The sequence below is a fragment of the Vanacampus margaritifer genome, chromosome 5 (genome assembly GCF_051991255.1).
Source record: "Vanacampus margaritifer isolate UIUO_Vmar chromosome 5, RoL_Vmar_1.0, whole genome shotgun sequence".
Classification (NCBI taxonomy): domain Eukaryota; kingdom Metazoa; phylum Chordata; class Actinopteri; order Syngnathiformes; family Syngnathidae; genus Vanacampus; species Vanacampus margaritifer.
Window position 1 is genome coordinate 7,316,740 of NC_135436.1, and position 241,494 is coordinate 7,558,233.

Consider the following 241,494-nt stretch of genomic DNA (forward strand, 5'->3'; position numbering starts at 1 on the left):
GGTTGGGTTTTCAAATATGGAGATAGTAATTGATTTAGCAGAGCTCAATCATATGATGTTACACATTCGCTCTTTGAAGCGTTGGGTACGGCCAGCGACAAAAGACGCCTCACTTTGCGAAGATCCACACCCTGAGGATCAAGCATTTAAGTTCATTTCTTAAAATGTATATCAACTGGTATATTTAGGTTTCCAGAATTATTATTTATACTTTTTTTTTTTTTTTTTGGTACAAGTAGCTAAGTTGATGTGTCGAATCTGCTGCTCTCCGTCATTCACTTGCATTTACCTAAAGTATGCTAGCTTCTAGTGATGGGTCGTTAGCGAACTGTTGGAAGTGAAAGATGAGAGCCGGCTCCCTCCTCCTGTCATTTTCTCTCTCTCTCACGTGTCTGAAGCAAGGTTTGGCTGCGCTGCTCACAGAGGGAGAGACGGGAAGAGAAAGGGGAGGGGCAAGGGCATGCAGTGAGTGTACTGCACACGAGCACTGCTCGTGTCTTCCCCAGTCAGAGAGAGAGGCGGAGAAAACAAACAGAAGAAGAGAGTTGAAGTATTTAGTTTTTCTGAATGCCAATTTGAAATAAAATAAGGTATTTTATCCTGGACCTGGTGAATAGTTTATAATGTTTGTTTTGTTCGCTGCTGCTGTTGCACTTAAATTACTAGTCACTATTTTTGTTATTTTGATTGTTGTTGGTTGAAGTTTTAATTTTGTTGCTTATTTATTGTTCGTAGCCTTTTTTAAGTTTAAATAAAATAAACGAAAAACATTTTCTTTTCTTTATAATTGTTGCTATTTACAGTCAGTAGAGTGAAACACTTAGTTCACCAAGTAATTTTTCAAAATGTATGTTAAATTTGTCGGGAATATTTTATAGAAAAGCTAAAGTTAAAAGAGCCGTTTTGAGAGCCACTCCAAATGAACCGGATCATCCAAAAGAGCCAAAATTCCCATCACTACTCGCTTCTAATTGGTTAGTGTTAGTCGGCTGATAGGGAATCAGAAGGCCTAGCTGCCGTGTATGACGAGTAAAGTTTAAATTAGTCAATCAGAATCAGTCTTCATCCTGCCTTTTCATTTTATAAACAGTGTCCCATTAACCACCAATGAATCCTCTCATTAGACTATAGATACTATCCATCCATCCATTTGCTACCGCTTATCCGGGGTCGGTTTGCGGGGGCAGCAGCTTTAGGAGGGAAGCCCAGTCTTTCCTCTCCCCAGCCACCAGCTCTACCGACGGGATCCCAAGGCGTTCCCAGGCCAGCCGGAAGACATACCAGCGTGTCCTGGGTCGTTCCCGGGGCCTCCTGCCGGTGGGACATGCCCGGAACACATCTCCAAGGAGGCGTCCAGGAGGCATCCGAACCAGTGAGCCACAATTACAAAATCACACAATTACATGTATGAAAGCATCAGCATCTGCTATGATGTAGAACATACTTTATGGACAATGTCCTTTTTCAACACATCAGAGCATGAGAATTCAGTCTTGACTGTGAAACTGCACAACACTGTACTGCCTTTATATTAGTATTGTCCTGGCTATTGTAATGCGGGGTGGCTGATCGGCCATGGACGGGGCAGTGGGACAGCAAAAACGGGAAAGCAAATGGAAGTCCACAGCTTCACTTTTATAAATAAAACAACAACAAAACCCAGTAGGCTAGAAGTGGGCTACGCACCACCGCGTGTTACAATAATTGTGCCTCCCCTGCGTCAAAAACATGAAAAAAATTAAAAAGAACATACCCAGAAAAACAAAGAGGCGCCATCCTGTGGTGCGGTGCCACACTGCCGATTGTTACACTATGTTACAGCTCTGATATTAACTACCAAGACAGAATATTGGCAAAGTGATTTAGTCCACCTATTTCGTCGGATGACTAATCATGGAATAAATACTGTAGGTTGCTGTAGAAGTAATATGTGATAATATGTGGATTGTAAGCATTATGTACATGTAAAGATGGCCTGTACTACCTGTTCATAAATAAATACATAAATAGAACTCTGCCTTCATTTATTTTATTAAACACACTTTTGCCCATTAAATAATTATAAAAATAATAATAATTCTGACTTTGATCAGTACCATTTTTTCCTTTCCCAGTGTAATCTGGATACCAAATGTAATGCAATTTTAAAAGTAAAATTTAGATTGAAGACTGTCTGACTTATTGGTCGAAAGGGATCCCGCAAGGCTTGTCCTTGGGACCACTTCTCTTCTATCTGTATTAATGAGCTTACAAGAAGAGATTTCAACTGTCAGCTGTATTTGTGTGCAAACATACTGGATTTGCATACATCCAGTCGTGGTGTGTTTGAAATTGGAAGACCCCTTCAGCACAATCTTTTTTCTGTGCAGAAGTGGCTATCTACTAAGAACCTTCTCTTGAACAAAAGAAAACCATGCTGCGTGCTAGTGGAAAACTTACAAGTTGATTCCACCAATCTGAATATATTGTTCAATAATGACTACTGCTTGAACTGCTACTTCATAAAGTTAATTTATATACTTTAAATTTGGGCTTGATGCTAAAATATCCTGGAGAAACATACTCCCATATTTAAAAAAATAAATAAAATTTGATAGCTGGACAGGGGGGCCCTGTGCTTGCCTTGTCGGGCCTGGGTCGATGGCTCCCTGTCATGTTTATTTTCAGTCTTGTTTACTCCCTGTCATGTTTAGCTTCTGTTTTCCTTGTGTTTTCCCCTTGTCTTGTCATTTCCTGTTTTATTGTGAAAAGTCTGACTCCTCTCATTTCTGGTCACTTGCCCTTCCTCGTGTGGTGTGTGTCAACCCTGACTCCTGATTGTTTCCACCTGTGTCCCCATAACCCTCATGTATCATCCAATGCCCTCAGCCAGGTGTGTCTTATGTCATTAGTGTTGGTGTATTTAGTCGGTTGTCTCCCCCCTGTCTGTGTCGGTTCATTTTTGCTGTTGCCACTGTCGTAAGTCTTTCGCCACGTCACGCTGACCTTTGTGCCTTATCAGGATCCATGTCATGTTGTTAGTTTTGCCTAAGTTGTTTTGTCATGTTTAGCTTCATGTTTTGTTAGTTCAGTTTATTTTGTTCTTTTCGATTAGAAATTAAAACCTCTTTTTGGACTGCACCTCTGCCTTCCCGCATCTGGGTCCTAAAGCCCCCACCTTATTGACACTCCCCCCCCCCTTTGGTGGAGGTTCACATGCATGCCAGATCCACCACACCAGCATCTACTGAATTTCAAACAAAATTTGCTTCTCCTACTGGTCGCTGAATCAGTGAGGGCTGGTGTTTGCGGATCTCACTCTGCTTCATCTATCCTTCCTTCCTTTAGTCTTTCCTCTGGTCTCTCTAATTTGTTGGAATTTAGATGTTTCTAGAGTTGGTGAAAGACTCTGGTTTTGAAAATGTTGGCCCAACTATGTAAAAAAGAACACACACATACCTGTTTATATGGTATAGGCTGACAAATTTCAGAAACAGGCCTGGTGGTGGTTTAGGTTGACACACCTTTTAAAAGGGTTTAGAATGAAGGGAGATGGCTAAATCACTTCAAAAAAAATTGAGAAAAAATTAGCACACTTCAGATCTTAGAAAATAGGTTTACAACCTGAGATATCAGACCTGACAAAATGGTGGTTTTGGACGACACTTGAATTGCGGTTTACAAGGACAAAACAGGATTAAGGTGACTTTAAATGGACAAGGAAGTCACGCCCCCCACAACCCAAAATTAACATAAATACACCACCTGAGACCACTATGCATTAGGTGAACAGAACCAAAAGAGAGCATTTGGATATAGATGGATGATGAATTCACCCCTGTAAGTGTTTCTTCATGACTAATGCAAAAATACGACAGTAATGAGCATCAACATTATTGAGACTTTAAAAAGGCAATTACCTCACTCATTTGCAGCCACCCAAATTAAGACGCAACTGCACAAGGAATGTAGAAAAGTGTCTATTTAATGACACAGGCTCATTTAAACCTCAGAAATTAGCAACCCCACACTTACCAAGTTGTAATATCACAAAAGTAAAAACATACAAACGCAATCTAAATTAAAGTAAACACAGATGTTTTATTAACAAGTATGACTGGTCTAGACACTGTACACTGTTTTCTGCAAAGTCCTTTCTAATCAAGGTGTTCCGAGCCACTACGCACTACGTGTTGGTGTGCCATCTTTATCCTACTGAAAATCCAGAGCCTTGTAGCTTAATATTCCAATATAGTGTTTATAGTAGTAGTGATAGACAGTGCCGACACGATACTGATTATTTGTAGTCAAAGAGGCCAATAACCACATTTGGAGCTGATATTCATTTGTAGCAAAAGAAAAAAATGGCGTCAAAATGAATAAAAAAAAAATGTTGAAATGCCATGTTTATAACTTTCACATTTGTTAAAGGCTTTTAGTTTAATTTTAAACATTGAATTTTAAAACAAATCTGTCTATTTGCTAACAAAAAGGGCTGGGTGCTTCCAGGGTCATTAGCTTGTGTTAAGATAAATTGAAAATTAGGCAAGTAAATGGGGTATATGCCACGGGGGAAGCGGGACTTCCAACTTCCGTAAGTCACACACATACGCTGATACCGGTTATTGTAGCGCCATTTAGGCCGTGCCCCATACTCACACTTCCATCCTTATGCTGCAACAGTAACCAGAAACAGCGTATGTGTGTGACCTACAGAAGTCGGACGTCCCACCTCCTTTGTGGCATATACTTCATATCTCCCTAAAGATTTTTGTTTTAATTTCTAAGATAAAAAGTACAGGGAGTTCTTAGTGTCTGAAGCATTAAGTGAAAATATAATTAAATACATAAATAAAAAGTCCCCTGAATTTAGTTTTAAATGAAACTCTTATGCTGGTATCTCACAGTGATGAATGCTTGGGAAAATAGCAAATTTGGGTTTTTTGTCACGGTTCATAAAAGGTTTCAGAAGATGCTTGCAGAAAGTGAAAAACTGTCTGAACATGTTAAAAAAAAACTTTTCGACAGGAAAAACTGACAAGTGAAAACTGAACATTTCTGCAATCTTTTATGAATCCCGGCAAAACCCCCAAATTCTCTATGTTCGCAAAAGCATTCGTTGCTCAGTGAGATACCAGCAAATGGGTTTACCGTCTCTTCTGGGCCTGCCTTTTGGCTGTGGTTATTCGGTTTCTCACAAAGTCTCTAATATTCTGTACAGTCCGTTGTAACAGCACAGGGTCTTCTGCCCGCTTACACTGGCTGCATTCAACTTTGGAGGCAAGTTTTCCTTTTTTAATGTGGCTTCCAAAATGTCGCATCACTGCAGCGACCTCGGCTTTGGTCCACATTTTCTTTGGCTGTCTCCTTGCCTCACTTTCTTGATCAGCATCGTCTTTTCCTGAGAGGACTGTAAATAAACAAAAAAAAAACAAAATATATATATATATATATTTACAGATACTTGAACAATCAGAAGGTAAGTCTTAACTAATGTCACAGATTATTTGTCAATTACAGTGGCCGCAACACAAAAACAGAAAGTAGATAGTACTCTCCACAGCCATTATTTATGGACTAATGCAGGATATTGTGTGGCTGCAATATGGCAAAAGAAAAGACCATTAACGACTGCATCTAGTCTTAAGCAGTTACGTGACTTTATTTTATGTTGTTTCTTTAGCTCATTTCATTGCTCTGGAGGCCTTACATCATTGCATATTTTCATAACATATTCCAAAGACCCTAAAGCTTGTCTTACTGTCAGTTGAAGCGACTGTGTCTCCTACTGTAGACGTCACATGTGACAGTTTATCTGGTAAAAACAAAAACGACGTGTGAAAATTGTCTCATCAACAGATACTGTCCCTGCCGGCCTTTGTTGCCCCATCTGCTGAGAAAAAAATTGTAAAGTAGACAGAGAACCTACTTTGGCCACCAGAGTTCTGTTCCTGCTCAAGGACCGTAGAGTCTGAGGCTGGATCCAGGTCTTTGCCATCTTCACAAAGTGGTCCTCCGACCTCTGTACCGCTGCCCTCTGAGTCACTGCCATCATTATTTTCACTCTCACTGAATGATAAGTTATCTAGAAAAAGATAGTCATAAGAAAAGATCAGTGAGGCATCAGACCCCCAAGGCCTCAAGTTTTAGAATTGTTCTACTAATTTAATAATGTACACACAATCTCTTAAACTCCTCCACCAAATACTGAGGAATTTTGTATCCACACTGATGATAATCTAACATTACTCCAAACTATACTGCAGGGAGTTAGGGAGGCATACAGAACTTTTTTTTTTAATTTTTTTAAGTTTTCTAGACATAAATTTGCATATGGCAAACATTTCCTCACATTTCAGCATAGGTGACCTTGTTGACTGATTAAACACCAACATTATGTCGTACTGTGTACAAGTTTTAAGCAGGTAATGTGATGCTATTTAGATAAATACATTGCATTTGCTACAGAAAAACAGGTCTGAAGTACAGAAGTAAGCTGTAACAGATGCAAGATGGAAAGGATGGCACTCCTAGTAGTAGGGGTGAGAACGATAATAGATTTTTTTTATGCATCAATCGTTGCATTAAAAAGATTCTGCTTCGATTCAGAGGTACCGTTATTAAAAATAGATTTTTAAAGTTTACATAAACAATTCAAAAAAGCCACTGTTGTCTTCTGCATATTGCACTGGGAGAAGTTAAACATTTGTTACAGATTACCATTGGCACTTTTTGAAATGTGTGTTGACACACTATTGTAAACCAGGTTGCCTTGTCACTTTAATAAAAGTCAGTGTGAAATATAAATCTTTGCTCTTCCTTGAGTTCTGCAATTGTTTTAAAAATGTACCAGTGGTTTACATTAGCTTTGAAATGTAAGCAAATGTACTAGTGATGCATCGGAAGCGAATTGAATCTTGAGGTATCAATACATTCCCACCCCTACTAAACAGGACATCATCTGACATTCTGAACACTCACCTTCAATTTCAATTTCATCCAGAGATTTGCCCTGCAGAGCAGAAAGCTCTCCTTTTTCTATGGATAAGAGCAGTTTTGAGATCTTGGCCAACTGCGTGGTTGGGACCGGCAACCTATAGAAATCCCTATGGACTCTGATATCATGCCCCAGTAAATCTGCAACCTGGCCAAGTTCATTTTTTTTCAAATTCAGGATCTGTGTGAGTGTGGCGACATGTTTTCTAAGTTGTGTAGATCTGAGGAGCTCTGGCTGTTTAGCTCCACACAGGCTTGCATAAATACACAAGCAATCATGTCCTCTGTAGTATGTTGAAGTTTTGGGTCTACCAAATAGAAAAATATTCTCATCTGGGACACCACACTCCTTCCTTTGATTGGTTAGAAGTGACAGCGCTTCTACGGTAGATGGTGCAATAAGAACCACCACCTTTCACACCTTTTCCCAACAAGTTCTACTCTGGTGAAATAGTTGCACAACGTTTGCTTGAGCTGAGAAAGCTTCAAGGCAACATCTTTGTGCAGCTTTGTGCTGTCCCTCTCATTAAAACCTTTGCTGAGCATTTTTTAAACTTCTCCAGCGCGTCTCCGATTAAACACAATTATTTGTGCTAAAGTAAGTTTCGCAAGCTCAGCATAGTTTTTCGGTGTTGCTTCCTCCATCAAGTTGCTAACAGCACTGTCAGCAGTCTTCTGAAGGTACTGGTGAAGTACCTGGACATCCTCTGTAAAGGGCAGTGTTGTTGGCTTATTATACTTGGCACTGCTCAGTGTGCTCAGAGCTTTGTTGGAAATCAACTCACACCACTTGGAGGTATATAGTTCCCTAAATGTTTCAGTTGCCTTCACCAGTGCTACATCTTCTGCCATTAGTGCACGACAATGAATGATGTCGCAGATTTTGTTTAGTGTGTGGCCCAATTTCAAAGCCAGGCTTGGTGGTCAGGGTCTTGGTATGGTAGGAGAGGCTTTCTTCATCAAATACAGCAACTTGCTTCACTGCTTGAACAACTGTTTGAAATTTTGAGGGCTTTATGGCTTCCTCCAGGCTGTGTACAGAGAAGTTTGCTCGCAGACATACCAGCAGTCGTCCCACTTCTCGGAGCTTTTGTCGAATATGTTCGTACTTTGTGGGATCTTGACCATGTTTATTGTACTGGGACTGGGCCAAATAAACAATAGATAGGTCATTTCGTACAAGGCCAATCTCATCCATCTTCATTGTGCTAAGAACCTTCCACATTCCAGTCGAGAAGTGTTGACTGAATACGGTATCTTGGGCTGTAGCTAAACACAGAACTCTGGATCTTCCAGCTTGTTTATCCAGATTGCGATTTTCTGGCCTTAAGGGACATCTTCGGACATGTCTCCACAGTTCTTTGCGTACGTATAAGCCCTGGCAGTGCGTACAATGCACAGTTTCCAGCCACTGCAGTAGATTTTGGCCTCCTTTTCACTTTTAATTGTCCTTTTTCACCTTGGAGTATGGCAGTGTTATGTTGAAAGTTTCCTCTGTTTCGCATTTTTTCAAACAAAGTCTTGCGCTCCTGTGAGTGATCAGGGAGGTAAAATGCATAGGAAACTTCTGGGTGAGACGTGTACTTTCAGGTGGCGAGTCAGTCTGCTTTGTGGCTTACCACAAACAAAACAGTAATTTCTATTGGTCAAATTGAGATGTTCTAGAGATTTTTTATCTTTGTTCTTCACATGCTTATTTGATGAGTCTTTGCTAGAAATTTCTGAATCTGACGTTTCGCCAGCAATGACATCTGTGGGCAAACATTTTGATGTGCCAGCTTTATTTGGAAAATGTGTGTCCAAACTATTAAGAGTTGTTAGTGGGTAAGGCTGGTATTCCTTCCCTCTGTCGCACTTTAGACTGAGGCACCAAAGCCATGCTTGAATCTAAATCATCATCTGAATCAGGGACATATTCACTTCCAGAGTTCTGCTCCTCATCCGTGTCTAATATTTCATCCTCAGCTTTCTTCCGTCTGTAGCAGGACAGATGCCAGACTCTTGAACATGCTGTGAACAGAGTAAGAAAATGTTGGGTGAAACAAACAGTGCCAGTTACAGTTACAACATAACTTTAAACTACTTTCTTCTCTGTACCAATCAGTGCTGTATTTTATATTGTGTAAGAAGAGTTGCCAGTAATTAAATAGTTACATCATGTGCACAATGCAGACAACTGTTCGGTGGCCATTTGCATAATTTGTTTGGTTTCTGGCTGTATCGACTCAATTTGGACTCAAAGCAATGCTATCAATATATGGTTTACCTTTGCATCTGGATCCAGTCCATCTCAAAGAAGATATAGGTCTCAAGCATAGAACACAGTTGTCAAAGGCTGACAGTGTTGAGACCTCAAGAAGGTGTTTACAACAGTCCTGGGGGCGTGAGGGGGAATTTATTTAGAAAGTGTTGGCAAAATATTTAAAAAGCATGCGGGATTGCTCTCAAAAAAAAAAAAAGTTAAAACGAAAAAATATGTACAAACTCTGACTTCAATAATCAAGCATCCAATAAAGTTTCTAAGAGCACAAAAATATTGCTGATGACTTGACATGCACAGGAAACAATTGTTGAACGTTAACTGTAATTCGACTTTAAATGAGACTCATTAGAGATAAAGTAATTTACCTTTGGAGAACTGGTCTGTGGCTCAAGTGCTAGACTCAGGTCACCATGGCACAAGGTCAATGTGGAGTCACTTGTTTCCATTATGCACTGAAACAACAATAAAAATACGGAGACAATACACACAGGTGTAATCAGACTGTTTGATTACAAATTCACTGAAGTTGCAGAAATATGCATGAGCGCCAAACTTTGAGTTTTTAATTGCCAGATTGTTGAAATCCATTTAACAACCACATACCTGTTCAATATTTTCAACTTCTGAGGGTTGGGCTGACCTCTCTGTGTCAGAATGCTGCAAAAGAGACAGGAAGGAAACATTAAACATAGACATACCTTCATAGAGACAACACTTTTACATCACATGGCTGAATCAGAGTGATGCAGGATCAAGAAACACAGAGTTTATGTTAGGTAATTTCAAAAACAGCCTACCAAGTATATTGACCTACTGTATGTATAGTGATTCTAATCCACAAATAGGTGACAGTGGGTGACTGTGAGACTTAAAGATACAATGAGGTTAAATGTCCCTCTAAACCATATAATTATGTGAACACACACACGTAAGTAGGTGAGTGTGACTCAACTTCTACAGCAAATGCTTTCTCGGTGAAAGTCAGTGTATGCCAGTGTCAGTCTATGCCATACTTGGACACACAACGCACACACACACATTCAAACCTATAGATGAGGTTGTGATTTAAACCCTTAAAATACTATCACGAAATGTGTCAGTCCAATACACAATAAATCCAGGTGATAACACACACACACTCGATCTATTCAAAATATTATCAAGCCTTCAATAAGTTTCTCTGTACACCAAAATATTACTGGTAACTTGATAGCACTGCAAACAATTATTGTAGTTGAATGCTAAATTACACTCATTAGAGAAAAAGTAATTTACCTTTTGAGAACTGGTCTGTGGCTCAAATGCTGAACTCAGGTCACTCTGGCTCAAACTCATTGAGGAGTGCCTTGTCTCCATCATGCACTCAAAGAGAAAAATAGAAAGACAATACACACAGGTGCCATCAGACTGTTTGTTTACAAATTTGTTTCAAGTAGCAGAAATATGCATGAGCGGTAAACTTTGACCGTTTTTAATATTATAAAGATGGCATTGATATCCATTTAACAACCACATGTACCTGTTCAATATCTTCAACATCTGAGGGTTGGGCTGACCTCTCTGTGTCAAAATGCTGCAAAAGAGACAGGAAGGAAACATTAAACATACCTTCATTGAGACAACGCTTTACATTACGTTGCTGTTTCAGAGTGATGCAAGATCAAGAAACACAGAGTTTATGTTAGGTCATTTAAAAAACAACAGCCTACCAAGTATATTGACATACTGTATGTATAGTGATTCTAATCCACAGATAGGTGACATTGGGTGACTGTGAGACTTAAAGATAAAACAAGGTTAAATGTCCCTCTAAACCAGAGGTGGGCATCGAGGGCCAGAGTCTTGCAGGTTTTGCATGTTGCCCTTCTCCAACACAGCTGATATATGATCAGCTCATCAGCAAGCTCTGCATAAGCCTGATAACGATCCTGTTGATTGGAATCAGCTTGTGTTGGAAGTGAGAAACCTCCAAAACCTGCAGGACTCTGGCCCTCGAGGACCGAGATTGCCCACCTCTGCTCTAAACCATGAGATTATTTGAACACACACACTCAAGTAGGTGAGTGTGACTCAACTTCTACAGCAAATGCTTTCTCGGCAAAAGTCAGTGTATGCCAGTGTCAGTCTATGCCATACTTGGACACAACACACATTCAAACCTATGGATGAGGTTGTGATTTAAACCCTTAAAATACTATCACGAAATGTGTCAGTCCAATACACAATAAATCCAGGTGATAACACACATACACACACACACTCGGTCTATTCAAAATATTATCAAGCCTTCAATAAGTTTCTCTATACACTAAAATATTACTGGTGACTTGATTGAGCACTGCAAACAATTATTGTAGTTTGATGCTAATTGACACTCATTAGTGATAAAGTAATTTACCTTTGATATACTGTATACATTGTGATTCAACTCCACGGATAGGTGACATTGGGTGACTGTGAGACTTAAAGATACAACGAGGTTAAATGTCCCTCTAAACCATGAGATTATGTAAACACACAATAAGGTGAGTGTGACTCAACTTCTACAGCAAAATGCTTTCTCTGCAAAAGTCAGTGTATGCCAGTGTCAGTCTATGCCATACTTGGACACACAACACACACACACACATTCAAACCTATGGATGAGGTTGTGACTTAAAACTAAAATACTATCACGAAATGTGTCAGTCCAATACACAATAAATCTAGGTGATAGCACACACACACTCGGCCTATTCAAAATATTATCAAGCCTTCAATAAGTTTTTCTGTACACTAAAATATTACTGGTGACTTGATCGAGCACTGCAAACAATTATTGTAGTTGGATGCTAAATGACACTCATTAGTGATAAAGTAATTTACCTTTTGAGAACTATTGTGTCGTGGACTCAGGTCACCCTGGCTCAAACTCATTGAGAGGTGCCTTGTCTCCATCATGCACTGAAAGAGAAAAATACACACAAAAATTATGTTTGATTACAAATTCACTGAAGATGCAGAAATATGCATCGTTTTTAACTGCCAGATGACGTTGAAACCTATTAAACAAACATATGTACCTGTTCAATGTGATCAACTCCGGAGGGTTGGGGAGACCTCTCTGCGTCAGAATGCTGCAGAAGAGACAGGAAGGAAACATTAAACACAGACATGGATGAGTGGCAAACTGTCTGTTTTTGAAGGCGTTAAAATCCATTTAACAATCACGTTGTACACTTTTATTAGGGTTGTCAAAAGTATCGATACTTTTCAAACACGTCATATCCGGATACGATATCACTTTGTCATGGTATCAATACTATCGATACATGGTAGCGTCAGTCCCGCACACTCCACTAGCATCGCTGCTTCGCCAGACAGGCTCCCGCACTCAGGAGAGCCCACACTGCAACCTTGCTTGTTCAACTACGTTTCACAGCTGCTTAGTATGGCCAGTGTGGTGGCAGGAGGGCTAAACGTGCCAGTTTTGGTGGACAAGAAAAAGCCAGATGCCTTGTTGTTTTGTTATTAGCCGTTAGCTGGCTACCGCGGTTAGACATATGCTCAGTAAGTGACTGTTGTTTTATTATTAGCCATTAGCCGCGGCCTCACGGTTAGCTTAGTGTGCTTGTGCATTGCTGCTTCAAGTTGTGCCTCATTTTTAGTAACTTCAGGGCTCATTTGCGAGCCAAGAAGAGCACAGGGGCATGATTGTCTTAAAAAGAAAAACAACTTCCAACCACAAAGAAAATTCAGACCAGTGATACTACAGGCTCAGACAGTCATTCATAGAATAAAGTGGCATTTTTTAATATGGCGTATTTTTTCATTTGTTTAAATTATTTATTTGCATGTGAAAAAGTGATTGTCTTATTTATTTTTGTTATTTTAGGATTATTAATAATTGTATTTAACTGATTATTGATTTGCGGTTATGTTAATAAAGTATTTTTCTATGCATTTTAAAAGTATATCTTTTGGTATGGTATTGAGTATCAAGTATTTTCCTGGGTATCGATATCGAGTTTGAAATTTTAGTATCGTGACAACCCTAACCTGGAAATAGTGTATGGACTGTAAAAGAGCACTAAGAGAGTGTACATGGTTTACCTCTTGAAAAGATTTCAGAGCATCTGTGGGCGCTGTAGATGTAGTTTCCTCCATGGTGAGCTTAGATGTGGACGTGTTTTGTTGGCCAGATTCCTGAGGTTTAAATGACAAACATCATGAGTTTAATTCAGTCAATACTGATTTTCAGATCACTAACCACTCATCACATTCTGATATGATTACCTTGCTTCTCCATGGCCAGTCAGAGTCACCATAATTATATGTAATCTCCTATCCTGGGTCAATGTCCCGTGTCGCAAATAAACACAGATGGGGCTTTCCTTGCACATTTAAATACTTCATTGTGGAATTTGGGTTGATGTGGTCATCATTGACCAGTCTTCCTAGTGACCCATCCTCTGTTGCTGCATCAACACTTCAAATAGAAAACCAATTATCAATATTATATAGTTAGAACTTGGTAGTGTTGATTTTCCTGATTTAAGATCCCATTCGGGTTTTGACTCAAGGCTAATGAGTCTAAACTAATTATGGACTTTTAATATGGACTAATTAAACGGAGCATGGACTTAATACGCACCACCAAGTTCTTCCGTCAAAGCGAAACTCAAACATGAATGCTTTCATTTTGTCATGGTACAATCTCTGTCTCCTCTCACATTCTTGTTTGCTTAGAAGCGCACCACGGTATTCTAGCAGGAAGTCTCCTTTTTCAAAAGAAGCACAAGCAAAGACCCCTCTCCCTAGTAATGACAAAAATAATAATGAAGTCAGGTGGAAGATTCACTTTTTAGTTAACTGTTATTGTGAGATGTATCTTACCTTTGAATTCACTGATGTATTTTACATCAAGTCCATGTTTGTCTCTTCCGGTATCGACATAAAGCATTGCTTCTTTTTTTGGATTCAAACACCTTCACTTTGGCATGTTTTTCTTTTTAAATCAAGAGCCTCTGTACCCAAAGAAAAAGTAAAGATTCTAAAAGTTAAATGATTGTTATCAACAATAATATAAACATCTCATATTTTAAAATCCTCACAAATCAAACTACAACGATCCAAAGTCCAATGCTTTTCAATGAGAGGCAATGACGTCACTTCGGAATTGTCAATACGTGAAAATGCTCAAGCTCGCTCATTAATTAAGTAACAGATGGCTAAAGATAAATACAAACGTTAGAGAAAAGGTAGTGGACATTTTCCTGCTAGCGCCTTTTTGCCGGCGCAGAATTCATAGGCCTACTTGTAGTTCTTGCGCGACTCACGGCAAGATAGCGGTTAAAGGCGAGACTGACAACTCTTCTGCGGGCGCTATTTTGCCGGCACATAATTCATACTTGTAGTTCTCTCGCGTTTCACGGCAAAATATAGTGCTGAGAGGCGAGAGGCGACCGGCAACTCTCCTGCTAGCGCTATTTTGCCGACACAGAATTCAAACTTGTATAGTTCTCGCGCGGTTCACGGCAAAATAGCGCTAAGTGAGTTTTTAAAACACGGCAAAATATCCGCTTCGTAGAGAAAATTAATCCATCCATCCTTCATCCCAACCGCCTATCCTAATATGTGATAATTATTATGGTGGAGCAACCGTCACGTACGTGTTTAAATTAGATATCTGAATAACCAGCAACAACCGAACGAGGCATCTGCTAAACGAATAAAAAAGTTTCCATTTTCTATCATGAAACCTTTCTGAAACAGCGTAAAAAGTTGCCCTGCCTTGATGAAATTACTTCACCGCAACAAAAATAACCGTGTTCTCTTTAAATTGGGCTTATTTACAATGAATATATGCTTTTTACTTACCGTTCTGCGTTGTGTTTGTCTGCATCCCACGTTGGCGCGTGCCGCTTTCGCGCGAGATCCTGTTTACCTCACGCCCACATTACACGTCATGCCACCACCCCCTTTGCGTGTACGTTTGTGTGTGTATGTGTGTGAAAGTGTAATAACAAAAAACGGCCAGTAGGATGTCATACACACACACACAAAATCTCAGGCGAGGAGATTACACTGACAGATCAGAAAAATCATATTTATAAGTATTTAGAAATGAATTCATGCATAATTATTGTCCTAGCTGAGTAGTAGGCCCATATTTTTCTCTTTTTACAGATTTTTTTTTTTTTATAGATCCTAAAAAATAAAAAAAACAAGTCTTGAATTAGGCCGATACTGTCTGTGTCGCTCTAAACACAAGTGTCAACTTTTCCCAGGTGAAATGTCAGGTCATTTGTCTAAGCCACATAAACCAACACACACACACACACACACACGCACACACACGCACACACACACACACACACACACACACACACACACACACACACACACTTGTCTTTGTAACGTCGTGGGGACATCTCATTGACTTGATGCATTTCCTAGCCCTTTCCCTAATTCCAACCATCAAAAATGATCGCCTAGCCCTATTTCTTACCTTAACCTCAACCATAACTCAGTTCAAACCTAAACTCTAAAACTAAGTCTTGACCCTCAAAAAGAGGTCTGAACTTGTGGGGACCACCAAAATGTCCCCACAATTTCAAGTTGGTACCCACAATGGTGGTTAAACCTGGAAAAACGTGTGTATGGGCCCCACAATGTAGCAAAGACAAAACCACACACACACACACACAAAAAAGAAAAAAAAGAGGGAAATGATCACATGTTGACACTGCCAAATGAACAATGCTGAGCTCTCGCTCTCAAAAAAAAAACAACCTGTTAAATATCAGTCAAAAAAAAGGCTTTATTTCCTAGACCAGTAGTTCTCAACCGCAGTCCTCAAGAACCAGATCCAATCCTCAAGATCCAGCCTGTTTTCCATGTCTCCCTCAGCCAACACAGCTGAGGATCGTTATCAGGGTTCATGCAGAGCTTTCTAATTAGCTGATGTTTGAAATACCTGTGTTGGCTGTGGGAGACAAGGAAAACAGGCTGGATAGGGGTTCTTGAGGACCGCGGTTGAGAAACACGCTCCTAGACCATGAATATAATTACAAGGGGCCACAATTTTTGCTAAGTACTACCAGTGGGCCTCATAAGACCAGACGTATGACAAAAATGCCAGTTTTAATATGGGCAAAAATGTGTGCATAATTATAATTTTTTTTTATTGTAATATATCGACCACTGGTGTATGAAAGTGTGTGTGAATGGTTGATTTGTTTGTAAAGCGCTAAATAAAAAGCAGTCCATTAACCATTTATATTTCATACTCAAAAAACGAATTAACCACATACTGATTTTTTTTTTCTATCCACGGTAATGAGCTGTTGTGCATAAAAATTTATATTCAAGGTAGGGACAAAACGACTAAAAAAACAAACGAACATTCAGTGCCAGAACTCATTTTGCGCATTTAGTTGTATTTATTTATTTATTTTTACAAAATTCCACTCAAACATTTTAATATTACGGTATGTTATGTTTGTCCTGCATGTCATTCAAGATTCCCGAATGAATAGGGAGCCTCACTAACTTACAGTATATGATACAGTGCAGTATTGGGCAGTTAACTCTGCTTTGTAAAAGCAAAAGCGTCTCTCCTGCATGTGCTTCCGCCAGCAGTCACAAGAGCCACTTGTTCAAGTCACCATACATTTGCAATGCTATGAAGCATGTTTAATGTGTCTATGTTTTTGGAGGACGCATTGGGTAAACAGACTGTCAACACATCTTCACATCCCATCATGCACTGCAGCATCCAATACTTTTTTTCCGTAGTAAGGACGTTAATGATTATTATTTAAATGTGTTTATGTTAAGCATATCGAATGAGTGTCTTAACTGTTGGCTTAAATTTGCATTGCAATCTATCAATACCACGCAGTTGTCCGTGGCGTAATAAAATGTATTTAATAGTAAAATACTATTTGGCTCAAAGGGAGCTGCAGTTAGGGAATGGAACAATTTGATTTCTGCCATCCAGTAATGAGCAGCAGCATTACAGCACAGAATTCAAATGATAGATAATGTATACTAGCTCAAGGGTTAAAGCAAAAACATTTCATTTGACTGAAATTTTTGTTTATGTTTAAATTGACTGCGGTCAATTAACACTAATTTCGCAGGGCAGTAGGGTCCACACTGATTATTTTTAAATAATAATATTTAGGCATTAATCAGGGATGAAAAATGTGCTAAGTATATGACCGCTCTAGGAGGGTAATTGGGAATGAAAGAAAAAAAACTAACTTAATATATACTTAAAAACATCCATTTGATGCATTTTGAGAGATAAAAATCAAGCAGACTCAAAAGACAGTATCAATGTATAATGAAATATCTATCTATACATGGTCATGTTATGCTATATAAGCAGGGTTGGGAGGCTTACTTTTAAATTGTATTCTTCTGATACAGTTTCTCATTACTTGTTAAAAATAAATGTAGTTATTGACATAATCCGACCACCATACTATTAAAATAATGTAACTTGGACAGCAACAGTGGACCCCAACTATTTGCAGGGGTAGAGACAGATAGATAGATAGATAGATAGATAGATAGATAGATAGATAGAGGATTTGGGTGGTGAGCTGTTCCTCCTCATGAGGGAAGTAGATTTGCTTTCTCCATAACAGTTGTTACAATCATAATGTGTGAAAATGGGGAAAAGGCGGACAAATAACACTTATGAAGGCAACATTTACAGATTCACACCCAAATAACCTTGCCTTCAATCTCTCAGAAAGACGCATGCGCGCGTAGCATATAGCGGGTTAGCAATTAGCTCCTCCGTAGCAGGACGCCGCAGCATGCTGACAGTTCAAAGTTTTTCCTTTTCTTCAGTGAGTAAGTTCCAAGCAGTGAATAGCGATTAAAACATCCTCTTTCCCCTCCTACATTGAAATTGGCCGCGTAGTGTGTGGAGGACTCGACTCTTGACATGTCGCGTCCGCAATGCCACCCTGCACTCTAGGGGACAGACTGTTCCGCCAACTTCTCCTAATATGACTTGCTGCTTCTCCACGGAGAAGGTACACACAGCATGAAATTTAAGACCTCACCCAGATATTAAAATTCAATACTTTTTCAAGAATTTTTAAGGTGGTGTTAATAAATTATATGCGTGAAAGCAATGTCACTTTAGCGATGGGATCTTAAACAACAAACGTGCAGTCCCCATGGGGACTTGTTTATGGGGTGCACCCCTGTCTCATTTTCAAAATGACGGAAATCCGTCCCCACGACGGAGAACTTTAACCCCTGTACTAGCTTAAACTAAATCGTAAAAACTAAATCAGATGTGGAGGCTGCCAGCTGCCCATTCCTGTTTCACAATATGTAGACATCATTTATCAAAACACTTGGATTTTGGACAATTTAAAGCTGCCTGACACCATAAGAACAATGATCACTTTTGGTCTATTTTAAAAAGGCTCTGCTGCCTCGACTTAAAACTTTATTTCAATACTTGTATTTATTTTTAAATTTTTTTAAAAAACTTTTTCCTCTGGATCTTTCCCCATACAATGTAAAAAAATATAAATTAAAAATAAAAACGAATATAATGTAATATAACAGAACTTTACTTTTTGTTTTACATTTTTTTCCTGTATTTTAAAAATATAATTTAATTAAAAAATAATAATTTTACATGTCAATTGTAAAATAACATGAAATCACTGTAAAACAAAATATTTCTGTTCTTTTACAAAAAAACTCCATTAGAAATTGTAGCGGTTATTTGGGTTGCCGTAATGGCTTATGAGCAATTTAGACGGTACTGAGGGGAGTTGTAATTTCCTCAGCAACCTCTGGGGCACCACGTTGACTTGGAGCAAAATAAACGATAAAAATCCTATTATCAAGTATTCATAATCTGAAGTTGCTACTTTAGTTAATCATGGAGTTCTTTGCTTTCATAAGAGAATTACTAATCCATTTAGTAAACACAAATGATTCGGCAGAAATTTAATTTCTCGACAGCAAATTTATTTAGCAAACACACACATATCAGTCACAGCCTAACCAATTAATGAAACGGAATAAAAATGCGAATGAAAGATAAAAAGAAAACTTGCAACCTAACTAACTCAGAAAAAAAAAAGATAGATAAAAAAGGTAGATGGGGGATGAAGATGGAAGCATTTGCTCTGTCAATTCTTTTATGTTTGAATAAAAGCGTTGCACCAGTAGTGTATGGTCAGATTGCAATGACAGCGCACTCAGTCGCACGGGAGAGAGAGAGAGAGACTCGAGCGTCGATCCTCGGTTGAATGCTGGAATGCTGCACCAGGTCTCCGGTTGGTGGTATATGTATGTGTGTGTGTGTGTGTATGTGTTACAGCTAAGGTATTATGTCGTGTTGCTCAAAAATCCATATTGTGTCTGTGTTGTACCTATTCCAATGATGTTATGCTGTACATAATTCAACCGTGGTTGTAAATTAAGATCTGTATGGTAGATGGAGTTTGGGGGTTTTAAGATGATGTTTTTGTAAGAGTTTTTCTGCACAGTATATCAGTTCTGTTGTCATGACTGTATACCATGTTGAGCGCGTTTTAAGTCGGACATCCTTGAAAATGAGACGGCTGCTCATTCCAAGCGGCAAGCCATGAATACATTTTGATTAGAATGTGGAACATTGTCGTATGGGTAATAGAATCACAGTTGCAGATTGTATGCCTAGCTTTATCAAACATTTCTGACTGTGACCCAGTGAGCAGAATTTTAATGAAGCACAACTGATTAATGAGCTGAAACATTTATGCTCATATGTCATAAGAAAAAAAAGACCTTCTTTCTTCTTTTGTTTCCATGGAGGCAGTGCAGCAAAGCTAGGACTGAAAACAAGATGAAGAGAAATATGATCCTTTGTCTTGTTAAAACTTGACTTAAGCAGCAGCAGCAGCATTCTGGACCATCTGGAGAGCCCATTGAGACGCGTTACTGTAGTCTGACAAAAGACAATTAGCTTAGAGGTCACAGAAGCATCAACTAGTTACAGACAATACATTTCGCATTTCTGCACTGTTAAGTGATGGGTGAAAAAAAAGTATTGTCCTTTGCTGCACCTGGGAGCTTGAAGGATGATTGTGTTAACTCCAATATCCCTCAAATGTTCAGAGAAAAGTCATCACTTAACGTTCTATATATACAATAAGTTCAATTAAAAAGCCAAGTATGTAATTACTATCTCAAAGTTTGGTTAACAAGATTTTCAGACATTTCAATGATAAACGAAGTTGCGTGTGATCTCATGCTGAGTCAGAAGCTGCTGGTCAGTGTGTTTGTGCACTGCAAAAATCAGCTATCTAACCTAGACTTCAACTCTTATATCAAGCCATAAAGTCATTGATCTTGTTTTGAGAATTATATACTATGCAAGAACATAATTTCTAAGATTATTATTATTGTTTTAAGATTATTTGTCTTTTATTTCTTACTTAGTTTGTAAATCTTAAAATGTGTTAATTTTCATGCACAATAATTTAAAATGCCTTAAGAGTCTCTGTTCACTGCGAAAACTGAATTCTTAAGTAAGATATAATTTCTTAAATTTAACCTAAATTTACTTATTTTGCTTTGACAAGTTATTTTTATGGAAAATAAAATTGTCAGACAAGATTGTTCTGCTTATTTTAAGATACTTATTACTTAATTATCTTATTTGATCAAGCAGTCTTGGCATTGAGTGTTAACATCCAGTTTTAAGTACTGTGAGACTTAAAACAGACATTTTCCAAATTTTAAGATGACTAACCAACATCAAAGGCTCTGAACTGGGGTTTCATAAATTGAATTTTCTTATTTTAAGATTTTGCATAATCTAGTAATAAGATAAATGGAGAAAATACAAGTGTGAAAACAATCAGACAAAAGTGCAGTATAGCTCTTTATTGTAAGCATTTCTTTTTGTGTGTGTAAAAATCCGTTTGTGGGGCGTTTCGTTATTTACCTTTTTAATTTTTATTTAAATTTTTTTTAATTTAATTTAATTTAATTTTTTTCTTAAGGAGAGCTCAGTATTGCTCATTCGATTTGACATGTCATCATTGCTCTCCTTTTTTATTATTTTATATATATATATATATATATATTTTTAAATTTATTTATTTATTTTTTGTATGTGGGTGAGTATGTGTATGTGTGTGCGTGCGTGCGTGCGAGCGTGCGAGCGTGTGTGTATTCATCAGTTCACCTAAAACCTATTAAAAAAAATCCCATACTAATAATATAATATAATAATAAATTGCCAAATGCAGAAACATCAATGTAAGTTATCACGATGTGGTGGCTCTTGCTAACAGGCAGAATTAAGTAACCAGAATTAGGTTAAAAATTTCTATACAGTATCTACGTAGACCATGTTTCTATAAATTTTGATATTTGGTTTTTATTTGAGGCAGATATTTTTTCCATTAAAATGTGATTTATGAGGAGGTTAGACCATTGATCTGATTTTCAGAGTTTGTTTATTTTTCCAGTTAACAAGAATTGGTTTTTTTGCGATAGTAAGGGCTACAAGTGTAGATTGAAATTGTTTATGTGGTAAGTCAGTTGTTGTTAGGTCACCTAGCAAACACAAGTTTGGAGGTATCCTACAGTCCAAAATAGTGGAAAGTTTTTCTAAGACTTTAGTCCAGAAATACATAACCGGAGTACATAACCATAAAGCATGAACATAAGTGTCTGTAGTGTTTTGTAAACATTGGAGACAAATGTCGGAGTCTGAGAGTCCCATTTTCTTCATCATATATTGAGTAATGTATGTTCTGTGAATAATTTTATATTGGATAAGTTGTAAATTTGTGTGTTTTGTCATTTTAAATGCGTTTTCACAAACTTGAATCCAAAAGTCAGATTCCGGTGCTATAGACAAGTCTGTCTCCCATTTCGAGATGGCTAAAGACATTTTATCAGTATATGAAAGTAACTTATATATTTTTGAAAGTTTTTTTGTTGTTGTCGGAGAAAGCTTGTTAATATCTTTAGCTAAAACAGGCGGTTGGAGCGTACCCCGAAGTGTTGGAATTTTTTTCTTTATCATATTTTTAACTTGTAGATAATTTAAAAAATTTCCGTTTTTTATATTGTATTTTTGGAGCAAGGATGTATATGATATAAACATATTATCTGAGAAGAGATGGTGGAGATGTGTAATTCCTTTCTGCTCCCACACACCTAAATAAAGCCGTTGGTTGTTAAGTTGAAAGTCGGGGTTATGCCATAGGGGAGAAAGCCCACAGGGCTCCACTTGGGCTTTTGTCAATTCTAGTGCCTTCCACCAGGCAGTCAGGGTGGCGGAAATCATTGGGTTTTTAAAACAATTATGTCGCTTAATCGATGTTGTAATAAAGAGTAAATCTCGAAGTCTGAGGTTATTACAATCCTTCTGTTCTAGTTCCAGCCAACAGTTAGTGTCTCTGTTGGGTTGTGCCCATAGAACGATATATTGTAGCTGGTTAGCTATATAGTAGTACATAAAATTTGGTGCCTCTAGACCACTTTTGGATTTACTTTTCTGAAGAGTAGATAGACTAATCTTTGCTTTTTTTTTTATTCCAGTAAAATTTTGTAACGGCTGAGTCCAACAACTGGAACCATTTAGCCGTAGGTTTAAATGGAATCAATGAGAAAAAATCGTTTATTTTGGGTAAAACTTTCATTTTAATGGTGGCTATTCGTCCTATTAGAGAAATAGGAAGATTATTCCAGCGCTCCAAGTCACTATAAATGTTATCCAGAAGTGGAGAAAAGTTTAAATGAATTAAATCAGTTAATTTAGGTGAGATTTTTATGCCTAAGTATTTTAAATTACCTATAGGAAATGAGTAGTGTGGGTCCTGGCTTGCAGGGTTCCATGAATTTTCTGTAATAGGTAGAAGTGTTGATTTTGTCCAGTTAATAGAATAATCTGATAACTGTGAGAATTTAGTTATTAAGTTAAATACTTCCCCTAACGAAGTAGCCGGCTTTTCTAAATAAAGTAAGATATCATCGGCATACAGATTAATTTTATGTTCTGTTACCCCAGAGTGAATTCCTTGAATCCTTCTTTCCTGGCGTATGGCTAATGCAAGTGGCTCAATAAATATTGCAAATAATAATAAGGGGGATAGTGGGCATCCCTGTCTTGTGCCTCTCTGTAAAGTAAAGCTCTGAGATATAATCCCATTAGTAGTAACTGTAGCTTTAGGAGAATCATACAATACTGATACCCAGTGGATAAATGATTTCCCAAAGCCAAATTTATTTAAAACAGCAAAGAGGAAGGACCAGTTAACTTTGTCGAAAGCTTTTTCTGCATCCAGCGTTTCGTTATTTACTAAGCTAATGTTTCCTCTAAAAGCACAGGTTGTGGGTTCAAACCCTGGCTGGGTCAAAGGCAATGAAAATGGGACCTGTCACCACCCTGCTTGACACTCATGCTGATTTGGCCAACCCTAAATAAATGTGTATGTATTTTAAGAAAATATTCAATATTACTTGATTTTAGTCTAAAAATACTATTTTCAAAACCGCTGTGGTTGATATGGGTCAGGTATTATTTTCTTATGTTTCAAAATCTTACAGGTAAATTTAAATAAAATCTTCTTGTTCTGTTGGCAGATAATTTTGCCTATTCGAAGTAATACTTTTCTTATTTGACTATATGTTTTTCTTAAAATTTCTACTGTCCTTTTTGCATTGCATTCATTTACGACACATTTTCCTGCTTCCGGTTTTACAAGCCATTGTAAAGCACTCCGAGCATTCTTTAGTGACTGTAAAAGCACTGGAGCATTCTTTAGTGGTGGTCGCACATGTGCCGAACCAGTCGGGCAGCTGAAACGGGTGGGGTAATGTCCGGAAATGCTTCCCTCTTGTGAGTTAATGCGAAACTGCATTCAACATTAATTTTTTTACACTGCTTAAACAGGCCAGATACTATGATATATGTCATTTTATGACAGATGCTGTGGGCTGAATAAAATTTGACCATGGGCCACATTTGGCCCGCGTGCTGGACTTCGGACATGACTGCTCCAAAGTGATTTTAAATTAATTAATATATCATGTGTAATGATTGAATTTAACTAAGGATGGGCCAACAGCAAATTTTGTGATCGGAAATGGGATCCTAACCAATACAAGGATGCTAATCTATAAGGAAAAAAAACTGTCATGCAGTAATATTCTCAGAAGTATAAGCAGATCATGTCATGAGCAAGAACCTTTTTTATTTTTTTGCACTGAATAAAAAATAAGAAATAAAAAAGGAATTACTTTGTACAGTTAATGCAGATAACATCCATATTTTGATAGTGCCTTGAAACAACTCACAAATCACAAATGAAATTCAGTCAAATGACTGAAATGCAAAAGATCTTCATCTGTTATGATACATTGTGTGGAGTGAACACTATTCATCTGTAATATTACATTGATGTGGAATTAATTCAATACAAGTCTGGTAGTGAAGAAATGAAAACAACTGATATTAATCTCTCTTTCCCCACATTCTCATAAAAAACAAGGGTTGCAATTCCATTCCTATAAAATCTGCATTATAACAACATCGCTATGTACACTGTACAAAGATTTGAACACAAACATACATCTTTTACACCAAAAAATTATGCTTGATTTGATCAGCCAATACCTGGACCTCAATTCACTTTTGTTTGTGGGGATGTGAAGATGCAACAACTGAGAATGCTGAAAGGCAGTGAAGCCAGTATGTGGAACACGCTTCACACAACTCACATCAAAACAGAATGTAACAACTGTTGCTGTCCTTTTTTTTGTTGGTTTAAGAATGAAAAAAATGATATCAATTCTGTGAGGGCGGATTCATGAATGTGGCACAACATCCATGTACATTTTGACAAAGCAACATCACGTCACTTACGTACCATAACGTAAACCACTTCAAGAAACTGAATGACTGAAGCTTGAGTGCTGCTGGTTGCTAACATACATGGAATTTAATTGAACATTTTCACTCTCGTTACGAGATCATAAACTTCTTTTAGTCATTTTTCATCTATCTGAAATATTTAATTTTTTCAATACTCTGCAGTGCTTCTCCAGCAGTGGGTGAATGATTCCATAATGTAAGTGAATATGAAATTGCATTCACGGGATAGAATACACGACACTATTATACGTTAGTTCAAATATTATTGCTAACAACTGTTGCCATAGTAACCGCAGCATACTTTATGTATAATTCTTTCTACTTCTGACTGGCTCAATATATTAAAAAATAAATGCAAGCATTTCTGTTGGTTTATTAGCCTCTGTGTCCATCAGCAGTATCACAGGAACACTACCCAGTTTCATTTTCACCAATTTAATGTTGGGGTGTATTGTTGGGACAGAAATAATCAATTTGTGTAGAGAGAAGAGATAACTACAATGTCAAACGTAGCCGGTATGGTCTTGTTATACAAAAAGCTACACTGACTCAAAATGTTTTCCCCCTCCCACCTTCCTCATCTTTCCTTTTTTCCTTTTAAGAAATTCGGGGCGCGAAGTAGCGAATCGCCAGGCTTCACGGCCATCGTTATTTATCGTGTTTCTCGGACCGTTTTGACTGAAACCCTTGTGTGTTTTTACATACTTATTCCAGTCCCAACGCAGAAGACACGTCCGCATCAAGATTTAGCAGTAATAAAATGAATAATAATGCATATATTTGTGGAGACTGAGGTCAAGTTTTGTTTTACAATTTGAAAAATGTACAGATAAGATAGTTCTTAATATGAAAAGAAAAATGCACTGAGCAGTCACCAACGCCTTACATATGTAATTATGCCATCTTGTGGCAGAAAAATGACCTCAACACAAATCAATATTACACAAAATTTTATGAATTATTATGAAATTACTGTATCAATGACCAAAAGATGCAGCCACATTTCTATTAGTTTAACCATTTTTTGTTCAATGAATCAGATTCTGATGTTATTGTTCATTAGGCTTTACACGATCAGGATTTTTTTCAGCCGATAATTGATCAATGGCTTTGAGAAAACCGATAACTGATTCAATCAGGTTTGAAATTCATGGGAAAAAGAAAAAAGAAATCCCAAAAATTATTCACAAACCACTGATAAACATTAAATATAATAGGTAATGTCTTATTTCACAGAGTCGATCAATGACGTCATTGACCGATCGGGTAAATGAAGACATTACAGCTGATCACCGATTTTGCATAAACATCATCCGATCTCGATCCAGCCGACTAAATCGGTGTAAAGTCTATTGTTTATAAATGATGACGCTGACTTTTAGAAGAGACTCTCGAGTTGTGAGTCCGAAACAACAACTGAAAGTATATTAGCAACAACAGCAGCCCTTAGCTTTCATACAAAACTAGTCATGGTTTAAGGGGGCACATTCCACACCAAATAAAATACATTTATTTTAGGAAAAGCCCCCCACACACACATACACCTCATTACGAGTCAGGTTATTGTATTATTCATAGTCTGTACAAGCACTTCAAATTGTGTAAGAAGGGAAAAAACAGGAAGGCAGTCATAGGGGAGGATGTGTGTGTGTCAAGAAAGTACTCCTTTTGGCATCTGTCAGTCAGCAGGAAATCAAACAATCCTTTCACTTACATTATTGTCCCTTCTGTGTTTCTCCATAACATGTCTAAATATAAATCACTTGTGAATTTGTCTTTCGCAATCACATTCTCGAGCCTGTTCGTCTGCCATTACATACGACTTCCTGTTGAATCAGAAAGGGCATTTCTTCTCTGCAAACCACGAAAAGGAATAACTTCTTTTTTTTTTCAATGACTGTGCTACAATGCAGAAAAGCCATAGATGATGATTTTAATAATGTTATTGTTTTCATATTTTCATTGTTTAACTCATTCACTCCCAGCCATTTTCACTGAAGCAACCCCCTTTGGTCCCAGCTCTTTTACTGGATTTTGACAGATTTTGCAAGGCCCACAGTATATTCTGTTCTATAGCTATAAAAACATGGAACCTACCAAAGATTAGAGTCTCTTCCTTCATCAGGAAGAAAAGTATATTTGTATCTGTCTTTATTTTGCAGCAAATTAGCATTAGAATATAGCTAAGTTTCATCATTATTCACAAAACTGTTGCAAACACTTTGAAAAAGAGCTTGTTGCAACCAAGGTTTTTTTAGTTAACGAAAACTAACGAAAAAACTAAAACTAAAATTCAAAAAACAATTTCGTTAACGAAATAAAATTAAAACGAAAATGCTTTGTAAAAAACGAAAACTAACTGAAACGACATTTTATATTCACAAAACTAACTACAACTACCTATAATTATAGCGAAAATGTGCTTCGTTTTAGTCTTTAGAAATGAATTTAATACATAAGCCTTTGGGGATAATTTTAAATGTGATTTATTTAGATATTAACCGAAATAAAGACATTTGAAAGTGTGTCACACAGAAGTGACGTCATCTAGCAGCAGTCAATAGAAAAGCATCTTCAGATGACGTCGCTCCTTGGCGACAAATTTGCCTGCTTGACTTTTGGCTCTAATGGCTCGGCTCGCCTGCTTTTTCATTTAAAGCAGCCAAAATGCAACACTAGGTAAAAAAATTGTTACTTTCTTCATTTTCATTAAACGTTGCGTGCAATTATTACTCAAAACAAAATAAAAACTAACAAAAATGAAAATTCCAAAACTATAATAATAACCCTGGTTGCAACATGGCCCTGGCTGAGCTCTTATTCTCTGCTGCCACCTGCTAATCATTTTTTTGTAATAACTACCGTTGCTTTAAACCACCTCTTCATGTCAGAAACTGTATCAAAACCTTCTGTATGCTCTAGCATAAAAAAACAACTTAAGAAACATAAAAAATGTATAAATACGTCGTTGGGAGTGAATGACATACTATTAAAAAACTTATTGATAGGTTTTTGGGTTTGAATGAGTGAATCATCCAATGCAACTTGTTCAAAATGGACATGTGTTTTCCTCTATATCCTTCCAGTAAGTTGTCACTGTACAATCAATCACACCTCAGTTTGTTGCTGCGACTCAGTGATGATGGTCACCCCCCGACGCAGCTCGTCCATACTGTCAAAATTGCTGCCATGTTCAGAGTCATCCAGCCCGCAAGGGGCCGACACGTCCGACGCTGACGACGCTCCGATCGACAGTCGCAAAATTAGAGACGCGGCGTCACCGTTGTCCCCAGTTTTTGAGGTAACCCCACTCGGTAAGTCCCCGTGCGCTGCCTCCCCCGTTGGAATCTGATGGGGAGGCAGGTATTGACTGGGGTGGAAATGAGGCCTGCCGTGCTGATTTGCAGTGTCAGCGGAAGTCAAGGTGCTCTCCTTGGAAAGCGGCAGGTTGGCAGGTAGCACCGCACGGGGCTCCGTGTAGTCCTCTCCAACGGGCAACGGAGGAGGTAACTGGTCTTGGGTAAAGAATTCTTCCTCATGGGGAGGGGGGTAGTCGCTGTCAACGTCGTAACCCCCCAGATAGTAGTCGGACTCCAACTCACTTCCTGCCGTGCCCGCTGCAAGTCCTCCAGGAGGAGCCTCGTGTCCTTGCGCCTCGTCGATGTCTGACAGTTTGCTGTTTGGCATCCAGTCTGACGTGTCCCAGTGATATGCTGGACAGTAGAAGAGGACATAGTTAGTGACAAGCTGCAAAGTGAAGGTTCCGCATGGAATAGTCACCACTGCCAACATCTTCCGCTCCACAACGTGAAGATTTGCACCACACATGCCTTTGGTATGCATGAGGTGTAGCACACAAGCAGTTGCAGTAACAATACACAATAGCGCTGAAGGTCAAGCACTTGCAAAAAAAAGACTGGGTTTCGTCACATGCACAAGAAGCCGTTACGAGGCATGACCACAGCATGCTCAGATTCACAGGAATTGCAGGATGCAAGCAATGTTCACAAGCATGAAACCTTTTGACATGTTAGAAAAAGCTTCAAAAATGTCCTTTTGATTGATGAGGCAGTCCTATAATCACACATTTGTTGACAACAGGATGTCCTGTTGAATTGCTTTGGCGTGCCTTATGAATACATTTATTGAGCCTGGAGTAAAAAAATTAAAATACTGCACATCTTTATGGTTATACTAGGTTTGTAAAAATTAGTGCGTTCATTTTGAGTTAATTTAAAGTTCCTGAATGGAGGATTCCAGTCGCAACGCAGCAGACACGTCCACGTCAAAATTTAGCAGTAATACATTTAATAATAATGCATATATTTGTGGCGACTGGAGTCAAGTTGTATTTTACAATTTTAAAAATTTGCAGAAGTTTCTTCGTGTTAAAATTTAGATAGCTCTTAATAGGAAAAGAAAAATGCACTGAGCTGTCACCAACGTCTTACAAATATAATTATGTCATCTAGTGGCAGAAAAATGATCTCAACACAAACGAATATCACACTCGTTTTTTACAGTACAGTACATCTTTTAATTTTAATTCAATTTAATGAATTACTATGAAATTATTGTACCAATGACTAAAAAATGCAGCCATATTTTTATTAGTTTAACCTTTTTTCCCCATTTTTATGTTAACAAGCGTATGCAAAATTAGAAAAAAATATTTTACTGTACATTTTATTGTACATTTAGAACAAATGTAAAATTTGAGATTAATCGTGAGTTAACAATTGAAGTCATGCTGTTAATTACGATTGCTTGATAATATTCATAAAGCTTGATAATATTCATAAAGCTTGAAGTTTTGAGCAAAGTGAAATATTTACTGTTAGAATAAATGTACATAAGTTATCCCATATTTATTCTTAAAGCATTTATTCAGCAGCATAAACTTGTTTGAATCATGTAAGTTAGGGCTGCTCAATTATGGAAATAAATAATAATCACGATTATTTTGGCAATTATTGAAATCATGATTATTCAAAAGACTATTTTTTTGGTACAGAACAAGAACATGTTTGAGCATTTAAAAATATAAAGACCAATTTAAAAAAAAAAGAAAAAGAAATACTATAATTATGCTAGTTCCTTTTGGATTAAACTAAACTTATAATAATATATATTTATAATAATATTTATTTATTTATGTTGGCAAAAACTTGAAGTTGGAGTGCAGCTTGTGCACTGTACAGTAGGACGATCATTTATTTTTTGTTACAAAACAAGAAAATGTTTAAACATAACAGACAAAAAAGTATTAAGACATAAAATTCTTTGAAACACTATAATTTATGCAAGTTCCTTTTTGGATGAAACAAAATGTATTAGTTATATTGCAATTTAAAAAAGGTGCAAATGTATAAATAAATTTTAAAAAAGTATTATCTTTTCTTTTTTTTACGATTATGCTGATTTTGCGATTGTAGAGTGTAATAGTGAAATTTTAATTGAATTTTGATTAATAGTTTATGTTGTCTGTGAAGAGAGGTGCTGTGTATTCCCCCAAGCTTTAGAGCAGCAACGGCTGTGAAACTAGGGACCACCCTAAGGAAATGAAAAGAGAGGGCTCGGCAGTGTGCTTCAGAGCGGGTAGAAGATTGTAGCTGTGCACATCTCTGTCCGTTCTCTTCATGGGCAAAAAGAATCAAAGTCTCTTGTCTTCCTTCTTTGTCTGTTGTTTATTAAATGTTCTAGGTTGACTGAACCTGACATTTACTATATTTGCTGAATGGGCGTTCTTAATGGCACATGAAAGTGAACCCCCCCTGTAATTAAAAACTTTAATTAAAAAAACTAAAACATATCCATTACATTTGACCTTTTGTCAAAAAAGTTCCATGTTCCAAATAATAATTCTCAATACAAGCAATTTTATGTGTTTTATTTTAACAATTATATGTTCTATGTGCCCCCATCCATCTCAGGGGGCAGCCATTTTGCCACTTGCTGTCAACTGAAAATGGCATCATAGTTGCTCAAGTAACAACCAATCACGGCTCAGCTTCAGAAAACAGGTGATTGGTTGTTACTATGAGCCCTGAGCAACTGTGATGTCATTTTCAGTCGACAGCAAGTGGCGAAATGGCTGCCTCTTGAGAGGAAAAATGGGTGGATTTTGCTGCTTAATTAACTCATATTCCACAAATGTAACACGATATTAATCAGAATGCTGTGTTTAGCGTAATTGGGCTGAACATTTTTGGGCTGACTTACTAACAAACAATTTAAAAGCTAGCAACATATTGACGATTTTGAAAGTAACTAATGACTTTTGAGCACTACATGATTGATAAGATGGAATCCTATTCCATGTATTTGCTTGATTCCCAAGACTAATCCATCCAGCCTGGCTGGATGCCCAGACACGCAATTGATGGGGCTCTTTTCAAGGTCTTGATTGACAATCTCACACAGACTCTGGTGAAGTCTGGCCTAAATGATACTCCTGCTTCTGAATGCTAATGTTGACTCCTGAAAGAGTTTTATATGCTGGCTTTATTACATTATGTTTCCATAGTGGCTTTTCCGTGAACACATTTCATTGGCAGCAGATGTGAAGAATTATCAGCGTTATTTAAATTAGGACAGTGCTTGAGTCCATGTGTTTGAGTTCAAAGATATACGTAAGCCATCATTCGACTTCATCAGACACTCTCAGAGGAGTAAAAATTATGCTTGAAACATTGGTATATACGACAGCGTATTAGGGCCATGTATAAATATATTTTTTAGAGGGTGGGGGCAATATTCAGAAAAAAAAACCTCACAAATTTGCTACATTATAAAGTGGCAAATTTGCAAATTTGTCTAATATGGATTTGTTGGTGGTTAATTGGACACTGTTTATGAAATAAAAAGGCAGGATGGAGACATATTCATTCTTAATTTAAACTTTACTCTTCATACATGGCAGTTAGAGCACTTCCTGATCCCCTATCAGCTGAACAACACTAACTAATCAGAAGCTAGCATACTTTAGGTAAATGCAAGTGAATGATGGAGAGCAGCAAATTCGACACATCAACTTAGCTATTTGTACAAAAAAAATACCAAAATGTATGAATGTTTCATAATAATTCTGGAAACATAAATGTACAAGTAAATATTTATTTTAACAAAATAACTTCAGTCCTCAGGATGTGGACCATTGCAAAGCAAGGCGTCTTTGTCGCTGGCCGTACCCAATGCTTCAAAGTGGAATGCTTAACATGATATGGTTAAAGCAATTACTATCTCCTTATTTGAAAACCCGACCAAAAGTATCGGCACAAACATCCGAGTAGTATGCTACATGTATTTCTCGTAAGTTCCTGAGTTTTTTTCTCGCAAATCTGCCACTTTATAAAGTCGCAAATTTGTCACTTTATAAACTCACAAATTCGCAACTTGCAAATTTGCCACTGAAAAACTCTTAATATTTTCCACTCCCTCTAAAAGAATATATTTATACATGGCCCTAATACGCCATCGTAGTATTATTTTATATTCAGACTCAAGTGTAGGTTTATATCCTGTATTTAATATTAAGTCAAAGCCAAAAGTGGGTTGCAATTTTGTGTGGGTCACGGACAGCTAGTTAGAAATGATTTATGTATTTCTACTCTACTCTTTCTAGTCCAGTTTAGAGGCATAAGAAGTTCCCACATGGAACATATTAGGTAAGCATTTATGTGTCAAGCTCTAGCCACTACTTACTCTGTAAACAAATACAGTGTTAACCATAGCTAGCAATATGCTTTTGTCAAAATGTCAAAATCATTTGAAACAGTGGCTCAAAATGCACAAGTTTTTTTTAAGGTTATTTTTACGTAAAATATTTTCTGTGTTGTTTTGAACATGTAAGTAGGATGCGACTTTGCAACAATAAGAAAATGCAGGTCACAGGGTGACAACAGTTGAGAAACACTGATTTACCGTCCTACACCATGATGCACATTGTTCAAATGAAAGCGTTTAGGCTACTGTACTATAGAGCACATTAAAATAAGCTTTAGCTAGTAGCTGAGGTGATCAAAATTAAGGTATTCATATGTCTTGTTTTAATTTCCAAATAATGATTTTCACGTATCTGTGATGAAATGCTGGAGTGAATATGATAATAATGACATGTTTCTTATTCCTGCTTTGTGAAGCAACTAAGGTAAGAATGAAAAAAGACTGCACAGTCTGTATTGCATACTGAAGCCAAAGCATAACTGTCAGAATATTTCAACAAAGAATTCTCTCAAAAGGAGAACCTACCATGGATTGATGTAATTGAACAATTACATCGCAAGTCGTGATGGAAAGTGGGAAGAAAAACAACAATGAAAAACAAAAACATGCATCAAATCAGAATCAAAGTTGCACAATCACTGGTATGGAGGAACAGCTCCAAACAGGATGACAGTAGATATAGTAGGGGAAGTAAGAGGACACGCAAGAAGGGCGTTAGATAGGAAGAAGGATGACAAATGAGTGATTGTTCTTTGCTGCCATTCCAATAAGCTGTGGTAGGTGGGGATAGAGCTCAGGGGAGCCACATGGATTTATCAATGACAAAAGACCATCTGGGCATTAAGAGATAAAAAGATACAAGGAGTAGACTCATTTAAAACAGTCACTGCCTGGCTATGCGAGTTGCAGGTGCTCCGCCAGTCAGGGTTGATTTGATCTTATCTTTTGCTTCTTGCTGGCTGCTTGCTTTCAGGACTAAGATTGAGCACTTTGAGGTGTTGCAGCACTTAATTGGTTCCACTACACCAAGTCAAGCTGCAGGGCCTGGTCACACCAAAGTCACAAAACTGCATCCTAACTACTTCTGTCTGTTTGATACTGGCAAGGATTAAAGAAGCGATTGCAGAGGATTGTACTTTAGTCAAATGAAAATGTTGGATGCTAGTCCTGCGGAAAAGGTCACATGCTTGCAACAAACTTTGAGGAAAGTAGGTCATCGTTTTTTTTGTTGTTGCCCCAAACAAAATGTTGCCACGGTTGGAGAGATAGCACGCCATTAAAATATCAATCTATTTTGTCAGTAGTCATCATTTGGCCAAGTTGAAGTCTACTCCTTGCATAGATAGATAGATAGATAGATAGATAGATAGATAGATAGATAGATAGATAGATAGATAGATAGATAGATAGATTTTCACCTCTGTTGTAGTTTTGACTTTGGTCCATGACTGACACTGTCAGATGGAAGAATAACATGAGAGGTTTGAAACAAATGTACGTACAATAGATTGTTGCATGATACAGTGCAAAAATCATAGGCCACCATTAGCGTTGCTGTTTGAATTATATATTTCATAGGAGTACAATTAATACAAGGGTCATTCAATAAATAAGATGAATTTTTCTGTATAAGCACTTCTAATAGAGATTAGAAGCTTACTTTTATAATCGCTCTCTCTCTCACTATATATATATATATTTATATATATAAATATATATAGAGAGATATAGATGTATATATATTTATATATAAAATATAAATACATATAAATATATTTCTGTTTTACTTCTTTTTCACATGGATTTAATTTATTTTGCAGATTAAAGAAAAGCTTTGAGAGTTTTGGTGATTAACAAAGATGGCAAGAAGCATGCTCCAGGATTGAACAGCAGTCAGTTATCAGGTTTTTGGTTGCTGAAGGGTGCAAACCAGTTGAAATTAATAGGAGAATGTCAACTGTGTATGGTGCCACATGTTTCAGCCGAACAAGTGGGCTAAATTGTTTAAAGAAGTTTGAAAGTGACGATGAAGTCAAAAGTGTTGTGAGCGACTGGCTGAGACATCACTCCAAAGATTTTTACGCTGAGGGAATACGGAAGCTTGTGCACAGATGGGAAATGTGTGTGACAGTGCTGGGAGACAACGTTGGAAAAAGAAAAAGTAAGCTTCTATCTGTATTACAAGTCCTTCTTTCACCTTATTTATTGAATGACCCTCATAGATAAAAATACAAATAATACGCCAATTCCCGTGTTTTTCCCACTGTTGATAACAGTTTGGCCTTTGAGGAGGTCTGAGTGATATTTTTGTTGGATATACTATATTAAACTGGGGATCAAATTTTTTGATGAATTGGGTTGGCAGCTGTTTTAACTCATTCTTGGGTGCGGAATCCAAATTGTTCTAGTTTTTTTTCTATCACGTCAAGTTTTTGAGCAAAGGATCCCAATTTTCTTTAAAAAATATTGAATAAATGTGCATGTATAGGAAAAAACCACTAGGATCAAATAGTTATAAGCTTTGAAAACTAAATAAACAGCATAAAATAAAATGGAACTAAAAAGGGTTTACGGTTTGTCCATGGTTAAAAGGCTAAGAGAAAAGCCAGCAGGAATTATCTTAATTCTTTCTATGCTAGCTTTCTGTTTGCAGATATTGACAGTACTAACCTATTGGGAGTTGTACACACCTTTACCACACCGTCTCAATTGTGACTGTAGATGAGTCCAATTGTATTCAGCTTTTCTGATTACAGTGAAATTTTGCTTATCTGGAGGGTAAGCTGTGCAGAAAAAACGTTGACAAAAACTTGGAATCGACATGCCAATTTCAGTCTTAATCAGCAGAAAAATCTAACTGATCCTTTTTTTGTTTTTCAAATTGTTCCCCAGTGCCATAGAACTAATAAAACTACAACTCTAATGGTGCCTTAAACCTTTGCATTGTACCATAAACACAGTATAGTCTTACATGAATGTGTATTTAAGTCATGTTTAGGTTAATTGCCTGGTCTTTATTTAATTATTTATTTATTTATTTAAATTGTATATCACTAATTACAAATGCAAATAATGCCAATGATATTTTCCACACAGCATCCGTCATTTGAACTCACATTATTGTCATATTCAGCTGACCTTTCGATCCCTTGAACACAAAACCACAGAATGTGAGGCTCGAGCTGAACTCCAAAGCCTTGTCAATTGTAGTGCAGACAGTAGCAGTTGCAAATATCAGCAGTTTTCCGTCTGCATACTTCATTCTGGTAGAATAAATCCTCAGCTTTTACAAATAAAAATCTATAATACAGTCTCAAACAAATCAATTTCCCTGCAGAAAAAGCCACAAAGTCAAGTTGTCAATGAAACTGCAGAATATTCCATCAAATAAATGTTTCTTTAGACGTATTCGTAAGTCAATATTTGAGTCAGCATTTGGGATTTGCAAGTATGCTAGTCTCCAAGACTTTTGGTGATTATTGGGCTTAACTTGTGGTGACAAAGATAAGGCATTGTTCTGCTACTTCCCCGAAGGCCTGGCTCCTAGCCAATATCTTAAAGGGACTTATAACGAGAGTTCAACTCATGGATGCTGTGCCGTATTGGTCAGTTCAAACTGCAGAAGAAAAGAAAGAAAGACAAATGTGAGAAAGTGAACGAGTCAGAGATGAGATGCAAAGTGGATGTGACATGGTACCTTCACTTTCGATTGTGTCGACAGCGTCATTGACCAGTCGAATGACGGTCACTATGGAGGCTTTTGGAAGGAGAAAGGAGATATGTTTTGAAAGACAATCATTCAGGCCGATGGATTAGGACATCCACTCAAAACCCCATCAGTTGCCATCCCCGCCTGAAGACAAGACTTCCTTTAAGACCTTTAACCTCAAGAGTTCTCTCACACTTTTGCTCTTGCAAAATGAACATTTCAAACAAGCATGCAAATGGGTAAACATTTCAAATGAAAAACAAAGCCTGGGGGATCAAAGCACATACTAAGATGGAGTGGGGAGTGTAAAACAATACACCTGGAAAATCATATTAGCTTGAAATGTCAAAAAAATAATTGTGCCAAATGCATGCCTTTCATTAACGATGTTGACATTTTTGAATCCCAACTGATGAGGGAACTGTGGTGGGCGCTCCAGGAAGTGATGTCATGAAAACACGGCAACGCAATCAAAACATGAAAGCCATGTGCAAAGCTTCAAACAAAGGCTGCACTACATACAAGACGTTGCGAAAGATTAAAAAGCCTCATCCGAAAGAAGTGCGGCTGGCTGTCACAACAATAGAATATGCTTTGGAAAAGAGCCAAAAAGTCAGTGGAAACCATTTCAGGATGTTTATTATACTCTTAATTTTAATGTCACAATAATCTGTGTGGGAAGCTCTCCACAGTATCCTATAGATACACAAGTAGATATATAGGTCGTAGTATCTAATATCAGCTGTAGGAGGTACTGTTTATGTTGGGACATTGCTGTTTTGTGTCTACATGCATTCATCAGTCCGACAATGAAAAATAACTGTAAAATCCTGTGAATAACACCGTTTTTTGGGGGGTTTTGTTTTTAAGAAAAAAAAACCCAAATCAAGTAAATGAAGCATTTTGACATTGTTTAGACATTTACCAGTACCTAGGGATTGTAAAATAAAAAAAATAAAAAAATACTGATTTATAGCGCATTTCATACACAATGTAACTTACATCATTCAAACCCAAAAACGTATAAAAATGTTTTGTTTTTTTTAATGCTAGAGCATACAGCTTGATACAGCTTCTGACATGAAGAAGTCGCTTAAAGCAATGGTAATTATTACAAAAACGGCCATCAAGTGGCAGCAGAGCAAAATAGATCAACCAGGGCCATGTTGGAAAAAATGCTATTTTACTCACATTTCTAAATAGATTTGTGAATAATGATGAAACTTAGTTATGTTCTAATGCTAATTGCTGCAAAATGGAAACAGATACAAATATGTATTTTTCCTGACGAAAGAAGAGAGTCTAATCTTTCTTTTGGTAGGTTCCATGCTTTTATAGCAAAAGAACACAAATTTCTGTGGACCTTTCAAAATCAGTCAAAATCCAGTTACTGCAGTGAAAATGGCTGTGAGTGAATGAGTTAACAAAGTATATCATTTTAATACAGTTAAAGAGGGGGGGGGGGGTGTTATTGTAGACGGGTACGTATTATTCACGGGATTTTACAGTAACAAATTTTGACAATTTTTACTGTATAACCGTTATGGCTTGTGGCAGCTCTAAGTAGCGATACACTAAATGGAAGAGGGACCTGTCATTTGACAAATATATTACAGTAAAATGGACCCTCTTACTATTGCATTCTAGTCGCTATATGAATAGAAAATGAACAATTACACAACTGTTTCATCATTCAAAACAAAACTTCCTTGTTTACAATTCTGATCGACATGCTTGGTATCAACCATTTTGTTTATGACAAAAAAGAAAACCGGTTGCTATGCTTGAGTCAATAAAGCTAAAAGGAGCATGCCTTGGGAAAACTCATTGGGCGGAAGTGCGCTTGATGAAGCAGGTGTTTTATGTGAGCTGCAGTTCCGCAAAATAATGTATGAGGCACAGTTGGCTGTGGAAGTAACACAAGGGAAGCCAGCTTCTGTTGGAGTAAATGTTTCCATTCCTCCTCTTCTCATTGATAATTCACCCGTATTGTCTTGTCCCCTCCATTCTTTCATCCTCATTCTCCTCATGCACACGCTCAAGACACCAGGTCTTTGTATTGTGTTCTATTGTATGCCAAACGTTTCACCAATGTATGAAATCCATGTTTATGGAAAACATTTGTATTTGCATTTCAATGTGGAGACACAGGCCCAGTTTTAGCAAACAAGCAAAGATATTTTAGAAGACCAGCTGCAACTCGAGGGATTTGTGAGATTCCGAGTGGATTACTGACAGCACGGTACACAAGGAAAGAGGGTGCCTCTTACCATTGTCATCACACGAGTCGGACTGAAAGGAGCTCAGCGACTGGACCTCGGAATTACTGCCCTTGTTGCTCCCTGAGAGACAAGTTACTTCCTCGGCCATATCAACCATTTTACCTGCAAAGAGAGCATAGAGGATCAGGACACACTACAAATCAAGTATGACATATATTTTAGGGCTGGGTATATTATCGATTAAATTTTCCTCAATTGATTAGATTTTGATTCACAAGAGTTCAGTTGGATTCAATTTCAATTTTTTTCCTATTCAAATTGATTCACTTAGTTCAATCCGATATTGATTAATTATGGAACATCAATTCTTCTTAAATAACAAGCATTAAGTTCCAAATAAAATTGGTGCGCCTAATAACGAGGTACGCCTTGTGTGTTGACCAAAGTCCAAAATCTGACTGTGTGAAAAGACTTCCCACACACATTGCTTACTGAGGACAGACGTGAGAGCACGGACGAGTCAACTTGGTGGCAGTTCTCCAACCCCTCTTCTTCCTCGGAGCGACATCATCTGCTTTTCTATTGGCTGCTGCTAGATGACGTCACTTCTTCCGGTTAATATTGAAATAAATATACTTAAATCACATTTTTTAAATTAACCCAAAGACTCATGTATTAAATTAATTAACAAAGATGACTATAATTATAGTTAGTTTTAGTTAGTTTTGTAAATGTAAAATGTAGTTTCAGTTAGTTAGTTTTCGTTTTATTTTATTTCGTTAATGAAAATATTTTAGTGTTAGTTATTGAGTTAGTTTTAGTTAACTGAAATAACCTTGCTGTAGCCTTTAAAAAAAATCTTTCTGGCAAACGTTCTCACCGTCATCGCTGTCCCACGGACTCTTTTGTATGGAGTCGCAGTCGGATCGACAAGGGGAAACTGGGGGCAGGTTTGGGGCTACGCTGCAAACCACAACCCCCCTCCTGGTGGAGCCTGACAAAATCCTGGGCGACTCCGGGTGAAAGGTGCTCATCTCTGTATGCTCCACAGTGCGCCCATCCACCATCTTCTCCAGTGTGGACCGTGGATCACCCTGGAAACAAGGCGTGTACGCCATAGGCCTGACGGGCACCTGCGGCGGTCCCATCATCCCACCCGCTCCCACCACGGTGGGCCCCAGGCCGGTCTCTGAGTAAAGATTGATGGGGTCTCCCGCTGTGCAGTGCAGGGTCTTAAACTGAACGCCGTTGGCTTTGTTGAGAAGGGCTGCTGTGGCCGGGTCCTGGATCAGTGACAGGTTGTTTCGTGAGTAGCTCTTTTGGAAGACCTTCTTGCGGAAAGCGATGAAGAGGATGACTAGGGTGGTGATGACAAACAGCACCACGGCGATGCCGATCAACTCCTCCTTCCCCACTACGGCGTGTCCGGCTTGCATGTCGGGGACCACGACGGGCCGCAGGCTGCAACGCTGGCCCACAAAGCCCGCAGTGCAGTTACAGTAGAACGAACCGTGAGTGTTGACACAGATGCCGCCGTTCTCACACTCGCCCTCGGGATTGCTGCGGTCACATTCATTCACGTCTTTCTCGCAGCTGCGCCGTGGTGGAAAGAAGAAGGAGAAGAATGCATGAATAGCAATGGCTGCACAAAGGATCCGCTATCTGTGAGATGAAAAAATAATACATTTTTCTTTAATTCTTGTTTTGTTTACCCAATATAAAATGGAAATTCAATTATAAATGTGCTCGTTACAATATTAAGAACCTGGGTTCGATCAAACCTCAGGGGTTCGAGATACACACCCAACTAATATGATTCGTGATGATCCCCCCCACTCCCGCTTGACCCATCTGTGCTGCAGGGAATTCGATGTGCTCAGTAGTTAACTTGTGACTCTTGTGATGGTACGTCGTGTGATTTCTTCATTATTGTAATTCCTTCATACTAATTATGTTGAGCAAATGAATAAATAAAAAGAAACTGGTCAGACGAATATGTGCAATATGAATTCACATGTAAAACAGAACTTTTGGTGTTCCACAGGGTTCAGTTCTGGGACCTCTGCTGTTTGCATCTGCTGCCCCTTGGTTCCATCTTAAGAAAACAGAGATGGTTGTTTGAAAGTGCACAGTAAATTCTGTAGTGTAGATTTGACTCTATTTAGAGTAAATTTGACTCGATTTAGAGTGGGACCAATTAGACTCAGTTTTACAGTAGGCTAAGATTTACACTAGGAAGAGAGTAAAATAAAGAATTGGAAAAAATAAATAAATAAAAGTCCCTCAAGGGTTGAGGAACGAACTCACGTCCTTCAGCTTCGGAGACTGCCACACTACCACCTGAGCTTGCCCCTCCTACTGTTTTCTTAAATCCAAGAGACCAAAGACATCGTTTTTGGTCTCTTGGAGTTGGAAAGATTCCAGCTGACATGAGCGATATACTAACACACAGCAGGAGCTGCGTGGCTCAGGGAGTAGATTGTCTCCCAAGATGAAGGACGCGAGTTCGTTCCTCCTCCTTGGAGTCTCTTTTATTTTTTCCAATTCTTTATTTTACTATCTTCCAATTAGAAATATTACTCTAAAACTGAGTCAAATTTACAAAATTTTACAAAATTTACTGTGTGCTTTATAAATAGAGAGTAGAGTTGAGTGATTGGAGTCAGCGTCCTAACTGCATGATTTGCAATGCCAACTTGGGCAATTCTAGTCTAGCACAACTAGCTTCAAGTATCTAGTAAAGCTCAAAGAGCACTTCCTTAAGCTGCATGGAGATGGAGAATACAAAAACACAACGCGTGCTGAATTAAAGATGAAGAGAGCCAGAATGAATGAAAAGGCTACCCGCTATGTTCACCAGTAAACCCAATACCCTTGAATTTGACAAAATTCATCCATCCATCCATCCATCCATTTTCTTGGCCGCTTTTCCTCACTAGGGTCACGGGGGTGCTGGAGCCTATCCCAGCTGGCTTCGGGCAGTAGGCGGGGTACACCCTGAACTGGTTGCCAGCCAATCGCAGGGCACACAGAGACGAACAACCACACTCACATTCACACCTAGGGACAATTTGGAGAGTTCAATTAACCTGCCATGCATGTTTTTGGAATGTGGGAGGAAACCGGAGTACCCGGTGAAAACCCACGCAAGCATGGGGAGAACATGCAAACTCCACCCAGGAAGGCCGAAGCCCGGACTCGATCTCACGTCCTCTGCACTGGGAGGCGGACGTGCTAACCAGTCAGCCACCGTGCTGCCACGACAAAATTCATATTATTATTATTAGATCAGGGTTAGGGGAATGTGGGATTCATTTCCTCCAACAAGGTTAAGAACCACTGTTGTAATTCCTGAACTAGAATCACTTTTATTCTATTCTAAAAATAATCTATCTATTCTATTAAAAAATCGATCTATTCTATTCTAAACTAATATTGCATTTAGAAATAACTGTAGATTTATCACTGCTTCCATCTATTATGATTGTCTCCAATTCCTTCAGCAGGTTAGAGGTTGCAGGGTAAATGAAAAACATGCAGCACAAGTACATGTAGCATTAATAAATTCTGGACTTAGTGGTATTTAATTCAATTTTGAATGAGGTCAGCGTAGTTTAACTCTTTTACTGCCAAAAACGTTAAATGACGTTTAGTAAAAACCTACGGAGGAGCGCCAAAGACGTTAAAAGACGTTCACCAAGTTTTTTTGGGAAACGGGTGGAGGAAAGCCTTGGCCAGCTGTGCTGAAAGTATCAAGCAGATCTAGTTAGTATAATGCCTATTTTTGGCCCCTAGATGGCAGCGATGACTCTCTTTGGACAAGATTGGGTAGGCGTCAGTAGAAGACGTGAGGCGGAGCTAGAGTGTTGAGGGGACAATGGCTGAGGAAGCCATAATGGCGACCGGTTGCAAGCAGCTCACGCTTGAGCATTTTTTTCAAAGACGAAAAGCATTGACCAATGCTAAAGAGCACATTGATGACGACGATGATGATGATGGTGACTCCGAGGTTGACGCGGCGGCTATGATCACGTCATAAAGCCACACCGGCTAGCGATGCTAACGCCGGAAAACGCGAAGCACAACCGAGCACGCTCAGGCGGACGTTCAATCGGACGACGAAGAGTGCCCCGAGTCCAATGCATATTCGTCGGAGGAGTGGGTACAGTCTGATCACGGAGAAGACACTGGTTATGGACTACGATGCCACCATGAATGGAGCGGATAAGATGGATCAACCACCCGGTATAGGAACTGAAGGACATGAGGAAGCCAGACGTAACACCACCCGTAAGTCACCGTATCATGATCCTGAGAGTAGACTTGATGGGAACATGGCCAAACACACATTCCCCGGAAAAAAAAGCCAGCAAAAAAGTGTAGCGTCTGCAGTCGCAGTGAAACTAATCTGTTGTGCAAATCCTGCTGCGTCTCCTTGCACGCAGGGGAGTGTTACAAAAAGAAAAACTGTATTTGAAACATCCCCACAATTGTAAATAGTACCACGGTTGCACACATTTGTAAATAGTTTTGTCAAATTGTTACACTGTTGAATGTAAATAAACGTATTTTGCTATCAAAAAACACTTTTTCATTGTTGGTGGTAGTGTTTTACAGAAGTAAAGCACTGTTTAGGTGTTTGTGGCATCATTCATGGGAGAAAAAATTCACTAGAGTGCATGAAATAATATCGTTTCACAAAAAGCTTGATTTCTCCATTTTTTTGTTTAAAAACAGAGTATTTGGGTGAAACTAACCATTTTCTATTGTTGATTACTGAAAAACGGAATAAGGTAGAAACAAACTTTTTTTTCTGATGAAAGATGAGAGTCCAATCTTTCATTTGGTAGTATGTGTGTTTCCATAGTCCAAACTATGCAACATACATTATTGCTTAATATTATTTTTTCAAATAAAGACTTTTCGCCTTGCACCCAGCCACCATTTGCAGAAATAGGATGGTTAGGAACAAAAATTTGTTTATAACTATGCATTGTTCTCATCCCTCTACAGTAATTATATTCACTATCGCTTTCTATCGTTTGGAGGACCAAAACTACCCAAATTAAAAATGAATAAGTGACTAAATTAAATAAATAAATAAAAAACAGATATAAAAAATATAATAAAAATAAATAAATACAAAAAAATAAATATCAATGAAAATAACAAAAACAAAAAATATACCCATAAATAAATAAATTAAAAAAGTAAACATTTATATAAAAAAAACAAGATGAAAAAAAATACATACATACATACAAAAATAAATATATAAAAATAATTAAATATTAATATATATATTTTCTATTATTTTGTATATATATTCAGCGATAGTGAATATAATTACTGCAGAGGGATGAGAACAATGCATAGTTATAAACTCATTTTTGAATTATATTTTTAGATCTGTTTTTATTTTTACTTTTATTCATTTAGTCATTTATATATTTCTAATTTGGGCAGTTTTGGTCCTCCATATATCGCACCTCAATTTCCACCCAGCGAAAGGAGGCAGATGGTCTGCTGCGGGTTCTGTTCAAAGATTTCCAATAAAAATAAGGGTTTCGTTGAGTTTCTTCAAAGCTGCATTAAAGCAAGTTTAAATGTCAGAATTACAGATTTTTACAACTGCGTCGATAAGCCTACCAGTCTCTTCTAAATAGAGGCATTCGGGGCGAATACGCTAAGAGTGTGACGTCATGTGCGCTCTTGGGTAGAGTTTCCAATTCATTTTTTTTCCTTTTTTACTTCTGCCTCGTTGTTTTAATTTATTTGTCTGCGTGATTTGAATGTATTGCTGGAATGCTCAAAAAATAAAATAAAATAAAAATAAAAGTTTCCACCATAACGCGTAAAAAAAGTGCTCACCCCGAGACAACACGACTGCAAGCTTTTACATTGATGAGTATGGAATCTGCCAAGAGTAAGAAAAGGACGCGTTCGAGCACAGCTGGAACTCCGCAAAAAAAAAAAAACAACAAGTCTTATCCAGCGCGACGAAACAAGCAAAAATATAGTCTGATAGGCACAGACAGAGGACTCGTGCAAGCATCGGAGCAGTGACAGTTGGCTTCCTTTCTACTGAGAAGGTAAGATATGATAGCAACTATATGTCAAAATAAGATATAAACAATAATGATGACAAATGAAGGTGGAAATCCAGAACTAATATTGCTTATGAGCTTTGTAAATGTGATCTATTCTAGAGGACATGATCCGTGTATGGTTGATACATAAGTGTTCCTGTGTTTATGGTAAGCCCTTTGAGCATTTATTCCATATCCTTGATAGCAGACAGTAGTGTTTCCTAACTAGTGCAGCCTTCGTCAGACATTCAGCCATACTAGTTCTGCGCTTTGTCGTACTACTTGTACAAAAACTGACATGTCACCCATTTTCTGCAACTTGTGCCACTTTAATCCAACTAGTGCTGACACAAGTCTAACTAGTGACACATACAAGCATGCATGTAGTGCCAAACTCGCAGCTAGTCAGCTTTTTATGCACTAGTTGCCCACTGGACCAAACAAGTAATGTTCAAAGTCTTACTAGTTAACTAATAAGGCACAAAAGCTCTAACATGTTTACTAGTTGACGGTTACCTCTGATTTCCTGCACTAGCTTACTAGTGAGAGCTGAAATACCTACTTGTTAACTAGTGAATGACAAAACACTGACTAGCTCTTTCACTTAACTAGTGAAAGCCTCTTAAAGTCTACATGTTGAACTAGTGACACTCAAACGTTTTTACTAGTTAACTAGTGATGCCCAAAATTTCCACTAGTTACACTACAGTAGTGAGACATTTTGACTGAACTAGTTCAACTAGTGAGGTCTAAAATGTTCACTAGTAGAACTAGTGGATGCTAACATGCTCACTAGTCAGATAGTTTTACAGTCTTTTGAATTTGCTAGGTAGCTATGATTCCCAAATGTTCACTAGTAGAACAAGTGAAAACCAAATTGCTCATGAAGACATTTAACATTTTCAATTTGATGTTTTACTGTTTTTGAATTTACTTATAGGCAAATCAATGAGATATAATCATGAGTGTTTAAAAGAATACAGTGGGATGGTGATTTTGTGAACTTTATTTGATCTTTGTACCCTCAAATGCTGTTGGAGGGGCAATGTGCATGATGTTGTCAGAGTCTCTTGTCACTTAGGGACTGAAGGTCTGGGGTCAGATTTTGATTACTTCTGTTCCCCCAATCAAGAAGGGGAACTGTATAAAGATGTCTGTTTACCATCAACCTTACACCTTTGTTCAATCTAGGAGATGACATGTCTGCCCTTTGTTCAATCAAGAGCCGGGAGGAGGAACCTTTTATCTTTTGAGTATAAATGAGTCGATGTTCTGTAAATTGTCACACTCTTGGGGGGTCTACGTCGCATTCAGACGTGGATGTCCTAACGGTGTCTTTAGAAGCTTCTAAATAAATTCTTGCAAGAAAACTTCTTCATCAGATCCTGAATACAATTATTTGGACACGCAAAGATTACACTTAATATAGTAATCAAATATTCCTTCACTCAATAGTGGCACTAGTTTACTAGTTGTAAGCTTACATTGAGCTTTCATGTTTACAAGTAAGCTTACATTAAGTGTACAAGTAAGCTTTTACTGAGCATACATGTTAACAAGTAAGGAATAAATGCTCAAAGGGCTTTCCATATGTGTTGCACATTCTGTTGTCTGCATTCGCAGGGGAGGAGGGACTCATAGCTTCGTGTTGTTGTTAGCTCGTGTGCTAATTCGGCTCGCTAGTTTCTTGTTTCCGGCGTTGGCTGCGGCCAACAGTAGCTACTAGCCGATTGTGTGAAGACAAATAAAAAGGTGAGATTCCAAGCCACGTTTGCTGGCAACATTCATGTGAGGAGTTATTATTATTATTACTATTATTATTATCGTATTTATTATTATGATTATTCGCAACGTCAGCGTCTTTCCAGTCAACAGTTTATATAAACAGAACACAGACACACGTTTCCAATGTGTGCAAGAATACGTTTCATTTTTAGTTGCTTGATTTGAAGTATTATGAGGAACAAATGAATTTGAGCATTATTATGTATTTGAACTACAGTATCATGGCCTAAAATATTACTAGATAATAAATTCCTTGAAACTATATCACGGTATAAAATTAGATTATCTGTGCAAGCAATTTATTCACAATTGCTCTATCATTGTCTTATCTTTCTCTTTCTCTCACTCTATCAGTGGAAGTCATCTTTGCTAGTCTGTAAATAGTGGCCTCTTGCCAGAGGAGTTTCTGTTTGATAGTGCTCGTACAGTGCTGCGCGGCTCATGCACGAGCATTATGGAAGCTGTATTTACACTTTAGTCCAGAGGGAGCAGTCATGTGTAAAAAAGTTTCAACCTTATTAAGGCAGCTTTAAAATACGGTGAACGAGTTTTAAATTTTAACTTTAAAGAAACTCAAATTAAGCTTTTTTTTTTTTCAAAATCATTGAAGAGAACCTGCAGCTGCATACATTTAAAACTGAATTAATTAAAAAAACATTTTTTTACTATATACTTTACTTTTATCCTATGTCTTACAATTATTAACAATCTAACAATCATTATTTTTTATGTTCGTCGTATCTTCTTCTACTGTATAATCTCTCTTTTAATCATGTTTGTCTGAATTTGTAATCAAATAAATCAAGGTATACAACATTAACCTCTTTTCACATTCAGAACTTGATTGGAATGATACTCACGTCAGACCCATGAAGCCTCTTCTACAGCTGCAGAGGAATGCGTTGCCAATAGCCTTACACATTCCACCGTTCTTGCATGGATTGGGCACACATGCCGTTATCTCGATCTCACAGCGCCCTCCAGTGTACAAGAGGTTACAGCTGCATGAGAATCCTGGAAGACAGCAGAGGGGAAAAAAAGAGGAAATACTCAATTAAGAATTGAGAGGTTGCACAATTTGACTAGATTGACTACTTACTGATAATGTCATTGAACTTTTAAGGTAAAAAAAAAAAAGACTAACAAATAATTCCACACTCTCCTACCATTTTAATAGTCCGGGCCATAAAATTGTTCAAAATCCATTTCAAGCTTGACTGGTTCTCCCTCATTTACCAAAGCTGCCCATTTATAGAAGACAGTTTAAATCAATTTATGGAGGACCAAAACTGCCAAAATAAAAAATAAATGAATGACTAAATAAATAAATAAATGAATAAAACTGATAATAAAAACAGATACAAAAAATCGAATAACAAAAATTAAACACAAAAAAATAAATATAAATGGTAAAAAAACAACAACGATATATATATATATATATATATATATATATATATATATATATATATATATATATATATATATATATATAGAGTGCTGCTCAAAAGTTTGTGAACCTGCAGGCATGGTCAGATTTTTTGTTTAAAATATTAAAAAAAGACGTATTAAATGTTGATATTAAAATAACCTTATTAAATGTTTAGTCATACCCCAATCTAATATGCTGACATTGAAAATAATGCACTTGAACATAAAGAATGATAATATTGTCATTCATTCTTGAGCAAAAGAATGAAGAACCTCAAATTTCATGGGTGCAAAAGTATGTGAACCTCTCACTTAATCGGACATTGCACCTCCTTTTGCAATGAAAACTTAATCCAAACACTTTCTTTAGTGACTTATCAGTCTTTCACATCTACTTTGGAGGAATTTTTGCCACCCTTCCTTGCAAAACGCAGCCGGTTGAGAGAGATTGGATGGGCCTCTAGCATAAACTGCCCGCTTCAGGTTCCGCCTCAGTATTTTAAAAGAATTAAAGACAAGATTTTAACTGGGCACATCCAGAACATGAATCTTGTTGTTCTTCAGACATTTCTTGGTTGTATTGCTGGAATGCTTTGGATTATTGTCATGTTGCATGATCCATTGTCTACCAGGCTGTAATTTTACAAAGGACGGCTTCAGGTTATGATTGAGGATTTCACAATATTCCTCTGAATTCATGATTCCCTGGACAATAGGAGTAGTCCAGGTCCTGAGGATGAAAAGCCAGCCCAGAACTTAACATTCTCACCACTTTGCTGCACTCTAGGGTGAAGGTTCTTTTGCTGGTATGCAGTGTTGACTTTTCACCAAACATGACTGTTTTAGTTGTGACCAAATAGCTCCATTTTGGACTTGTCTGTCCACAGAAGGGATTTTCAAAAAGCTTTAGGTTTGTCCAGGTACTCTCTGGCAAAGTTGAGATGGGCAGCTTTGATCTTTTTTGTGAGCAGAGGCTTCTACCTCGCAAGCCTTCCATGAAAGCCTTGTTGATTGACTTTTCTTCTGATTGTTGAAGCATGCACGTGTCTCTCAGCATGACTGACCTGTATGGGTTCACCTGGGTAAGACTAAAGTGATGTGGTTTTGTCGCCGTTTTAGTCAGTGATGCACAATTTCTTTGCTAAACCTCTCATTTCATTGGTCCATTTCAGTGGTTAGTTTAGCTACCAATTTGTCCTATCTGATCCTACTTGACTGCTTGTTTTAAGTAATGCAGCTCAGGGTTCACTTACTTTTGCACCTGCATGAATTGACCGAAAACTCTTTTTAATTAAGTTTTGACAACACAATTGCAAAAAAAAGAACAACGCATTGAATTGATAAACCCACAACTGTTATTTCATATCAAATGTAATGATTCAGGTTGAACAACAAAATCAGGTTGAAACGATTGCAAAGTCCAAATTGCTCAAGAGGTTCACAAAATGTTGAGCAGCACTGTATGTGTGTTTGAAAAAATAAAATTCATTCATTCATTTATTCAAAAATGTTTTTTTGTTCATAGTACTCTTAATTTTAATGATGATGATACGAGGCTGAGAAATCAATTTTGACCGGGCGGCTCTGGAACGCATTGCTGCCTGGTGGCCGGCGCTGGTCGACAGTCGATCTGCAGCGCATACGCATCTGATGTAATATGAACAAGCTGGAAATGGAAACAAATTGGCGGAGCGGATCCGCAATGCACACGCATGCAATGTAATCTAGGGGTGAGCCATGGGGCAGTGGCGGACGCACGCTGGAGCGTTCCAGGGCATGAAATTGGGAAACTGTCGGAAGGCGACAGGCCATACACTGTTGGAAAGGTCTTGTCGAGGCGAATCCGAGGATGCCCGTATGTCCCCGGTAGGACGTAGGGCTGGGGACCTACAGGACACCGAGGATTTTCCAAAAGTTATCCCGCTGGCCCACCAAAAATCCGGCGTTTGTTGGTCCTTTATGTCCGAGCCGCCCAAAGACCTCCAGGACAATGAGGATTTTCAAACGGCCCACAACTGGTTCGGGACAGACAATCTCATTTTTAATGATGAAGATACGAGGCAGGACAAGCAAACCCATTTTGACCGGGACCGCATTGCCGCGGTGCCCCCAAAACTCCACTCGAGTGTTGTGGCCGCGCAGGCCTGCGAGAACCCTGGGGCGGGCGGCAGGCGGTGCACTGAGCCTTCTGATGGCGGCGATGAACGGCGCGTACATACACTGTAAAAAACCCCCAAACAAACCAAAATGCACGCTGTAAAATAAAAAGCACGCTGTAAAAAATGCACGAAACAGCGAGGCCGCGAAAAATTAATCTGCGACAAAGGAGTGAACACTGTACATGCAAATGCATGAAAACAAAGTACAGTACCGCCCTTAAAATAATACATTCACAAAGGAAATCTAAACCTTTCATTTTGTGTTTCCAATACAACAGAGGCAGTAAATTTTCACAGTGTTAATTTGTATTGCAGAAAACAACAATTACCACTAATGTTTGCTCATGCGGTATAAATAAAGAAATTGGAAGTCCAACAGAAGCAAGCAGTTGCTAGAAGTCTTATAGTTCTGTTGTTTTTAAATCTGCTTCAAATCCGCATAAATGGGCCATTAAGAGTGTCTAATTAACTTAACTCTTTTCAGAAAGTCTGTTCTTGGAACTCTCAAAGTCACCTATTCACAGATATTTTTGGTAACATTATCCTACCTCGGTTATTCGCTGAAAAATTCACAGATTCAAAGTTTTTTGAAAGCTCTAAGTTACCAGAAGATGGCACCAGAGCCCTTTCTAACAGAAACACACTTCCCTATATTGACAGTATTGCACACTGCTTATTACTAGTGGTGTTCCGTTTTTTGGTCCCCGATACGATTCTGATTACCAGTTTTGCAGTATCGGCAGATGGCAATACCATACTGATACCTAGTTGGGGGGTTTTCTCAACATGAAAAGGCTGCCCTGCCTGGTTCAGAGCATTCAAGGGCCAATAGGATATGTTGGCTCAGCATGCAGTGAACACGTCACACATCAGTGAATGTCGTGCATGAGCAAGACACAAAATGCTGCATCCAAAGTCCTATATTAGCGTCGGAAATAATTAGGGATGTTACGATATCCAAACATTACGATAAAATATTATCACGACATTAAGGTCACAATATGATAATTATCACGATATTGTGAGGAGGTTGGCAATATAAAAAAGGGTCACAATATTGTAAAAAACACACACACAATGTTGTGCTTGTTCATATAAACAACCTACAACCTTTAATAACATTTAACTCATTCACTCCCAGCCATTTTCACTAAAGCAACCTCCTTCGCTCCCGGCTGTTTTACTGGATTTTGATTGATATTGCAAGGCCCACATAATATTGTGTTCTATTGCTATAAAAACATGGAACCTAGATATATATATATATATATATATATATATATATATATATATATATATATATATATATATATATATATATATATATATATATATATATATATCATTATTTTAGATTTTGTTCATTTTGCCTCTTTGTTCATTGCTACTGAGAAAATGATGCTTAAATTCGGGTGATCTGAGTTCGTAGTTTTTGTCTAGATCACAAACAAAGGTGCTATTCAATGAGCATCAATTATATAATTCAATTTGACCTCATAACGGCTAAAAACCTGCATAGATATTAAATTGATCTGTCATGGAGCGTATTATTGTATATTGTATATGAGAGGTAGGTCTTATGATGCAGTGAGTGAATGCCAATCAAATATTGAGGCCAGCCAAAAGAAATCCTTGATTAATTGTATCCTGTTTGCGCAACTTGTGATTTTGGTTTGTAACAGTTGCAGTTGATGTCACTCACCACCAGAGTGCAGGCTGACACAGCTTCCCCCATTGCGACATGGCTGCTGCAGACAGGCATCAGGAAAGAGAATGCAACCCAACTTGAGCTCTGTCAGTCCCACCACCTCCGCGTAGTGTGACCGCTTGTTCTGCAGAGGCAGCTCATTGTTGTTGAGCATGACCGAGTCCAGGCAACCTTGGAAGCCCTCGAGCACTTTTGGGTCCTTTTGGGAGTCAATGAGGCTGCGTGAAGTGGGATGCTGCACCTGAGGCCATTGGGGGCAAGGGTTAGGACAGTAACGCAAGATAAGACATAACATATGCCCCATTAGGTCCATTGACATAAATCCTTCTCTTTCTGCAACACATGAAACTAGAATGGTTCAGACAATCAAAGTGAGTTCCCACTAAACATTTTTTTCTCCTCATTGTATAGTTACCAATTAAGAAGATATCGTTACGACTGTGTTTTGGGTTGGGTCATGGGGTCATTGTGTTGTTATGGCTCTGTATTTATTCCTTGTGATGATGATGTCAGTTTTTATGCAGATGGTATGTCTCTTAAAATGATAATGATGATAGTTGCTATGCAGTTGCTACGTGCCTTATGTGGATGATGTTTTCAGTTGCTACGCAGTTATGTGCCTTCTGATGATATTGTCAGTCGCTATGCAGTTATTATCATTCTTTTGATATTGTCAGTTGCAAGGCAGTTTCTATATCCCTTATGATGATGTTGTTGTCAGTTGCTATGCAGTTGCTATGCCCCTCATGATGATGGTGATGATGATGTCAGTTGCTATGCAGTTGTTATGTGCCTTCTGATGATTATATCAGTTGCAACACAGTTTCTGTCTCTTATGATGATGTTGTCAGTTGCTATGCAGCTGCTATGTCTGTCATGAGAATGTACTCAGTTGCTATGCAGTTGGTATGCCCCTCGTGATGATGGTGATGTCAGTTGCTATGCAGTTGTTCTGTGCCTTCTGATGATGATATCAGTTGCAACGCAGTTTCTGTCTCTTATGATGATATTGTCAGTTCCAATGCAGTTTCTATGTCCCTTATGATGTTATTGCTGTCAGTTGCTATGCAGCTGTGATGTCCGTTATGGGAATGTACTCAGTTGCTTTGCAGTTGCTATGTCCCTTATGATGATGATGAAGATCAGTTACTATGCAGTTGTTATGTGCATTCTGTCCCTTATGATGATGAGGATGTTGTCCGTTATGAGAATGTACTCAGTTGCTATGCAGTTGCTATGTCCCTTATCATAGTGATGTCAGTCACATGATGATGATTTCATCAGTTGCTATTCAGTTGCTATGTCCTTTATGATGATGATGATGATGCTTATTTTGTCTAGGCACTCTTATTTTATGCCTTTATTCTGTCAGAATTGTGTGTGCTGGGTTATTAATTTGTGAGACAATCTATTTTCAAACTACTATGTTTTGTTGGTATTTGGGTCCTAACTACGCACCACACATAATAGATATAATCAAGGACAGTGTGGATGTTGCGTAGGTGTACAATAATAACACTAATTAAGAAATCAAAAACAATTCACTGACCAGTGCACCAAAGTAGATGGTTCTGTCGAGAGCAAGAGGTTGCACGTAGGCATGTCCATGGCGCCTTTCAACATAGCTGTCATCCAGAGAGAGACTGCTAAAGTTGCGGTTAAGCTGCACTGCCACCGTGTGCCAGCTGCCATCGTTGATGCGCTGGCCAGAGATCCCCAACATGTCGGGACTGTCACCACCTCCGCTGCCAGGTGCGCAGCTCAGCTGGAACCACAGTTTTCCCTCGTCCAGCTGCTCACACAAGCAGAGAAACATATTGTCTGTGACGGTAACTAGGACTTGTCCTGTGGATGGATGAATGCACCTGAAATAATCCTGGACTCTGCAAGAGTTATTTTGCTTCAACAAAAAATACTTTTGAGGGTGAAAGAGTTTTTAAAATGGATCAGAGAGAGAGAAAGAGGGAGAGAGAGTGATGGTGATCAGAACATACATACCTTAAGCATGGCGCAAGGCTCACTATGAGTGTACATGATGATTCCTCTAGTCTGCAACGTTCTGATCCTCAGACTGAGCTTCAACTCTGTTTGGAGCCGTTCTGACAGCTGGTATTTTATGTAGCTGTTACCTGAGAAACTCAAAGATGAATGTCCTACACCCACACGCGCACACACACACGCACACATACACATATGGGCGGAAATACCCCAAAATGCAATATTACGCTATGAAAAGAAATACAACATGTCAAAAGCAATGTTTTTGACACACACCTGCACACACTCCAAGTTTGCCCAGTGGACATTGACATGCATAGCGCCCTCTGATGACGTCCACTGAAACGCACTGCATGTCTGCTGGACACGGCTGGTCGTCACATTGTTCTGATGATGTGGCACAATTGACATCTAACAACAGAATCAATCAATCAATCAATTTATGCCCGGAGGGCAATAGGGAAACAGAAAGAAAAGAGTCTTAAGGGAAAGCCAAAATTTAGTCAACATTCAATTCATTCATCTATTGTGCATTTTTAGACTTTGCACATATTATCATAAAGCCAAGGCAAAATTCCCCAAAACAAAAAAAAAAATGTGAAAAATGTATAATACTTTCTACTTTGTATATAATAATCAAGTATTATTTTTATTTTATATATGTTTAAAAAAAAAATCATTTTCTTCCAAAAATGTTTTGCATATATTTAGATTAAATGTGATACTACACGCTCAAATACTATGCCTGGACAATTTAGAAAAATAATATCTTTTTTTTTCCCGTCAGTAATGCAATTGCGATTTAACGTGTTTATTTTGTCAAGGTTCTTTTTCCTTTTTTTTTAAACAAACAAAAGCAATAAATTATTCTGTAATATAATAAATAATATCAGATTTATTATACAAAATTGTTTTAGTCATATAGGTTTGGTCTTATAGGTTAAAATCAAGAAAAATAAACCATGATATTGTTGTTATGAATTAATATGTGGACAGTTGATTGGTGTTTTAAAACTGACTAAACACTTTAACTTGCAGTCTTTTAAATGTTGCACACAATAACTTCACAAAAGTCTACCAAACAAGTGTGGCATAACAACATTCAGTAAGTCATGAGGTAGATTGCAAACAATGCAAACAACTCTGTAGCTTTTTCACTTCAACTTTTCATGAAACGATAATATGTAAATAAGTAAACTGCACTTCTTAAACACTGGACATATTTAGACACTATAATATATAAATAAATACATATACTATATACATATATATATATATATTCATACATACATACATACATACATACATACAAAAAATAAAGCCTAATGATCGACAAAAATGAAAGTTTTTGCAATTTGACAATTGCATTCTACTCAATATGAATTTAATTAACTCATTCAAACCCAAAATACGTTTTTTAATACTTTGTCCTGTACCCGCAAAAACGTATTTATATATATATATATTTTTTATGTTTTTTATGCAAGAGCATACAGAAGACTTTGATGCAGATTCTGACCTGAAGAGATTGCGTAAAGCAATGGTTGTTATTACAAAAAACGTCCAGAAGGTGGCAGCAGAGTACAAGCGATCAGCCAGGGCCATGTTGCAACAAGGTCTTTTCCCCAGTGTTTTCAAAAGAGGTTTGTGAATAATGATGAAACTTAGCTATGGTCTAATGCTAATTGCTGCAAAACGGAAACGGATAGAAATATATTGATGAAAGAAGACACTCTAATCCTTCTTCTGGTAGGTTCTATGTATTTATTATATGTATTTATAGCAATAGAACACAATATTCTATAGGCCTCAGTCAAAATTCAGTAAAACAGTCGGGAGGGGGGTTTGATTCAGTGAAAATGGCTGGGAATGAATGAGTTAATTGTTCTGTTTTATCTAATACAAAAGTGGACATGGCTTACCAGTGCATGTGCAGCGTGACATCCGATGGAAGCGCGGTGAGACAAAGCTGACTCGCGGGGTGCTGTATGTTGCCAAATTGTGTGAATCCAAGATGATACTTTCTTCACACTGAGCCCCACGACAATCCAGCCCTGAGCAGTTTTTATCCAAGATGGCCGAGACTTTAAGGACTTCCTCAAGTTGCCGACGCGAAGTGCTAAGTTTCTGAGTGAGGTAAGCTGCCTTGTAGTAGCCGCCCTCTGCTGTTTCCACAGCGACAAGCATGTCCAGCTGTTTGGTCCCACCGACTGGCTGCAGACTGAGCAGGTGCAGAGCGTCCCGTTGCTGAGAGGTGGCCGCTTGCTGCAACACCTTCAGCACACTCTTCAGGTGCGAGGCGACAAAGTCTTGTGGCACTACGCTCTCAAATCGAACAGTCACAGCCTCGCGCAACATCTCTGGGGTGGCCTGCTCAACATGCACGCTGACGGGCACGGGGACAGCAAAGCGGCCATCACTAACACTGGCGTTAAGGGAGTATCTGCCAGCATCCAAACCTCCCAGGGCGATGATCTTTCCGTCACGAGGGCTAATCTTGAAGAGACTGCGATGGGCTGGTGGAGCGTGGCCAAAGGTCAATGCATCGTAGGGGTCAGCATCTGTGGCATGCAGCTTTCCAATGACACCACCGGGAAACTCGTCCTCCATGGTGACAATATGAACCTCGAGGGGCAGGGCAACAGGCCTGTGTAGGCTCTCCTCAATCACCCTGACTGTCAGCATGGAGGATGAGGACAAGCGAGGTCTCCCAGAGTCGGTCACCTGCAAAGAAAAAGAAAAGGGGGAAAAGATCAGATGTATGTACAGTACGCCTTTATTTGCAGACGTACCCTTGTACACGTATCACCTGTATGCTTTCTCGGGTCAGGAGGTATTTTTGCTAGCCATGATCGGTATGGTTGGATATTTATTAGCAAACACTTATGGTGCACATGCCTTTTATTAAAAGGAGGGATAGGCTCCAAGCAACCCTATAAGATCAAACAGGATAACTTTTTAACTCATTCAAACCCAAAATGCATGAATAAGTTTTTTCCCCAAAACGTATTTATATGTGATTTTTAAAAAGTTTTTTTTATGCTAGAGCAGACAGAAGGCTTTGATGCAGCATCTGAGCTAAAGAGAATGCTTTAAGAATTGGTAGTTAGTTATTACATAAAACGGCCAGCAGGTGGCAGCAGAGTATAAGAGATCAACCAGGGCCATGTTATAACAAGCTCTTTTTGCCAGTGTTTTCAACAGGTTTGTGAATAATGAAATTTAGCTATATTTTAATGCTAAATTCTGCAAAATAGAAACAGATACAAATATGCTTTTTTTCCTGATGAAATAAGAGACTATAAGCTTTCTTTTGGTAGGTTCCGTGGCGGGTGGGGGGTGGTTGGGTGTGGATTGCTTCCGTGAAAATAGCTGGAAGTGAATGAGTTAAGAAAATGGATGCTATTAAATTTTGTATTAGACAAAACCTTGATTACCCGTTAAAACCGATTGACCATGAAATTTTATTGTGGCCTAAAAATACTCAATACGGCACAAAATGTTGTACTTTTTTGTGGCGTAAAATGCCTACTACAGCACAAGATGTGCCTATGTGTTTGTAAATGAATGTAAAAAAAAAAAAAGCTTGAAAGTGTTTGAAATGATTTTTAAGTTTCCCAGAAGAACCAGAAGGTAAGCCTACAATCACCGACCAAAATTCGTAACCACAGAGCAGCCGGCCTTCTTGGGACAGGGCTGCTCGATTACTCATAACATTATAGTCAATGAAGCACGGGCCTTTAGCTGTTGATAAAAAAAAAGCTGTAGATTGCTCAACTCTCCCAAACTCTTAACACATTTTTATTTTTTTTGCTGTTAGATATGTCACAAGAGATTACACAAACAACTACGCCATCCTTAAATTAAAAAAAAAAAGCGGTAATTTATAAATTCAGCCTGTATCATAGTTCAAATCTGTATCAAATTATCCAACTTACCGGTGACTACGGCACAGCGAACCATAGCAGTCCCTTGTCCTACGATGGCCAACCAGTGGTTACGTTGCCGCCTTTTGAGCCATCTAGTGTTCTTATAAATATTTATGTTGGTCACAATGTGATTTTAGATAAGGTAACCAATTTTAAACAAGCGAGAACAACTTTCCAGCCGTAAACAAGCGGAGTGATTTGAAATGACCTCATGTATTCGGAAAGGCAGAGTGCACTCCCCACCCATTCATTTCTGAACGCAGCCTATGTCGTCGTAAAGCAATCAGCAGCTCGTGCTTGAACCGTTTCCATCTGTAGTGCCTGACACACTTGACACTACCTATTCTGGTCACTCTAAATAACGGAACGTCACATTTTAACAACACTGAAGAGTCTGAGAGAAGCAGAACATGCTCAGAGCGTATTTCTGAAAGCACCCACTATTATGGATAAGGGATTTTGGGTACGAGTCCGAGCTCTACTGTTGTTGGTCTCAGTTTTTGTAAAATAGCCTACATTTCGTCCAAAAATGTGACAAAAAATATGGTAAATTCTCTTGTAGAATGTATAGCAAACCTGTATATCAAAATTGTTTTAAATAATAAGACATGATTTACTGCAAGTACTTATATCAGCTTTGTGTTCAGTTAAACAAGCCCAGATATTACCCTGACTATCGGTACAATTTAGCGCTAACTCAGCAAAAAATACGTTTTGTGACTAATGTAATGACTTAATGTAAAATTTTGCTCCATAAAGATGGGGGGAAAACAGACTTAAGGTACTGAAAAAAGATAAAGGAAGATTGTATGTACAGTACACTGAATAATGAAATACTGATGAAACAATACATCTCTGGGACTGACAGAATTTTTTGGGGAAAATTGTTGACTTTTGAATACTTTTAATACATTTTAATAAAACACAAGTTACAGTAAAACCTTAAAAACTCTTTATGTCTATCTGAAGGTAAAATCATATTAAAGCATTTCAGGATGAAACTTTTTTTTTTTTAATTAAGTGTGCCTGCTTTATTTCGTTGTGTTTTAATTAGTTTTTCAAGGTGTTATTCCTTTGTGCGTCTGCCCTGGAGTTGTAGTTCTTGCGCCCACCCGTCTTTCCCAGTGTTGATGAAGTGACTATGCTTGCCTCATCTCAACACCTGCAGATAATTTGGTGCTGTTAACACCTCCTCACTGCATTTAAAAAATACACTGGCTTCCTTTTTACGGGTGCTTGTTTGTTGCCAGATGCGTTTAAACAAATACTCTTGTTTAAAAATGTTGCTTATCATTGCATTTCTATAGCCAAACCATCAACAGTACACCTGTTTCCAACTATTTCAGGCCTTTTGAGATACAGTACTACACTCAGCCATACTCACACCAGCCACAATCAAAGGAACAATAGAGTATAAGCATTTTTTTGTTGTTGTTGTGCTTAATAAATGTACCAAATTTTGGAAGAATTTGCTTTCTTGAGTCCTTATACACAATGACAACGACATTAACAACATACCACTATGCAATAAATCATTCCATAAAGCTTTTCCTCACTTCAGCATACACAGACAACTCTTACGAGAAACCATGGTATTTATTTATTTTAAATCTCCTTGCAATTTGTACTGAAACTAAAAACTTGGACATTATAATAAGAAGAATACAAGGTCTTGTCATATTAGGATGATTTTGCTCTAATTATTTGGGGTATTTTTAAAACCCGTTGGTAGTACCTGTATATGTATAACATATGTGGTTGCCAGGTCCCTCCTGAACACCTGATTGGCCACAAGTGTTCCATCTTGCTCCAGCTCAAATTCTCCTCCCTCATTTCCGGATAAGATGTGGAAGTCAAACGGCGGGCCGTTGTGGGATGAGTCCATGTCGATAACGGACAGCTGGATGATGCTGGTGCCAATTGGCTTGTTTTCCTAGGGGAATAAACAAACTGTGAATCGGACCTGCCAGATTACAAATGAATCTTTTTGAATATTTTGATTTTGAATGCTAGAATGTTGCTCAATTCACTGTTAATTGATATCTAGCGCAATAGCACAACAATCACTACAGCTTCATTTCAATAACTTACTCTATCGTCTATGTCGAGGGAAACTGTGTTTACTGGTTGTTCACTGCAAAAAGTGAAACACCGAAATTCATACTGTATACAGTATTTCAGGATTTTATTTCTCATAATTTTGAGGATTATTGTTTACAGCTAATGAAAACCCCACATTTAAAACTAAATAAAATATTACAGAAGAATAGGAATTAATTGCAATTTCAATTATTACACTCAACAATTACAAAATCTGCATAATCGTAAAAAAATATTATTAATACACATTTTTGAGTTGTTTAAATGTATACATTTATTTGCACCTTTGTTTTCTCCCAAATTTAAAATAACTAATTTAATAAATGTTGCTTCATCCAAAAGGAACTTGCATAATTATAGTGTTTCAAAGAATGTTATTTGTCTTAATATTTTCTATTTGTTTTTTACGTTTAAACATTTTCTTGTTTTGCACCCAAAAATCATCCAACTGCACAGTGCACATGCTGCACTCGAACTTCAAGTTTTTGCCAACATAAATAAATAAATATACATTATTGTAAATATATATTATTATAAATTGTATTTGGTCCAAAAGGAACTTACATAATTATAGTGTTTCTATTTTTTTAAATGCTTGAACATTTTCTTGTTTTGTACCAAAAAATAAATAATTGCTTGAATAATTGTGATTTCAATTATTGCCAAAATAATCGTGATTATCATTTTTCCATAACCAAGCAGACCTACAAAGAACCAATCTAAATTTTTAATACAGAAATGTTGGCATTCCAAAAACTATGTTCATTATGCTGTCAACAGTTAGTTGGAGCTGCTTTTGCTTGTATGACTGCATCCATGTGGTGAGGCACTGCTGAGGTGTTATTGAAGCCAATGTTGCTTGATGACATACTTCAGCTTTACTGCATTACTGCGTCGTGTCTCTCATCGTCCTCATGGCAATACTGTTTAGGTCAGGCTTGTCTGCTAGTCAATGAAGAACGGCAATGTCCTGGTCATTTTACCAGCTTTTGCTAGTTTTGTTAGTGTGGGCAGGTTGAGGGAATCACAAATTTCATCAAGTTTTTGAATGGGTTTTGCACTATTGTCCTCTCAAAGCTTATGTTACAAGCTGTTATTAATGTGCTTGGATCCTGCATTTACTTTTTGAGCTATAACATGTAGTGGTTTGAATTCCTTGTGGTGGCTGTCGTAACTGTAATAACTGTCTTCTGGACAACTGAGAGTTAGCAGTCTTCCCCATGATTGTAGAGCCTACTAAAACAGATTTTGAGACCATTTAAAAGCTCAGGAAACTTTTGCTGGTGTTTCAATTATTAGCTGATTGGAGTGTGACATAATATTATACTTGTCAAATATTCTCATTTTATAGGGTTACTGAATGGGGGGTGGGGGCGGCTGGGTTATTGGCTTTGAAATATTTACATGTGTTTAAATGTACAGTAGATATGAGGCTTACTTTTTGATTTGAACTACTGAAATAAATAAACTTATTATTATTGAGATGAAACTGAATAGCAATAGACTTTTCATAAGGAGAGGGACTATATAGGATCAAGACTGTTGAGTGGCTGCTGAGAAAGAGAGATAGGAAGCAATATAATATGTTACATTACATTACTTTTATACAAGCATTAATTTTTTATACTATTTTCATGCGTCTCATCAGGGGCCCTATTTTCGTAGTCAGGTTCATCTTCATTTTAATGCAAGTCTAGCGTATCATGTTTGGGACCGCCTTACGCCTCTTTCGCACCGTGCTGCCAAGTCATCTCTAATTTGGTGAGAAAAAGTAGACTAGATTTTAGACTCGCAAAAAGCAGGTCTAAGTGGTGGTGCAGGTGGTGGAACAAGATTTGCGCAGGCAGACACATTCAGCACGCCATGGACATGTCAGGTTGATGTCTTGGTATTCATAAATATGACAACAGAAATCAATTAATTGAACTAATTATTATCATTATCAAGAGGGGAGCCGATTCAATTGGCCGGGAGCCAGCTGTGTTCCATCCCACAGCGGTGCAAATGCCCTAGTCTTCTGTGCTCGTCTAGAAAAATACCAAAAGACAGTTCAACTGCGCTTCGCTCTCGGCTTGCCCTGGGCACAAAAATAGGGTCCCAGCAGTCTGGAGCATATCCCATCTTACATACAGAGGTGGGTAGTAACAAGTAACATTTACTCTGTTACATTTACTTGAGTAACAGTTTGAAAAAAAAATTACTTCTAGGAGTAGTTTTACTACACAATACTTTTGAGTTTTACTCGAGTAGATGTGTGAAGAAGAAACACTACTCTTACTCCGCTATATTGGGCTACACTAGAGTCGTTACCCGCCGCCCCATTTCATACATTAGATTTACCGTATTTTTACGGAAATGGAATATAAACTTGCCTTTTTAACAGATGTGCAGCTTTAAATATCGTGACATGCCAACGATGATATTGTGGCAGTTTTAATATCGCGATATCACAATATTGCCATTATTGTTACATCACTAATGTATTGGTGCTTTCACTGTTAACCCCTTCAGACCATAGATGGTCCCAGTGGACATGACATTGCAACAAATGTGGCATATAAGCTTGGTAAGTTTACAACACGTTACAGCCATATTATCCTGGCGTCCACTATAACAAATAAAAACATGAGATAACACCCCCCAAAAAAATCCATGTTGTTCTTATGGGAAAACAGTCAAAATCAGCAACAACAAAAATAAATTTTGCCCAGCAGAAAAAATGCGGGTTTGAAGGGGAAACTGCCACCTATGGTGATTATACTATATAGCGTTGAGCGAGTTACGCCACAATTTGTGAATGGATTGTGAATGGATTGTGAATGCTTGGGCGAACGTGTTTGTTTGCATTGTTGTTCGAGCTCAAAAAGTTCTTTATTGTTTTTATTTTTTATGATTTAAAGTTGCCAGCATTTGCATGTTTTTGTCTATCTAATGACATTGTTTTTAAAAATAAATCAGACTTCATGTTCAAGCAGTTACTCAGTACTTCTTGATGACTACTTTTTACTTTTACTTGAGTATAGTAATTTCTGGACCACAAGACGGACCTGACTATAGGCTGGGCTAGCTAAATTTGGGGAATACTTGAGTTTGTTACACATATAAGCCGCACCCGACTTTAAGCCGCAGGATGTTTTAATGTTACCGCACTGGGCTCCCGCTACTTTTTTTTTTCCCATAATGAGGGTGCAAATTGTCTCGCTCTCGTTCGGTCTCTCCTACTGTATTTGGGCTCACTTGGTTTGTTTTGCTCTGCCTGACACTCTTGCGCTTCCTTTATAGTGCGCCCCCTTGTGATCTGATGGATAAGCCGCACCTTTGTATTAGCCGCAGGGTCGAATGCAAGTGAAAAATGTAACGGCTTATAGTCCAGAAATTACTGTTAATATTATTTTGAAGTAACGCTACTCTTACTTGAGTAAAATTTTTGGCTAGTCTACCTACCTCTGCTTGCATAGGGCAAATGGGAGACATTACTTTGATTGTCTGATAAACATTTAATCACAGGATGATTGTGAACAGCACATTGAAGCATCTCAAGGTGTCTTTCTCGACATTTGAGAGCTGAAACTGACACGCTTTGTGTGATAGCGCCTCAAAGGTTGTGTTTTATTCACGTCACAAGACGTACTCAACCATTTAAGTTATGAGGCGTTAGAAGCCTGAACCATGGGAGGAAATATTACATGACAGGCATATTTTAGGACATAAATTATAGCTCCCACTTCCCTGGTGAGCTATCATCATGCATCAGAAACCTTATTACGTCTTACTGACAGGCAGCACTACTGGCTTCTTTCCCAAAACACTTTAAATGCTATAATAACAATATTAAAAAACATATTACCACCAAATCTTGATGAAAATGTGTTTCTTACAGCAGGGCATTTACCTGAATGACAGTGGTGAGGTTGGCCGGTGAGAAAGTAGGCAGATTGTCATTAATGTCAGAGACGTCAATCTTGACCATAACAGTGGAGGACAGAGGTGGGATTCCACTATCCAGAGCTCGGATGGCCAATGAATAGCCGGGAACCTAGGTGGCACAAAATAATTATATTGATCATGCTTTACTGTTCGGAGTGCCAACTAAGCAACTAACTCATTTTGACAGTGGTTGCAGAAGAAGAAACACTATTGATTTGCCCACAATTGTAAATGTACAATAGTCTTTACAATTTATAAATGTTTAAAAATAAGTAGAATTACTATTATTATAAAAATGCTGTGGATACACTCACTCGACACCTCATTAGATTCCATCTAAGAGAAAGGCTGCATCATAAATTCTACCCTGACAAAAAAAAAAAAATACTGCTGTTACTGAGGTAATAATTTAATTATGTTAATTTTTTGGGTTGTAGTTTGCTGTGGGATAGAGCTACATTGCTTCAAGTAGTGCAATGTTTAAAATGTATTGGTTACCTTAATTAGCCCAACAAGATGGGTGTACAGTATGGTGCAGTGCAGCTCTTCACTCCTGCACACTACCGCCTAAATTATATATTTTTAAAAAAGTTTAATCAATACCTCTTTGACAGTAAGAACCTCTAAAGGCAGAAACACCTATTGTACTTGGTCTCAGTAGACTATACATGTCCTTAATACAAGGTAGCTGTTTAGCTAGCGTTCCTCCAAAAGTATTTGAACATTTTTGTTTTTAAATTATTTTTGTGGTGACTAAAAAAATGTGGGCTTAAAGTAGACTACATCAGTTTAGGCACAAAATATAGAGAGTAGCACTTTTTTTATTTCCACCCGCCTATTTTTTCTAACGGCGCTTAAGTATTGGAATATTAGATAACTGATAGGCATGTTTTGCTCTATTAAATTTAAAACAATAAATAATGTCTACACTTATTCAGAATTGGGTTTTAAAACTACATATACACCTTTGTGAGGGGGGGACAATTGGCGCCGCGAGAATACCCACGCCCACCCCACCTCCAGCCGCATGGAAGGGCAGAACACTGGGGAGAAGAAGGAGAGGAGGGAGCACCGGGATGGGAAGCAACCCAGAGCCCCAGGCCCGGCAGGGAAAAGTCCCGGTTGTCACACCAGCGTGCTTAGTGAGAACTAAGCCTGTTATTGAGTTTGCCAGCTTGCCGACTGGCAAACTCTACCCTTATACGGTGAATGTGACCCCACCCAGTGTATATACAAGAGTGTGTGTGTGTGTGTGTGTGTGATGCATTAAAATAGGGGGGCATGGTGGCGGGGCGGGGACACAGATGGGGGAACCACAGCACTGTTTAGCACTGTATTCTGCCCCAACTGATGTCTCCCCACCCCGACTCACCCGCCCCTCTTAGTTGTCTTTTAATGTCTAACACAAAGGAAGTGGATAGGCTATATTATATTGCATTTCCAGATTAGTAATGATATTTGACAAACATAGCTTTTGTCACATTGTATACTGGATTATATTTACTGTATGTACCTTAATTCCAACCTGGTGCGACTTGTTTATTGCCTTGTTGTAACAATGAGGGATTGTTTAATAATACTGAATACATAAACACAAACACACAGAGTTTGTGTGTTCTGTAATGTGTTGCACAGTGCTCTACAGACAGCAGGCTATTCTCTTGTTCGCTTATTTTTCTCTACACTGCGACGGGGGCAGAAGCAAACCCAATAGTACTAATGAAGTAAATTAGAGAGAAATGCCAATGTTGGAGCAAAACAATATGAGGAATATGATAACAACCCAAATTTGAAAAAAGTCATTTGTTAACATCTCTGGCCTGCTTCAGAGGGAGAAACAAGAGAGTGTGTGAGGGAGTGTTGGAGGTGAGGCAAGTGATAAAAGTAAATCAGAGGTGAAACAGGTAAACACAAACATCTATTTTAATACTAGCAACCACAGGGAAAAAAAATATTGTTTTTGCTCTTTCTCTCTCAGACACACAAAAACATGAACCAGCTCAGTGTGTGATAACCCTAAAGCACTTTCATCAGCCTCAAGCTTTGATCCCACCCCGCCAACTTCAAACTACAATCAGATGGCTCATGGACCATGCTCATTAATACTTTATGATTAGAATTTCAACATTACTGAAATTTGCAAGCACTGCAGATGTATAGATGACAAAGAGGCAGTCGAAGGCTGAGAAAACAATGGCGTGGTGGAGATGGCACTACGTATTCATGCAAACATTGACTGAGTTTGTGTTTGTCTGGCTTTCCTGGTTAGGTGTGAATAATTGCCATCTGCTCTGGGAGTCATCCAATTTCTAGGTTTCTCATTGGCTGTCTACAAGAGCCTTTGGCAAGCAATATTAGGGCCCAATTATATCTGCATTGTGAGACTGATAATTGTTGGCAAATATTTAAGTGAATATTATGAGATTTATTGGGATTTTGTATGTGAGCGTGTGTTTGTGCGCCCTCACTGTCTCCCGGTCCAGATGCTTGTTGACCTTGACGATCCCGTTGAGTGGGTCAATGAAGAACTGGTTGTCTCGGTCGCCACTCACAATGGAGTAGAGTATGGCCCCGTTCCGCTGACTGTCCATATCCTCTGCTACCAGCTGCGAAGCAGACACACACACACACGTCACAAAACAAATATCAGCCTCTTTTGATTCAAATGTCAGGTTTCAGGGATTTACACCCTTTGGTTTTACCTATTCTGAAATTTTCAGATCAATAAAGGATGACCTTTTCTTATCATAAAAGCCATTCAATTTTTCACTCAATCAAAACTTTACTGATAAGATTCCAGTAAATGTGTACTCAGTTGCCTAATAAATAAAAAAAGATCCTATTGAAGTTATACTGTAAGTAATTGAAAGTAGGAAATACTATTACTACTTCTAATACTACTACTACTACTACTACTAATAATAAAATAAATAATAATAATAATAAATAAATCACTTTCTTCCTTATTTTATTTCCTCGTTCCTTATTTTATTTCCTCGTTTTACTTCTTTTTCTTGTATTTTAACATATTATTAAATATAAATATATAAATTAAATATTTATGCATGTGTGTGCGCGTGCCTGTATGTGTGTGTGTGTGTGTGTATGCATATAATGTATGCATTGAATGTGTTCAATTTTGTTATTGTTTATTATGTGCAAGCCTTTCTGCTGCATTTTCCATTTGTATGAAAAGTCCTTTTGAATAATTGATTAATAACAATATCACAGAGGGAGAACAAATTAACAACGAATAATGAGCAACAACAACAAATGTAAAAGCCAACACAACACTCCCTAATGATAATGTGAAATATATTAACAAAATGTGACTTACTGAATTTTGCTGCTTAGAATTTAGCAGCACTCTCCTACAATTTTCTATCATTATTTAATTATAGATTTGTACAATGCTTACAAAAATAGTTGCATGAAATGGCCTACAACAATAGAACATTGTATGAGACAAACTAATGTTTTAAGAGATTCCACAAGTACTACTTGAATTAAGCATTGGCCTATCATACCATTATAATAACTCTTTGTATATTTTTGATTGAACACGTATACAGTACTACATGTAGACGACATATCATACTGTTAAATGTAATTTCCCAATGTTAAATTTCAGTTGTCTAACGGCGAAAATCAAAATTTGGATGAGATCAAAACAGAACATGTCATGTCAAGAACATGGCTATCCTTCTAATAATAATACCATATTAAAAAATAAAATACAGTAATAACTTCAAATGTCATGATGTGGAAGAGATTCATAATGATGTCTTGGTTCAAAGGGGTTCTAAAAGGCTCACCAACTGATTTGAACATACCTGTACAACAGACTCTCCAATGGTGGCATCCTCTGACACAACAGTGGTATAGAGGTCACGGCTGAACATGGGGGCATTGTCATTCACGTCTGTTACATTTATGTTCACTGTAGTAATAGCACTCAATGGAGGTGTGCCTCCATCTTGAGCCTCCACTGTTAAGAAGTAGTCCCTGCATGTTTCATAATCAAGTGATTGGGCAACGATAATGGCACCTGCAGGGAGGTGAGTGGAGAAAAAGCAACACTGGTGAATATGATATATTGCAGCACATAGGTATTACAAATTAACTAGAAAATATAATTTCTGGAGAAACTAAGCGTCAGTGCTTTAATGCTGAAAATATGGAATCATGTGCAATGGTATTGAATGAAATAAAATCATGGGGAATGATATTGAATGATATGGAATCATTTGGAATGCTATATAATGGTTTTGACTGATGTGGAATCATGTGGAATGAAACAAAATCAGGGAGAATGATAGGGAATTATATGGAATTGTTTTGAAAGATGTTGAATGATATGGAATAGTTTGGAATGACACAGGATGGTTTTGTATGGAAGAGGATATGGTCCAGTTTATTCTCTGAATTCTGACCTTAAAGTGAGAATTCTCCCTTTAATCATATAATTTTGACTCTAAAGTCAGAATTCTGAGATTAAATTAAAAGTGAGAATTCTCTAAAGTCAGAATTCTGATCATAAAGGCAGAATCATGCCAACCTTTTTTTTCCTCTTCACTGGCCCTAATCCTCTTCCGTAGTTTTGAATGATGATCAAATGAGACCGAATCATTTCGGATGATATATAATGGTTTTGAATGATGTGGAATCATGTGGAATGATATTGAATGACATCCTAGGGAATGATCGTGAATAATATGGAATAATTTGGAATGCCATAAAATGGTTTTGAGTGATGATCAAATGATACAGAATCATTTGGAATGATATAGAATGGTTTTGAATGATGTGGAATGATGTGGAACGATATTGAATTCAATGAAATCATGGGGAATGATAGTGGATGATAAGGAATTGTTTGAAATGGCATTGACTATGGAATAATTTGGAATGGGAAGAAGAATGGGTTTGACTGATGAGGACTCATGTGAAATAATATTGGTGAAAATGTGCAATGTGGAATGATATAGAATGTATAAGTTATACTTGGTGAGCACTGTCAAGTGTGTTGCAAGTAAGAGAATACCGACAACAATACAAGTCATACTCACCAGAAAGAGAATTGATACTGAACTTTCCATGCTCATTTCCTGAACGTATACTGTAGGTAATCTCAGCATTGGTCCCTATGTCCTTGCTAGCAGCATACACTGTGAGCATCTTGGTGCCCACCACCACGTCCTCTGGGATGGTCACCAACTGATCACGACGCTCAAACACTGGCGGGTTGTCATTTATGTCCAGCACAGTGATTGTAACATTGACCAATGAAGAGAGGGGCACAGGTGAACCCTGATCTGAAGCGCGGACCTTTATCTGATACGATGGTTGAATCTCTCTGTCGAGGATGCGTTCAAGCACCACTATGCCTGTTGACTTATCAATAGAGAATGAGCCTTCAGCAGAGTTTGCTAAGGAGTAGACAACTGTACGTCCTGGACCCGCTGCACAGACAAAACAAGTAATTCTAGTTAATTTCCTGTTAGACAAAACAAAAATGCACGGGTGTTTGATAACATAACTGAACTCAATGACTACTATAGACCACATACAGTACAAACATCCCAATTATCTTTTCAAATGTTTTGATGCAGCCTGCATTGAATGGATACTTCAAAAACTACATAATGAACCCTAATGCAATAAGAAAAATAAATAAATAAAATAAAAATAAAATATATATATATATATATTAGGGGTGTGAATTGCCTAGTACCTGGCAATTCGATTCGTATCACGATTCATAGGTCACAATTCGATTCAATACCGATTAATCCCGATGCAAATCTATAAATTGATTATTGCGATTTTTTTTTTAACTCAAATTTAGAAAATACAAATCAGTGAACTTGTACATGTACACTGTAAGATTTGTATGAAAATGTATTTATCTGAAAATTCAGGCGTATAACTGAGCCACTGCATTTAACAAACAGGTTGCAGTTTGTTTCATGTTTGAACAGCACTGAAATAAAATATTAAGGCTTAATGTTTTATTAATATAACATTCTTCCATGCTAAACAATGGATGTTTAAAAATCGATTCGGCCACATATTGAATCGATTCGAGAATTGCGTACTGTAATATCGTGATATATTGCCAAATCGATTTTTTCTAACACCCCTAATACTGTATATATATACATATATGATATATAAGCATGCCAATGTCTTACATAGAGCATTAAAGCTGTACCTTTTTTTTTTTATGTCTTTATATGGCTAATGACCTTTACTGTGTCTTTTTTTTATTTGATCCAGGAAATAGTGTAATATTTCAGAGGTGCGAGTATTAAAATGAAACCCATCACCTTCATCGGGGTCTATGGCTTGGATTCGAGTGAGAAGGGCTTTCTTGGCAGTGTCTTCATATACACTTGCTGTATAGTGTGGCAGAGTGAAGACAGGTGGGTTGTCGTTCACATCTGTCACTTCCACCCACACCTCAGCACGGGACCAGCGCCCACCGCCATCAGTTGCCTGGGCAACCAGCCAGTAGTTGGGTGTCACCTCTCGGTCCAAAGCGACAGACGACTTGATCTCACCTGATTAATGAAGTTATTAACAGCGTGTGAAAGAATTACAGATTGAAGAAAACAGGCATGGTGATTTGTATGTAGGTGTGCACATTGAAAGGCTAGATTTACTTAACCTGTACATATTGAACTATACAGTACCACAGATTGTCACACTTTGTAATTTTCTCATAATTTATCTTTCAATTTCCTTCATAAGCATTCAACGTAGCATTCCTCCATTACCATTCAACTTGGCATTCAGCTATTAGCCTTCAGCTTTCAACATTCCCACGCAATTTCTCCACAAATTGCGCTTAGTCTAGTTTCATATACAATACAGACAGTAAATATGCACAATGAAAATGCATGTTCTAAGTGTTAAAAAAAAATCCACAGAATGGACTCTACAGAGTATTTGTAGATGGCGTAGCTGCGATTTGCCATTTTTGTGCTGCTGCAAGCCTCATTTCACCTGTTTGGGTATTTTTTGTGCATTTCTGGGCCTTGGTGGGTTGACCTAGCTTACTGAGGGTTTTGTCTTTCATATGTGCCCGGCGCAACGCTGTTTATGCTTTATGCCTGCTGGAATCACATCTAACTATTAGCGCTTATAGGCCATGTCCACACGGAAACTGAACCAGATTTGTTCAGCAAAAAATTATTGTGTACACTAAATCAAGATCGTTTCAAGAAATGTATGTGTCTATGTCTACATGAAAACAATGAAACGCTGTAGTACCGTATATATGCTAGGCCTGTGTGGCACTGTACCGATGCCACATGAAGTCACCAAAAAAAACACTGTGCCATGTAAACAAACTCACAACAATGGCAGTGAAAGTGCAGCAAGGAAGAAAAAAGATATTTGTGTGGAGATTTTGCTGTTTTTCTGCAGCAAGAATGTAACACGGTATTCCAACATTGTGTTCACGCATGGTCACGTGACAACTGGGGTAACCATGTCATTATGTCAACAAAAAAACATTGTTGTTGTACATACGGTAACGTGAGAGCAACGTTTTGTGACCGAGACCCAGTTAAAAAATAAATAAAATAAATCATATTATTATTATTATTTTTAACTACTTTTTTTGCGGGTACACTGAAACTCATTTTCGTGTGGACGGTGCCTATACGCAATTTTGGTGAATAGTTACACAGTAAATTCTTAGTGAATTTTATTCTAAAAATAATCAATTTGGTCCCACTCTAAACAGAGTAAAATTTACATTTGGATGAGAGTAAAATATTCAAAGTAAATTTTTCTCAAAAGTATTTTTAGTGTATACGAGAGAATTTGCCTGTACCATGAAAAACCTATTAAATATTTTTCACTCAAGTCATTTTGCAAGGAAAGATTTTTACTAAATGTTACTAGTTTACAAGTCACAATCTTCAACTTGAGAGACTGCCACTCTACAACCTGAGCTACCTGAGCTACGCCACTCCTACTGTTTGCTAGAATCATTTTTGATCTCTCAGAGGTACGAAGATTCCAGCTGACACGGGTGATATACTAACACACAGTAGGAGTGGCATAGCTCAGGTGGTAGAGTGGCAGTATCCCAAACTGAAGGTTGTGAGTGTGTTCCTCAAACCTTTTGTATTTATTTTTTTTATAAACTAGTAAAATGTAGTCAAAATCTCTCCTTGCAAATTTTACTTAGAATTTCTGAGTGAAAATCTTTCATAGTTTTTTTTTTCATGGGATAGGCAGATTCTCTCGCACACTAAAACTACTTTGAGTAAAATTTACTCTGAATACTTTGCTCTCTTATGTGTAAATTTTACTCTGTTTAGAGTGGGACCAAATAGACTCTCTTTAGAGTGAAATTAACTCTACAGAATTTACTGTATAGATTCTGTGCTCCTCAGACATTCATTCATTTGTAGAAATAAATTCATTGATTGCATTATTATTATTATTATTATTATTATTATTATGCATGTGTATGTGAACATACCAAAACAGGGTAAAGCCTGCCCGTCCCCCCCTTCCCCACCCTTTAGAACACGCCTCGTGCTACACTAGCATTGTGCACGAAAACATAGCCCTATTTCTAAATTGCATTCATACCGGTGTCTGGGTCGATACTGAAGTCATGAGATCCAAGGCCATGCAAGGAGTACTGGATCCAAGCACTGATGCCCACATCTTTATCAGTCGCACTGACCCTTAGCAGCACACTATTCACAGGGATATTCTCTGGAACGGATGCAGTATAGAGTGCCTGTGGACATACATTCACAAACACACTCAGACACACAGCCATCGGATTAAATAATTCATGAAGCTTTGACACCAGCTTGCTACATTCAGTCTAAAATAATTTATAGGCCTCTGATACATCCAAATCCAGTGCATCCAAAAAAACGAAGACATTGGCCAAGAGCAAGCTTAATAGTCACCTGGTCACAGATGGGGTTGTTATCATTGGCGTCCATCACTGTGACCTCCACGGTTGCTTGGGAAACAAATAGTCCATCGCTTGCAGTGACATTAATAATGTAAAGGTTGCGTTCCTCCCTGTCCAGCAGTCCTTTCACATACATTTTCCATTCACCCTGAACTAGACCCAGCGCAAAAACACCACGATAGTTCCCACCTGTAAAACAGAGAAACACAGGGCAATCAATCTGGTGTCTATATAATCTATGTAATTTGTTCTTTGATAATTACAACTGATTAGACTATATAAGCACATTTTCTCAACATTACTTCATGTCAGTTTATTATTTATTACTGGATCGCATCCTATCTCCTTCCCCAGCTGACCTTGTGGAAGTATCCTTGAACACGAAATTGAACTCAATCAAGAATATATATCATCAATATATTAATCACTGTGCAACTGGGTGAATAAAGAGGCAGTGTAAAATCGCTTTGAGTACATTGAAGGAAGAAAAGTGCGATACAAGTGAATCCCACAGACTATTTTCCTACTCAACTGTCAGGTGTAAGAGAACACAAATCCGGATGCCTGTCTAGTAGACACTCATTGCAATGTAATTAAGAGAATGAATTTCTTCCATCAAAAGTTATTCATTATATCTTTTATCTCCTGTCTCTTGGGGGTGCCACTTTGTCTCATGATAAATTCCAACTTCATTACTATTTTATTTGCCAATGAAATAAATAATCCTTTGATCTTAATGCATTCTATTTAATCAGGTACAGAACTAATCCCATCATTTTCATTGTTTCTTTTGCCCTCAATATGCATTCTATTGTATCTCTGTGTCTCTGTGTGAGTCTACTTTTAGTTTTGCTCTCTAAAATTCTACATACAAATTAAACACCGATTCATTTGGAAAATAATATGGCATGGAGCTCATTAAGTTTCCAGGACGGGTGTTAGAAAAAATTGATTCGGCAATATATCGCGATATTACAGCGCGCAATTCTCGAATCGATTCAATATGTGGCCGAATTGATTTTTAAACATAATTTTTTTATGGGAATATTCAAGAAAACGTCTTACTTAGGGTTAAGATTCACACATTAAGCATGGAATAATGTTATATTAATGGAACATTAAGCCTTAATAATTTATTTCAGTGCTGTTCAAACATGAAACAGACTGCAACGTGTTTGTTAAATGCAGTGGCTCAGTTATAAGCCTGAATTATCAGATAAATAAATAAATGTTCATACAAATCTTACAGTGTACATGTACAAGTTTACTGATTAGTATTTTCTAAATTTGAGTTTAAAAAAATCCCAACAATCAATTTATAGATTCGCATCGGGATTAATCAGTATCGAATCGAATCGTGACCTATGAATCGTGATACGAATCGAATCGTCAGGTACTAGGCAATTCACACCCCTAGTTTCCAGGGAAAGCCCTCAATGAATGTTTGGTTAACCCCACAATTAAACAATGTATTCAACAACTACAGAAACAAATGTTCACTGCAAGTGCTTATTACGTTGTATGACCTTTGGAGAATATTATACTGTTAAAAGTCCTCAGTCATTAAACATTTTTGCAATAAATGCTTCTCTGAAATCTTTCCAAATAAAACAATGCCATGGTATTTCTTTACCATAATCATTAGTTTACTCAAACTCTTATCCTGGTACACACTCCCAGAAGCCAGAACTCAAGCGTCAAAATCATTTTAACATATTTTTTTTTTCTAATATAAACATTATATATTAAAACAAACAAACAATTAAACTGTTCTTACCAGTAATGTGATAGCTGACTTGTCGGTTATTGGTAGAACTGTCGTCATCTTTCGTGTTCAGCACAGCAACCACTTCTCCTGGTGAGTCGCTCTCGTTAACTGTACCAACATAGCTTTGCTCCAGGAAAATGGGTGGGTTGTCATTGATGTCTGATACTGCCACTGTGACAGTGGTAGTGCTGGAAAGAGATAACGCCTCCCCGAGATCTGAAGCAATCACTGTGAATGTGTATGATGGATTGGACTCATGGTTCAGGTTCTTGCGGGTGGAAATCCAGCCTGTGTTGGAGTCAATACTGAACATTTCAATTAATTCCGTGGAATCACCCGCTGAAGGGATGAAGGTCCCAAGACTGTAAGTTACTTGTCCATTGGCAGCTGAGTCTGGGTCATGTGCTTGGACTTGAATAACTCTTGTTCCAACTGGCATTCCTTCCAAAACAGTAGCTTCATAGAAGTTGGCCTCAAAAGATGGTTTATTATCATTTAGGTCTAGTATTTTAACATTAACGTCAACAGAAGTTACAGAATCCAGCTTGGCCTGTTGCACGGTGGCAAGAACTTTGAAGTGGTATTCTTTGATATGCTCATGGTCCAAGAGCGTATCAATCTTGATAACACCAGTATCTTTTTCAATCAAAAACACTTCATCTTTGTTGTTTTCTCCATTCTCTCCATTAACCAGGGAAAATGTAGCTATAAGGGTGTCATATCCAGGCGGACTGTTCAGTCGGACCATACCAATAGCATAACCTATTAGTGTGTCCTCTGGTATGCTAAATAAATATGGATGTTGGCTAAATGAAGGAATGATGGAATCTGGGGAAAGAACATGAATGTAGACTGACACTAGGGAGTGGCGAACTGGATTTCCACCATCCACAGCTTTTACAAAAAAAGATAACACAGAGTTCCTCAAATGGCTGAAGCTTCCTTTTGTCACCATCCAGCCATTTTCGGGATCGATCTCCAAAATGTCTGCCACAGGGATGTGTGCCTCACTGTAGAGCGAATATTTAACCCTGGCATTGGTACCATCATCAGGATCACTGGCCTGAATCTGTGTCACTAAAAACCCGTTAGCGACATCAGATTTGACAGAAGCTCTGTATTCAGTGGCACTGAAATGCGGTGCATTATCATTGTCATCCAAAAGTGTAACTTGTACTGTACAGTAACAAACACGTCCACCTGAGTCTTGGGCGAGCACAGTCAATACTATATCTTCATTAGTGGGGTCCTCACGATCAAGCTTTTCCGATGTGGTGATTTGGCCACTTACATCAATGCTGAAATGATTCTTGTCAACATCATTGACAAATGAATAGGTAACATGACCAAAAACACCCGGGTCCGCATCTGTTGCCTTTACCTTTAATTTAGAAAAGAAAAAAAACAATACATATGCAAGGGTCTTTTCCCAATTACAATAAAATAAGATAAACTCTTAAAGAATGTAATAACTGCATTTATTCTTACCTGTATAACTTTGGTTCCTGCTGCAGCATTTTCTCTCAGCTCTGCTTCATATACATTCAGTCCAAACATCGGGCTATACAAGTTGGCTCCCAACACTTTAACATGAACTTGTGCAGTGCTGGTGAAGACCCCATCTGACACCGACACATTAAGGCTGTAAACAGGTTCCATCCTTTCTTTATTGTGGCTGGACAAGGTGATAATTCCAGTCTTTTTTTCCATCGCAAAGTTCATTCTTTCATTTCCAGACAAAATACTGTACTCCAGCTTGTTAAAATCCGAGTTGTCAGCATCCGAGGCTTGGACGCAGGTTACAAATTGACCCTTTGGTGCAAGCTCATTTACATGGGCTTCATAAAGAAGTTGGTTGAAAACTGGAGGATTGTCATTTGTGTCATTCACCACAACTGTGACAGTCATGTCACTGCTTAAAGGTGGAAAGCCATTATCAGTAGCTCTGACGATGAAGTCATACTTCTGGACTTGTTCATAGTCCAGCATACGGGCAGTCAGAATTAGTCCACTGCTACTGTCGATGTGAAAATAGTCTGTGTTGTTGTGTGAATCGGATAAGATTTGGTAAAGAACAATATTATTCTTCTCAGAGTCTTTGTCAGTGGCGATGACCTGAAGAGCTGGAGTCCCAATCACGGCTGTTTCCGATAAAACTACAGAGTAGGACATTTTCTGGAAGATAGGGACATTGTCATTAACATCCTGAACGGCCACATTCACATCAACCTCAGAACGGGCACCAGTTAAATAGTCAGTTGCTCTAATGGTCAGTTGATAATAGGATGCTATTTCATAGTCCAAGGAATGGATAACACTTATGACTCCGGTGTCAAAACCAATGTCAAACTGAAGCGATGGATCTCCATCAACGATTGTGTAAAAGATACTCTGACCTTCAGGACTAGTTGCATTAATACCAAGGATAGGTGTGTGCACTGCCACATCCTCATTAACAGACACCAAATAAAAAGATTTGTCAAAAACAGGCATGGCTTTGTTGACAACTGTAATAGGAAATTCAATTGTAGAAGAGAGAGGTGGATAACCCCCATCTCTGGCGTATATCACCATCAGGTATTCCATATTGGACAAGTCAGACTCAAAGGCCCTCTTGAGCTTAAGATTGCCTGTTTGACGATTGATTTCAAAATGGCCATGGTCATCCTTGAGGTAATAAGACACCTCTCCGTTAATTCCTTTATCCCCATCCACTGCCATGACTTTGAAAATGTGGGATCCTGGCTCAGCTTCTACTTGAACAGCTGCATAATAAGGAAGTCCAACAAATACAGGGGCGTTGTCATTGATGTCTTCCACCTGGACTTTCACCATAACTCTGGCTACATGCAAACGGTCATGCTCTCTTCTTGCCTCAACAACCAGTTCATAAAATTCTTGCTCTTCACGGTCAAAGGGTAAACCTGTGGTTTGGATCACCCCTGAAGTTGGACGGATTTTAAAGTGTCTACCAGGGTTCAACAATGTGTACTTCAGTGGTTCATTGAGACGGTTTCCAACAGCATTGACAACAGCCACCTTGGTGATGTTAGATACATTCTCTTGAATCGAGGAAGTGTAAAGATTACTAGTGAAGCTGAGACCAGAATCAAGAGCTTCGCGTACAAGAATGGTTGCTATAGCTGTGGTGGAAAATTTCCCATCTGAGACTTTGACACTGAAGCGGAAACGTTCTTTGGAGAAGCTGTTGTTTTTAACTATAATAATCCCATTGGAAGGTTTGATGGAAAAATGCTCCAGTGCTCCATCTGTGAAAGAGTAGGTGAGTCCTGTAGCTTGTTTGTCTGGGTCAATGGCTGACACCTGCAGTGCTTCCACTCCAACATAGGTGGGTAGAAGCACAACTGATTCATAGTTACTCTGGGTGAAACGAGGTGGTGAATCATTTATGTCTATAACTTGTACTGTGACCTCAGTTGGGCTGTCTGCTGTCAACTGAGGTCTCCCATTATCCCTGACTTGAACATGGAAGTGGAAGATAGAAGATGTCTCATGGTCTAGATTTGCAATGGTCCTGATGGAGCCTGTACCCGAGTCCACTGTGAAAATCATTTTTGCTGTGTCCTCAACAATCTGATATATGAGCAGAGCATTTTGGTTGTGATCAGCATCTGTGGCCCTGATAACTAGCGGGGAATCTTCTGTGTTTAAAACTAGACTGTTGACTGGTGCAGCTTCGCTGATGCTGCCATGATAGTGAAGTTGTTTGAACACTGGTGGGTTATCATTTTCATCCAAAACTTGTATCAAAAGAGTTGCATTGGAGGCCAAGCCGGCCATGTTGGTAGCCTGTACTGTGAGCGTAAAAGATGGTCTAGCCTCATAGTCCAGAGACTTTTGAGTTGTAATTACTCCACTATACTGGTTTATCTGAAAAATCCGATCAGAGTTGCCCTGTTTGATATCATAAGTGAGCGTGGACTGACTGACTGCACTAACTGTAGTGACAGAAGTCCCAATCACTGCATTTTCTGTGATGTCGGCTTGGTATTCAGGCTGTTGGAACTTTGGACCGGCGTTGTTTGAGAGAGTGACGACAATACGCACTATTGTGGTTGTGGACAGGGAGGGGGAGCCATTGTCTGTGACTCTGATGGTGAGTATATAGTGACCTATACTGGACAAGTCAAGGTCATGTGCAACTGTGATGATTCCCAAAGCTGGCTCAATATGAAATGAATTTCCAATGTTCCCTGTTTAAAAAAGGAGAAAAAAATAAAGCAAAACACGTGGTCATTTAAGAATAATAATTTCTAAGTATATTAAAAAACTATTTAGGTGCGCCAACCTGATTCAATAGAGTAGTGAAGCTCTCCATTCTTTCCTTTGTCTTTGTCCAAGGCAGTCACCTGTACAACAGCTGATCCCACAGCTGCTGACTCATAGACCAAACCCTCATACAGTGCGCTAGTAAATATTGGTACATGGTCATTTATATCTTCCACCTCTACTAGCACACGAGCTAAGTTCTTCCGGTAAGGGAATTCTTGGTCTTTAACCTGTGGGAGGACACATTGTCAAATGTCAGTCACAATAATGGAGCCAGATGTTGGAGAAGTGATTTAGAAGGGCCTAAACAGCAAGACTACTATATGAGCATTATGTGTCTGTAGACGGTTTTGGTGACTATCCCAGCTGACGTAGGGCAAAAGGCGGACTACGCCCCATACACAACAACAAATAAGTACTGTTAACCAAACATGATGTGATAGTAAATTCTAAGTTCACACCTCCATGAATATTTTTTATAAATGTTCCAAGTACAAACAATTCTAACATAGCCACTGAGAAGTGACAGCTAATTCTCGCAATATTTGTATTTCATTAACAGGTCCTCTCTCTCATCATCCTGAGTGCCAACTCTCACCTCTCTGTGCCTGTGTGTGTGTGTGTATGCTAATTGCAGGTTTGGACACAAGCGTGTTGGAGCCAGCGAGCAGATGGACGTCATTCTACCAATTAGCAACTGCCTGTCTTACACCGGTCTTGGACTCTGCCACACTTCCAGATCGTCAACACTCTTCATTGAGTTTGCTGTATCCCTTCACTTAGAAGATTCATGTTTATATTCTGAAATACTTACCCTGCCCTGTTCTGTATTATGTTCCCAGTGGAGGATTTGCAGGTGCAACATATATCTGTTTGTTATCTGATTACTGTTTTTAGGTAAACTTACATGCATGTGATGATCATTAAATCTCTGTCATTAGGTTATATATAAACATTTCACAGAAAATAACACATTCAACAGGTGTACACAACTAGTCCATGGGTCAATCAATCTCCACCTGAAGATCTCTTACCATAACAGTAAGTATGTGCTGTGCACAAGCCTCATGGTCCAAACTCTGGGTTGTGTAGATAGTGCCCATGGTGGGGTGGATGCGGAATAGACGCATGCTGTTTGGATCTATTGCACTCTGCAAGGAGTAACTTAGTCGATGATACTCATCTCTGTCCAATGCTAGGACCTGAACCACTTCAGTGTCAGGAGGTGTGTCCTCAGAAATGGTGACGTCATAGAATGGCTGGGAGAAGATGGGAGCGTTGTCATTGTTGTCAGTAACAGTGATGTGAACCTGGACCATGGAGAGAAAAGACAACACCGTTGAGTGGTTGTACTGTATTGTTACATGCTCTTGAAAGTTGAAGCAGAGATGCTTTGAAGTTATGTTCATACTTTGTGGAAATTGACATTAATATACATTCATATACATCCATAGACACACACACATACATTTCTCTCTTATTTTAAAATAAAAATTAGAACGTGTTTCCTCAGCTGACAATGATCAAGAATCCCTAGCAGTAACTATGATCAATACATGCAAATGCAATTTACTTAATACTGAAAACTGTCAAGTAACTGTTTAGGCCTGTTGTGATAGTTGCGTGTTATGGCTAGTGAAAGCCTGTGAGTCACCGAAGACGGTTGACAAGGCACAACATGAGTCAGACAAAACACAGAGAGCTGGTAGAGAGACAGACAAAAAAAATATCCATCCATCATTCTACCTTAGGTATTCAAAATGATCAAAAATTTGACTAAAAACAAAAATTAGACTAAAAAGTAAAAAGAACCATTAGGCTTTGCACAATCAGGGTTTTTCGGCAAAAAAAACATAACCGATTTGATCAGAAGATAGAGCAATGTATCTTTTTTTATTTAAACTGTTATATTTACTCTAGAGTCAACCATTGCCATTCACGGGGCATAGAGACTGGCCCGACCCATAGCAAAAACTCACGAATAATTGACAGTCATTGAAATGCATGGGGAAAAAACAATAAAGAACCCCCCCAAAAAAAATCTTGAAAAAGCTGCTGATACACATTAAGTATAACATGTAATGTCTTATTTGACGGAGTCGATCAGTGATGAAATTGATCGATCGGGCAAATTAAAACATTACAGTCGATCACCGATTTTGTTTAAAATGCAAACTATCGTCAGATCTATTTATCTATCTATCTTTCTTGCATGTTTTAGGCCCCGTCCACACGAAAGCCCGTTTCAATGTATCCGCACAAGTTTCTTGCCAGTTGGGCAGTTCGTCCACACGGCGGCGCCATTTCGGAGCAGTAATATGGCGGCCTCGCGGCTTCAAAAGTCTTGGCCTGCTATCGGTTATCCAGTAATATATTCAGATCAGTGGTTCGTCTTCTTCGCTGATTCTTCTTCTACCCTTTCCGTTAACTCACTCTGGCTGCGCTACAGCGCCATTTCAGACTTGGCATATACATTACAGCTGTTAAACGTCAGCGTCTTCTTTTAGACACACACATGTCTTGAAACGTTTTTGTGTGTACGAGATTTTTTTGAGGAACAAAGCTGGCTTTTTTTCCCTGTGAACAGGGCCTAGAGGTTTTTCTCCTCAAGCACAGCTGAATCAAATAATCAGGATCGTTATCACGTCCCTGCAGAGTTTGCTGATAAATCAGGTTTGTTTGAGGTGGGAAACCTCTAACACCTATGAGCCCTATAGGTTTATTGTACCTTCTGCCATCTAGTGAAGGAGCATTCATTGTTTTGCCTATCACTGTACATCTATGGCATGGACAAATGTACAAAGATGTATTTGTAATGAATAAATAATCATTTTCGCACAAATGTAGTCACAATGGAGAGATAATTTTTTGCAGCATGATCTTTCATGGCACCCTTGTTGAGAATCGCTAGGTTTGACACAAAAGTTGTTTTTGTTAAGTTGCTTACACACCACGCTTGGTTTCGTGGAGGCCACTGCAGGATAAAGTACAGTACGGCGCAGGGACAAGGCACCATGGCACAAGTAACCTGGCAATAGCCAGACTGATAATTGTGATTCACTCAAGGGAGTTCTCCACAATATCAATCTGGGACCACTCCAATGTGATCTTCTCGGGAAAAGCCATTCAGAAGAATACTTTAACCTGATTGGGCAATGCACAACTTGTGCACGTCTATCAAACTTTTGTTTGATCATGGCAACAGATGAAAACGTCATTATTGTCATAGTAGGTTGAAAAAAAAAAGGACAAACATCTATATCAGTTAAAAATGCACTAAGCGGCTCTCCCTGTTCTTCATTCAACAAGGAAACTGTGAGTAATTCTGCAAGAACAGAATTAATCGCAGCGTCCATGCATTTGTCCATGTTAGGTTTATTAGTTTCCCACGGCTTCTGCGCTTCTTGTTTTTGTCACAGCCACAAATACTGCCCCCCAAACACAATAACGCTTTGTGATTGGTCTGTACAAAAAGTATACTGATCGGTGAAATCAGCAGGGTTGGTACAAGATGGATTCTCGGGGGTTTGTGAAGAATTCATCTTGCAGTGCAAGGTTACAAGCTTACAGGTCCCATGCTGCATTCGGTGCTGTTTGTAAGCGACCGAACAAGGAAGAGACTGGTAACTTTTTCTGCTGGTTTGGATGTAAAGTAGGTCGCAGCCCAACAATATGTATTTGTCAGTGTTTTAATGGAAAGCCCTGGCTTTGCTTATAATAGGGAGGAAAAATAAAAATAAACTGTGATACAAGTGAATCCTGTGGTCTTTGCTATATTTTATTTTAAAGGGATACTAGACTCATTGAACCATTTTCAGCACTAAAAAGTTAATATTTTGTCCAGAATTAATGTGATAACTTCATTATTTTTCATGTGCAATTAATACCTTTACCTCCCACAAACGTATCTAAACGTTCTATTTTAAATATTGCCATGGTCCCTAAAACATATTTATACGTTTTATACAGAAGGCTTTGATGCAGCCTCCTGACCTGAAGAGGTCACTTAAAGCAATGGCAGTTATTAAAAAAACAACAACCTAAAAAACAGCCAGCAGGTGGCAGCAGAGTATAAGAGATCAACCAGGACCTTGTTGCAACAAGCTGTTTTCACCAGTGTTTTTGACAGGTTTGTGAATAATGATGATGGAACTTAGCTATATTCTAATGCTAATTGCTGCAAAACGGAAACAGATACAAATATACATTTTTTTCCTGAGGAAAGAAGATTATCAAATCTTTCTATTGGTAGGTTCCATGTCTTTGTAGCAATAGAACACAACATTCTGTGGGCCTTGCAAAATCAGTCAAAATCCAGTAAAACAGCTAGGAGCGAAGGGGGTTGCTTCAGTGAAAATGGCTGGGAGTGAATGAGTTAAAAACTAATTTTTCCACTTGCTGTCGACTGAAGATGCCATAACCTGTGGTGAGGAAGTAGGTAACGATCAATCATGGCTCAGTTTACTGACCAAACTCAGAAAACAGGTGAAATATGAACGGTCCTGACCTACTTCCTTAGCACAGTCGACAGCAGGTGTTAAAATTAGTTTTTAAAGGTATTAATTGTACATGAAAAATAAACAAGTTATCAAATTAATTCTCCCTTAAGTATTACTTTAAAGTATTTTTTTTTTACAGTTAGCAAAGTTATGGGGTTATCAGTTAACTACTGAATATAAAGACATGTTAGATGCGCCACTTACTATAAACGAGTTGTACATAGTATGCCTAATGGCAAAGCACCTGGCCCGGATGGTTATCCGGCTATATTTTTTAAGCACTTCTGGTTAATGCTTGCTCCACTATTCTTAAGAGTAGTAACATAAATTAAAACTAAGGGTTACATACGCCCACACATGAATACAGCAGCAATTAAACTTTTATTAAAGCCAGAAAAAGACCCCACCCTTCCATCAAGTTACCGTCCGATTTCACTAATTAACACTGATATTAAAATTATCACTAAGGCTTTCACATCTAGACTAGAAACAGTAATCTCGACAATCATTCATAGCGACCAAAAAGGCTTTATTAAAGATCGGCACTCTACTAATAATATTAGGAGACTCTTTAACCTTATTAGCATGTCACAGCGGCATGATAAAAAGGCAGTTATTATATCATTGGATGCAGAAAAAGCTTTCGACAAAGTTAATTGGTCCTTCTTCTTTGCTGTTTTAAATAAATTTGGCTTTGGGAAATCATTTATCCACTGGGTATCAGTATTATATGATTCTCCTAAAGCTACAGTTACTACTAATGGGATTATATCTCAGAGCTTTACTTTACAGAGAGGCACAAGACAGGGATGCCCACTATCCCCTTTATTACTTGCAATATTTATTGAGCCACTTGCATTAGCCATACGCCAGGAAAGAAGGATTCAAGGAATTCACTCTGGTTTAACAGAACATAAAATTAATCTATATGCCGATGACATCTTACTTTATTTAGAAAAGCCGGCTACTTCGCTAGGGGAAGTATTTAACTTAATAACTAAATTCTCACAGTTATCAGATTATTCTATTAACTGGACAAAATCAACACTTCTACCTATTACAGAAAATTCATGGAACCCTGCAAGCCAGGATCCACACTACTCATTTCCTATAGGTAATTTAAAATACTTAGGCATAAAAATCTCACCTAAATTAACTGATTTAATTCATTTAAACTTTTCTCCACTTCTGGATAACATTTATAGTGACTTGGAGCGCTGGAATAATCTTCCTATTTCTCTAATAGGACGAATAGCCACCATTAAAATGAAAGTTTTACCCAAAATAAACAATTTTTTCCTCAATGATTCCATTTAAACCTACGGCTAAATGGTTCTAGTTGTAGTTCTAGACTCAGCCGTTACAAAATTTTACTGGAATAAAAAAAAAGCAAAGATTAGTCTATCTACTCTTCAGAAAAGTAAATCCAAAGGTGGTCTAGAGGCACCAAATTTTATGTACTACTATATAGCTAACCAGCTACAATATATCGTTCTATGGGCACAACCCAACAGAGACACTAACTGTTGGCTGGAACTAGAACAGAAGGATTGTAATAACCTCAGACTTCGAGATTTACTCTTTATTACAACATCGATTAAGCATAATTGTTTTAAAAACCCAATGATTTCCGCCACCGTGACTGCCTGGTGGAAGGCACTAGAATTGACAAAAGCCCAAGTGGAGCCCTGTGGGCTCTCTCCCCTATGGCATAACCCCGACTTTCAACTTAACAACCAACCGTTTTATTTAGGTATGTGGGAGCAGAAAGGAATTACACATCTCCACCATCTCTTCTCAGATAATGTGTTTATATCATATACATCCTTGCTCCAAAAATACAATATAAAAAACGGAAATTTTTTACATTATCTACAAGTTAAAAATATGATAAAGAAAAAAATTCCAACACTTCGGGGTACGCTCCAACCGCCTGTTTTAGCTAAAGATATTAACAAGCTTTCTCCGACAACAACAAAAAAACTTTCAAAAATATATAAGTTACTTTCATATACTGATAAAATGTCTTTACCCATCTCGAAATGGGAGACAGACTTGTCTATAGCACCGGAATCTGACTTTTGGATTCAAGTTTGTGAAAACGCATTTAAAATGACAAAACACACAAATTTACAACTTATCCAATATAAAATTATTCACAGAACATACATTACTCAATATATGATGAAGAAAATGGGACTCTCAGACTCCGACATTTGTCTCCAATGTTTACAAAACACTACAGACACTTATGTTCATGCTTTATGGTTATGTACTCCGGTTATGTATTTCTGGACTAAAGTCTTAGAAAAACTTTCCGCTATTTTGGACTGTAGGATACCTTTATCTCCAAACTTGTGTTTGCTAGGTGACCTAACAACAACTGACTTACCACATAAACAATTTCAATCTACACTTGTAGCCCTTACTATCGCTAAAAAAAACAATTCTTGTTAACTGGAAAAATAAACAAACTCTGAATATCGACCAATGGTCTAACCTCCTCATAAATCACATTTTAATGGAAAAAATATCTGCCTCAAATAAAAACCAAATATCAAAATTTATAGAAACATGGTCTACGGATATATAATTTTTTAACCTAATTCTGGTTACTTAATTCTGTCTGTTAGCGAGAGCCACTACATCGTGATAACTTACATTGATGTTTCTGCATTTGGCAATTTATTATTATATTATATTATTAGTATGGGATTTTTTTTTTAATGGGCTTTAGGTGAACTGATGAATACACACACGCACGCACGCGCACGCACGCACACGCACGCACATGCACATGCTCACCGACATACAAAAAAAAAAAAATAAAAAAAAAATATATATATATATATTATTTTATATATATGTGTGTATGTGTATATATGTATATATATTTAAAAAAATAAATAAATAAAAAAGAGAAAAAAAAAAAATTAAATTTATTTGTTTGTTTTTTTAAAAAGGAGAGCAATGATGATGTCAAATCGAATGAACAATACTGAGCTCTCCTGAAGGAAAAAATAAAAAATAATAATAAAAAAAATAAAAGCAAAGTTATGGGGTTTGCTACAATAACATGTATGTTCCACTTTCAGCCTTCTACATACAAGTGAGTGTAAATCTCCTTTCATATATATTTTTTTTACCATGTCACTGTATGTCATCTGTCTTGTGTCCCAGAATTGAGGACACCGGGACAGCACATTATTTAAACCTCCATTTTCTCATCTTTTTTCTTTCTCTGCAGTTTTCACTGTAAAACTCTCTTACCAAATCTCTTTACACTGTCACTCTAATAAAATCCCGCCACCATCGCTCTGATGGGATATGCCGAGATGTCATCACAGCACGCTGCCACCTGAATTGAACATTTTTCATGAACCGGTTGGTGGACGACAGTGTGCTGTGCTCAGTGCAGTATGAGTAAGTCATTGGGTCATCCATTGCATTTTATTAAATACAGGAACCACTAGGCCAAACTGCTAGCCAAATGTTTTGGTTTGTTTCATTAGGTGGCAATGATGAGATCAGAACATTTTTAGATATAGGAAGATGAAAAGATAAGGACTCCTTCTTCAAAGTCACTTAGGAAATAAACAGAAACTTCAGCACAATACTTAACCTCGTGTCAAAGGGGCCCACACAATCTGGCCCGCTTCAAAACCAGCAAGCTCCAGCTAAGCTTCTCTCAGTTTCTGCTCATCCAAAATAAACTAACCAAAGTGAAATTGCAGCAGGAGCAGTGGTATGACTTGCAAGGCGAGGAAAGCATCAACATGTATTTTGCACACATTCAGAAACTGGATCCTGAGATTTGTAAAGAAAACATAACGAGAAGTGGAAGGAAACAGACTGGAGAGCTGCCAGGCAGTTAGTCTAAATATAAACCTTGCTGCGGCAGTCAGCCTTCTGTAGCTGAACTGCCAAGACTCTCCCTGGCGGCATGTTGCCGTGCTGAATGTCCATGTAAGAGACTTGATTCCATCTTACAGGTGTGTGTATTTGTGTGGAAGAGAGGAGTGCATAGGGAGAAAGGTCCTTCCAAGCCATTCCCTGATCTGAACACATGAAAGGCGAATTATAGATGACTGACTGACACCAATTTTTATTTTTAATATTATATAACAGTGGAACATGCGTTTATGAAAAACGTTTAATGTGGTAGCAGTTTAAAGTCAGAGTAAATGAAAGTTATCCAATTCTCTTTTGAGCCACAATCAAAATTTAAAGCTTAAATTAAAATGTAAATGTTAAAACCAACAAAAAGCAGTTAGTTATTTAGTTATTTATTCAGTATCAATAACACACAACATACGGGCAATCGTTATTAACCCTTAAAATGATTGTTGTTCTACTTTTTATTGTCAAAAAAATCTAATTAATAAATTTGGGAGATTACATTGGTCCCTCACTACTTCACGGTTCACTTTTTGTGGATTCACTCTATCGCAGATTTTTATTTGGGTCCATAACTCATACATTGCGGGGTGTTTACCTCCGGTTGTACTTCAATATTTTGCCGTAGTTTTTGTTGTTGTTGTTGTAATTATCCCTCCTATTTTTAATAGTGAGTACCCGTAGTACTCGGTAGTCGGTGGTGTCTGGTCGGTGCTGGATTTCACTTTTTTTCTTTAGGTGAAGGGTGAACGGATTTTTATACACGCACACACACACACACACACACGCACATACACACACACACACACACACACACACACACACACACGCACGCACGCACGCACACTCACACACGCAAAGAGAGAGCAATGATGATGACATGTTGAATGAACAATACTGAGCTCTCTAGAATATTGTAACGTGTACTATATCATGATTATTAATTATTATTATTAATTATTTTTTGACATTTTTCTTCTTTTAATTCTTCTGAACAAGTAAGTGTCCAATCACTGATAAGCTATTTTTAGAACAGATTTCAGTTACTCAGTACTAGCGATTTTTAACAATTTCTACTTTGCGGTAACACACCTATGGCGGTGGGCATTGAACATATCACTCGCAAAAAGTGAGGGAACACTGTATTTATTGTACTTATTGTTGTTATAACAATAGCAAAAAGTTGAATTTTTACTTGGTATAGGCAAGTATCAATACCAGAGATCGTTATCAGTGCCAAAACCAGCATTATTATATGTTATCAGTAATTGTGGAGACTGTCAATACCAGCCACGAATACTTCAGCCAAACAAAATCTGACCGAGTAAGTCCTTATCAGCAGAAATTGGCGCTATGCTACGGCAATTTAACACATCGACAAATTTTCATCTGAAAGAAAAGTGTTTGTTCACAATTTTTTGTCATTGTGTTAAATATAATTTATACATCAGAAGTATTTAGAGGTATTAGTATTCGATGTTGGTGAGTACTCAAAGTGTGAATATTTGTACTGGTATCGGTCAAGACAAAAAACACTGGTATCAAACATTTTTACATTACTGGCTAACAATTATACTCTCCTAAGTGGCCAAAAATAAATAAATTTAGCTTTTAGCAAGCAAACATTACAACTACTTGTTTCTTGCAAGAAATAATCTTCAGTCACAAAAGAAGTGAGTGAAATTAAAAGTTGGCAGACAAGTTTACCATCTCTTGCCAAGTATGACATCGTCGATGCATGCTACATGCATACATTTGCTAACATAAGTGTATAAATGATCCAAAAATTAACTTTTCTTTAGGAAAGTAAGAAGATGACCACACAAACCATATAGACTGTGTTGATGTAAACAGTCTTTTACAATCTCAATGGATCAATTGTATCAATGACGCCACGTTCATATGGTGTGAGTGACTGGTATCCCTAAAATATACTTAAACTTTTCATACATCTACCGCAGTTGCAACTCTGCCTCAAGTCAAAGTCAAGAGCAGTTGTGTGTTGTACGTGTCTTACCTGTGTGTATGCAATGTTGACGCCATCTGTAGCCTGCACCGTTAGGTTGTAGAAGGAGCGTTGCTCAGCGTCCAAAGGCCTGGCGATGATGATGGTGCCCATGGCCTTCTCGACATCAAATACGCTGTCTGTGTTCCCACCTGCTCCACAAAGCCAGAGTTGAAGGGGTCAAACAAAGTTAAACAGGTTGACTTAGTCCAAATACTCAACGGCTGACACAATGAACATGTGAACACACACACCTGCACAAGCTGATTAACACAGTCCATGGTTGTTTATTTTTCTGTTTGTCATTTGTAGTGGTTTAGAACTAAAGTGCTCAGTTTTGATCATCATTTTTTTTGTAAAAGTAGAAATGATGATACAACTCCATTATTGGATCACTTACATCTGGTAGATTGTGGCCACTGTGTGTATAGTGTTCACAGGATGAAGATGATAGCTAGCACATATAGCTAGCTAGCATCATAATGCCAACTTTGAATGTTTGCCCATGTTTTAGACTGGATGCTCTATTGAATTATTTATTTATAGACACATTGGAAATCACTTTAGATAAATATTTCCACTAGAAACAAACAACAACACTATTGAGAACAAAGGATTTCAGAGTCAAATGGCAATTTCTTGTGATTTTCTATGTTCTCATTCAATAACCAGGGATGTGCTGTTTATTCAGCAGTAGAAAATGGGAATGCTGACACTAAGACAGAAAAAGACTGTAAAACATCCTGTGATCACAGGATGGTTCAAATTACCGAGTCTGCTCTCCAAACCAAGCATCCTCTTTTAGGCCATTTGGAAGAAAGAGGTTTGGCAAGAATCCCACTGAGGCCAGAGAGAACCTCCCATCTGCCAACACCAAATTATATACAAAGAAAAGCCGGCCTCTGCCAGCCTTCAAAATTGTTTTACACTGCCTGCGGGGTTTATGATCACTGTCTCTCCGCAGAACACGGCAGTACCTTGCTCCACCATGCAATCTTCAGTTAAATGCAAGCATTATGGTGGAGCATCTCTTAATAATATTTATCATTTTAGCATTTGCTATTACATATAAAGATATCTGTTAGAAATCAATAAAGGGAAGAGTTTCATTACTGTGCGTGCATTCATTACATCTATGGTACAGTACTTGTTTTGCAGCCGTTTTCCCTTCTGCAGTATTTCACTTATATGCAAATTAGATTGAGATTAGAAAGTGTGCTTGTGAGATATTTGGAAGAGGCTGTAACATGAATTACAAGTTTTGCAACAACAACAAGTACAAATCCAGATGCTCTCAAACTTCTACTTACTTCTACTACTACCAACTAGGAGCCAACATGTAGGGTATGTTTGCTTGCACTAACAGCACCTTGATGACAGTAGAAAAAAAATCTACTTGTCCTGGTTCCCCTTTAAAGTATAAACCTTCAGCCTGCAGCACTATTCAATAACGAGTAGACAGTTTCCTCCAGGCAGCTGTTATTTGGCCATTAAGTGGCTGTTAGATCTTAGATGTTAGGTAGCGCAGAGCTACACTAACTTCTAATTAGATTTGTTTTGAAGTGGCATACTATTACTAATACTAAGCACAAGGATAATCGTTGGGGTTAACAGACAAACTATATACAAATTCACACAAGAGCGATGTGACCACCCATTCTAATCAGTGGCCCCACATATTCAAATGCAAAGCATAATTGTATGCTATCCCAATATCATGGACCGCTCCTAGTTGTTTATATAACATCAACTTAATCAATGCTTTTCAAAGTGGAGTTTATAATTTAAAATGGTGTATCTGAGGGACTGCAGCAATTACTATCCATGCAGACCTACACTGCTGAATGAAAACTATTTGACATAGTAGTACCGTCAGATGGCAGAGCAATGAAAACAGCTTCTCGTTTACTTAGGCACTGAAGGATTTTAAAGGAATTTTCTCCTCTTTGCGTGTTCCAAAAATGAGGATAGGTTTAATGCAAGAAAAATACACCTTTTGCAAAAATGATTTAATAAAAAACTGAGAATCTCTGGACAGATAACAGCTTCCGATTACATCACTTAAAAAACGTGGGATTTCAGAGCGTCAAATGTGTCTTCTTCCGGGTGGTGGATGGCTTTTATTGTTTTAGGACCTCCCCTCTTTTATTTGTAGACAAAACATATCTCAGTACCTTTCCAGAGCAGATGGCGTAAACAAGGTCAGATCTCGGTGTATGTATTCGGGACTGAATATGTTATATAGTTGAAGGATCTATTTTTCCCCATAACAACATCTCACAAACAAGTTGAATCAAATTCACGGTGGCCGTGACTGATGAAGAAAGTAAAAAGTGTGTGTGTGTATTATTTCAAAGCAAATTCTGTTTTCATGACCGAGATGTGCGTGTACAAATAAAACAAGGAATTTTGGACCAATCAGTGTATACCAGCCTAAGGAGTGTGTGTGTGTGTTTTTGAGACAAATTCTGGTTCAAGGGCTAAATGTGCTTTCGCACAAAACGCTGAGAAGGAACTTTTTTAGACTAAATAGTATGTCCCAGCTTAAGGCCAGACCATACGAGGTCGACATCATCTGCTCTGCTCAGGACACAAAACATTTCGACAAGGTTAATGTGAAGAATTAAAATGTTCATAATGTGTAACAATAGTTGATATATGAAATTAGGTATTAAAAATGTTATAATATCTTGCAGCACCAAACCAACTAATTAAAGATATAATCCTGTTAATATTGTATTATGGGAACTGACCTTTTAATTGCTTGTATGGATGTATTTGCATCTCTGAAGGGCTTTCCCTCCTATGAAATGTAAAATTACACGACCCAATCATTTATTTGTGAGTTGCCTGTTTCATGTTTGATTTTGGCAATGTGACTGTTGCTTATGCTCAGAGGTGGACGCTCTGAGCAGAAATGCACTTAAAGGGACCATCAGTGATCCATAGCGCCATCTAGTGATGAACTAATAATTCTTTTTTTTTTTTAATGTTTATGTCAATAGTATTCAAAAACATATGTTGTATCGCATAAACGTATTATATATATATATATATATATATATATATATATATATATATATATATATATATATATATATATATATATATACGTACATGTTGTTACGGCAGATTGATTGACGGGATCAAGAACCAATCGTTAAGATGATCCACCCGGTAGACGCCGCAACAAAAGATCCTTAAAAACACCTTTAACTCAGCTAAAATGCAACGCTAGGTAAGATATGTGTTACTTTTTTCATTTTACCATGGTGTTTAGTTACAAACTATGATTAAATTTACTCAAAAAAATTTTTTTTCAGATTAGGCAGCATATTTTGAACGTCAGAGGCTTGTGATATAGCATGACTCCTTTTTGTGACTGGCTCTAGCAAGCCCTTAAATCATTCAGATATGTAAAAATTACATTGCTTAACAGAAGATACGCCTTGGTAATTTTTGTTTCTGGCATTTCAAAAATGTTAACACAAGAATTACGATCCACTCTCCCCATCACTTCCAATTTGGCTGGTTTCCACCTGCCTATCAGTATCTTAACATTAAAAATCAGCACCACAATTCGTCTCTGGTTTGCTAAATTACAATTAACCGAGCTGCAGTTTTGTCCGTTTGGCAGATGCAATCCTGGTGCTCCCGATTTGTAGATCAGCTTCCACATCTGCTTGCCTGTGGAATCCTTACAAACCTTTGGTAAATCAGGCCGCCTTGTCTGCATCAACAAATGCATGATTGCTGCTTAGATTTTTATTTTTGACAAATTAAAAGTTAATTACTCTTCAGTACCATAATTTAAAGTGAGCCTGGGAGAAAAAACCCAATTACTTGTTACTACTACTTTAAGTAGCACTTACATTCACAGATGGCTATCCACTGCATGTACCGTGGGAATGTGTAATCTACAGCACTTCATAATTATTATGCTTATGTTTCATCTTCTGGGTGGAGTATCAGCTTTAACTGGATAATGAGGTGTTTGATATGAGGGTGTGGTTGGTGCATGCTTATATTTGGTTGCCATTACATCACATTTTAAATGTGGCTGCCGTTAGAAGAGCAATCATCACTGGATCTTCCAGGGCACAGTCTTTTCACATTAAATATATTGTATGTCAATCTATGTTGTTTTATTTGTACACAATTTACAATTATCAAGTGAATATTCCTGGGAACCTCACATTCTCAGTACCATCTCCTAAAGAAACAAACCAGCTTCTATACAAGTCAATCACAGTCGTCTGGTAGCCGTTTGTGTGTATATATTTTGTTAGTGTACTGTACACTAGAGCCTGCGCACCCTCAGTCTCATGTCCACGAAAAAATATTTAAAAAAAAGAGAAAAGTATGTCACCTTTAACCATGGAAGTTGACAAGGGTTCCATTTCTGTAACATTATGTCAAGAACGTTACTGCCAGACCATTATTGCAGTATATTATGAAAAAGAATTGCATACACAATAAACTCGAACGTTCAAAATAATCAAATAGATTATCTACATAATATTCCAAAAATTATAAAAACTACTACTAACTTAACTTTTTTAAGTTGGTGTAACTTTGTAAGCTTTTGTACTAATCATTTTCGATTAAATTGAACTATAATTGTTTTTGGGTATGGATAACTCAAAAACATAAATTAGCTGCATCTTAATAAAATGTAGTTATTTCATGATAAAATCTTTTTTCTATTGTTTCAAAAAATGTCATATTAACAAATAAAACAAATTTATACTGTACATACAAAAAAAAGTAATGTATGTACGGTAATGCAATGTTTTATGTTTTGTTTAATGTTTCGTGTATATGTTTCATAATTTATTTTACTTGTTAATTTGTAATTTTATTTTAGCCTTATTTTACTCTGTCTGCAGTTGACCTTGTAAATAATAATCTGTTCTCAGTTTCCTTACGTGGTTAAATAAAGTTTAAATAAATTAATAATAAACCACCATTGAAAAAAAATAAAAAATAAAAATACAAATAAAACATCCATCTGATTAATGCTCATAGCAGGCAGCATGGTAGATGACTGGTTAGCACATCTGTCTCCCAGTGCAGCGGTTGTGAGATCCAGCCTTCCTGGCTGGAGGTTGCATGTTATTCACATTTCTGCATGGGTTTTCTCCGGGTACTCCAGTTTCCTCCCATATTCCGTAAAAAATGCATGGTAGGTTAATTGAACACTCTAAATTGTCCCTAGGTTGTTTGTCTGTGTGTACCCTGCATTTGGCTGGCAACCAGTTCAGGGTGTACCCCGCCTACTTCCCGAAAACAGCTGGGATAGGCTCCAGCATTCCCGCCACCCTCGTGAAAGCACCGTGTGCTTTTTATTTGGACATCTGTTAACTTAATCCAGTAGTTTTAAAACTAATATTTATAAGTTAGTAACTGAGAACTAGACTAAGTTCAATTTCTGCAGAAATTGTGTGGGAATTCTGAAAGCTTGTAGTAAAATATGGCTTGTAGACTTTGCTAATTTATAAAAGGATATGATATATATATGATTAAGTGGGGACTGCCATGAGGGATGCTTAGTGGAGGCAACGATGTACGATACATAGGGGTTTGCTAGTGTTACCCTGCGTCCCAAATGACTAGCTACGGCCCTGGGTGGACCTAGTGACGCTGTCATCAGCAGCCTGACACAGCCAAAGTTGCATTAGCAGCTCTTGCATTGACGAACGTAGCTGAATAACTTTTGAATGCACCATCAACGCTTTATTTGTATGTCGCGGAACCCCAGTTTCAGAGCAAGTCTTCACTCTTCATTGATCAATTATGAGAGACCATCCCTTGGCCGTGCTCCTTCGCTCTCCTGTCTGCTCAGCTGCTTCTTCCAAGTCCCCACTTAAAGCCGAACACATAGCAACTATTTTTGCTTGCTGCGTTTTGTTTGAGCAATTTGACCCATGATTTTTATTTTATAAATGTTTACTATCACTCATCATGTGTGTGTGTGTGTGTGTGTGCGTGCGTGTGTTTGTGTGTGTGTAAACGTGCATGTGTGTGTGACCAGACTTTCTTGCAGTTATGTTAAAGGCTATTTGTTCTGTAGTCAGCAATAACCAGACAACCTGTAATTAGGACAGCCTGAATTCTCATTGCAGTCACTAACCCTGCCTCTCTGGGACTGCTCTGTGGCTGCCTCTTGCCCCCACTCTCCCATTCTGTGAAATATGACGGCTTTTATTTTCATGATATTGCGGTACATTACATTATAGCACTGCCCCATTTGTGATGTATTACATCTACCTATATTAGAACTAGCTTACACATCAATGAAAAACAAAGTCATGTGGATATAGAAGTAAACATTTTATATGAATGCCATGTTAGCTCTGTGTAATTAGTTGTAAATTAACTAAACTAAGTAAAAAAAATAATATAATTGACCAAACATGACCATCCGCAAAAGGTGGCTCAGTTAGCGACGGCCAGCCCAAAACTGTGACAACTCTCAGCGGTGGATCACTTGGCTCCCTGAGTCCATGAAAACCATAGCTAGCTACAAAAAAATTATGGGAATCGAACACAACTGATCGTGTCTCCACACCCCGTGGCTGGGGCTTCATTGGGCGTGGCTGACGGTTAATAAGTGGCAGTGGCCCTTCCCCGCTCAGCTTAAACATATTAACTTATTCAAACCCAAAAACGTATAAATATATCTTTTAATAATTTGTCCTGCAATCCCAAAAACGTATTTATATGTTGTTGTTTTAATGTTTTTTTAATGCTAGATACAGAAGGCTTTGATACAGCTTCTGACATGAAGAGGTTGCTTAAAGCAATGGTACATATTACAAAAAACGGATAGCAGGTGGCAGCAGAGTACAAGCGATCAACCAGAGCCATGTTGCAACAAGCTCTTTTTCCCAGTGTTTTCAACAAGTTTGTGAATAATGATGAAACTTAGCTATATTCTATTGGTAATAACGCAAAAAGGAAACTGATACAAATATACTTTTTTTGTGATGAAAGAAGAGACTAATCTTTCTTTTGGTTGGTTCCATGTTTTTCTAGCAGTGGAACAGAATATTCTGTGGACCTTGCAAAATCAGTCAAAATCAAGTAAAAAAACTGGGAACAAAGGGGGTTGCTTCAATGAAAATGGCTGGGAGTGAATGAGTTAATAAGCAGAGGAAAATAAATTACAGGATTCTCTAAAATCTTAACAAAAAAATTATATAAACCAGGCTTCTTCATAGCTGGACCTTGAGCGCCAGTGTCCTGCAGGTTTTAGATGTTTCCGTCCTCCAACACAACTAGAAACATTATCAGGCTTCTGCAGAGCTTGCTGATGAGCTGATTATATGAATCAGGTGCGTTTGGAAGACGGAAACATCTAAAACCTCCAGGATTCTGGTTTACAAGGACCAGGAGTGAGGAAGCCTGATATAAACAATTGAGGGTAATATCGAACTTTGGACTTTTTTTATACTGCACTTGGACATATGTTGACATATGGTATGTTGTACAGCTCTACTCCAGTCCTATATGAACCTCCCAATATGAACTTCCCCCCCGCCCCCTCACTACACACAACAAAGGTTAACTAAATATGCGGTAGAATACTGTACCTTCAATTTCTGTTTATAATCAGATACTTATCACAGCTAACTGATACAACTTCCTTCTCATTCATCCCTTGTTACACAGCCAGACACTGAGCTTCAACTGCTTCGATAGGTAAATGTAGAGTGTGTTTGTGCCGCTGCGCTAAACTGGATGGTCATGAATGTTTAGCCCGCCCATTGGGCACTCAGCATCTCTGGGAATCTATGGGGCTGGCCCAAAGTCTCGGCTTCCGCATGATGATTGGTTGACCTGTCTGGGGCAAAATCCCTCTTTGATTGACAGTGAAATAAGCAAATCAGCGATCTTGAAGTATAAACCTCTACCACAGCATTTTTCAAGTTTTTCATTTCGAGAATACAGATGGTCCCTCCCATTCTGTGTATTTTTGCGAGACTTCGCATCATAAAGCATTTACTGAATATGCGGAAGCCCTCTGTGAAAGGTGGGCATCGTCAATGACAACAAGCAATGGAAGACAGAAGTGCCCAGCTCTTAATTTTCATATAAATAAATAAACACATTCATGATGTAGGTAGGGAAAAAAGATCATACATGATCAAGAACAAGTCTATAATGAAATATTTGCAACCACCAAATGACAAATTGATAGAGCCAACACCAATGAGATAACACGAATGGTTAATGATTAAAGTAAAAACAGCCAAAATATATTAGAAAGAAAGGAAAGGAGAATAAGTGGAAAGTTGACAGTATAAAAGAGGAAGTGGAAGTAAGATACCTTCTGAGGAACAGTTCCGGATGCAAGCGTTCTGCAGAATAATAAACATCTCAAGGAAAGACCGGGGACCTTTCAGTCAAGAAGCATTGAGGAAAAAGAGGAGAAAACAAGTAAAACACAAAGACTAAAGGAATAGGACGAAAGGATTGCATGATGAAGTGGCAGCTACAATCGACCAAACAGACCAGCAGAAGCACTGTTTCCAGCATGCCAAGATTGTACATGTATGCAGATACAAATTACTTTTAAATGACAGCACAATATGGACTCTTAACTATACTGAATCAGGCTTTATATGAGATGAAAATGTTAAAATCAAAATACAACACCTGATCAAATTGGAGAATAAATAAATAATAACACTGTGTGTGTGTGTGTGTGTGTGCGTGAGAGAGAGATGTATAGAGTTGGGGTAAATTTCTGTAATTTCACATTACATATTATTTAGAAATTGCATGTGGATGAGGTTTGGGTGTCTTTTCATTTTCTTATGATCTAGAAAGGTAACTTTCAATGATGTATGATCTAAAATATTAATATTCTTAAAGAGGAAGTCAAGTCAAAAATGTTCAATACAATATGTTCCATGCACCCCCACGAGTCTAAATATAGAAATGTGGAATATGAATTCAGCAGCAAAATCCATCCCTTTTTTTTTTTTTTTTTTCCCAGGAGAGCTCAGTATTGTTCATTCGATTTGACATCATCATTGCTCTCCTTTTTTTTTTTTTTTAAAAAATCCAACAAATCAATTAAAAAAATGTAATAAATGTTTTTTTTTTTTTTTTTTTTTAAATACATATACATATATATATACACATATACACACATACATATATATATATATACATATATATATATGTAGACCCTTTTTTTTTGTATGTGGGTGAGTATGTGTATGTGCGTGTGTGTGTGTGTGTGTGCGTGCGTGCGAGCGTGTGTGTATTCATCAGTTCACCTAAAGCCCATTAAAAAAAAATCCCATACTAATAATATAATATAATAATAAATTGCCAGATGCAGAAACATCAATGTAAGTTATCACGATGTAGTGGCTCTCGCTAACAGACAGAATTAAGTAACCGGAATTAGGTTAAAATATTCTATATACGTAGACCATGTTTCTATAAATTTTGATATTTGGTTTTTATTTGAGGCAGATATTTTTTCCATTAAAATGTGATTTATGAGGAGGTTAGACCATTGGTCGATATTCAGAGTTTGTTTATTTTTCCAGTTAACAAGAATTGTTTTTTTAGCGATAGTAAGGGCTACAAGTGTAGATTGAAATTGTTTATGTGGTAAGTCAGTTGTTGTTAGGTCACCTAGCAAACACAAGTTTGGAGATAAAGGTATCCTACAGTCCAAAATAGCGGAAAGTTTTTCTAAGACTTTAGTCCAGAAATACATAACCGGAGTACATAACCATAAAGCATGAACATAAGTGTCTGTAGTGTTTTGTAAGCATTGGAGACAAATGTCGGAGTCTGAGAGTCCCATTTTCTTCATCATATATTGAGTAATGTATGTTCTGTGAATAATTTTATATTGGATAAGTTGTAAATTTGTGTGTTTTGTCATTTTAAATGCGTTTTTACAAACTTGAATCCAAAAGTCAGGTTCCGGTGCTATAGACAAGTCTGTCTCCCATTTCGAGATGGGTAAAGACATTTTATCAGTATATGAAAGTAACTTATATATTTTTGAAAGTTTTTTTGTTGTTGTCGGAGAAAGCTTGTTAATATCTTTAGCTAAAACAGGCGGTTGGAGCGTACCCCGAAGTGTTGGAATTTTTTTCTTTATCATATTTTTAACTTGTAGATAATGTAAAAAATTTCCGTTTTCTATATTGTATTTTTGGAGCAAGGATGTATATGATATAAACATATTATCTGAGAAGAGATGGTGGAGATGTGTAATGTCCATCCCATCTCAGTGGCCATTGTGCTACTTGTAGTCGACTGAAAATGACATCACTGTTGCTTGGGTAATGACCAATCACAGCTCACCTATTTTCGGAGTGTGGTCATGTAGCATTTGCAAGCTGAGTCGTGATTGGTCGTTACATGAGCCCTGAGCAACTGCAATGTAATTTTCACTCGACAAGTGGTAAAATGTCTGCCTCCCGAGATGGAGGAATTTTCTGCTTAATTCATCTTCCACAAATGCCATATTAACTCATTCACTCACAGCCTTTTTCACTGAAACAACCCCCTTTGTCAATCGGTTTTAACGGGTAATCAAGGTTTTGTCTAATACAAAATTTAATAGCATCCATTTTCTCACGGAAGCAAACCCGGGTGTTTTACTGGATTTTGACAGATTTTGCAAGGCCCACAGAATATTGTGTTCTATTGCTGTAAAAACATGGAACCTACCAAAAAAGAAAGATTAGATTTGTTACTTTTTCCGTTTCACAGCAATTAACATTAGAATATAGCTAAATTTCATCAGTATTCACAAACCTGTTGAAAACACTGGCAATAAGAGTTTTTTTGCAACATGGCCCTGGTTGATCTCTTATACTCTGCTGCCACCTGCTGGCCGTTTTTTGTAATAACTACCACTGCTTTAAGCGACCTGTTCAGGTCAGAGGCTGCATCAAAGCCTTCTGTATGCTCCTGCATAAGACCCCCCCGTATAAATACGTTTTGGGACCATGGCAATATTTAAAATAGAACGTTTTTATATGCTTTTGGGAGCACATTAGTTAATCAGAATGCCGCGTTTAGACTGGTGGGGGCATGTAGAACGTATTATTAAAGAACATTTTTAACTTGACTTCCCATTTACTGTCAACTTATTATTAGCATTAAAACATATTGAAATTCGGTTATGTAATGCTGTAATACTGAAAAAGTATGTTACTAATCAAGAAAAAGGTTTGAAATCCTTGCGAAAAATATCATATCTGAGAAGGTGAGACATGATCAGTGAAATGGAAAGACAGAAAAAATTGTCATGGACAGCAAAAAGCAACCGGTCAGCCAAAAGCACAAGTATGAAAGTAACTCAAATAGGATACATGCTGACTTCCAATGCTCAGTGATTAAAGAAGTGAGACTTGTGTATTGAAGAAATGCAGCACTATTTCCTTCCTAGGCACTGTCACACATCTTGAGTCTTATGGAATAACACAAAAAGAGTACTGGTAATTGGATCACATCACTCGTACCACACCAGTTGGTACTATAACACATGCAGTCAAATTGGGTTTAACGCAATTCACATGACATAATCTCATTTAAGCCTCTCAAGTGGAGAAAAGTCAACTTTGACGCTTCAAAGGCATATTAGTGTACAACGATGGACTACATATACAAATGTTGAAACTTGATTTATGACTGACTTTTGTTCAAAAATATATTTCATTAGACCAAACCACATATTTCAGACTATTATAGAAAGTTCTTTATAGACCGCCGGTTTAATTCATTATTTCTTCTCCTACACAGCAAACAGCATACATCTGGAATTGCTGTTAGCCTGGTGACTGGGATGAGCAGGGCGTAACGGATCAAACAGTGAGGCAACGGTACCTGAGCTGCGCTGATAATGCAATGATCTATTCTTGCCAAACAAACCATGCAATTAGCCTTTTACTGGTTGGCAGAAAAACAGTTTTTTTTTACCTGTGATGTCAAACCATAAGGGGGCCGAACTCCGCTGCATGGAGACCACGCCAACTATTTCAGTGACTTTGTCATTTTCCATAACAGTGAAATTGTAGAAAGGCTCATCAAAGAGAGGTGGCAGAGCAGTGGGAGGAGGACGACGGATCCACTCGATGTGGAGGCGAGCCGAAGAGGACTTCTGAGGACGACCATTGTCTGTTGCTTTAATCTAAAGAAATAAGTCATCAACCGCAATTGTAAAGAAAGCACAAAAAAGGCTCATAATATTGTCAGTGACACACAATTTCAATGAATTGGATATACATAATTCATTTTTTCCTCCTCAATTGACCTATTAATAGAAATCCTCTTCAAATATCTTAAATGCATGACATAAAATCACAATATAGGAGGATTCTGCAAAATGCTGAATTTGACCAGCTGTCTGATCAAGCTCAGTGAGAGAGAGAGTTGTATAGAGTTGTTTTTATTTTTTTCAATTATATTTATTTTTTATCAAATTTTTCAATTAGATTTTTTATATACGTTTTTATTTTTACTTTTATTTATTAATATATACATATATATATATATATATATATATATATATATATATATATATATACATATATAATTTGGGCAGTTTATACTGTCATGATGTGCTTTGTGAAAATAATAGTGCCCATCCACCCATCCATTTCCTCAACCGCTTATTCCTCACAAGGGTGGCAGTGGTGCTGGAGCCTATCCCAGCCAGCTTCGGGCAGTAGGCGGGGTACACCCTGAACTGGTCGTAATGGTGCCCATATAGAGGTCTAATAAATGAAGTTAATTTTTTTTTTTTAATAAACACTCATTAAAATAAAATACATCTAGTTAAAATATCTCAACAACTGCCTTTGTAAAACATTGTTTTAATTGTAAAGAGACACCCTGTACTATAATAATTTTAGCTATTTTGTTGTCAGGAATCGGACAAAGATCAATTGTACATACTGTCAGGATATCGTAGCTCCCAGCACTGAAGGCCTTGCGAGATGACACCATTGCCGTCTTGGGATCAATAAAGAATTTACCATCTTCATTGCCATCCACAATGCTGTATGAAAGGTCACTGTTGGGTCCATCATCGCGGTCATAGGCAAAGACCCGGTAAATAGGCTCCCCCTTTTTTCTCCGCTCCCTCTCTGGTAGTTTGACCTGGTAGACCTTCTCTGGAAATGTTGGCTTGTTGTCATTTTCATCTAGGACCTGTACCATCACCCACACTGTACTCTGCCTTGGACTCGACCCACCATCTGACACCAATACCTGAAAGGACAGGACAGAATTACGAGCATGAATGCATATATATAGATGCATGAGGCTAAAATATTTGCAAATGCCACAAATGCAACCTTCAATAAATTCTTACATTTACTTGGATGAACTCGGAAAAAGACTGACATTTTTACCTCCTTAAAATCAGTCAAACTTCATATGCATATGCAAATTAACACATTTACACAACCATATGAGTACAACTAGGGCTGTATAGTTTGGATCCATACTGTATGTAGAAAGCACTGATGCGTACTTATTACCTTGAAAACGCTTGAGACGTTAGATCTACTGTACATTTCTAATCTATACACTTAGTCAATACACCCAAATTAACAATAATAAACCTCAAAATCCAGACAGATTCTTTAAAAATGAAGTCACTGGGGATGAGGATGATGTCTTTTTTTTTTTCAGGGAGAGTTAGTTTACCTCAACATAAGGAAGTCATCAATACAAATTGCTATTTTGTGGTAGCACTGCAGATCATAATGTGACAGTTTAAAGATGGCTTTTATTACTGAGATTTTATTGACTAACAACAATTTCAACTTGTCGCTTGTTTGAACTTTTTAAGGCCAGCGTACTTCCCATAGATACTTGGCAGAAGCAAATACAATATAAGCAAACGGAGTGTGCATGTAACAGAAGGATCCAGCTGTTGTGGCAAATACAATATTTGGAAATTTTGGACAGGGAAAACAAAATGTTGACATTGTGGTGAGCTTTCAGATCTTGCAATTTCCTTTCAGATTCTTGCAAAGTGTTTCAGCATATTACATGAAGACTGAGAAAATAAATCATTAAATGCTACCACATTTTCCCCTCGTATCCAAGGTCTGATTACTGTCTTCGTAACACGTAAGTTGAGTTGATTCTTATGTGCACTGATACAGATAACATAATAAAATATAACTTAACGTAACACAACGTAACATAATGGTTCCAGGTCTTGCAAAGAGTTACTGGATTTCTTGAAGAACTCCAGATGTCTGTCTGAAACAGGGAGCTGTAATGTGCATATCATTTTTTGTGTCTGTTAGGAGAATTGAGACAGGATGACCATGCTTCCCTTAGTTATAATCCTTGAGAAGTGTCTGCACAGCTTTTTCTCCAATTCGGAGAGTGCTCAGTCCATATGTGTGTGGGGATCAGCAATGTCTTGCTAAAAATGCAGATAAGGGCATGGCCACAACTTCGCCCTCACGGCACTGGTTGAAGGGAATCAGCTGGCTTAGACACGCCTTTGTCAGCTCCAGACAGGCTTTTGGTGAAAGGGCTTTGAGCATTTGTAGAGCTCATTGTGCATTTGGTCGAGATGCAGTATCTCACTCAAGGGAGTACACCCACCCTTCAGATTTCCGCAGTTATTTAACAACATCTTTTCATGGTACAACACTGAAGGAATGACACAACAAAAAGTAGTCAGTGTACAGCTCCTATAACAGTGCAAATTTATTGTTCCCTTAAAATAAGTCAAATTACAGCCATTAATAGCTAACCCCCTCTGTAACACAAGTGACTATACCCCAAAGCGAAAATGCTCAAAGTGTCAATATTTTGTGTGGTCAATATTATTATTTTTTGGGGGGGCCAAAGTTCCTCCATCTTTATTCAACATGTGCTGCCAAATACCAATAATGTATTTGTCGTTATTTACGATATCTTGGATTGGGTCAAGATTTATGGAGCAGATGAAACTCCGAAATTGCCGACTCATGCGGTGAGGTATTGGCCCTATACGCTGACTAAACACGATTCTTTCCTAGTTTCGAGGGGTACTGAGCCCACTTTAAGCCACAATACCTTTTTTTGTAAAAAGGCCTTGATGGTAGGCACAGTGCATGAAGTCTCTTCCCTGTGCGTAGTTAGGTAGTTGATTAAATAGCACCAGTTCTCCCACTCCTGACTCCATAATGGCGTTATGAGCAAAATTTCCCCTGTTGCGAATTTAATCAAGACACTTTTTTCGCTCCGGTGACTACTTACGGATACTGAGGGATTTGGCGACATCACATTGGTCCTTATGTGCACATTCAAGTTGCTGAGCCATCTTTGCATAAAGTTTAGACTTAGAGCAATATAATCAATTGGGCCATTTGTGTCTTTTTGTCCTTTTTGGGTAGTCACTAACAACTATGTGGTTATTAGGATTTTGCTTAGTTAAAAAAATATACATATATTATTTGATTTATTTGTTTATTTTACTTAATTCTCTAAGATAATAAAAAATACTAATACAAATATAATAATAATAATCATCATCATCATCATAATAAAATGATTTTGCTTCCTTGAAAATAAACCATGAGACCTTGGGAAGCTCGTACTAGATTTGAATATGTGTTACAAAATTACAGTTTACTCTTTCAAAAATGGTTGTGTAGCCTTAGCTAGCATACATGGTAGACCTTCGTTGAAAAGAGTCATTGAAATGGCTGGCCTAGGTGTCTCATCAGCACTGGTAATCACACACACTTGGAAGGACCGTGTGTGTGTGATGATGATTCTTTGCAGGTGGCAAGCATGTCCAGGATAGTTGCTCGGTTCATTTAAAATGGATTCCCTTATGGGCAACTGATTTTTTATCCATAGGCCACAAGACACGCACGCAAACACACACACACCTAAAACAAGAACTACACACTTCTTTCACTCAACTCTGAGTCATGATGAGAAAGCCACTGCATGGCACAATTTATCACTAATCAAGGTGGACCCGAGTTGATACAGGTTCTCATTATTGTTAAAAGAGACCAGCATAGACTGACTGTCGTCAAACAAGTTCAATTACCAAGCTAATGAAAACCACATTGAGGGAAGCCATAGCGAGTCGAGGGGAAAGAGCCGAGTTTGTGTTGTAGATGAGATGGGAGAGGCCATTTGTTTTCATCAAAATCTTGGCAGCTTCTGAAATGGAGTATGAGTTGCATGGCTAAATATCAGCAAGGCGATGTCAACCATATGTCGTTCATTTATAAAGAACAGGTTGCCATTATGAGTCCTGAGGTAACACAGCAGGGGTGAATATAGTTTTATTTGAGAGGTTTTAATTATTATGCAAGATGAAATTGGATAGCTGTATCTCAATGTGTAAAGTGGTTTGCTGTGTGGAATATTTACCATTAGCACTAATTTTAGACGGTAAATGAAGCAACATAAGTGCAATTTTTTTTTAAATTACACAGTATTTGTAAATAAATGTGATGCGTTTTCACAAAATCAGGCTGTCTACGAAATTGAAAACAGAGATATTCATATATTCGAATTCTACACTTAAAGGGACATTCAGTGATCCCTAGCACCATTTAGTGGTGAACTCATAATTAATTCATTTAAAAAAAATGACTGTTTATGTCCATAGTATGCAAAAAAACATGTTGTATTGCATAAACATATTTTTTTTATACATAGTCGTAGGTAGTGGTGCAACGGATCACAAAAGTCACGGTTTGGATCGGATCACGGATTTGAGTCACAGATCGGATCATTTTTCAGTCAAAAAAGAAGTAGAAGATAATTAGTAATTTGTCTTCATTTATTTTGTAAAAGAACTTTAAGTGCAAAATGAGGCAGAAACATTCCTATTTTTACATGGCCCATATGTTAAATAACATGGTATTAATGGTTTAAAGTTGTGTTCCTAGAATCTAAACAGCTAAGTTTGACATTTAGAGTTGAATGTTGTTGTTTTTAACTCTTTGACTGCCAGACGTTTTCAGAAACGGGATGTCGCCAGTGCCAGCCGATTTAAGCATTCTGACTGATCTTTCAAGGTCCACAGAAAATGTTGTGTTTGGACTATGGAAACACACATACTACCAAATGAAAGATTGAATTCTCATCTTTCATTAGAAAAAAAAGTTTGTTCTACCTTATTCCGTTCTTCAGTAATCAACAATAGAAAATGGTTAGTTTCACCGAAATGCTCTGTTTTGAAACAAAAAGCGGAGAAAAAGAGCTTTTTGTGAAACAATGTTATTTCATGCACTCTAGTGAATTGTAAACTTCTTTTTGTCCATGAATGATGCCACAAACACCTAAACAGTGCTTTACTTCTGTAAAACACTTACCACCAACAATGAAAAAGTGTTTTTAGATTGCAAAATATGTTTATTTCCATTCAACAGTGTAACAATTTGACAAAACAATTTTGCAAACTATTTACAAATGTGTGCAACTGTGGTACTATTTACAATTATGTGGATGTTTCAAATACAGTTTTTCTTTTTGTAACACTCCCCTGCGTGTAAGGAGAGGGAGCAGGATTTGCACAACAGAGTAGTTTCACTGCGATGGCCCCTTTCACGTGCAGACGTTACACTTTCTTGACAGCCTTTTTTTCCGGGGAATAGTAAGTAGCAGACTGTACCCACTACTCCGATGAATATGCATTGGACTCGGGGCACTCTTCGTCGTCCGATTGAACGTCCGCCTAAGCGTGCTCGGTTGTGCTCCGCGTTTTCCGGTGTTAGCATCGCGAGCCCGTGAACCTTTATGACGTCGTCATAGCCACCGCGTCAGCGCTTCCAACTTCGGCGTCAACCTCGGAGTCACCTTCATCATCATCGATGATGATCATCGTCGTCATCAATGTGCTCTTTAGCGTTGGTCGATGCGTTTCGTCTGAAAAAAACTGCTCGAGCGTGAGCTGCTTGCAACCGGTCGCCATGTTCTCTTCCCTTCCCCAGCCATTGTCCCCTCTCGCTCCACCTCACGTCTTCTACTGACGTCTACCCAATCTTGTCAAAAGAGAGTCATTGCTGCCATCTAGGGGCCAAAAATAGTCATTAGGCTAACTAGATCTGCTTGAAATTTTCACCACAGCTGGCCAACGCTTTCCTCCACCCGTTTCAAAAAAAAAAAAAAAAAAAAATTGGATGACGTCTTTTAACGTCATTGGCGGCCCTCCGTAGGTTTTTACTTGACGTCTTTTAACGTCCATGGCAGTGAAAGAGTTAATGGGCAAAAGTGTTTTATAAAATAAATGAAGACAAAGTTTTATTTATCTTTTTTTTTTTTCACACGTGCAATTTAAGGCAAATTCCCTTCCTTTAAACATGGAGAGTGAATTACAAAGTAGCCTTGGTCCAGAATATTGAAAAATAATTAAAAGTAAGTCAGGTACCAGCTGTCAAACTCATTTACCAGCCAGACACTCATTAGTAATGTTAACAGCTAGCCCGCTAGCCACTTACGTCGGAGACTTCTGCCATATTGTACAATGACGGCGTCATTAATTAGCGGTTTCTTAGCGTCCTAAATTAGCGATTGAACATGAGTTTGAGGTATGTTGATGTTGGTCGCAACTACAATGTCAATCAACTACGATAAAGAAAGGTGGTAGGTTAGGCTGGCTTTGGCGCCTATTAGGCGGCAAAATTCCTTCCAAAAGCGTGACACAAACTGGGGCCCCCGATCCGACACAATGTCTCTAGGGAACCCGTAAACTCGAAAAACGTGTTTAATCATGACCTCAGCCGCTTCCTTGGCTGAGGGAAGCTTTGACAAGGCTAAGAATCGGACCATCTTAGAAAATCGGTCAACTACTGTGAGAACGGTGGTCTTTCCTTTGGAGAGAGGAAGTCCCGTGACAAAATCCAGGGAAATTTCTGCCCATGGTCTAGAAGGAATGGGAAGAGGCTGTAGCAGACCCATGCGTGATCTGGTGGATGTCTTGTTTCGAGCACATACCGAGCAGGCCTCGATGTACTCCCGGACCTCCGGCTCCATGGAAGGCCACCAGAAACGCCGGGAGATGGCGTAAATTGTCCGTCGAACTCCCGGATGACAGGATAGAAGCGAGGTGTGACCCCAATGGATCACCTGTGGGCGCAGCTGCTCTGGAACAAATAGTCTATTCGCCGGGCACCCTTTTGGTGGGGTTGCCTTCCCGTTGGCTTGTTTCACTTCCCTCTCGATTGGCCATGTCACGGCTCCAATCACACAGTCCGGCGAAAGGATGGTCTCTGGTTCCTTAGTTACAGGCTCAGGATCGTAGAGACGGGACAGGGCGTCGGGTTTGACGTTTTGAGACCCCGGCCTGTAAGTGAGAGAGAAGGAAAACCGATTGAAGAACAGTGCCCATCTGGCCTGGCGTGAATTGAGTCTCTTGGCTTTGCGTATATATTCCAGGTTCTTGTGATCGGTCCAGACCACGAATGGATGCTTTGCCCCCTCAAGCCAGTGCCTCCACTCTTCCAGAGCAAGCTTGACGGCCAGAAGCTCTTTGTCCCCAACGTCATAGTTCCGCTCGGCCTTGGATAATCGTCGTGAAAAGAATGCGCAGGGGTGCATCTTTCCATCCATCTCTGCGCGTTGAGACAGGACAGCTCCGATCCCCTCATTGGATGCATCCACTTCCACCATGAATTGCCGCTGTGGATCTGGTACTATGAGGATCGGAGCTGTGACAAATCGTTTCTTGAGTGCTTCAAAAGCGGCTTCAGCCGCCGGTGACCAACTGAACCTCACCAGAGTGGAGGTGAGGGCATGCAGAGGGGCAGCTATTGCGCTGAACCCTCTGATGAAGCGTCTGTAAAAGTTTGCGAACCCGAGGAACTGCTGAACCTTCTTGCGGCTAACAGGAGTGGGCCACTCCATCACAGCCCTAGTTTTAGCCGGGTCCATCTGAACCCTCCCCGGAGCTATGACGAAACCCAAAAAAGAGACGGTTCCAGCATGAAAGACGCATTTCTCGGCCTTAACATACAGTTTGTGCTCCAGCAGTCTTTGAAGAACCTTGGAAACATGGATCTGATGAGTGGCTAGATCTGTCGAGTATATGAGTATGTCGTCTAAATAAACATATACAAACTAGTCCAGAAAGTCTCTCAACACGTCATTGATCATGGCCTGAAAAACTGCAGGAGCGTTAGTGAGTCCGAAGGGCATGACCAGGTATTCATAATGTCCACTAGGTGTATTGAACCCTGTCTTCCACTCATCCCCCTCTCGGATCCTAATGAGGTGGTAGGCGTTGCGCAAGTCCAATTTAGTAAAGATCGTGGCTTGTTGGAGATTTTCAAAGACGGAGGACATGAGAGGAAGAGGGTAGCGGTTCTTTATCGTAATGTCATTAAGGGGGCTATAGTCTATACATGGCCGTAAGGAACCATCTTTCTTCCCCACAAAAAAGAAACCTGCTCCCGCTGGTGATGAGGAAGGACGAATCAGTCCAACCTTCAGAGAAGTTTCGATGTAATCCCTAAGGGCCGCCTTCTCTGGTCCTGAAACAGAATATAGGCGTCCCTTGGGAATGGTGGAACCAGGAATCAGTTCTATGGCACAGTCATAGGCACGATGGGGTGGGAGCGACATGGCCTTGGTCTTGCTGAAGATCTCCTGGAGGTGATGGTAGCATGGAGGCACGGTACTCAAATTCGGGTATTCTGCGTCTGAAGGATTTGACAGAAATGTGATCAACCGTGGTGATGTCTACTTCTCGGTTTGGTGAACCAATCCCATGGCTCACACAATTCTTTCCCCATCCCAGAACTTCGCCAGTTACCCAGTCTACATGGGGATTGTGTTCACACAACCAGGGGTGTCCTAGGACCAGGGTCCGTGAAGGAGACTGAAAAACGTGAAAAACTAGGTGCTCCTTATGTTTGCCGACTTGGAGCTGGATGGGTTCTGTGATGTGCGTAATAATGAATAGTTCACTTCCATTCAGGGCCCTAGCCTTAATGGGCTTGATTAACGGCTCAGTCTTGACTCCTAAATGTCTCACCAGCCCCCAGTCAATTAGGCTCTCGTCGGCCCCAGAATCTATCAGGGCATAGAGGTCTGTATGAGTGGTGTGATGGTTGATCCTCACTGACGTGAGTCTTCGTGGAGCCGCCGCCGGAGTCGTGACTTGACTCACCTCTTGGGTCCTTTTGGCTGGGCAGGCGACCACGAGGTGATCTCGGTTCCCGCAGTAGAAACACAGCCCTTCCCGCTGTCGACGCCGTCTCTCCTCCAGCGAGATCCGCGCTCTGCCCAGTTGCATGGGCTCTTCCTCTGGTTGCGCAGGAGCTGGTTGGCGCTGAACTGACAGGGATCCGAGAGGAGCTGACCCCCCTGATGTTGGGAAGCGCGGGAAGCCCTCCATTGTCCTGGTCCGTCGAGCGCGGCTCTGCGTCACCTCCTGCAGCCGATGATCCGTCCGTATGGCCAGGGCGATGAGGGAGTCCAAATCCGGTGGAAGATCGACTGCGATGAGAAGCTCCTGGATGGACGTTGCCAGGCCCTTGAGAAAAACGTCGTAGAGCGCCGTGGTGTTCCAGCCACTCTCTGCCGCAAGAGTGCGGAAGCGTATGGCATAGTCACTCACGGAGTCCCTTCCTTGGATCAGACTGCTTAGCTGCCGGGCCTTTTCCCGGTCGGAACAGGCTGGGTCAAAGGCTCCCTGAAGAGCGGCTCGGAATTTCGGGGCGGAGCTGCAAAGTGGGGAACAGCGGGCCCACTCTGCCGTGGCCCAGGCTCTGGCTCTTCCAGTCAGGTGAGAGATCATGAAAGCCACCCGTGAACGATCTGTGGGAAAAGCCTGGGGGGAGTACTCAAAATGAATGTCACAGTCTGTTAAAAAGGCCTGGCATTGTCCTGGCTCTCCAGAGAATCGCTCAGGAGAGGCTAACTTGATCCCTGATCCGGTATATGGCACGGGTAGGATCGGCAAGGTAGCTTGAGTCTCTGGCTCGGACGGAGGGCTATTGGTGCGACTTCGAGCACCCGGAATCTGAGCTGAAAGCTCGGTCATTTGCGTTGCCATGGCGGTCTGAAACTCCTCCTGTCGGCGTAGACGGGCATCCTGAGCCCGCAAAGCTGCGATCAATTGCTCTCTTTCTGCTGAGTCCATGCTGGCCGAAGTGTTCTGACACAACGAGGCTGTTTTTGGACTCAGACGCAGAGGAAGAGGTGGAGGGTAAAGCAGCTTTTAATTAACAAAACAAAAGCTCTTCAATGAGAGGGAAAAAATAAAGACTATACAAACATTAACTGAAAGCGCTCCAAAAAGGGAGGAAGTTCAAAACTACATTCAAAAACAAAAATCACTCTATGACTAAAAAAAACTAAGCTATACAAAATTACAAACAAAGGTTCTCTCACGAGACAAGGCAAAAAAGGCAACAAGGCAATTGGGTATCAAGGCTGTGGTCTATGGCAGGCTTCAGTGGCTCAAACGAAAACACTTCGGCACAAGACAGGGAAAACGCAGACTATTTAACACATGAGGGTAATGGGGAACAGGTGGAAACAATCAGGGATCAGGGTTGACACAGACACCACACGAGGAAGGGCAAGTGACCTGAAACGAGAGGAGTCAGACTTTTCACAATAAAACAGGAAATGACAAGACACCCTCACCGCGGTGTGACAAGAAATCCTAAACATCTAAAAGGGAGGTCAAGCTAGCCAACACGCCACGACGTGGGCCAACTTCAAAGTAAAAATCTACCAAGACTATTTGTTTTGCCGTCAATGTATTACTTTATTTGGTAAATTTATTTTAAAGTTAGGCTAGCGTGTTACGCTGATAATGTTTCAGCTTCTTTGACATGTCAGAATGGTATCGACTGTGATCCTTTGTTGGGGTTTCCTCTCCCCACCAACCAATCCGCAGGATCGTGTGCGAGCTGAACCATGGGGCCTGATCCGAACCAACCACGGGTCAATGGTGATTCGTTGCACCACTTGTCGTAGGTCTAGTAATCACTAATTATATTACATGGCTGTAGTCTCACATTACTAGAGCTGCCATGTTTCACCGCCATATTCCTGCAACTGATGGCCTGTTAGCTGCTCCTGCTAATTCCGGATTGCTCAGTCTTTTGGTGTCGCTATTCTTTGCCCACTATATGGCGCTAGGGATCACTGAATGTCCCTTTAATTCCCTTTCAAATATTGTATAATATGTGGTGGTACCTCAAAAATTGATCAAATTTGAGCAATTTCAATGTTGGCAGGTTGAAATCCCTCGTTTGAGAAAAACACATTTGAAGGTTTTTGGCACATACAACTTTTAAAAGTCCACAGCAACCGGTACATTAGGAAAAATATATTGGTACCAAACTTTCCAGTGGTCTTTCAACACTTCCTGAAAGGCAATTTTTTTAAAATTATTTTTTCTTTTTTATGAGAGAGAGCTCAGTATTGTTCATTCGGTAATCTTACTGATTCAACATGTCATCATCATTGCTCTCTCTCTCTTTTTTTTGTTTGTGTGCATGAGTATGTGCGTGTGTGTGTATGCGTGTGTGCATATGTGCGTGAGTGTGAGTTTGTGCTCATTAATTCACCTGAAACCTAATAAAAATTCCATACATAAAATAATACATTAATTATTGTTATTGAAAACAAGTTCCAACTTTTAAGCACATCACGTCAGTACAATTGGGGCTTCAGAACTGCCATTTTACATATCACTTGTGTTCTATTATGTGCTTAAGTCCTCACCTCTAAAACATGTTCCGTTTGTTGTTCACGGTCCAATTTCCTCGAGGTTGTTGTGATCAGACCTGAGACAGAAAACAACAGAGAAAATATAAATAATTGTTTTTGAAATCGCATACAAAAAACATGACAGTGAGCCAATTATCTAAGTTATAGTTGGCTTCTATTGTAATCATATTGAAAAACATGAGGTTCATCGACACAATTTGCAGCCATGACAGCTAAAAAAAAAAAAAAAAATAGATAAATGCTTCTGGGAACACAAGACCTTCCCTTAATATACTTTCTATTCTCATCTAAGGTCAGCATCAAAGCCATACACAGTATGCTGCATAACACCACAGACACTATTAAACAAATTGGAACTGAGAAACAAATGCTCATTATTACAATAACACAACATCAAAATACCCCCCCCCCCCCACACACACACACACAAATAAATATAATCTACAACTGGATTTATAATTAAGGCTGGAGTGTATTAGGGCGCATTAGGGGTTCACTCCCCTCACACACATTTCCACCATCTGCTGTAAAATGGTCCATGAAACGAGATAACTAATTAAGATCAATACCATCCATTGCACAATAACAGTTTTACAGGTTGAATATTAGCCGGACTATGTAGCTACTTTACTTTAAAATCAAAGTAGTTTGTTAGGAAGACAAGCACACGTACAGTATAACACTGCACAGAGGCAGGTTAGACCCAGGTTGGCAGGTTGGTAATTTGCAGCTGAGCACAGTGGGAGTGGTCAGAGCCGACTTCGGTGATGGCCAATGAAAGTAGCTCTTTTCATCATCTTTAAAAGTGGCGCACTAGTCGTGCACAAGAGTCTTATGTGGCAGAAGCACATCTCTGTCATAAAGTGCAGCACTTGGAGACAGCTCCATACACGGATCGTTATTCAAGTACAAGGTGAGTCTCTCCCGTTTCTGCTTCTCATAGGTTTTGGCTAGTCTACAGTCTGACTGCTCTGAAGAGGCGTATTGAGACATTAGAATCTGGGGTGTTCACACTTAGCCACGTTTCAGAAAAACATAGTAAACTGCACTCTGAAGGTCCTGTCGTTCATCAGAGCAGTTTACAGATCTCAATCAGCCCTTAATGATAAAATAAGTTTCATGTACCTATTTCACTTCTCAGCGAGCCACTAAGCCTTTAGTTTAGCTCCATTTCCCCTTCTACAAAAGACTTCCTCACCTCAGTTGGTGTGGAATCGCTCTGTTGCCGAACTTAACCGAGTCAGAGTACACAGACCAGTACTCAAATAAAACAAGTATTGGCTAGATGAATTCCATTGGATAGAAAAGCAGTAGAGTAAGACGTCCTGATGAAACAAATAACTCAAATTCATAAAAACACATTCTAAAACTAAACACGAATGAAGTTAGTGAAAAGTACTGTCTGTACCATTGTGCAAAGTATGATTTAACTCTCTCTACAACACCTTTGTAAGACATTATCGAACACACAAAGACTGTCCCTCTGTTTACTAGAAAAAAGGAGTACACTATGTAGCAAGTGTATTCTGCAACATTAGCTCAATACTCAGTTACGCAAATTACTACACAATATGAAAGGAAAAGTGATTCTAACTTGGCAAAAACTGTGAGATTTTTTTTTTTTTAGAAGATTAAGGTTAATGTTTTGTCATCAATGTAAAATAGTAAAATACCCACTGTGATAATCAGGTTAGTTGTATGATTCACCATGGACTAGTTCTGAAGAGTTTTTTGAGTATAAATATGGTTATCTTAAAGACAAGGAAAAAAACTAATCTAGCTAAACATGTTGCAGAGTCGCTATCAGTAATCAGTGCCTTGGTGGCGGCAAATAAGATACTGACAAATATCGTTCTCACAAAATGATGACAAGGAAAGATGGCAAAGTAATGCTAATTGCTAAAATAACCCAAGATCAGGGTTGGGAGGGTTACTTTTAAAATGTAATCCATTACATTTACAAGTTACCTGCTAAAAAATGTAGTTAGTAACGTAATCCAAGTACCATACTATTAAAGTAATGTAACTGGGTAACCTTTGGATTACAATATTGAGTATGCTCACGAAAACAAAATAAAATCACCACAATATATATTGTATACAATGTGCCCCTGCTATTTGCAGGTGATAGGGACCCGGGCAGCCTACAAATAGTAAAAATACTTGTGTAATTACAAAGCATGCAGGCTATTGATTGATTGATTGATTGATTAATTTGATTGATTGAAGGCCATATGCTGTTTTCGAACTGTCACTGAAAGCAACCACACCTCACAGTTTGATAGATAGATAGATAGATAGATAGATAGATAGATAGATAGATAGATAGATAGATAGATAGATAGATAGATAGATAGATAGATAGATAGATAGATAGAATGAAGATGATGATTTTTTTTAATGTACCGGTATGCCAACCACATATCATAAGAGGCAAAACAATCAAATGCTCTTCCAGTAGCTGACCGAAGGTACAAAATTAACTTTTATATATTTTAGTGAATCATTATCCTAAATGTGTGCAATGAGAATATTTTCCAAAATATGAAACATGTTCCATGGCTCATTAAAAGTTGGGACACACAAGCCTATAAGCCAGGCCTGGGCACACTCTGTCCTCGAGGGCCGGAGTCCTGCCGGGATGTAGAGATGTTTCCCTGCTCCAACGCAGCTGATTCCAATCAATAGGATCGTTATCAGGCTTATGCAGCGCTTGTTGATGAGCTGATCATATGTCAGCTGTGTAAGAGAAGGAAAACATCCAAAAGCTGCAGGCCCTCGAGGACCGAGTGTGCCCACCCCTGCTATAAGCTCAAAGGGGAAGTCTCCCCCCCTCCCAAAAAACAAAAAAAACAAAATTATTGACAATAATATGTTCTATGAGGCCCCACTAGTCAAAAACACGGTATTCTGGTTAAAATTGCGTTAGTGGGATATGAGGTAAGCAGCAAAATCTAGCCATTTTTGTCCATCTCAGGGGGCGGCCATTTTTGCCACTTGCTGTCTACTGAAGATGACATCAATGTTGCTCAGGGCTCAGACAACGACCAATCGATCGGCTGTTACCAGAGACCTGAGCAACGACAGCAAGTGGCAAAAATAGCCACCCCTGAGATGGAGAAAAATGGCTAGATTTTGCTCCATAGCTAATTTTCCACAAATTTAATATTAGTCTTAATGTCATGTTTAGACTAGTGAGGTTACATATAAGATATTATTGTCAAGAAAGGTTTAAGGTTGACTTCCCCTTTAAAATTATTAATGGAAATATTCCATGTATATATATATATGCTAATAATAAATATTTATAATATCAGTAATGTACTTTTTCTGTTTTCACAATACAGCAATGTTTCTTTGCAATATATTTCATTCTGTTGGAAAGCTTGACTGTATTTAAATGTGTAAAATCTTCTATGGCTGTGCCAAACGGTTCATTTCGCTGTGGTACTCGTGTTTTGAGCCTGTGGTTCACTTCCACACGCATTATGGAAACTTCAATCGGGTGTTCCACAAGAGCGAGCTGTTGAATTATTTGGAGTAAGCCCTCATAACATCTTGAAACTCAAGGCCACGCTCTATGAAGTGGGGGATATCAGAAACGGGCCGCAAAGTGGGTGTCACAAGAAGACAACAAATCAAGAAAGCTTTAAAGCTTTTCCTGACCCTTTCAACACTTGTGAACTGAAGGATGGCTTTAATCAAGTTTTGCAGGACAATACAGCACATGGCCTCTGAAAAACTGGAACAGGACTGTGCAGTATCTTTGGGTTTATACATTATGGCCACAAAAGGACTGCCATCACCATTGGAGGCTTCCATAAAATTTCCAACTCCAAACTCCACAGGGCCACTATTGCTGGACTTCACTTTTCACGTAAGATTCTCTTAGTCAATAAATTACTGTATCATAGGCGACAACAACAAGTTACCAACTACACAAAAACACAATACATATATAAAGCAGTCCAAACAAGAGGTGATCACCCTCACCCTATTGTAAACAACATACAGACCTTAGAACAGGGGTGTCAAACATATGGCCTGTGGGTTGAAACCGACCTACAAGATGAATTTCAAAGTGAAAAAAATAAATTAGATTGTGGCTCTGTCTTGTGTCTTTCCAAAGCAACAATACTTCCAATAAAGTATTACGCTTGCAGGTTTTTGTGTTGGGCCCCGGGATCTCTATGAGTAGACATCTTACCAAAGTTTTCTGCACCGTGCTCATCCTGTTCATGTTTTTTACTACATATTTTACAGAGTTAGGGTTTTTAGAAGCTGCTGTAACTGATGGGCGAGAGGAGGAATGTAAGAGTCAAATGCCAGGTGCCAATTACAGTTAATATTTATAATCAAAGTTCTCTTGAATACTAAAACGCCCAGTACTACCAAAGTTAAGACAAATGGATGCCTGGTTTTTGCATAAGTTTGAGTTGTCCATGATGATTCCAGGTCATATTTACTTGTCCGCACTTTTTTTTTTTTTAAATAATAGTCTTTTGTAGGCAAATACTGTGTAAATGTGCACAGCTGAGGAAAACAGCATTGTATTTGTTCCTACCTATACAGTTTAGCAGGCTAGCATTAAGGTGCAAAACTGAGAAAAAGACACATATTGTTGAATGTCGTTTTCCTTTTATTATTTGGATGTTATATGCTGATATATTTCAAATAATTGTCATTTAAAATCTCATGTATGTATTTATTTTTTGGTAAATTAGAAAATTCAACTACATATGAAATGAATAAGAACATACAGTGTGAAGAATATTGGGCATGAGTTCAAGTTCTTAATTAAAGTACTGTGCCGCTAAATTCATAACATTAAACAATTGGCCATGCAAACATGTTTGCTGCTGTTTGTGATAAGAAATGGAATGTTATTGGGTTGCAGTTTGCAAATTAAAGTGTCACTTGCTAAATGTCCTTTTGTTTTTTTTAGGCTAATAGGTAAAAGCTGTAAAACAAGTGGCTGCCTAGTCTGAATTATCTTGATTTCAATACATAACAAGCTTTGTTACGAACTTACCTTGCTACGATTGTTAGGAACTGAAAGGAGAAGATTTGCAAGATTTGCAACCAATAAGCTATTTTGATGTTGCATACACTGTAGGGGTGGGAATCTTTGACTGTCTCACGATTCGATTCCATTCCGATTTTTGAGTCTGCGATTCGATTCAGAATCGATTTTTGATTCAGAACAATTTTTGAATCAAAATTATTTGATTGACAATGATTTCTGCTTCAATTTATAGATCAGCTAAGTAAGAATCGTCATGATCTACTCTAGTCTGACTCACTAATGCTAATTAGCGTGCTACTCGCGGCACTTTTATCACTCAAAAGAAGGGCTATTCCTACAAAACGCTGCAAAAAACAACTTTTATTGGAATAACTTGATCGTGACTTTTTCCTTCTACTCTCTAATGTGTGAGTGTCAGAACGCATGGAACCACACTGCCCCTAAGTGGTCACATTGTGTACAACATGAACAGAGCTCCCAATAAAGACACACACAAACAAGGGCAAAACTGTAGAAAATAATTTGAATAAAATGGATTTTGGGACATTTAAAATTGATTCTGAATCGTACTAAATGAGAATAAATTTTTTGGCACACCCCTAATACACCGTTTGTGTACATCTACATGTAGTATGCCTTTGGACACCATGGGCAGTTGACTCAGCAGGATTGTGGTGCAGGGAAGAGGCAGAACTGTGACATTAAGTCAAATTTTCAGTTGGAAGCTAATACTTTCTGCTTAGAAGGGCAAAACACATGAGCTGCTACTAATCCAATACAGCACGGATATCTTTTATGCAAAACCTTCAGTTCCACGTCAGTTGAGAAGTCTTGTTGAAAGTTATTAAAACTGAAAATACTCCATTTCTGACACCGACAATATTTTGTTTCAGCACTTATTTCATTAGTTCTACTATCCATGCACTGGGATTACATAATATGTATGACAATCAGTTATATGACTGTTGCGTGTTTGCGTGCACGCGTGTGTGTGTGCGTGTGTGTGTGTTTCATGTCTGCTATTATGAACCCTTGTTTGCCAGAAACCTTTGAACAGAAGTCCAAGGCTGAATTTACTCAAAAAGGTAGATTTGAATCAGATGGCTAATGGCAGTATAAAGGGGGGTCATACAATCACATTCAAATGTGGATGACAACAATATCAGTAACTGCCAGTAAGGCTGTGATTGAAGTAGTCAGATTTAAACATTATCACAGGGAGCCAGACATTATCAGAATACGGCAATCAATGACATATACACATACGTACATCTCCCAAGCAACATTCTTCTGGTAAAGTGTAAAAACTACAGCGAAAGCTTCAGAAAGGCTCATATGATTCGTCTGCGTCCTTTTCTAATGTTTGATCAGTTCCAAGTTGTCCAACATTAAATGGAGTGTACTTTTTCACCCGCAGAGGTTATACTGTATAAAGGTTGAATAAAAAATATGTAAAACAGATCAGGTTTGAATTTTTGGTGGTGGGTGAAAAAGGAGATACCGAATACATTAAAACCAAGTGGTGACAGCTCCATCTCAGCTGCCACTCACTTCCAACTGCCACTGGGGAAATTGCTGACGATGTGGTCGTTCATTTGTCCGACGTCTGTGCAGGCCGAGTGGGTTCGGTTACCCCTCGATGATGGCATGAATGCGAGTGTGAATGATTGTCTGTCTCTATTTGTAAACTGTGATTGAGTGGAGACAAATGTATTATTACTTATTCATATCCCTCAAGGTGAACTTCAACTCCCACTCCGTTGTTATACTTATAAGTATGCTGTGTAACTACGCAGAGGTCCGATTTTTGCACAATGTCAGGTTGGAAAGGCTCCAGATCCATGCAACCTGAACAAGATAAGTGGTGTAGAAAAAGGCTGGATGGATGGAAATCTTCATGAAACCAAGAAAAAACTGTTATAGCATTGCTGAGTGTAACCCAATAAGAAACCTAATATGAAAAACAGACCAAGGCATTAGGGCTTGGTATTGATTATAATTTCCTCCATCGATTCAATTTCGATTCACAAGAGTTCAGTTTGATTCGGTTTTGATTATTATTATTTTTGATTCGATTAACTTCACTTCAATCCGATATTGATTAATTATGGAACATCAAGTCTTAAATACCAAGGACATGATAAGGACATGATAAAAACTCCACAAACATTAAATTACAAATAACATTTTGCTGAGAAAGTAATTGGTTAAATTATTTAGTGTTATAATCATTTCAGTGTTACACAGTCATTTCATAGCAGCTATGTGAAAAACACTTATGTCCATTTAAAAAAAAAAAAACTTCTCGATTTTTACGTCTTTTGGGATGTTTGCATTCAGTTTCATCCCAACAACATTAAAATGGCAAAAATTGACATAATCTTGAATTTTGTCTTTAAGTACAATACATCAGGTCTTTCATAAATGTAAGAGAATACTTTTAAAATCTTGTGAACAGTTAATGTCAAGAAAACATTCAAATACACAAAAAACTCAGCCTTTAAATTTTCTTATGAATTTATGGAAAAAGAGATATTAAAATAAGCCCTACAAGTCATCCCTGGTTACACTACATCTTTAGGCCTGATTTTGTGTGAAGCGAAAGCTTTAAATTGCTTTACGTCACTATGCAAAAGAACAGAAAGCTTGTTGACTTTTGTAATGATGTCATAAAACGCCACTGGTAATCATAAAAAGGAGTAGCCTCTCTCTGCTTATCAGACAAGTGAGTGCATAAGAAATGAGGAAGAGAACGATGGTTGTCAAACGTTTCATATTTAACTTTAAATAGAATGCTAATGCATTTGCTTTGTCTTTGGATAGATATGTACAGCGCAACTGAATATAAAATGTAGGACACACGCATGACTCCATATAGCTCATTAGTTACTTATCATTGCCTCACATGGCAAAAATGCATCAGCATATTCATGAGGTGCGCTTTGTGAATGTCAGTGCTGTACATCACATGCACAGATTCAATTGCGATTGTCCACTGAATCTTCAAAGGAGCATGACGAATAGAAAGTCATTTCTTCAAATGCTCTTGTTCCATAATTGACCCTGTGGTTGTCAGAGCCATCAGACAAACACTCACACTACAGCAGTAGTGGGCCATGCATTTGGTACCTGGGCCTTCAGTGGGGATGTAGCTGCCTTAATCCAGCTCTTAATGCCAACCATATCACACTATAATATAATACAAAAACCTATATACTGTATATGAGAGAAAGAGAGAGAGAGAGAGAGAGAGAGAGAGAGAGGGACAGAGCGCACATGCAGCTGTGCCACACATATCATCTATATCAGTCCAGAATCAATACTTATCTATAATAATCTGACAAAAATATACAACATTTAAAAATAAAAATCCATCATACTCACTATGCTGATTATTGAATGATGCAGATGTGTTATGATTAGGGATAGACCGACAATTGGCCCGGCAGATTATCGGCACCAATATTGGGCATTTTGACGGATATCGGTATTGGCCTTTAAAAAAAAAAATCTGACGGCCGATAAAAGATAAATCTAAAACCATTTTAATCTCAGGGAGCTATTTATTAAAATTTTCAGTTAATTTTATAAGAGATGCTGCTGACCCTGGGAACCTCCTGAACAATTTGTTTTTGTTTGACATTAAAACAAGAAATGTGAAAGTTTAAGGTTTCAGGTATTTTTAAATTTTGGAAAAAAAGATTTGCTATAGAAAACTATAAAGAGCTATGTATTGTTCCATTTAACTTTTTAAGACGTACTGGTAACTTTGGGAGCTCCCTGAACATTTTGTTAAAACATTTAAAAGGATGTCTATTGTCTAAGATTAAAAAAAACTTTTACATTTTGAAAATTCAGAAAAATTGTTCAATAAACATGCTAAAAGAAAGATTAGCATTTGTATAACATCGGTTATTGGCCTCCTTGACTACTAATAATCGGCATCGGTATCGGCCGTGAAAAAAACATATCGGTTTATCGCTAGTTAAGATAGTACTAGAACTAAGATTTTCTAACCTACCATTTCTGATGTGACTGTAGGTCTACTAGCTGGCCCTCTGAGTCAAATTTGAAATATGGCCGTTTAAAGGCACAGCCCCAGTGTTAACATAGTTTAAGTTACATCGGCCAGCACTACCGATTCTGAAGGCCCCGGGCAGATTACATTGACATGGAAGCGCAAAGAGGCAGAAACCTAACTGGACCAAAAATAAATAAAACATCTAACATAGGCTACTCACCATACAGCTAAGCAAAATACAATTGAATAGATCCAAATAGACTGGAATAAATTAATAATATGGAATAAATACATTTTATACAATAAATTTTGATTTTTGGGGGCCTTGTAGATAGATAGATAGATAGATAGATAGATAGATAGATAGATAGATAGATAGATAGATAGATAGATAGATCAAACCAAAATAAATACAACTTACCTGATGATCTGATGGTTGCAGAAACTTATACAGGTCCTGCAAATGTAACAATGATCTATTCAAGATCGAATGAAGTGATTTGGTCGTATAGGAAAATGTTATTTTTAACAAACTGGGGGCTACTGTTTAGATAATCAGATGACAGGAATGATGAGTGTGAAAAAGACAAGAATGAGGAGTGGAATGTAAAGGAGTCATGTGTGTGTGTGTGTGTGTGTGTGTGTGTGTGTGTGTGTGTGTGTCTGTGTGTGTGTGTCTGATAAAGAGAGAGAGTGATTTGATTACCATATAGATATGTGTACTCAAGTCTGTGCAGTAAATGTATGGCTGAAGCCTGCCTCAAGAGCTACAATTTTCTTGAGCAGAAATAGGAAGCGGGCAGGCAGCAGCGCATGAGAAAGGTCATGGACAATAAAACAATGGCACAACTGAATCAAATCACATTCTCCTCTGCCCATCCAATAACAGACATTTCAAGAAGATATGGAATTTGATTAGTCAAATGAAATCAATTCCGATGATTGTGATGTGTCATCTTTGGCAGACACAAGAAAGCACCCCGGGGGAAATCAATACAACTGTCAAACGGTTTCTTGCTCAACCATGTTGTGGACTTCATTTTGCAACTGGCTTACAAATGAATAATGAAAACTATCATTTCAAACCGTACAGTACACGGTTGAGTTGAAATGTAGGCCTATTTAGATGTGGAACAAAAATCAGGTATGGTACAAAATGGTGCTACAAAAATGATTTACTAATATTTAAGTTGGAATGGATGCCTTAGGTCACGACTTCTTTAGTCAGTATGAACTCAGCTCCCCGACCCAATAATGAGTCCCTGTTAGTATATAACAGTAACAAGTTAACTGTACATTTTGCAGAATAAAATGTGGACTGAAAATATTTCTGAACATACAAAGAGAACGAAGGGAAATGTTTCATCCAGCTCCACTCTAAAATTTTCTTTTGGAGTCCTGCAAGGGCTTTGACAACCTGTGCTGTACCACTGAGTAAAACCCATCCATCGATATATGTCCTGTACTGCTTATCCTGTTTAGGGTCACAGGGATCTGGAGCATATCCCATCCGACTTTGGCGAAAGGCAGACTACGCCCTGGACTGGTCGCCACTAACTCACAAGGCAAATCTACAGACAGACGGCCATTCCATTACACATTCACACCTTCATGAGTGTGAATTGAACTTCGATGAACTGCACAGAAGACAGGCAGGTGAACTGAGACGCATCAGTGACTAACCCCAGTTAACAAATAGCTGAAAATTATTCTTGTATGTTCAAAGATTAAATTTGTTCGATGGAGGCGGCTAATACGGAGGACCAAAACTGCCAAAATTAAAAAAATAAATAAATAATGAAAAATAAAAACGCATATAAAAAGTAAAAATTGATAAAAATAAACACAAAAATCGAATATATTGTATTTATTTTTACTTTTATTTAATATATATATATTTATAAAATATATACATATATATATATATAATATATATATATATATTGTTTTTGTATGTATTTTTATTTATTTATTTAATTTTTTGATTATATTTTTATATCCATTTGTATTTTCACTTTTATTTATTTATTTTAAATTTTGGCAGTTTTGGCCTAACCTCGCCAGCCAGATTAATAATTGTGATTCACTCAAGGGAGTTCTTCGCATTATCAATCTGGTACTTCACTCGGCAGAACTATTCGGGAAAGGTGTGACTTGCTGTACAATACTTCGAGCTGATTGGACAATGGGCATTTTTGCACATTTGTTTTGACCCATCAAGGCAACGGATGAAAATCTCATCTTCCATCTCGTGCAGCATTCATTCGTCTGTTAGGTTTGTTTGTTTCCCCCCGCCATCGGCGCTTATTGGTTTCGTCCTGCCTAAACAACGCCTGATTGGTCCCACCTGAAATAGGTTGGCTGCAAACGTATCAGCGGGAGCTGTACAAGATGCATTCTCCGGAGTTTGTGAACTCGCAAATACCCCGAGAATTCATCTTGCTGGCATGGTTAGTTTTGGTCCTCCATAGCCAAGACCTAAGTCAACATCTAAACAGTGGTGAAGTGATTGGTGTGTATGCAGATAGGAGTCATGTCCTCGTTACAGCCTGTCAGCAGCTGTAATGACAATATAAAACTCTGAGAGAAATAAGGTTTGAGAGATTTGCCAGATACGTGGATGGAATAAACCAATATAGAAGAAGACAAACAAGCAGAAGACAGATGGGACATAAACACAACAGTAAACTGTAAATCAAAGACAAAGAATGATACAGGCTGATGGGATGAACTGTAAATCCCTCATCCATGTCTCATGACGAATGATCAAATATTTAAGACCTGCCATCAACAAGCGAGACAGACAAATGTGTGGAAAAAGGAATGTACACTCTTGCAGAAAATCAGAAAACATTTATTGGCCGAGTAGGCAAAAACACACAAGGAATTTGTCTTCACTGCAACAACACTAAAAATAACAATATCTGACAAACACTAAAAATTACAATGACCAAAAGAGGCAGATAGAACGGGAAGCCTGCCGGTTGGCTAGTTAGAGCCAGAGTTATGGGCAATGTGATGGCATGTTGGAGCAGTCGCATTTTCTGGCAGGGTTAGCCCTAACCCTTACCCTATAAATATGTAAGTTCCTTTTGGACCAAACTGAATTTACAATAATATATATTCATTTATGTTAGCAAAACAAACTTGTATGCCCGAAAACAACTCAAAATTAATATCAGGGCTGCAGCTATCAAATATTTGCGTATTTGAATATCCTACTGAAAATTCTAGCGAATAATCGGGCATTTGGATAGAAATAAAAATATACCTGTACAGTGGTACCTCGAAGTTTGAAAATAATTCGTTCCTGCGAAGTATTCAACCTTTGAATCATTTTTTCCCATAGGAATATTAATGTAAATGCAATTAATCCGTTCCCAAGCTCAAAAAACTGAAAATTCCTATTTTAATTTCTATTTATGTTTTTTTATATTACACCCTGTACAGTATTTAAACAATAAAAAATACCTTACCTTTTTTGTTGTGGTGTGATGGCATCGGTGGATGATAAATGCTATGTTAATGCTTGCTTTAGTTCAGTGCTGAGTTTGTGTATTTCACATCGGGTATATTGTTAGACTACTAAGCGGTCCTTGCGTGCGTTGCTTAACATCAGGCTACGGGGGGTCGCCGCCCCAGACACCAGGGGGAGCCCCGCAACGCAACACCCCCCAAAAGACCCAGGGAACGGCCAAGACGCAGCCGCTACCCAGCAGCCAACAGAGGGGGCACTTGCCGAAAAAGTGAGCATCCGTCAATGACAGGACTGACGGAGAGACGGAAGTGCCCACATCTTGTAGACAAACTTGGCCAAAATTGCAACAAAGCAGAGAACCACACTTTTGGGACAAGGAGAATATTTGTGTTGTGAGCTATAGTGGGCTCTATTTTCATTCCCAGTGCAAGTCATGGACACACCAGGGAAATGAACACAATAAAATGATAGAAAATAAAAATATTGAAGATACATATATATAATGTTCGTCGAATTTTGGATATCTCACTCACACTTTTGTTTGTAATGCGAGGAAAATGGCATCTTTACTCCACATAGAATAACCTCTGAATTGACTCTGTGTTGTATGAACTGTTTTCTCTCACATCCTATTTCTTCATACTCCTCCCTAATCTCCACTTCACACACACTCACGCACAGTTGCACGAACACATGCACACACACACACACTAATTTGAATGAACCATTATCATATTTTCCCTCTGTATTATTGCTGTGTATCCAATTAGACGTATGCAGGATCACCCAACGGAATATCAGTAATGAGGAAGCTCCACGAAGCTGCAATTTTTATTAGGAGTAGCTTGATACTGTACATTACATTATTGAGCAACATCAAACAGTGAACCTTTTTTTCACTAGATATATATACACTGCATGTATTGAATGACTCTTTCTCTGCCCTTATGTATTATATACAATTATTATATTAACATTCCAATCTGTAGTTACACAGCAATCCAAGACCAGCAGCATTGTTTGTCTCTTTTTTTAGATCAGCTAAGATATTCCACATACATTATATATCCGTTATCCGTTTTTATATTTAGAAAGAAATTCTGATTCAACTGTCACTGTAAATGTACTTTGTAATCTCTCGCATGGACTCCAGCGAATCCTTCTGCCATGTCGACCGTGAGCCTCTCTCTGCACTCAATTTAACTCATTCACTCCCAGCCATTTTCACTGAAGCAAACACCTTTGCTCCTGGTTGTTTTACTGGATTTTGACTGATTTTGCAAGGCCCAATAATATTGCATTCTATCCATCCATCCATTTTCTTAACCGCTTGTCCTCACAAGGGTCGCGGGGGCGTTGGAGCCTATTCCAGCTGGCTTCGGGCAGTGGGCGGGGTACACCCTGAACTGGTTGCCAGCCAATCCAGGAATATTGCGTTCTATTGCCATGAAAACATGAAACCTACCAAAAGAAAGATTAGAGTCTCTTCTAGTGTTGTTCCGATACCGTTTTTTTGGCCCCCGATACCGATACCCAGCTTTGCAGTATCGGCCGATGCCGATACCATACCGATACCCAAGTTTTTTTTTCCTCAACATGAAAAAGCTGTCCTGCCATTGGTTCAAAGCATTCAAGGGCCAATAGGATATCTTGGCTCACCATGCAGTGAACATGTCACACATCAGTGAATGTTGTGCATGAGAAAGACACAAGACGCTACATCCAAAGTCTTTTGCATGCATTAGCAACAGAATTAATGGTATCGGCATATTACTTGTTAGTACTCACCGATACCGATACCACTGTTTTAATGCAGTATCGGGGCCTCTGCCGATACCAGTATCGGTATCGACACAACACTAGTCTCTTCTTTCATCAGTAAAAGAAGTACGTATATTTATTTACCTTTTTCTGTTTTGCAGCAATTAGCATTTGAATATAGCTAAGTTTCATTATTATTCGCAAATCTGTTTAAAACAGTGGGGGAAAGAGCTTTTTTGCAACATGGCCCTGGTTGATCTCTTATACTCGGCTGCCACCTGCTGGCCATTTCAGTAATACCTACCAATGCTTGAAGCGTTCTCTTCAGATCAGAGGCTGCATTAAAGCCTTCTGTATGCTCTAGCAAGAAAAACAAACAAAAAAAACTAACAAACATAAAAAACGTATAAATATGTTTTGGGGACCATGATAGTATTTAAAATAGAACGTTTTTATATGTTTTAGGGAGCAAATGAGTTGATTAATCAGGAGAGCCACTTTGATTGGCTTGGGAGTGAGCTGCGCTCCCTCCTACAGCGGCGCAAACACAGTTCTGCACTAGTATAACAAAATACCAAAAGAAAGAAAATTCTGCTTTGCACCAAACTTGCGCTGGGCATGAAAATAAGGCCCTATAGTCTCTCATTTGAATTCTGATGATTGATATCATTGAACTGTTCACATCACTGCCTGTGTTGATGCAGGACAAAATATGAATGAATAAATAAACGGAGGAAACAGAAAATGGTAAATGGGAAGCAAGCTACAATCAGCTTCATCATGTTTGAGTTACAGGAAGACAGCTCATTTCTTTCTGCTTCAGCAATCAACTGCTCCCCTGATCTCTCTATTTGCAAATTCATCTCTTTTTTTTCTTCTTTTTTTTAGTTCAGCCCTTTTCCTTTTTGCTGCAAGAGACACTTGATTTACATCTTAGTTTTGGTACAACACCACTAAAAAAATTTTTTGTCAGATGATTCTTTACAGTGACATAATGTAATTATAGCCTCGGGTGAGCAAACTCTACATGTGCCAATCTGATGAAATGAATCACATTATTTTTCTAATACAAAGATGAACATTATGTGGGTGGAAACTGTTTCAATGTGTCAGTCATTACTGGCCTTGGAAAATTATAAGAGTTGTCTGTCAAATCAAGCCGTGGCTAATGGAATATCCCACACATTTCTCTTCGGCAAATGGTACATTTACAAAGCAGTTCAGGCAAAGCAAAGCAAACAATTACTGACCAGTTCGAGGGTTGATGGTGAAGAAATTCTGCGGGTTCCCGCTGATGATGCGGTAGCTGAGCCGGTCAGTGGATGAGTGTGGTGTGGCATCAGGATCCTGCGCTTGGATCTGGACCACAGAAACATCCCGAGGAGAGTTCTCTGGTATTGACGGTCGGTACAGCGGCTCAGACGTCAGCGGGGCATTGTCGTTTACATCCTCCACTTGGATGAATACTTCAATTGTGGCAAACTGAGGGACCACACCATGGTCACTGGCGTACACTGTTAGCCAATAGGAGTCCTTGGTTTCGCGATCTAGCATGTCTGTGGTATAGATCACCCCTGTTGGAGAAAGAGAAAATGTAAATGTAACAACGCAATATTTTAGGATAGAGTAAGACTGTGACATTTGACCTGAGATATACATTTTTGTAACTCTTACTAACCCTATAAATCCAAATGTATCATATTAAATAAATGACATTTTGAGCCCTCTATTTCATGAGTATAATATTTTTTCCCCATTAAAACCCTGACGTACATTATCTGACACATGCATCGCACGGATAATCCATTAGAGGGCAGTATCGCGTTTCCAGCGACCTTGCAAGGTCACCCCAATTGAGGAAAGGAGAGACACCTATACTTATTATTATATTCACTCCCAGCCATTTTCACTGAAGCAACCCCCTTTGCTCTTGGATTTAACCGATTTTGCAAGGACTACAGAATATTGTGTTTTGTTGCTATAAAAACATGGAACCAACCAAAAGAAAGATTGGAGTCTCTTCTTTCATCAGGTAAAAAAGTATATATGTATCTGTTTCCGTTTTGCAGCATTAGCAATAGATTATAGGTAAGTTTCATCATTATTCAAAAACCTGTTGAAAACACTAGCAAAAAGAACCTGTTGTTACCTGACTCTGGCTGATCTCTTATAATCTGCTGCTACCTGCTGAGCGTTTTTTTTGTAATAACTACCATTGCTTTAAGCAACCTTTTCATGTCAGAAGCTTTATCAAAGCCTTCTGTATGCTCTAGCATAAAAAAAAAAACATTAAAAAAAAGAAGTTTTTAGGAGTGGAGGACAAAGTATCAAAAAATGCATTTGAATTAGTTAATAATGGGAAATGTTCTTTATGATTTTTGGAAATACTAATATGTTTGATATGTCTGTTTGCTATAATTTTATAAATAAATGTACGAATTTAATGTATTGTGACCAGATGTATCAACTATGACACAAATCAAAAATCATATGTGGAAGTTGATTTTCAAAAAATGTTTTTTTGTTGTTTGTTTAAAAGGGCCGATAAATACTCTGTTTACAAAGAATCAGAATTTCCTCTCATATGGTTTATGGTTCAGGCTTTATCGGGCCAATCCAGACAGAATGATGTTCACAACTTTCAGTGGCGGAAATACAACAAGCTCTAAATTTACAAGTAGTTAATCAGTATAAATAGTTGAATTCCAGTCGTGATGCAGTGCCCACAATTTGCAGGAAGCTTTTATTTTTCGGTAAGGTGCTTCATGTTGTACGTATTTTTGGGAGAATGGCGCAATATAACATAATAATATTGTTTTTCTTTTATTCTGTATTTCTGACCCTTTCAATTACACAGGTGTTATGAAACCACGGTTTCAATGCATTTATGACCCATGCTGAAATCGAAACTACGGTTCCAACTATATAAAACTGCATTTGTGTTGTGCACATAAAACATTTTGAGGGAGCAAATGGGGCAAACAAACAAGCTATACATCAAATCTATGACTGTGGGACAGTATTTGCAGTTAAAGCTCTTTTGTTTTATGTATTTCCTACATTAATATTATGCAAGAAAATCACAATTATTGCATCCCTAATAAAACACATGCCATATAATGTCATGGTAATAGCGTCACTTGAGAAATAATAATATAAGAGAATGATGTACATCAACTTGCATGTAAAGCTGCTTAAAGCAACTGAGCACCACCCTCTCAGTGCGGATTCTGGCAATTTTCGTCGAGCAGACCTCAGTCTGTCAGAGTCACTCATCTTCAAGACACTATTTATGATGGCGCCCTTGGAGGATGTGCACCCATCCTTATACTTCATTCACTTCTCAGTTCTCACCCATAACTACGCTGGCTTTGTGGAATCAAGTCATGGAAGTTGTCCTGAGTCACCCTCAAATCTATCCCTACAACTAGTGCTATTGCTATTACTTTCTCTTTCTTTGTTTTATTGTATTTTTAATTTAAAAAAAATAAAAAATTAAGTGAAAAGGTCAAGGTGCAATCCAGCCAAAACACACATGCTGGAAAAAAGTCATATCTTGCATCTTTAGCAACAATGCTAATTAAATGTTTCATTCACTTCATCCAATCAATGAATGACTACTTACTCAGACTTGTGACTTCATTGTGTATTGTCGAGTCATGCCTCACTCCCATTTTATTTTTAAATTCCTAGCACTTTGATCACCATCTAGCCTGTTCTGTTTTTTGTATTTATTTATATAATATATTAGTGCCTCCTATGTCATGTTGATGATTGCATTGTTTTTGACTCTCTCTGCCTCCCCTTTTGCTTGCTCACTGCAGCTGAGACAACCATGCTAACACAAGTCTGTAACAATCAAACTAAATAATTTTTGGGGGGATGAATTATGGACATTATATAAATTATGTCATTTATACATTTATAAAACAATGATTCACTCTTAATTTGTGAGTAAGACCTCCAACATGGCCAACTGTTTGGCTTCCCGGTTTTCTGGAATGTAGCACAACCCCATGGTACGTTATGATTATCAAAGCTACTGCAATCGCTAACCCCATCGCGTGTGCATTCAGCGGCTTGCATGTGTAAAAGCTTGTATACAACACCTGTCTTCAATGCCTTTAAGGTGTCATATCTGTCAGATGCAAGTGTTCTGTAAAGAACATGAGCTGTAGAAGGGAACCTCAATTTATGAACTTAGTGGCATGTGTGTTCAAATCAGAAAAGGCGCGCTGCTGCACACTTTTTTGGCTATGCAAAGTCTACCATCGACTCAAGTGTAACGCGCCTTCATTAAATGTATGCACTCTTTACGCAGGGAACGTAGCGTCAATAAACAACCCGTTGAGCTGCATTGAGGCTGGAGTCATTATACAACTTTACGTGTTTAACAAGCTTCATAAACTATAGCTCTTACTCAAAAAGTAAACTGAAGTTACCTGTCCAGCAGTAACTTAGCGACCGAAGCATTTCTGCCGTCAAATTGCTTAAATATACGAAATCCGGTTTTGGTTGAGGATTGTCAGGCATGAGAACCCGAAAGACTCAACTGAAAAATGACGAGAGTCTTTCAGTTTCTCATGCCTGCCAGTCTTCAGCCAGGGCTGGGTTTCCTGTATATAAGATACAGTTGGACGGCTTGGTGCTCACTGCTTTCGCTTTAAGGAACTGCTAGAGCGAGTTACGCTACAATTTGTGAATGCTTGGGCTAAACGTGTCTGCTTGCACTAATCGAGTTTTCACAAAACCCGGTATCATATCTGAGGAGCCGTACGGAAACGAGACCGACTCTAACAATACTACAATAACGAGAGGGAACTTGGCGTGTTCGATGGAGAATCAGCTGTTTGTTTCAGATACAGAAGATGGTCCTCATCTTTGAGGGATTTGTGGATGAGGATTGATCAGAAGTAACGTGAGTACATTGTTAAATAATTCAAGTACAACCGAAATCACTGTTTACATTGTTAAATACTTCAATAAAGTACAACCAAACTCAGTTTTGCTCCGCTGCCTTTTTGAAAATATATGCAAGCATGCATGCTAGCGTATGTTTTCATGTGAAAGCATGCTAAATATGTTTGGAGCTATCGTATGTTTAACCGTGCCTGCGCCCAATAGTGCGGTTTGCGTTATGTGTGTGTTAAATACAGAAATAGCACCCGTAACTGAGACTGCGTCTTTTAATAAGGTGCGCCTTATGGTCGTGAAAATACAGTAATCTGTTCCAACCCAAACGCTACGTTATACTTACCACTTTTTTTGTTTTGTTTATCAGTGTGTGGTTAAGAAAATATTATATATATATATATATATATATTGCAATATAGAAATACGTGAAAACGCACAATTATAAAGACATAAAATCCTTTTTTTTTTAAACAAACAAACATGAGAATTATTATTGCTCATGAACTGAGAGAAAAAGGGGAGGAGGACTGCAGCTCCTCCATTGAAAAAGAGTCTTCTTCCATAATAACATGAGCAAATTGTGATTGTTGAGTGTTGTTGTTTTTTTTTTAAATCATAATTATTATGTATGTTTTTTTTCAAATTCATTGGTTGATTTTGGCAGCCTGATCCAGATAAACATTAAAGATTAATTTGCCACACATTTCCTTTGGTCTTTTTTATCATCTTTTTGATTGCCTCACTTATGCTATCACCAGCAAGCAAATTAGGGCAACGCTCTGAAGAAGACGCAATAGCTTCTGGCATCTGTGATTGGGTGAATGTATTGTATATTGGTGAAACTTCCGCACAACATGCGCGGACGACTATTTTGAAGTGACATGAACCGTTTGTTGCTTAATTGAAGTGATACTGCAATTCAATAAATAACATTCAAATTGTACATAGTGTTTTCTAACATGGAAAATAAAATGATATTTGGACTTTCTTTGGGCTAACACAGCATAGGCAACACATTTCCACTTTCCCTTGCAGAGGAATAAAACTAGTTTCCAGTTTACAGCAATGTGCTTTGCGTTGCAGGTGATGGTTATACAACACGAAAAAAAGACTCATACAAAAATAGTACATAAATAGAGGCAATTTTTCTACGAAAATTCTGAGAGTAACTTGAATTGCTTGTTAACAGGGACATTTGTAACTCGAGGTTTCATTGTATTTATTTTTCACTTTTGACTCAGCACACTGGTAATCTCTTCGACTATCAATCACCACATACTACAAGAAATCCTGCTAGACACTTACATGTGTTCTGCAAGCCCCCCCCCCCCCCCCCCCACACACACACACACACAGACACAAACACACACGCAAACACACACAGCATGTAAGTGTAAAGCTCCTCAGCCCTCCATTTGCTCTCATGCTTTAATGGAGAAGCTCATAATAAATGTAGAGTACATTTTTCAGCTCGACTTCCCCTTAGTGAAGAAAAAAAGAAAAAGAAAAATGATACAAGGGAGCATTACAGAAACTATTCATGTCTACTATCCAGTGCAGTTTGACTGTGTGGAGAGAAATATATTTACTAATACATTTAGACAAGTAACACCTGTTTTGCATTATAATGACTGAAGACCATTGAATTTCTCAGCACTCCACTCCATATCTTCTTCAATGTTCAGTTTGTAAATCTGTCTCAATATTTCCACTGCAGGGGTAACTGCGGGATTTCCTACGAGTTTTTTTTCTTCTTTGTTCACAGACACCATATCAGTTTCAATGACTATGCGTACACATTCTTGCAGTCCCAGTTTCTTTATTGTGTTACATCGGCTTCGATGCTTATGTTGAAAAACTCTCCTATTATATGGTAATTCTAGAGGAAAAACATGCACTGGTAATGTGGAGCAAAATGATGACCTGATTGCGCTTTGACAAACATTCACCAGCAAAAAAGCAGAAAATTGTACACGGTGAAACGATCACAATTAAAATCTGATTCTCGTATGTTCCCCATTCATTCTCCTCTCCCTCCTTGTGGCCTCTTGGCTTCACTTCACTGCAAATAATAGTTACAAACAAAATTTCTATGGCCCATTCCAAGCTAAATAATAGATTCAAACTATTACAAGTTTGAATGAGAACATCTTTATATCTGCTGCAATCACAATTAGCTCAAAGTTCAATTATTGGCTGTAATTAACAATAATAATAATAATAATAATAATAATAATAATATGCATACAAGCACCACAAAATGGCACTTCATTTATATAGTGCTTTTCCACCTTAGAAGGCCCTCAAAAGCACTGTACATTCAACTATTGATGATGTAGCATCAGGACCAACTGGGGTTTCAGTATCTTGCTCAAGGATACTTCAACATGATCACAATAGCATGGGGTTGAACCCACAACCTCTGGGTTAGGAGGCGAGCACTACCATTGAGCCAAGCCACCCCCGAAAATGGGTACTTTTTAGGAGACCCCAAAAATGGCATAGGTTGTTTGTTCAATCATTAACTCTTATGGTTTGGGTTGGTCTTGGTTAGCTTAATTTGCTTCTGTCATGTTTTGGCTTTAGTTTGGGTTTTTGTGTGAGTTTGTTATCATGTTACTTTAGGCCCCGTCCAGACGGAAGCAAAGCCGGCTACGTTCCTCAAACAAATCTCGTACACACAGAAGCATTTCAAGACTGGCATGTGTCCAAAAGAAGACACTGAGGACGTTTAACGGCTGTAATGTATATGCCAAGTCTGGAGTGGCGCTGTAGCACAGCCACAGGGAGTTAACGGAAAGCGTAAAAGAAGAATCAGCGAAGAAGACAAACCCTTTTTTTTTCTAACTTTATTGCAATCTACAGAACATACATGGCTTTACATGTATCAAAACAACATAAAAAAGACGAACACAGGAGAAGTGACAATGGCGGGTGATTCAAGTACAACACCTCTTGTTGAACGTGGGAATAAAGAAGCAAAATATTTTGCTGCAAAAGCATAAGCAAGCTAAGGAGGTTGCGCAGAACGACTACAACACGGTTACCCGGCTTTTTTGTTGACAGACTGACGGTTCACGCGCAATCACGCAAAAATTGGCGCATACGTCATCAATCTGTGACAATGCATTGTCATCGAGCTGCGACCATTACGTCATCACTGGAGGAGTATCCTGCATATGGTGTCCAGACGGACGCGTACGGGGCGCGTTTTGAAATCTTTGCACTCTGGAGCCCAGTTTCCAAAGTGATCGGATTCAAGCTCCGAAACCACGCCATCAAGTGGACGAACGGCCTAAATGGTAAGATACTTGTGAGGATAAATTGAAACTGGCTTTCGTGTGGACGGGGGCCTTAGTTTCAGTCATGATTTGTGTTTCGTTATGTTGTCCGTGTATGCCTCCCTTGTCTTGTCAAGCATTATCACGTCCACCCATTGTCCTCATGTGTCAACCAATCAGCGTGTCTCTCCCACCAGTGTCTTGCCCAGGTGTGTCTCATTATGTCAATTAGTGTTAGTGTAGTGAAGTGTAGTGTCTCCTGTCTTTTGTTCAGTCCATGTCGGTCCATTGTTGCTGTCAGTGTGGGTTTTTGCTGTCGTGCCGCTTGGTCTTGTTGTTCCCTCTGCATCTAGCTGTCTCCCTGCCACGTCGGTTAGTGTTTTATTTGAATTATGGACTTTGTTGTCCCCGTGACCCTTGTCAGGACAAGCGGTTAAGAAAATGGATGGATGGATGGACTTTGTTGTTTTGCTTATGTATCGTGTTTACCTCCTTGTTTTTGGCTGGTTAAATTACACTTTGGAATTCATCCCTGCCTCACTGCTGCCTTGCTTCACTGCATCTTGGGTCTATCTTACCTCACCACAAACCTCCGCAAACACAACATTAACATAAACATTTTCAACACTTTAGATTTGTCAATAATCTGCAAACATAACACCCACCGCATGTGTGGACTGACCAATAGTATAGATTTTTGAAAAAACAACTAATTTGCTCCCCAAAACGTATAAAAACGTTCTGTTTTAAATATTGCCATGGTCCCAAAAAAGTATTTATACGTTTTTGTTATTTGCTTTTTTTTTAAATGCTAGAGCATACAGAAGGCTTTGATGCAGCCTCTGAACTGAAGAGAATGCTTGAAGCAATGGTAGTTATTACAAAAAACGACCAGAAGGTGGCAGCAGAGTATAAGAGATGACCAGGTCCATGTTGCAACAAGCTCTTTTTTTTACAGTTTTCCCAAGGAATGTGAATAATGATGCTATATTCTAAGGCTAATTGCTGCAAAATGGAAACTGATACAAATAAACTTTGTTTCTGATGAAAGAAGAGAGTCTTTCTTTTGGTAGGTTCCATGTTTTTCTAGCAATAGAACACAATATTCTGTGGGCCTTGCAAAATCAGTCAAAATCCAGTAAAACCGCCAGGAGCGAAGGGGGTTGCTTCAGTGAAAATGGCTGGGAGTGAATAAGTTAAATTAATCAAATTGTGACTTATGACGTTTCGACTCGATGCCAGCAGTATAAATGTTGTAGTACCCTGCCAACTTCAACAAATATGTTTATATACCGGTATGTGGAAGTGCTTTAATCAAAATTATATTTAATTTAAGTAGTTCACTTATCAGTGGATTTTGATGAATATTTGATTTAAAGGAGTAAGCTCAAAATTAAAAAATGCAGTTTATAATTTCTAATTCCTATTCCAAAGAGAAAAACACTGAGCGTTCACTAAAGACTCATTAACTTACTTCAAAATACTAGACTGTGTCTTGGTCTAATGAATTAATTTAAACACTGGACATGAACATCAATTGATAAATTTAAGAAGTGTGAGAGGCCTATTAAAATGCAATAAATTAGCATTAGGCAAACAAATTTCAACTATAAATGGAGAGAAAAAACTGAAAAAGACATCCTTGAAAATAGTACCACGTGTTATTCCATAATTTACATTGAATCACAATCAGTAGTGACACCAAACCACCACAGCTGGCTAGTACTGGTCAATGTGTTGCTGGCAGAAATAAATGAAGACTAAAATAGCATTATCTTGTAATCAAATAAAACAATTAATTGAAGCCAGAAGCTGACTTCACAGACACTGCTTAAGTCGACTTTCAACAATCACAGCAATGAGCGATGAGTTGAATACCACTAAAGGCCGTGAATAAAATGAATGAACACTTTTCAGTCTTCTGATTTAGCTAATATGTGAAGCTGCCTGACTGTCCTGAGGGCAGTGCCATATCTGAGGAAGTTCATTTCAGAAAACCAGACAAAGTGAGTCTAAAGCTTAATTGGGAATTAGGTGAGGATTAATTAAGGAAGTGATTAGCATTTGCACTAATCCGTGGGAGTGGAAGACATTTGTAATTCACTACACAGATGTATTGCTGTCTTCACAAGGGGGAAGCCTCACATCTGAAGTACTGCTGCTGAAAAGCACTGACTGGCATGTCAATATAGCATGCACATGTTTTTATACAGCACCAGTGGAGTTGCTTTTGCAAAACGCCTTTAATAAAGTCCAAATGAGTAGGTCTCAATGAACCATACATAAATGTCTCATCTTTTACGTTCCTTCGGGGAGGCATGTTTTACTATATGTTTTACTATATACCTGTGGTAGAGCTAACTATACACAAAAATATAATATCTGTGTTTACATTGATACTCATGTAGACTGTGATGATGTAAGATCATGATTACATGTTTGACAAAACCCCAACTATATTGCAGTCATTTTCATTACAATGTCAATATTGCATACTACAGACGCTCCCCTACTTACGAACATTCGAGTTACGAACAACGGTACATACGAACATGTCTGCGCGCATGCGCGCATGTCAAAAAATGTTCGGAAAGAGATGCTGTAAGTTAGATTTTTTATTGCGCACCTTTTTCCGAGTACTGTAGTGCTTCTTTCCGCCGCTAATACCGACGCTTGGCGCTGTGAGAGCTCACCCAGCATTGGAGGCTCAGCAACGTGTCGAGGAGGAGGAAGAAGAAGAAACGCCTGTCGCTCATAGATAAAGCCATCACACTCTTCGAGCAGCAAGACCCAAATATTGAACGTTGCACAAAGGTTACAAATCAATTGAATGATGCCATACAGTGCTACCGCATCATTTGTGATGAAAAAAGAAGAAAACTGTGCAATCGTAGTTAGATCGCTTCTTTCGGCCAGTTTCTAGTAAATCCTCCAAGGAAGATACTCATCAACCCTCATCTTCTTCTCCGCGACCCTCAACTTCTTCCTACATTGAAGTTACGGAGGAGGAAGTAACTTTTGAAGCCCATTCCAGCGACGACGAAGAACCTCTCATGATATAAAATCCTCCTCTTCCTCCTCCTCCTCCTCCATCAAATCCTTAAGCATCGAGTACATCTTCCAAAAGTAAGTTAAACTTCATTTTATTTATCTTATTACGTACATGTACATACTGTGTGTGTGTCTCGCTCTCTCTCTCTAACATACGTAGTACAGTACTGTACGTATTCTCTTTAAACATAAATTATAATACAAAATATAGCACTGAAGCAACTTACGAACAAATTCACCTTACGAACGATCGCTCGGAACGTAACTCGTTCGTAAGTTGGGGAGCGTCTGTATTTCATTTTCTCAAAATACAACACATGAATGCAATTCTACTTGATAGTAGGTTATGTACATATTAAATGAAGTAAAACTATATTGAAAGAAGAACATACAGGAAGGTCTGTCAATCCGTCAACGACGGACACCCATTTTGTTGACGATTGACGGGAAACTAAACATTGCCGGAAGGGTGTACTTGTTACATTTTGATGAAAACTTTGACAGACGCTAACTTTGCTAAGCAATGACGAATGACGGATTGATGATTACAATGCGGCTCGGCTTGAATTATTGATGGATTGACGATGACGGAAGGGTGTCCCGAGTGTTGACGATTGCTGATGGATGCTCAAAATTCATTGACGCGCTCACCTCTTACACCAGGCATCGATTCATACACACATATGAATCAGCAGTGACTTGAATTAAAGTTGCATTGCGGAGTTTTCTACATCATGCACGCTCCACCAATCCCCAGATGAGAGCCAAAGAGCCAAAAAGCCCTGGATTTTTAACTTTGCCTATCAGCTTGTATCTTTCCTTCAGTGTTCAGGGCAGACACTCCACACTAAAGGGAAGTTTTATGGACACGGACATGTAGTGTTGTGTTAGCTAGCGTAGGACACAGTTAAGATGGAAACTGAAAAAAACTAGACAAGGCCGGTTTCAAGAACAGCCTAAACTCCAGCTCAGACTCCCAAAAAACTGTAAAAAAACAAACAAAAAAACGAAGAGTTTATTCAAGCGCACGTACTCTCACGTGCACCATGCACGAGCTTGACACAGAAGCTGCAGTTACGCTATAGGCTAGAGATGGAAGTTGCAAGTAAAAAAAGTGACAAACTCCCGCAATGTACATTTAAGTTGTGGATTGGCCATAAACGAGTGCTGATTCATAATTTTACTAGGGATGCATGATAATTATCTAAACGATATTGGGAAAAGATGATGAAAGAAGATTTCTTTCGGTCCAATTGCTCAGAATTAGACCGATAGTGAAAGCCGCCTGAAATACACCAATGTTGCTCTGGTTACTGTCACTTTAAGAGCTCAAGCCTCCGCTGCAATAACATCAGAGGCAAAATGGTGCTGTTGCGCGGGACTTCAGAAGTAAACGTCTGTGCTCTGGTTGGCAAGTTGGTGCGGCCAGATCGCTTACCGATGATTTTTTTTTAAACGAAAGAAAGAAAAGAAGGTAAACAGTTATTATAAATATTTGAACTGGAGTAATACTTTTCGCGAGCGCATGCTTGCAGAGATTCCCATTCTCCTGAATGGGAAAGACACAGCTGAGGCTCACTCGGAGTCCGCGGTCACCCGATAGCCCAGAGTTCCGAGGGACTGCATCGTAGGCGGCCAGCTTTGGCAGCCAGGAATGCTCAGAAGCCGTAGTGGTCACAATCGGGCCGCCGGGCATTTTTGGTTTTAAACTGCTTTTACCTTCGTTGCTGCATACTATAATTGTGTGGACTTAACCAACATTAGAGAACAGTACAAATTGACGAATTCCAGCGACTTCTACCGGATGCACTTTCAGAAGAGATGGCCATGCGAGGAGAAACCAGCGAGACCTTGGATGGCTGTCGGCATGTCATGTCTGATGGCCGCCGTACGAGGCAACGTAAACAGAGGCAGCTGAGCCGAGCATTCGCTTAGCTAAATAGCTAATACTAGTCATGATAAGTGGGTCAGAAAATGGATGGATGGATAGTAAACTCTATGACAGCACTGAATACAAACGGCCACGACTCGTTGAAGTTCAAGTATTTTATGGTCATATTCTTAATCTTTTGTTTTTATTGCGGTCCGAATGGCCAGTAGCCATTAACTAAAATGTTTGGGGCCATGTGTTTATTTTAAAATATGTGTGTGCAATGTGCATTGTTGAAATGTCACTAGTGCTACCTAAATAATTGTGTGACTGATGTATTTGTTGAAGCATTAATAAATACTAGTGGGAGTCGCAACTGTATTACCAGTAATACTTACTGATAAGCATAAGAGCTTGACCACTTTGTCATCCTCCGACCCCGCTATATTAGTAAGAATATATACACAATACATCAAAATATATGCAAATGCAAATGTGATTGTCATGTTTCGGCTCTGTGGGGGTTGAGGTTTTTGTTTGTTATGGGCGTTTCTATTTTTGTCTGTGGTTGGTGTTTTTGTCATGTGTTCCTGGTTTCTTCACTTCGATATATCTAACCACGTCCACCTGTGTGTCTTCCCTCCCCTGGTGTGTATCATTAGTGTTGTTAGTCTATTGTTTGTCCAGTTGGTGTGGGTGCATTGTCGATGTTATGTGTGGAAGTTTGTGTGTCTCGTCTTCGTCACAGCCAAGTCTTCTTCACAGTCACGTCACTGCCACAGACAAGCCATTGTCTCAACCACAGCCGCAGCCAAGTCATAGCCACACCACAGCAAGTCAAGTCAAGGCAAGTCGGGTCCTGTCACAGCAAGTCAAGTCAAGTCAAGGCAAGTCGGGTCCTGTCACGTCACGCTCGTTCTAGTCTAGTCAAATCCTGTCCAATCACGGCGACCAGTCTATTCACGTCCTGTCACTGTAAGTCACGTTGTCTTGTCCAGTCACAATGACCACTCCAGTCACGATGTCCTGTCTAGTCACAACGTCCGGTCCAGTTGCAATGACCAGTCTAGTCATGTCCTGTCCAGTCGCAACGTCCAGTCTAGTTACGTCCTGCCCACGCCCATCAAGCCATGGTTGTCAGTTCACCCTTATTTCTGTGCTTCATTAAAGTCCCACATATTGCACTTGATTTCTGTCTCACTGCCTTACTTCCCTGCATTTGGGTGCACATCCCTCAACCACTCACGCCCACCATGACAGTGATGGGGAATCAGATGAGTGATGTCGGTATCATCTGCATCTCTGACACTCATTTGGAAAGAAAAAGAGCTAAAGCAACAGTTCTCTGGTACCTGTCAAACCATCTATTAATAGAAAACTTGTCTTTGTGTGCAGCATGTTTTGAGCAGCACAACATACTTGCCTCATTACTTGGCTTCCACATCCATCTCAAATAAACTATTTCAAATTCTCTTATTCTTTCATTGCTTGTCAGCTATTGCTCTCTAACAGACGTTTGTTTTTGCATTTTGCGACATCTAATAACAGGCACACAATTTTGTATACCGAGTTTGATTGATTAAAACAACACTGTAGTTATGTTTATTATATTGTATTTTGTTTTATATCCCACTTCTGTCATGGTGTGTGTGTTTTGGTTTTGTTTATGGGTCAATGTCTCGTCAAGTTTTATCATGTCCTTCTGTGCTTGTTATCCCGGTCCCTGGTGTTACCCAATCAGTTCCCCAAGCCACGTGTGTCTCGTCCAGGTGTCTCTCGTTGTCTTGTATTTAGTAAATGTTTAGTAATTTAAGTAATATGTGTATTTAGTTCCCTGCTTTATTTCAGTCCTTGTCGAGTCATTGTCATTGTCACACCCATGCCATGTCGTCATAATTTCCTTGCCTAGCCGTGTTCCTGTTCTGTTTGTTGCTTTGACTTATGTTTTTGGACATTGTTCATTTTGTTATTTTTGCCAAGTTCCTTGTTTGCCTTTTTCTTAATTAAATTCCCATTTTGACTGCATCCCTGCCTTGCTGCTTTTACTCCCTGCATTTGGGTCCTCCACCCCCACTCCGCAACCTGCCAACTTCAAAATGTAAAATCGCCCAAAAACAGTGTGAATAGGAGTGAATGGTTACTTGTCTAAATGTGTCCTGAGATTGGCTGGTAACCAGTCCTAAGGCATAAAATCAGCAGGGATAGGCTTCAGCTCACCTGTGTCCTAATGAGGACAAGTGGCATGCTGTGATGGATGAATGGTATTCAATTGAGACTTTTAGCTACTCAATGTGCAGTTTATACAGACAATACACTTAATTTTACTGCTGATTATCATCATTTGGGCCAAAACGACAATAATGTAATGAAGACAGACTTTTGGATTTCCTCTTTACTGCACCTGACTCTATCTTCCCACAGCATTGACGCCTTCCACGTGTGCCTAATCTGCTCTCTTCTGGGGTTTGTTGGCACTGGAGCTGTTCTAGTGGCAGGCTGTGAGTCCTAATTGGTGTTTTTTCCACAGCACTGAATAAAAGCTGAAGACCATAGACATCCAGCAAGACACACAATGGAAGAAAGCAAAATTATGACTAGACAGTTCTACACAATGATTCCATTTGGATATTATAGCCACAGTCTTGTTAATCTTTCATTTTAGGACAACATTTACATACAATGTGGACTTATTATTATTTTTGTAAAATAACCTGAGAGTAAGGGGAGTGTGTGTGTGTGTGTGTGTGTGTGTGTGTGTGTGTGTGTGTGTGTGTGTGTGTGTGTGTGTGTGTGTGTGTGTGTATGCGTGTGTGTGTGCGTGTGTGTGTGTGTGTGTGTGTGTGTGTGTGTGTGTGAATACTAATGAAGTTACAAAGTAATGAAGAAAGCATTTTGGAAGGATGTGGGTTAAAAGAGCCAATGTCCTCCTATGACTCAATGCTGACTCGAGATGAATGTTAGTAGCTTTTTCATATATGGCATTTGCCATTCATTGTGTTTACTGTGAAATTCTTTATCACAACCGCAACACACACTTTCTACTACCTACCTGCGATACATACTACATCAGATCTATATTCTATTCAGTGTGCTTAAACTTGTGCTTGGTGCAGTTGTTAACGCCATTTTTTTTTCATCTTGGGCAGAATAAAATAAAGTAAAATGTAAGCCTATCCTTTCACAACCGCAGTTTGTTGCATCTCAGCTGGATTCCTGTAATGCTTTTTATTTTGGAGTTAGCCAGTCTTCCCTTAAGTGTCTCTCTCCAGTTGGTCCAAAATGCTGCACCTCGCTTCCTAACTGGAGCTCTGAATAGGGAGCACAAAATTGCAGCCCCCCTTCAGTGGCTCCCTGTACATTTTAAGATCATTTTGCCATTTTATCTCTTTGAGCTCCTCCACTCCTAATAATGACTTCAATTTCCAACAAGTGCATATTACGTTGTTATTAAGTAACTTAAAGTTATGTTAGTGAATTAAAAACTCCCAAACATGTTGTTGGTGAGCTGTTAGAAGTCAACAGGATTCTTGGCCCACTAATACAATACATATTGTACACACTAGGCATCATAGCATGGAGGACAAAAACTGCCATAATTAAGAATAAATAAATGAATAAATAAATGTCTAAATGAAATGAAATGAAATAAATAAATGACTAAAAGTGAAAATAAAAATGGATATAAAAAATATAATTCAAAAAATAAATATAAATGGAATATATATATATATATATATATAGTTGTGTTTATTTGTATTTATTTTTTTGTATTTAATTTTTGAACGATATTTTTTAAATTCCATTTCATTTAAAAAATAATAATAATAATGCTGTGCTTTTTAAAAAAATGTATTTAAAAAAATGTAAATGAGCTGAACAGTTTAAAATTCAAACGACTGGAATCGGTCAAGAAATGTGGAAGTTAACCATAATCAACTAAAAGTATCTTACTGTCGCTTTAGAAACATGCACATTCACGCACACACATTGGACTTTAACATGTTGGAGACATCACGCACACACATTCAACTGAAATGTATGAGAAACGCTTACCTGGAACAAAAGCCTCTCACAACTTAACGGTTCAAGATGCAGATTCCAGAAAAAGCTCATTAGAACGGCAAGTGTTTGGGGAACGCGAGCATGTTCTATTTTTTTTAATCGGATGAAACATAACCAAATTAGAGCAGGTTGAAAACTTTTGATTTGTAAAAAATGAAGAGAAAAAGGCGGTGAAATTAACATGGAAAAGATAGGCGAGAAAGTCCAACTTCTTCTCGCTTAAAGTGGGGGAAAAAAAGGTACTAAATGACACCTTAGCCAAATAAAAGTGGGTTTGTCTGAAAGAAGATTCTTGTGACTACAAAATGTGTGAATTTTATGTCTCGTGAGCAAAGATTGTTGCCATGGTGACAAGTTGAAGTGAAACTTTTGGAAATAGATTTTTGTCTCTCGTCACTCTGTTGCTAATTGCTCCACTCAAGCAGACGCAATGCACATCAATGTTAAAAGGCAATTTTTCTCCCTTTCGCTCACTCTCTTTGAACCCGCACAGGGGGGAGAGCTTTCATTCCTTAAATTTTTTTTGACACTGAGCTAAAAATAGGCGGCGGCCATCTTGGCCAATTGATTAGGTATGCCCAGGATTCTCGCCACACGGCTCACCCAGGGCGGCGGCCATCTTGGCCAATTGATTAGGTACGCCTAGGACTCTCTCCCCCTCGCCCACCCGGGTTGGCGGCCATCTTGGCCATTTGACTACTACTAAAATTACTACAACTACAAGTACTACTAATACTACTACTATAAGTACAAGTACAAGTACTACTACTACTACAAGTACTTGCTACTACTAAAAGTCCTACTAATACCACTATTGCTAAAAGTACTACATGCGTCTTTCCACCTTGCAAGAGTCAGCAGTCCCATTCAAAATTTCCGCGGAAATTTTTCTAGTTACCAATGTTATTTTGCTCCCAAGCAGAGGAAATGTAGCCTCTGCAGTGTGTGTGTGTGTGTTTGTGTGATTGTTTCCTGGCAAAGATAAAAGATAGGATATTACTTATTGGTTAAATTTATATTCAGGATTTGCTCTGCGTCCATAGGGACTATTCACATATTAGATGGGTGCATGGGATTTACAATGTGTGTAGTTTCCAGTCTTGCACCTTTAAAAAATAAAAAATAAAATAAGAATAATAAATGATCTTTTGCATTGAAGAGCAGAAAAAAAGGGGCATCGAGAATAGAATTGTGAGTGTGAATGAAACTCTACTTGGTTTGTCTTCAATCCGGCAAACAAATAAGTCTAGCTTAGTCTAGAATCGTGACACTTCACTTTCATGATAACAAAATTAACAGATTATTATGCTGCAATTATCTCTCACAAGTCTGTAATAGCAACGGGCAAAATGTTTATGTTGGTTTAATGAGTTACTTCAGTGCGCTTAATTTAGTTGCAAGTGCTCACTGGAAGGACATTAGACTGTGGGTGTAGCACAATTACTCCTCTTGCCACATTCTCCCACTGGCGCACACTCGAGACAGTGCTGCACTCATCCATGGTCAAGCATGTTTACGGATGTCAAAACATCCTCATGCAACTGCATTACTCCAACATTCCTAACTGCAGCATTTTTCAATTATCATTCTGGGCATTTTTCCCCATTTTACATTATTATTATTTTTTTCAATACATATTATAACAAACAAAAAAGGACTATGGGAAACTACAAGAGGAACTCACATGGTGTGCAACACAGTGGCATGTGGTAGCGTCATGAGCCTGTTTTGTGGACTCAGAGGTCTGTTTTAAAAGCTTTTAAACTTTATTGAATGCTTTGAATCTTTATTCATTCATATTATTCACTCTGATAATAAAGGATACCAGCAAATTGGAGCTTTTTGAGGGTGATTCTGCAGGGGGAATATTATACAGGCAGAGGAGATATATATATATGTGTGTATATATATATATATATATATATATGTGTGTGTATATATATATATATATATATATATATATATATATATATATATATATATGTGTGTGTATATATATATATATATATATATATATATATATATATATGTGTGTGTATATATATATATATATATATATATATATATATATATATATATGTGTGTGTGTATATATATATATATGTGTGTGTATATATATATATATATATGTGTGTGTATATATATATATATATATGTGTGTATATATATATATATATATATATATATATATATGTATATATATATATATACACACACAAAATCCTCATCATACGTTAGGTTAATGTAAGTGTAATAACTCTACCATTGTGTGGAAAGAAAGGGAAAAAAAGAATACGTTAATTGAAAATATGAAAAATAAGATGTATAAAAACTAGAAACAAGATAGACTATGATAAAAAAAGAAATATAAGCAATAGTAAAAATCAATTTTCTCATAAACTGACAACTGGTTATTGTTGACTGATAATAATCAAGAATCTCTTGGGGTGAAAGCTAAATAAACTGTTGTTTACTTCCAATAATGTGTTGACAAAACCAGTTGTCATTCGTAAATTGATGTGGTGATGTATGGAGCTGCTGAGTATAACCAATAAAGTAACTTGGAATCTAACTTGTTTACTTTCATTTACTTTTTCAAGGTAACTGCAATCAATGTCTAACTGTATGGTCGCATAAGGTCAAAACAGTTATTTTTTTTAAATTGTAGTTGACTTATTGTGTGTTGACTAAAAGTCATCAAGCAGCACCATTGCATTGGCTGCTGCCAAGCGCCTATTACCTCATAAGGAGATGCAAATTACTCCTCATCCCTGTGTGACAGTATTACTGTATGGATTATATCAGCTAAAGCTCTCTACATAGTTGTAAAATTGTCGTTGATCAATATTCCACAGCACTAGACACTTTAAAGCAGTGGTCCCCAACCACCGGGCCGCGGACCTGTACCGGGCCGTGGACACCTTTGGACCGGGCCGCGTCGGGCCGCACAGTTGAAAGAATAAAAAAAAATTACTGTACTTCCGGTTAAATTGATTAGCCGAGGCTTAAAAATATTTTATTTTGAAAAGTGACCAGATTCTCTCTGTTTACGACGGACTCTTGACACAAGTCAAGATGCTAATTATCTCAGTCGCGTTTTGTTACCCTTGTTATGGTAGTGGACTTGCGTTTGTTGTCGTAGCCTTTTATTAATCAGCCGACGAACAGCCAAGCACCCACTGGGTTGCCGGTCCGCCAAAGTTGTGGACATATATGAACCGGTTCGTGGTGAAAAAAAGGTTGGGGTCCACTGCTTTAAAGTGCTCAAGAACTTTCTGTACGATTGTACATTCAAAGTTGTATCACAAGTACTATGCTGGTCACTTTAAAAGGTGCGATGATTATCTGCAAAACTGCCATTGTATTGTAATTACTAAACTACTGGTCACTTTATCTTTGCTTGATTACTTTATGCATCTTTTGCACAGCTGTCCTTGGTTGGTACTACATCACAAACGGTACCCTTACATTATGTAAATTCTCTCTATAGTGATACTTAATATGACGTCTTTGTTATAGTTTCTTGTTACTGCAATACTAGTATAGATCATACTACAAGAGACAAATTCCTTGAGTATTTTTACATACTGTACTTGACCAGTAAAGATAATTCTGATTCTGTTCGCTTGTCAATTAACTCAGCCCATAACACAACAGAAGGTAACAAGTGCGGTCCTTTTTTCGGGTGACATGTAAACAAATAGTACACAAACCACACAATTTTTTTTCTATCTATCTATCTATCTATCTATCTATCTATCTATCTATCTATCTATCTATCTATCTATCTATCTATCTATCTATCTATCTATCTATCTAGCTAGCTATCTAGCTATCTAGCTATTTATCTAGCTAGCTAGCTATCAATCAGACCAGCTATCTAGCTAGCTAGTTATCTATCTATCTATCTATAGAAACTAAATAGACAGATATATAGAAGAAAAACATCCCGCATCTGGTCAATATTGTGGTTGTGGACAAGCATGAGTGCAATACTGCACAGACTACTGCTCAGACCAGTAGTGTTAACACCCAGTGGTGTAACACCATGCTGAGAGCCCCCGGTTTGCCCCCCCTCAATTTTTCCTCCATCCACCGCCCCAGCAACACACGAGTGCTCCTGCGCACAAACACGCAAGAACGCACACACACGCGCGCGCACACAGCCATTGGAGAGAAGTGTGACTTGTCACCAAGGACTTTTTGTGACATCTATATTGAACATTAAAAATACCACAAACATCTTCCAATACATTATATTCTATTTTACAACTTTTAAATACGTTTGAACATGTGCAAACGGCTCACTATGGCACCAAAAAAACAATAAAGTAATTTGCTATAGATTTGAATCCCACTAATTTAAATTCATAACAAAAATAATTTGTAGCTATACTCACTCATTAGAAGCTCATTTACAACGCTCCTATAAGTCCAAAGTAACATTTGTCAGAAAAACACCTGTTTCCTTGTTTATTATATCTGGAGAATGATCCAGAGCGCCTGAGCCAAATGCGATATTAGCTTTTTGCATTTGGCTTCAAATTCTTCCCCTGAGGCTGAGTAGGCAGCGGGGACACGTGGAAGCTGTCTTTTGACCGCCGGGAGAAGCGAGACGCGGCTGGAGGGTCGCTTCTGCGATGGAGCAAGCTGCCGGCAAGCTACAGTTCGACTCCGGTGAGAGGGGGACACTAGATTTTGCTAATGGCCTGGACTCAAACCACATCTATCACATCTCTTCCAATAGCTTAAACGTCATGTTTTTTTTGTCTTTTCTTTTTTGCGCGACACTTTTTTTTTTAGTTTGCAAAGCATGACGGCGACGATAGCACGCACACTAGCTACCACTTTTATTTTCAACTTGCATCACATCAAGACTTATCGTGACTGACATAAGTCAAGTGATTAAATGATCATTTCCGACATCGCATTTACAAAAAAAAATTTTATTTCCCTATTTTTGTTCTCTTTCTTTCTTTCTTTTTTTCTCACTTCTGTCATGGACCCCTGCACTGTCTCTGGGCACCGGTGCGACGCACCGACTGCACCGGCGATATGTACGCCACTGCTCAGACTTGCCAAGGGCGTTACTGTCAGACCATAATACTGCCAAGATTGGCTCATTTCGGGAGGACCCTTGGGGATACCAAGAAATAACACTTTCCCTTGATTTTCTAGGCTCCGTCCCACATGATAAGAATCAATACTGGCTGACATGTTTTTTTAAATACATATTGCAAAGATCTAAATCCAGTCAATGAGGCACATTGATTGCTATGATAAATTGAGGTGCCTTCAGATACAAGTTTAATTTGTTTCCGGACCGTGTTTGTAACTCAATACATTTGCATCTCAAATAATCTGTACAAAAACACAACAGTAGCATGACAGATATGAGCTGTTTATACAGTATATACAGTACGTAGCTTGTGTGCAAGCACGTGTGTGTCCCCGTTTCCATATTCCTCTGCGCTTCACATTCAACACTCGTTACAAAGCTGGTTTTGTTGGGAGACAAAGATGCAGCCTTCCCTCCCGGTTCGAAATTAATTACAGTAGAAAAAGAGGCCATGAATTCTGTTCGTCACCACCCACGCTTTTCTATCATTCTGTCACCTAAAACAGGAGAGGTGACACTGTGATTAAGAGTCTTGATGTCAAGAGCTTTCTACTGAACACAGTGGGCGTAAGAAAGACATGCAAAGGTTAGGCTTTGATGGAAATGTTTCTGCATTTGTTTAGTCCTTTACACACATACGATATTAAGCAGGGAAAAAATGGTATTAAGCTATGGAGGAGCTGATGATGATGAGTTCTTAATCTGTAAGATGTGGAGGACCAGCAGCTCTACTATGAGTCCCTTCTTGATGACCGAGCTTCTCACCCTAAAAAAGAGCCCAGACACCATGCGGAGTAAACTCGTTTTCGCCGCTTACATCCAGAATCTTGTTAGTTTTGGTCATGACACACAGATCATGATCATAGTTGAGAGTAGGAGCATAGCTTGATTGACGTGAACAAGATCCCAAGATACTTGAACTCATCCACTTGGGACAGCATCTCATCCCCGACCCATAGAGGGCACTCCAGCCTTTTCCAACCGAGCACCATGGTCTCAGATTTGGATATTCTTAACAGTTTCACACTTGCCTGTGAACTGCTCCAGTGAGAGATGGAGATCGTAGCTAATCTGCAAAAAGATGAGATGCAATACCGAGGCCATCAAACCAGACACCCTCAACTCCTCGGCTCTGCCTAGGAAAAGGGTAGCCTTGGCGGGGTCCAACTCTCACTGGTAACAAATCAGACTTAGGCTACTTCAGACTGCAGCTAGTTCAATTCATATTTTTTTCACACGTATCTGATTTTTTTCATGCAGTGTGAACAGTACAATTCTGTTTTATTCACACCCAACCTGGGCCTCTTTCGTATGTGGCTATAAATCGGATATGTATGCGATGCGGCTGCACTGTGAACGCTCATCCGCACGCATCCGATCTATACGTCATCAAAAGCCTGATATGCGCGATGTCCGTGAATATACAAAGCTGTTTTGAGTAACAATAGTGGGGTTTCCATCCACCCATTTTTTTAATTAAAATTTTCAAGGAACGCTTCAAATTCGAAAAAGGGCCCAAAATTAACCAAAAAGTTTTTACGCTTGGGGGTAGCTTTTGTAGCGTATCGAAAAAGAGAAATGCAAATTTGGGCTATGGAAAGGTTTTGCGAATAAACACTGACAAGACCGGATACACGTCATGTTTTGACCGGATATCACGTCACACGTTTTGATCGGATATTACATCACACAAACGTTTGTAGTCACAAAGCAATGGCGGACGATACAGTAAGGTATGTTTGGGGGGACAACAGAAACAGAAATTGTTTTAGAATTACTTAAAGAAGCAAATATTAATGCAATTTTAGATGGAAAACAGCAAAGAAACACTACGGTTTATCAAGAATTACAAAAGCAAACTCATATGACGTCATCATCATCATCATAAATTACTGGTGGATCACATCTCTATGGTGTATACCGCCACCTAGAGCGGAGTCCCCTCTCAATATTCGCAAAAGAAGAACAGATGGAAATGGGTGTAAGTCGCATGTCCGTTTTGCGCATTTTCAAAAAATGTGCTTAAACAAGTGTTAAATTTTTATTTGTCTTTAATTTAATCACACTTGAAACATTATGCATAAAGCTGACATTTGCGGTGATATTAGAAATTCAGCCCCATCACGCATGGCAATGACAACGAGGAGGTTGTGGTGTGTCCCCTCATTTCCCCAAAATATTTCTACCTCTTCCAACCTCGCCATGGGGTATATGCCACGGAGGAGGCGGGACACATCGACTTTGTTTCTGCTTCCGGTTTGCGACGTGTGGGCCGCGTCCCAGTAATTAAGCTTCCGCCTTTATGCCCCTCGGTAGCGCGTTCCTGTCGACGTGTGCGAGTGTTAGTGTGTCTGCATCAGTTGTCCAAAGCATTTCAGAGATGGGTGGAAGCGCATGGTTGGGGGACGCAGGGGTGGAGGTGCGAGTTTTGCAACGCGGCCAGCAGTGGCCGGAAACAGCGCTGATGTGTGAAACCCGGAAGTCCGTGGCATCTACCCCATTCTGGCGATATGAGATTATTATTTTTTTTAAATGAGACTGACGGATTTCTGTTGCCGTTTGTAAACACCGCATTCAAAACTGACACTCAAGGAAGCCGAAGACAGCAGCCAACCAAGAACGAGCGTGAAAACAGTCCACCAACCAAGAGCGCGGGCGCTCGCACAGCATTTTACATCATGTATGCAGACAAGACATAGGAATCGAACAACAAGTCCTCCAAACAATAACGACCATATTGGTCGTTTTACCATGCACCAAAATACGACCAAGTGTCACGTATTGTAGTATAGCAACCTCTATTGGCCAAGTTAAATAGCACAAAAATACAAAACTGAGACTCAAACCCGTCTGGTCGGGAGACTAACGTCTAACTTACTGAGCTAACAGTCCAGTAATGATCTTAATGTTCATTTTTAGTGTTGACATCACCATCCGTCACTGAATGGTTGGGGTTAGGATGAGGCTTTCAGCGAGGTTGTACAGCACACGTTACGTCTTTACATGAAACACTCATGGTTGAGATTAGGAAAAAGCACAGTGAGGTTGTAGACCGTTCGAATACATGTAGTCAACACTAAAAAAATAACTGGACAAATACCTCAGTCAGATAAACACTCGTCTTCCAACCAGATGGACCGAGTTTGAGTCTCACTTTTGTATCCTTGCGCTATTTAACTTGGCCGATAGAGATCGCTAAACTAAAACACGTAACACTTGGTCGTAATTTTCAAAACAACCTATGTGGTCGTATTTATTGGTGGGACTGTCTCGAATCAAACTCTTAACTCGTAGCAAAATGAGACCACAAGTCCACAAATCAGTAGTGTGCGCTGGCACAGCTAAATTTGCATATGGCACTGATAAAAGTCGCTTGCCTCTAGCGGCTTGGCTAGAGGTAAAACGTTGCTAGTCAGGACAATATTTACTTCCGTGAACTCGCATGAGAGTCACATCACGGGCGCGTTGCATTCACATAGAAGTCTCATTTGTTTTTGAAATGTGAACGAGCACATAAAAAGATCGCATTTAACAAAAAATCCGAATTGGGCATCACGCCTTGCAGTGTGAACGTAGACTTAGTGCCAGCAATGCGGATCAAAATCTGACACTGGTCGTACATAGACCAAACAGCCCATATAAGGGGGCCCAGTACTCCATACTCCCGTAGCACCTCCCACAGAAAACCTAAAACTTTTCTGGCACACCTCATACATGGTGGTTCACTTGAATTTGACAGATTTGTGAAACACTGTACACACTTTCAAAAAATAACCTAAACTCAGTAGGGCAAAGTAGGGTGGGTGTGTAAGGGGTGCTATAATTCTTGCTTCTTATGCAGTATTTTAGAAGGAAAAAATGTGATTGACATTGAGAACTGGTTTATGTTGTGAAAAAAAATGAATGTCTCTTTTAAGCCACTTATAAAAGCCTAACTACACATCTACCCACAACAAACCGTTTTCCCCTTTTCAGCATTGAATCACTTCCACCTCATTTTCAATTGTGTGAACATCACACAAGATACCTACTCATCATAATTGAACATGCAGAAGGAAAACTTAATGCTAATACAATACGGAACCCGTGAAGTTGCAATTTTGCTGATTTTTTCCCCCTTTTGTTCGTCCTTTGTTTTTTGTGGAAACCGTGCATTGAATGTTTATCAGCATTTTTTGAAGTCCTTATTTAGTTTGCAAAAAATAAAAATGAAAGAAAAGACTTTATTTTAATTTGAGGGTAATTAATCGAGGTGCCCCCAATGTAGTCAGGGGCCACCGGCGACTAGAATTAGATTCATGGTTTATCATTTTCAACGTTAATTCAAAATGTGTCTACTGCAAAAAAGAGAAGGAGAATATTAAATCAATAATTATTTTAGAATTCCTCTGTGGATAATTTACAGTGATTGTAATTACAGCATTGCTGTCAGAAACTGTAAAATAAATAAAAAAGTTAAGTGTTTCCCATGAAAAAAAAGTGCATTTAATTGTCATCTAGTAAGGATTGAAACTGACTACTATTCACTGACTCACCTGACTACTCAAAATGATTCCACAACTTCTCTTCTTTTTATGTTTTCTTTGCATATATTGAAAAAAAATGCTGCTCATTTAATTTAACAGGTGTCGTCCATAAAGGTCCATGCGTACACATACAATCACTTGTGGATATTGTTTTTGTATCGCCTACACTAAATATAAAAATGTAAGCATGGAAATAGTAGTGGGAGAGTACTGTGAAAATGTCTTAGGTTATCATTCCTTCTATTGTTTTAGCATTGCTGCAATGAACTTAAAACTGTCACAAAGAGTGCAGACTTCCACCACGGACGAATTACTAATAAATGTAAAAACAATTTATAGCCTCGCATTTGAATTTGTTTGTCCATGTTACTCAGCAGGCTACTCCCCGGTTAATGGAAGATGGGGAACAGATGGTAGGTGCCAATATGATTCTGTGGGGTGGACAGCTCCAAAGCTATGATACAGTAATTGCTTGTTCCTTCACACAGCACTCCTCTACAAAGTTATGTGTATTCATTTGTGCACAACTGCTATGTCCAATTAGTTCATGTTTTACGAGTCATATTGACAGCTGTGAAAAAAGCTAGTGGTGGCCTAAGAGTTGCATAGTGTTGAGTTCACTCGTTAATTTTCTGTCACTGGTCCTGGGTGCGCTTTCCTGACATAGATTAAGGCAGCCTGGGATCAGTTCCCAATCAGTGACGGTGTGAATGTTAACAATTGTCTGTTTTATATATGACGTGATTTTCTGGTGACCAGTCCAAGGTATAGTCTGCCTTTGGCCAGAAGTCAGCTTGGATAGACTCCAGCTCCCCGTGACCTTAAATATGATAAGCACAATTGTAAATGGATGGATGGTTTATTTAGGGTCATGGGTGAGTTGAAGACGATCCATTTGACTTGAGGAAAAATGTTGGGTACACCTTTTATAGGATCAATATTGAGACACAGGGTTTTATTTCTACTATGACTGAGGTGGATTTGAGGTGGACTGACATCCCCTCATCACGCTATGAGTAAGTGAAACATCGAACTGATTGGCTGGTCATTGATATGTAAATTAGTCAGGTTTAATAATACTCCTTATACCCAATATCAGTATAATTTGATGAGTATTATGGATGGTGGTGCAATTTATTATCATGCATTTGCATAACTAAACAACACATTTGATTAGTAATTTTAGTTGAGAATGTAAAAATAACAAAAAACTAAAATGTATCTAGAGATGGCTCGATACCACTTTTTCATATCCAATACCAATACTGCAGCCTGAAGGATCGGCCGATACCACTTTGTCTCTTCAGAGAAAAGTTGCTGTTTGTTCGGAACTAATGGCGGCACCAGGAAAAAACAAAACCAAAACACATAAATGTAAGTATGTTAATATTTTTTGAATATCATAGTAATGATAGTGGTTTTCTCGAATCTTCTATACTTTGGCAGAAATTGGCACAATTGCGTGTCGCTATTGTCGCGTCAATTGCGTCATAACCAGCACGCAGCTGTGACGGCTCGAGGTGACGACTAAAGGAATATAAGAGTTTGTGTGCGTGGGGGTGAAATACAGGATGTGTGTGATTAAAGGAATATAAGAGTTTGTGTGCGTGGGGGTGAAATACAGGATGTGTGTGATGGACGTGGGCGTGTTAGGAATGGAATGTTGCCAACAAAGGATGCTAATTGCAGGGGGAGATGCAGAACCGTGATAAGATCAAAGTATGTTGTAAACCACATTTGTTTGACATCGGGGCGGAAAAGTACAAAACAGGAGAAGCCACCCAGTGACGCTGCGGATGAAGATCAGCCAATGAAAAGCAAGCTAAAGTTAAACTGCAGAAAACACATAGCCAATAGAATAATGCCAGGATGCCTTTGTTTCTGTGTCATTTAAATATTGTGTAGTATAACTATTCACTGGGGCAACTCGGATGAGACTATGTTGGCTGCTTGAGACAGAGACGTACAGAAATGTATTGATAGGGACCCGGGACCCCAGCTGTTATGTATTAGATTTGAGTGTTAGGAATAAATCCACTCGTGTGTGAAAATGCCGGCTTCCTGATACCTTTCTATTGCAGAACGAGCATGCTATTGTTGGATGGGTGATAGTTTGGTAAGGTCACAAATTGGAGTCAGATTATTAACTTAAATTTATATTAATATAGCAATAAATTCCAACACGACGTAGCGGATTGGATAGCGATAATATTCCCAATTCAAAATATATGATATAGATTGGGCTCATGGATTGCATTGGACTGGTTCTAAGATAAACGGTCCAATACCAATCTGGTCATTTTGGCCTCGATCGGACTCAATATCGATACAGTGAATCGGATTAGATCATTCATACGTATGTATAACTGGAAGATATTTAGACACCCCTACAATTTATGGTTTTAGATAAAATACCAACCGTGAATTTCAATCGAGCAAACAGCAGTAAAGACACAAACTACCTCTTTAGTCTTCCTTTTGAACTCGAACACATTTTCTGTTGACCCACATTAACTCATTCACTCTGAGCCATTTTTACTGAAGCACCCACCTTCGCTCCTGGCTGTTTTACTGGATTTTGACTGATTTTGCAAGGGCCACAGAATATTGTGTTCCAATGCTATATATATATAATGCTATATAAACATGGACCAAAAGAAAGAAAGAAAGATTAGAGTATCTTCTTTCATCAGGAAAAAATGTATATTTCTATCTGTTTCCGTTTTGCAGCAATTGGAATATAGCTGAGTTTCATCATTAACAAATCTGTTTAAAACAGTGGGGTTAGGGTTTTTGTAACATGGCCCTGGTTGATCTTTTATACCCTGCTGCCACCTGCTGGCCATTTTAGTAATAACTACCATTTCCTCAACCGTTCTCTGCAGTTGAGAGGCTGCATCGAAGCCTTCTGTATGCTCTAGAGGCTGCATCGAAGCCTTCTGTATGCTCTAGCATTAAAAAAGACAACGTATAATACGTCTCTGCGGCCATGGTAATATTTAAAATAGAACGTATTCATACGTTTTGGGACGCAAATGAGTTAATAAACTCAGGATGTTGGACAATTATATAAGGAAACCAAGTCTTATTTCAGAAAGGGATATTTTGGCCAAACCTCAACACTCTTCATTTTTAATTTTAGAACTTTGGATTGTGGAGGTTTAAAGGTTCCATCCATCCATCCATCCATTTTCTTGACCGCTTTTCCTCACAAGGGTCACGGGGGGTGCTGGAGCCTATCCCAGCTGGCTTCGGGCAGTAGGCGGGGTACACCCTGAACTGGTTGCCAGCCAATCGCAGGGCACACAGAGACAAACAACCATACTCACAAGCACACCTATGGACAATTTGGAGTGTTCAATTAACCTGCCATGCATGTCTTTGGAATGTGGGAGGAAACCGGAGTACCCGGTGAAAACCCACGCAAGCACGGGGAGAACATGCAAACTCCACCCAGGAAGGCCGAAGCCTGGACTCGATCTCATGTCCTCTGCACTGGGAGGCGGACGTGCTAACCAGTCAGCCACCGTGCTGCCCGGTTTAAAGGTTACATTAAAAATAAATTAAGCAGAAAGTCTATCAGAATGACTATCCAAGTGCAAATCAAAGTTCACCTTAACCCTATCCCAAACTCCCGTAAGGCCCATTTATGCATATCTCTGTGATGTAACTGTTCAACACAAAATGTACATTCATGAACAAGTGGATGTTTGATCCCCGATTGACAATAAAAAGTGTATCAATGACAGTGCCTAACGTTTTTTTCACATTGATGTCAAATATGTTTTATCCAAACATAGAATACACCACGTTACTAGTTAATAATTTCATTTATTTTACAGAGTTTGCTGAATTAGATGTGCTGATGTGAGTGCTTGTGTGTGTGTGCAGACCAGGATATTTTTTGTTTTAAGTTATAATTGCATTTATAGGATTTCTCAGCAGCTTGGAGCTGATTTATGAGGCCTGCCACAGCTCGGTTAACAAGGGCAATAAATCCTAAAATTCACTGTGCTGTGTTCATCACCTAGGGACAAGCACACCAAGTTAAATACTGTGTCTTGGTATGTCGCAAACGATTGTGTTAGAGTACAAGTGTGTTCAACAATACAGGTGTGCACTCCAATGGAGGAATGTAAGGCTATTATTTTTAATTGAATTTTGTCACAATTGTTCCTCTCATGATGTTTATACAGAGGATAAGCTCTTTGTAAAAAGCATAGCCTACTCGAGCGAAAAACTGGTGCATCTTGATTTTTGTGCTGGTGCTTGGTGGTCTAAACTTTCCACCTGCTGGAATCACGTCTAAATATCGGCGCATATAGTCTAAGGCAATTCAGGTTGTTCAAGGCACAGGCAGACAGAATCTGCTTGTGTGGTTGACGTCATCCTATTTCCGGCATTAAACCCTTTGAATCTCTTAAGGATGTGTGTGGTTGAGGACCCAGTTCCAGGAAAACAAGGTAGAAGTACCTTTGTTTTTTTATGTTGTTTTTTATGCTAGAGCTTACAGAAGGCTTTGATACAGGTGCTGACCAGATGAGGTTGCTAAAAGAAATGGTAGTTATTACAAAAACGGCCAGCAGTGGCAACAGAGTATAAAAGATCAGCCAGGGCTATGTGGCAACAAGCTCTTTTTGACAGTGTTTTCAACAGGTTTGTAAATAATGATTAAACTTAGCTATATTTTAATGCTAATTGCGTCACAAACATACATATTTACTTTTATTTTTACAAATGTACTTTTTTCCTGATGAAAGATAAAAATATGTGGTTGTACAACTTATTTTTAAGGAATACAGTGAAGTGCAAATAATTCAATTCAATACAATAGTGTTTCAAGTTACTTAGTAATACCTACCATGTTAAGAGTTCTTCAAACTGTTTAGTGTGTGATGTTTAAGTTTATCTTGTTTTGAAATCCATGCTTTTAATTTGGAAGGCTACTGTGTATTTCCTGTTTCACGTTCTCCGTTCGTCATTCATCTCATAGCAGTGCAGTAGTCAATGACGATACACTATATAATGTACAAAGATCTGTCTGCGCTTCAGAGCTAATTAACCAATTAAGGCTTAAAGCGTCTGCCAAAGCATGCTTCTAAAACCTATGGGTGACCTTTGAGTTACCCCCGAAAACCTGTTTTCCAGGATTTCAACAATATTGTCAATGCCTACTAAATAACTGATATCTCAGCTCCTGAAGCAGATAGGAACATAATTCCAAAAACATTTCTCGAATAAAATTCCAGGGCATGGTACGAGGCCCGCGTCATCCTCTTGTGTATATTCTGATGCATTTCATCGGCTACGAGACCAAGAATTGGTCAAAACAAACTCAATGACATATCCGCTCTCGAGGCTTTAAGGGGAGAAGCACGCTGGAGCGCTCCCGGCCTTAATGGGTTAAATTGTTGAGTACAACTGAAGACTTATGTGCTCTCTTACTGGAACCCCCTGTGGCGGTCAATAAATGCAAAATAACCATTTCAGCCTTTAGTTCCTGACCGAAAAACGGCTACTAGAGGGCCGATACCAGTATCGATATCTGTCGCGAGTACCGATACAGTGAAATGTGTCTTGGTATCGACCCGATACCGAAACCCCATCCCTAGTTTTCATGGTCTCATTCAGGTGTCCCATCCTACGATCCACAGCACCCTCACTATGTTCCTCACATTAAAATGGGCTATGCTGGATCGCAAAACATGAAAGCAAAACAAAATTGACCCAGCGTTATGAACAGAGGATCAAAAGGCAATGAGTATCAGAAATGTGTTATGCTTTGACTTCTGCTATGGTTCCGGACCAGGGTTATGATGCACGGAGCTTGGAGCGACCGTCACTAATGATCAAGATCCCCGTGCAGCAAACAACGAAAAGGCCAGACAGTGAGAATTCAGCAGCCTGAAGCAGAGACCAAGAGACTGGCAGAATAACTTGTGGCGTGGCGCAGCAACATGCAGCTATGTACTACAATGAGAAGTGCACAAACCTCCAAGAACCTTTAAACAAGGAAGAATCGACTTCTCTGTAAACCTCCTCAGGTCTTAAGTCGTTAAAGTGCTTGAATATTGGACATTTCGCCCACTAACTTTCTTGGTGTGCATGGTCTTTACAACCCGCCATAATTTCTTCCCACACAACCAACTGCACCTGTCGCAAAAATATGTCATCAAAGACCCTCCTATTGGTAGACACTAGAGGGGGGGCTAGAACAGAGAACAGGTAAGGACAGGTAGGTCACAAAACCCTGACGAAGCAGGAGGTTTGCTTGAGGTTCTTTATAAATGTACTTTATCTCGTCAGCTTCTCTTTCTACCATATCAATGACTGATCCTAAAAGGAATGAGAGGACCCACTTTGATTGGTGAATTAAAATTGGCTGTGTTCACGCCTACAACGACACAAAATACCCAATGCGCCAAGCTGAAAATACCAAAATTGGTCAAGGCCACCTCTGCACAGATTAAAACCATACCTTGTAGTAGATTTGCACAGGGCACGAAAATGGAGCTCTTAGTCATTATACTGCACCAAAATAGAAGAATGAATCAATGAAGTTGGGATTGAAAGTTTCACAAAAATATGCCATTCATCACTGAGGAATTCGAACTATCTCAACTTTATTTTAAATTGAAACATTTAAATAGCTTGACTACTTCAGCAAATGAGTTTTTCTTCTGTAAATTGATTTCCCATTCACAAATAAAATAAAAAAAACAAAAAACAAGACAATCCTATCAAAAGCATGGCTAAAATATATAATTTTCAAAAAAAAACCTACCTGTTTCTTCATCAATGGCAAATCGTCCAAGTCCACTCCCATCACGAATGGAATACTGGATTTCTCCATCCCTGCCATCATCCTCATCATTAGCGCTGATTTGCAGAAGGGTAGTTCCAATACGTGTGTTTTCTTTAATTAATCCTGACAAGGCAAACTGCGAAAAGTATGGCGCATAGAGGTTTTCATTAACATCCAGGACCTCTACCTCCACAAAGGTGACAGAGAGAAGAGATACTGGTTTTCCTTTGTCCTTGGCCCGAACAGTGAGGTTGTAAAATTGCTGGGTCTCATAGTCCAGCTCCTTGGTCAGACGAATAGCTCCACTTACTTTGTCTATCTCAAACCATCCATTGTAGTCATTGGCTAAAGAGTAGCGGACCTGGCCACCCAGACCCAGATCTAAGTCTTGGGTTTCTAACCAGGCCACAACTGTTCCAACCGGGAGATCCTCTAGAGCCCTGGCTTTGTATACGCTTGGGATAAAGAGTGGGGGACAATCATTCACATCTTCCAAAATGACTTTTAATGAGGTTACAGAAAACCTCTGTCTCCCTTTATCTGCCTTGTCTCGAGCCTCAATCTTCAAATGAAAAGAAGATCCAAACTCCCTGTCAAGTTGTCCAGCAACATATACTATGCCATTTGTGGAGTTGATACCAAATTGGGTGGTGCTGGTCAAAAAAGAGTATAAGACTTCTCCATTAAGTCCATGATCTTTGTCAGTGGCCTCCACTTGAATGACATCTGTCCCGATGGCTGTGTTTTCAGGTATGACAATTCTATAACCACCTTCTTGCAAGAACTGAGGTGCATTATCATTAGAATCCAGGATGTAGACAGTGAGCAAACGCCAAACGGCTTTCTGTGGCAGACCAAGGTCATAGATAGTTAAGTTGAGGAGATAACGATCTCTTTTTTCTCTGTCCATTGGAAGAAAGACACAAATAAGACCAGTTTCCATGTCAACCGTAAAACAGTTATCAGTATTCCCATCTGAAATAGAGTAAAGAAGTCGGCCATTGAAACCAGTGTCCCCATCATAGGCATTTATCTGGAACACACTGGAGCCCACCTTTAGATCTTCTACCACAGAAATATCAGCAGGAAAAGAGCTCTTAAACTGGGGTGTTTGCCGATTGACAGAAAAAAGGTCAATAAAACCTTCCTCTATTTTGGGCTTGTTGCTTGATTTAGACTTTTTTAGTAATTTTTCTGCTAATTTTTGAGCTACCCTTGTTTCTTTACAATTAAAACCTTTGGGTGGAGATTTCCCATTAACAAGTGAAATGTTAACAAACATGGGATCCGAATAGTTCTCACCATCTGTGGCAGTTATTTTGAGACTGAAGATACCATTCTTTGGGTTGGCTGTAGCCAAGGGCCGTCTCAGTGCAAGGACCCCTGAATCAGGGTTTAGGTCAAAGTACCCCCATTCATTCCCTGAAATTATTTTATATTTTACCAGATCCAACTCATCTATATCAATTGCTGACATTGTGGTAATTACTTCATCTATTGGGAAGTCTCTGGAGATCACCCCCTGACATGCTACTTTCTCAAACAAGGGCCGGTTATCATTGGTATTCTCCAGGTGAATTGTAACATTGACTTCACTCTCTCGCCGATAAGGTGAGCCCCAGTCAGACGCTCTGACGACAAACATAAAACTCTCGGGAGATGATTCAAAGTCCAACTCTTTCGTGGTGCAGATGACACCAGAAAACTGATTGATTTTGAATGGCAATGTCACAAGACTGGAGATACTATAAGTTATGTATCCATTTTCTCCTTTATCCACATCGACTGCAGAAACCGTTAATACAGTGCTCCCAATTGGTACACTCTCATTGACAAAAGCTTTGTAAAAGGACTGAGTAAATGTTGGTGTATTGTCATTGGCATCCTTGATAGAAATCTGCACTTTCACTTTGAGCTCACTATCAATTTCCATAATTTCCAGGTTAAACACATTCTGAGTCACCTGGGTGTTTAACCAACGCGTGGTGGAGATGACACCTGTTATGGTGTTTATTTGAAAAAACGAGGACTCTGCAGAGGGTGTCAAGATATATTCTGCATCATCTGGCTCTGGTTTTATTTTCACAGCCTGTACAATTGTACCTGGTGGTACTATTTCACTCAAATTAACATCATAAAACTCACGCTCAAACTTTATATCAACTCTCGGTTGTTTGTTAACTACAACATGAACGACTTTGACTGCAGAGAATTTTGGTGGGTTTCCTCGGTCTTTAGCTTGCAGTGTGAGGTTACAGCCATGTGGGTAAGCCTCCCAGTTAATTGCCTCAGAAGCCTTAATGGAAAACTCTCCTTCATTAGCTCTTTCTGTGTAAAACTGGTCAGAGAGGTCTCCGCCAACAATGACAAGAGAGTCTACATCACCATTTGAACCTTCATCTGGGTCTTCAACAGTGACTATAGCATATACTGAGTTTTTATCAAGCCAAGAGGGGTTGTGGGCGATCACATTTATGAGGGGTGCATGCTCATTTACGCGCTCGACATGGACATAGAGTTTGGCCGTGCTACTGACTCCATTATTTCCGTAAAGCTTCATGCCTCTGTCCACCGCTAGTATTTCTAAGTCATACCGGCTTTGTTCCTCAACATTGAGTTTTCCACTGAGGGACACAATACCACTAGTTGGGTGCACTGCAAAACACTCCCTTTTTTCTTTGAAAAAATAGTAAAACTCCCCATTGGAGCCAATGTCTGCATCGGTAGCTGTAACTTGTGCTATGCTAGTCCTGAGAGGAGTGCTTTCTGCAATGGTCACAGAGTAAGTGGTAGGGGAAAAAAGCGGTCGAAGATCATTCATATCCAAGACTTGGACGCTGACTTTAGCCCAGGTCTCCAGTAGCGCCTCTCCCTTAATTGAGGCTTTGACTGTCAAAACATAGTTGTCCTGAATTTCTCTGTTTAAGATGGCAGCATTGCCACCTTTAGTTCTTATCCGCAAGAAGCAGAAGTCGCCCAGCATATACTCCTCAGCCTTGAAAAAACCTTCATCATCTCCTGATGTGATTCTGTAGCGAATCTCCCAGGAGCGCTGTGCCAGGTGGATTCCCATTTTAATTTTACTGTTGGCATAGGTGCGAGCAGCTGAATTTTCATAGACTGTGGCATGGTACACAGGCTGAGTGAAACCAAAATGAGGTGTATTCTGAGGGGCCCCATGGGTGTTCTGGCCGCAGCAGGGTGGTGGTTTGAAGAAAAACAACAGCAGCAGCAAGATGAGGCCGAGCAGAGGGGCACGCATGCCTGCCCACTGGCCCATATTCACATCCATCCCATCATCACTCCATCCTGAAACAGAAAAATACAGATGAGCTGAGTGAGAGAAATTTACGGCAACAAAAGGAACCCCAATTTGACCTTTGAACTCTCGACTCTCATGGGCGACTAATTATCCAGTAGACCACAAGACTGATTGGATGTGTGGAGGGGGAGACATTTCTTGAGGAACCAAAATGAGGTCTGACATCATCCTTTTGCGGTTACAAAACAATGACCATCAATTGCAAGTTTCATAAAAACCAGAGGTGGTTTGAGAAGGAACAAAATAATTATATGGCTAGCAAGATAAGTGTAACATCACCAAAACAAACATGGAAGAAAATAACTGCCGTGGACTAAATGATGGGCTACATCATCATGACCCTATCATAATCATTTTCCTGAAATACGCAGAAACTGCAGACTCAAAACCATGTCCTAGCCTCAGAAGCAATGGGATATGGTTTTGAACCAGGAGTCAAGTTAATGTGTTCAGAGTACGTTCTCTTTTTAAAAGAAAAAAACTGTAACCACAAGTATGTGCAAAGCTAGTCTTTGGAAGACAAGCCTGATTCGGTAAATGTCATGTTGTGGTCAAAGGAGAGCCACACTGGTCTGCAACTCGATGATTTGGCACTTTCCACCACAAGGGATACTGATATGGGGTGGGACAAGAAAACATACTTACAATAACAAATTGCCAAGTTCAAATATAAAATTCACAGCCACATACATTGGACATATTGCTTTTACTAAAGCAACATCTTATTGTCTTGCACAAGAATCTTGACCTCTGAATGTTTGGTTTTGCCTGCCTGGCCAAAAACCACCTCTGTGGAAACAATGCAAACTGACTCTGAAGCCAATATCTAAATATAAGTCAAATCAGGAAAGTCAGCCTCGAATCCACACTAGTGAAATGAAGATGAAGAACCCTGCAATTTTCATCTGACCCTAAACTGTCATCAAAATATCAACTTCAGTCAGTGAAGGTTGAGTGGTTTGGGAAAGGGAAGAGAGGCGTTTTGAGCACTTTCCTGTGAGAAGTGTCTGAAAGCAATATATGTCACTTTTACTAGGTCAGTCCGTCTTTGCTCATAAAGAAATAGAGTGAAGCAGCCCTGTGATGCTTCAATCCATCACAAACAACAGACATATTAGCTGGTTTAGCTTGCTAATTGTGACAAAACCATAGCAGCAAGGTTGCGGTTGTGAAGGTAGACATGTTAATAGGCTAACTTGAAGAAGTGTCGGAAATACAACCGAAAATTATTTTTGCGGAAAGAATGCCACAAACATGTAATTGTGGGCAGAGGTGGCAAATCCAGGTCCAGAAAGTAAAAACCCTGGCACAGTTTGGCTTTAGCTCCAGGTAATAGCTAGCGAGCTCCATAACTAGCTCCCCGGGTGCTAGGAAGCTAGCTAGCTAACACAAGGGGGCAAAGCCAAACTGTGGCAGGGGCTTTTACTTTCTGGACCTAGATTTGCCACCTCTGATTGTGTGCGTGTGTGTGTGTCCTTTTCTAGAACACAGACTCAGGCAATTTGCTGCTATTACCTCAGGTTTTTAGTAGAATTGTGAGTCAGACTTTGGCAAAACATTTGGGCCTTTTCTCAGCAAGCAGATTGGTTGTCTGTTAACTTGACGGTTGCAAAATCCCCAGATACCATAGAACCTTGCCACATTATTTTTAAGATAGTGAAGCACCAATTGCGACTGCTGCTGCCTCAGCAGTTTGGGAATGAGATGTTAACATTGCTTCCATCGCAGCCTATGGCATCAGCATTATTCAACTGGATCACGGTGAAAAGGCAAAGTTTAAAAGAAACGAAGAAAAGGTAATAGATGAAGAAAGTAATACACATGCTGCACATCGGTGCTTTTTGCAAATACAGTATACTTCATAGATGGCCAACTTTAAGTCGGTTGCTTTGAGTTCACCTGTTAAAGAGTAGTCAAATCCATGTTTTCACACACCATCAAATGTTATCTCAGTAAGTGGGTGGACGCTCGATCTTATAAATTGGAAGGCTGTCAATTATTGTTTAAACAAGCAATTGAGAGAACAAGCATTTCCGGAAGTTGCTTATTACAAATTTCACATGTGGCCCATGCACTACCACTACTACTGTTTGTTTAAAGCGCATGAGTTTAGTCTGCTGTTTCTTTTTTTTTCTTTTCTTTTTTTTCCTGCTGTTTATTTTCAGTTGTTATGATACTATTCTGCCCCAGAGATAGCCATATTTTGAATCACAGTAAACACACACAGGCATGGTTTTTCCTCCGGTTTGACACCACACAAACACACTTGTGGCCATGGAGATTTATTCCAGTTCCCCACATACTATTTACATTGACTTTTACTCCATGAGGTTGCTTTAGGGAAGCATACAGTATTCTGATGGCTCGTACCACACATGCTGCCCTGTTCTACACTTAAAATATTTCTGTTGAGATCTGTAACCACATTGCTCATAAAGATCTTTAACGGTAAAGGCTGAACATAGTGTGTCTTACCTGGCAGAAAAAGTTATTTGATTAATGTGGCCTTGATTTTCCGTTTGTTTACTATATATTATTAGACAGAATAGCCTTTTTGTTAAAGGGACATTCAGTGATCCCTAGCGACATCTAGTGGTCAAAGAATAACATTAGAAGCACGCACACTACGGTGACTCAGAGACCACATTTCACAAGCCTACCACCAATTCTTATTTTGCGTTTGCAAACGAGCATCTCGGCGAGCGATGATGACTTGGCAGTCATTGTGAAGCCCGGTGAGCGACACAGAAAGACCGAACGAGCCGTAATTAGCCGGAGCAGCTAACAAGAGCGGCTAGTGGGAGTTAGTCAGCGAGCGATGATGACTTGGCAGTCGTTGTGAAGCCCGGTGAGCGACACAGAAAGACCGAACGAGCCGGAATTAGCCGGAGTGGCTAATAAGAGCGGCTAGCAAAGAAAAAAGTGACAAGCGACAGGCCCGAATCACAGGAGTTAGTGACGACCACCTGCAGCCCTCAGCTGTGGAAGGTAAGCTGCGGTCGACCTACTGAGTCCGACACTCGATGCAATACCACCCAGGCTAACTACATTTGTGAAATTGTTCTTTGGGCATCCTGAACAGGAAGATGGCGGTGAAACATGGCAGCTCTAGTACACTCTAAAAACAGTTGGGTCAAAAGTAACCCAATTATGGATCAAAATGGACCGATTCACTTTATGGGTCAATTTGACCCAACTTTCTGGGTTGTTTTATACAAAATTACCCAATTTTTTAAACCAAGTAAAGAATCTGACCAATATTTATGAGTTGTTTTACGCCGAAAGACCCATTTCTTAACTCAAAGTTGGGTCAAATCGACCCAAGTAGAGGATCGGTCCATTGTTGACCCATGGTTGGGTTATTTTTGACCCAACTGTTTTTAGAGTGTAAGGTGAGACAACAGCAATGTAATATAATTAGTGATTACTAGACCTACGATTATATCATAAACCAAAAAATATGTTTATGCGATGCAAACATATTTTTTGCATAGCCTACTATTGACATAAACATTCATTTTTTAAAATGAATGAATTATTAGTTCACCTTTTGATGGCGCTAGGATCACTGAATATCCCTTTAACAGTACAAGCCTGAAGATTGATTGTAACTAAACTTAACTAGACAATTTTATGAGTAACAAAATAAAGTTTTAGTCTGGCTAGCTCTTATGTTGCTCATAATGGTCTTTTATATCAGCAAAATAGTATGATAATTACATCCAGCTTCCTCACTAGGGTAGTGGTTGTGCTGGAGCCTATTTCTGCTGAGAGTTAGGTACACTCTGGACTGGTTGCCAGCCAATCAGACAAACATTCACACTCATTTACCATTTAGACACTAGACATTAGTCTTCAATTATTTTAACATTGTTTTGAAATGAGAGAGGAAACCGTAGAAAACTCAATTAAGCACATGGAGAACATGCAAAAACTCAGCACTGACACATATTGAAGATACTTTTACATTAGTAGTTATTAATTCAATCAGCCATTCTTTGAACTGTTTAACCTCACAAGGGGGGCTAGTGTTGTATATGACTTTGGATGCAGCACCTCGTGATTCACTGATGTGTGACATGTTCACTGCATGCTGAGCCAAGATATCCTAAAGGCCCTTGAATGCTCTGAACCAATGGCAGGGCAGCTTTTTCACGTTGGAAAAAAACCCAAATAGGTACTGGTATGGCCGATACTGAAAACTGGGTATCGGAATTGGAATTCGGGGCCCAAAAAACGGTATTGGAACAACACTAGTTACGGCCTGGGTTATCAATTCGTATTTTTTATTACATTTTGCTAATAATGTTGAATTTAATATAACGTGTACAGTATTGAAGTTATGTTAGAGTCAACACATGTATGATAGATTCAGCTCTTAAGTTCATAATTGGCAGTTGTTTCTATACACGGAAACCCCACTAGCCAAAGACCACCACATTCTTTGTGCGCACACATGCACGTCAAACACACACACACCACATGGACGGCGACAGAAAAACATCCTCTTCACTAAGAAGCCCCACTTACTGTTAGTCCTAAACACCCTCTCATTAGCTTTTCATCACAGACTAATTTGTTTTGAATTGTGTGTGGAAACCAGACGCCTCCACACCCTGGACGAGTTACTGTCACTTCTGGTGGCTCAGACCTCTTGCTCACATGAGAAGGGCTTCTATGTTTTTTTTTGTTTTTTTTTGTGTATCGATGTTTACCAGTTGGCGGACTGACTAAGAGTGTGAAAAGCCTCGTACGGAAGCAGGCGGGAAAAGTTGTTTTTTTGTCATACCTTTACCACAGTTACTTGATTGTACAAAATCAAATCAGTAATCATTTTGGCTGCTACCGCTCACACGTTCACACCTTCACCTAATCTCTTACTTTGTTTGCAGAATGCAGGTGAGTGAAAATTTGGTGACATCTTTCTCATTCGTCCTAAGGCCAACCAGCTGGATATTAGTCGGGTTTCCATCCATGCATTTTTATTAGAATTTTCAAGAAATGCGAAAATAAAACTGAACGGAAATGCTAGAAATTTCGATAAAGGGCCCAAAATTAGCAAAAAAGTTTTTACGCTTGGAGGCGGTGGATTTTGAAGCGAATTTGGGCTATGGAAACAGGTTTTGTGAATAACCGCTGACAAGACCGGATACACGTCACACGTTTTGATGGATATTACGTCACATGGACATTTGTAGTCACAAAGCAATGTCGGACCATAAAGTAAAGTATGTTTGGGGGGACGACAAAACAGAAATCTTTGTAGAATTAATTAAAGAAGCGAACATTAATGCTATTTTAGATGGAAAACAGCAAAGAAGCGCTACGGTTTATCAAGAATTACAAAAGCAAACTAATACGACGTCATCACACGGCACAGTCGCTTCCTGGTCATCTTTTTCTTCTTTTAAATTACTGGTGGATCCCATCTCTATGGTGTATACCGCAAGTCCCCTCTCAATATTCACAAAAGAAGAACAAATGGAATCTTGCAATTCTTTTGCTTTGCTTTCATAGAGCAGCAATCATTCTGAGTCACTAACCAGAATGCACTGTGTGCAAACAAAAGGGCAGCATACATGCATACATACAAGTTTCTACAAAATATATAAAGCTGGAAATTCTTTTCCAAAAATGTATCTTATAGTTATGTTAGTAACATCCAAATAAATCAGTAGAACAAACGTCACTACAGTCGCGGTTCTCTTTAGCTGTACACTGTGCTTATTGTATTTTTATTTAACTAATTTTTACTAATTCAATCCCAGCCATTTTTACTGAAGCAACCCCCTTCGCTCCCGGCTTTTTTACTGGATTTTGCCAGATTTTGCAAGGCCCACAGAAAATTCTGTTCTATTGCTAGAAAACCATGGAACGTACAAAAAGAAAGAGTTGAGTCTCGTCTTTCATCAGTCAAAAAAAAAGAAAATTTGTATCTGTTTCTGTTTTGCAACAATTAACATTGGAATATAGCTAAGTTTTATAATTATTCACAAACCTGTTGAAAACACTGGCAAAAAGGGCTTGTTGCAACACGGCCCTGGGTAATCTCTTATACTCTGCTGCCACCTGCTGGCCGTTTTTGTAATAACAACCATTACTTTATGCGACCTCTTCATTTCAGAAGCTGTATCAAAGTCAAAGTATGATCATAAAAAAAAAAAAATAATAATAATAATAATTAAAAAAAAATGTATAAATACGTTTTTTGGGAGTGAAGGACAAATAATAATAAAAAACGTATTTATACGTTTTGGGGTTTGAATTTGTTTTATTAAAACTATATGATTTAAATAAAAGAAATAAACAAAACAATTAATTTAAATATTTCTCAGAAAAAGTGTTTGTACTACTACAAACCAGTGGGGGGTTTGGCATGCATACTTGTGAATGATTAGAATACTTCCACCTCTGCCTCAATTGGAACACTGTATCTACTTTCCGTACCTACTGTATGGATGGATGAATGGACAGATGGATGGACGGATAAATGTCATCCATCTGCTCTGTCTAAAGTCACAATGTTTAGATTTTATGCATCGTTGCAATGAGATTCAGGCAACACCATCATCCCAACGCCACAAAAAAAAGAAAATATGCTTCATAAATATTATAATTGATCAGTAAGGCATCTATCTCACTGCCAAATTTTTCTTTGCAGAATAAAAAACTGGCTTGTTTTGTGCTCCTGCTGTGTTAATCAAAGCCCAATCTATATGGAAAGAGTGCAAGAAAGCAGATTGGTGGATGGAATAAAGAGCATTAAAGCTACAGGAGAAAACAAACCAAACCAAGAAATTGGAGTGTGTATTATCTCATCCATACAGGCAAGTCCACCCACAAGACTGCCTGAAACCATGACTGTCATCTCTGTTTAACACATCAATCAGTAGAATGACTTCCATTGGGCCGAGGAAAAACTCAATTACTCAAAATCCGCTATTCTTTCCCCCCACATCCATCTCAAAGCATCTAGCATGGCAAATCCCCAGATGACTCATAGAAAGACCAATTAAAAGCGTTTTTTGAAAAATCCCACACTGATTTGGCTTAAGCCAAGTGTGTGCGTAAATGTTTGTTTTTGCTTCTGTGTGAGACAGAAAGAGCGAAAGACAGACTGAGAATGCGTGCACACACAAAAAAGAAAACTGAAAATAGGTCAGGCACCAAACAAGTTCAGTTCCAGTGCCTTATCAACAACCGTCTCCGAAGCAAACTGTTGGAATAGGTGTCTCACATGTTCAACTCAAATAAGTGTAACTTTTGTTAGCATTAGTTCTACTCTCTGTTAAATCAATAGTAGAAGCCACATCATAGCGACTCTGTTTCCAAAACAAAATCATTAAAATTCAATATGCCAAGGAACCAAAACGCTGTGCTGCAAACTGAGCAGATCAACAAAATCATTTGCTATAAACAAAACAAAACAAAACAAAAAAATCAACAAGCTGTAGAAATAACACCTTCTCCGTTTCTTGTCTTTCAGCTAAAGGCTGTTGCAGGTGAAAATAAGATCAAGTTGAGTTTGTGGGAGAGCTGCTTCAAGCTCGGCTAGGCACTACATCGAACACAATCAGTGCTAATTGTGGGAAGTCAGTGAGGGATCAAGTCTCTCGCCACTCAGCCAGGAGTGTTTAATCTCCTTGCATGTGAGGGAGGTAGAATTGAGAGGGTGGCAAGAAACTGAAGAAGCTTCCAAATGAAGAAAAACAATCCATGCAGGCATTTTAGAATCATCTTAGAACTTCACATACAACAAAATTTCAATCAGTTACAGGTAGGATCTTAAATTGTATTTCAACAGTAAAACCGTGAGGAATAATAACAATACAAAAATAGTGATGTTCAATACCACTTTTTTGAGACCGATACAAACAACGATACTCAAATCTTCAGAACTCACCGATACTGATACAAAGTGCTGATACCATTTGTACTTTTGTAAAAAAAGCAACGACAGATATATTTTTTAAATGACCTATTCATCCCAACTACAGCAAATTTCCTTAAAATTTAATAAAATAATGGCAATTATTTTGTTTCAATTTGCTCATAAAATTCATTTTGCATCGAGAACACAAAAAAAAACATTATTGAGAAGTAGTAATGGAGTGTAACTCAACATTATAATACATGCCATATTTACCTACTGTATGTTGGTTGTGGCTTTTATTCACCGTGGTTTGATATAAAGCCTTTTTAGTTTGACTGATAGTGTGAAACATGCACACACAAATGGCTTTTGCCTCATGTAAAATAGCCCAGGAGTAACAGCAGCAAAAAAACAACAACGGCTTGTGTATAATAAATGGGGGCGCGGGGTGCAACTCCCACACACATACACAAATATCCATTAGGCAGCAGGCTGTGAATGCCAGTGCGAGTGTTTATGTCCTTGGTGTATATGTAATCTGTCTCAGAGTAATGGATGAGCAATTAAGAGAGCAGCCCAGTCAGTCACTCTGTTCAACTACCCTCATATTGTACGTACTGTCGCTGTGTCACACTGTACAGAGTTTAAGACTTTGGGGCCAGCAGTAGCAGACTGTAAGAGCTTAGCTTGGGGACTGGTGGGAGGCCAAAATGTACAAATTGGGACAGGCTGCCGCAGATGCGTCAGTCAGCTTCTAAAAGCACAACTGCTCCAGTGAACAAGAGTCTTCTTCCATAATAATGCAGGGGAATTCTGATTCGGGTGTGCTTTATTATGTCGGTTTCTTTTCTAATTCTTTGGTTGATCTTCATATACCGATCCAAGGAAACTTGTATTTTTCTGTAAAAACAAAACAAAACAAAAAAACATTCGTCGACATTGGCCCTATACTAATTCCACATTCATTCCTAACAATGTGGCTGCTTTTGGCATATGTGTTTGGGTGAATGTATCGTACATTGGCGGAACTTCCGCCTCGTGACAACATGCATTTTCATGATTACGCCAGCATTGACTCATGTGCTCCCCAAAACGTATAAAAAAACGTTCTTTTTTTAAATATCCCCAAAACATATTAATACATTTTTTAAAATGTTTTTTTTATGCTAAAGCATACAGAAGGCTTTGATACAGCTTCTGAAATGAAGAGGTCACATAAAGTAATGGTTGTTATTACAAAAAACGGCCAGCAGGTGGCAGCACAGTATAAGAGATCAACCAGGGCCATGTTGCAACAAGCTCTTTTCCACAGTGTTTTGAACAGGTTTGTGAATAATGATGAAATATAGCTGTATTCGAATGCTATTAGCGGCAAAAAGGAACAGATTGACTTTTTCTGATGAAAGAAGAGACTCTAATCTTTCTTTTGATAGGTTTTTATAGCAATAAAACACAATATTCTGGGGGCCCTACAAAATCAGTCAAAATCCAATAAAACAGCCGGGAGCGAAAAGGGTTGCTTCAGTGAAAATGGCTGGGAGTGAATGAGTTAAGCATTTGTTGTCTTCATTAAACAGATGCTAAAGTTATATAAGTAACAAAAATATTATCTTTTTAACGAAAATGAAATATTTTTTGGACTTTTCACCACATCAATATCAAACACAACTACTTATGTGCAGTGTTAATGGCATTTAAACTAACTTAGGTAAATCCTTCTTTTTTTTTCATAAATTGACTAATCTAACTAATTATTCTCCCAATATTTCAAACGCCGTTATCATTCTTGTATGAGAAATGCATTGCGTTACAATTTATTTATTAGATTAAAGGCTCGAAGTAAGCTTACAAGACATTGTGCGGTGACTAACTCTGACAGTTAGAGGCACTGTTGTTGTCGGACCTCGTCACAATAAAAGTGTCTTGACAGCTGAAATGTAGAGTAACTTTTATTTTGCAGGTGTCGCAGGAAGCGTGTCACGACGTGACGGACGTGGCATCCTTCTTTCTTCTGTACCTTAAGGCTTGGCATATTTTATCATTTTAGCAAAGAGTCCACATCCTTGCCTGGAACTGTTTTGACAACTTTGACAAGAGTGACATTAATCAAAAATAACAGTCGAGATTTGCCGAAAAACGCCATAAGGAGCTATTTGTTGGCAATCATTTTCCACCAAGAGTCATATTGCGACTCCACAAGCACCATAAAAGCGATATAGATACCGGTAAGTAAGAGCGGCACGCTCGCCTAGTGTAATTAATAGCGCCAACAATTGTATTTCTCTTCTTTCATGAATGGTAAACATGTGAAAAGTGTTGAAAGAAATATGCTCACACTAATGGAGGCGATGGAGTGATATTTGTATGTGAATGATGCATGTTAAGCCCGGAGTTGGGCAGTTTTCTGATGTTAATCAATCGTTAAACACGTCTTTATATGTGTAGAATTATGAACTGAAGATATATCACCATACTCTCATATTTGAAAGTGTACAAAAGTATATTTTTTCAGAGAGATCAAGTGGAAGCTGATGATTCTGAGGAGTAAATATAGGAGTAGTTATGACTATGATTTTGGCCATGATAGCATTAATAAACACTGTATATTTTAATAGCATTGGCAATTTCTTTTATCTATTATTGATTATTTTAGCCCGCAACAATCATAAAAATTACCCGGGAAATCCTGGAGGGACTGGCTAGGACTGGCTACAAATTACCTATAGATGACACATATGTGCCACAAATCAACATCTATCCAGCATTTATTTTATTTGTATTACTATTCTGATTGCTGCAGTAACTGTCAGTGGTAGAACAAACATCACCACTCCAAATTTATTATTATTATTATTATTATTATTATTGTATGATGTGTCATATTATGGAGTGAGGCATTTGTGTGACATAAATACTCACAAAAATAAATGAAAACTCCCTATATAGCCTGGACGTAATTCCTTGTATAAAAAATATAATAATAATAATAATAATAATAATAATAATAATAATAATAATAATAATAATATATTTAAAAAAAAATCAAATTGTTTGATTTAAAACTTTTTTTTAAGAGGTGAAAATAGTTACTTTGCCTGGTAACGAGTTACTTTTATTACAAAGTAATTCTATTACTAACGCATTACTTTTTTAAGCAAGTAATGAGTAACTATAACTAATTATTTTTTTAAAGTAACTTTCCCAACACTGCTTATATGGCAGCGGATCTTCCGCTGAGAGACTTTATTTTGGCGTAGAGCTGTCAAAATTAACCGATTAATCGACAAGTAAATGATTATCAAATTAGTCGACAACTATTATAATAATATCACTAGTTAATAAACAGCTATCAGGGGGACAAATGATTTTGTAATACACTTAAATGCAAAATTTTAATTAATTAATTTAATGTAATTAATTAAATAATTAATAATTTTATCGATTCTAAAAATATTCCATAGTGACAGCACTAGACGTGATTACTGGCATTACTGGATTACTGACATTAACCATTTGTTGCGTAGTAAAGAGACACTACAATTCTATAAATAACATAGATGCTATCTATAGTATTTTCTGACAAAAAAAAACAATGAATTTTAGACAGATTTTAGGCTATCACGTCAATTACTCATTTCATAATCATTTTTGATGGGATGAACGAGGAACTCCCGCCTACATACAACATGTAATTGCTTTCCAACGCCACAGAGGGATACAGCTAGATTTTTGTTTAGAGCAATGTGTTATGCAAGGAGCCAAAGATGGTTACAAAGCATGAGAAGAACAACAACATAGATCCATCCATTCATCCATGCCAAGATTGTCCGTGTACTGAAAATAGTACGCAAGCAGTAACGCAATTTTCAACAAAAAATTGTGTTTGTAATTTGAACTGTTCATAAACACTGACATTCAAAATTGAGTTACCACTACAGCTTTTATTGTCTTTCAGCACACATCTGCAACCATTTAAAGTGCTTCTTATTTACCCTAATAAAACTCAGATGTTCTAGTTGGCTTTTTCTGACATGTTTCATCTACATCTCCAGATATGCAATTACCTTATTTCAGAAAAAAAAATCACAAAAACATTTTCCTTTCTTTAAGTTTATTTGCACGTTATAGGTCACATTAATAGTCGAAAATGTTTTGAAATGATTTATCTTGGTCATTTTTACAATTGTACAAAAACCTGCCAACATGGGTGTGTCAACTTTTTGTACCCACTGTAAATTCAGGACCCTTGTCAATCCACCATCCTCAATGATTATTTAAAAGGCAGATTTTGAGTGATTCAAACACAATAATTTGTTATACCTCCCAGTGATAACAATTTTAAGGTCTCACTTTTTTTTTGTAAATTACTCACTTTGTATAATAACTACTATTACTGAAATAATCAAAGTTCCAGTAAATGCAATCTACAGGGCTTGAAGTAAAAAACAATCCTGAGCCTGAACTTTTTCCGGGGAGCGGTGGTGCAGTGTCCAACGTGCCGATTCGCTGTTCGACCAACATCAAGCCATTAATTACGATTCAATTCGTCGCCATGGATGGACTCGGCATTTGGGAAACTCATGAAATTCCCGATGGCTAGTCCTCCCCAAGTGTCAGGTCACCTCTTTTATTATCCATTTATATTATGTATAGTAGAGTATAGCACTGCGGGTCGCAGTCCCCTCTAGTGCCCAAGCTAGCGAATATTTTGGTATTCAAATATCCTACGGAAATTTCTATTGAATAATCAGGTATTTGGATAAAAATAATATTTTTGCATGGTGAATTATGAATACAGAAGACATTAAAAATATATTTCCACTATGATCGACCAACTTTAATTTCTAGATAATCAACTTTTCTTTTTTTACTTAAATTTAAATTGTGCTTAACAGAACATTATTTTCCTCTCTAGAAAGTTAGGGAGATTTTAGAGAATGACCTTCCGTTAGGCAACCTCCCTCTCTACCCACTCTTAAAAAACATTTTTGTTCTATAGCTTTTGACTCGGCATGAGACTCATCATTGTTTCAATGTTTTATGGTGCCTGCTGTATTTTGTTATTAATTTATTTATTTTATTTACTTACCTACTTGTGTTATTTTATTGACTTTTTCATTTACCCATTTAAGATAATTATAAATTTATTTGGTGTTATTTTTGTTTTACCTGTCTTTATTCCATGACTGATTTTTACTACATGTACCGCAATTTGTGTGAAATGAAATTCCTAGTTGAGTAGTTTTTGGTCTGTGTGACAAAGTGGCGTCAGAACCACAGTTGTGATTTTGCTGACTGCACAATTGAGTGAGCTTGGTTTATTAAGCTGATCTCTACGAATGGCAACTGTGTCTGGCGGTCAGCATCAACATGTGCAAATCATCCCGTCGATTAGACTGCCTTTAAAAAGTAGTCCGATGACTCTAGCTGCAGCCGCTAGCACCGTTAGCACGCTAACACTACTGGCAACAGGCACCGTGCAATACAACGTCAGCGTAATTAAGTATTGTTTTAGTGCCCTTTATTGGCAATCGATCTGAATTTGTTTTGTTCACTTTGGTCGCAATTGTTTACGCCGCAATAAGAACTGCAAACACACGTTCCACAGGACGAGTCAAGTCATCTGTTGCGCCGCGACTGGCAAAACGCTTCTGGAAACAACTTCAAAATAAATAACGATAACGATCCTGACCATTTGATTCAGGTGTGTTGGAGGAGGGAACCCTCTAAAATATGCAGGACTGCAGTCTTCGAGGACTTGAGTTTGAGACCTATGTCTTAGATCAGCGATGGGCAAACTCGTTTCTCGAGGACTGGAGTCCTGCATGTTTTGGATGTTTCCCTTCTCCAACACAGCTAATTCATATGATCAGCTCATCAGCAAGCTCTCCATGAAGCCTGATAACGATCTTGTTCATTGGAATCAGGTGTCTTGGAGAAAGGAAATATCCAAAACCTGCAGGAATCCAGCCAACCTCTGTCTTAGATCATTCAGAAGCTTTACATTTGCATTGCTGAATAGACAATATGTTATGCTGGTTTTTGTTTCTGGTTTCAAAAATGTTAACATGAGTGGAAAACCTCCCATCTTACATGCACTAGATTGCATGCAAGTTTGTACTTTTAAACATGTTATTTAAAGAGATAGACCAATATGGTACTTTCAGGGCTGATACAGATGCTGATTGTGAGTAGTCAAGGAAGCCGATAACTGATATTTGAAGAAGAGATTTATTTTCACACAAAAAAAAATTTAAAATACTGACATAATTTTTTTTAATACAAATGCCAATCGTTTTTTGTTTTGTTTTTATCTTTTCTTTTTTTTTTTTTTTACCAAAATTTAAAAATACCTGAACCTTAAACTTTCTGATTTCTTTGTTTTAATAATGTTGAAAAAACAAAAACAAACGATTCCCAGGATCAGCAGCAACTCTTATAAAGTTAACTGAAAATGTTATGAGTTTAAAATGGTTTTAGATTTACGTTTCATCGGCTTTCAGATTTAAAAAAAAAAAGGCTGATACCGATATTCATCAAAATACATAATATCCGCGCAGATAATCGGCCTTTTCTATCCCTATTAAAGACACAAAATGATCATGTTTGCACATGAAAACTTTTAACAAATCAGGCCCCATGTGTCTTATTCCGCCATCCTCTCCTGTGTCCATCTTCTAAATTTGGGCCCCGTTTCATTGCAGTTCTACGTTTGTTTTTGTTCTAGTAAATCCTGCTTCAATTCCCACATGTTGCTCTCACCATTCCTTCCTACACTTAACAAGCAGACAATGGTGATAATGAAGGTGGAATTAACCCATTTTTCTCACTGTAAGAAAAAAGGACAAACATTAGCAAATGTTTCATCTTTCACTTCCCTTCATTCTTGCTTTGCTCGCCAATGATCACCCTGTTATCCTTCTGATATACAAGTCTTCAGCGATATGTACTAGTTTGTTTTCCTACCTATACAAAGGAACTTGTTTTAGATTTTTCCAATACCATTAGATTTTTTCCAATACCATACACAGTAAATTCTGTAGAGTAAATTTGACTCTATTTAGAGTGGGACCAAATAGACTCAGTTTTAGAGTAATATTTACACTTGGAAGGGAGTAAAATAAAGAATTGGAATCTCCCCACACCTCTTTAATTCTCGATGAAAATAATGAGCCTACACATTGAATTCTGTAGAGTAAATTTGACTATTTAGAGAGGGACCAAATATACTCAGTTTTAGAGTAGGCTAAGATTTACACCAGGAAGAGAGTAAAAAAATAATAATAATAATAAATAAATAAATAAAAGTCACTCAAGGGTGGAGGAACGAACTCACGACCTTTAGCTTGGGAGACAGCCCATCTACTCTCTGAGCCACGCAGCTTCTGCTTTTGGGTAGTATATCGCTCATGTCAGCTTCAGCTGATTCCATAATTCCATGGAATCTTCCTAAAAATTATGTATTTGGTCTCTCTCATAGCTTAGGTGGTAGTGTGGCAGTCACTGTGAGTTCGTTTCTCAACCCTTGAGTGACTTTTATTTATGTATTTATTTATTTATGTATTTATGTATTTATTTATTTACTCTCTTCCTTGTGTAAATCTTAGCCTACTCTAAAACTGATTCTATTTGGTCCCTTTCTAAATAGAGTCAAATTTACTCTACAGAATTTACTATTTAGGTTCATTGTTTTCATTGAGAATAAAAGAAATGTGGTGAGACTATTAAGGCATTTTAAATAGGAGGAGGGTCACATTTCCATCTGGAATTGTGAGCTAACCGAACTGTGCTTTTGTTCTTTTACAGCAGCTGACTTCATCTGAGCAGCTCCAACATACTGAAGCAAAGAAATAAATAAACAAACAAGCTTGAATAATCCTTCACAGTTGTTGCATCCATATACCCCAACTAAACGTTTTGCTTTGCCAAATATGGATATACTCACACTGGCTGTTACAATTCCATTCTAGCTATAAATATACTGTCGGTATATGGAACGCAACAAATGGACGGAACCACCTTTTTATTTCACATTTTGTCCAGCAGAACTCTCTGGTAAGCCATTACACGTGTGGTGGGAATAATGTTCCCGAAGATTCGTAATTAAAGAGAAGCCAAATCGAATCAATTTTGTGTTGCTGATAATAAGACCAAAATTAAGTTATTGCTTGAAATGGATTGCAAAGGCAAAGTCACCTTAAAAAAGCATGAAATCAAATCCATGTTTATGTACCCAGACGGCATTATTTCACTGCTGTACCTCTTCCATCCCTCTGCTTTACAGAAATGCAGGTCAGGTAAGTGATTTTGCAGAGATTCTTTCTGCTTAAGACCGCCTCCTCTCCCAAAGCATTTGTTCTCTAAGCCCTCACTGCTTATTCTCTCTCCCCTTTTTCAGAAGGTTTTCCTGGGTAAACACGGGCATTCTCATGTTCCACAGCAGCTGGATGGGGGAGGAATGCTTTGTGACACCGCTTCATTCAGAGCTTCTATTTTGTCCTTGTAGCACAGCCCTATTTGATTAACAATGTGTGTGAGCCTCACCGTCATAAATTGCAATGTCATTGGCAAGGACGGAGGGCCGCAAGAGATTTAATTGTCCTATTACGATTAAATATTGTATTTTTAGTAATAGCTCAGGTACTCCTCTGACTCGGAATCTACTCCAGGTGTCACACCCCATTTGGCATGCAAAATAACCACTTTTTGAAAAAGGATTTGATGTCTGTTTTGCTTTTACAAAACATTTGAAACATTTGAGTACTCATTAATATCTCTTTTCTTTCCCGTATGAAAGAATTGCAGATAATTGCCATTTGCACAATCCCCGAATTCACCCAAGTGAACAATTAGATTTGGGAAGTCATGCTCATGTTCGACGTCCACTTACATTGCCAACATTGCAGTCAGCTGCTGCTGCTGCTTAGTAGTTCTGTTCTAACCACTAAACACTAAATGGCTTGATGTCTGCTTACATTAAATAATCATTGTGAGTAAAACACACAAATGTATGTTTATTACAAATGTCTCTCAGGCTCCAGTGTGCTGTGCGTCATTTATATTCTTTTTAGATTACAAAAAAAGAAGGATAGAGCTTCTGTATACCAGGGTTAATTATTTTTCCCTTTTAATAAATGGCTGTGCAAGTAAACTTAAACCTAAAACAAATGTATATTCTATTAGTATTTATTTCAGTCTTGTTTTTCATTTTCAGGGTTATATGGACATGCAAACCAATCTCAGCTGGTTTAGCCATAAAGGGGTTCATTATGCATCACCAACCACCTGCAAGTTAGCGTCTTCAACATCATTTGCAAGGAGAAATTGGCCAAGATGGTACAGTAATCACTTTGTTTTAAGTGTAGTAGTAGTAGTAGAAGATACCTATCAAACCAAAATGACCCTTATTACTTCCGCCAAGCACAAGTGATTAATTTCCATAAAGATAAGGGGGAAAAAATCCAGAGTGGCTATTGCTATAATACTTAGTGCATAATACTGTTCATATATATTATCATAATGCCTTTATAAGCAATGTCAGCTAGGCTAGGTTCCAGCTCACCCGCAACCATAATGAGAACCTATTATATCCCAACGTATTTAATAAACACCATGGTATAATGAAAAAAGTAACACATTTCTGATCTAGTGTTGCATTTGGGCTGAGTTAAATGAAAAAGATTGAATAAGATTATATTGAGTTTGCTTATTTTGCTGTTTCCTCTGGTTTCAATATGTGAGCTGCAGCAACCAAAATGGGGATGTCCCAAGCTAAGTCTACTTTCGGTGACCAAATTGTCAGGTGCACTGGGAGCGAGGCAGCTGCGTGCGCCAGAAGGGCCAGTGAGGCGCAACACAGCCACAAACAGATTCACACCACACCAAAATGGAAGTTGAAGCTGAGCGCACAGACACCAGCCTATGAAAAGAGAGCCCTAAGTGTGCACAACAGGGATGTGACTGTTCAGAATTAACAAATAAAGACAAATCTACAGACTTTCTATCCTGTTATTGGAGACTTCTGAAGACATTGTGTGTGTCTGAATGTCCATACTAGTCCCTAATGAATAAATAGGAGTCACCCCATTATGTAGTGGTGCGCGAAAGTCCAGAGAGAAAAAAAATGTAGTGTGCTCAAAATTACCCACAATGCACTTGGAAAAGTAGGGAATATCGATGGTCACTCAACAGTCTAATATAGACCACAATGCATTGTGAGCAGGAAAACTAGCGTGATATGATGAGGAGCAAGCAGTTAACTGGATTTCCGAATAATCACCATACGTACATGACGTCATGGTTATGCTTCGCGCGCCGACTGCTCGCCGCGCATGAAAAATTGGGTCATTTTGTATAAAACAACCCAGAAAAAAAAAATGGTGGATCGGTCCATTTTTTATCCATAATTGGTTTACTGTTTTTAGAGTGAATAGTTTGATTAATTAACTAAGATTATTATATATATATATATATATATATTATATTATATATAGTTTGTCTATTTTGCTGCATGATAAATGAAATTCTTTCATTAGATAATTAAAATGTCATTTCTTTAGGTACATGTTAAATATCGCAATAATATTGATAACCTATATTCAGCAACTATATCGCATATCACATGATTTTCCATTATCATGCAGCCCTAATTTTGAATCACTATTGGCACCTGTGGCCAAAAAATGATACTGCACACACCCTTCTTCACGTACACACTGCGCACATGACATCACATCTGCAAATAGAGGGCGGGAAATTCTAACTCAAATCCAGTCTGAAAACTATTCGCTTGCATGAGTACCCATTGTGAACAGCTAAGGTGCTAATCTGCTAATTAGTAGGGGTGGGAATCTCTTAAATGAGGCCCATTCGATACGTATCTCGATACACAGGTTGTGATTTAATTGCAAAATGATATATTTCAGAAGAAAACGATTCAATACGGTTCGATTAAGTTTGAGAACGATATGATTTTTCGATTCAATATGATTCATTTCAATATTTAAAACAATATTATAGTTGACATTTGTTGCTTGTAAACGTTAATTTTAATCTCAGTGTTTAACCTTAAAATGGCACCAAACACACGTTTTTTTGCCCCAAATTCAAGCTTTCAACAAACATGCACTAAAATGTCAAAAGGACACGTAGACAGCATTTGTAGACAACCAGTTTATACAGTTTATCAGCAAAAAAAAAAAAAAAGTGGATTTAATGTTGAGTTACTCTTTAAATAGACCACAACAAAGGGCTGGGCAATATGACTGAAAAATGTAACACGGTTTAAGTATTTATTATTTGTTATTGACAGTTATAATTGTTTTTTTTCTATTTAAAATAAGGATGAGGGGAAAAAAAGGCTGATAATTTAATTTGAACTATAAATATTTAACCTTTAAGAAGACAAACACAATTAAACAAGATATGCGCACAGTACGAAGTATTTCAGAAACATAAATTTGAGACATGAAAAAAACCTACTGTCCAGCCAAAAGAAATATCAAGCCATCTTATGGAAAAATAAATCTATCACACATTTTTACCACTTAATATATCCCAAAATATCGCTAAAAGTAACCATCCCTTTTAATCAGCAATTTTTGTTTTTCTTTTGCCGTCACATTCCTTTCTGATTTTGGTTAATGTACGTTCTTTTTTTTCAATAAGTTGTGAGACACAACGACCACGGAATCACAACTGTTCATGTTCGTCAACAGATTTGTGTTTGATGACGTAATTGCTGGTAGGTTTCAATTCTCTTATCTGCTTCTCGTCCTAGTTGTGTACATTGACAGGGAGCCACAAACAGAGAAATGAGATGCTTGCGCCGTGCTTTTAGCTTAGCTTAGCTGGTGCTGGTGTGCTAGCTTTGGGACATACCGATGTGAAGTTTGAATCCATGCGTTGGATAGTCACGGGAGTTATTATTTGGGGTCGCGCACAATACCAACACCGGAACGTACAAGTGGACCGAGAGGACTCGATAGCCATGGGAAATGCCGAGATGTACGGACTTCTGCCATCTCCAGTTGCATATACGTGCCGTGTGTGAGCCTGGCGTGGACAGTAGGCCTAAAAAAAAGGTGCATTATGTTTACAACATATGAAGGAATGAAGCATCTATGAGCACTACTTTGCTGGCTATCAGTAAACACGGTCACGGAAGTAGCTTGAACAGTGACGCTTCTGAAATGTAAACAAAACAAGTAAAGCACGGCGCAGAGCTCTTGCTCTTGTTATTACAGATGAAAACCATAAAGCCTCGCACATGCAACCGATTCATAGCCACGAGATACCTGGTCCACATCTTTACAAGCAACATATCTAAGGATTCCCGGCGGATTTTGTATCGATTGAGCAGTCTGCTACCGATACGGTCCTTATAGCTCTCCTTGACAAACAATATCTGGTCGAATGTTTTTTTTTGTCCCACCCCTACTAATTAGAAGATGTTTCAGTTATAAATGGTCAAATGGTCAGCTACTGCCTTCCGGCAGGAGATTCAGGGCCCCCAGAACCAGGCTGAACCGCTACAAGAACTCATTCCTGCCGACATCCATCAAATTGCTTAATAACCGACATTAACTAAGTGGTGCAATATATATATATATATAGGAGTGTGTGTGTATTATTTATTTTAATTATCTCTCTCTATTCTGTTGTTTTTCTTTCTGTAAACTACTGCTGCACTTCTTATTTAATTTTGATTTTATCTCTTTCTATTCTGTTGTTTTCTCTTACTGTAAACTGCAGCTGGACGGAGTCCAGGAAAAAGTTCCCCACGGGGAAAATAAAAGTATATCGTATCGTATCGTATCGTATCGTATCGTATCGTATCGTATCGTATCGTATCGTATCGTATCGTATCGTATCGTATCGTATCGTATCGTAAATAAAAAAGGCCATTGTAAAGATATTTTTGGGGCAACTTGTTACAAAGAGCAGCAATGTTTTGTTCGCGCCTACAAAGCCACTGTGATAAAACCAAATGAGCAACCACATCCGTCTCCTTGCTTTGCTCTGAAAGGAGAAACTTGAACACCAAGTACACTTGCTGCTATCATCCCAATACTGTAGTAAGATGAGTGGTAATTTCAAAGACTTTCAACAAGACTGATATAAATATGCACATACAAAAAGTGAGAAGGCAGCTTTGACCTTGAAGCCGCCTGAGGAAATGCTATCTGCGTTAATGGTCATCTGGCAGCCGGATCAGCAGCATTACAAACTCACTCAGGCAATTTTGTGATACATATGTGTGGTCAGGGGGAATCTGGCTCGTGCTCATCCATACTAATTCATCTAATATTGCCAGAAATTCTATATGTGTGCATGCTCTCACTTCCTATGCTTCCCTTGTTTCTGAAAGCATTCATTTTTCACTAGAGACCTGTGGGTATACTGCTATGATATGAGGAGATACCCATTATCGCACATGCACGCACACACACACACTTCAGAAAGGATGCATTGCGGAAAGGCAGAAATAATTGCATAAGTCTTACTGAACACCCCATTTACTTCAGTGGAAGGCAGGGGAAATGCCTGAGTAGGCCAGTGTGTGAAGGGTTGCATGCATTCACTTATACTATTGTGTATGGAGGACGAAAACTGCCCAAATTAAAAAATAAATAAATGACAAAATAAATAAATAAATGAATACAAATGGATATAAAAAATATAATTCAAAAATTAAATAAAAAAAATACATAGAAATGGAAATAAAACAAGAAAAAATATCCTTAAAAAAATTAATTTTTAAAAAATTAAAAACATTTAAAAACGAGATTCAAAAAATCTAAATAAACATAAAAATTAATGTTGAAATAAATACAAAAAGTAATTTTATACATAGAAAAAAATATCAATCAACAAATAAAAATACTGCAGACACTCTGTCAGGTCGAAATGTTATTCAAATGAGGGGGCAGTCAACTTTTTTTTATTTGAGTTGCTCGACAACAAGTCGTGGTGACAATGGACAAGATAGTCGTCCTTTGCTGGAGCTCTCCAAGCAAGCCGGCGAGACTTCCTTGTTTGCCGACCCACTCACTCGACCATTGAAAGGCAGTTTGCCAACCCAAGACACGCTTAGGACCGGCCATCATTTGATAAAGATTTCGACCTGAAAGAGCGTCTGCAGCATGAAATAAATAATTATGAGAGCAGAACGTTTGTATTTATTGATTGATATTTAATTTTATTACAGATATTTATTTTTATATTTATTTTTATTTTTTGAATCTTGCTTTTTATTTTTGCATTTATTTTTTACTTTTATTTATTTATTTAGGGATTTTTTTCCCTTTTTTTTGAATTTTATTTTTGAATTATAATTTTATATCAGTTTTTATTTATTTAGTCATTTATTTATTTTTAATTTTGGCAGTTTTAGTCCTCCAGAGTTGTGTGTGTTGCACTGCTCCACCCCCCATGAGAGGACACTAAATCCAATCAACCGGCTTTTTTCTCTCTCTCTCTCTCTCCTCCCAGCGTACGTGTGCTCATAGCTAAAGTAGCATGTGTGTCCTAAAAGACCTTTGCACACAGTGTGCATGATAACTGCAGCCTTGCCCAGACCACCTTTAAGTTCTGCTTCCGTTTTTAGGGGGCCCATTTGTTCTGCTGTAAGAGCAAAGATAATTTTAAGGTTTATGTGTTTGAGGGTGTTGTGGGTTCTGCTCTAGTTTAAGCCCTCGCCATGTAATGCTATCCCTGTCATGTCCCTCCAAATGTCCCCAGAGTTTTGGACAAAAATGGGAGAATGGTGTGGTGAAATGTGAGAAGAAAGGAGAAAGAGACATGGATAAGGAACATTGATCTACATTGAAATTTAATCCCATCCTTGGGAATATGGTGTTCGCATCATGTGGGGCGTTTTAAAACAGTTCCTTCTAAAAGTATTCAAAAAGTGAGACCAAGTTGTTGTTGTTGTCATTGTTGCTGTAGACTAAAACCATTTCAAAGAAGTGGTCAACATTATCAGGCGCTTTCATCTGATGCATCTTGATGCACAAGTGTGAAGATTTAGCACATTTTATATAAACCCACCATTTTTTCATGTGAGAAAAAAAAATTGGAACATTGGACTGTGTTTTGCTGCGCAGGTGTGTCCTATTACATTGTTTATTTTGCCTTTTGGAATATCCCCAAGAAGAAAGAAGTTATTAATGTACTGACCGACATCAAATGTTCCCTCAATCATGACAAGTCTTCCAGTTTCTGCTACTGAAAAACATCCCTGCAGCATGATGCTGCCACCACCATTGTATTGGTCAGGTGATGAGCAATGGGTTTCTTTCTTCAAACATCTGGCATTAGTACCAAAAATAAGCTAATTTGTTTGTCTTGTCAGACCACAGAAAATTTTCTCACTACAAGTGTAGATTGAAATTGTTTATGTGGTAAGTCAGTTGTTGTTAGGTCACCTAGCAAACACAAGTTTGGAGATAAAGGTATCCTACAGTCCAAAATAGCGGAAAGTTTTTCTAAGACTTTAGTCCAGAAATACATAACCGGAGTACATAACCATAAAGCATGAACATAAGTGTCTGTAGTGTTTTGTAAGCATTGGAGACAAATGTCGGAGTCTGAGAGTCCCATTTTCTTCATCATATATTGAGTAATGTATGTTCTGTGAATAATTTTATATAGGATAAGTTGTAAATTTGTGTGTTTTGTCATTTTAAATGCGTTTTCACAACTTGAATCCAAAAGTCAGGTTCCGGTGCTATAGACAAGTCTGTCTTCCCATTTCAATCTACACTTGTAGCCCTTACTATCGCAAAAAAAACAATTCTTGTTAACTGGAAAAATAAACAAACTCTGAATATCGACCAATGGTCTAACCTCCTCATAAATCACATTTTAATGGAAAAAATATCTGCCTCAAATAAAAACCAAATATCAAAATTTATAGAAACATGGTCTACGTATATAGAATTTTTTAACCTAATTCCGGTTACTTAATTCTGTCTGTTAGCGAGAGCCACTACATCGTGATAACTTACATTGATGTTTCTGCATTTGGCAATTTATTATTATATTATATTATTAGTATGGGATTTTTTTTAATGGGCTTTAGGTGAACTGATGAATACACACACGCTCGCACGCACGCACGCACGCACGCACGCACACACGCACATACACATACTCACCCACATACAAAAAAATAAAATAAAAAAAAATATATATATATATGTGTATATGTATATATATATGTATATATATTTAAAAAAAAAACCATTTATTAAATTTTTTTTAATTGATTTGTTTGTTTGTTTTTAAAAAAAAAGGAGAGCAATGATGATGTCAAATCGAATGAACAATACTGAGCTCTCCTGGAAAAATAAAAAAAATAAAATAATTCTCACTCCCGTTCTGAGAGTCCTTCAGGCGCCTTTTGGCAAATTTTAGGAGCTGAATTGATGGATTACTGTGGAGATTGTTTGTCCTTTTGGAGGTTACTTTTTTTTAGTAAGTGAGGTTCTTGGTCAGTTCCCTGTATTTTAATAAAACTTTGTGGGGAAATGGTGTTGGGAACTCTAACCATGATGACAGCGCCTGGATTTAGAGAAAATAAGTTATAGACACAATATTTGTGTCAGTGATTTCATGGCTCACCGACTGGGGAACGCAGACAGAGGTGGCAAATCCAGGTCCAGAAAGTAAAGACCCTGCCACAGTTTGGCTTTAGCTCAAGGTGCTAGCTAGCGAGCTCCTTAGCTAGCTCCCCGGGTGCTCTGATACCTGCTAGGGAGCTAGCTAGCTAGCTAGCTAACACAAGGGGCTAAAGCCAAACTGTGGCAGGGTTGTTACTTTCTGGACCTGGATTTGCCACCTCTGAATACAGATAAATAAAGACAAAGTCAAACTCCAAAGCGATACTGTTGTGGTCCGTTATAAAGACAAAATTAGTCAGTATCTTTTTAAAGGCTTTTTAAGGCCTTGTTTCAAATGGAGGAGCTATGATAGCCGATTTCAGACAGACAAGACAAACACTAAATTACACTGGTCAAGCCAATTGTGTTATGCCCTTTGGTGTCAAAACAAGCCAACTTATTGGAAGCTCATGAAGAATATGATTGAATGATCATTTTATTTTTGTGGCACTGGTTTTGTGAAACAAATCATCTGGTTTGTCTCGTTAAGTGTGGAATCTCAGCAAGATGGCACCAAAATGTATCAGTACACACATCCACTGTGGAGTGTGTTGGATAAGGTGTTCGGCCTAAGTAGCTGCAATTTGAACAGCGGTGAGATTGTCTCACTGGAGCATGTGCTACCATGTCTTGCTTTAGTTGTGCACATACAGACACAAACACGCACACACGAGTCAAAAGTTCAGCATATCTCATTAGCAATGCATGAATCTTCCATTTACATTACAAAATAACTTTAAAGCACGGCAGATGTACATAAGCTAGCATGTGATATCTGAATGTTGACTTCCAAATCACAATTAATGTTGAATCTAATCAGTGACAGCTGTTAAACAACTCGGAACTTATGAAAAATATCAAAATAGCAAGCGCTGACAGAAAACTCAAACAGTTCCATGGAATGAGAGCAGATAGAACAAAATGGCTGTGAGTCAAACAAACCATTGGGCAAATAAATGAGCAGATGACTAATGAACAAACCACCCACAATGCACAGACCACACAAATATTTTTTTTCCCAGCAGATTTGGCTAGATAAGTTCAAATCATTGAAATGTATACAATCCATGGAAGCTGTTCAGTCGCCAGTGCAGGATTTACGCTTTCCAAAGGTACAATTGGTGGTCTTCAGCAATGTTGTGATCTTGTTTTACCAGTAAGCTAATAGTTATCGTGGCTGTAGAATTATAATGTTTACGCTAAGCTCTCCTATCAGCAGGCCCTTGAGGACCGAGTTTGCCCACCACATGCCTTTAAAGCAGTGGTGGGCAAACTGCAGCTTTTGGAGGTTTGCCTGCTGCAACGCAGCTAATTCCAATCAACAGGATCGTTACCAAGCTTATGCAGAGATTGCTGATGAGCTGATCATATATCAGCTGTGTTGGAGAAAGGAAACATCCAAAACCTGCAGGACTCTGGCCCTCGAGGACCGAGTGTGCCCACCCCTGCTTTTCAGTCAAGTATAAAAAAAATATGTATAATAAATATGCTCTATGTGGCCTCACTAGTCTAAACACGGCATTCTGATTAATATTGTGTTTGTTGTGAAATTTGAATTATGCAGCAAAATCCACCCGTTTGTATCCATCTACGGCGGCGACCATTTTGCCACTTGTTGTCGACATCAAAAATGACATCACAGTTTCTTAGGGCACAGATAACAACCAAACATGGCAGAGGGTTTGAATGTCACATGACCAAATAGGTGAGCCTTAATTGGTGGTTATGTGATCTGGTGATGTAATTTTCAGTCGACAGCAAGTGGCAAAATGGCCACCCACTAGGTTGGATAAAAACAGGGAAATTTTACTGCTTAATTCATATTCCAAAAATGCAATATTAATCAGAATGCTGTGTTAAGACAAGTGGCGTGTCATGTTTGGATCAGTTTTTTTGTCTAGTGTGTCTTCCTTGTCTTGTTAAGTGTGATCCTGCTCTTCCTCGTGTTATCCAATCAGTGCCCTCAACCACTTGTGTCTTTTCCCTTGTCATTTTTCCCTTGTCATTTTTCCCTTGTCATTTCCCCATTGTCATTTCCCCATTTTTCCCTTGTCATTTCCCCATTTTTCCCTTGTCATTTCCCCATTTTTCCCTTGTCATTTCCCCATTTTTCCCTTGTCATTTCCCCATGTCATGCTGTTCATTTTTCCCTTGTTCCCTCCCATGTTTGGTTCATGTTTTGTTTTATGATTTGTTTTATCTTGTAATTTGGAAGATCGCTTTTTTTTTCATAGAAATTAAACTCCTTTTTTTTTGATTGAACCTCTGCCTCCTCGCCTTGTCTTCCCGCATTTGGGTCCCCAAGCTTCCCCTCCTTGACATGGCGTCCATAGAACTCGTGTGTAGGATTTAGTGCCATCTAGTGGTGAAGTAATAATTCATTAATTTTGAAAACTATTCATTTCAATAATATGCAAAAAAAAAAAGTTGTATCACTTCAACATACATTGTTTCATATAATCGTAAGTCTAATAATTGCTAGTTATATTACATAGGTCGCCTTACATGTTTGCAACCTTTTGCTACAGATAGCCGTAGAGAGGGGAAAAACTTTGCAAACATAGTTAGCCACTGATGGTGCTTGCAGCTAGCATCGGACCCAATGGGTTGACCGCTGCTTACGTTCCACAACTGGGGCTTAGGTGGTCATCGTTGAATCCCGTGATTCAGGCCCCGTCCACACGATGGCGCGGTTTCGGAGCTTGAAACCGATCACTTTTGAAACCGGGGTCCAGAGTGGAAAGATTTCAAAACGCGCCCCGTACGCTTCCGTTTGGACACCATATGCAGGACACTCCTCCAGTCATGACGTAATGGTCGCAGCTCAATGACGACGCATTGTTGCAGATTGATGATGTATGTGCCAATTCTCGCGGGACTGCGCGCAAACTGTCAGTTTGTCAACAACAATGGCGCATAGCCGTGTCGTAGTCGTTTTGCGCAGCCTCCTTAGCTTTTTTATGCTTTTGCAGCAAAATATTTTGCTTCTTTGTTCCCACGTTCAACACGCCATTGTCACTTCTCCTGTGTTTGTCTTTGTCATGTTGTTTCGATACATGCAAAGCCATGTTTGTTCTGTAGATTGCAATAAAGTTGGGGGAAAAAAAGTGTTCGTCTTCTTCGCTGATTCTTCTTTTACACTTTCCGTTAACTCCCTGTGGTTGCGCTACAGCGCCACTCCAGACTTGGCATACACATTACAGCCGTTAAACGTCCTCAGCGTCTTCTTTTGGACACACGCAAGTCTTGAAATGCTTCTGTGTATACGAGATTTGTTTGAGGAACAAAGCCGGCTTTGCTTCCGTCTGGACGGGGCCTCAAGCTCCCGCTGCTCTCCGTCTACGTTGCTCTCGCTAGCTTTTGCTAGTTTTTGCAGCTAGCCGCTCTTGTTAGCTGTTCCAACTAGTTCTTGCTAGAGGCTCTTGTTAGCTTGCTCGTTCCAAGTAATAATTGGTAGTAACTGACAGCTTGTGGTTTCCCTGAGGCACCGTAGTGTGTGTACTTCAAAATGTTTACATTCTATTAGTTCACCACTAGATGGCACGAAATCCTACACACTGTCCCTTTAAGTGAACCATATCTGAAAAGAATGTTATGCATTTTTTGTTTTGTTTTGTTATTAACTCATTATAATGCCTCAAGGAATAATAAACCTCACACACTGCTGGGGGCCTTACTCAAGCACACCTAGCATCCATCACTTACCCTCACCAAATACATTTACAAGCAATAGACACCATGCTGATATGCTAATAAATAAGTGCACAGTGCAGGGATGTAGCCACGGCACGAAGTGAATGGAGGTCCCTTATTCACACTGATAACACACAAGAACGATCTTATTGTATTGTTAATGTCATACAATGTTTCAACACAATGCACAAGCAAGAAAGATGCTTTTTACCTTGTTCACCATCGGGGTTGATGCAAACAACATTGATTTTCCTAGCATCTGGGAAAAAAAAGATTTAGAAAAAGTAATTAGGTCTAAATATATGTCCATTAGCAAAACAAATATATTGCAGTTATTAGACAAGACAAAACATTGTGATAGTGGTATGCTGCTATAACTGGGGGACTATGGGCAACACATTTAAAACGCATACAGATTGATCTGACTAATTGTTGAAAGCCACTTTTCCTGAGGCTGAACAAAAGATTCTACACAATGTTATTAACTGATTCAAAATCAAAAGTAGTTGTATGGTATATAGTAGTATGGCAATTTTATATATTTAATTACTGTTAGTTGTTATTTACTTTTGCACAAAAAATATATATATTTTATAGTGAGCCCATGCAATCCAAAATGTCTTTGGAGTGTCGGCATCAGAGCACATCCGGGAGGGGGGCATTGGGTCAGTGTGGGGGACACATTCTGTGCTTTGTGGATTCACAAGCACACACACACACACACACACACACACACACACGCACACACACACACACACACACAAAATGAAGCCCTCTATTTTAGAGGCCATCACAAGTCTTACTGTGCGCATGGGTGGAGTTCTCTTTCTTTTGGTGTTTTCGTAGACGGGCACTGCTAGAATGGGGCGTTTACGCCATTGTGTGCCGCTATGGGATGGAATGTAGTAAACTCCCGGCCAATCGTAGTGGCCTCATTTGCATTAAAATCGAGGTAATTCGAAACGCGCAACCCCATGCTTGACGTTGCGGAAGCAAATTGACTCGCTGGACTCCGAGAATGAGACTGGCTAATCGTGCGTCTGTGTGTGACTAGTTTTGACTTTAACTTTATATTACTGGTAGTGGCTTACATAAACAGATTGCACAAATAGTAGGGTGCGAGGATATCTGACCTCGGCATTGACAAGGGTGTTGTTCTTTTTCATTTATTCCCATTTTAATTTATGATAAGTTTATTACATTAGAAATCAAGTGAAATTAAACAAACATTTATTTGTAAGGTCAATCTTGTTGCTTTAGTTTGAGTCGTTCCTCAAAGTAAAAAATCTGATCTGATTATGACATAAAAGCACTGGGTTGTTATTACTGATCAGAGTGGTCTGTGGTGACAACACAATACATACAGTAGCAGCCTGGCTAAATTTGCATAGTTGTGTTATCTAATGAGATGAATATTAAATGTTAACTATGCCGCTCTGCTTTGACAAACACAATATCCGTTTTAAGTATTGGTAAACATGTACACAAATTGAGTAGGCAGTAGCCTATCTAATGTGATCAGATAGGAGCGCAAAACAGAATAAACAAAAACACACAATTTCATCCATATTTAGTTTCTGTGATAGCATTATGTTATTTTTCCTTGTATATAGCCCTCCATTTCTTCAGTGCACACACACACACACACACACACACACACACAATACTCTCTAGCGTGGGAACAGACGGATGGCATGAATATTGATGTCAGTGTTCAGATTAGTATGCACGAGCTCTAGAGTCCCAATGACTTCTGTCAAGCTACTGCTCAAGCATAAATCGGAGGGGGAAAAAAACTATGTAGACCTGATTATACAAAATTATAGCATTCATTCTCCCAACACATCACCGTGCCTATCTGATGGAAACCCCACTCACAGCAGGAATTGGAAGATCATCCAGTTTCTTGTTTGTGGATGTCACTCACTATGACACACAGAAATAAAAGACTACCGTTTTTTTCCCCCTCATAAGCCTTTGAAAGTGAGTGTGAAAAAGAGGCTCAACAGGACAACGTAGTTTGCCATTCAATTCACAGCAATTGACTGTATGCCAGCACTCAACTGCCAAGCTTATTAGAATTTCAGCTAGCAAAACTATTTCCGGTTGTCATACTTTCATCCACTGTCATCCTCTCTTTTTCTCTAGAAATTATCATCATTGGACTTTATATTTCTTTACATTTTAGTGGAAATATTTCAATTCTTGAGCAAAACCACCACACATAATACATAAATAGACAATAAATAGAATATCTCAAAGCAATCCGGGGAAAAAATGCATAGCAAAACAATATAAATCAGGGTATGCTTTGGAGCAAGGGTGCCATAAGGAGGAGAAAAATGATGATGACAAGACTAAAAGGGGCCCTAAAAAAGTATCTTAACTTTGAGAAAAGGGGGACCAAATAGATATTTATTTGCAGGGTCCCAAATCCCAAGTATATATCTCATCTGCTTCCTAGAGCTAACACTAGAAAAGTGTTTATAAGTGCCCACAACAATTAGTGTAAATCTTACACTTTTCAAAGTGTTACCTTTTCCACATTTAACCAGTGTTACTCCAACATTGTATCGTGTTAAAAATCAAGTAGTGTTGAAAGTACTCTACACTAGTGTCAGTGTTAAAAATTTAACACAGCCAAACTTCACTTAATTCTGGTAAATGGTACTTAACATGGCACCCTCAAAGTGCTTTACATTTTGATAACCAATTCACCTAGTGATGACGCAGCATCAGAAGCAACTCAGGGTTTAGTTACTAGTATCTCGCTCAAGGGTACTTCGACAATCACACGGACCTGGGATTGAACCCACAATGTCAGGGTTCCAAGACGACCACTCTTCCACAGAGCCACGCCACCCTAACAACAACCACAGCAACAATTAGATGAATCGCACAATTGAAATAAAAGGCTTGAAACAACGGCTCCTGTGGGGTGTGGTCAATTTACCACTCAAGTTAGTACTATTCAGGTTACACCCAACATCCACACCAGGAGATTTAATCTGACAGTGTAACTTTAACACTGCTTACTGCATATTTGATCGAACACTGGAAATTTAACACTGAGCGATTTGTTGTGTGTTGACCACACACAACAAACTTTATAATATTTAATATTTACAATTGTAGGCCTTTAACGTTTTCCAAGCAAAGCACAATTAGTCGGGATAATCATTCGAGTCTTAAACTAACCAGCTCTACTGCTTAGAATTAGGGGCAGTGAAGAAGGGGAAAAAAAAGGGTTGGCAGGATTCTCAGTTTATTCTCAGAATTCTGACTTTAAAATGAACCCAGACTGTCATAACAAGTTTGCTCTATATTATTTATTTGGTTGTTACCAACATAACTATGAGATAAATTTAAAAAATAATAATTTACAGTTTAATACATTTTGTTAATTGCATTCCGTGCGTAGTGACGTAGAATGGTGGTTGGCTCTCTGCCGAGCAATGTGAAACCATAAAGAAAGCAAGGTAAGCGTCCATCGCACGTTCAAAACTCTTGAATGTGTCTGGTGAATGACGAGAGCACGGCGTGGGGGAGGGTGACTCTCCTGGTCGCATGTTGTTTCTTTAGGAACGCTACAAGACTTACCAAATAAAGTTTCTACAAAATGTATTAAACTGGACTTGATTTTTGAAAAATGAATCTCATGGTTATGTTAGCAACAAACAAATAAATAATAAAGAGCAAACTTGTTATGACAGTCAGGGTTTCTTTTAAAGTGAAAATTCCGACTTTAATCTTGGAATTCCGACTTTAAAATAAAAAATTTGGACTTTGTGACAGAGCTATAAATTGCAGGGGGAAGTCCGAAAGTCAGAATTCTTACTTTAAAGACACAATGCTGAAAATAAAGTCAGAATTCTGCCATCCTTTTTCCCCTCTCTTCACTGGCCCTAATCCTCTTCCGTAGGTTTTGATTGGAAAATGAGAATCAGGATCAAAATCAACCCAATATTTTGTGTGCACCAGACTGGATGCAAAGAGAACGGAATGTGAGAGTAGAGTGGGTGAAAAGATGGGAGGCAAAGAGGAGATAGATTGAAAGAAGTACTCTTGAGACTGATCCTTGCAAGAAGCCAATGTCTGAGTCAAGCAAAAGGCAGCAGCAGCATGAAGCAGATCTAAAGGGTATATTCCTCCTGGGTGTAAATTAGGGCCATGAACATAACTGCTTGCGCTGCAGTTAACGAGGGATTTGCTCCCTCAGATTTACACTAGGCTAAAGGCTTTAGACCATTTTTGTTGGGGGGGGGGGGCATGAGCACAATCAGCCTGTATTTATAATAGTGGCATTCCTGTTCTGACCTGAAGTAGCTGCTTTTGTGAGACGAAAGCTCCTGTTTCTCAGTAATCGCCCGGGGGTCTGCACACAATAATAAAACATACACATTCACACAGATGTGTATGCAACTGCATACCCTGACTTACACACAGCTGTTTTCTTTGACGGTAATTGAGCATTAACATCTGGACAAGAACTTAACTGCAGGAATTTTTTTTTAAATCTCCAGTTTTTTTTTTTTTTCAGGCCCCAACCAACAGCAAATACAGTGTGTGCAGGTGAGTGGTTGCGTACAAATATCCCCTCCATCTGTCACATATCATATTTTCAAATTATGCAACAAGGTGCCATGACAGTCATAGACTATAGGTCATATACCTGACCTGTTATGACCTGTTATGATCTTGGGCAATTTGAATCATAACGCCAGAAAATCACACCAAAATCCATACAGTGCCTACTGTGTGTAACATACATAAATAGATACAGCAAGGCTCAAAATAAGAAGCACCGCATCAGAGTTTTTCGAGACAAAATTTGCATTTTGCGCCTCATTAAAACACGTTGAATAGCAAAACATGAGAATCAACCGCTGAGACGTCCCAAAAAACTTCAATGGGTTGCGTCGCTCACTTCGCTCACCGCGTTAGTCGGAAGTTGAGGCAAAGCTCTGTGCTACCTACGCTGAACCAGTTAGCTAGCAATGAGCTTCAGTTAGCTTTTGCCGTGGCTGTGGTGGAGTCACTCCGAAGTCAGCAATCATCGCCTTTGCAAATGAGATACACTTCTGACAAGGATCATTCTGATGAGGTAAAAAAGTTATGCTAAGGGCTAGGCTAATCAAAGTTTGACATGGCTAGCACATCTAACATATGAATTAAGTGCAGCATTGCTTCGGTGATCGAGTCAACTTTTTGGAACAGCGTTAAAGTGAGATCCAACTGAACAGCAAAATAGCAGCCAAAGTAATTAGTGTTTGGACTCGGGAAAGAAAATGTCAGTGGCGAGCGGTCAATAAGCTATAAATGCAGTGCATGCCCAAGCCTTTCAATAGAATCATTAAAAATATTTATCTGTCGGTGTCCTCTATTATACAATACCTTAGTTATACTGTTTTGGTCTTGAATTCCTGTGTAATTTGTCCTGTTTTCATCGTGGAAAGCTGAAAAGCCAACAGCTTGTTTTGCGCATGCGCAATGAGATATCAAGTTGTTTCAGTTCCTAGAGGCTGTTGACTGTACGTGCGCATGAATGGTAAAAAAGCTCTAAGTGACACAGCTTATCTGCCACAACGCGCATGTGCATAATAGGCTTATTTGAAATGTTCTGCAGTAAACAGTCAGTGGTTCAATTCATTGCAGAGTCACAATGAGTGCCATTTTCCCGGTGAACTTTTGAGGAAAAGAAGAATATTTTTTTAATTCCAGGAGGTCATCCTACTGAAGTAAATCATCACAATAACGTTCAAGCCAGGACGTACGAGAAACTAAAATGGCTAGCTGGCTGTTCACAGGTTAGCAAACTTGATTGTTGGTTGAAACCTCTTGTGGCTCCGCTGCAATGTCATTTTTTCCTCTCCTGGTGTTACGGTCCACGATGTTTTGTGGCCATTTTTATTTTTTTTTTGTGGTTGTGAGTGGTGGATGCGGGGTGTGTGAGAGCTCCTCCCTGATTGGTGGCTCTTGTTCCCGACTCTGTCCACCAATCAGGGCAAGGGAGGAGCGTTTGCTGTACGAGCCTCAGGTGCGGGACCAGCTGTGGTCATTAGTGGCAACAGCTTAAGAGGTTGGTGGTTAGGTCAGGAGCGGTCTGGCTGTTTATGTGAGTGTCCAGCCGAACCTTTGTTTGTTCGTTTTGTAGCCAGCCGCTTTATACCTCTTGTGTTGTGTGTTTGTCCCGCTGTCCTTTTGTTTCACTGCAATTTAGACATAAATTTGTCTGGTCGTTTTTAACCCACTACTCTTTCGTGTTGACTTGCGCCATAATTCACACATTCATTTATCAAACCATTATTCATTCGACATTGCACTTGGGCAGTTTGGAAGGTCGGGAGAGTGGCCCGACATTCGAGAGCGTCAGCTCTGTTCTGTTTTGTTTCTTTGTTGAGGTATAGTGTAGTGTGTTTCGTCGAGTGTTGCCCCACTCGTGTGTCGTTACACCAACATGTCCAACCTTTACAGTGTGCCCTTTCTCCACCACTTCCCTCTTCCTTGTGTGCTAGCCGCGCGCCACAACATCATTTCGTGCCACCCAAATTGTAACACCCGGGTTGAGCCCACTTCATGGGCACAAGCCAGTTCCGAATACTGTAAATTTCAACGTATTGGCAAATTTGTGGGCATGTGATTGTGTCCTTTCACTTACCACAAAGCTGGTTACATTACAGTGTTTGTGCATCAACCTGCGTCAGTCCTGAATATTTCCACTTTAATTTTATACCAACACAGTGGTATGTAATAGTAATCAATTTATATTTTATATTAAAATTAATAATAAAAATATCCCCAAAATTTTAACATACTGTATGTGTCACTCCAGCATGCCCACTCTCAAAGGTCACCGCTTGCAACTGAAAAATGTATTTGCTAAACAGAGCCGTAAATGAATTACGATACGCTATGCCATACACTATGCCATACGCTATGCCCTGGATTGGCTGGCAACCATTTCAGGGTGTACCCCACCTATTGCCCCAAGCCAGCTGGGATAGGCTCCAGTGCCCCCCGCGACCGTTGTGAGGACTAAGCGGTTAAGAAGATGGATGGATGGATGGATATGTCATACATCAGCCAGGCAAAGTGGTCTATTGACAATTCCGAACATCCGGGCATTTTTGATATTTCCGCAATGCAACGCAATGTAAATGCTTCCTTTGTACGGTGAAAACAAACGGCGGATTGTATTGCTTTTGCCTGCGATTATCATATAAACCAGGTAGATTGTTATAGTAGTCAAACAATATTTTATCACATTTTGGAATGAAAAGAATCCTCACATATCAAATTACAACGATCCAAAGTCCAATGCTTTTTAATGAACAATGAGAGTAATTTCACAGAGTAACACCGCTATTTTAACTCAAAATTGTCTATTATACATACATACATACATGCATGCATACACTAAGCATCCTTACACAAAGTCGTAATTCAGAGTTTTCAAGAAAATTTAATAAAATTATATATATATATAACGTGTCGTGACCGCATGTAAGTTCGCCACCACTCACATGTTGATCATGAGGTAAGAGATCACGCAAGTACAGGACTGACAACCCCCCCGTGCCCCTAACCCCAAGTTCACCCACCCGAGTAGATTTCAATTATGTGGGAAACACTCTAATTGTAATCCTTTTATGATCAAATTACATTACCTCCTCATAAAATCAGATACAAAAGGAAAAATAGGGCAAAGGCAACTTATTTGGCTTAAAAAAATATATACCACACTAGCTTGAATGTTTACCCATTTATGATCTTCAGTCCATTTCACATTCTCCATTTTGGTCAATCGAGACAAATGGAAGCACAGCTAAATCCAGAGGGTACTACTTAGATTGTAGTCCAAAAAAACAGTTTCCAAAGAAAGCAAATATGTCAGGATTGATGTTGGGAGAATTTAAACAAACTGAGACAGATAGTGTGTATTTTCTGCTCAAGCCGACAAACGCATCCTAGCTTTGAAGATTTGCATCATCGTAAAAGCTGGAAATATAGTTGGCATGTACTGCACTGACGTGTCTGATCAAAACTAAACAATTTACATTCTGCTTCTCACAAAGAATTTGTCTGTTAGAAGGATGTTTTGAGTTTTCAGCTTTGTATTCCATAGATCTACTCATTAAATCACCATTGCAAATATTTATTTGATTTGGCACAATATAACTAAATTAATTGATGGATAAAGATTTTGTGAATTGAATCAATTTTGTATTTTACTGACTTAAGTCCTGCAGGTTTTGCATGTTGCCCTTCTCCAACACAGCTGATATATGATCAGCTCATCAGCAAACTCTATAAGCCTGATAACAATACTGTTGATTGGAATCAGCTTGTGCTGGAAGTGAGAAAAATCCAAAACCTACAGAACTCCAGCCCTCGAGGACCGAGATTGCCCACCTCTGCTCTACAGAGCCCAAAAAAACAAAAAACAAAAAACAAAAAAAAACAATAACAAATAATAATAACAACAGAATCTTAGCCTCATCAATACTCGTGACCAGGGTTACAATAGTTTGGGAATTTTCATTATACTTTTATATTTATAAAATCAAACTGTGTGCATAGGTGGAGTTTTCTTTGTTTTGGTATTTTCCTAGACTGTGCCGATAAAACGGTAGAGCATACTGGGCATTTCCGCCGTTGAGTGCCTTTGTGAGATGGAACAAAGTGTTTCGCAACCATTCGTAGCAGCCGTTAGCGATATGGTGACAATATCAGCTTTTACACTCCAAAATTTGCAAATTACTATTTTGTATAATATTTAGTAGATCAAGTTTCTTTTTTTTTATTAGACTGTTTTTCATACCATTTTAAATGCAGTAGTTAAGGTGTATGTGGATGTGCATTTTCTCTAAGATTGATGCTTCTCAATAATTTTTTGCTATGCGCTCCGCCCCAGGAGGAACAAAGTATTTCTGACTTCTGAAGGCTTGGATTTCTTTGCTAAGTAAATGTGCTTTACATGTTTTAAGCAGTTATGTTAAAATTATCCCTCGCAGGGAAAATACTACCTGGCCTGTTTTTATTTCCATTCATTTCATTACGGTTACTATATTAGCACTTTGTCTACATTTCAATTGTGAAAAAAGGTGACTTAATTAAACATTGTGCTGCAAGAAAAGTGCTGTTATCCCGAAGCACCAATCACAAATATATTGTTCAGTAATTATTACCCATGTCGTCAAAAATATTGTGATGTCATTTTTAAACTATATTACCCACCCCTACTCCAGTCCCATCTCTCTGCCGCCACTACAAATAGTATCATTTGAGTATAAAATTGTGATAAGTAAGCCTCTGCAGGGGAATACTCCTTGCACACTCTGACTATGACTACGTTTACCTGCAGTCAAAATTCGGGTTAAAGTAGCACTAAGGACTACCACTTTTCAACCTTAATAAAATATTTTCATAACTCTTATTATAAAACATCGACTTAAAACTAGTTGAATGGTACCTTTGCCATGGCCTGAGGGGGTCTGTATCATTTTTACTGGCACTAAGCATTTTTGAGGAAGATGGTAGGAACACTACCACAAAAAAAAACTACAAATGTGCTGAATGCGCTTGTCCTCATGGGAAATAATCTTCCTTCAAGCATAACATTACCGCTTTTGTCCATATGGCACTGCCATAACGTAAACTGAAAGTTCCTTAGTGTTCAGAATTCTGGTTTCTGAAATAATCAAGGTAACACGTTAAAATGTGTGGCGGACAGAGTTACTCTCGTTTACATGGTCAAGTAACTCTGTCCGCCACGCATGTAAATGGGATACCTCGATTTATCAGATACCGGAATTCTAACATTAGCCCAAATATTGACTGCATGTAAACGTAGTCAATAAGAGCGCCACTGCCACCTATTGTAGTGGATGTGCAATTACACTTTACTCTAGTATGGCAAGAAAAAACATGTTCCCTGGGGTTATACCCAGCCTCCCACCCCACACACCCCCATGAGCCTGGCATCGCACCGTTGCCCACCCCCTATTTGAGAGGCACTGTCTTACATCAATCCCTTCGTTGCTGTTCAGTATACAGTATACATTCTATTGGAGACCTTGTTGCTGGAACTCGCAAGTTGTATGAAACTCATTTCACACAAGGTCTGTGTAAAGTAGCCAGTTTTAGCTATTTTTTTTAGACTGGCACAACTTCAGGTCAGAGTTCATTTCAGGTGCTCTCAAAGTCCTGCCTAAATTTAGCTCACAGTTTAGTCAGTTGACAGCAACAAGGAACCTTGCACCAAATTAACTGTCATGGTCTGATTGAAAACAACAAGCCTGGCCACGGTAAATTGAGTGTAATCCTGTTTAGTCAGGCTTGTGCGGGCTCATACGATGCCTGAAACCACAAGATCTCCTCCTCTTCACAGCATATGTGGGGCACCTTTAATTCTGTCTATATGCAGTCAAAGTCACAACCTAATTGTCGCCACATTACTCTTTCTCTAGGTTGTAGAAACTGCACACCTACTATAATTTGTGTCTCAGTGTGAGTTTCCATCCCATTATTTTGCTTTTCCACCTCCCTTTCACCTCAGTCTCGCTGGAGTGAGTTCAAGTTTCTGGTCTTAAACTCATTAGTTCAGGCGCCTTATAATCTGTTACAAACAAACAGGCAAACATCCAAGATTAATGGCAGCTCAGTGACTGAGAAAAAGGTTGGCTGAGATTTACTGTAAGGCTACTTTATAGCTTCACACTTTCCCACACCTACACACACACACCTCTGCCTCAATTTATGTGTGGGAGGAACTTACAAACTGACCGTTATTTTACCTCTGTCTTTACCAATTGTCCGGCTTGTCCCTCAGTCTTTTGTCTTTCTCCCCCACTCTTCCATCCAAGGCTATGAATGTAGCTGTAGCAGAGAGGAGGGGGTGAACTACCATGGCAGCAGATGCCAGGGACTCTTCTGGCTCATGCCCACTGCCGAGCATTCCAACATCCGAACACTACGCTTTCAGCCAACTGCAATAACAGTCACCAGCAAACAAAGGCTGCCTGGCTCCCACCACCTTAAGATGTTAACAGTTTGGCAATTACATCATCATTCCACGTCCAGCATGAATGAGTCAACACAGTCTGTGAGTGTCAGTGAGTGAGTGTCCGTTCACTCAGGTGCCTCCTTTGTGTCTGAGAACCAGTTTGAATTTGAGCCCTATTGAGTTTTAGTTGCTAAAACATAGTTTAATGGCTTTAACCAGTGGTGTAGTGGTCCCTGAGAAGTGGATATACTCTGAATATTCCCCTCTTTTTTTTCAGCTTAGAAATGCGCCCTGTTTTAGAAACAGCGACATGTAAGAACAAGTCAGCATTTAGTACTCACAATAATAAATTCATCATTACTTGATTAGGAGCAGTTTGTAATGTAAAATGTATTTATGACACAAACATGAATAGTATGTTATCTACTATAAAATTAAAAGTAAATTTTCTCACGTTATCTAGACCTAAAAATAAGGGGGCAAGCTTCATAGACACTAGTGGGGTTTCCATCCAATTGTTTTGAATTTTTAAAGCAAATGTACTGAAAATGCGCAAAACGGACATGCAATTTATGCCCGTTTCTATCTGTTCTTTTGCGAATATTGAGAGGGGACTATACACCATGGAGATGTGAGCCACCAGTAATTTAAAAGAAGAAGAAGACCAGGAAGAGACTGTGTCATGCAATAATGTCGTATGAGTTTGCGTTTGTAATTCTTGATAAACCATAGCGTTTCTTTTCAAAAATTCACATTTTCCGTTTTTAGATATGCTACAAAATCCACCCCCTCCATGCGTAAAAACTTTTTGGCGAATTTTGGGCACTTTTTTGAATTTCTAGCGTTTGCATTCAGTCTTGTTTTTGCAATTCTTGAAAATTCGAATAAAAATATGTGGATGGAAATCTGACTAATGAAATAATTAATGTCTGGTCAAGGCATTTGTTCATTCATCTAACATCACTGTACAGTCTGCCCAAAAAGTCGAACATAATGGTTTAATTATACAATTACTGAAAACTAACAATTATACGGGTGCTCCACATTATCCTAATCCAGCTGGTTTAGTTGCGTTGCTCACGTTAGGATAACGTTACATTTCATAGCATTAGCCTATTGCCAACACGCACAGTTTAACTACAATGTATTGGCGACAAAATCCTCCTCTGTATAGTCATATTGCCAGTAATTTAAAACAACGATTTGTTTGGAAACAACCTTAAAAACTTACCTGGGAATGATGTTTTCATCGAATTTAGAGTATGTTCTTTCGATACATGCCGTCACTCACTGTTTACACTCACGTTTATTTAATTTCTGCCCCGCTCACATTTCCAATCATCGCACATCTTTCAAGGACACGTAGTGACTTGTCAAACAACTAGAGTGGCGTTAGCACCTTACGTGTTAGCAAGAGATTCCTCTTCATGACCCGCCCGCCCTATTCATTCTCTGATTGGCGCATCAGTTCTAATGCTTTTAAAAAAAAAAAAGTTCTAATGCTTTTAATTAACCATTAAGGCAGCGAGTGCAGGCCAGCCAGTTAGAAGGTCATGGCTCAATGGCGCACATCAAGGAGGATTCAGAAGTGGGTAGACTGACAGAAAATAAGTGAGTATACGCCGTATACCCGCGTATACCGTGGACTACACCACTGGCTTTAACTAACTAACTAACTAACTAACTAACTAACTAACCTGAAGCAACATGCCTTACACCAAAGTTAAAGGAAAGTCAACCCCAAAATGTTTTTACAGCATATATTGTATGCGCCCCCACTAGACTAAACATGGCATTCTGATTAATATTGTGTTTTTGAAATATGAATTAAGCAACAAAATCCACCAATTTTTTAACCATCTTAGGGGGCGGCCATTTTGCTACTTGCCGTTGCCTGAAAATGACATCACAGCAAATGCTCAGGGCACAGAAAAATAACGACCAATCACAGCTCACCTTTTTTTCTGAGTTTGGTCATGTCACGTTCGCATGCTGAGCTGTGATTGTTCATTACATGAGCCCTGAGCAACTGCAACAGTTTCAGTCGACAGCAAGTGGCAAAATGGTCGCCCCCTGAGATGTATAGAAACAGGAGAATTGTGCTGATTTATTCATATTCCACAAACACAATATTAATCAGAATACCGTGGTCAAGGGCATGATATTAGGGCATACTTGGGCTCGGACACCCCGCAGTAGAGGAAGGCAGCATGAGTAATAGCTCATTTGCCTTAATAACATCTTTGTGACAAACCTGGGACATCTGTTTTAATTAGGGATGTGCAAGTGCTGATACCAAGTATCGCTCAAGGTATCGGTACTCACGACGGCCCTTTTGTAGCAGTTATACAATCAGGAACCAGAAATTAGAACAATAGAAAATTGCTACTAATTACATGCAATTTTGAGGAAAGATGCTGTATTGTGGTATAGTTCTTTCTTTAAAATTATCTGTCATTATTCTTTTGGGTAACGGGGTTGGGCATTTTATGTATCAAAATTACTATTGGTATCGATACTTTGTATCGGTGTCTGTTCTTGGCTTTTAGGATGGCAAGTCAAGAGTTGAGTAATTGTACTGGTATCGGTCAGAATTATTTTTTTTCGAACATCCCTAGATTTACTGTTCATATGTCTCCTTTAAGATTTAATGCAAATTCACAGAATTCAAATGTACTGTATGACAATGACAAAAGTTTTCCTTTTTAATCTTTATATGAACTTGGTTACCAAATGTAATCTCCATGTGAATCTATGCCAAGCGTGGACTGTCCTCAGACTGCTCATTACGGCAGCTGTGTTCTAAGGAGATGACAGACATGAAACAGGTGGACGGTGAAAACAACAGGCCCTCTTGTGTTGCTGAGTATTTTAGCAGGATCCTTAAATTCCAAACTGACTTCAACTCTATTAATATAGATACTTGATACTGCAAGTCATAATGGGACAACTCCTGTATGTGCAAGTTAATTATAAAGCAATCACAAAAGAATTCCAGGCAGAATTTGCTTGGAGGTGAAAATAACTTTGTCCCCAAATTCATTTTTGTAACTTTAAGTACCAAAGGACAATACAAGAACAATGTGCAGCACGTGATAGTGTTTCCCTGATGTCATGGGAGACGGAGGCCGCACTAGACTAGACTATATTCCAGCCTGCTCATAATAAACCCCATTATGACTAAAACAGATTTCCTGTGGTTAGCCAGAGTCAAGATCAGTTTTCTTGAACCACCACAGTTCATATGAAATCCTAACCTTTAGAATACATGGCTCCATTACAACTGGTTTGGAGAAAAACATGAGGATGTCATGTTTGTGGTGTCAGTACGTCCTCGTTGTCCGTTGGCGTTGGGAAGGAAAATCAGTTTTGGCATGATGACATTTTCCATAACCCCACTCTTCAAAATGACTCTTCATAAAAGTCCGCATTGGTGATTTCTTCCTTAAATCAAAGTGTTGACAGGATTGTAGTGCTCTCATAATAACATTGACTCAGGTTTATCACTTTTACTGTTGCTGAGCAGCTGTGCTGTATGAAATGTATTTGTCATAAACATCAACAAATATGTTATTATTTTCAGAGCTTTTTGATGTGAAAGGAAATTGTCGTTATCCTGCCAGCTGCAATATAAAAAAATACAAAACATTTTTTTGCACCCAAGTCCGAGTCCAAGTCATTTGTTTTTAACTCATTCACTCCCAGCCATTTTCACTGAAGTAACCCCCATCGTTCCCATGCAAAGCCCACAGAATATTGTGTTTTATTGCTATAAAAACCTACCAAAAGAAAGGAAAAAATTGTATATTTGTATCTGTTTCTGATTTGCAGCAATTTGCAGCAGTAGAATATAGTTAGAATTTAGCTAAGTTTTTTTTTTTTTAAGTCAGGAACACAGTTGCGGCCACAAAATATTTAAAAAAAGAAGGAAAAAAAGAATTTAGCTATGTTTGATCATTATTCACAAACCTGTTAAAAACACCGGCAAAAAGAGCTTGTTGCAACATGGCCCTGGCTGATCTCTTATACTCTCCTGCCACCTGCTGGCCTTTTTTCTTAATAACTAGCATTGCTTTAAGCGACACATATATATATATATATATATATATTAGTGATGCACCGAAAATTTGCTAGATAGATAGATAGATATACATACACATACAGTGCTCCCTCGGAGTTTGAACATAATTTGTTCCTGTGAAGTGTTCAACGTCCGAATTGTTCAACCACGCAATATTTTTTTCTCATAGGAAATAATGTAAATGCCATTAATCCGTTCCCAAGCCCCCAAAACAGAAAATGGTTATGGTTTTTTTTACATGTATACCCCGTACAGTATTTACATAATAAAAAATACCTCACCTTTTGTGTTGTGGTGGGATGGCATCAGTGGATAAAAAATGCTACGTTTCTTTAATGGTGTATTTTACATTGGGCTTATGGTTAAACTACTATGGGGTCCTTGCGTGCGCTCTTAACATCAGGCACGTTGTTGAACAGCTAAGGAGGGGTCTTCGTACCAATATTTACGGAAGTAGTCAGTCACAGTAGTTGCAACGGCGCGATAACATCCTTCCTACATTCACTGTAGTTCGTAGCACTGTACGTTTTCCTTTGCTGCCACTGGCACCGCTGTCTTTCTTTGGGCCCATGTCGAAGAAAATTGTCCATAAAAAATTTAAATGCACTCGCAAATGTGCAAAGCACCTCCGCGAGTGTTCACTCACTGACTGGAAATAAGCAGTGCTTCGTGTCAATGACCGCAACGTGAGCATTTGGCATTGTTCGGCTTCACTCGGCTACCCGTTCAAGGTACGTTCGGCTTTGCTTGGGTGTTCAAACTTGAGGTCAAACATCGACTTTAGTAATTAAGAAAATGTAAAAATCCAATCTTCTTCAGCCAACATCTTTAAGATGAAAATCACGTGATCACTCCCGATTTTTGAACACAAGATCAGATCGGGTCAAGTCGAGACAAACAGTATTTTCATTTTCTGGACTATACCGCACTTTCCATACAGAAATGTCAGTTAGAGTATATTGTTACCAGATATTGGGGAAGGTGACAAATAGTTTAATTAATGATTGTACTGTTATAAAATAAAATGTCAAAATTGTAGGAGATCAAATTGCTAGGTTTTGTTGAGATCTCAAATAGTAAAAAAAAATAATAATAATAATCTACTAAATCCAACCTGATTAGCATACATAAGTCATGTGAAATTAAAATCACAAAGCAAATACATAGTTTATGTAAACATACAACAAATAATTGAAATTAATCAATGTTGCTGAGAAATGCAAACCATTCAGCAATCATTCAATATTCCCTCACGACGTGTTGCCTTTTCTACAACCATAAAAAAATACTTTGACTTAGTCAAAACAGGTGTTGTATGGAGTCCCGCAGTACATCTACTACATCTGCAGTTGTAATTGTTTCATTATTCATCAATAGTATAATTGCTTCTCTGGAGTCGTATAGTAATTTAGGCCTTGAAATGTCTTCATTTGCTATCTTGTGTTCTATGGTGATTAGCCAGAAAGTCTGAAAAAAAAACGATGTTCCACTTGTGTCTTGGAGTCAATATAGTGCTACAATCATTACAAATAAAATTAAATAAAAACTCACACTGCAATGCAGGAAAATCTGATAGAAACCTGTGCCATGCAGACAGTATGAATGATGAAAGTGTGAGCGAGTGAATGTGAGTAGAGAAGTGTTCTTTGCTCATGCTTAGTATGCACAGCCATACTCCTGGCAGTGGCACGGCAGCAGAGTGTTGATTCAGATCAAAGATTGCTGCTGAGCTCCGTTCAGTCACTTATTCACTACTCCGGCCGGAGCTTGCATCCTAATGGTGTCTTGTACCATGATCCTGACTGAAGGGTGACTATTTCTCACCATAACAACATGTTCTCTTTTGACATTAAAAAAAAAAAAAGAAATGTATGTTTTACCGGCATACTGTAGCTAATCCACTATATTATATATAATATTCTATTTGATGCAATAGCGCCACACTGCTGGATGCAACAAGAAGATATGGGTTGTGTTTCAGGTCTTTCAGTGTGGAATTTACTGCATATGCTCTCCATGTTCTCTGCAGGTTTTTTGAATGACAAGCTTTTGATTAATTCACACACAGCAACACATTTGCCATTGGAACTGTGGTACAAAAAGGTTTAGTTTGTTGACAGGAGGAAGTCATCATTAGCTAGTATTTAAGTGATGCCATGATGCTGTGGGCCCGGTGGACTCTGTCAAAATATTTGAATGTGCTTCAATCATGCAAAGTGACATTTGTCGAACGAACAGCTCCTCTGACGGATGATGGACAGGTGTGACTATTGGTATGCTGCAACATGTCACTGAGATTTCACACTGGACATGCGGCCTGAGAGAGAATCACAGAGCAATTCAGTATGCATGTCCAGTCTATTTTGCCTCCCTGGGTCAAATATTCACACCCCATCTCTCAACAGACGGAATTTATTGCATCTTCTGCAGGACGCAGAAAGCATCCCGTGCTTTCATGCAGAAGGCCTGCCTGTCACGCTCAGTGTGCACTGCAAGATCAAGACATTATACAGCCATTGCAGTTTTGCAAACAGTGGATGACGTCTCCTAGTTTTTGCATTTCAAAATCCAAGTCTACGAGAGTCAGCATAATAATCTTGTGTGCATTTTGAGATAAAAATAAATAAATAACAGAAGACATGAAAAACTGTCAAGCCTTTATTTAAGCATTTTCTTTAACTTATTCCCTTTCTTCTACTTATTTTTTATTTTTTTAGTTAGCGCTGAAGTCAGACAGCATGGACATTGATCTGGAACTAAATGCCAGTTGGAAAGATTTAATACAGCAAAAACAAACAAGGCAAATAAAATGGTGGTGAAATGTCAACATAATTCTCTATGCGTAATAAAATAATCTTGTGAAAATGATTTCCTTTTAACTACATAATCTATATTGCAATTAGAATTCCAATAGAAGAACACGGGACTTGGAGAATAGAAGAATACACGTAAACATATTTTTTATGGTGTATTTTTCAGCTTTGTTTTGCAAGCCTGAAACCACATACCATAAGTGGGGAAAATAAACAAAACAAAATTTCTAAAACAGTTTGACCTCTATCCTTGCGCTGTATAGTTTATGGCCCTTACGCTAATGCCTTCATGTTTAGTTCTAAAAAGAGAGATTGGCATTTTGTATATCACCCTTGCCCTCCACATCTGCTGGGAGGCTCTCAGTTACTAAGTGGCTGTTTCAAAATCCACGACAAACTGGAGAGTCGAGCTGCACCACAGCACTATGTCAATATTCATGCCATGCTGAGTGACCTGACATTTACAAAGTGATGCTACATAACAGCGCTCTGAAATGATGCTTACACTCTTGGGCCACACACACAGAACACCCATTGCTCCTGCACACAAACAAATTTTCTACAATTTAACATATTCAAAACACAGGGGCCTCTGCACCCTGCATAAAAATAAAAAAAAAAGACGCATCTTCTTTTTCGTTCAGGGGCAAGGCTACTTTTCCATGTTTGGTAATTTGGTAGACCTCGCTAGGCATTCCGTTGGACCAAGGGTGTTTTCTATTAGCCAATTTAGTGACAAAAAGTAAACTAGACAGATCTAGATTTTTAGATCAGTTTGGTGTTTTCTAAGTTGTGGCACAAGTGGTATAACGTGATTTTGGTAGGTTGCGCTCTATGGTGGATGTCACCGTATTTCATTCGTAAACAACTGTGACAACAGCATGCTCGGTGAAGCATCTGAATCCTTGTTAAAATAATGTCATTGAACTCATTATCATTATTATTATTATTATTATTATTATCATCATATTTGGCATATATTCTAACGTACCCCCTTGACCAACCCAACTTCTTGTGTGTGGGGAGGAGTTGTTATACTCAGACACACAATAAGCGAAGTGCCATTACGTTTATGCATGCATGAAAATCAATTAAAAAATTTTTTTAAAACATACTACCAAACATAGCCGTCATTTGAATGGCGGAGATTAGAGTGCTGAACGTGTTTGCGTAACTGCACACCTTAAAGCTTGCAAGTATTGTTTAAACGACTTTCAGCCTTAAGTGACAAAGCGACATGTGCACTTGGTGGCATTTTTAACTGTCCCAATTGAGATTATAGGCACAAAAAAAACACAATTGTAAAGCTCCAGAAGACGGAAGTGTACACGTGTAAACCTCCGTTTCACCCTTCCCAATTTTCAGACAGAAAAGAAAGATCCAAACTAAAAGCTAAAATTGAAAATTTCTTTAACACATTTATTTTGTCAATATCCTGAAAGCGAGGGAACAGACGGAAGCATCACGAAGCTTGCTAGCGGACGTACGTGTATCGAAACTAATAGATTGACTGTCATTTAAGAACCTGCTTCCCTGTCTCTTGATCACGTCCCTGTGTTGTGTCCTCGGTCCAACTCCCGGTAAAGTGCACACATTCAGCCAAACATTAAGCACTTAAATAAGCTTAACTCTCATGTCCCGGCAGAGGGCAGTCAGTAACGACACACTATGCATGTTTAAAATAATTAAATAAAAAAACATCAACTTTCCAACGGTTGAAATGGTCCAAATCAGAGCTAAGACCGCTAGACTCCATTAGTTTTCAATGAAAAGTTGGTAGCAGGCTACCAGCCGGCCTACCCATAATTCACCGCGCTGCCGAGATGCGCTCTTTGCTTATTGGGGGTGCAAGGCGGTCTCCAATTGCCTACTTCACATACACGGTTAACTACATCATCCATCCGTAACATACTTTACACACACCGATCTTAAGCAATTAAGAAATTAATTTCTGCTTCGGCAATGTCAAGGACTGTGTGTGCCTGCATTGATTTTACAGAGGTTGAGAGAAGTCATTTTGATTGGCGGGGAGTCATCTGCGCTCCATTCCACAACGATGCAAATGCTGGGGAACGCCCCTTGCCACCTGCGCTCGTCTGCCAAAAATACAAAAAGAAAGAAAATTCCATCTATGCCCAATTAAACCACACTTTGCATTAGAATTTGCGCTGAGCATAAAAATAGGTTCCACAGTCTTTTTAAAAAATATTCCTGAGTCATTATATCAATGAATATGTACACTAACCATACTATCCTTAGTTACCCACAAGCCTCTAAAATGGATTAGAAAACATATCTAAAATGCGGCAAGGTCCTAAACCACTGGCCAGGGGACCTTACAAAATGTCTTTAAAATATTAGAAACATTTTTTTGCCCAGTCCAGCACCATGCAGCAAGCAGTCTCTCACTATGAGCTTGGAGGAAGTTAGTCCTGTCTCTTCTAGTGGCAAAAAACTGTGCCACCTTTTTCTCCGCTTTCAGTATTTCTACATGTTCTGACAGTTCTGTAAAACATTGAGGCATCACACAAGGGTGCAAAAACATCTAACGCACTGCAACACATAGAGAAGAGTCATCATGATGGAGAGAGTGTGACAGAGAGTGCCAGACAGAAGTGAGGAGCGTGAGATATAACACGTTCTCTCGTTATATGTGAGCAAATTGCTAAATTTTATATTATGTACAATACGACTTCTATATATTTATCTACTTCATAAATACGTTATGATCAAAAATGATTCTGGAAGTTTTCCTTAGCAGAAATTAAAATGGAAGAAATTATTTTAAAACTTGTATGCCATTTACAAACCTTGAAATATTTCACATTTAAATCATTATCTGTTCATGGCTTTTAGTTTGGCTACATTTTGACAAAGAATTTGAATAATTAAATGTCCATTATAGAAGGCTAGTCTTCAAGCTCACTGTATCTGATTTTTTTTTTAATTCATTTCAACGAATTATTAGACATTATATATATATATATATATATATATATATATATATATATATATATATATATATATATATATATATATATATATATATATATTATTTTACACTAATTGGTATTAGCTTTATAAATCAAGAATTACTCCAAACTAATTGAACATTTATGTTAGATTGGGCAGTGTCTTCCCCATAAATGATCCTTGACAAAAAATTTACACTGACTTTAATAGACAGCAATACCACACAGTCAGTTAATTGCTTACTTTTCGAAGCCTCTTTTAATCTGCAAAGGCATAGCATGTAATAGAATGACAAGCAATAGAACATACAGTTGGTGGACTGAATCCAAGTCTATTCCAATTTCTTTTAAATCAAATGGTGTGAGGATCAAGGTTTGTGTATTTGTATTAATCCAGTATATTTATGGACAGCTTATATGATCTTTTATCTGCTATTCATGGCTAGCAAAAAAATATACAGAGTAAGATGAACAGGCAAATGAAAAATATTGTAAACATCTTTTATTGTTTGCTATTGCCAGACAATATGGATTTTTAGCATGATATTCATATATTACTGTATTTTTGTGTGCTTTCAATAACGGAGTAAATTAGTTTTTTTTTCTTTGTTGTATCAGTGTCATCTAATGCAATCAAAGCCAGTTAACCGAGAGCTGCCAAATGTTACGAGTTGTCCGTGTTTTGTTATGGAAATCAATGGATGCTGCCGCGTTCCAGCCGTAACATGAATATTATGGATATTTTAAAAAGGCTAGCTTCGGTGACGTAATGTGTCACTGCTCATTCATGAGCATCCAACGTTAGCCGAAAGCTACCGTATTAAGGCTAACCTTGATAGGTGCTATTCATACCAGCGGTGAGAAATAATGGCAGCGACACAAACACTCAGGCACAGACAGCGACCTCCACCCAATTTAAAACTATTTGCGGTGATCGTAGGCTTTTATCTGCCGTGATCGGAACGCAACAAGTTAGATGTTATGCTAACCGCTACACGCGTTTCAAATGTGAAATACAAGCAACGCATGGTGGTTTTGAGGACGGATTTGAAATGGTCACATGCTAAACAATACTGCTGTCTTATGTTGTTTTGGCACAGTTCAACAACTGTTCAAAAAAAAGTGAATACACTCCTGGTCTGCCAAGTTTGTTGCTCACCATTCTGCCTGCTCACGTTTGTTTTTGTCCCGGTAGTGATAGGTTGCCGGGTTGTAAAGTTTGGGATGTCCGCAAACAGAAACGACATCTTCCTGTGTTGTCGCAAATCTCTCCGCGAAACTTGCCGCGTCCCATCGCACAAAACGACTCATTCGCGCCTTCCCACGCACCTTCGCTCCTGCTTGCCTGAAATACATTGACTGCAATACAAACGCACCCCCTCAAATGCCTCCTTCGCTTTTGGTGTGGACGTTTTTTAGCTTGCAGACTGTAGAAACGCCAGTGCAACAGGAATATTTGTTTTTTTACAGACAGTTCTCGGAATGGATGGAGCGGATATAAGAATTTAAGACTTGGGTAAATAAAATTTTAGACCTGGGATGAAAATGTGGGTGGGTTTTTTAGACATTTAAGGCCTAAAATTTAAGATTCTAAATTTTAGACTTTTTAAGACTTTTTTTAATGCAATTATACTAATAATTTAGTAAGCAAGATACGCTGTGGTAACGGGGTCTCTCGATAATGTACCTGACAAAAGGTTAAAAATATGGAAATTCAAACAAATTGTTCTGAAAGTGAATTTCAATGGGTTGGCAGCTCTGCACACTTTGTGGCTGTTTATGTGAGGTCAGACACTGATGAGAAAGCCTGGAACACAATCTTCGTTGTAGTTCATCTAAAAGGTTTTGGATGGGATAAAGTCAGAGCCAGTTGTAAAGGAAGTCAGGACAAAGCAGTCTAAAAAAAATCCTTAATTGTGGTAATGCTTTGAATAAAGCATTCAAACTAATCCATCCATTGTTTGTGTCCTCTCAACATTTCACCGTACAAATTGCTTCTTATGTGAGCTTTGATGACTGTGCTGGCTGCAAAATATTTTTCATTGGCAAGAATAATAACATTTGCCCAAAAAGTACAGACGTGAGGGTCAAAAATCCAGGGAGAAAGTAGCATGGACTGACCAGACAAAGATTAACCAAAGTAATGGAAAGGCTAAAAGCTTTGAGAAAGAAAGGATCTATGTTGATCCCAAACATACACGCTTATCTGTGAAAAACAGTGGAGGTCATGTCATGACTTCGGCTTGCATGGCTTATTCTGGGACAGGCTAAATCATCTTCATTGATGATGTAACACAAAAAAATAGCAGCATCAAAACGAACTGAGAAGTCTACAGGAACATTTTGTGAAGGAGTGAAGAAGTTTATCAGAGGCCACAACTTTGGACATATCACAGGCTTTCAGAACTTATGGCAAGCAAAAAAAAATTTAAACTAAGTATTAAGGTTTATTCACTGTACGGTATAGAATTTGGCTTAAAATGTATATGTACCGATATTTTTACTCATCTAAAATGTTTTTTTTTTTTTTGAATAACATGATCTTCTGAGTTGTTTTTAAGAATAATAATCACCTTTTTAGTCATTAGTCATAAATACATGCATATTCAGGAAAGTTGTCCTCTGCATTTAGCTCATCACAATTCGGAGCACAGTAAGCACACTGTTGCTGGCAAACACTGGAGGAGGGGGCAACAGCCCCCCGGGGAACAGTTTAGGGTAGACTATCGGTGTCTGCCATGTGCTGCATCTTTTGTAGCTCTGCCCACGCATGACAAAACTGATTTTTTTGCCCTCTTGAAATAGGATCGCCATAGTGGCAAACGACCATCTTAACCACTTTCTAAACTAACTAAACCTCAACTCATCATTCGCCTATCAGTGTCCTCCCCAGTCCTCCCCTGACTCAGATTCAGTGTCCTTATCATGATAGCCAGAAGGAGTAGCCATCTTGTTTGTGAGAACTGACAACCTAAATATACAAATTGGATCTCTATTTCAAGGTTTCCTCAAGGGATAGTAGCCTTGAGTAGTTGTTACCCTGTTAGGGCTTTGGAGTGAAGTGCAGCCGCTACAATCATCAAAATAGACTCCAATTTCTATTATCTAGTAAATATGTTTGCCACTTTACGGCGTACACCAATGTCATTTCACATGAATTCCTGCAGAGAAATTGCCAATTTAGCCAATTGACGAGTCCCACTCCTCTCACTGTCCCCACACAGCCCAACCTGTGCTTTCAGCATTTTAACAATCAATGATGGCCAAGTTTTACAAGGTCCAAATAAATATCTTCAAAACAACATGAGTCAAATCACAAAGTCTAACAGTTTCTTCCATGCCTTCACTCAATGTAGGCTGTCAGAGCCAATTAGTTGAAACATGGGATAGACTCCAGCACAGCCGCGAACCGAGTGAGGATAAGCGGTACAGAGAATGGATGGATGGATGTAGAGAAACACAGTGACACATTGATGTCATCAGATAGCAGCATTGCCTGTTTCTGTTTGTGAACTGTATAAAACAAGAAGGTGAAGACATCCGAAACAACTCATTAAACAGACTTTAGGTGATAAAGATGACAGATGATCGAACAAAACAATGGACAATTCCAAGATGTACTGTAAAATGATGCTGGTTAGTAAATATTAGGGGTGTTCTCAAAAATACGGGAATATATCGTTTAAAATACACCTATCGATACGGAAGTGTCAGAATCGATATTTCACATTCATTCATAAAGTTTCCCGGCGTGTCTGAAAGCTGCTCCTTGCTGTACAGTACGCACACATTTCGACCTGACATGGGGCTGGTGGTAACGTGCTAATAACATTAGAATAAGAAAAAAAAAATCCCATTCAGCATAATTAAAATATCATTTGGGTATACATCAAAATAAAAATGTATGTCAAATAATGTAAAATATTGGGACATGTATCGCCTTGAAGGTCATCGGGTTGTATGTGTATCGTGATATGTATCATATCCCCTGTGCAGGGGTGGCAAATCCAGGTCCAGAAAGTAAAAACCCTGCCAGTTTGGCTTTAGCTCCAGGTGCTAGCTAGCTAGCTCCCTAGCTAGGTCCTAGGTGCTTGGTTACCTGCTATGAAGCTAGCTAGCTAGCATCAGGGATTAAAGCCAAACTGTGGCAGGGTTTTTACTTTCTGGACCTGGATTTGCCACCTCTGCCCCTGTATCATGACACATTGTATTGTGAGGTTTTTGCCTCACAATACCCAACCCTAGTAAACATTGTGTAAATTAAACAAATTTCATGATTTTGTGTTTGAGTGAAACTTAATAGACCAAATGCTTTAATAAGGGACTGGGGCCGCGTGGTGCGTTATGGGTAAGGTAAACTTTTTGGCTATCAAACAATATTAAAAAATGATGGAAAGCAACAAAGAAGGCTGTGATTTGGACCATTTCAATGGATGCAAAGATGATGTTTTTTGTATTTAATCTATTTTAAACATTCATAGACTGTATCGTTTGATACTCACACTGACTGCCCTCTGCTGGGACACTAGTGAAGTTTAGTTCAGTGCTTAATGGCGTTTGGCTGGATGTGTGCACTTTACCGAGACTGAGGAGCGACACCTGGACGTGAGAAGGAGACACGTAGGACATTTCTTCAATGAGGAGTCAAGAAGCTGGAAGCAGGTTCATAACGACCAGCTGCGGTGCATGCCGTGTGACCCACAGCACCTCTGAAGAACGCATGGGGATATTTACTGCTGACGGCACATACCGGAATGAAATGTCTTTATACCACACTGTAGTTTCATGTAATATGTTGCATTGCATGCTGAGCAATGTAATGTTATCTTTTTTTAAATAACTAGTTTTGTAATGTATTACTCCCAACACAGGTTGTGTTTGAGCAATAAACACAACTACATGCATTCAAGTAAAGCATTGAATAAATATTTGCATATGACATTCAGAATATTTGTTAATGTCAAACTACTTGGGTCTGTTTTTTTTGGGTTTTTTTCATTTTAAATTATGCAAGTAATTAACTGATTAGAAAACGAGGAAGATGAGAGTGCAGTGGATCAAAAAATGTTGAAGACGTCCTCATAACATTAAACGTCGAAAGAATTAACATATAACGTGCTCTTCAAATTTGGCAAGCAAAAAATTTTGATAAAAAGCCTTTTTAATTAAGTGATTAATCCTGATAAATCAAAATTTAAAGATGTGATTCATCTGATTAAAAAAAAATATCGTTCGACTCTAGTATATACACTACTCTACTTACTATTTTATACTATACTATACTGGGATCGCTTGTTGCAAGATTTTATTAATCCCTTATCAACTTCAGTGACACTTCCACTGTGTAATTTCATTTAAAAGCAATTGTAATCATTTTTGGCTGGACTAAGTTTTGCTTAATTATTGCACATGGCAATTGAACAAACACAATTCATGGTTTACAGCCAGCTATTAGGCAGCCAGACTGGGAGAATAAAGAAAAAGTTTAAAAAAAACACACAAAAAACAGAACTTTTCCCGCCATGTTGTTCAACTGCCTGTCAGAAGCTTAGAGCTGCATGGTTCACAGCAGGCTTCTGTGTGTGTAAGGTGTGTGTGTGTGCTTGTGTGTGTGTACTGTGCGTGTGTAACGTGACTGCATGCATGCGTCTGGTGGATATGTGTAAGTGTGCTAAAAAGAGCGAGAGGGAGCAGGAGAAGGGGCAGTGAAATGTTAATGAGGGCAGTCGGATGTGAACAAACAGCTTCCAGCCTGATGAATCCATTCAGACAAAGACAGAAACACAGACAGAGAGCGATAGCCGCTGCAGGAGGAACTTCAGGGGTCAAACACTCACATTTGAATATAAATGGACGCAGATGACCAAGCAACTTAGCTGCCATGTATGTCTATGTTTGTGTGAATCTGTGAAGTTGTTCATTTAGTGGTCACTAAGCTTGAATATTTAATGTGATTGTGGGCACAGTTTTTGGTTTGGTATAGGTTGACTGTTGGTATAATTGCAATTTCTGAGTGGGCAATGCTGAAAAGCTGAATGCTATTAGCCAAATGCTTAGATTTGAATGCATGTGCTTAAATCATCCATCCATTTTCTTAGCTGCTAGTCCTCACAAGGGTCGCTGGAGCCTATCCCAGCTGGCTTCAGGCAGGAGGCGGGGTACACTCTGAACAAAGACGAACAACCATCCACACACAATTACACCTATAGACAATTTAGAGAGTTCAATTAACATGCCATGCATGTATTTGGAATGTGGGAGGTAACCGGAGTACCTGGAGAAAACCCACGCAAGCACGGGGAGAACATGCAAACTCCACCCAGGAAGGCCAAAGCCCAGACTCGATCTCACGTCCTCTGCACTGGAGGCGGACGTGCTAACCAGTCACCCACCGTGCCGCCTGCTTAAATCATTTCAGTGAAATTATAATCCATTTCCTAATATGATAGTCAGTTGGTATCGAACCATCGACTGTACTAAAATGGGGTCCAAACGGGGTTTTAACCCAGGTTCTCCATGGTGGTAGCCAATTGCTCTAAGCACTGAGCTAACTTGACTTGTTCAAACTGATGGCTAATGGCATATTTATTTTGAAAAGTGTCATCTGACACTGAAAGAAAACATGAATTCAATAATTTCAGTGAAATTATAATCCATTTCCTGATATGATAGTCAGAACCATCAAATGTACTAAATGTAGTCTAAACAGGGTTAAAACTCAGGTACTCCATGGTGGCAGGCAATTGCTCTAACAATTTAGGACTACACACGTCCTAACCAGATATAAAACAAAAATGTCCTCTTAAATATGGTCTATTAACGATTATTTTAATAATTAGTTAATCGGCCCATAGTTTTGTTAATTATTCGACGAATCATATCTTTTAAGAAATTTTAATTTTAAGTTTAATTTAAGTTTTAATTTGCATCCATTATACTCAAAACCAGGACATTATTTCAAATTGACAGGACAAAAAATGCACAAACATAAATTAAGTATGATTTAATTGCTTGTTTGGTCTGGAACATGTCAGAAAATACGCAAAAAGTGCCTGTTGCTTCTCTGTGTCAGACTGTACAGTCTCACTAACTGAAAGGTCCGGAATGACACCGCCACAGGGATAATCCTGTTTCTATGAGTAATTTTGTAAAGTCTGGAGTTTGTTTTACCAAAATTTCATTATCTATAGACATTGATGATATTGTCAACTGAAGTTATTTTGTACACAAACCCACTAGCTGTGTGCGTGTCATTACAAAGAAAAAAAAAGTTTGGCTAATGAACAAATGTTAACGGAATGCTGCTGTTCTCCCTGTCAGATTAAATAGGAGTTCTGTTATGAAGACAGGTTTGTGATTCAGCTCACAGTTAGACTGGATTAATGCTAGACTCAAGTATTATGTTTTGATCCTGTTTGGTTGGGTTAACTGAATTTCTCGTTCTGACATAAAAACCTTTGTCATTCACAGAGATATTTCTGTATTTGTGCTCATTGCAAAGACGGAACTTTGAGAAGCGATAAGGATTTTAAGCAAGTTTAGAGCCTTGCTCACCATCCATGACAGCCTGCCAGGATTAAGCAGGTGTTTAGAGTTTACTGATGTCTGGTCTTTTACAACATTTAAAGATAAAATATTTTATTCCTCATGCACGTTTGCCTTCACCTCCCAAGCCTTTCATAGGAGCCAGGCACATTTCACACAAAAAAATCAGCTTTCTTCTCCCCAAAAGCACAAAGATGGAAATATTCAGCAATGCTACCAATACCCTGGTTTTGTACAGTTTCTGACTCTTCGGCTAATCAGTGAAGCTGACACTTCGTCTTCTTCTAATCTGTTTTCATTGCAAATTAGCAAATAACAAAATTCAATTACTGTTAAAAGAACATCCTAAGAATGTGACACTTAAGAAAAGCATGGTTTGAAAATTGCTTTTATTTATTTATTTACCATGGGGCTTTTTGCTAATAGCTCTGGCAGATACATAAATACTGCTACATTACAAAAATGCCACACTTGATGTCAAGCAGTCCTGAAAGTGATTCTGGAGTTAAAGTGCAAGTATCTTAACAGAAAATAACTGGTCAAATTTAAAGACACCTTGTGGAATATTGCTATTGATTTACTTGGCAATTAATGTAAATATTTTCTCACGTATTTAAAGCGTAAGTCACCCTCCAAACAGACTCTTGCTCTACCCGTCAATAATATTTGAAAACGACGCTCAGAGCGTTGCCTGGAGTGTTGGGCGTGGTCCGGCTGTGTTTGACAGCAGCAATGAAAACTACGATCTAAATAATTTCTATACTACAACAAGCTATATGCTAAATTTGCTTAAAACTAGAGGTGGCAAATCCATGTACAGAAAGTAAAAACCCTGCCACAGTTTGGATTTAGCCATTGGGAGCTAGCTAGGAAGCTAGCTAGCACCTCGGGCTAAAGTCAAACTGTGACAGGGTTTTTATTTTCGGAACTTGGATTTGCCACCTCTGGTTATAACCAAATGCTATGCTTATAATTCACTAACCTGAAAATCAGTATAAAGATGCACAAACGCTACTATTCTAACTCCAACTCGCTAAGAAGGCGTGTACGAGACGGAGCGGGTGGGTGGCAGAGCGACTACGTCATGTTGTGCAAATGATGTAGTAAATTGCTTCTCGTCCAATGAGAGGACAAAATTTTGTTCATCCAGTATTCAACAGGAAAATGGTGCCACATGTCAGACAGTTTTTGCCCCAAGCTTTCAACAAACATGCACTAAAATGTCAAAATAATGACCAGGACATGTAGACAGCATTTGGAGACACTCGCTTATACAGTTTATCAGCCCAAAAAAAAGTATTTAAAAAAAAAAGTTGATTTTGTGTTGAATATCACTTTAAAGTAAAAGTTGTTTTTTTTTAAGTGAGTTATAGGCGTTTTCATCATGTTTTTATTTAATGTATTTTTACGTATTTAAATTTGGCTTAAATTAGTGGTGTAGATCTGTATTGGCTAATAAGCAAATGTTGCTAGCACACATTTGCCTGAACATCATATTAACCATATGCCTAAACAAGCTCATGATTATTAAAAGAACACTGACATTTTGTCTTTACTGTATTAATATAAATTCATTTAACCCACCAGGTTGGACGAGGAGTATTTGAATGCTTCAGTCAGTCATGCACTTCAGGTTAGCATGAGAAGTACTTCATCCTCTGAGAAAAGTCTTTTAGACTAATGTACGAAAATAATTCCTGTTAATATGCCCAAGGTTGACTTAAGTGGACTCTTATATGCCAAAAATAAAATTACAATGTTTAATAAATAAGAAGCTTTTATAGTAGCTTAGCTTGCTACATTTCTCTGGTGGGTAGCTTCAATGTGTTGAAGTGTCATTTAATGAAGAATCATTTTGCAAATCGCTTGCTCAACACTGGCAGTAGTGGTTCATCTAAAAACACGTAAATGTGTCACGTAATATTAGAAGAGAATAGAGACGCTCCCCTACTTACGAACATTCGAGTTACGAACAACGGTACATACGAACATGTCTGCGCGCATGCGCGCATGTCAAAAAATGTTCGGAAAGAGATGCTGTAAGTTAGATTTTGTATTGCGCACCTTTTTCCGAGTACTGTAGTGCTTCTTTCCGCCGCTAATACCGACGCTTGGCGCTGTGAGAGCTCACCCAGCATTGGAGGCTCAGCAACGTGTCGAGGAGGAGGAAGAAGAAGAAACGCCTGTCGCTCATAGATAAAGCCATCGCACTCTTCGAGCAGCAAGACCCAAATATTGAACGTTGCACAAAGGTTGCAAATCAATTGAATGATGCCATACAGTGCTACCGCATCATTTATGATGAAAAAAGAAGAAAACTGTGCAATCGTCGTTAGATCGCTTCTTTCGGCCAGTTTCTAGTAAATCCTGCAAGGAAGATACTCATCAACCCTCATCTTCTTCTCCTCGACCCTCAACTTCTTCCTACATTGAAGTTACGGAGGAGGAAGTAACTTTTGAAGCCCATTCCAGCGACGACGAAGAACCTCTCATGATATAAAATCCTCCTCTTCCTCCTCCTCCTCCTCCATCAAATCCTTAAGCATCGAGTACATCTTCCAAAAGTAAGTTAAACTTCATTTTATTTATCTTATTACGTACATGTACATACTGTGTGTGTCTCTCGCTCTCTCTCTCTAACATACGTAGTACAGTACTGTACGTATTCTCTTTAAACATAAATTATAATACAAAATATAGCACTGAAGCAACTTACGAACAAATTCACCTTACGAACGATCGCTTGGAACGTAACTCGTTCGTAAGTTGGGGAGCTTCTGTACTGCAATAATCAATGAATTCTGACTTTAATGCACACTCAACACTTTAGCATAAACTTTGTTATTGCTTGCTGTTTGTTTTACTGTCTTCACTAAGGCATACATACATACTTGCCAACTCCGCCGATTCAGGCGGGAGACTCACAAATTTCAATCGTATCTCCCGCGTGGCTCCCGATCAGTCATTTCTCCTACTTGAGGTAAGGGGATTGCAGAAGCAGCGTTACACCAGATGGATAGTGAAAGAGACGACCAGACATAATTTTTTCGAGCCAGTGGCTGGGGACCAGGGGCTGGGGACCAGGGGCCGGTGAACGCCGACCACCAAACTCCACAGCCCCAACCCCATCGATAAATATAATTTGATGCATGTTGCGGGCCGCCTGGCACAGTTCCCATTGCGACAAGGGAGAATAGTAATCGATGTTCTGCATTGTTGACTGTGTAAGCAAAATGTTTCCACATTCTCACACCGGGGCTTTTTTTTTTCCCGAAAAGAGCTACAGATGTACATAAAAAGTTTCATTTTATTCCTTTCTTTCTCCCTCCAGTGAACACTCTGGGGACTGACACTTTTTGATTTCTGATCAAGTGATCAGACTAGGACATCTATAATATTGATCTATTTAAGTGAAGAAGACATGAGAAAAAGTCACTCTAAATTATTGAAAAAATTTAAAACTGTGATTTTTTTCTAATCAATGTGTTTTGATGAGGCGCAAAATGCACATTTTGACTTGCAAACTGTGATACAAAATCACTTATTTTAAGCCTTACATTTACCAAACGTATGATTTGAAATTTATCGGGCTTTTATGGCGGACCCTTGGAGTGGTACCAACAACTTGTAATAAACTTCTCTTATGTCTGGACAGCTTCTTCCTTCTTGATCAAATTTGATGCGTAAAGAAGGGACATCAGCACCTCCAGGCTGCAGAATCTCTTTGACCGGTTGCAGGCAGAACAGATGTCTGACTTTCGCCAAAGGACCCCTCCAAACGCCAAACAACCAAAATCAACCAGTGTATCAAATGCTTGAATAAAGCATAATGTTATATAAAACAAGAACAATGTATATTTTTTTACTTGTAAGGCCACATCCCTTCTAGTCTGAGATAATCTTTTCGCTAGGTTTTAAAGGGATTCTACAATAAAGTAAAGCACTGTTTTAGTAGAAAATCAAGTGGGACTCACATTTTTTAGTGTGTGATGCAAAAACCAGGTCATAGGAAATATGTCCTTAAAGAGCACGACAATTAATAAATGAAGAAAAACATGAGAACCATAGAGAAGGATGATAACGCTTGTTCATATTTGAAGGCATGGAAAAATACAGGCACATACTTTTAATTGGACACCATTATATTGTTCAGGGGCAGCACGGTGGCTGACTGGTTAGCACGTCCGCCTCCCAGTGCAGAGGACGTGAGATCGAGTCCGGGCTTCGGCCTTCCTGGGTGGAGTTTGCATGTTCTCCCCGTGCTTGCGTGGGTTTTCACCGGGTACTCCGGTTTCCTCCCACATTCCAAAAACATGCATGGCAGGTTAATTGAACTCTCCAAATTGTCCCTAGGTGTGAATGTGAGTGTGGTTGTTCGTCTCTGTGTGCCCTGCGATTGGCTGGCAACCAGTTCAGGGTGTACCCCGCCTACTGCCCGAAGCCAGCTGGGATAGGCTCCAGCACCCCCGCGACCCTAGTGAGGAAAAGCGGCCAAGAAAATGGATGGATGGATGGATATATTGTTCAGATTTACCAAATGCTGTAGCTCAGACCTGGGCTAAATAAATTGTCCATCTATCTGGATATGAATCACGTATGGATGAAGCATCACACATCACTGACAACCACTTGGTGAAAAATTACAACCAGAGAAAGTGAAAACATTAGGCCAGTGGAATTACCCCCACACCTGTTCCTTCTCTTAAACACATATGCCTCAAGCTAAACCCACACTCTGCTGCTGACTAGGCACTTTCCCTCCACTTAACTACCTCAGGAATTCTCCGCCCCCTCCGCCAATTACTACCTGGTGCACATGCATTGCTTTTCGCCTGAGTCTGTGTGGTGTTATGTGTGTGGGTGATGGTATTTATTAGTGTTGTTCCAATACCGTTTTTGGCTCCCAATACCGATTCCGATACTCAGCTTTGCAGTATCGGTCGATGCCGATACCATACTGATGCCCAAGTTGTTGTTTTTTCTCAACACGAAAAAGCAGTCCTGCCATTGATTCAGTGCATACAAGGGCCAATAGTATATCTTAGCTCGGCATGCAGTGAACATGTCACACATCAGTGAATGTCGAGCATGAGCAAGACACAAGATGCTGCATTCAAATTCTTATATTAGCGTCAAAATTTATGGTATTGGCATGTTACTTGTAAGTACTCACCGATACCGATACCACTGTTTTAATGCAGTCGGGTTCTCTGCCGATACCACTATCGGTATCGGAACAACACTAGCATTTATGTACTAAATACTGACTGCCTTCCATACTTTAACGGCTGGTCAATGTCAAAAAAGTTAATTTTTTAACATCTTGGCACAATTTTCTTCCAATATGGAGTGCTGCATTACGTATTACTTATTAAAATTGAGCTTGAGCTGCTCTGCAGTTTAGCCCGTCTCATTTGGAACACCATTTATGCTGCAGTGTTCCTGCTCGCCAACTGCTTGCCAATTAATTGCCTTAAGGAGACATACCATGCAATTTTTTCATCGTTCCCAGGTGTCTTAATAAAATAGTACATACACTTAGGTACGCCAACTTCCTCGCTCCTTATTCTTCAACTGTGCTCCTTTTTGGCTCGGTCCCGGCCGGTATTGGAAGATAGCGCTGTTCTACAGCTCCCGATGCCCCCAGACCACAGTGATAAGTTTTTTGTTTTTGTTTTTAGTACTGTGTGTTGGATGTGCTAAGCACATTCTCGATGTTGAATGGCTGTCGCAACAGGATATATGTTCCAGTTCAAATTTACCAGTTTTGAGCTAATGTGCTTGGTCCCGTTTGCGTCGCCTCAAACTGTATTAAACTGGCGATGAAACTTTATTTTGTGCCACTGCCCTTGTTCTTCGCCGCTGATATTAATCTAGTAAGACTAGCGGCGGTCATGGTTAGCCCCAAGTAGTTTTCAGCTAATGTCCGACTCTACTAGCTTCTACTGCCCATGAGTGAGCAGTGATGCATTACGTCACTGGGCCTCCAGAAGAAGAACACAAAGAAAATGGAAATGGAAATGATTATATATTTTTTTTTGCCTGTGTGAAAGCTTCAGTGCCTTTTTTTGCTTGGCTATGATCGCAACATCGCCACATCGTGCAACTGTGATTCGTATTTTGAATGGTCACAAAACCAGTGGCTGAGAATCCCGCACACAACTACATCACTTAGTGTTCGGCGACCCTAATTATGCCTGATCTTGTAAGCAATATATGCAAAAAATCACAAATTTGTATTATTCATTCCCTGGCTAAATTAAATTAGTTTGTTTTTTAAACTTGGTGAATCAATAAGTGACCCGTACTATTCAGAAACCCAGCCAAAGTTCAATGGCCATCTACAGTAATACCCTTCAGTGTTAGTGATAAAGTGTGTTATATAATTAAATTTGCAAAAAGATATGGTTAGAGAAAGGAACAAAACTTTGCTTCAGGCAACAATTTTCTGCTTTTGTTCAAAGTAATGTCAAAGGGTGTAAAAGGTTTTTATCTGAGTTCATTGTTGAATCACTTTCACATCAGACCTAACAAGCTATTGATTCCCGAAATGCCACCAAGCTGCACTTTAAAAGCATTTTCCAATTTTCTGTCAACAAGACCTCTCGCAAGAATATCCATCTAAGACAAAAAGGCATTGGCCACAGCGGGAAAGGCCAATTTTTGAACATCTGGACCAGAGATTGATTATAAGGTCAGTGCTGACAATAGTATCAATTGTCAAATGAAACCGTGTGTGTGTGCGTGCGTGTCCGTGTTTTTTTTTAAGAAGAAAAAAAAAGGTCAAATGAAATAGTTGGGCTGAGAATGTTGAATGTCAGCAGCACTTAATAAAAGCAAACCTTCTCCTGGAGACCAAAATATATGTAGTTCCTGTTGCATTTGCTTCAAATTCAGTCATTTGACTAAGTGATGAATGTCCACTCGCTAGTGGTTGAGCCCATTCAGAATATTTAGCTTCTTTGACCAGTGGAAAATCAGGTTCTTGACATGAAAACAAAACCAAAAAAAAGCATTTACCGGTAAGTGCTTTCACCCACACAGTGATCGACAATGTCATAAGATTGCAGAGATTTGCTGTGTACTGGTGAGTTTTGAGATCATTCCAATTCAATTTATTGTTTTTAATGATATGAAAGTCTTAAAGTCCTATTTCAATGTCAGTGTCATACTGAGCAGTAATGCTAAGGAAGGAGTCACCATAGTGGAGGTCTGCGTGGATACAGTAAAATTTCCTGCTGTTGATGTCATGCTCTTCTTCAAACCACTAGTGTGCCGCGATATACTGTCTGGTGTGCCGTGGTAAATTGTCCAATTCCACCTAATTGGTAACAAACAAATTAATTATTATCTGGAAATAGTGTCGTTGTTGAGTAATTCAGAAAATCCAGCGAAATCGCACTTACACGCATCTTTGGCCAAAGCCCAACACTTTCCCGCAACAAATAAATTTTTAAAATGCACGTTTCACTTCAGTTTGAGGTTATTTCGCCCAAAATGGCTCCCCGGGCAGTATACGAAAGCCCTCACGTCGAAGCTGTCACATCCTGTTTTCCACGCTAGTGAACATTGATATATATGCAAGTAAATGTGTTTACATTGACAGTAGAGAAAATGTGAATGCCACCTAAAAGCTGGGACCCTTGTCAGGATAAACGGTTTGGAAAATGGATAGAAGGAATAATGAGAAATTAAATGACCGTGCAAACCAATATTTGGACCTTCTGCACGAAAGCGACGGTGAACTTAAAGTCGTCCTTCGACAAACGTTTCACGAGTACTAAACACGTGAAAAGTGTTGAAGGAAATATGAGGCGATGGAGTCGAGGTCTGTCGGCAGCACCGGACGAATTAAGGTGAGAAACGGTGGGCAGTTATATAACATTTGCGTGTGAAATTGTGATTGATGCATGTTAAGCCTAGAGTTGGGAAGTTTCCTGATGTAAATCAATTGTTAAACATGTTTATAAATGTGTAAAATTATAAACTGAAGATATATCACCATACTCTCTTAATTGAAAGTGTACAAAAGTATGTTTTTCAGAGAGATCAAGTGGAAGCTGATGATTTTGAGGAGGAAATTGAGTAATAGTTATAGCATTGATGTTGGCCATGATAGAATTAAGCACCGCATATTTCTTAGCATTGGCAATTTCTTTTATATAGTTTGATTATAATGTGCATAATAAACCTGTAAGAATATTTGCACTTTTGAGTTTAACAAATGATCTGTGCTTTTCCAAGTTATGTGAACTTGTTGTTCAATCATATACAATAGATATACAGTAATATAAACATTACAAAAATGAAACGCTACAGCCATTTTAGTTTAGGGTTTTTTGTGTGTTTGTTTTTTAACATTTTCTATGGGTGGTGTGCCTCGAGATTTTTTCGATGAAAAAAGTGTGCCGTGGCTCCAAAAAGGTTGAGAAGCACTGCTTTAAATTACACATTTTGTGAGTTTGAATCGACTAAATCTCAAAGCCTCTGCCAGTTTAAAGACACAATTTAAAAACCATCACTACCACATAATCTGGAGAATTTAGTAACACAGAAATTGACTACACTGGTGGCCCTTAGATAATGAATTAAAAATGCATGTTCAACAATCCCATTGGACACTTTGAACATCCCCCACGCAGTAGTTTGCAGTACTGTACACCTAAATGTCCAGGAGCTAATGGCACGGGTTGTAATTGTAGAGCCCAAAAGTAACTTTTATTAACCTCATAATGTCTGAATAAATTTGGTATTACAAATATTTATGCAAGTTTTCCTTTTAACATTGTTTTGGTTGACTCTGTGTACTGTTATGTGTACACACACAGGCCCTGTGACAGGATCAATTGAGGCCAAGGTCGACCACATCAGACAAGACCCAAGGTGGGGGCTGTGCAAAGCCTGAAAGACAAAGTCCAGAGGCAGTGCATCACAGCAGGTTGTAAGATGCTGGCATGTGAGGTATACCTGGAGCGGCATAACCAGGAAGCAGGAATAGCGCACCGGAACATCTGTGCCAAATATAGGGCACTGGGGGCAGTAACATCCATGCTGGGTGGATGGATGGATGGATGGATGGATGGATGGATGGATGGATGGATGGATGGATGGATGGATGGATGGATGGATAGATAGATAGATAGATAGATAGATAGATAGATAGATAGATAGATAGATAGATAGATAGATAGATAGATAGATAGATAGATAGATAGATAGATAGATAGATAGATAGATAGACGGGCGGGCGAGAAGACAGACAGACAGACAGACAGGCAGACAGACGGACGGACATTGCTGAGAACCACATTCTGTCAAACAGTAGGCCAAGACAAGGGTTTCTAATTAATAACTGTGATATATAGTTCTACAAGCAACTGACTGACTTGCCAGCATCCACCTACTGTCACCACCCATCTGCTCTGGTGCCACGGGGTGCCAAGAATACACAGCAGCAAAAAGAAAAAATCTGTCTGTGTGCACATTGCAACATACGTTACATCATGATTAGATAGTGAATCATGGAATTAGTGCTATCACTATCGAGGAATCGATTAATCTATCGACTATTCAAACGATTAATCGACTAATCTGATTCATTTTAATTTTGCATTGAAGTGTTTTACAAAAGCATTTTTTTCCTGATTACTGTAGATTAACTCATTCACTCCCAGCCATTTTCACTGAAGCAACCCTCTTCGCTACTGTTTTTTACTGGATTTTGATTGATTTTGCAAGGCCCACAGAATATTGTGTTCTAATGATATAAAAGCATGGAACCTACCAAAAGAAAGATTAGAGTCTCTTCTTTCATTTTCAGGAAAAAATATATATATTTGTATCTGTTTCTGCTTTGTAGCATTTAGCATTAGAAAATAGCTAAGTTTATCATTACTCCCAAACCTGTTCAAAACATTGGAAAAAAAAGTTTGTTGCAACATGCCCCAACATGGTTGAGCTCTGATACTCTTCTGCCATCTGCTGGCCGTTTTTTGTAATGACTACCATTGCTTTAAGCGACCTCTTCAGATCAGAGGCAGCATCAAAGCCTTCTGTATGCTCTTGCATAAAAAAAAACATAAAAAATTATAAATACATATTTGGAACCATGGCAATATTTAAAATAGAGCGGTTTTATACGTTTTGGGGAGCAAATGAGTAAACCAGTGATTGGTGTTTATTTTGTACTTCTGTTTCGTTAGTGATAGAAAAAAAAAGTAAAAAGAAAAAAGGGGAGGTGGGGGGGTTGCTGTACTGTTACTGGTTTGGCCACTGTTTTTCAAAGTAAAAACAGATGTTTGCAAATGTCTTATTTTGATTAAACAGATCATCAGTCTTTTTTCATGAAGACCTACAGAAATCAGTGAACAACTATTGTTGATTAGTTGAAATCAGAGGATTTGGACAATTTTTAATTAAAAAATCGCTCAGAACGATTACTTGATTATCAAAATAGTTGTCGATTAACTTGATAATCGATTACTTGTCGATTAATTTTGACAGCTCTAAATTGAATCATTTGAAACTACTGTACTGGCATCTGTCAGATACATAAACGACAATTGACACTTTTGTCAGATGGACTGCACAACCTCCAATGCTCTTTACAATGTACAAGCATGGCACCACTACTCATGTTTTGCCCGATCAAGACCTGGAGCATGATTTTCAGCTCAATTAGACACAGCTCCAGGCCAGTTATATGATCCCTTCACTGCGACCACATTGTGTGCACATGCACAAAGAGCCGCAAATCCCAAATCATGCCTTGTGTTCACTTCACAGACAAGGTTTGGGGAAATATAATGCATGATCAGCTCGTCGATATTGATGGTGCAAGGCTGAGCTCCCGACTGTCTCCAAATATGGTATTTTAAATAATTATTATAATTAAATGAGTATTAACTGAAGTACAATATATCACCAGTAATGACCTTTGTCAGGAGTGAGAAAGGGGGGATGTTAAAATTATGTTTTGCACACCAGTAAAACCTTCATCTATCGATGCAAGAATGTGGAAATTAAAATGAGACACCTGTCTGTGTTGCCTAAAAATGAGAAAATTATTGTTGGTGTGCATGATTAAACATAAAGAGGTTTGGTGAATTTATGTGTGCTGATAAGAGATAATGGTCTATAGTGGTCCTCTTTAACGGCATACTGTTTGTATAATTAATTTGAGCCTGATAATAATCACAGCTTCATTTCCTAAATTGGCTCATGGTCAAGTACAGTAACTGCCAGTAGAGCACAGTTTATATAGTAGACTGCTCTGGACAGCCCCAAATTTAGACAACAGACAAATGCAATAAGAAAATGCATGGGGAGTGTAATTTTTTACATGGATAATAAAATGTATCACAAAATTATATATATATATATATATATATATATATATATATCATTATCATTATCATTATATCATTAAATCAAACCTACACATAAAACAAAACAACAGAAATCACAGATGTTCTGTACCTACTGTTAACAGAAATCATTTAAAAGAAACGTAAGATCACGAGGCAAAACGGAGGAAACAACTGAAAAAATCTGCCGTGTCTCCCATTGGCTACTGCTGCGCATACAACCCCATCTGATTAAAATTGCCCAAAGGCTCTGGCCGTCTAATGCTCACAGAGAAAGATGAAATACAAAACACACACTAAAAAAGAACCTAACAGAATAATTTTTTATACTATTTCCAATGTCTACATAATTCACCATCACACCATATTTGATGGAAATTCCTTCGCATTATCACTCTGCTAACTCTACATTTTAAGGTTGTTCTTTTGAAATCATATCTAGTGACAAGGAAGGTTGTTCAGCAAACCAATAATTAAATTGTGTTTGGTTGGCATATGCATGGTTACTGCAGGCCCGAGCGAACAAACAAAACATCCCTCACAATATCACATCGCCGCTACCAGTATGATGAACAGCCTGGTAGTGTTAGGTTACACTCATACTCGATTCAAACAGTTCACAAAATTCAGACCTTCGCAACACACAAAGCGCTTCTATGACTCTCACTGTCAGCACCTCTCTGTCAGATCAAATCAGTCTAGCCACGAGTTAACCTTTTATCATTGAGGCTTTTTTAAACACAGACCTGCAGCTCACTGGTTGTCGCATCATTCTTTTATGTTCTAAAGTCCAAGATGACAGCGCCTGTTTGGTATCTATAATAATCAGTGTTGGGCAAATTCATTGGGAAGTCATTAGTTATTAGTTGTGTTGTCAATGTTAGTGTTAACTCATTGATTAATTGCAAAAATTACTGCATTAATCGTGTATTAACGCAGATTAATCATTAATTAATTAGCTTGACAGTTACATGAAAGGTAGCGCAGGTTGGTTTGAGCAATAAACATATCTACATGCATTAATTTAAAGCATTAGAAGGGTGGTCACTATTTTTTAACGAGTGGACGGTATGTGCTGCTTTGAACATCCACTTTTTCTTTTATCACTCAGTTCCTTAGAGCCCAATATTAGTTTTGGCAGAGGCATCTTTTGTTGAAATGCAGGTATAATTCTTTAATAAAAAATATACAAGTTCTCCTCCTTATTATGGTCCACGATGTGTGTGGCCGTTGTTTTTTTTTTGATGTGTTTGGGTGTGGGCTGTGTGAGCGCACCTCCCTGATTGGTGGCCCTTGTCCCTGACTCGGTCCACCAATCAGGGCAAGGGAGGAGCCCTGATTGCTGTATTGGCTTCAAGCGCGTGACCAGCCGTGGTCATTAGTGGCAACAGTTTAAGGCCCCCCGTCCACACGAAAGCCAGTTTCAATGTATCTTCACAAGTTTCTTATCATTTAGGCCATTCATCCAAACAATGGCGTGGTTTCGGAACTTGAAACTGATCACTTTTGAAACCGGGCTCCAGAGTCCAATCCAACCTGTGCATCTCGCGCATGTACTTGTATATCATGTCCTTTTCATCAAAGTGACTTTTAATACTCTTGGGTGGAAAGTTGATGAAAAAACGCTAGTTTTCGCCCTCCACAACTTTGTAGACCATTAACGCTGCGCCAATAATTTCCTGCCCCAGGGGGGCGTGTTCAGACAAAGTCACGTGACATCAGGATCTCTATATTGTAACAATACTAGTCTCTACATAAGGTATGAATTATAATTATTAAGCAATGGTGTTATCTTTTATTACTGTTGAAATGTGGGGGCAAATATATTCAGCATATTCAAGACATTTACCCACTGCTAATCAGAGGTGGCAAATCCAGGTCCAGAAAGTAAAAACCTGCCACAGTTTGGCTTAAGCCCCTCATGCTAGCTAGCTAGCTCCCTAAAAGTTAAACAAGCACCATGGGAGCTAGCTAGCACCTTGGCTAAAGCCAAACTGTGGCAGGGTTTTTACTTTCTGGACCTGGATTTGCCACCTCCGCTGCTGAGTTGATCATTAATGGCAAAACGGATACAGCATATCGCCATTGTCCTTGACCATAGGTACGGCAGACAGTGTTTCAGCAGACTCATTGTACGGCAAGGCAGTCTCACAAAAGAGGCAAAAATGACAAAGTATGAAAATGACAAAGACAGACAATACTGCTGAACTGCCACCACCACCATTCAACAGCATTCCAGCAGTTGTGGAGAACAATAGTGGGACCTTGCACACACACACTTACTCACATGGCCAAACGTTCCAACACTGGGGAAAGGAGCAGCATCCAGCAACACATAACAGGCACCCCCCAGCTTGTATGGAGAGGGGAACCAAAGAAATCCCCCAACTCACTCTCTCTCCTAGACACTCAGTGTGAGGGAGGTGGGGCTTTCAGAGTGCTGGCATTTGGCACGAACAGACGCTCACGAAGCCCTCGGGACCCCAGAGATGAAGGAGAAGTGTGGGGGAGGGGGGGAGCACGGAGAGGAGGGGTAGCAGTAATGCCATTTCCAAGCAGGCAGCCTGTGGAGCAAGGCGCTCGGGGAGAATGAGAACAAAACGAACAGAGGGATGGCCTCCCTCTCCTCCTCCGTGTGGAGGTCACTGTGCTTGGCAGAGAGGTCAGCCACTGCAGCAGGGGACGCGCACCACCCCTCATCAAAATCTGCATGTACTGTACATCTGCAGGGATTGTTAAAACTCACTCAATCCGTGTCGTTCACCAGAAGGAAAGGACCGACATCTCTGCAATATGCAGACATGAGTTGCTCACTTGGGCACGTACTAATGCCACGTCTGGAAAATACATTTGAGATGACAAACGACATCAAAGTTGAGTCTTCACGCTCAACTCAAACAAATGAAAGAAGTTAATAACAAAATAAATCAATGAGAAGTACAGTAGTTTATATTAGGTAGGGCTGTCACTATTTTATATTTTTAGAATTGATTCATCTATCGATTATTCAATCGGTTAATCGACTAATCAGATTCAGATTCAGATTTAATTTTGCTTTAAAGTGTATTACAAAAGCATTTTTTCCCTGATTACTGTTTATTAACCAGTGATGGTGTTTATTTCTTAATTCGTATTTGTATAGTGATTGTAAAATAAAAAAAGGTGGAGGTTCGATCATTGTTTTTCAAAGTAAAAACAGATAGTTGTAAATGTCTTATTTTGATTAAACAGAAGATAATCAGTCTTAGGACTACAGAAATCAATAAGCAATTACTGTTGATAAGCTGAAGTAAGCGGATTTGAACAATAAAAAAAATGTCTCCAAACGATTACTTGATTATTAAAATTGTTGTTGATTAATTTGATAATCAATTACTTGTCGATTAATTGATTAACTTTGGCAGCTCTAATATTAGGGCTCAACCAATTTGATCATTTAGCTGATATCAGCTTTTTGAAAATAGGTAAAAATCAGCTGAGCTTTTTTGAATCAGATTTTTCTCTTTGCTGTATATTTAAACAAATAAACAATACAAAAAAAATATAAAACAGTCAAAGGCCTGTAACACATATCTTTATTGTTGTAAAACAGGGTTGTACGAACTCTTTTTTTTTTTTTGCTTGAGGGCCATATACAGAAAAATGTAAGGGTGCAAGGGCCGCTTTAAAATGATTCAGCTTTAATTTATTAAACAATTTAATTTGATAAACTGCTACATAACAGCTTTCTGTTAAAGGTTGTAAGGCAAATAGTTAAAAATATCTCAAGATTTTGGGGTGGCTAATGGCCCTGTATCCCACTAGACTAGATCCAGCCTTGTACTAGTAATGTGGCAGCCTTTTTTTTTTTACACCCTCCCTTCTCAGCCTGACCATCACTAAACTGTTTTTTTATTTTTTATTTAAACAAGCCTTTTTAGACTAGTTTTAACATAAACATAACATTCATAGTTTGTGCTTAATTGGCACAATTAAGTAGTTGGTCGCTATTATAAACATGTAAACCACCCATCCAGCATTCTGCCACTTGTGCAAAATTACAACTCACAATATCATCTGGATGTAACTGAACATAAGAACAACAGCTTTTCATAAGCCAGAAGACAAAATTCGATTTCACGATTTAGCAAAGTTTCAAGGATTCGATTTTCAAAATGACGATTAATCGAATTCATTTGGTTTATTGCCCAGCCCTAATAGTCATTTGATACTCTGCATATACTTGCGTATTAACATTAAGAAAAAGGACACACTTCTGCTTTCAAGTGACTTTAGTTTAACAACTCGAGGGAGCTTTGATCAAGAAGTATCATATGACATAAACCATAAATGCATATTCATTCATATCATATTACATAAAACTGCTCTAGTGCCACACTTCTGCTAAGTAGTTCAAATCGAGCATTGCACCATGGCTTGATTTGACATGAAGCCATTTGTACTGGTGTAGAGACGCTCATCAAGTTTCTTTACCACTAAACCAGTTAAGAGTCATGTGCGGATTTTTTAATGAGACGAAGAAAAAAAAAAAGGGGGGGGGGGAGGCTTTCACAAAACATTTATACTAATAGTCAGTATTTGCTGTGTGGGTCAAGATTTAAAACAGATCAATTCATTATTTCGGACAGTCAGTCAGACAGTAACGGAACAATGTTCACTCTTTTTTATACATGATCCTAAATACACACAGCAGTCACAATGTTATGACATCCTGATACACTGCAGTTTGACACCACTGTAAATTACAACCACTATAATACACATGAATAATTTAATACTTCACAGATACTGTCCATCAAAACTGAGCATTTACACATTTGTAAAGGCAGAATATAATCTCATTATGATATTTAATTATCTTGTAGAAATGCGGCACAAACAAAAATTGTTTAAATTAGGGTATACAGTAATGGCTGTAGACTGACGAGTTGATGCTTCAACCATGGTGTAGGAAAAATTAAACAAAAAATATATCAGTCAATTAGTATATTGTATGTATTTTGCGTGGAAACACTCAATTATTCCATCTGGGTGGTTTGTTTGCGCCAACACACTGCAGGCTGGCTTTAATCCATTAAAAATGCTGCCAAACAGCGACTCCAAAAATGATTTTTTTTTTCAAGACCTGTCTCTAACCAGATTCAATGTTCAATGCTGCAGCCGCAACAAGCACATTTGACCCATTAGTACAGTCATCCGACCCATTAGTACAGTCATCCGACCCACACGAATAAGATCTGCAATCCAAGCCCAAACCACAAAGAGATGTGCCAGTACCTGACTTAATGAAGCTGTTGTCAAGACAAATACTGTATGTTGCTGCTTTGATTTAACATATGCATATGGTTATTTAACTTCAGTAGATATTTTAATTGTAATAAGATCACAATCCTTGCTTTGCTTCACCCAATCTCCAAAAAAAAAATCACCCAGAATTTTTTTTTTGTTGTTTCAATGAATTGATTCATCCAGTTTGCCAATCACAGGGGAAATCCATCATAGACGGAATAACTAATATTGACACTCACATTAATGCACTGGACGATTTAGCTTCTTCAGCCTAACATGCATGTTACTGGAATGTGGAAGGGACCCAGAGAAGAAGAGTTAAAAATGTGAAACTGCAGAAGTGGCATGCATACTAACCCCTTGAAAACCATGATGCCCATAATTCAATGCAAAAAAAAAAAAAAGTACATCCAGAATATTTTTGGAATGTCTGGAATATGTTTACAACAGCGTTGATAGTTTTTTAAATGAAATGATTCCTTATGCAGCGTTATCTAAATAACTGTAATTGTTTTTTTATGCAAATGTGCAACATGTGTTAACTGTCTGCAATACAAATAACGTGTAATTCACCAATATTTCCTACCTCTATGTGTCATTTTTTATACTGTAGATATCTAGATATTTTATTATATGCTATTTTATTATTTTTAACTTATATTTTGCTATTTTCTTATTGCACTAACAAGTGCTCAGTTCTCAGTCCTGTTACTACGTCTCCTCTAGCCTCACGATCCACAAGTGAGTGACGGTGAACTAACGTTACATGCGGTATATCCGGTCGCGACACTTTTTTTTTCTGTTTAAATATATTCTTAACAGATTTTCTTGAAAACTTCTTGGGTGGTGGCCAGTTTACTTGGGTGGCCCACCCAAGTATTAATATGGTGTGGGAAACACTGAACTGTTTGCATTATGTTCAAACTGCACCTCCAAGCTTATTTCCCAACATGTCAAGCAGGAATAAATCTTTGAAGAACATCAAATGTGTTTAAAAATTCATTGGGCAGCATGATAAACACCTGCAGGCTCTCTCCTAGTTACGTGCTGGTAATATTACATCGGCTACTGCAAGGACACAAGTCCACCCTGAGCCGAGCTGATCTACAGCCCAGCCTGTGCGAAGCTGTTGAAAGCGAGAGCGGTGATAAAGGAGGTGCAAGGATAAGAGGTGATGGGGTGGAAGAGGAGGAGGTGATAGGGACAGAAATGAAGAGGAGCTGTAAACACAGGCCCGCCGAGCAGCCATACAGCTGTGCACTTGTTTGGATGCCTGCCAGTTGAAAGGTGAGAAGATTAACACACAAAGCAGATGTACTGTATATACACAAGTGTGTGCATGTGATGTATGTTGTAATCAGAGAAGCCAGGCTGTACACTAAATAACCTCTTTGGTCACATCAGAAATTGCGTCCTGATGGCTTTTGCAGAAACCAGACTGTAAATATTCCCGAGCCGCCAAAGCAGCCCTCTAATGACTGCTGGTAACCTTCATGATGGAGATCCGTGGGACATTTGAGACCAGCCCCCAGTTGTTGCATGCATATACTTGTCTGCAGCTACAGGCAATCTTGCAGGGCTCATTATGACACCAAGTGTATTTTAAGGTTGAGTTTGGAAATTAATTGACATCAAGGCACAAGATGTGTGTATAGGCTGCTCCATTGCGTTTTTTCTTTTTCTTTTTTAAGCAAATGCAACCTAACGCATTGATATTCAAGACAATGTATATGATTTGGAGTCCAGTATCCAACATACACCTGCCTCTATGAAATACTCTCAAAAGGCTTAGATTATTATTATTAAACAAAACACACACAAACACAAGGTTGTGGTCCGGATGGCGCCCGGACTCGGACAGTCCCACGCGACTGAGATCCAACACGTTCAGCACACCAATCATCAGCAATCACCTCTCATCTGCTCTTCCTCCACCCAGTTATTCAGGACACACACTGCTGCAGGACTTCATTTACAGTATTAGACTGTGCACCGTGCCCTTGCTTATTCATCGCGTCCAGCACATCATAAATATTCATTTAAAAATATTTACAATAAATCGCATCACTCGTTGCAGAAATGCGTGTTGCTCCTCATTCATGCTCAGCGCACGTTCGCGTGCATGTTTGGAACTTCGCATGAATCCCCGAAGAAATATATGCGGCTCAAACCGCGAGACTTACCTGCACATGCTGCGGAATATCCCGGTGGAAAAGTCCGTACTTATGCCTACCATCCACCGCGGTACAACTGCAATGCACAGCAACTGCTCACCGAGTGGCTGCTCCGCCGTGAGCGTTCTCCTCTGCTGCTTCCGCGCGCTCGTGACGAGCCGTGTCGCGCGCACTAGTGCGCGGGCACAGCACAGCCTGCCGGAGAAGCGACAGACTGTCAGTTGAGATTTCCCGTCGTTCAAAAACGAATATTTCATTTAACCTGTTGCAAAACATTCTTGTTCATTGCAAAATAATCAAATGACCTGTAGCCTACTTTATCCATTCATCCATCATCTATAAAGTTAAATCGGTGACGTCACCCACACGAATGACACAATAAAGACCACCATTCACACTCTCGCATATAAATTAATGTGATGCCGATTCCGAACCCATGGATTAGCCGTAAATATTACAATTTACTTTAAATCTGCTGTAAGCAATTATTTTAATAACTGTAAATTATTTTTTTTCTTCTATTAATCAATGAATCAGAGTTTAAAACATTATTTTTTATTCTTTTACTCCAAAATATTATTTCCATTTGATAAATTATCTTCAAAAAATGGATGGATGAATGATCAGTTGTTTGAACTGTGAGTTTTGGCACTCTGAGTGGCGACCAGTCAAGGTTGTACTACGCCAAGTCAGCAAGAAAAATCGCTAATGAGGACATGCAGTATAGAAAATGGATGGATATATAATTCTTAGTCTTCAATTAACATCTCGCATCCTCTCTTGAGCACACATCTTCATGCACAAGCAATATTGTTGACTACTTTGAGAGTCTTTTCCTCAATTCTTCACCACAAGGTATACTGTTATAAAAATCTGTGATTATTTATTCTGACAAGACACCAAAATGGAGTATTGGACCAAAAACAAGGGTGATTTTTGAAAGAAACATTCATTGTAACGTGTAGCTAACCAAGCATGTGTTATGAATTGGGTCTAAGCAATCCTTATGTTCACAGGAGATGAAATCAAAGCTGATAAATTGGGGCTATTTACAACCCTGTAACATCAGCAAGTGAAGTAGATGCAATGAATACCGCTAAATATGTGAGGTTCAGGGTGCTTTAAATATTCCTCATTCGAAAATGCTTGTTTACTCCATTTGTTGGAAGGATGGTTTGCAATTCGGTGCTGGAGGCACGTGGACCAAAAAAAAAGAAAAAGAAAAAACAGATGAAGAAGCCCAGGCAAACATTCTAACCTACTTCTTATCTACAAAGTGGTTTCAACAAAACAACACTCAATCTTCCTTCCATGCAGAGAAGAAATAGTATAATAAAATGTGTATGACCAACTAAAAGTGAATTAGTTAATTGACTGTGCCAAAAACAAGAAATCAATTAGAAAATGAACAGAACAGTCTGAAACTGGTCTTTCGACAAGGAGCATGACCAATCAATAACATTCTTTATTAGTTTACAATTATGGAACCTGAATTTAGAGGACAAAACAGGAAATAGAATTTCCATGAGCATTGAGTTCATAATATTGCTCTAAATCGCAAACATTATTTGAACAGAATCTCATTCCGAGGAAGCATTTTCAGTTGCATGATATCCATGGATGCAAGCAGAGTGATTCTGTTATCTTGTGAATCCAAAGTGCCAGAGCATTCGCCTTGCGAGATGCTTGCTTCTTGCCAGGAATCGTCATCCAAATATGTGTGGAAGTTATTGAG

At 38.6% G+C, this 241,494-nt stretch overlaps 3 protein-coding genes across 10 annotated transcripts; all 3 read right to left on the reverse strand.

Annotated features, from left to right (window-relative positions):
- Positions 1–4,750: 4,750 nt before the first annotated feature.
- Positions 4,751–7,827, reverse strand: LOC144052287 (uncharacterized). The gene is made up of 5 exons (XM_077566219.1): positions 7,672–7,827; positions 6,961–7,387; positions 5,909–6,064; positions 5,741–5,794; positions 4,751–5,389 (listed from the first exon to the last, which is right to left on the reverse strand). Exons 1-5 carry the CDS (start codon positions 7,825–7,827, stop codon positions 5,127–5,129), a joined length of 1,056 nt encoding a protein of 351 aa, XP_077422345.1. The 3' UTR covers positions 4,751–5,126.
- Positions 7,828–8,318: 491 nt separating this feature from the next.
- LOC144052484 (uncharacterized) lies at positions 8,319–10,636 on the reverse strand. Its single transcript, XM_077566583.1, has 5 exons — positions 10,514–10,636; positions 9,842–9,895; positions 9,604–9,690; positions 9,242–9,350; positions 8,319–8,985 (listed from the first exon to the last, which is right to left on the reverse strand). The coding sequence occupies exons 1-5, from the start codon at positions 10,595–10,597 to the stop codon at positions 8,783–8,785; spliced, it is 537 nt and encodes a 178-aa protein (XP_077422709.1). The 5' UTR covers positions 10,598–10,636; the 3' UTR covers positions 8,319–8,782.
- Positions 10,637–24,442: 13,806 nt separating this feature from the next.
- fat3a (FAT atypical cadherin 3a) lies at positions 24,443–239,905 on the reverse strand. 8 transcript variants are annotated; one of them, XM_077565582.1, is made up of 33 exons: positions 239,769–239,853; positions 196,832–196,889; positions 192,726–192,773; positions 160,942–164,271; positions 128,585–128,908; positions 113,043–113,104; positions 102,279–102,593; positions 101,301–101,511; positions 97,669–97,737; positions 89,349–89,491; positions 79,970–80,245; positions 78,955–79,165; positions 76,134–78,859; positions 74,655–76,026; positions 72,870–73,066; positions 72,538–72,691; positions 70,254–70,487; positions 68,994–69,386; positions 67,758–67,972; positions 66,393–66,530; positions 63,890–64,033; positions 59,633–59,830; positions 55,891–56,692; positions 54,245–54,379; positions 53,969–54,123; positions 53,520–53,762; positions 51,965–52,211; positions 47,533–47,686; positions 39,679–40,391; positions 38,847–38,960; positions 36,565–36,624; positions 34,286–34,321; positions 24,443–28,855 (listed from the first exon to the last, which is right to left on the reverse strand). In XM_077565582.1, the coding sequence occupies exons 4-33, from the start codon at positions 164,252–164,254 to the stop codon at positions 28,251–28,253; spliced, it is 13,959 nt and encodes a 4,652-aa protein (XP_077421708.1). In that variant the 5' UTR covers positions 164,255–164,271; positions 192,726–192,773; positions 196,832–196,889; positions 239,769–239,853; the 3' UTR covers positions 24,443–28,250. The 8 variants fall into 8 exon arrangements, with proteins under 8 accessions (XP_077421708.1, XP_077421710.1, XP_077421706.1 ...); XM_077565584.1 differs by lacking the exon at positions 196,832–196,889 and having other exon boundaries at positions 89,349–89,488; positions 239,769–239,881; XM_077565580.1 differs by lacking the exon at positions 196,832–196,889 and having other exon boundaries at positions 239,769–239,881.
- Positions 239,906–241,494: the final 1,589 nt, after the last annotated feature.

What these genes read in the sequence shown, in the direction of transcription:
- LOC144052287 (XM_077566219.1), bottom strand. Translation starts at nt 7,827, where the DNA reads ATGGCAGAAGATGTAGCACTGGTGAAGGCAACTGAAACATTTAGGGAA. An exon ending in ACAGAACTCTGGTGGCCAAA is followed by an intron (nt 5,795 to 5,908) that starts GTAGGTTCTCTG and finishes TGTTTTTACCAG; the next exon opens with ATAAACTGTCACATGTGACG. An exon ending in CACAGTCGCTTCAACTGACA is followed by an intron (nt 5,390 to 5,740) that starts GTAAGACAAGCT and finishes GTTTATTTACAG; the next exon opens with TCCTCTCAGGAAAAGACGAT.
- LOC144052484 (XM_077566583.1), bottom strand. Translation starts at nt 10,597, where the DNA reads ATGATGGAGACAAGGCACTCCTCAATGAGTTTGAGCCAGAGTGACCTG. An exon ending in CACAGACCAGTTCTCAAAAG is followed by an intron (nt 9,896 to 10,513) that starts GTAAATTACTTT and finishes TCTCTTTTGCAG; the next exon opens with CATTCTGACACAGAGAGGTC. An exon ending in GACTGGATCCAGATGCAAAG is followed by an intron (nt 8,986 to 9,241) that starts GTAAACCATATA and finishes CTCTGTTCACAG; the next exon opens with CATGTTCAAGAGTCTGGCAT.
- fat3a (XM_077565583.1), bottom strand. Translation starts at nt 164,254, where the DNA reads ATGGATGTGAATATGGGCCAGTGGGCAGGCATGCGTGCCCCTCTGCTC. An exon ending in CAGTATCGACCCAGACACCG is followed by an intron (nt 70,488 to 72,537) that starts GTATGAATGCAA and finishes TTCATTAATCAG; the next exon opens with GTGAGATCAAGTCGTCTGTC. An exon ending in AGCCTTGCGCCATGCTTAAG is followed by an intron (nt 53,763 to 53,968) that starts GTATGTATGTTC and finishes TTGTGTGAGCAG; the next exon opens with CTGGACGAGGGAAAACTGTG.